Below are 273,352 nucleotides of genomic sequence, written 5' to 3'. Positions count from 1 at the left end.
AGATGGCACAATGGGCTAAGTGTTCGGCTGGCAACCGGAAGGTAGCCGGTTCGAATCCCGCTTGGAGTGCATACTGTCGTTGTGTCCTTGGGCAAGACACTTCACCCACCTTTGCCTGTGTGTGAATGTGTGTGAGTGATTGGTGGTGGTCGGAGGGGCCGTAGGCGCAGATTGGCAGCCACGCTTCCGTCAGTCTGCCCCAGGGCAGCTGTGGCTACAGAAGTAGCTTACCACCACCGAGTGTGACTGAGGAGTGAATTAATAATGCGATGTAAAGCGCCTTGAGTATTAGAAAGGCGCTATATAAATCCCATCCATTATTATTATTATTACACACCATGGACAGTTTGCAATTTTACTGAAGCCAGTTAACCTAAAAGCTTTTGGAGTGTGGGAGGAAATCGGAGCACCCCAAGAAAACCCATGCTCTTGAGTAGCTAATAAACTCCGTACAGACAGCACCAGTAGTCGGGATCAAACCCAGGTCTCTGGCTCTGTAAGGCAGGAATTCTACCGATGTGCTGCCCCAAATGCTTTCTACCCATGTTCCTGTCCAAGTGTGTTTCAAATGCTGGATGCCTGCCTCAACTGCCTTCTCTGGCTTCTTGTAAAGACTATCCCCTACTCCCAATTCCTCCGTCTACGCCTCATCTGCGCCCAGGATGAGGTTTTCCATACTAGATCATCGGAGATGTCCTCATTCTTGAGGAAACGGGTTCCCCTCTTCCATTATAGATGAGGGACTCACCAGGGTCTCCTCAATATCCTGCAGCTCTGCTCTTTCTCCCCCTCCCCCCCTTTCGCAACACCAGAGTCCACCTTGTCCTCACCTTCCACACCATCAGCCATCGCAAACAGCATATAATCCTGCAACACTTTCACCACCTCCAACAGGATCACACTACTGGCCACATGTTCCCATATCCACCCCTTTCTGCTTTCTGCAGAGACCATTCCCTCTGCAACTCCCTGGTCAACTCGTCCTTTCCCACCCAAACCACCCCCTCCCCAGGTACTTTCCCCTGCAACCACAGGAGATGCAACACCTGTCTCTTTACCTCCCCCCTCGACTCCATCCATGGATCCCAACAGTCTTTCCAGTTGGGCAGAGGTTCACTTGCACCTCCTCCAACCTCATCTACTGTATCCACTGTTCCAGGTGTCAACTTCTGTACAGCGGCGAGACGAAGCACAGGCTCGGCGATCGTTTCGCTGAACACCTCCGCTCAGTCAGCTTTAACCTACCTGATCTCCCACTTGCTCAGCACTTTAACTCCCCCTCCCATTCCCAATCTGACCTTTCTGTCCTGGGCCTCCTCCATTGTTAGAGTGAGGTCCAGCACAAATTGGAGGAACAGTACCTCATATTTCGCTTGGGTAACTTACACCCCAATAAATATTGACTTCTCTAATTTCAAATAGCCCTTTATTTCACTCTCTCTCCATCCCCTCCCTCTTCCCAGTTCTCCCCCCAGTCTTACTGTGTCCGACTACATTCTTTCTCTGTCCCGCCCCCCCTTCCGCTGACATCAGACTGAAGAAGGATCTCGACCCGAAACGTCACCCATTCCTTCTCTCCAGAGATGCTGCCTGTCCCGCTGAGTTACTCCAGCTTTTTGTGTCTATATTCCATTCAACCTATTGCTCTGCCAATAGACTCAGCAGGTCAGGCAGCATCAGACTGATGACGGTTCTCGACTGGAAATGTCACCTATCCATGTTCTCCAGGGATGCTGCCTGGCACGCTGCGTTACTCCAGCAATTTGTATCTTTTTGGGTATTAACCAGCATCTGCAGTACTTTGTTCCTACATACTCGATACCCAGACTGATTAGGGAAATTATACCAAAAGCCTTCTTTACCAGCCTATCTACTTATGGTGCCACTTTCAAGGAACTGTATACCTGGACCTCTAGATCCCTACGCTCTACAACACTGTCCAGTTGTGAAGGTCCTGCCCAGGTTTGACTTGTCAAAATGCAACACCTTGCACTTGTCTGCATTACAATCTATTAGCTACTCCTCGGCCCACTTACCCAGCTGATCAAGATCCTTATGTGAATTTTGAGAACCATTTTCACTGACTATAATACCACCTACCATGAACTGCAATGGGCCCAGCACCGATTCCTGAGGCATATCACTAGTCACAGGCCTCCAGCCTAAAGAATAACAGACGTGGTGATATTTTTTCTTGTAGGTTTGTGAGTCTCTGGAAATCTCTTTCTCAAAGAATGATGAAAATATTCAAATAATTTGCTTCCAAGGTAAATTATTTCATTCTATGCACACGGGTGAAAAGTTATCAGGTTAGGTGGGAATGTGGAGTTGAGAATACATTCAGAGTCATGATTGTATTCAATGACAGAATAAGCTTCAGATATGTGGCCTACATATGTATGTATTGGGTAAAGAAGTGCTCTGGTGAAAAGAGATTTAACAGGATAAATCTGAAGGGCTGAATAAATCTGTTCTGTGGTATAACAAGCTGGTTAAAAGCCTTGTTTACATACTGTAATTTTTGAAAGCCCAACTGGGAGAACCCAAGTAAGTCATGGTTTAAATAAATACACTCTTTGTACCTTGTTTATAATCATGTTTCTGTTCAAACTACAAAGGTTAAATTAATAAAGCAAATTGTTTCCCAAACTACTGTGTACATAATCACAGGAACTTGGGAAAGGTCAGAGTCTGCAATTTTCAATTTCTATTGTGGTGCAGCGGTAGAGTTGCTGCCTTTCAGTGCCTGAGACCCGGGTTCGATCCTGAATGGGTGCTGTTCGTATGGAGTTGGTACATTCGCCCTGTGACTGAGTGGGTTTTCTCTGGGTGTTCTGTTTCATCCCACATTCCAAAGACATGCAGGTTTTGTAGGTTAATTAGCTACAGATTAATTAGGTACAGATGTACCGTGAAATTCTTTTTTTGAATACATTGCAGTAAACTATTGCTATACAATCCCCGATAGTACAAAATGTCCACTGAGACCGCATGCAAGAGTCACCAGATTTGGGTGCATTAAGTACAGTAGGTCCATGTGCTCGGTCCTCTGGAACGGTGCCCAATCGAGGCGAGCCCCAGGTTGCTGAAGGGCCTCCAGCTGTCGTCTACATCTGGTTCATCCAGCGAACCGTCGTCCCTCTCCTCGCCCGGCCACCTTCAGCCTTTGCCACCCTGGCGCGCCTCCCGCAGCCGACCTTTTTAAAAAAAAAAAAAAAATTAATCAATTATTACAATAATATATACAATGCAAAACAATACCAAACAAACCCACCACCATAATACAAAATTACCCAATTTTACTTCGGAGTCACGTGAGTGACTACGTGAAGAACCCCGCCAGGACGCATGCGTGTCATATCGCTACACGCATTGCAACGAGTCACAGCAGGGGGAACAACGTTCCCCTTAGCGGCAGAATTTGAAAGCCGAGAACAGCAGGTAAGGAGACTCTGCGTTCTTCCCACTTACTTCACAGGTGGAGGCATGGACAGATCCACGAAGGCTGCGAAAAAGCTGGCGGGGGAGAACCGCGGAGTTGCGGGCAGCCAGCAGCAGCAGCCAACGGCACGCCAATCTCCCGTAATGGGAACAGCTGTGCCCGACTTCGCTCCCGCACCGGCCACGGCCGGGCGGTAAAGCAAAGCAAAAAACTAACAGAGTCGTTGACTCTGATGAGTCCGACTTTGAACAGCCGCAAGCGGCCAGTGCCCGAGAGCATTGGAGCCGGTTGGAGCGGCTGGGGGGGGAACAGGAGCAGCCGCGAGCGGCCAGTGCCCGTGAGCATTGGGGCCGGTTGGAGCGGCTTCAGGAGCAGCCGCGAACGGCCAGTGCCCGAGAGCATTGGAGCCGGTTGGAGCGGCTGGAGGAACAGGAGCAGCCGCGAGTGGCCAGTGCCCGAGAGCATTGGAACCAGTTGGAGCGGCTGTTGGAGCAAATACTCCAAAGTGGCAGGCTCCGGGAGATGGAGACTAGTCACAGTGGGCAGCTACTAAGTCCTACAGCAATACCTCTTGTAGGGCTGCACAGTGTTTCTCCCTCATCAGAGGGGAGTACGGGGGGTCAATTCTGGGCTGACCCTGAAGAGGGGTGTGCAGAACATACCCCTAGTGTGCATGGGGTGCAAGAAAACCTATTGGATATGGTGTTCCAGTTCATTCAACCCGACCAAACTGGCCAAAACCTGGAGCCTAAAATAGCTGCAAGTATCAACTACTTGTCATTCAACCAGCTATAAGGACAGGCATTATTGGACACCACAGCAAGACACTTACCACCAGGGAACTGCAAATCACTGAATGTTCCCAGTGTCAACCAGTGTATTTGGAAACATGTCGGAGCCTCAATCAGAGCCAGGGACTTGAAACTACAGAAAGTTCTGAAAGTCCTAACAGCGGGAATTACGGTTTTCGCCCGCACAATAAACGAAAAAGACATGACACAAGATCACCAGGATGCACTGGCTTTATTTTGCAACTCCCAATACGAGTTAAATAGCATTAGGAAGAGTGCCATCCAACCGGCTTTAGACCCAAATTTGCAGGCCTGTGCAAACCTGGAACCTCCAAACCACCAATATTACTATTTGGAGGTGACTTATCCAAACAGGTAAAAGAACTTGACAAAGAGGCTAAAACCCTGGGGCTCATTAAAGCAACGTCTAAAAACTACTTCGGCCAGAAACAGCACCCCTACGCACCACCAGTCGGCCAAGACAAACTGGTGAAAGCTCGAAGACCAGGAACACTCAACATCGGTCTTTTTTTAGGCCATGGCCCAGACCGGCCTTCCTGGGAAATGCGCTAACCCTCAACACCGACCCAACTACAGATCCAGACACCGGCGCCTCAACGTCCACGGAGGATGCCGAAAAAGTAACAAACCTACCACTAGTAACCATGGAGGTAGGTGGGTCTGGTTCCTTACGAATTAAAGGGAGCATGGAGGTTGGTGGGAGATTACAATTCTATCTGGATGCATGAAATAAGTTAACTACCGACACTTATATTTTAAGCAGTATAGGGTTATACCATAGAATTTATACAAAAACATAACCTTCCAGTTCAGCATGTACCGAACCGAATGTTCGTGCTTACAGGCAAAGAAAAATCAAAAGCGCATGCTGAACTACAGCGGCTTTATAAAAAAGGAATAATTGAGAAAACCCAACAAGAATCACAGGAATTCGTGTCCAAAATCTTTATCATAAACAAGAAAGATGATGGTTGCCGCATCATCATAGATTTGACTAAATTGAATACTTTCGTACAATATATTCATTTCAAGATGGAAACCTTTGTTACTGCTAAGCAATTGATTTCCAAAGGTTACTACATGGCAAGCATCGATTTAAAAGATGCTTACTATACAGTACCCATAAGAGGTGACCACAGATGTTATTTAACACAATGGATTATCTGGGGTTCACCATTAACTCAGTTCACATGTCAGTGACTTTGCCGAAAGAAAAGGTTACAGCCTTAATAGAGGCTTGCAGCAAAATCATTGACATCACTAAACCATCCATCAGACTGGTAGCAAGAATAATTGGCAAGACAGTGGCTGCGTTCCAGCCACACAATTCGGACCTTTACATTATCGAAATTTACAGAGGGCTAAAATACGAGCACTCAAAAATTTATGGTGGTCATTTTGACAGACCAATGAAGCTACCAACAGAGGCCATAATGGAACTAAAATGGTGGAAAGATAACATTAGACATTGTTCCAATCCAATAATTATCAGCAACCCGTCTATGGTACTACAAACTGATGCCAGTGCACTTGGTTGGGGTGCTACCAATTCCATCTCCAGCTGTGGGGGAGATGGAATGCACAGGAGGCATCATTATTACAAACACTGGGCATAAACTACCTGGAAATGTTAAGTGTATTCCATGGCCTTAAGTCATATTGTTCTGGGTTATATCACCAGCATGTTAGACTACAAATTGACAACACCACCGTGGTAGCATATATCAACCATATGGGTGGAAACAAATCGACATCATGTGACAATCTGGCCAACACAATTTGGCAATAGTGTATCCAGAGAGATATTTGGATATCAGCTACCTACTTACCAGGTAAACTAAATTTAGTGGCAGACACCAGGTCACGCAAATTCAATGAAAACACTGAATGGATGTTGGATAAAAATGTATTTGCTGAAATTACAGCACGGTATGGAACACCAGATATCGACCTATTCGCATCCAGGCTCAATCACCAGTTATCGAATTATGTTTCATGGGAACCAGACCCTGGGGCAGCGGCAACAGATGCATTTTCGCTGCATTGGGGGAAATTGTTTATTTATGCATTCCCTCCTTTCGGCCTCATCAGTCGGGTATTAAGGAAAATACAGCAAGACTCTGCGTCTGGTATTTTGATAGTACCCGATTGGCCTACTCAACCATGGTTCCCGGTGATACTCGACATGGTATTAGAACCATGCATCACCATCCATCATAGACCTAATTTACTGGTTCATCCCGCAACAAGGGAAAGTTACCCATGTCATAATTATATAAACCTATTAATTTGTAGAGTTTGAAAGCACCTCTACTACACCTGGGACTGACGGACCGAACAGTGGATATTATTTCAGCGGCCCACAGACAGTCCACCAAAAAACAGTACTTGGTGTACATCAAGAAATGGGAAATGTACTGTCACAACAATAACATCACCCACAGATCTATGAACATCCCGTCTGTTCTGGAATTCCTGGCAAGCCTCCATTACGATGAGGGGCTCAGTTATAGTGCCATCAACTGCGCCAGAAGTGCTCTGTCAACATACCTGTGGCAAGGAACCGAGCGGCATTCTGTTGGGACACACCACCTGGTAACCAAACTCATGATGGGCATTTTTAATGTTAATCCCCCAAGAACCAGGTACTCCCAAATATGGGATGTGAGCATTGTACTGACCATGTTAAGAAACTGGTCTCCAGCTACAGCGCTGTCCCTACAGAAACTGACTATGAAAACAGTCATGCTGATGGCCTTGGTCATGGCACAAAGGGTCCAGTCACAACAGAAACTAAGGCTGGACAACATGACTATTTCATCTGGAAATTTAACTTTTCACATCAATGAATTAGTCAAACAGAACAGACGGGTCAGCAGGCCTAAAAACAGAATTCAGGGCCTACCCGACAGATGATCGTCTCTGTATTGTAACACACTTACTATTATATATGGAGTATACTAAGATCATCAGAGGCAAAGAATGTCACTTTTAATCAGCTACAAACAGCCACACAAAAAAGAGACAGTCAGACCATCTCGAGATGGCTAAAACATGACCTAATAAAGGCTGGAGTAGACATTAGCATTTTAAATCTCACTCCACCAGGGGTGCAGCTACATCGGCAGCTATGAAGTTGGATGTTCCTATGGACCAAATCCTCAAGACAGCAGGATGGTCAACGGAGAAAACTTTCCAACGATTTTATAACAAACCAGTCATTGAACCTGGAACATTTGCAGAAACAATTTTAAGTTCTGTAATATAATTTTACCCCATAAATAGGGGCTATAATTTGGTGTTAATATATTTATCGTTGGTTTTTCAATATCGTATTGATGTCTAATGATGTTAATACTATTCTCCCCATAATCAAGGCAGATGTGATGCATGAAATCACAGAGCTTTAAATTCTTCACGTAGTCACTCACGTGACTCCGAAGTAAAATAGTAAGATTAAACGAGAACTTACCAGTTTGAAGTTTGATCGTTATTTTATGAGGAGTAACGTTGAGGGATTACGTGCCCTCCGCTCCCACCCTTGATCATATACTCAACTGGTGTCTCTTCTATAATCTTACTATGTTTAATCATTACAGTTATCTGTGATTTCACACCGCTGCATTGAAGAATGACACGCATGCGTCCTGGCGGGGTTCTTCACGTAATCCCTCAACGTTACTCCTCATAAAATAACGATCAAACTTCAAACTGGTAAGTTCTCGTTTAATATTACTATTATCTAAAACAAATATTTTTAAATGTTACACTCCTAAACGACTATATTACAATCCGTGTCAAGGATGTATTCCACCCATGCAGCCGGCCTTGCGGGTACAGAAGGTTCACTCTCCTACCTGCCCTTACTTTTACATCCGCCGGTTTCCTCCGTCCTTCTCTCCGTTTCTCTTCGGGGGGTGAGCAGGGGCTGGGCAAGGCTGCTTCCCTCTACAGGCCATGGACTGCTGCCTCCAGATTCAATGGTTCAATGGTCCTTTATTGTCACGTGTACCGAGGTACAGTGAAATCTGATTTGCAATAGACAATAGGTGCAGGAGTAGACCATTCGGCCCTTCAATGTGATCATGGCTGATCATCCCCAATCAGTGCACCGTTCCTGCCTTCTCCCCTTATCCCCTGACTCCACTATTTTTAAGAGCCCTATCTAGCTCTCTCTTGAAAGCATCCAGAGAACCTGCCTCCTCCGCCCACTGAGGCAGAGAATTCCACAGGCTCACAACTCTCTGTGAGAAAAAGTGTTTCCTCATCTCCATTACCCCTTATTCTTAAACTGTGGCCCCTGGTTCTGGACTCCCCTAACATCGGGAACATGTTTCCTGCCTCTAGCGTGTCCAAACCCTTAACAATCTTATATGTTTCAATACCCCCGAGTGTACAAGCCCAGCCGCTCCATTCTCTCAGCATATGACAGTCCCGCCATCCCAGGAATTAACCTTGTAAACCTACGCTGCACTCCCTCAATAGCAAGAATGTCCTTCCTCAAATTAAGAGACCAAAACTGCACACAATACTCCAGATGTGGGGTCTCACTAGGGCTCTGCACAACTGCAGAAGTATCACTAGGGCTCTGCACAACTGCAGAAGTATCACTAGGGCTCTGCGCAACTGCAGAAGTATCACTAGGGCTCTGCACAACTGCAGAAGTATCACTAGGGCTCTGTACAACTGCAGAAGTATCACTAGGGCTCTGTACAACTGCAGAAGTATCACTAGGGCTCTGTGCAACTGCAGAAGTATCACTAGGGCTCTGTACAACTGCAGAAGTATCACTAGGGCTCTGTACAACTGCAGAAGTATCACTAGGGCTCTGTACAACTGCAGAAGGATGTACAACTGCAGAAGGAATTACCATGCAGTCATAAAAAAAAGCAAGATACATAACCACAGAGATTCAACATAGTCTTATACAGCCACCACAGTGGCGTGTTAGAATCCCCAAGGCTCACAGCATAAGCAGAGACCCACAGCCATCATTTAAATGACCGGGCCACACACGCTCCTTCACCGTGATGTGACCAGAGTTATACCGACCGCTGTCACTCTCTCTGCAGTCCCTGTCCACCCGAACAGTCAGAAAACCGTCCACACTCGCAACAGACTCCGGGGTGTCCTCATGGAGCGATGTCCCCCCGCAAACACCGAGATCACTGCACTCACGACACTCCCTCCGAGTCCCCACCAGCGCAGGCTGCAGGTCCATCTTGTTTCCAGCGACCTTAAGTTCCCCACTGTGATGGAAGGCAAATAACGTATACCTTCTATCCTCCTTTTCACCCGCGATCGGGCCAATTGAAACATCCGCAGTCGGGGCGATCGAAGTTCCCGTAGTCGGCGATCGAAGCCCCAGCATCGGGACTGACAGCTCCTCAATGTTAAGGTCGCAGTGCGGACGGAGATACGATACGGAAAAAGTTGCATCTCCGTCGAGGGAAGAGATAAAAAAAGTTTCCCTCAACCCCGCCCCCCACATAATACAAAACTAAAGATACACTAAAGCATACAAGTAAAAACTGACTAAAACAACAAAGGAAGAAAGGGACGGGGCAGGCTGTTGGTGAGGCTGCCATGTACAGCGCCACCAGGTGGTGATTTCCATCCGCACCGACATGTACAAACTTTGAAATTTACTCTCTGCATCCAAGTCCAGGTCATTTGTGAGGAGAAACAACAATCTTTTAATTTCAATTCCATAATTTGAAGTTTGTTGATATTAAATTATAGCCTATAGTGAAAAAGCAGAAGAAAGCAAGAAATATTTGCCCCTTTTTGTTCAAGTTCAGTCAGGCTAATAAGATTCAGATTCAGATTCAGATTCAATTTTAATTGTCATTGTCATTGTCAGTGTACAGTACAGAGACAACGAGAAACCTGTACATCTAATAAGCCCGTACTTTCCTGTTTTTTCTCCCCCTCCTTACTGGAATGGTGGGGTTACATTTGCTACTTTATAACGTTAAAGTATAGAGAAACTTGGACGATCAAAATCTGTGCAACCCTGTAGCAATCCTTTTGGATTAAAGAATAAAGGGTGGCACGATGGTAAAATTGCTGCCTGACAGCGCCGGAGACCCGGGTTCAATCCTGGCGACGGGTGCGTGCCTGCATGGAGTTTGTACATTCTTCGGGATCCCCGATTCACTCCCACACTCCAAAGATGTACAGGGTTCTCAGTTTAGTTGGTTAATTAACTTGGTATAATTGTAAATTGTCCCGAGTGTGTATAGGATAGCGTTAGTGTGCAGGGATTGCTGGTCAGCGTGGACTCGGTAGGCCGAAGGGCCTGTTTCCTCACTGTATCACTAAACTAAAAAATAACCCTACAATTTAGGACACCTGCAGTCTGAAGGAGGGTCTCAATCTGAAACGTCACCTATTCCTTTTCTCCAGATATGCTGCTTGACCTGCTGAGTTACTCCAGCATTTTGTGTCTTATCGTCAGCTCCAGGTCTGCCATAATTTTTTCAGAGATTTTCAATCTCCCTACAACAACCAAGACGAATCTGCAGAGAAACATATGGTGCGGCTTCTCCAATATTTCACCAAATATCTACCAAAGTTGCAACTGGGAGATATGGGAGAACAAAATTCGAGGTGAAGATAGGCACAAAATGCTGGAGTAACTCAGCAGGACAGGCAGCATCTCTAGAAAGAAGGAATGGGTGACGTTTCGGTTTGAGAACCTTCTTGGGTCTCGACCCGTAAAGTCACCCATTCCTTCTTTCCAGAGATGCTGCCTGTCCCTCTGAGTTGTTGCAGCATTTTGTTTCTATCTTCAGTTTAAACCAGCATCTGCAGTTCCTTCCTACAAAATTCTAGATAAGGCTTACTGCTGCAGCTTTCTGACTAACCAGAGGTGTCACTGTAGGACAAATATTGAAGAAGTATAAGATTTTTACAGTTACAAGAATACATTTGAGTTCAGGACAGAAAACAAGAGTAAAGAAGAAAAGAAAAGAAACAGACATTTTGGATTTTAAGTCATATTAATGGCACCAATGGAAATAAATGGGTATGGCTTATTAGCCATTACAAAGAGTTGCCAACTAAATAGCCATTACAATAGAGTGCATGAGTAGGCTATTCAGCCTTTTGAGCCAGCACCACCATTCAATGTGGGGATTCACCATCCCCAATCAGTACCCCGTTCCTGCCTTCTCCCCATATCCCCTGACTCCATTATCTTTAAGAACCCTATCTAGCTCTCTCTTGAAAGTAAGTAAGTAAGTAAGTTTATTGGCCAAGTATTCACATACAAGGAATTTGCCTTGGTGCTCCGCCCACAAGTAACAACATGACATACAGTGACAGTTACGAATGACTCAGAAAACATTAAACATTAATAATAATAAAACATTAATGATAAAACACCATTGATCAAGCATGTGAACAAACAAAATACCAGATCAAAGGGAGGCTACAGATTTTTAACTGTTGAGTAGAGCAACTACTCGTGGATAAAAATTATTTTCAGCATCCAGAGAACCGGCCTCCAGCGCCAAAGTGACCAGGTTAGGCTAAATCTTGTGAAGAAGTGTCCCAACCCGAAACATCACATCCTCCAAACATGCTGCCTGGTCCACTGAGTTACTACAGCTCTTTGTGTCCCTTTTTGTAAGCCAACATCTGCAGTTTGTTTTGTCCACGGCAGTTGTGATGGCATGCTGCAGTTATATAAGACATTGGTGGACAAAAGTGCTGGAGAAACTCAGTGGGTGCAGCAGCATCTATGGAGCGAAGGAAATAGGCAACGTTCCGGGCCGAAACCCTTCTTCAGACTGATGTTGGGTGGGAGGGGAAGGGGGTGTGGGGAGAAAACTGTCTTCGGAGGGAGGAGGAGAACTTCTTCAAAGTAGGCATACCTTGAGGAGATTTCGCAGTAGAGTAGACAAAGTGTTTAAGAAGGAACTGCAGATGCTGGAAAATCGAAGGTAGACAAAAGTGCTGGAGAAAGTCAGCGGGTGCAGCAGCATCTATGGAGCGAAGGAAATAGGCAACGTTGAGTCTGTACTTAAGATATTGTGTTTGGTTTTGATCAACCTGCTGTAGAAAAGATGCCATTAAACTGGATAGAATGCAGAAGATATTTAAGAGAATGTTGCCTGGACTCAAAAGATTGAATTTTTGGGGTAAGTTGGGCAGGCTAGGATTCTATTCCTTGGAGTGTATTTCGACTAAGAGTTGATTGTATAGAGGTACAGAAAACCAAGAAAACCATTGATAGAGTGAATGCACACAGTCTTTTTCCCATGGTAGAGGAATCAAGAACTAGTGTCATAGATTTAATGTGAGGGCGAAAGGCTTTTTTGGAACCGGAGGCACAACTTTTTCATCTGTGGAACAAGCTGCAAGTGAAAGTGGTTGATGAAGGTACAATATGGAATAAGCTCCCAGTGGAAGTGATTAATGCAGGTATAATAGCACCATTTAAAAGCATTTGGATAGGTACGTGGACAGGAAAGGTTTAGAAGGATATAGATCAAACAGGCAAATGGGATTAGTTTAGATGGGGTTCTTGGTCAGCATGGTTGAGTTGGGCTAAGGGGCCTGTTTCTGTGCAGTTGCATTCTTTGATTTTCTGCTTATTATTAATAAAAGGAAAGAAAAACAATAAGACCACGGATTAGGAAAATTTCAGAGTTCAGTAAAAGGAATTAACCTTGTAAACCTACGCTGCACTCCCTCAATAGCAAGAACGTCCTTCCTCAAATTAGGGGACCAAAACTGCACACAATACTCCAGGTGTGGTCTCATTAGGGCTCTGTACAACTGCAGAAGGACCTCTTTGCTCCTATATTCGATTCCTCTTGTTATAAAGGCCAACATGCCATTCGCTTTCTTCACTGCCTGCTGTACTTGCATGCTTACTTTCATAGACTGATGAACAAGGACCCCCAGATTCTCATAGCATCCTCCTCACAGTTCACACTGCCACCCAGTTTTGTGTCATCTGCAAATTTGCTAATGTTACTTTGTTTCATGGTGACCGACACGGGAAGAAGACCTGATCGAAGTACATAAAATGATGAGAGACATAAATATGGTAGACAGTTAGAACATTTTTCATAGAGTGGAAATGTGAAAGACTTAATCTCAGAGGTGGAAAGTTCAAAGGGGATGTGCAGAGCAAGTTTTTTTGCACAAAGAGTGGTGAGTGCCTGCAGTAATACCAGTGTGATGGTGGAGACGATACAAAAGTGGGAATTTAAAAAAATGTTGATAGGCATACAAGTCAAGTCACCTTTATTTGTCACTTAAGGGTCTGTCCCACTTGCATGCGATTGCATGCGTTTGGCGCGACCAAACAGAAGCGGAGTTCGCGGTAAGTACGCGCAAAGTACGCGCTAATTTCGCGCGTGACGTAATTTGCGTCATACTTACCAATCAGCTGGGCAGGAGGCGGGCCGACTGAATTTGGATGTCGCACGGCGTCGGGCGGTGACGTCATCACGCAAAGCCACGCCGGGCAGTGACGTCATCGCACAACGCCACGCGCTAGGCGTACGCCGTCAAGACGCTGCGTACAACGTCAAGACGCTGCATACGCCGTCAAGACGCTGCGTACACCCTCAATGCGCCTGTGGGCCCACAGGCCGTTGGCGCGCGAAACTTTCGGACAGTGTGGGATTTTCGGAGTCCCGCGCGATGTCGGGACCAGCCCCGCACAACTCCATACGCCTCCGCGCTTGGAAGTGGGACCTGCCCCGCGCGGCCCATGCGCCTCAAGCGACCACGTTTGGTCGCGCCAGACGCATGCAATCGCATGCAAGTGGGACAGGCCCTTGACACATACAAGATGTACAGTGAAATGAAAGTGGCAATTCCTGCGGATTGTGCAAAAACTACAGAACAGAATAGAACAGAATCAGTAGTTACATGTTAGGAAATAATTTTTTACAAATGACACAACACAACAGTAAATTAGTACAATAAATTAGTCCCTGGTGAGATAAGAGTTTACAGTCCTGATAGCCTGTGGGACGAAACTCCGTCTCATCCTCACAGCATGACAGCGGAGGCGTTTGCCTGACCGTAGCAGCTGGAACAGTCGGTTGCTGGGGTGGTAGGGGTCCCCCATAATGTTGCTGGCTCTGGATCTGCATCTCCTGGTGTATAGGTCCTGCAGGGGGGCAAGTGTAGTTCCCACAGTGCGTTCAGCCAAACGCACTACTCTCTGCAGAGCCTTCCTGTCCTGGGCAGAGCTGTTCCCAAACCAGTTTGTGATGTTTCCGGACAATATGCTTTCTACAGCCCCAGAGTAGAAGCACTGAAAGATCCTCAGAGAGACTCAGCTGCCTGAGGTGGTAAAGGCGCTGCCTTGCCTTACTCACCAGTGCGACAGTGTGTGTTGTCCATGTCAGATCCTCTGCGATGTGGACTCCCAGGTATTTAAAGCAGCTCACTCTATCCACAGTAGTCCCATTTATCGCCAGTGTCGTGTACGTCCTCGGATGTTGTGCCCTTCTAAAGTCCACAATCAGCTCCTTAGTTTTTGTGACATTCAAGAGGAGGCTGTTGTCCTGACACCAGAGTGCCAGATCAGCCACCTCCTCCCGGTAGGCCTTCTCATCGTTATCGGAGATCAGGCCCACCACCACAGTGTCACCAGCAAACTTGATGATGCAGGCAAGGAATTAGTTTAACTGGACATCATGTAGAAACAAGGAACTGCAGATGTTGATTTAGAAGAAATGACACAAAGTGGATTTAAGGGCCTGTCCCACTTGGCTGTCTTTCGCACGCCATTTACGCGACCTGCTAGCGTGTGGGTAGCGCGGGGAGGGGCGAATGGAGTGGTGTGGAGGAGTGTGGAGTGGCGTGGAGGAGTGTGGACTTCGTCCTGCACAAAATCCTTGCGCGCCACCGGCCTGTCGCGTAACTGACGGCCAAAGTGGGACAGGCCCAAGACCCTGGCGCGGCGCAACGTCTCACCTCCAACAGCAGCAGAAGCAGGCAAACGATCGTCGAACTCAGCTTGGGGCTCACGGCCGTTGCAGATCCGGAGCCGTCCCCACTCCTACACCCAGAGCTGGGCCAAGAAAATTGAAGATGGACACAAAATGCAGGAGTAACTCAGTGGGACCAGCAGTATCTCTGGAGAGAAGGAATGGGTCAAGACCCTTCTTTCAGACTGAAAAAGATTCTCGACCCAAAACATCATCCATTCCTTCTCGCCAGAGATGCTGCCGGTCCCGCTGAGTTACTCCTGCATTTTGTGTCCATCTTCAAATGATGTCACTCGCTCCAAACGGCTGTGCGGGCGCATGATGACGCGCGCGACTCTCGCGGGACCGTCACTACCAGCCTGTCGCGTAAGTGACGGCCCAAGTGGGACAGACCCTTTACTCCAGCACTTTGTGTCATAACTTGGCATCATGTTCGGCATGGACATTGTGGGCTGAAGGCCGTATCCCTTTGCCGTACTGAGCTATCTTCTATGTTTTCATTTGCCCCTTTTTGTGAACCCGATGGCGGGACTGTCATACGAGGAAAGATTGGAAAGAATGGGCTTGTAGTCACTGGAATTTAGAAGGATGAGAGGATACCTTATGGAAACATATAAAATTATACAAGGACTGGACAAGCTAGATGCAGGAAAAACATTCCCAATGTTGGGGGAGTCCTGAACCAGGGGCCACAGTCTAAGAATAAAAGGGAGGCCATTTAAAACTGAGATGAGAAAAAAACGTTTTCATCCAGAGAGTTGTGAATTTGAGGAATTCTTTGCCACAGAAGGCAGTGGAGGCCAATTCACTGGATGAATTTAAAAGAGCTAGACAGAGCTTAAGGGGCTAGCGGACTCAAGGGATATGGGGAGAAGGCAGGCACGGGTTACTGTTTGTGGATGATCAGCCATGATCACAATGAATGGCAGTGTTGCCTCAAAGGGCCAAATGGCCTCTTCCTGCACCTATTTTCTATGTTTCTTAAATCTTGAAAGTTGATGGTATTCCACATTAGACACAAAATGCTGGAGTAACTCAGCGGGACAGGCAGCATCTCTGAAGAGAAGGAATGGGTGACATTTCGGGTCGAGACCCTTCTTCAGATTTTGATATTCCAAGTATTTGTTTAACCTAATCTATGCTTATTTACACAATTTGCGTTTCTGCTATATTTGACTTTTATGCATTATTTTGTAATTGGAGATTTTCTGCAAGATTTCTCTTTTTTCTCTTTCAGTTGTGATGACTTTTTATCTATCTTGTGAAGTGTGGCTGATAGGTAATTAGCTTGATGTTTATGAAATTGAATCACATTTCATTTCCGAGAAAAGGGATTTTGCAGTTCCCTTCCTTATAATGTAATTAGGGTCTTCAGTGATAACAGGGTTAGTTCTTCTTTCTATCACAGCATGATTGTATAAATAAGCTCCAAGTGGGCAAGGTGTGGGTTATAATGAAACTAAAGAATTGTTCTCCCAGATGCACTCATCTATTGATCCACAAGTAGTTTAACCTATTTCTATTTAATTGGCCAGGTGGCGCCAGCAATGACTGCCTCACCAACAGTCTGTCGGTCCTTTCCTTCTCTGTTGTTTCTTTAGTATGTGTTAAATGTATATTTTTTACTGGTTTTACGTATGTGGGGGGTGGGGGGGTATAGCGGAAACTTTTAAAAAAATCTCTTACCTCGATGGAGATGCGATTTTTTCCCGTATCGTATCTCTGTCCGCACTGCTGCCTAACATTGAGGAGCTGGCGGCATTTGCTGGAAACCGACTTTGGGAGCTCCAACTGTGGGAGTCTGCGGACTTACCATCGTGGAGCTGGCGATCCCTTTGCCAGGGAGTCAGACTTCGGGAGCTCCAAGCTGCAGGAGCTTTGACCGCCCCGACGCGAGGGCTTTGATCACCCCGATGCGGGAGCTTCGATCGCTGGTTGTGGGAGCTTCGACCGCCCCAACGGATGGTTTGACTTCCCCGACTGCGTGAGAAAAATGAGGGAAGAAGATTAGACTTTATTGCCTTCCATCACAGTGAGGAATATGGGGAATCCTCTGTGGTGGATGTTTATGTTAACTTTTTTGTAGTTGTGTGTCTTGTTGCTTATTTTAGTATGGCTGTATGGTAATACGAATATTAGTCTACCTTAATTGGTACATGCGACAATAAAAAACCTTTGAAACATGAGATTGAACCAGCAATCAGCTGGGACACTTTTAGTTTTAGTTGCCAAATAACCTGGACATTACAGCTGGCAGTGTGTGGCCAGGGTGGTGTCGGTCTCTGATTATGCTGGTTGCCTTTTTGAAGCAGCGACTCTGGTAAATCCCATCGATGGTGGGGACATCAGAGCCTGTGATGGACTGGGCAGTGTTCACAACTTTTTTGCAGTCTTCTTCGCTCCTGGGCAGTCAACAGGCCTGTTACAGACTCACTGCCTCCACCTGCCTCTAACACCCACACGCTCACACTACAAGAACAGGATGTGAGGCGTGTGTTGAGGTCAGTAAATCCAAGTAAGGCTGCTGGACCTGATGGAGTAACAAGTAAAGTACTCCAGGCATGTGCTGACCAACTCGCTGTGGTCTTCTCAAAGAATTTTAACATCTCCCTGTCACAAGCTATCATCCCACCCTGCTTAAAGTCATGGTGAGTGTGTTTGTTGGATGTAATTTAAAGCACGTTTTTGCTTCAGCAGCAGCAGCCTCTACAGGAGGCTCTAAACATTTGTTTTACACACTGTATATTCAACACGTTCTGAAGTTACTAGAACACAGTTTGAATGACAGGTTGGCACAAGGTTGGCAGCGGAAGGCACCCCCGAGGCACAAATGTGGAAGGACGAGGAGAGGCACTAGTCCAAGGAAGGTATCGACTGGAGGCCCATAGCAGCCTGGGGCTTGCCTGGTACTGGCAACACTCAAAACAACTAGAGCGCGGATAGACTTTGAAAATGGCGCAAAAACATGGTGCCTCCTGCATGCTGGACCAGTAGACCATTTCTGTACAATCTGCTAATCGTGCTTAGATATGGCAATACTCTGCTGGGCTGTTTGTAAGAAAAGAATGTCACTGTGCATTTGGCATATCTGACAATAAAAGCTCAGTTGAACCATTGAAAGACGAGGTGTTTGTGGCTTCACCTTCTTGGTCGGTTGCTTGGGTGGAGCTCCTTGCAACATGAAAATAAATGATCTAAGCTGAGACTCCTTCCCCTTACGGAGTCAAGGTCCACAACCTCCTCAACCAAGTTTAGAACCATACGCAGGAATCCTTCAATGGCTGTGGAAATGAAGACTAACTTAGCAGGCTCAGACTCTTCCTATCCATCAATATTACTGTTGACTGTAGCAATTTGTGCAAGCTTCCTGTTGGTGTCAATCTAACATCTCTCCTACTGTCATGGAGTCATGGCGTTATGCAGGCTCTTCACCTCCTCATCCATGCTGACCATTATGTCTTTCCAAGTTAGTGCCACTTGCTTGGATTTGGCCCATACCCCTCTAAACGTTTCTATCCATGTGCCTGTCCAAGTGTCTTCTAAACATTGTAAATATACCCATTTCCACAGCTACCTTTGGTGGCCCGTTCCTTATACTCACCATGCTCTATGAAAATAGTTGGCTCTCTAACATCTAACATAGACTCTCTAACATCGCTTAACATCTGTAATTGGAAAGTTACTAGAGTGTATTCTGAGGGATAGTTATACAGGCATTTGGATGAGCATGGGCTGATTAGGGATAGTCTGTGTGGTTTTGTACGTGGGAGGTCATGTCTCACAAATCTGATTGAGTTTTTTGAAGATGTGACCAAAAAGGTCGATGAGGGTAAAGCTGCAGATGTATATATGGACTTCAGTAAAGCATTCAACAAGGTTCCTCATGGTAGGCTGCTCTGGAAGGTTAGATCGCATGGGATCGAAGGAGAAATAGTTGAATAGATAGAAAATTGGCTGCATGGAAGGAAGCAGAGGGTGATGGTGGAAGGTTGCTTCTCAGACTCGAGGCCTGTGACTGGTGGTGTGCCTCCGGGTTTCGTGCTGGGCCATTACTGTTTGCCATCTATATCTATGATTTGGATGAGAACATTCGTGGTAAGATTAGCAAGTTTGCAGATGATACAAAAGTGAGTGGTTTTGCAGAGAGTCAAGAGTCAAGAGAGTTTTATTGTCATGTGTCCCAGCTAGGATGGTTGGGAAGAATTGCAGTAGGATTTTGATCAAATGGCCAAGTGGGCTGAGGAATGGTTGATGGAATTTAATGCAGAAAAATGTAAGGTGTAAGGTCTAACATGGGCAGGACCTAAACAGTGAATGGTAGGGCTCTGGGTAGTGTTGTAGAGCAGAGAGATCTAGGAGAGCAGGTGCATGGTTCCCTTGTGGAAGTTAAAAAAAGATTTAAACTTACAAAATTGATTCAGCTGAAACGAAGAAGCTGCTCCTATTGAATTGCAAAGCCAGCAAAATGCACTAACCTTTGCTTTCAGTAACAAAGCTAACAAACTGTTGATGTTCCCTTTCCAATAACATAAGCGAGATAACAAGCAGAGGTTAATGAATGTCTCCTCTATAATGTGAACATTGAGAGAGAATTCAGACTATAAGATTATAATGTGCTTCATAAGTAGAAAAAAACAAAATGCTTGTTCTGCAGAAAAATAGCCTTCTCAGATAACCATATATGGCTAACACTTCCTCTGTCAGAAGAATCTGTCAATCTTAAGAAGATGTCAATCTTAAGAAGCTAGAGGCTATACTATAATCTGTAGATAAGGTATTGCTGAATCATTGGTTATTGGAATATATATATGTAATTATGTCACTGCCCCTTTGTGTGGGGATGAGAATTCTGTAGCCTGTAATCTGCATTCTGTAAAGAGTTTTACCACATCCGTTTGGCGAAATAAAGATTGTACTGCTTGATCACTGATTTTATTTGCGTTTTTGTCTGTTTAAGAATACTGAACCACAACATTGGTGTAGTCGAGCAGGTCTTGCTGGGAACAATCGTTGAAGACTGAGTAAGAGGCTACAGTTTGGCCGGGGTCTCGAAGGGGGCAAGAAACTGCTCTATCAGACCCCTTGAGTCTGAACTCCTCAGAATACCCGGGAACACTGTTGTCCTTCGTCCGAAGTGATCTGGTTCCCTGCCAAAAAATTTCAGAACAGACAACGCACGGTAAAACAATTTTTGGGATTGTTGACTCAGACTAAGTAGGCTGTCTGTAGTATTAAGCCGATATATTGGGCCATTAATGGGACAGGCTCTGGATAAGAGGAACGTGGGAGCTTCGGTACATGTGGGAGTTTCGGTACGTGGGAGTTTCGGTACGTGTGAGCGTCGGTACAGCATATGTGTTATTTGGATCCAGAAAAACGTAAAGATTGCATAATGTATAAAAAAAAAGAGAGAATATGGTTGGCCAACATAATATTAAACAATTGGTATGTAAAGATGGAAACCCAAGCAAAATATCCCCGGTGACCCCTTGTCTGACATAGTGACTTTGTTTACGGAGAGAGGGGGGATAAGGAACAAATTCGGGGAGAGAAATAATTGGAAATTATGTAGACTATCTCCCCCATGCCCTGGCCGCCCGGTCACTAACAGCACGATACTCAGATCCCATGAAGAGGAAGGGATTCCAGTACGTCTACAGGGAAGGGCACCCCCAGAAGAAGGAAGAACTGATAAGGAAGGTGAGGAAGGAGAAGGTAGAGGGCTTAAGGCAGAAGAGGAAGAGCAGTGAGAGAATTAAACAACACAGAGCACCAGGAAAGAGTAACAGCAGACAAATAAGAAGATTGAAAAGATAAAGCAGCATGTCGAGCTGGTGGCTTTCGAGGCACTGTACCTTAACTACCCTGCAAGAATCGAGGCTGCTCACTTTTGCCCCAAGAACTTTAACATTTTGCAGCCAACAGTCGGTACAGTTTAAAACAAACTTGAAACAAAAGACTCTGACCTGTTTGAAAAACAGCGCACGTCTCCCTGGTGGAGAGAGAGGGGAAAGTCTGAGTAATCGGGCAAGTGGATGGTGTGGCAAGACCCTATATGACAGGGAATCTGACCAATCCCATTTCTGGGCTTGGTTAATTTCTACCGGCAGTGGATACATTGGTGTCTCCGCCAGGGCACAACAGCAATTCTCTCTAACTCTCTCACTCCAATAAGAAGAAGACTTTTGCAACTTAAAAACAGGGCTTCTACTGCACCAGCTACTGCATGCCTTAACCCTCCCAGTCCAACTGGCCATTATTAAGTGCAATGCCCATATAAGTGGCCACAACGAAGTATCCCGCTGACATTATTGCCCACACAGCAGATTACATATTCTGCACATTGGTCCCCACAGAACCAAAGATTCTAGTAGACATAACAGTTCTTTCACACAAGGGAATGTAAAGTTAATTAATTATGTTGTGAGGATTGTTGAGAATTGTAAAGAAACAGCAACAATGCGCTTCAATTTGGTTTCTGTGTAAAATGTAAATCAAGCAAAATGCATTTGCGACAATTGAAATTCATCTTAGCAGGGATAATAAAGGGGGATGCAGGACGAGCTGAGAAATGTTATTACATAATTATGCCTTCCTGCAACTTTCATATTAACTTTTTATTGATAAGGAGGGAAGAGAATGTGGAAAGTAGCTTACACTTTGAAGCTTTTAATGAAATGTCCTGTGTTTAAGAGAGAGAGCGTCCAGAGTGTGTTTTGGGTTGAGACCGTTCTTCAGTATGTGTTGTATTTATGAACAAGTATGAACATTTTTGGTGAATGGCTGGCTGACAAATATATATACATCCTGTCTACAGGTCAGCTATCTTATTGTTTTTGTTAAATTATATTTAAGAAGTATATGGCATCTGTTTTATAATTCTCCAAAGCTAGCTTGGTCAAGGTTAGCAACACAACACCACAAGACATAGTTCCTTTGCCTGATAATATCATATATTAAAATGTACATTTCTCATTTTTATGTGTTTCAAAGTTTAAGAGTTTGGCATGATTTCCTTGAGGAGTACATAACTATGTTTTACTCTTAAGTGAGAATGTTATCACTTTAACGTGTGTGAATATCTGAGATTTAGCATATTGCATGAGGTGTGGAAATTTGTAAGTGAATGACACAGAAAGAGGGTGTAGAGTGAGTGAGGTTAAAGACTGTTAGTTGTTTGTGGAACCAGTTCTGGGTGAATGTTGAATGAATCATATAATTAAGATGAAATAGGATGTAATTGAATAAGCTTGCTTATTTACGTGATAAATCTTTGTGGAATCTCATGTGTTTTAAAAGGTAGTGTCTCTTTAAGAAGTTGCAGCTGTATTGGCATTGAGCCTGGGACAAAGTTATTTTCTTTTTCTTTGCTCTTTGAAAATGTATTGGTTATCTATGTAGAAATTAACTGTGTATTCTCTGTCTTCTCGACTTTTATTAAACAGGGGATATAGCTCAGCAAGAAACTGGTCATTTTCTTCGCCGCATAACCTGGCATTAGGATTGGTGATCTTGACGGTATTTTAAGTTTGATTTCTTCCTATTTCTTACCGTTTGAATTGAATTCAAGAGAGATCTGAATTACGCACTGGCCATGTGAAATTCAGATTAAGGTGTTGGATGAGAATTGGGAATAATTTTTTCTTTTTTTTTCTTTTTAATTACCTATTTTTAAAGGGTCTGCCTTGTAAGTCGTTTAAGAGTTTAAGCAAAGCCTTGACTGAAACCGGACAGGACCTTAGAGTGAATTAATTACATATGCACAGTAATTGACCAGAACCTTGTTAGTCTTACAGAAACCACTGAACCAGAGAAACGCAGAAACTACTATCAGCTGACCATAATGGCGAATCCTTACAACCAGGAGATCACAAACTGATAAGATAATTGGGATCGGTGGAAATTGGGATAACGGTGGAAGGAGCCCTTCCCAGTACTACTGCCTACACCTACCTACAGTGAAGGTCGACAATAATCCTCGTTGACTACACCTAACTTATTGCAAAATAATTGGAAATTGGAAACTGGAAAAAGGAAGTATGTCCTCCTGCAAGACTGGAGATAAAAGGAAGCCATACACACAAATAAAAAAGGCCAGCATTTACAGTATCTTGTTAAAACCAGCCATGAACATAAGCGAACGCACTACACTGAATTATATACATGCCTCCCTAATCCCGGATATTTGGAATGAATCTCCCCCTGGTTGAATAAACTTGAACAATTAACAGTAACCCCTTATTTGTTCTTTGAGGTCCCGGGATTAGGAATAAAACCAAATGGATCAATTTAAAATGAGAGACACCTCTGAGTCACACTTAATCATAACTACTCAACCTCCAGCAACAGCGGAATAAGTAGGAAATATGATAAATGGCTGAAGGACAATCAGCCAATTCATGTTTTAAAGTTGTCAATGACACAGAAGGAAAGACCACATGGGTCAGAAAGGAAGGGGACACTATGAAAAGCAATAGCTGCCTACTGAGGATCTGCCTACTATGGTTCTGGTCCAAGTACGCTACGAACCATGGGCAAAGCATATGAATCTTGTGGGATGAGTGTAATCAGCCTCTGAACATAAACTGACTTTAAAAAAGGGGAGCTGCTTTGCCATGAATGGAAACAATATTGACTGGCCCCAGAGGCTGAAGAAAGGATAGCTATAGGCTTTATGATTGACATGATTGTCTTTATTGCAACGAGCACTATTAGTGAAAATGCAAAGTCTGTGTAATAGACCCCGAAAGTGGGAAAACGTAATGACGTATTATTCTGTCATCTATAACGACAGAAGCCGACACCTTTACAGTAATTGACCTATGTTCAGCCTTTTACCCCATATCCCTGCATAACGACCGACAGCCTATTGTTCCGTGGCTTTGCCAGCAGTGGTGGAATAATATGCCAGCCTGCTTACACACTGTAACAGTGAAGGGATACAATTATAGAAGTGTTAAGCAGTGAACTAGCTGCTATAAGGTACACAGCTTCTTTATCTGATTAGGATTTTGGGTTTGTGCCATAATCCCTTACGAGCTCAAGGACAGATTCAAAACCAAATTACAATCAGGCACATAATGCTTCTAGTTCATGGTGTCTTTTAACATTGAACTTATGGATGTTAATCTCTTAAAGAAGCTAAAAACTAATTTGCAGATCCCACAGTCATGGATAAATGGCATGAAGCAATTAAAGGGGAAATTTGTATGAGTTAACAGTAACAGACTGAAACGTATGAATTATAAATTTTACTTCATTTTTTTATAAGCTCTGCATAAAGATAATTGACAGCTCCATTCTTAATTCTTGACAATCTTTGTATATAATTGTGTTAACAACTGTTTACAACTATTGTACATTAAAAAACGTTCGTACTATGAAATAAGTATTGATCATAAAGATCAACAAAGAGGAACCTGTATTATAATAAGAAGAGTGTTGTGCCTAGATCCCTGATGAATCCTCTAATATAAATGACCTTGCTACCCACATTTCCCAAGAAATTGAGAACATCCATAAGGTTGACTGTGACATGCATGGGTACAATGAAGTAAATGGGAGATGCTGGCCATTCAGTTGGCTTGATGGACTTTGGAATACTATATTACAATATGGCTCTATCGTTTTAGTAATCATCGCTCTAATTTTTCATTGTTAATTGCATGTGGCCTTTATGTACCTACTGGGGATTGTGAATGTTATCATAAACTGATAAAGAGGAAGGAATGTGGAAGTTAAAAACAAGATTTAAACTTACAAAATGGATTCAACGGAAACTAAGAAGCTGCCACCTTCTCCTATTAAATTGCAAAGCCAGCAAAACGCACTAACCTTTGCTTTCAGTAACAAAGCTAACAAACTTTTTCATCTGGAGCCTGGGAGCTTCAAACCGGCGCGGCCTTGTCGGCTTCGGCAGCCGCGGGCTCCAACCAAGAAGCGGCCGTTCCAAGTGGCCCAGCCGCCGAAAGGACTCTCCCGACGCCGGGGCAAGACCACCCGGTGAGAACGGCCAGGGACATCGGGCCTCCGTAGAGGCAACTGCGGTGGCCCCAATAGGCCTGACTTTGGGGTGAACATGGGGTGGGGACTGGACATTGTGCCTTACTCCACTGTGGGGGGATGATTTTTTTTGTCTAATTGTAGTCCTGTAGGTCTGTGTCCAAGATGGCTGCCGTGAAGAGAGAGTGGACGCTGGCGCGCTTTGGCTGCCGCTGCTCACTTTTCACACTGTGTTTTTGATTTTCTGTTTTTGGATTGAATTCTGTTTTTATTTTGTGTCACTGTGATGTCTTTAATTACTTGTTTTATTCCGATTATATGTTTTATTCCGATTACTATGTAAGGTGTCCTTGAGATGTATGAAAGGCGCCCATTAAATAAAATTTATTATTATTATTATTATGTTCCCTTTCCAATAACATAAGTGAGATAACAAGCACAGCTTCATGAATGTCTCCTCTATAATATAAACATTGAGAGAGAAATCAGACTATAAGATTATAATGTGTGTCAGAAGTAGAAAAAAACAAAATGCTTGTTCTGCAGAAAAATAGCCTTTTCATATAACCATATATGGCTAACCCTTCCTCTGTCAGAAGAAGCTGTCAATCTTAAGAAGATGTCAATCTTAAGAAACTGTCAATCTTAAGAAGCAAGAGGCTGTACTGTGATCTGTAGATAAGGTATTGCTGAATCGTTGGTTATTGGAGTATATATATGTAATTAGATCACTGCCCCTTTGTGTGGGGATGAGAATTCTGTATAGTCTGTAATCTACATTCTGTAAAGAGTTTTACCACACCTGCCTGGTGAAATAAAGATTGTACTGCTTGATCACTGATTTTATTTGCATTTTTGTCTGTTTAAGAATACTGAACCACAACACCCTGAATGTGGAGTCGCAGGTAGATCGAGTGGTCAAAAAGGCTTTTGGCACATTGGCCTTCATCAGCCAGAGTATTGAGTATAGAAGTTGGTATGTTATGTTGCAGTTGTATAAGACGTTGGTGAGCCCACGTTTAAAGTATTGTGTTCAGTTCTGGGCACCATGTTTTAGGAAAGATGTCAAGCTGGAAAGGGTACAGAGAAGATTTACAAGGATATTGCCAGGACTCGAGGGTCTGAGCTATAGGCAGAGGTTGAGTCGGCTGGGATTATATTCCTTGAAGCGCTGGACGATGAGGGGTGATTTTATAGAGATGTATAAGATCATGAGTGGAATAGATCAGGTAAATGCACAGTCTCTTGCCCAGAGTAGGTGAATCAAGGACCAGAGGACATAGGTTTAAGGTGAAGGGGAAAAGATTTAATATGAATCTGAGGGGTAACTTTTTCACACCAAGGGTGGTGGATGTGTGGTAGGAGCCATATCCTGTGACTCACATGCGACTCACATGTAATTGTTATTTCTTAATCATTGAATGCTTTTCTTTGGTTAGAATCAATGTTTCTTGAGGAGAAAAAATGTGAGGTAAAATTACAATGATATTTCCATGCATTGACCATCTATTTATTTATTTATTTAATTCTTTATTTCGAACAGAATAAAAGAATAAAAAGCAAGTGTGAAACAGCATACAAAAAACAAAACAAGAATATTTATAAAGTGTCATAAACAATATCTATAAATAAATGAAATCATATGTGTCCGAAAAGGAGCAGGAAGAAGCCAAAGCTTATTAATTCCCACCCCTTATTCAACTGCTTTTAATTATCTTATACAAATTTAGCAGCTATATGTACACCATATGTACACCAGCAGCTATATGTACACCAAATTATTTACATTTATATACTAATCAAATATTTACAAAGCCATACAAAAAAAGAGAGAAAAAATGAAAAAAGAAAAGAAAAAACCCTCATATACTATACAGTACCTCTTAGTCATATATACAACCCATCACCCTATAATCACCCTTCCCAATACAATCAGTATAACAAATAGCCCACTCACAATCACCTATCCTCATCCCAATATCCTTTAAAAAAAAAGTGTTTTTGTACATCTTTTTAAACTGAATTATGTTTATGCTAAGTTTTATCTCCTGTTCCAGATCATTCCACAAATTCACCCCACAGATTGCTATGCACATACTTTTAAGAGGAGAGAGGGGGGAGAGAGGAGGGGGAAGAGAGGAGAGGAGGGGGGGGGGGAGAGAAGGCGGGGTGGGGGGTGATGGGGAGAGGGGGGAGAGAGAGGAGGGGAGAGAGAGAAAGGGAGAGAGACAGGGGGGAGAGAGAGAGAGAAAGAGAGAGGGATAGGAAGAGAGATGTGGGGAGAGAGAGGAGGGGAGAGAGATAGAGAGAGAGGGTGCCTTTTTACTTCAACCCAAACAACCATTTGCAGGCAGTGCTTTTTTCCTCAAACTAACCATATTTTCATTTTCAAACCACATTATGGGTACTCACAGCTGTGGAGACATTTGTTCAGTGTTATTCAGAGCTCTGATTGAGGCACACCACTTGCAGAGACTGATTGAGGCACACCACTTGCAGAGACTGATTAAGGCACACCACTTCCTGGTTTATAGTCCCTCCCCCTCCCTCCAGCAGGGGCAGCAGAGAGAATGGGGAATTTTGTAAAAACATTAATATCTCTGTCATTTTTCATCGACGGGAAAAATCCTCGGCACACGTGCGGCGGAGGGGGGCTCTGAGCGAGGTGGCCAAAAATGACAGCCGTAGGTGGCGGCGTTCTCTCGGAAATCGCAGCACAGAAAGCCAAAAGCGGTCAAGAACAGAGATTTAGTAAAATACTAGACTAAGTGGGACCCGTTGGGTCCCAGCATCACACAGGAGGGCTGGTCATCCAACGCAATATTCCACCTCTCCACCAATTCTAATATTGGTGGCCAGTTGGGGGGGGGGGGGGGGGGGGGGGGGGGGGGGGGGGGGGGGTAAGTGGTGTCTTTCTTGCAGTAAGTGGTGTCTTTCAACTTCAAGCCACACCCAAGCCACCATTTGCAGTAAGTAGTGCCTTTCAACTTCATGCCACCATTTGCAGTAAGTGGTGTCTTTCAACTTCAAGCCACACCCAAGCCACCATTTGCAGTAAGCAGTGCCTTTCAACTGCAAGCCAAAGCAACCAATGGACATTTTTTTGCAAGCTTTAGAACCAATAGACATTTTTTGCAAGCTTTAGAACCAATAGACATTTTTTGCAAGCTTTAGAACCAATAGTCATTTTTTGCAAGCATTTTAGAACCAATAGACATTTTTTTGCAAGCATTTTAGAACCAATAGACATTTTTTTGCAAGCTTTAGAACCAATAGACATTTTTATGCAAGCTTTAGAACCAATAGACATTTTTTTGCAAGCTTTAGAACCAATAGACATTTTTTGCAAGCTTTAGAACCAATAGACATATTTCTGCAAGCTTAAAACCAATAGAGACATTTTTTGCAAGCTTTAGAACCAATAGAGACACTTTTTGCAAGCTTTAGAACCAATAGACACTTTTTGCAAGCTTTAGAACCAATAGACATTTTTTTGCAAGCTTTAGAACCAATAGACATTTTTTTGCAAGCTTTAGAACCAATGGAATTTTTTTACAACCTTTAGAACCAATGTACATTTTTTGCAAGCTTTAGAACCAATAGACATTTTTTTGCAGGCTATAGAACCAATAGACATTTTTTTTGCAGGCTTTAGAACCAATAGACATTTTTTTTGCAAGCTTTAGAACCAATAGACACATTCTGCAAGCATTTTAGAACCACTAAGGGCACTTACATTTGAGTAGACATGTGTTCAGTGTTATTCACAGCTCAGGCACAGTGATTGAGGCACACCACTTGCAGAGATTGATTAAGGCACACCACTTCCTGGTTTTATAGTCCCTCCCCCTCCCTCCAGCAGGGGCAGCAGAGAGAATGGGGAATTTTGTAAAAACATTAATATCTCTCTCATTTTTCATCGACGGGAAAAATCCTCGGCACACGTGCCGCGGAGGGGGGCTCTGAGCGAGGTGGCCAAAAATGACGGCCGTAGGTGGCGGCGTTCTCTCGGAAATCGCAGCACAGAAAGCCAAAAGCGGTCAAGAACAGAGATTTAGTAATATACTAGACTAAGTGGGACCCGTTGGGTCCCAGCATCACACAGGAGGGCTGGTCATCCAACGCAATATTCCATCTCTCCACCAATTCTAATATTGGTGACCAGTTTGGGGGGGGGGGGGGGTAAGTGGTGTCTTTCTTGCAGTAAGTGGTGTCTTTCAACTTCAAGCCACACCCAAGCCATACCCAAGCCACCATTTGCAGTAAGCAGTGCCTTTCAACTGCAAGCCAAAGCAACCAATGGACATTTTTTTGCAAGCTTTAGAACCAATAGTCATTTTTTGCAAGCATTTTAGAACCAATAGACATTTTTTTGCAAGCTTTAGAACCAATAGACATTTTTTTGCAAGCTTTAGAACCAATAGACATTTTTTTTGCAAGCATTAGAACCAATGGACATTTTTTTTGCAAGCTTTAGAACCAATGGACATTTTTTTGCAAGCTTTAGAAGAACCAATGGACATTTTTTTTGCAAGCTTTAGAACCAATGGACTTTTTTTTGCAAGCTTTAGAACCAATAGACTTTTTTTTGCAGGCTTTAGAACCAATAGACATTTTTTTTGCGAGCTTTAGAACCAATAGACACATTCTGCAAGCATTTTAGAACCACTAAGGGCACTTACATTTGAGTAGACATGTGTTCAGTGTTATTCACAGCTCAGAGAAACATGACCCTCTGCCTTCCTCCAGCTTGCAGACACTGATTGAGGCACACCACTTCCTGGTTTTATAGCCCCTCCCCCCTGCTGCCAGCGGGGGCAGCAGAGAGAATGGGGAATTTTGTAAAAACATTAATATCTCTGTCATTTTTAATCAACGGGAAAAATCCTCGGCACACATGCGGCGGAGGGGGGCTCTGAGCGAGGTGGCCAAAAATGACGGCCGTAGGTGGCGGCGTTCTCTCGGAAATCGCAGCACAGATCGCCAAAACCGGTCAAGAACAGAGTTTTAGTAATATAGATAAGATTAATGATTTGGATGAGGGAATTGAATGCAACATCTCCACGTTTGTGGATGACACAAAGCTGGGGGGCAGTGTTAGCTGTGAGGAGGATGCTAGGAGGCTGCAAGGTGACTTGGATAGGTTGGGTGAGTGGGCAAATACATGGCAGATGCACTATAATGTGGATAAATGTGAGGTTATCCACTTTGGTGGCAAGATCAGGAAAGTAGACTATTATCTGACTGGTGGCCAATTAAGAAAAGGGGAGATGCAACGAGACCTGGGTGTCATGGTACACCAGTCATTGAAAGTAGGCATGCAGGTGCAGCAGGCAGTGAAGAAAGCGAATGGTATGTTAGCATTCATAGCAAAAGGATTTGAGTATAATAGCAGGGAGGTTCTACTGCAGTTGTACAGGGCCTTGGTGAGACCACACCTGGAGTATTGCATACAGTTTTGGTCTCCTAACCTGAGGAAAGACATTCTTGCCATAAAGGGAGTACAGAGAAGGTTCACTAGACTGATTCCTGGGATGGCAGGACTTTCATATGAAGAAAGACTGGATAGACTCGGCTTGTACTCGCTAGAATTTAGAAGATTGAGGGGGGATCGTATAGAAACATCCAGCACCTATTTTCTATGTTTCTATGTACATGATTTGTGCAGTCTTAAATTTAACCAGATTGGTGAACTTCAGTGTATGTGACTTTAAGAATAATAAATTGGTATGTTCAAGACCATGGAGCAGAGTTGTGATGTAACCATTCTTTCCAACAAGCACCTTCAGGACTATCTATCTCTCTGAACCCATCCCTATCGCTACCCACTCACACTGGATGAGCAGTGCACGAGCAGCAGCAGTGAAGAGTGCACGCTTCATCACCCTTCCCTGTGAATTGTGTGGAGTTTGCCAAATAGTGAGAGCTGGAGTTTTTCTCCCCTTCTACATGGATGAGCCACCGTAAAGTTGAGCAGTGCTCAATGGGAGAGACGAAAGCTGTAAAGTTTTAGATAAACATCACAATTTTTTTCCAATGTCCTGGATTAGAGTTTTCTGTCAGGTAATTTACCAGGCTGTCCCACAGTCTTGACTTGACTTGACTTGAGGCTGTCCCACAGTCACTTGCCGGGGAGGACATCTTCCTTCTGTTCTCAGCCATCCATTTAATAGCTAATGCTGTGTCCAAAGCCTTCTTACTGCTGCAGTACTTGCCATTGTGCAGAATTCACTGGAATTTAGAAGGGTGAGAGGGGATCTTATAGAAACATGTGCAATTCTTAAAGGATTGGACAGGCTAGATGCAGGAAATTATTTCCCAATATTGGGGGAGTCCAGAACCAGGGGTCAAAGTTTAAGAATAAGGGGTGGGCCATTTAGGACTGAGATGAAGAAAAACCTTTTCACCCAGAGAGTTGTGAATCTGTGGAATTCTCTGCCACAGAAGGCAGTGGATGCCAAATCGCTGGATGTTTTCAAGAGAGAGTTAGATATAGCTCTTGGGGCTAACGGAATCAAGGGATATGGGGAGAACGCAGGAACGGGGTACTGATTTTAGATGATCAGCCATGATCATATTGAATGGCGGTGCTGGCTCGAAGGGCTGAATGGCCTACTCCTGCACCTATTTTCCATGTTTCCATGTAATTGCCCAATGATATTCAAGGTAGTCAGTTTACTCCCTTGCTTGAACTATGTGATCCACATTACACAGCCAAGGATAACGAGCATAGATAAACACTTTTGTCAGTGTTAACAGCTGGTGTTTCTGTATTTGTATAAGTAAAAGCTTTGCTTATTTTTTATACCAAATTGTCTTTCGAGACTAAAGGTAGCAATGTTAAAAAATTTTGAGAGTTTAAAAATCAAGTCTGCAATTTATCCCATCAGATAAAGCATAAAAAGAAGTTTAATTTGACACCTAATTTACTTTCATATCTTCAGTATTAAAATAATTATGGCCATTTTCATACTCGGAAATTAGCATCTTGTTCCCTATTGCTTTTCCATTGACTTAACTCAAAAGCTGTGATCGAGGACAGTCAAACTTAAAAATTAAGAGAACTGAATGAATTTTTCAGTTATTATAGATTGAAGCATTCTGAAACAAATATGAAACAATCTTACTTGGATGACCTGAAATTAAAGCATATAATTAGTTAGTTACCTAATTGTAGCTAATTACAAAATTCAATTACTAGATCTAAACATCTATCCATTTCTTAAGAAAAGGTTAACATTTTTAAATAGCCTAATTGTCCAAATAACATTCACACAAGAACTCACAATATAACATGATTTTTAAATCTCATTGTCATGAATTTATAGGTCAAATGGAAGGAATTTAGTGTTTAATTCCCGTAAATGAATGGGCATTTAAATCATCTTGCGAGTGGGATTTTGTGTAACGTGATCGATTGGAACGTTGCATTTGCGGTGAATTTAAACCCCATATCGGCAGGAAAAACACTGCCGGTTCGTATGGGGCCTAAATCCCCTTTTCGCAACGTGAAATTTTGATTAAAGGCATCCTAAGAAGCACGTTTATATGTAAAAATAAACGGCGTACCTTGCTTTGTCCCGTACGTGAGATCTGCCCCGTTGTCGGCGTTGATGGCTTTAGAAGTCGTTTTTTATTTTACTCCTGCTATTAAATTATCCAGCGATGTTTTTAAAAAACTTCATAAAACGCAAGTCGGATCGATTATTCTTCAGCAGCTAAACAGCCTGACAAAGATCGACTTCAACAGTCTGGAGAAACGGCATTTTAATCCCGCCCCCCTCTCAAAGGCGCCAAAGTCGCGCACACGGCCAGTGGCAGAACTGCAGCGCCGCTGAAGGTAAGTTTTGTAACATACCTACTAAAGGGCCTGCCCCACTTAGGCAACTTTTTCAGCGACTACAGGCGACTAGGCTGTCGCAACATGGTCGCGGGGTGACGCCTGGTTGTGAGTTGGCTCCTCAAGTTGCCTAAAGAGTCATAACTTTTCCCTTGTCGCCGCTGGATTTTGAAATGTTCAATACCTTTCGGCGACTGTGGGCTTGACGTAGCTTGTCTTCTCCTGTCGTAGGTGCTGTCGTAGGTTGTCGCCAGGATGACACAGGTTGTCGGCAGGTGACGTAGGTTGTTGCTGGGTGATGACTTTGGTGAATTCCATTGGCGACTACCTACATCAACCGGCGTCAGGTACCAGCGACTGAATTGTCTTCAGTTGTCACCGAAAGGGTCGTTGCTTGTCATGGGTGGATGTAGGTTGACTTCAGTTGTCGTAGGTTGTCGCCTGTGTGGTCGTAGGTTGTCGTAGGTGTAGTCGTAGGTGGATGTCCTAATAGGTCGCCGGTTGTCGGTAGCTTACCATAGCTTGACGTCGGCTAGGTGGTAGGTTGTTGTAGACATTGTCGTGGGGGTGGGGGGGGTCTAGTCGCCGGCTTTTGGCGACCTGCTATGAGTGTGACTGTCACCGGCAGACCCTAGTGCCTACTATACCATTCAGTAAGGTCGTAGACGATTTATTTTCCTCAGCACCTACACTAACCCCTTAGGGGTCACAGTTTAAGGATAAAGGAGAAATCTTTTAGGACTGAGATGAGAAAAACATTTTTTGCACAGAGAGTGGTGAATCTGTGGAATTATCTGCCACAGAATGTAGTTGAGGCCAGTTCATTGGCTATATTTAAGAGGGGGTTAGAAGTGGCCCTTGTGGCTAAAGGGATCAGGGGGTGTTACATATGCTACATATTCATTGTAGCAGTCCCAACCTCCTGCACTACTTTGTATCAGGCACACTCACCACACACACACACACTGTGATTAGGTATGTAAGCACTTTCAGTATTACTACGCCACACAGACAAAGGAGCTGAATAAAGGAGTACAATAAGGCAACTGAAACAACCTGAATTGTGTCGTTTATTATCAGGATATCAAACACGAAGACACAACATGGTGGCAGCGGTGACTTTCGAGTAAAAAACCGCGCTATTGTGAATCGCTATTGGGAATTAGGAAAAGCGGCTGCAGAGAAATTGATTTTTTTTGTGCACCCGCCTAACAACACAAGATGGCGGCCTCCACAGCAGCAATGAGCCTCCACCCTACGATGAACTGGGACGCCGATGATGTGGTGGAGGCGTTCAAGAAATTCAAACAAAAGAGCCAGCTGGCATTCAAAAGCTTCCTGAAAGGAACTGCAGATGAAGAGAAGGTCAGTTATATTTTACTATGGCTCGGGGAGAAGGGTCTAGACATTTTTAACAGTTGGAGCTTAACAGAGCCCGACTGCAATAATCCGGGAATAGTCCTTGAAAGGTTTGCGAACCATATGGAGCCCAAATCAAACCACAGAATCCATCGGTATGAGTTCCAAGGGCTAAGACAAGACCCACAAGAAACAACCGACACTTTCCTGTCGAGACTAAGGAACGTGGCCAAGAAATGCAGATTTGGTGATGAAGATGACAGAATTGTCGACCAGCTAATATGGGGGTGCGCCCACCAAGAGGTCCAAAAGTCCCTAATAGGGAAAGACACCCTCAACCTAAAAGACGCTGTAGATGCTGCCAGAGCTTTCGAAGCCACAGGAAACAAATGTCCTCCCTCTGCCTTCAAGTTGGCTCATCTCAGAGCAGCACCAGAGTGAATATAGACGCTCTCTCAAAACGTGACCCTGGCTCCACCTTAAAGGCTCCAAAGCAGACATTTTCTAGGCATGCAAACAAACAAGCAAGCCAAAGAAGCTGCTGGAACTGCGGTACAGAGCATGCATTTGATGATCGCAGGGAGTGCCCAGCATACGGGACTACCTGCAACTCCTGTGGGAGGCCTAACCACTGGAAGAAAATGTGTAGGTCAACAAAATCATACAGCACCAAGCCAAAGCAGCAATGGTCAAAGAACGATAGAAATACGAGAAGGAAACAAATACACGCACACGTCCAACAGGAAGAGGAGATAACCTCAGATACCTCTGAGGAAGAATTCCTTTCCGTTGGGACCATTGACGTCCACGAAATGGGAAACAACAAACCACATAGCAACAGAGATGAAGCATATACTATAATACAACTACAGAAAAAAGTGGGAAAGAAAAGAACAACGATTAATCTAAGGCTCAAAATTGATACTGGAGCCCAGAGCAATATCTTACCAGTCAATCTTTACGGAAAGATATTCCCTGAACACATGACAAAAGATGGCAGCGTCAGGAAAGGAATCCTTGGAAGTAGCGATGTAGTCCTAGCTGCATACGGAGGTTCCATAATCCCACAGCTAGGCAAAACAATCATAGCAGGAACATACAAAGGGAAAGAAGTGAAATGCCCCTTCTACATCACTAAATCGAAAGGACCTGCTATTCTCGGCCTGAACACGTGCCAAAGACTGAAGATTGTGTCAATCAACCATGAAATCAAGACAAACTCCTGCAGAATTGACAGAAACATACCCATCAAAAACCGGCCGCCCATCAGGAACAAAGAAGAATTGATTGACATGAACCCAGAGTGTTTTGACGATACCGTTGGTTGTTTTGAGGAATACGAATACCATATCACAGTAGACCCCAGTGTGAAACCAGTGATCCACCCACCCCGCCGTGTTCCCCTTGAACTGAAAGAGAGGCTAAGGGAACAACTAAACGAAATGGAAAAAAAGGGCATCATCACAGCAATAACTAAACCAACTGATTGGGTAAATTCAATTGTTGTCAAAGAAAAGCCAAACGGAAAACTAAGGATATGCCTTGATCCCAGGGATCTGAACAATGCATTGAAGCGCGACCATTATCCAACTCCAACCCTTGAAGAGATCACACCAGCACTGGCCGGTTCCAAGGTGTTCAGCAAGCTGGATGCTAGCAATGGATATTGGAACATCAAAATAGACCGAAAGTCATCAATGCTCACCACTTTCAACACGCCATTTGGCAGATTCAGATTCAACAGGCTCCCATTCGGGCTGAAGGTGAGTCAAGATGTCTTCCAGCGGAAAATAGATGAAACATACAAAGGCTGTAAAGGGGCAATCGGGATAGCAGATGATATCCAAGTATACGGCAGAGATGAAAACACGCATGATTACAACCTCCATGAGGCTATGGAAAAAACTCGAAGAGCCGGCATAAAGCTCAATGCAGACAAATGCATAATCAAAGAAAGGGAGTGCAAATTCTTTGGACTGATTTACTCTGCAGAAGGAGTGAAACCGGACCCTACAAAAGTGGATGCTATCAACCACATGGAGGAACCCAAAGACAAGAAACAGCTAAGAAGTTTCCTAGGGCTCATACAATACATGGGAGTCTTCATACCTAAGCTTGCTAATCACACAGCAAATCTCCGTGAATTGATGAAAGACGACGCTGAATTTGATTGGTGTGCTTCACATAGCCAAGATTTTGGGAAATTAAAACAACTCATCAGCAAAGAAACGATCCTGCAGTACTATGACAGACAGAAACCTGTAACACTCCAAGTTGATGCCTCCATGAGAGGAGTTGGAGCAGTACTGATACAAAATGGCCGACCTATTGCGTATGCATCCAAAGCACTCACTCCTACAGAATCAAGGTACGCAAACATAGAGAGAGAACTCTTAGCAGTAGTCTATGGCTGCGAGAAATTTCACACTTACCTATATGGAAGGTATTTCGACATTGAAACAGACCACCGCCCTCTAGAACAAATCGGAAAAAAAAACCTCACCAAAGCACCAGCCAGACTACAGAGACTATTACTGAGGCTACAGCACTACGACTACAACATCAGATACAAGCCAGGAAAAGACCTGCTGCTAGCTGACGCCCTATCCAGACTATCAACACATGACAAACAAGAGATGGAAGGGCTGAGCATAAAGATCCACCACATTGTGAGTGTGACAAGCGTGAAGCTGGAACAGATCAAAGAGGAAACAGCCAGAGATGAAGAACTCCAGCTCCTCACCCAAATGGTAATACAGGGGTGGCCAGAAAAGAGACAACAAGTTCAGCCTCTCCTCCGCGAATACTGGACCATCCGTGATGATATTTCGGTAGAGAATGGAGTCCTGATGGCCGGATCACGAATCATCATACCCAAGTCCATGAAAAAAGAAATCCTCGAAAAGATCCACCAGGGACACTTAGGAATGGAAAAGTGCAGACTCCGTGCTAAATCCGCTGTGTACTGGATAGGCATGTACAAGGACATAGAAAAGCTGGTATCTACATGCCACATATGCCAAAAATACAGGAATTCACAACAGAAGGAGGAAATGACACCCAGTGATATCCCAAGCCGGCCATGGCAAACCATCGGAGCAGACCTGTTCACAGAGAACCAGCAATGGTATTTGATTATGGCCTGCTACTACTCCAAATTCCCATTTGTGAGAAACGTAAAGGACTTGAAAGCTAAAACAATTGTGTCAATTGTTAGAGGGTTGTTTGCAGAGCAAGGAATACCTGAGCAGATCGTATGTGACAATGGAACCCAATTCACATCTCGGGAATTCAGAGAGCTGGCCACCGAATACGGGTTCAAAATCACAACATCTTCACCACATTACCCAAAGGGCCATGGGTTTATTGAAAGGCAAGTACAGACAGCCAAGAAAACACTAATAAAATGCCGAGAGGCAAAGGAGGATCCAAACCTGGCACTTTTATCCTTACGGGCAACTCCACTAAAGGCTGACATGAAGTCTCCTGCAGAAATGCTAAATGGCAGGAAATACAAAACCACCCTGCCAAGCAAAATCCAACCCCCTATCGACCAAGAAGAAACAAGGGCAAAATTGGCAGCTGCCCAGGAGGAGGGGCTGAAACAATACAACAAAAATGCACAGTACTTGCCTGAACTATTTCAAGGCCAAAACGTACATGCTCAGGATCCAACAACAAAGAAATGGACCCCAGCACAAATCACCAGCAGGGCTGGAACCCCAAAATCATATATCATAGAGACAGAACCGGGCAGGCAGTTGAGACGAAACAGAATTCACATCCGCCCGACACCTGAAATGTCAACACCTGCAACTCCAAAGACAACACCAGCAACTCCTAGGACACCACCCACAGCAGCAGCAACACCTGCCATTGATGACAACACATTCTCACAAACTGCTACCAGTGAGTCATATAGTCAACCAGCACCAACCAATGGCCAGGAAACAACTCAACAAGTTACCAATACATCGAGTGCAACACTGCAGGCAACAACCAGATCTACTAGATCCAGGAGCAACATCTTACCCCCAGCGCGTTATCGCTAGCACTGGAAGGGACAAGTCACGCCAAGACATGACTCTTGACTGGCTACGCACTACCTGAAAGAAAACAAGCTGCCATTATATATTTTGTTGTGTAGTATAGTAGAAAGCAGAATGCCATGAATGTGGGCAGAATAATCCCACGGTATCTGCTACAGGATTGCCACCCTCGCTCTGGCAATCCTCTAGTGTCACTAATTTTTGTTCCTTTCTTTTGAGAAGGGGGGATGTTACATATGCTACATATTCATTGTAGCAGTCCCAACCTCCTGCACTACTTTGTATCAGGCACACTCACCACACACACACACACTGTGATTAGGTATGTAAGCACTTTCAGTATTACTACGCCACACAGACAAAGGAGCTGAATAAAGGAGTACAATAAGGCAACTGAAACAACCTGAATTGTGTCGTTTATTATCAGGATATCAAACACGAAGACACAACAGGGGGTATGGAGAGAAAGCAGGTACAGGATACTGAGTTGGATGATCAGCCATGATCATATTGAATGGCGGTGCAGGCTCGAAGGGCCGAATGGCCCACTCCTGCACCTATTTTTCTCTGTTTCTATATCAGTTCCCATTTTTTTGTATCAGCAAACAGGATTGCTAGGAGCAATAAACCAAGTCCGATTGCAATAAACCAAGTCCGATAAATCCCCAGGGCCAGATAGGCTGCATCCCAGAGTACTTAAGGAAGTAGCTCCAGAAATAGTGGATGCATTAGTAATAATCTTTCAAAACTCTTTAGATTCTGGAGTAGTTCCTGAGGATTGGCGGGTAGCAAACGTAACCCCACTTTTTAAGAAGGGAGGGAGAGAGAAAACGGGGAATTACAGACCAGTTAGTCTAACATCGGTAGTGGGGAAACTGCTAGAGTCAGTTATTAAAGATGGGATAGCAGCACATTTGGAAAGTGGTGAAATCATTGGACAAAGTCAGCATGGATTTACAAAAGGTAAATCATGTCTGACGAATCTTATAGAATTTTTCGAGGATGTAACTAGTAGCGTGGATAGGGGAGAACCAGTGGATGTGGTGTATCTGGACTTCCAGAAGGCTTTCGACAAGGTCCCACATAAGAGATTAGTATACAAACTTAAAGCACACGGCATTGGGGGTTCAGTATTGATGTGGATAGAGAACTGTCTGGCAAACAGGAAGCAAAGAGTAGGAGTAAACGGGTCCTTTTCACAATGGCAGGCAGTGACTAGTGGGGTACCGCAAGTCTCAGTGCTGGGACCCCAGCTATTCACAATATATATTAATGATCTGGATGAGGGAATTGAAGGCAATATCTCCAAGTTTGTGGATGACACTAAGTTGGGGGGCAGTGTTAGCTGTGAGGAGGATGCTAGGAGACTGCAAGGTGACTTGGATAGGCTGGGTGAGTGGGCAAATGTTTGGCAGATGCAGTATAATGTGGATAAATGTGAGGTTATCCATTTTGGTGGCAAAAACAGGAAAGCAGACTATTATCTAAATGGTGGCCGACTAGGAAAAGGGGAGATGCAGCGAGACCTGGGTGTCATGGTACACCAGTCATTGAAAGTAGGCATGCAGGTGCAGCAGGCAGTGAAGAAAGCGAATGGTATGTTAGCTTTCATAGCAAAAGGATTTAAGTATAGGAGCAGGGAGGTTCTACTACAGTTGTACAGGGTCTTGGTGAGACCACACCTGGAGTATTGCGTACAGTTTTGGTCTCCAAATCTGAGGAAGGACATTATTGCCATAGAGGGAGTGCAGATAAGGTTCACCAGACTGATTCCTGGGATGTCAGGACTGTCTTATGAAGAAAGACTGGATAGACTTGGTTTATACTCTCTAGAATTTAGGAGATTGAGAGGGGATCTTATAGAAACTTATAAAATTCTTAAGGGGTTGGACAGGCTAGATGCAGGAAGATTGCTCCCGATGTTGGGGAAGTCCAGGACAAGGGGTCACAGCTTAAGGATAAGGGGGAAATCCTTTAAAACCGAGATGAGAAGAATTTTTTTCACACAGAGTGGTGAATCTCTGGAACTCTCTGCCACAGAGGGTAGTCGAGGCCAGTTCATTGGCTATATTTAAGAGGGAGTTAGATGTGGCCCTTGTGGCTAAGGGGATCAGAGGGTATGGAGAGAAGGCAGGTACGGGATACTGAGTTGGATGATCAGCCATGATCATATTGAATGGCGGTGCAGGCTCGAAGGGCCGAATGGCCTACTCCTGCACCTAATTTCTATGTTTCTATGAAACGCTGCAACAGTCTGATGGTAGGCCGCGAGGAAGGGGCGAAGAAGCAGCTCGGAGGGAAACCGCCTCTCCGACCAGGTAGGGACCAGGAAAAGTTTCCCCCTTCCCCTCCCCCCCCCCCACATAAAAGAAGACCTCCAACAAACATTTTGTAGTAACAGGACTGATAATAAAAATAAAAAAGGGTGAAAGGACGGACTGCAGGCAGAGCAGCCATACACAACGGCACCCCACTCCTGCAGTCCGCCATCTTGTGTGGAATACATACAGAGACCATCAAAATGAGTACTGTAGGCTCCGAGTCGTAAGTTGAACTAACTAACATGGCTGCCCGCATTCCACCAGGTGGTAGTGTGACATGGATTATGACATGGATTATAGAGCACCACCTGACATGGATTATTGATCAGGTCAGCAGCAAAAACCAGACACGGATCAAATCAGCAATACTGTTTGATCTACAGGTAGTTTCAATACCAGTGTCTCAAACTAATTGCTATGTTCAGTAGACATAATATTGCCTAAATTTATAAATATGTCAAATTTTAATTAGTAAGTATTATTACCTCCATTTATTAACTATGACGGTAGATGCGGCCCGCCATCCATTCACAGACATGGGTCCTGGCCCCTATGCAGAACAAGGTTGCCGACCCCTGATTTAGATGATGGGATTAAAAGTAACACTAGTAAATTTGCAGATGACAAAGCTGGGTGGCAGTGTGAACTGCGAAGAGTGACTTGGACAGGTTGAGTGAGTGGGCAGATGCATGGCACATGCAGTATAATGTAGATAAATTTGAGGTTATCAACTTTGGCGGCAAGAACAAGGAGGCAGATTATTATCTCAACTGTTTGAGATTAGGAAAAAATGAAGTGCAACGAGACCTGGGTGTCCTCGTACACCAGTCACTAAAAGTAAACTTTTACTTTTTGTTACTGATTGTGGATAATCAGCCATGATCACAATGAATGGCGTTGCAGGCTCGAAGGGCCAAATGGCCTCCTCCTGCACCTATTTTCTATGTTTCTGTTTCTATGCTTCACTGTATAACAGTAATGCATTCAATAAAACATATTCCTGAAAGTATGGTGACAACTTTGGTTCACAAAGTTAAAATATTTCAATTGCTATGTGTCCTTCAGAAATTTGTAGTGAACCACCGATAAAGTCTAACACAGAAACAAGTTTGTCTGCTCATCAGGCCAGCATTTTTTTTATGACATATTAAATTAATCAGTTCTGATTTTCCCCCAATAGATCTTTACTTTTAGGTGTATCCAATTCCCTTTAGGTTATTACTATTAAATTATCTTCCCCTTACAACCAGTAATTCCAGACTTTAATTTGTTATGCAAATCAAATTTGCCTCGCCTGTTCTGTTTTTGTTTTGTCACTTCCTAAATCAATGTTCTTTGGGCGTGTTCCCACTTGTCAGTGGAATCAGATTTTCTTCATTTACTCCAATGTCTTTTATGGTTTTAATACTGCTATTAAATTGCCCTTCACTACGACCAACTTTTCTAATCTCCTCGCAATTAATGTCCTTTATTCCTGGCATCGTGCAAGTAATTTAAGCAGCTATTTAACTTACCAACATGTCTTTGGGATGTAGGGGAAAGCCACACAGTTATCAGAAGATTGTGCATGATCTGCACGGGCAGGACTATAGCCTTGAGGCACCAGAACCACCAACTGTGACATCCAGCCCATTATGCGTGATCTTGCATCATGTGACTAGTCAGGGAGTTAAGTCCTCAGTGCAATTAATGATGGGGTGGGTGGGGGGGGGGAACATAGGAGGAGCGTGCGTACTTTGTAACTTTGACAGCGCCGTAGGTGGCCGCTATTTGTATACCTTGGGTATGCAAGCAAAGAATTTCATTGTGCTTTGTCACATGTGACAATAAAGTATTCCATTCCATAAGGTGCATCATTTAAACATGAACTTGTCGTCCTTGAGCACTCTCTTCTGACTGGAACTGCTGCTAATTTCATCTTTCTTAATTGTACATGCTGTGGTATCTATCTCCTTAACCATCTGAAGTCTGCTAACTTCAGAGAATAGAAATTGTATAGACATTGTCTTTCTGATTTAGAATAGCAAGTGGTACATTTTCCCACCCAATAATCAGGACAACTGATAAGTTCTGTGATAAATGCATTTGAATAAATGAGTCACTTTACCCGCTAGGCGTCCAAAAATATGAGTCAGATTTAAACGGTACAACAGTCTGTGAAAAAGGGTGTTTAATTACAATTTTTGTGCTTGCTTCTTTCCCAACAATATCTGAACATAATGCTGCATCACTTTTTCATGCAATTTAATAAAGTTAGCATTGCTATATACTTGTTTACATTGTTTTTCTTTCATAAATCTAAATGACAATTTAAACTAAGAAAAAAACCAAACACACCTAACTTGAAATATTACAAATATTTTTTTTATATCAATCTATTTAAGGAATAGAATTTGTCAATATTTAAACACAACATTTTAGTGACATTGTCTTTTGCAATCAAAGATCTTTGCTTATTTGACCCATTTCTCTTAGCAAGCACTCCATTTGTTGGAAAACTTGAAGGGAATGCTATATTCTTTGTCATTTTTGTGGTTCCACTTTGTTGCTCCTTTGTGAAGGTGGGAAGGGCAGCTGAGAAGTAGAAACAGGAAGATGATGTTTGAGGATTGAGCATTTTGTTGGTATTTGTGTTCACCTGTAGATTCTCTGGGATTTTTATCGGAACTGTGCACTTTGGATTCACAGAATAGGGCCCAACAGTTAGACAAGGTTATTGATCATGAAAATTCATATACTGTTCCCCAATGGATAGTTATGTTCAACATGTTTATATTTCATACGATTCCAACTGTGTTTGTGCAATCAATTTTCTTGCAAAGGCTTCAACATAGAAATATGCAATTGATAAAAAATATGATTGCAATTTATGACCAGGTGAAATGTTTTAAAATATTTTTGAAGAACATGCAATCAATCAAAATTCAGTCAGAGGTGTAAAGAGCTCATTCATCCCACACATTGAAGATTGTTGCAAAGCTGTGAGGTTAAATCAAATGTAACCCACTATCAGGTAGCAGCAAACTATGTTCATTTTATAAAAGTCTGCTGGATTTAGATATCGAGGCACTGAATACGCCAGTGCAGTTTTGCTGCCTCAGTACAGGAGCCAATTCTCAGATGTTACAAAATCTATACAATGAATGTTTACCAACATCCTGAATTTTACCGTAATGGGGTAGTTTCTGCAAATTTCAATCGCCCAATAAATAAATTTAGTTACTTTATCATCCATACTAAACAGAGACACCAGAATATTGTGCTAACTCCATTTCAAACATTGTAGATATTTTTGGTCCTAACTTAATACATTACATCAATTACTCCAATTGAAATGGCCATTGCTTCTCAGAGTTATGTAAGACACAATTACATTTATCGCATAATGAGTGAAGTGCAATCGCACAGATAAATGTTCCCATTTCAGAGTCAAAGTTCCCAATGGAAACTTCAGGCAAACCGCTCAATAGCGTTTTATGTAAATGTCAAATAAGCAGTTACATGGTTTTAATCAGCTCAAATAACAAAGCGATAAACCATGTCCACACCAATGGTCACAGCAGAAATGAGGGGGAAATATATAGCCTAATGGAAAGGCGATATTAGCTCTAATTTGGCTGTATGCATTGCGCAGACTCAAAGCCGATCCCTATTTTACATTTCCTCTTCTCTTAAAAGTCACTGTGACTATATATTGGTGACTCACAGATTAGATCCAAAAAAGCCAATTCCATTTCATGCTTGAACTGTGACAGTAAACCAAAGAGATGAGTTGCAAAACATGCAGAAATCACATTATGAACCCCACTGCTGTTTTCTTTTGATTATAAACTTTGCACGGTTCATAAATATCAAAATCTGTGGCACAGTCTTCTTTGCTTTTTTTTTACATTCTACTCAAAAAATGGGCATTGCTTTGTTAATTACAAAAATAAATCATGGTTTATCATTGGAAATGTCCAATGTTCCTTCTGAATGCATCACAAATGTTCATGTCGATGTTTATTAGAAGTGATGATGGGTTATTTTGGCCACCAATCAAGTTTTGATATGGTATTGCATGATTAATTGTTCCATAATAATTTTGATTGAGATGCAGCAAATATCCAATGTTCAGCTTTCTTCTCTCTCTCCATACTTTCTTCTGTAAATGTCCACACAAAGCTTTGTTCTACACTCGAATGAGGAAAGTCAAGTTCAAATTTGCTGGGATGTGTATGGTGTCCAGGTTGAGTGCAGAAGGATTAAATGGAAACATAACAGGAAATGTGTGTTTAAAGTCCATTAGCAGTTGAGGAGGTTCATTGCGATCTTGTAAAAAGGACTGTATGGAGAGAAATAAATGGGGTCAATTCTTCTGCACAAGAACATAATTAGACATTTTGATACACAAGTAAACAGTAGCCGTTATATTTTCTATTTTTCTCAGCTGAGGATTTATCTTCACCATAAAAACAATGAAGGGGATTTCAATTCCTTTGCTCCTTTCTCACCCATTGTTCCATAACTATGGATTATTGCAGGCAAAAAAAAAAAACTGCTTCTGGAGGAACCATCTGGAGGACAGGAATCCCCTCCTGTACCATTCAGCGTCCCGTTCTACAGATCCCACTGACATTTCTGGCATTTGCAGCATGTTATTGCTGATTCCTCCAGCACACACTAATTCACTGCAATCAACACCAATAATTCCTTCACCTCATACCTCATCATCTCTTTCCTTTGTAACAAACAATCTGCAGGAGAAACTCAACAGGTCAAGCAGTATCTATCGGGAGAAAGGAACTGTCGATGTTTCAGCTGTTCAAATGGCTCAGTTCCTCCAACAGGTCGTTTGTTGCTCCAGATTCCGACATCTGCAGCCTCGTGTTTCTCTTTCCTTTATAATACCCGATCGTTTATCGTCCTCTTACACTAAACCTCAAATGCACAGTGAAGCAGTGATTTGTACTTCATTCTATTTCTTATACTTCAGTTGCAGCTATTGATGCAGTGTCTTTATGTTTGGAAGACTAAATGCAGATTGGTGTCTGCTATGCAGAACACCTCTGCTCATTCCAACTTCCTACTTTAATTCAAGGTCTCATTTTACCTCTGCCTTCTACAACGTTTCAAAGCTTAAAATAAGCACATATACATAATTTGGCTAAATGGATTGCAGCCTCATTCAAGAATTTTAGATAATGGTTTTGGTGTGTATGAAGTGTAAATTGTTCTCATTTATATCTTCAAGGCCATATTTTGTTTTCAACTGTTCCACTGAATCCTGGCCTGCACCATACTCTCTTATCATTTGATGTCTCCTGCTTTCCACTATCACATATAAAGAAACTTTTGTTTCTTCCTCAACCCCTTTGCTCTCCGCGCACCCCCCGCCACCAACCCCACCCCCCCCCCCCCAATTCATGTTGCCCTACTGATTATTTCAAACTTTTTCCGTTTTTCCCCCCAATATTTGTAGCAGTCACAATATTTTTATTTAAAAAAAATGAATGTGCTGATATCAATTCAAATCTAATCCTCACAGTTCACAATTTTTTAATTTAAAAGTCAACATCAGCAAAGACGACCGTGAAACTGTCAAACTGTTGAAGAAAAACAATTCATTTATTACTGCCTTTGAGGGATAATTCCTGGGAAGGTGCATGATGGCAGCTCAATGTTCCAGATGCAACAGGCATGACACAGGCAGAGGTAAGAGAGCAAATGGTGTTGCAATTTAAATTAAGGAAAGAAAACGCAATCCAGCTCTCTGGTACTGAAAAGCAGCAGTTCAATCGGGCTCGACGGACCTGGTGGTCTACTCTCGCACCTACTTTCTATGTTTCTATGTTTCTATGGTAGACACAAATGCTGGATAAACTCAGCGGGTGAGGCAGCATCTATGGAGCGAAGGAATAGGCGACGTTTCGGGTCGAGACCCTCCTTCAGAAGAATACTTCCAAGTTCTATCAGCTGGCCACTGTGCCGCTCATGTGTATAAAATCATGAGGGTGAATGCACATATTCCTTTTCCCAGGATAGGGGAAATGAGAACTAGAGGGCAAAGGCTTAAGGTGAGAGGAGAAAGGAATCTGAAAGGCAACTTGTTTGGACAGAGGATAATTGGTATATGGCACGAACTGCAAGAGGAAGTAGTTGAGGCAGGTGGAGTAACAACATTTAAAAGACAAAGGTTTAGAAAGCTGTGGGTGTAAAGATAGTAAATGGTGCATCTTGGTCAGCATGGAGAAATTGGGCCGAAGGGCCTGTTTTTATGTTGCATGATTCGGATAGTGTCAATGGATGGTTTCTAGAATCATACCCTAAATCAACTTTGCATAGTTTTCACTGACATCTCTCACTTCAAAAGTTTAGTGTCCCCATCCACACCAAGGACACATAGAAACATAGAAAATAGGTGCAGGAGTAGGCCATTCGGCCCTTCGATCCTGCACCACCATTCAATATGATCATGGCTGATCATCCAACTCAGTATCCTGTACCTGCCTTCTCTCCATACCCCCTGATCCCTTTAGCCACAAGGGCCACATCTAACTCCCTCTTAAATATAGCCAATGAACTGGTCTCAACTACCTTCTGTGGCAGAGAATTCCAGAGATTCACCACTCTCTGTGTGAAAAATGTTTTCCTCATCTCGGTCCTAAAAGATTTCCCCCTTATCCTTAAACTGTGACCCCTTGTTCTGGACTTGCCCAACATCGGGAACAATCTTCCTGTATCTAGCCTGTCTAGCTAACATACCATTCGCTTTCTTCACTGCCTGCTGCACCTGCATGCCTACTTTTAATGACTGGTGTACCATGACACCCAGGTCTCGTTGCATCTCCCCTTTTCCTAATCGGCCACCATTCAGATAATAGTCTACTTTCCTGTTTTTGCCACAAAAGTGGATAACCTCACATTTATCCACATTATACTGCATCTGCCATGCATTTGCGCACTCACCCAACCTATCCAAGTCACCCTGCAGCCTCCTAGCATCCTCCTCACAGCTAACACTGCCCCCCAGCTTCGTGTCATCCGCAAACTTGGAGATGTTGCAAACTTGACACCTCCATCATTCCAGTCCTCACAAAATATATCGTGGCCTGTCTCAATGACTACTGCTTTAACATCAACCATAATGAAATGCTTTGAAAGATTGGCTATTGGCCACATCACTGCCCGCCTCGTGGATAATCCAGTCTCTTTGTCACTCGCCTACGGAGAAATAGGTCTGCAGAGGACGGCATTTCCCTTGCACTCCAATTAGCTCTGGATTACCTTAACAATAAGAACACCTATGTCAGGAAGTTATTCGTTGACTACCGCTCAGCTTTCATAGAAACATAGACATAGAAAATAGGTGCAGGAGTAGGCCATTCGGCCTTTCGAGCCTGCACCGCCATTCAATATGATCATGGCTTTCAACACGATAATACTGAATAAGCTCATCTTGAAAATCCTGGACCTTGGCCTTAGGACTTCTGGACTTCCTGTCCGGTAGACCTCATTCAGTTAGAATTTTCATAACATTTCCTCCACCCTGACATTCAACACTGGTGTTCCTCAAGATTGTGTTCCCAGCCTCTTGTTCTATTCCTTTTTGCCATGACTGTGAGGCCAAGTATAGTGCCAATCCGATCTTTACGTTTGCCAATCATACCACTGTTGTCAGCTAATTCAATAACAATGAATTGATAGAATCCAAGAAAGGACTCAATAACCTTATGCCATGCTCCAGAACAATGGCAAGACAAGAGTTGATTGTCGATCTAAGGAAGGAAATCGCTGTGTCAACAAAGATTCCTTTGAATATTTACACATGTGCTAAAGAGAGTATTCTAACGGGATGCATCATAACCTGGTGTGGCAACTGTTCTGCTCATGACCACCTGAATCGACAGATGCTCCTTTACAGGCTTCTCACTTCCTTCCATGGTGCATTGCATCACAGTGGTTGGAAGTATCGGTAATGATGCCTGTTGCCTTTTCACTCTTCTACCCTCTGGGTAAAAATACAGGCGCTTGAAATTTGGTAATCAGACAAGAACCGTTTCTTCCCATCTGCTAATAGACTTTCTACCTCTTTCACATTCCCTTCCCCGAAATGATTTTGCGTACTCGTTCTCTTAACTCATTCAGTCATTCTGTTCTTGAACTTTTTTTTGTGCTACCTCTACTTTTATTTATTTTTTATACTACTTCAGATTGCACCACAATCCTGCACCATTCTGCTGTTTTGCATTCGTCGTTGTATTTATTATTGCACTTTTATTTAAGGAATAGGAATAGAATTCGCCATTCGGCCCATCAAGTCTACTCTGCCATTCAATCATGGTTGATCTACCTCTCCTAACCCCATTCTCCCCATAATCTCTGACACCTAAAATCATGCATTAAATCAAATTTATTGTTTATTCTTTGAGCTTCATGCAAACTAGGAATTTCATTATCTTTGGGTACATATGACAGTAAACTAATCTGAATCTGGCATTTTTAACACGTGGAAATTTTTTGGTTTCAATAAAAGGGAAGTTTATTTTGCTTACACGTGTTTTTGTGCAACTATATTTTATTATTTAATAGGAAAGTGGAACAACCACTTCTACAGAGTTTGAACAAAAGTGTTCATAAGTTCATAAGTGATAGGAACAGAATTAGGCCATTCGGCCCATCAAGTCTACTCTGCCATTCAATCATGGCTGATCTATCTCTCCCTCTGAACCCAATTCTCCTGCCTTCTCCCCATAACCCGACACCCGTACCAATCAAGAATCTATCTCTGCCTTAAAAATATCCATTGACTTGGCCTCCACAACCTTCCGTGGCAATGAATTCCGGATTCACCACCCTCTGACTAAAGAAATTCGTCCTCATCTCCTTCCTTAAGGAGCGTCTGAGGCTATGACCTCTGGTCCTAGACTCTTCCACTAGTGGAAACCTTCTCTATGCAGAATTTGTTATTTGTGGAAAGGTCTAATATTGGCAAATACTTGCAAACAAAATGTAAAAAATGTTTCATATAATCATTTTTAATATATGCTATTAACACAATTGCAAGTTAGTTTGTTATTTTATAAACAACAAATCATGAATGTGTGTTAATGGAAAAAAACTGCACTATATAAATATAATCTTGACAATATTACGCCATTTCATTCCCAAGACATCAGCAGTCATCTCTCTCAGAAAGTAGGGCATATGCAATACTGTTTCACAAAATGCTTACCTGAATATGTCTAATGAATGATACGGTTACACGTTCTTCAAACTCATTTACTGGTGTGTACAGGTTCAAAATTTTGACGATCTGGTGTGGGTAAAGAACAATAAAAATTTAGAATTGAATACACAATGATCAGATAATCATGATACATTCTAGGTCTGAAGATCAAATAACTCATGTAGCACAGGTACGAGGCTAAGGAGACCAAATAACAGCCACCCATATCCATCTGTGCACCAACCCTTTATAAACTTCCCAAAATTTGAAGTACAGTGGTTTGCAAAAGTATTCATACCCCTTGAACTTTTCCACATTTTGTCACGTTACAACCACAAATGTAAATGTATTGGGATTTTATGTGATAGACCAACACAAAGTGGTGCATAATTGTGAAGTGGAAGGAAAATGATACATGGTTTTCAAATCTTTTTACAAATAAAAAACTTAAAAGTGTGGCGTGCAAAAATATTCAGCCCCCCTGAGTCAATACTTTGTAGAACCACCTTTCGCTGCAATTACAGCTGCAAGTCTTTTGGGGTATGTCTCTACCAGCTTTGCACATCTAGAGACTGAAATTTTTGCCCATTCTTCTTTGCAAAATAGCTCAAGCTCAGTCAGATTGGATGGAGAGCGTCTGTGAACAGCAATTTTCAAGTCTTGCCAGAGATTCTCAATTGGATTTAGGTCTGGACTTTGACTGGGCCATTCTAACACATGAATATGCTTTGATCTAAACCATTCCATTGTAGCTCTGGCTGTATGTTTAGGGTCGTTGTCCTGCTGGAAGGTGAACCTCTGCCCCAGTCTCAAGCCTTTTGCAGACTCTAACAGGTTTTCTTCCAAGATTGCCCTGTATTTGGCTCCATCCATCTTCCCATCAACTCTGACCAGCTTCCCTGTCCCTGCTGAAGAAAAGCATCCCCACAGCATGATGCTGCCACCACCATGTTTCACAGTGGGGTTGGTGTGTTCAGGGTGATGTGCAGTGTTAGTTTTCCGCCACACATAGCGTTTTGCATTTAGGCCAAAAACTTCAATTTTGGTCTCATCTGACCAGAGCACCTTCCTCCACATGTTTGCTGTGTCCCCCACATGGCTTATGGCAAATTGCAAACGGGACTTCTTATGGCTTTTTTTCAACAATGGCTTTCTTCTCGCCTTCTTCCATAAAGGCCCGATTTGTGGAGTGCACAACTAATAGTTGTCCTGTGGACAGATTCTCCCACCTGAGCTGTGGATCTCTACAGCTCCTCCAAAGTTACCATGCGCCTCTTGGCTGCTTCTCTGATCAATGCTCTCCTTGCCCGGCCTGTCAGTTTAGGTGAACGACCATGTCTTGGTAGGTTTGCAGTTGTGCCATACTCTTTCCATTATCAGATGATGGATTGAACAGTGCTCCGTGAGATGTTCAAAGCTTGGGATATTTTTTTATAACCTAACCCTGCTTTAAACTTCTCCACAACTTTATCCCTGACCTGTCTGGTGTGTTCCTTGGGCTTCATGATGCTGTTTGTTCACTAATGTTCTCTAACAAACCTCTGAGGCCTTCACAGAACAGCTGTATTTATACTGCGATTAGATTACACACAAGTGGACTCTATTTACTAATTAGGTGACTTCTGAAGGCAATTGGTTGCACTGGATTTTATTTAGGGGTATCAGAGTAAAGGGGGCTGAATACTTTTGCACGCCACACTTTTCAGTTTTTTATTTGTAAAAAAATTTGAAAACCATGTATCATTTTCCTTCTACTTCACAATTATGCGCCACTTTGTGTTGGTCTATCACATAAAATCCCAATAAAATACATTTACGTTTGTGGTTGTAACGTGACAAAATGTGGAAAAGTTCAAGGGGTATGAATAATAATAATAATAATAATAATAACTTTATTTATAGAGCACTTTAAAAACAACCACTGTTGCAACAAAGTGCTGTACATGACTAATCATGGACAAAGAATTATTACACGACAATAAAAACATTAAAAGAGAGAGTAAAAACAATAAAAAACATTAAAAACACTAAAACAGGAGCAAAGTCTCATGCAGGGTCAAAAGCCAAGGAATAGAAATGGGTTTTAAGATTGGTTTTGAAGATGGACAGTGAGGGGGCCTGTCTGATGTGCAACGGCAGAGTGTTCCATAACGCCGGAGCAGCAACAGAGAAGGCTCTATCCCCTCTGAGCTTCCGCTTAGACCTCGGTACCTCCAGGAGCAGCTGATCAGCTGACCTGAGGCACCGGGCAGGAGCGTAGGGATGAAGCAGCTCAGAGAGGTAAGGCGGGGCGAGGCCATTTAAAGATTTAAAAACAAATAAAAGAGTCTTAAAATGAACTCGAAAGTACACCGGGAGCCAGTGGAGGGAGGCCAGAATTGGCGTTATGTGCTCCCTCTTTCGAGTTCCAGTTAAAAGGCGAGCTAAGGGTTTTTAATGACATCCTCCTAGCTAATACTAGCTAATACCTAGAGAATACTTTTGCAAGCCACTGTATGTTCTCAACTATGGTTTTTTTCTACTCTTCCTAACAAGGTGCATAGTCTCTCATTTCCCCACTTTTAAGTCTGCATGCTACTGTGTTGTCCATTCACTTCTGTATTTCTGTATTTCCTTTCCCTTCTTGTTGCTCACTTAGCCATTTACTCTTGTATGTTAGCAACATTAGATATCTGGCATTCCATGACTGACATTTGTAATGGCTGGCAAACTGAAAGATACTCATTAATTCCTACACTGTCTTATCCTTTAGTCAACCCAATGACAAAACCATGGAGATTGTCGTCGACTTCAGAAAGAAAAATCAGCCCAGTCACACTCCGCTGTGCATCAACAACTTAGCAGTGGAGCAGGTGAAAAGCATCAAGTTCCTGGGAGTGCATATAACGGATACCTTAACTTGGACTACAAACATCACATCTCTGGTAAAACGGGCACAGCAGCGTTTGTACTTCCTCCGCAGGATGAGAAGATCACACCTCCACCCTCCCATCCTCACCACATTCTACAGAAGCACCATTGAATCAGTCATGACCAGCTGCATCTCTACGTGGTGCGGTGGCTGTACAGCTGCGGACTGGAAGTGCCTTCAGAGAGTGGTGAGGACAGCGGAAAAAATCATTGGGACTTCTCTTCCTTCCATCATGGACATTGGTTACAAACGCTGCCTGACAAGAGCTAAGGGCATTACCAGAGCCCCCACACACCCACAATGTGGACTGTTTACACTGCTGAACTCTGGGAGGAGGTACCGCAGCATGAAGAGCGGGACAACCAGGTTCTGCAACAGCTTCATCCCCCAGGCCATAAGACTATTGAACTCACAATCAAACCGAGGCTAGAACTTTCTTATACATTGCCACTTTTAAAAACTTTCCTACATATCTATTTTACAGAACTATGCACATGAAGTACTTTTTATGGACACACTAAGCACTTTTACTGATCGCCTGATATAAATGTTATATTCTGCTGCTACTTGAAGAGTCAATGCAACGAAATTTCGTTCATTGTGCACTGTGTCTATGTGTATACCTGTATGACAATTAAAGTTAAAGTTAAAAGTTAAAGTATTACTTCCAATCCCAAGTGTTTGTATCACATTGCGTTGCATCACATGACTTTGAAAACCCAGACAGACTCTTTTTGTCCTTGCTACGCACATCATCAAATGCCTTCATCGAGCTAACTGGTCCGCTTTTGTTTCTTCTTCCTTTTCTTGAATAATGATGTTATACATTTTATCTGCCAATCTACAGGAACTATTCCAGAATCTATGTGTTTCCAGAAGATCAGTGTTAACATACCCACTAACTTTATGGGTGTCCTTTTCCAGAACATTATTTTCATCAAAGCAGTTTAGCACTTCTCACTATTAATGGTGCAATTGTTGGGAGCTCTGGAGGTTAATAGTCAGTGTAGGACATCAACAGGCACAACAGATGGCACAATGGGCTAAGTGTTCGGCTGGCAACCGGAAGGTAGCTGGTTCGAATCCTGCTTGGAGTGCATACTGTCGTTGTGTCCTTGGGCAAGGCACTTCACCCTCCTTTGCCTGTGTGTGTCCTTGGGCAAGACACTTCACCCACCTTTGCCTGTGTGTGTGAATGTAATGATGTGAAGCACTTTGGGGTCAATGCAAGTTGACTAAAAATGTGCTATATAAATAAAGAAATTTAATTTAACACATCTGACACTTAAGAGTTCTTGAATTGGCTCATGGCTGGACCCACATGGTTCTGCCTGGACCCACATACATGGTTCAAGACTCCAATAGTTAAAGTCCACTCACCTGTTGTGTGGATAGAGCTTTACACATTAAACAGATGGCTGCAGCATCATCAGTGGTTTTCTTCTTCACTTGGAGAAGTTGTGCAGCTTGAATTAGAGGCTCCATTGTCTTCACAGCCCCACTTTGTTTTAAATTTTTCCCCCGCAACCACTCTTCTAGCTGGCTGATGTTGTACCTATTAAAACAAATATAGCAGTCAGAAAAGCAACAGCTGCAGCTAATTTGTTGGAAAGATCCCATTAAATGTCTCTTCTTTTCCTCCGTGATTTCTTACCCTTTCCTCTCTCCACATGGCAGTCCGACTCATGACACAATAAAAACAAATATTCCTCACACCCACATCAGAGATTTTTTACTAGAGAACAATGGCTTTTAACCACATGTACCCCTTTTATGAGATAGCACTTGGAGAAAACTACCTAAGTGGAGAAGGTATCCAACACCATCAGCCAGTTCGATCAAAATGACCAGGAATGTTCAAGTGAGGCAGAGACATTCCTGCACAGGAGTACTGGGGGGGACGATACTGAGTGGATCAGCCATGATCATATTGAATGGCGGTGCAGGCTCGAAGGGCCAAATGGCCTACTCCTGCACCTAATTTCTATGTTTCTATGAGTACTAAGAGGAATGGTACTAATCCTCAAATGTCATGGGGTGGGAGTGAACAATTCTGCAGAGCCCTGGCATTGGAGTGGGTTGAGCTGCACCAATCATACCTGATTTGCATTCCTGTACTCCACGAGCACACGTCCTTTCTCAGCAGCAGGTTGTTAAGTGTTACAGCATTGATGACATAGAAGAGCTGCCGAAAGACCTGTTGGATAATCTCAGGATCCAGTCCATGTTCACACATGGTGTTGTTTAATATGTTAAGCTGGCGCAACAAGGCCTCTAGACTGTAGCTGTCGTCTCCATCTAGCCGGCTTGAAGAACGTTTCCTGTAGCCCATGGGTTTCACACTCGACAGACCCTGGATGCTCTCATTCTCCAACATGGCTGACACTTTACACCAAAGTAAAAATAAAAGTAACTCAATGTAAGTTATCACAGCTCTGCCGATGTAGGAAACAAAAAACATTTGCACCACATTGTATGTTGTAAACCCAACTGCTTGCAGAATGTATTACAATAATTGAGGTCCCGACCACGGGGGAAAATGGAGGAGGACTGGCCAAATTTTGTGCCTTCCACCACAGTGATGAATGCTGTGGTGGATGTTTGTGCTAAATTTTTATTGTATTTTTGTTTTGTTTTTTCCATTGTACCGCTGCTGGCAAATTCATTTCACTTGCATGAATAAAACTGATTGATTGATTGAATAATGAGGTGTTTCAGATTTACATTTTAAAGACAGATGTCATTTAAAAAAGTCCTCCCTTTGCACAAAATGTTTCCCCAAAGATCAAAACGAATTTCTCATCTGAGGCATTGAATTCCTCAGCTGAAGCAATGAAGGACCTTGCCAATTAAATCCTCAAATTAGAATGTTTTTGCAGAAGCAGCAGTTTTTATCTAAGTAGACACAAGAGACTGCAGATGCTTGAATCGGGAACGACAAACAGAATGCTGAGGAACTATGCGTCAAGCAGCATTTGTTGAGGCACAGAAATACCTTTTGCCTCCATTGATGTTGCTTGACCCGCTGAGTTCTTCCAGCATTCTATTTGTTGTTTCAGATTCCAACATCTGCGATCTCCTTAGTCTTTGGTTTAGGTTCATTATTGCTGTTCAAGCAGCGACTAAACATGTTCTTCACCAAGGTGGGGCAGATAGTTTAATTTTCTTCAAAGCTGATATAACTAAGGAACACCTGGATGTTGCTTGCATTAAGTATTCTTGGGAATAACACTCTCTCTCACACAAGGTGTATGTTAGTGTGGTACAATGTGATACAGATTAAGAAAGTTGCTGATTCCATTCAGAGTGCACGTGGAGTCAACTAACTTCACATGCAATACTGCTCAACAACTTCAGCCACCTTATACCTAAAAGGTTTGGATTACTGGGAGATGAGAATGGGGAAGGTATGATGGTTTATGAGTGTGGTTAAACTTAGTAAAAAAATCATAATGGCAAGATTTACCTTTTCGTTCTCACCTAGAAAACAGTTAACATTGGCCTGTTTCCTTTATCATGGTTACTTTTTTTGTATATCGTTCATTCATTTGTTCTATATCTCTCTACATCAATGTCTATATTTCTCGTTTCCCTTTCCCGTGACTTTCAGTCTGAAGAAGGGCCTCAACCCGAAACGTCACCCATTCCTTTTCTCCAGAGATGCCGCCTGTCCCACTGAGTTACTCTAGCATTTTTTGTCTCTCTTCGGTTTAAACCAGTATCTACAGTCCCTTGGTAGACTTACCTATCATTGGCTGAAGAAGACCTTCTGCAACCTTGACCAATTGCTGATATATCTGAATAGAGAGGTCACTTAGAACTTGGCGGTACTCTGTGAGGTCAAAGTTCTTCAGGCTATGTTCATTCTGCCGTGTGTTATTCTGCTTCGTGAAATCCTGAAGGAATCGAGAAGGCGCACAAGAGAAAAAAACAACTTTACAGATGCTTTAGTGATAAAGTCTGCTAGTAATATGGAGTAATTATTTATGGACGTGTCAGACACAAGAATACAAGCGAATAGGAGTAGGCCATCTGGCCCCTCATCCCTGCCTTGCCTATTAATATGATCATGGCTGCTCTGCTCCAGGTCTTAACTCCTCTCCTATGCTAATTTCACATGGCCCTCATTTCCCTGATATTTCAAAAAAGTACCCAGTTCCAGCTTAAATACCCCCTGTAATCCTGGCTCAACAACCCCGTCAGGTAGAGAATTCTAATATTTCACCACCCTTTGTGAGAAGGAAGAAATTCCCATGAACTCAGTTTTAAATGGCCAACTCCATTATCTTGTAAACAATGTCCCCAAAAAATAACAGTGGAAACATTTGTCAGTACATTAATAAATAGCTAACTCGAGGGTTCTTCTGACATGATGGGCTCATTGCTTATTTCCATGTATTACTCTATGATTGCATTCCACAAAATGTCATTGTTTAGGTGTCTCCAGAAATTCAGTAGAAAAATTACCCCAACATTTCAAAAAGCTGTGATATTTGTCATCAGTTGAATCATGAAGATTTACAGTTAACAGCAATAAGTAGGAGTGTTTTCCTATCACTCACCCACACTCAGGTTAATTAACTGCAAATTAACTCACCTTTGGAATTTGGGAGGATACCCAAGCATAGAGTATAGACCAGTACAACACAGGAACAGGTCCCTTGGCCCACAACGTCCATGCCAAACATGAAGCTAAATTAATATAATCTCATCACTCTAAAGACGTACAGGCATGTAGGCTAATTGGCTTGGTAAATGTAAAAATTGTCCCTGGTTTGTGTAGGATAGTATTAATATGCGCGCATCGCCGGTCAGCGCAGACCCGGTGGGCCAAAGGGCCTGTTTCCGTGCTGTATCTCTAAACTAAACTAAAATCTACCTGCACACAATCCATATCCCTCCATTCCCTAGTGTGCTTATCTAAAAGCCTCTTAAATGCCACTATAGTACGTGCTTCAACCACCACTACTGGCAGGACATTCCAGGCACCCATCACTTTGTGAAAACCTTGCTCCTCAAATCTTCTTTCAAATTTACTCCTCTCACCTTGCTTAAACCTCTGCCCTCTAGTCTTTGACAATTCAACCCTGGGAAAAGATCTGCAGAAAAACTCACGGATAATAACAGATAATATTGGAAGGTGTGAAGAAAAAAATATATTGTTACATTCAGATGAGGTATGTTACTCAAAATCAGTCATGGAACATTACGTAGGATAACTGGAGAAAGTCTTGCTGAACGTGAGCAGTGCTTTTGAGAAAGTAATGTCCTGCTTTCTCGAACAATGATATTCTATATTTTAATAAACCCAGCACTGTCTTATTTTTAGAATGAAGTAATTTGTTAAATGGAAATGATAAACCAGATTTACCTCATCTCCACTGTATTGTTTTAAACAATGCAAAAGGCGACAACTATTGGATAGCCAAAATGATGTTATTTCAAAGTCATCATTGTGTTTCTGCAAAAGGAAAAAAAAACAACTTTAAACATCAGAGTAGCTCAATAAACATTGAAACATAGAAAATAGGTGCAGTAATAAGCCATTTGGCCCTTCGAGCCAGCACCACCAATCCATATGGTCATGGCTGATAATCCAAAATCAGTACCCCGTTCCTGCTTTCTCCCCATATCCCTTGATTCCGTTAGCCCAAAGAGCTTTATCTAACTCTCTCTTAAAAACATAGTGAAAACCTCTAGTTTATTGGATATTTTAATAGCGAAATGCTAATGATTTTTGGTTCCATCTTAATTCATTATGATACCAAGATCAGCAAGTTCACATATTCCATTTTAGAGTATGCGCTGAATTCGCTGATTTGAGCTGGGACGGGAGCTATGAACAAACTGGCCTCTGTGTCAGTTTGCAGCAGAAAGGAAATAAAAATAAACCAAGGTTTCTGCCTCACTAATTATCTAGACTCCCACGAGAAATCATCCCTGTGACAAAGGGAATAATACAGACTGGAATGTTCCTCAACTCACAAGTCATCTCCAGCTTATTCACATTCAACAGAACATTATTTGAGTGGGTGGCCAAGGACTATTAGGAAATGATAAGTACTGTAAAGCTGAATTTTATTATTTTACACAAACGTATCAAGGTCCAAACAATTTTGAAAGTATTTTGTTAAATAATCAGATTCCTGTATAACAGTGGCATAACTCTCAAAATAGTTAGAGATTGGATTTGAAGAAGTCAATCTTTTACCTTTAATACTTTTTTAACGCCATTGATAGTCCCAGTGAGAAGCGAGTGGACCTTCTGGTCATCATTTATATAATCTGCATGTCTAAGGCACATGAAGAGGATGTATGCTGGTAGGCCTGGCACTGTGGCAGAGACTGCTTGGGGCTTCAGGTCTATAAATGAGTGGAAGACAACAAACACATTTCAATCAGCAATCGAACAAGAAGTCTACTGGGAGTAAATCTGGGAAGAATTAATTTGTTCATTTTGGTAACTCCAGATAAAACTAAATCCAGAAAATACTGGAAATCCTTCTTTTCACAGCTTTCAGCCCAGTGCAGCCCACTTCTACCTTCTGTCCCACAACCTAAAACAGGAGTGTGTGGGCAAACATATTGTTTCAGCCTACTCATGCCTCATCAAAATATCTATTCCTACGATGGTTTAATTCCTTCCCCTCAGGTCCAGTCCATTCCCACCTACATCCATGATATTTCATTTGCCTTCTACCACATGGACAGTTTACAATTCTCTGGTCCCAACAGGCTCGTCTTTACCACGGACCTACCACATGTCCCAGAGGAGGGACTGAAGGTTCTCTGCTTCCTCCTTGAACAGAGACACAATCAGTGAACTCCACCAACATACTCGTTCACCTGGCTAAATACATTTCACAATGAACGACTTTTCTTTCAACTCCACTCATTTTCTTTGTCCAAGTTAAAGCGTAGCAATGGGAACTCACATGTGTCGAAGCTATTTTTGACTTTTTGTGCGATATGGAACAGCTTTTGTGTCAGTCTTCCTCACATTGCACTTAACATCAAATATAGAACTGGACAGCTCAGGAACAGGCCCATCACCCACAATGTCCATGCTGAACATGATATTAAGTAAAACTAATCTCTTCTGCCTGCATGTGATCCATATCCCTCTAATCCCTGCATATCTATGTGCCTAGCGAAACGCCTCTTAAATGCCTCAAGCATATCAGCCTCCACCACCACCACTGGCCACAGCCAGACATAAAAACAGCTTCTTCCCACGGGCAGTAGCTCTACTCAACAGCCAAAAGTCTGTAGCCTCTTTTTACTCTGGTACTTTATTTTCACATGTTTAAATTATGTTTTATTTTAATTGTCTGCTATACATTGTGTTTTTACCATGTGCGGGCAAAATACCAAGTCAAATTCCTTGTACGTATACATACTTGGCCAATAACATTTTATGCTGATTCTGATGTTCTAGGCATCAACCACTCTCTTGTTCCACACATCTCCTTCAAACTTTGCTCCTCTGACCTTAAAACTACGACCTCTATTCTTTTACATTTCCACTCTGGGAGAATAATTCTCACCTATCTATGGCCCTCATAATTTTGTTGTATCTCTAACAGATCTCCCCATAACGGATGTTCCAGGGGGATAAATACAAGTTTGTCCAACCTGATAGCTAATCACACACCACAAGATTAACAAACAGTTTCTACCCCACCGCCACCGCCATCACCACTCTGAACTCTGCACTGAACACACAGCCCCCACAGCCAATATTTTGTACCGCCACAACACTGTACTGTGAAATATTGCACATTATGACTTGTCTTGACGTTTTCTTGCCGTTTTTGTTATTCGTTATTATTTATCTGATACGTTGGAGGTCTGCTCGGTCAGTGCGCCTGAAATTTCATTGTATGTATTTACAATGACAATAAAGTGTATTATTATTATTATTATTATTATTATTATTATTATTATTATTATTATTATTATTATTATTATTATTATTATTATTAATTCCCTCTAATCCAGGCAGTTTTCTGGTAAACCTCTTCTGTACCCTCTCCAAAGCCTTCACATCCTTCATGGCACTTAAATCTTGCCCCTCCCATCTTAAACCCATGCCCTCTGCTCATCTATATCATAGATTTTTTTTTCACCTTACTTTCTTGAACAGCATAATTGAGTTGATCATACCATATAGAATATAGTGCTGTACTGCACAGGAACAGGCCTTTCAGCCCACAATGTCCATACTGAACATGAAGCCAGGTTCAACTAATTTCATCTGCATGAACGTGATCCATATCTCTCCACCCCCTATATATTCATGTGCCTATCGAAATGCCTCTTAAATGCCAATATCGTATCTGCTTCCGCCACCACATCTGGCAGTGTGCTTCAGGCACCTACCAGTCTCTGTGTAAAAAAATTGTCAGGAACTGTGTAATATGACTGGACATAATCCAAAACCCACATCATGCAGATCACGAACAAGACCAACTTCTAGATTCAAACCTCTAATCATCCTTGAGTTTGGTGACAACCCACTTTTTAACTGCGGTGAAGTTACTAGTGAAATCCATCCTTTCCTCAGTCATTACATTCTTTGCCGATAATAAAATGTTGAAAAAAGAATTTAATTTTACAGCAGGGAATCCAGTAAGTATCAGCATTGATTCATATACTACAGCCCCCTCGGCAGAACTTTTTGCATTGTACTCTTCCTGCTTAGAATTGTTCACCAAAGCACCTCTTGGGACTTCTTACAGAGTCTCATTCAGAACATAGAAAATAGGTGCAGGAGTAGGCCATTCGGCCCTTCGAGCCTGCACCACCATTCAATATGATCATGGCTGATCATCCAACTCAGTATCTTGTAACTGCTTTCTCTCCATACCCCCTGATCCCTTTAACCACAAGGGCTACAACTAACTCCCTCTTAAATATAGCCAATGAACTGGCCTCAACTACCTTCTGTGGCAGAGAATTCCAGAGATTCACCACTCTCTGTGTAAAAAATATTTTTCTCATCTCAGTCCTAAATGATTTCCCCTTTATCCTTAAACTTGGACCCCTTGTTCTGGACTTCCCCAAAATCGGGAACGATCTTCCTGCATCTAGCCTGTCCAACCCCTTAAGAATTTTGTAAGTTTCTCAATCTTCTAAATTCTAGCGAGTACAAGCCGAGTCTATCGAGCCTTTCTTCATATGAAAGTCCTGACATCCCAGGAACCTGCTAACCCATATGCCCAGGCTTATTCTCGGCATCTTTACCAAGTCAAAGGTCTTCCATTTTAATAACATACCCGTGATGAGGTTGCGAATAAGTAGAGTTTCATCCTCCTTAATATATTCCAACATTCCCTGGAACTCTTTCTCCTTCCGTTGCACAGTGACTTGTCTGGTTAGTTGTTCTCGTCTTGGTTCCTTCGGTACAGTGCTCCGGGCTGATAACATTCAGACACCACATTAAGTTGAAGAACTCAAAAGAAAAACAATTAAAAAGCTTAACAGTTTAAAAAATGTTAGAAAATAAATTAGAATGTTGGGAATACAGTGTGGAAACGGGCCCTTCGGCCCAACATGTCCGCGCCAACCAACGATCACCACCGGACACTCGCGCTATCCTACACACTGGGGACAATTTACAATTTACAGAAGCCAATTAACCTACAAACTTGCACGTCTTTGGAGTGTGGGAGGGAATCGGATCACCCGGAGAAAACCCACAGTTCACAGTGAGAATGTACAAACTATGTACAGACTGGGTCCATGGTCAGGATCAAACCCGGGCCTCTGGCGCTGTAAGGCAACAACTGTGCAGCCCCAAATAAATGTGTATTTACAACAAAAATATGTAAAATGTATTCCTGCTTCTGTGAGGATAAGAGAGGAAACGATACATAATGCAACATAATGTCAAAATGCAAAAATATTGATATAAATCTGAATTCACGAGAACAGAAAATCACTCCTCTACATTCAGGTAGATATATTCTTCAGATAGATACATTCACTGACCAATTGAAAAAATGAGGTAGAATACTCAAGTTTTCCCCAAGTGGATCACCTAGGTTAAATCTACCCAGCAACTTCCTAATTCCAGTTATACCTTCAAGCTCTTGAACCTTTTTCATGTGAATCTTGAGTTGCTTCTTTAGTTTCTTCTCATTCTTTTCCTGTTTCTCCACCAGCTCTTTCAGATCCTTGAACAGAAAATAAAACAATTTGGAGGTAATAGGATTTCCTATTCACTAAATTGAATGTACTGCACAGGGTATACTGCAAAAGAAGACAAAGTGCTGAAGTAACTCAGCGAGTCTACCAGCATCTCGAGAGAACATGGATCGGTGACGATTAGGGTCGGGACCTTGAAAAACATGGACATATAACAAATCTTCGTGGACATTGATCATTTTCCGGGTTAAATAAATGTCCTACAGGATCCCAACAGATATGGGGAATATAAGGCAAAAATGAGGGTTAGAGATGGAGAAAAAGGAAATATTTTCTGTACATTTAAATCTTTTATTAAATAATTTGGGGGTTTTCCCTTTCTGGCAAAAAACATATATGCACCAGTTTATTCTGTTCTCTGGAACTGATGCGCTACAATGCTGAGAACTATATTCTGCATCTTCCCCATTTGCTCTATCTGTTACACTTGAGTTTGACTTATGTTTTGTGTTTAGTATTATGTGAAGCGATTGAATAGCATGCAAAACAAAGTTGTTCACTGTACCTCTGTGCTATTGACAATAATACACTCAGACAAACAAGAAAGGATAAATGCAAGGATGAGAGATTAACTAGCCATTGGGCCAAAGAGGTGGAGGACTCCATCATTATGGAGATTGAAACAGTCAGTTTTGTAATGATGGTGGCGGCGCGGCTCTGGCTGCAGCGGCTCTCCGGCAGTCCTGTTTGTTTTGTGTTTTTTGGGTTGTTTATTTTCGTTTTGGTTAGTCTAGTTTTGGTTTTTAGTTTGTGTTTGGGGGGGGGGGGGGGGTTGAAACGGGGCTTGCTGTCTCTCCCTGCGGGGGAATGCGACTTTTATGTCGTATTCCCCTTCTCTGCCTCCTGAGCCTTGAGGCGACCTCGAGGCTCAGGAGGCAGAGCCCGCCAGGACTCGCACTGAGCTCGCTCCCGTGAGGACGGCCCGGCTCGGGGCTGGAACAAGGCTTCCGTGAGGGGCTGTGACGCTACCGTGAGGGCGGCCTGGCCCGAGGAAGGAACGGTGCTCCCGTCGGAGTGGCGAGCTCGTGAGGTACGGCGTTCCCAGCCCGATGGAGGAGCGGCGACCGGTCGGGAGGCCAAGCCAGAGGAGAGAAAGCGCGCGCCCAGTCGGGGCGGCCAAGCCGAGGGATGAGCGGCTGCTCCGGTCGGGGGCGGCACCAGCCCGAGGGAGGATCGGCGCCAAGTTCGGGGCGGCCCAGCCCGAGGGAGGAGCGGCAGCCACAGTCGGGGGCCGGCCCAGCCCGAGGAGGAGCGGTGCACCGGTCGGGGCGGGCCCAGCCCGAGGGAGGAGCGGTTTGACCGGTCGGGGCGGCCCAGCCCGAGGGAGGAGCGGTGCCCGGTCGGGGCGGCCCAGCCCGAGGGAGGAGCGGTGCCCAGTCGGGGCGGCCCAGCCCGAGGAAGGAGCGGTGCCCGGTCGGGGCGGCCCAGCCCGAGGGAGGAGCGGTGCCCAGTCGGGGCGGCCCAGCCCGAGGCTGAGATTGTAACGGCACTCACGTGAGGGCGATCCGGCTCGGGGCTGGAACGATGCTCCGGTGGCTTGCACGGTGTTCTGGCGGCGGTGGCCTGAGTCCGGGATTCAGCCGCGGGCCAGCGGCTGCGTCAGCAGGACTGGTGAGCGGCAGCTTCGACCACCCCGGGCCGCGGTGTTGAGCCGCGGGACAGGTTTTAACATCGCCCGGGGGGTATCGCCTCAGCGCAGAAGGAGAAGAGGAGGGAAGAGACTGGAGACCTAAGACTTTTGCCTCCATCACAGTGAGGAGATGTTGGGTGGACTCACTGTGGTGGATGTTAATATGCGTTTATTGTTGTTTTTTATTGTATTGTATTGTATGTATGACTGCTTCAATTTCGTTCAGACTTCGGTCTGAATGACAATAAAGGCTATCTAATCTAATCTAATCTAATCTAATGTACTTATATCATTCATCACCTCATGGGCAAATACATATTGTCTGGTGCAGGTCTAGATAGTCGTTAGGAAATGGAGTTTATGACAGACAAAATCATCATAATTCCCTACTTCTGCTCATCCACAAACAGATAACAGACAGACAGCCTGACAAAAGGGAAAAATTACGGGATCATGAGGAGGTGATAGTGAGACGGAATGTGTCGTAGCATTCAAAGATCAAGTCAGCTACCCCTCCCACTGGTCAGGCAGAAGGTACAGAAGATACAGGCCCTTTGGCCCATTGAGTCCATGTCGACCAGCAACCACCCCGTACATGGTGATACCCCGTCCCCAAATTTGAGGAAGGACATTCTTGCTATTGAGGGAGTGCAGCGTAGGTTTACAAGGTTAATTCCCGGGATGGCGGGACTGTCATATGCTGAGAGAATGGAGCGGCTGGGCTTGTACACTCTGGAGTTTAGAAGGATGAGAGGGTATCTTATTGAAACATATAAGATTGTTAAAGGTTTGGACACGCTAGAGGCAGGAAACATGTTCCCGATGTTGGGGGAGTCCAGAACCAGGGGCCACAGTTTAAGAATAAGGGGTAAGCCATTTAGAACGAAGACGAGGGAACACTTTTTCTCACAGAGAGTGGTGAGTCTGTGGAATTCTCTGCCTCAGAGGGCGGTGGAGGCCGGTTATTTGGATACTTTCAAGAGAGAGCTAGATAGGGCTCTTAAAGATAGCAGAGTCAGGGGATATGGGGAGAAGGCAGGAACGGGGCACTGATTGTGGATGATCAGCCATGATCACATTGAATGGCGGTGCTGGCTCGAAGGGCCGAATGCCCTACTCCTGCACCTATTGTCTATTGTCTATACACTATCCTATGCACTAGGGACAATTTACAATTTTATTGAAGCCAATTAACCTACAAACCCTCAAAAAGGTGGTTGGAGAGTGGGAGGAAACTGGAGCATCCGGAGAAAACTCACGCGTTCACAGAGAAAATTTACAAACTTTGTACAGACAGCACCCATAGTCAGGTTTGATCCAGGTCTCTGCCCCTGTAAGGCAGCAACTCTACCGCTACACCACCGTGCAGCCCCAAAGCTGAAGTCCATTTGCTATTCCTTGGGCCAACTTCCCGTCTGATCTAGATCCTGTTGTAAACTTAGTTGTCCTTCCTCACTGTCAACTATCCAATTTTGGTGTCACCAGAAAATTTATTAATAATAACAACTGCATTGTCATTCAAATTATTGGTAGAGAATAATAATCTTACCAGATTCTCATTGGTGAGGCGGGTGATCTCCTGTTGTACGTTATACTCAATGCGTGCATCTGGAGACATCTGTAGCGTATGTGTGAGGATCTGTTGCTGTTTTTCCATCTCCTCTTTTATAGCCTCAATCTGTGCCCGCATTCTTTCTACCTCTTCCTCGTGTTGCTTGATCTGGGCCTGCAACTGTGCCTCCAGCAGCCTGTGGAGCAATAACATCGTACAAAAATATCAACGGGGTAGGCTGGTTCATATTTTTTAGTTCTTAAGATAATACCAATACCATTAAAATGAAATGATTAGTCTTTTATTACAGTGCATTCTTGAACTACAGACAGTACTCATGGTTACTGTTCATATCGCAGGATTTTATAGCAAATTCAAAACATATAGGTTAACTATGCCTATGTTAAAGTAAGGCTGAATGATTTAATCAGCTCAGTGCTGTAAATAGGGCAAACAGCAATTTTCTATTAGAGTAATGCCCCTGTCCCACTTAGGAACCCTGAACGGAAACCTCTGGAGACTTTGCGCCCCGCCCAAGGTTTCCGTGCGGTTCACGGAGGTTCCCGGAGGTTTTTGTCAGTCTCCCTACCTGCTTCCACTACCTGCAACCTCCAGCAACCATCTGCAACCTCCGGGAACCGCACGGAAACTTTGGGTGGGGCGCAAAGTCTCCAGAGGTTTCCGTTCAGGTTATCCTAAGTGGGACAGGGGCATTACCGACTACAGAGACAGCAAATAATTGAGATGCAATTAAAAATATGACCTCACATTTCTGCACTATACACCATACCCCTGTGAATATAACAATAATGTGTTCAGATCACACTTATTCATCAGAAGGAAGAACTAATGACAACTCCATCCCTTCCTCTTCAGAGACACTGACGGCAACAGGGAAGCTGCTCAGAGTCTGTCTTGGATCGGTCAAGTATACTGCAGGAGCCATCTTGAATATGGTTGCACGACAAATAATACTTTTCTAAATAAATAGATGTTTGAAATTCTATAATTACTCAAAGCATTAAACTTTGTGATTCAATGGTTTCACAAAGGTATATTCCACCTAATACTCATCAAATTTCTTTTTCCAAAAAAATTCCAAAAGCTGTTCAACGTGTAATGTTCAAATTGCAGTAGCTTGCCCAAACATGTTTTTGCGCAAATCCCAATACAAATTGTATCAATGCATAATTGTTTTGCAATGTTTATCTTGGCCAACACCAATTCTGCACATGTACTTTACCTATATCACAACATAATGTTCTCTTCCTTTACTGAATCTAAAGTAGTCCCTCACAAAGATCTGTACTTACAAATGTAGCCTTTGGCAAATTATAGATTTAATGAACTATTGCACGCTCAATACTATTGTGAACCTTAACCTTTGTTTTATTGAAGGACCCAATTGCTAAAGACGATCGCCCAGTCACAGACAAAACATTATTAGATCAAGTTATTTCTGTACAATTGCCTGAATGTGTATCTGCCTGATCTAATCTCTGCTGAAACCCTCATCAATACCTTTACTAAGCCAATCATGGAGACTTTAATGTATTCCTAGTCAGGTTACCACTTTTTATAAACTTGTCAACATTTAAAACTCATGCCCTAATGCATGCCAGCCTCTTTTCTTCTGCACCTTTCTGTTTTTTGGTCTGAATTGGTTCTGGTCCAGCAAATACTTTGAATTTAAAGTTGGCTGTGATGCTTTGAAATCTCCCTGTGGTCTTGCCTCCCACTATCTCTGGAATCTGTCTCAAACTATATTTTGTGCAACACTAATCTTAAAATGTTCCCCTCAGTAAGCTATGCTTATCTACTGGACATTCCTGTGTATAGTCTGACTTTAAGTGCTATTTTCTCATCCTCTTGTGAAATATGTTTTATTATCTTAAAAACACCATGCAAATATCAATAGTTGCCGTTCCACACAACAACAAAAAATCTTAACATGTTTTACAGATATTCAGAACAAAGGCAAGCAAAGATTTGACCTGGCAACTTCCTTCAGGCCTTGATATGCCAGGCCAAGTTCTCCATCTTCATTGAGGTAACGCCAGTCCTCAGCCTGGCTGCAAGTGTATGACAGGTGAAAGGAAGCAAGAACGGAAAGAAAGAGAAAGGAGCAAAAGTGTCATTCAGAAAGAGCAAACCCAACGAGTAAGAATAATTACCGACATTTTGGACGTGAGGTATAATAACTGAGTACCCCAGAAATTAAAGGCAATGAAAGACAAATGGCAGGTCTCACTCAAACAGCTATTATAAAGTTTAGAGAACAGTTACATTGTGCTAATCTGTCCTATGCCCATACTTGTCTTGCAAGATGATGTATTGTCCAAGTATGTGTACATGCAGTATTATTAAGGAGGAGATCAAGTACATGAAGTTAAATACTTATCAAAAGCAATTTCAGTTCAAGTAATTCATGATTCAGAATACAGCAAAGAATTACTCCAAACTACCCACCTACTAAAGTTGTAATTCAGCCAAACTCAGAAAGGTGAGATTTCTTTTGTCACAGCTGATATTATAAATTAGAGAACATTTCAACAAAGTCAGGTAATTCTTCATCTGTGCAGTCACAGTTAGTTACATTATTTTAATAAGAAAATTACTAGATTTAACAGATTCCTCTCAAGAATAGTCACCTTTTCTAACACTATTTAAAAATTCCTTTACCATCCCCATCAGTGGTTTAATGAAAATATTTGATTTGGATGGCACAGTTAGCTAATTTCCCTTGAGGTACTGGTAGTAGTAATAGAAGTACTACAGTTGCCATACGTTTGTTCAAGAGGAAAACAAAATCAGTATTTATTTATGACGCTGATTGCTATCCAGTGAGCTGGGTTGAAGTGAACATGTAAATAAGGTTTTTTATGTGTTATGAGATGTCTTGTAAAATTGAATGTGAACTGGTTCCAAGATCTGAGATCCACTTTAATTAACATTGGGAAAGCAGATCATCATTTGTTCCATCAATTTGGACTTAATTCATTCCTGAAGCTAGTGAGTAGAGAATAAATCTATTCCACGCTAGATCATGCTTTAGATAAATTCCCTAAAAATGATTTATTTTGCGATAAAATGTATAGATTTATAGAGACATGCCCATAAAATGGGTAAAACAATGAGCCTTCACAGGAAATAATATTATGCTGGGGAGATAATTTGTAGGTAAAACAAGCTTACCTATTTGTTTCACAAACACCATTGTATGCCTCAATGGCATCATCATTATCTGTGTTTTCATCACTTTTTTTCCACTCATATTTCTCAGTCACGTTATCCTGCAATGTGAAAAGCAAATTACTTAACCGACATGTCCAAATGGAATTTCTAATTCAACAAAAATATGAGTTCGGAGGGATACCAGAGAAATCCCTGTACAGATCAATTAAACCCATAAGTTGCAGACAGTAAAGAGCCTGTCCCACTTGCATGCGATTGCGGAGATCGCGTGATGTTCGCGTGTGACGTCATTTACGCATATAAATCAAATCAGCTGGGCAGAAGGCGGGCCGACTGAATTTGGGCGTCGGGCGGCGACGTCATCACGCAACGCCACATGCTAGGCGTACGCGGTCAAGACGCTGCGTACGCCGTCAAGACGCTGCCTACGGTGTCACGACGCTGCATACTCCGCAATGCGCCAGGCCGTTGGCGTGCGAAGATTTTGGTCACTGCAGGAATTTTAGTTATTCCCTTTATGTATCCGTACTTGGCTCGATATCTATGGATGGCTCGAATGTAATCATGTATTGTCTTTCCGCTGACCGGATAGCACGCAACAATAGCTTTTCACTGTACAATGGTACACGTGACAATAAACTAAACTAAAGACATTTCTGAATTTACACCCCCAAAGGCAATCAAGTAAAACTACAAAATATCTCCAGTGTTGAATATTGGTCTGATCTCTTAAGTCAATTCAGTCCTCTTCTCACTCACCACAACGTAGAGTATCGAGGTGCAGTGAAAAGCTTTGTTTTGCATGAAACATAGAAAATAGGTGCAGGATTAGGCCATTCGGCCTTTTGGGCCAGAACCGCTATTCAATAGGAAAATGGCTGATCATCCAAAATCAGTACCCCATTCCTGTTTTCTCTCTATACCCCTTGATTCTGTTAGCCCTAAGAGCTATATATCACTCTCTCTTGAAAACGTCAAGTGAATTGGCCTCCATTGCCCTCAATGGCAGAGAATTCCACAAATTCACAACTCTCTGGGTGAAATAGTTTTTCCTCATCTCAGTCCTAAATGGCCTCCCCCTTATTTTTAAACTGTGGTTCTGGACTCCCCCAACATTGGAAACATTTTTTCTGCATTTAGCCTGTCCAATCCTTTAAGAATGTTATATGTTTCTCTAAGGTCCCCTCTCATCCTTCTAAATTCCAGTGAATACAAGCCCAGTCGATTCATTCTTTCATCATGATGTCAGTCCCGCCATCCCGGGAATTAACCTGGTGAACCTATGCTACACTCCCTCGAAATGAAATAATGACCTTCCTCAAATTAGTTCAAAATTGCACACAATACTCCAGGTGCAGTCTCACCAGGGCCCTCCTTGCTCCTAAACTCAAATTCTCTTGCAATGAACACCAACTTGCCATTAGCTTTCTTCACTGCCTGCTGTACCTGCATGCTTACTTTTCTGTGACTGATGTACAAGCATACCCATGTCTCGTTGCACCTCCCCTTTTCCTAATCTGACACCATTCAGATAATAATCTGCCTTCCTGTTCTTGCCAACAAAGTGGATAACCTCACGTTTATCCACATTATACTGCATCTGCCATGCATCTGCCCACTCACTCAACCAAGTCACCCTGCAGCCTCATAGCATCCTCCTCGCAGCTCACACTGCCACCCAGCTTTGTGTCAACCGCAAACTTGGAGATGTTACATTTAATTTCCTCATCTAAATCGTTAATATATATTTTGTAATATTGCTGCACCCCCCCAGTTACTGCCTGTCATTCTGAAAAGGGCCCCTTAATCCCTACTCTTTGCTTCCTGTCTGCCAACCAGTTCCCTACCCATGCTATTCAATCAGATCAGATAATAGAATACATAAGTACACATGTCAAACTCAAGTACAATAGGATGGAGCAAAGGAGAGTATGCAGAGTGCAGAATGTAGTTCTCGGCATTGTGGTGCTAAGGTTCCACAGACAAAGTCAATGTCAGTGATGGGAGCGAGGTGAATTACCCTGGCTTATGAAAGGACTGTTCAGAAACCCGATAGCAGAGGGGAACAAGCTGTTCTTCAGTAAGCAACATTACCGTGCTTTTGGCCTCCTCCTTCTGCTGAGCAGCTTTGACTATTTGTGTTCGGAGCATGAGGACCTCCTCCTTGCGCACCTCCAGCTCCTCATTGGCCTCCTTCAGCTGATGGAGAAGTATATTGTACGTATTTTCTGACTCATTAGTTGGGTCGTCCATAGTTGCCTTCTCTGCTATAGCTTTTCTCAGTTCATTGAGTTCATTCTTTAGCTTTTTGATTTCAGATTCCAACTCGTGTCTCTGTAAAACGATAAGGGATTGGGAAAATGTTTGTGCAATAAATTGCTTCAATTGCCGTTTACCATTTCACTAATGCATTCAATCACATTGCTCTGTGAGTGCTATCCCAATTGAGTCAGTTCATACCTTTAAGCTGTCATAGGCCATTTCCGCTGCTTGATCGTTGTCCGGAATGCTGTTGTACTCATTTGGCTTTGTGGGAAGAAAGTACATTTGTCATCACATATTGACAGAATGAAAAATAATGCTCAAATCAGAAAAAAAGTCACTATTTCTCTATTCACTATTCTCTGTCACTTCACTATTTCTCCCTGTTTTATCCCGTTAGTTTAAGGTAAAATCCCACAGATTCCTCTGCTTCAATCCAAGGAAGTGATAATTATTTATAATTGGCCATAAGCAGATCATCGACATGTTTTGATGATGACTTGGTGCAGCTGACATGGATACCTCCCATATCAATTACCTACACCACTAGGACGACAACTAGCATCCAGTCCCTATATATAGCCCAGACAAAGTTAATTGTAGCCTCTCTGTAGTTGGGCCAATTGAAATTTGGCAGCTCTATACTGATCAGAGATTAAATTTAAAAAAATGTGCAGTGCCTAATTTCACCAGGAAAATTTCATCAAATAACCAAGAGAAAATAATAGGTGAATAAAGAAGATATCATTGCATTGAGCCATAGATTCATGCAGCATGGAAACAGGCTGTTTCGCCCAACCTCCATGCCAACCAAGATGACCCATCTACGGTAATCCCACCTGCCTGCATTTGTCCCATATCCCTCTGAAACGTTCTAATCCATATACTAGTCCAAATGTCATTTAAATGTCATTATAGAACCTACCTCAACTGTTTCCCCTAGCAGTTCATTCCATATACCCATCATCATCTGTGTAAAAAAGCTGCCCCGATAAGTTCTTGTTGAATCTTTCCCCTCTCAGCTTAAACCTATGTGCTCTGATTCTTGAAATAAACCCAGAGTATTCACCCTATCTATTCCCTTTACTTGCGGTAGCCTTTTTTCTCCCTGTTTATTATGACTGTCTACTTTTGCCGTAAGAATATTCAAAGACAATGCCTTCTGAGGAAGAGGCTGACAGTATAATTTAACACTCTATCCTTCTTCAGGTTGCTGCGTATAATGAAAAGCTCCCTAATGACAGATTACTGCCATGAACTTCCAATAGAAGACCTTCTCCCCCCACACCTGTCAATGCCAACAGTCTCTCCTGATGGAGTGGATGCCAAATCAATGGATATTTTTAAGTACAATTTTTAAATTCTTGGTTACTATGATTATTTGATTACAGGGGTTATGGGGAGAAGGCAGGAGAATGCGTTTGAGAGGGAAAGATAGATCGGCCATGAATGAATGGTGGAGTAGACTTGATGGACCAAATTCTGCTTCTACAACTTATGAACATATAAGGTTCCACGGACAATGATACAACCTCACCAATGCCAACTGTGATGTTGGGTGGTAGCTTTTTGAATAATTTGACGTAATTGGAAAGGGAATCTATGAGACCAGTTTCATCTGACAAGGATGTGTGATGAGGCTAAGATAAGTGCACAAACGATAAACTGAAGCAAGATAGAACAGGAACCAAATTCAAAAGCTTCTTGGTTTGTTTAGCACCTTTTTAGATCAAACAAATTAACTTATTCAATTCCAGTTATAATTATAATGATTTTTTTTAAACTGTAGAGAGCAAGTGGGTACTTGAAGCTAGCATTGTGAAGTTTTATGCTTTTTATATTCTCACACAAGACTGCATACAATTTATTTTAGTTTTCTTTTATTACCATACCATCTTTTTGGTTTCCAGTGCTTCCTTCTGCTCCAACTCTGCGCGTAACGACTTTCTTTCTTGTTCCAGTTCCCGCACCCGCTTCTGCAGTTTCAGGAATATGGTCATATCCATGGCAGCATTCTCCAAGCCAGCTTCCTGTGAAGAAAGCAGGGTGCGAAATTCACTGAATATGGCCTGCTCAAAATGATTTGTGTTCAACAGAACTGATATGCAAGAAAATACTTCATATATATGCATTAAAACAATATCGTGGAACATCTATTAAACATTTTTGTATGCAACGTCACGAGAGGCTACGATGCCAGATCATGGGAAACAATAGATGAATATGTAGAAGTGTGTAGAAGGGAGGTGCAGATGCTGGTTTATACCAAAGATAGACATAAAGTGCTGGAGTAACTCAGCGGGTCAGGCAGCATCTCTGTAGAAAAAGGATGGGTGACGTTCCGGGTTGGAACCCTTCTTCAGACTTAGAAGGGTCCCGACCTGAAATGTCACTCATCCTTTTCCTCCAAAGATGCTGCCTGACCCGCTGAGTTAAACAAAAGATGAAGTTGGATTAATTGGATGGCTCATTCAAAGAGCTGGCACGAGCGTATTGGGATATGTGATTTCATGATTTTTTAAAAAAGCTGCAGGAGTAAGTTGTTGTTGGAGCTTTTTCAATTTGCTCAATTTGAAATTTTTGTGATGTGGAAGTTAAGAGTGTGACGTGGAAGTTAAGAAGTGGGTGGCATGGTGGCGCAGAGGTAGAGTTGCTGCCTTACAGCGCCAGAGACCAGGGTTTAATCCTGACCCCTGGTGCTGTCTGTACGGAGTTCTCCCCGTGTCCTGCGTGGGTTTTCTCCAGAATCTCCGGTTTCCTCCCACACTCCAATGGCTTACAGGTTTGTAGGTTAATTGGCTTGGTATAATTGTAAATTGTCCCTAGTGTTTGTAGGTGTGCAAGTGTATGGGAATCGCTGATCGGCGTGGAGTCAGTGGGCTGAAGGGCCTGTTTCCGCACTATATCTCTAAACTAAACTAAGGTACATAATTTGAAATCAGCCAAGTAGTCACTCACCTCCACCAGTTGTATTGCATCCTCTGTATCCCCAATTTCAGAAGTTGAGATGGAAGGATAGTTAGAATCAGATTCAAGACTGCTCTGATTGGAGGGGTTTCTCCGATGGCCTGGAGTTTGCTAAAATAGTTTTTTTTAATTGTTGAGGAGTTAGTAAATTGAATGAATGAATAGTTTACAAGACTATTATTTGCAAGACAGTAATTGCAAGACAGAACAATATTATCAAAGTAATAATGTAACATTTTGATTTCCAGCATATTAGAGTACTACCACAACAAACAATGCATCTTTGAATCATGCTTTCAGTGAGAGGACTCATAATCCATATAATGCGGTAGGTGAATGTATCGCATTTAGTTCCTCAGTTGTATGGCTAGGTATTCTCAAAGAGAACAATTAGAACAATTCATCTATTTGTATTCATTCACTAAATATGTGTATCTTGGGTAGGATTGTTAATCATTGCCAACACATCAATGCCGTCAAAAATTGTTGGAATCATACTAATGACAATCGAATAAATGACAATTAAACACTCGAATGGCATGGGGTTACAAACTCACGAGCTCCAGGATTTTGACACCCCTGTCCACCTGATCTGTCATTTTCAGGGGACCATGCACCTGTACTTCCAGATATCTCTGTTCTACAACACCCTCCAGTGCTCTACCATTTACTGTGCTTGACCTGTAAATGGGAAGAGGTTAAGAGGAGAAAGAAGGGAGTATATGCTCCCCAGAGGGTAGTTGGAATGCACTGTCTGAGAGGGTGGAGAAGACAAGTTCATAGAAACATAGAAAATAGGTGCAGGAGGAGGCCATTCAGCCCTTCGAGCCAGCACCGCCATTCATTGTGATCATGGCTGATCATCCCCAATCAATAACCCGTGTCTGCCTTCCCCCATATCCCTTGACTCCACTAGCCCCTAGAGCTCTATCTAACTCTTTCTTAAATCCATCCAGTGATTTGGCCTCCACTGCCCTCTGTGGCAGGGAAATAGAATTCTCTCACAATATTTAAGTATCTGGTATTCACCAGGCATAGAAAGCTATGGACCAAGTGCTGATTGGTGGAATTAATTTAGATAGATATTCAATGGGTTAGTTTCTGAGATGTACAACTTTATGGATATTATAAATTGCAAGATGTAGCATAGCTTGATTCACCAATTTCCATTCCCGATGAACATAAAATTATTTTCATTCATCTTCCTTACTCCTTTCAAATTGGTCGATTGTTGTTGACCATCGAGTTCGATTATGTCAGTTATGCAATCACGGTGCATTACAGCCGACTATTGGATTCCCTGAATATGAAACCTGTTATTTAATTTCCTGAAATTTCCTGACTGTTTTTACTCTGCTTGCAGGATACAATATTTACTTGAGCTGAAATACAGAGTAAAAGCAGTCAACTCCCTCTCATCCATTATTAGATGCAGTAAATGTAATTTTATGGCCACACGATCGATGACTAAAATTGCTCATTTCTTATTTGTTTAGTTTAGTTAATTGTCACATGAACTGAGGTACAGTGAAACGTTTTTTTAGTGTGTACTATCTAGTCAGCGGAAAGACAATACATGATTACAAATGAGCAGTCCATAGTTTGTTTTATTTGTTTTAAGGCTGCTGGAAGCTGACAAGCCCCAATATTCATTTGCTATTCTCCAGGTACGAACACCCATTCAAAACTACTGGGATCCTTTCCCCCACATTTTGAGTAAAACTCCAAAAATCCAGTATCCATTTTTTTCCAGATATCCCGATGGTATACCCCAAATACTTCCAGGCAGTTGATAGAACTGTTCGGTGAACTTTTGTAACTTTGTCAGTGCCAAAACATGGTTTCACTTGTGGACTGCCCAGGTGAGACCTGCTACGTAATTTTACCGGGTTGTATGAAAAAAAAAACCCCACTTCACTGTGTCTAGATATGTGTGACAATAAAGTATAATTGAATCATCATATAATTGAATCATTGGCTCCAAATCTGTTTCACCCATTAGAGCAGAACGTGAGCTGGGGTTTAGAATAGAATAGAATAGTTTCTTTATTGTCATTGTAACATGAACCATGTACAACGAAATTGTAGTAAATTTCGAGTGCAAGTGGATGCATGGCTGGGGCTGGGTACTATACTGTGGCCAATGTGTGTAGCTGAGGTCAAGTTGGGAACACTGGAACAGTTGGGGGTCAAGAACAAGCCAAATCATACCAGCTAAAATTTACTGGGTTCTATTTCTTTAATTCCCTTTAAAAATCAAGTGAGCTCAATTTCCCACCCACTAAGCTGAATGAGGTCACTGAAAATCCTGCTATCTTACCATGTAACATGTTTAACTAAAGTGAAAAGACGGTATGGTGGGTCATTAATAAGAGTAACTTCCAATAGTCCATAAAATGTGCTAGTCCAGTATTACCAAAGACACGAAGGTGCTCAATTATCAGAATTTTAATTCTAGTCAGGCCTTGATAAAATAATTGAATTCCAAATGTTTGAATTCCTGGATGCTCTTGGAAGCAGCAGTTGTTTGGTAGATTGGATGTTGCATCCTGCACCTCTGCTGGCCAATAACTATGACTTAAATGCTCATATTTGCACGTTGCAATGAATCTTCTGTCTATTCTCCTGTGAATTCCCATCAACTGGCCTAGAACAAATGTCCACCATGAGGCATCTCATGTGAGACCCTTCAAATTGCCATAGAGATGAAAGTTTGCCCCAATAGCAGGAAAATTGTTCCGATGTCAGGTGAGTCCAGAACGAGGGATCACAGTTTAAGAATAAGGGGTTGGCCATTTAGGACTGAGATGAAGAAAAAGTTTTTTACCCAGAGAGTTGTGAATCTGTGGAATTCTCTGCCACAGAAGGCAGTGGATGTTTTCAAGAGAGAGTTAGATATAGCTCTTAGGGCTAATGGAATCAAGGGATATGGGGAGAAAGCAGGAACGGGGTAGTGATTTTGGATGATCAGCCATGATCATAAAGAATGGCGGTGCTGGCTCGAAGGACTGAATGGCCTCCTCCTGCACCTATTTTCTATGTTTTTTTTGTTAATTCTGGGTTATTCCTAGTGTGTTTGCACTGGAGGAATTGGAAATATACACAGAACCACTCAGACGTATACATACTGACACAAATATACTGTTTAAAAAGTGATTGTAAAAGTTTAGAGAAACACCTTAACTAATGTCATCTCCTCCCGCAGATTGTCATATCGCTGCTCCAGGCGGGAATACTCTTTCAAGAGGTTTTGATATCGAGAGCGTTCTTCATCTATCTCCTTCTTTGACTGCTCATTTTCCTTTGCTATCTTCTCTGAGAACTTTTCTGTAGATACAGTGCAATCCTGTTTTAGACAATGGGTTGAGGCAGAACAAAACCTGTCTAATCAGATTCACCTGGTTCTTATTTTATTGTGATTCACGTTTAAAAGAAATACTCCAGTTGGTGCTACTTGGGAAGAGAAAGTAACCCTTACAGCTCCTCGGACCTGTTGTGCCATCCATTGGGGTTTTCAGGTTGCATAAGGTGTAGACATATTACACGCAAATATGGTGGTACAAACAAGCGACAATTTAGCAACGTAAGAAATTGCTTACAGCACTAAAAAAAATGTTATTTCAGTGCTCATTAAGATAAAGAATGAAAGTGCTGAGGAATGGAAAGACAGTTTTAAAAGCAAAATTATACAGTTTTAGAAGTTTTAATCAGGTAAAGAAAGTCATCCCATTTTTGTCAGATTCTACACTATGATTTTAGTTCTGGCACATTTCTTCTTTAGGATGTCACTTTCACAACCAGTGCTCTTACAGTGAGAAAACAGAGGTATATGGTGCCACCACAATACTTCATCTCACCTGCTACATTGTTGGATTCACTCTTGATGCGCTGGTTCAGTTCCTCCTTTTCATGTTTCAGTAGTGTGTTCTCCTTCTCCAGCTCCAGCACATGCTGACAGGAGAAAAATAAAGTAACATATTACTAATTACTCAGCCCGATTTTTATTGTTACCTGCATTTCTTAAAGGTGTTGCTTAGTGCTGTGATGTCCATAAACATTTGCATTCTGTGAATTTTGCAGGGGTTTTAATAATGAGTGGTAGTACGCCAAGAAAAGCATGGATCGTGTTGCACCAAGCCAAATGACCAGCACTGTTGGTTGGCAAAGATCAGCATTTTCACCATGTTTTAACATGCAGGAACAAGCCCGTCTGATGAATGAACTTTATCCTCCACACAAGCCCATTCCCATTCTATTAACATTGTCAGGCCTTTTCAACATGTCTTTATATTTCTTTTCTTCTCATGCAGTTATCTGGCTTCCTATTTTGCATAATATATGCTTCAACTGTGAGGAGGATGCTATGAGGATGCAGGGTGACTTGGACAGGTTGGGTGAGTGGGCAGACGCATGGCAGATGCAGTTTAATGTGGATAAATGTGAGGTTATCCACTGGTGGCAAAACCAAGAAGGTAGATTATTACCTAAATGGTGTCGTTGGGAAAAAGGGAAGTACAACGAGATCTGGGGGTCTTTGTTCATCAGTCACTGAAAGTAAGCATGCAGGGACAGCAGGCAGTGAACAAAGCTAATGGCATGTTGGCCTTCATAACACGAGGAGTTGAGTATAGGAGCAAAGTGGTCCTGTAGTTGTATAGGGCCCAAGTAAGACCACACCGTGCGTATTGTGTGCAGTTTTGGTCTCCAAATTTGAGGAAGGTCATTCTTGCTATTGAGGGAGTGCAGCATAGGTTCACAAGGTTAATTCCCGGAATGGCGGGACTGTCTTATGTTGATAGAATGGAGCGGCTGGGCTTGTATACTCTGGAATTTAGAAGGATGAGAGGATATCTTATTGAAACATATAAGATTATTAAGAGTTTGGACACGCTAGAGGCAGGAAACATGTTCCCAAAGTTGGGGGAATCCAGAACCAGGGGCCACAGTTTAAGAATGAGGGGTAGGCCATTTAGAACAGAGATGAGGAAAAACTTTTTCACACAGAGTTGTGAATCCGTGGAATTCTCTGCCTCAGAAGGCAGTGAAGGCCAATTCTCAGGATGGTTTCAAGAGAGAGTTATAAAGATAGTGGAGTCAGGGGATATGGCGAGAAGGCAGTTACGGGGTTTTGATAGTGGATGATCAGCCATGATCATATTGAATGGTGGTGCTGGCTCGAAGGGCCGACTGGCCTACTCCTGCACCTATTGTCTATTGTCTAAATACTTCATACAAGTTCACATTCTGCATTTCCACCATTTTTGGATCTTCAAACTCAATTTACTTATGTAAAAATGATAGAATTTGTCAAAAGATTCACTTATCCAAACTATGCTTTCCATTAAGGCCTTTGGAACTGGCAGTTTTACTGGCTTATTTAGCAGATATGATCCAAAACACATTGAAACACCACAATAAGGATTTTTGTCAACGCTTTGTCCTGCCTCTCCTCTCTCCCAGTTTCCTTCCCCACCCATAACAATCAGTCTGAAGAAAATTCCCGACCCTAAACGTCAATTATCCATGTTTTCCAGAAAGGCTGACTGTGTCTTTTTTTTCGTAAACCAGCATCTGAAGTTCCTTGTTTCTACAAGCCTGAGTTAATCCAAATATTTAACCGTCTCAGCCTTGAATGTATTCAATGAATCAGATGTCACAGCTCATGGTTTCAAAATATTAGGAGTTTTTTCTAAGTGTCAAACTGAAACATTTCAACAGTAAGAAAGCGTGTTTAGCAACTGAAACACAATTTATTTTATTGAAATTGTATTATCAGTCAAAAACACAATTCTTCTGAAATATGGCAGAAAGATCCTGTCTATCATTTTACATTGCAAAGATGACAATGCCTAAGAAATGCAAATGCCACTGAGCCATCCATCCTCAATTTCATGCAATCACTTTCTAATGTCAATCCCTTTCACCACCAAAGAACACAGAGCTCTCTGCTCTTAATGCACCAATTCCAACCACATCATCAAACTCGCACGGAAGGGTGGTGCTGCTGTGGTCTGGTGGACTGACCTCTACTCTGCCGATGCTATATAACAGCTCTTTGACACCTCATACCTCCCCCTGGACCATAAACCCGACAAAGAACATTAGACTCTTATCTCCCATATCAAGATATTTTACTTCAAGAGATCTCCCTACGGCTTTAAACCTGATAGTTTCCCAACCCTGCACTGCCTGTGAACTTCTACCCAAGATTCACAAACATGACTGGAAGGTCTATTGCTTCCATCTGCTCTTGCCCCACTGAACTATAGCTCAAGTCTAACTTGTCCACCGTTGTCCAGTCCCTTCCCGCCTACATCGAGGACACCTCGCATGCTCTCCACCAATTTAACAACTTCCAATTTCCTGGAAAGCCTCAGGGCCCTCTGCTTCCTTCTAGAATGTAGACCCAACCAGTTCTTTTCTACTAACAATCATCCCGCCCTTAGCAATAATGAGGCAATTGGCACTGTGGTGTATAAATTATGTTCAGCATTTTACATAGAAACATAGAAAATAGGTGCAGGAGTAGGCCAGTCGGCCCTTCGAGCCTGCACCGCCTTTCAATATGATCATGGCTGATCATCCAACTCAGTATCCTGTACCTGCCTTCTCTCCATACCCCCTGATCGCTTTAGCCACAAGGGCCACATCTAACTCCCTCTTAAATATAGCCAATGAACTGGCCTCAACTACCTTCTGTGGCAGATAATTCCAGAGATTCACCACTCTCTGTGTGAAAAATGTTTTTCTCATCTCGGTCCTAAAAGATGTCCCCCTTATCCTTAAACTGTGACCCCTTGTTCTGGACTTCCCCAACATCAGGAACAATCTTCCTGCATCTAACCTGTCCAACCCCTTACTAATTTTGTAAGTTTCTATAAGATCCCCCCTCAATATTCTAAATTCTAGCTAGTACAAGCCGAGTCTATCCAGTCTTTCTTCATATGAAAGTCCTGACATCCCAGGAATCAGTCTGGTGAACCTTCTCTGTACTCCCTCTATGGCAAGAATGTCTTTCCTCAGATTAGGAGACCAAAACTGTACGCAATACTCCAGGTGTGGTCTCACCAAGACCCTGTACAACTGCAGTAGAAACTCCCTGCTCCTATACTTTGTAGCAAGGTTTGCTGCCCTAAAGTTTTTGGCTTCCGGTATCTTGTTTTGTTTCATTCATCAAGATTAGTAAGAGGGAATGGAATGTTGTCCCAAATTTCGCGCCAGGTCAGCATCAATCTCAATAGTTGTGTGACATTGATTAAACATGGGACAGGCACCAACTCTGGAGAGAAGGAATAGGTGACGTTTCAGGTCGAGACATGTTGAAGAAGGGTCTCGACCCAAAACGTCACCAATTCCTTCTCTCCAGAGTTGCTGCTTGTCCCGTTGAGTTGCTTCAGCATTTTGTGTCTATCTTCAGTTTAAACCAACATCTGCAGTTCCTTCCTACATACTTTTCTTTACATTACATTAATAATATGTGAATCTGACAAAAAAACAAGCACTTTCATAGCGTGCTAATCTAAAACAGTCAGAAACCAATAAGCTTCTTCAAAGTGTTTACACATATTTTTAGTTTGTAGTATTATTAGAAATGAAACAAAAACATGTTTGAAGAACCGATATCAGAACTGTTCTGAAGGGCCTACAATTAAAAGTGTTAACTTTGTTTCTCTTTCTACCTGACCTGTTCAGCATTTCCGACATGTCCCACTGAGTTACTCCAGCATTTTATGTCTACCAAGGGATATGATATAGTTGAAATTACACAGTCATGGGACCAGGGTGACCAAGGCTGGGAGCTAAACATGCAGGGGTATTCGATATTCAGGAAGGATAAACAGAAAGGAAGAGGAGGTGGGGTAGCATTGCTGGTTAAAGAGGAGATTAATGCAATAGCAATGAGAGACAATAGCTTGGATGTTGTAGAATCGGTATGGATAGAACTGCGGAATAGCCAAGGGCAGAACACGCTTGGTGGAGTAAGAGGAGGAGAATTTCCTGGAATGTATACGAGATGGGTTTTTAAACCAACTAGAGGGCTAGCCATCCTAGACTAGGTATTGTGTAATGAGGGAGGAATAGTTAGCAAACTTGTTGTGCAAAGCCCCTTGGGCAACAGTGAGCATAATATGGTGGAATTATGCATTAGGATGGAGAGTGACACAGTTAATTCAGAGACTAAGGTCCTGAAATTGAATAAAGGAGACTTTGAAGGAATGAGACAGGAATTGGCTAGGATAGATGGGCAAATTATACTTAAAGGGTTGACAGTGGAGATGCAATGGCAAAGATTTAAAGACCGCATGGATCAACTCCAGACATTGTTCATCATTGCCGAAACTATAAAACTGGGAAGGCAGTTCAACCATGGCTGACGAGGGAAGTCATGGATAGTGTTAAGGTGCTGTCCCACCAGCATGCGGCCAGTGCGACTTAACATGGTCGCTTGAGCCGTACGGCCTCGAGGGGCCGGTCCCACTTCGATCGCCGGAGCCATATGGAGTTGTGCTGGGCTGGTCCCGACATCGCGCGGGGCTCCGAAAAACTGTCCAAAAATTCCGCGCGGCAACGGCCTGTCAACCCGCAGCCGCCTTGAGGCCGTACGCAGCGCCTCAACGGGTGTACGCAGCGTCTCAACGGGCGTACGCAGCGTCTCGACACCGTACGCAGCATCTTGACGGCGTATGCCTAGCGTGTGGCGTTGCGCGATTACGTCACCGCCCGGCGTGCCGTTGCGTGATGAAGTAACCGCCCGACGCCATGCGACGTCCAAATTCAGTCGGCCCGCCTCCTGCCCAGATGATTGGTGAGTATAATGTCGGGACCAGCCCCGCACAACTCCAGACGGCTCAACGGTTGGAAGTGGGACCGGCCCCGCGAGGCCGTACACCTCAAGCCACCACATTTGGTCGCGCTAGACGCATGCAATCACATGCTGGTGGGACAGGCCCTTTTATCCCAAGGACAAGGCATAGAAATTGGCCAGAAGCGGCAAACCAGAGGACTGAGAGAAATTTAAAACTCAACAGATGGGGACAAAGGGGTTAATTAAGAGGGGGAAAAAATAGAGCATGAAAGACAGCTTGCGGAAAATATAAAAACTGACTGTAAAAGTTTCTGTAGGTAGTATGTAAAAAGGAGAAGATTAGTGAAGACGAATGTAGGTCCCTTACAGTCAGAGACCGGTGAATTTATAATGGGAAACAAGGAAATGGCAGAACAGTTAAACAAGTACTGTGGTTTTGGCTTCACTAAGGAAGACACAAACAATCTCCCGGAAATACTAGGGGACCGAGGATCTAGTGGGAGGGACGAACTGAAGGGAGTCCACAATTGTCAGAAAATGGTGTTAGGTAAACTGTTGGGACTTTAGGCAGATAAATCCCCAGGGCTTGATGGTCTGCATCCCAGAGTACTGAAGGAGGTGGCCCTAGAAATCGTGGATGCATTGGTGATAATTTTCCAATGTTCTCTTGACTCTGGTTACCCTCCAGTCCCCAGGAACTGATCCAATGTAAGAAAGGAGGGAGAGAGAAAACTGGGAATTATAGACCAGTTAGCCTTACATCGGTAGTGGGGAAGCTGCTGGAGTCGATTAGTAAAGATGTTATAGCGGCCCATTTGGAAAGCAGTGACGGTATCGGTCAAAGTCAGCACGGATTTATGAAGGTGAATTCATGCTTGACTAATCTTCTGGAATTTTTGAGGATGTAACAAGTAGAATGGATAAGGGAGAGCCAGTGGATGTGGTGTATCTGGACTTTCAAAAAGCCTTTGACAAGGTCCCATACAAGAGATTAGTGTGAAAAATTCAATCACATGGTATTGGGGGTAGGGTATTGACAGAGATAGAGGACTGGTTAGCAGACAGGAAGCAAAGAGTGGGAATTAACGTGTCCTTTTCAGAATGGCAGGCAGTGACTAGTGGGGTGCCGCAAGGCTCGGTGCTGGGACCCCAGTTATTTTCAATATAAATTAACGATTTAGGCGAGGGAATTAAACGTAACATCTCTAAGTTTGCGGATGGCACAAAGCTGGGTGGCAGTGTGAGCTGTGAGGAGGATGTTATGAGGTTGCAGGGTGACTTGGATAGGTTCGGTGAGTGGGCAGAAGCATGGCAGATGCAGTACAATGTCGATAAATGTGAGGTTATCCACAAGAACACAAAGGCAGATTATTATCTGAATGCTGTCAGATTAGGAGAAGGGGTTGTGCAACAAGACCTGGGTGTGCTTGTACATCAGTCACTGAAAGTAAGTATACAGGTACAGCAGGCAGTGAAGAAAGATAATGGCATATTGGCGTTCATTGCGAGTGGATTTGAGTTTAAGAGCAAGGAGGTCCTGTTGCAGTTGTACAGGACCCTGGTGAGAACCCACCTGGAGTATTGTGCAATTTTGGTCTCCTAATCTGAGGAAGGACATTATTGCAATTGAGGGAGTGCAGAGTAGGTTCTCTAGTTTAATTCCCGAGATAGCGGGACTTACGTATGATGAAAGAATGGGTCGACTGTGCTTGTATTCACTGGAATTTAGAAGGATGAGAGGGTATCTTATAGGAACATATAACATTGTTAGAGGATTGGACAGGGTAGATGCAGGAAAAATGTTCCCGATGTTGGGGAAGTCCAGAACCAGGGGTCACAGTTTCAGAATAAGGGGGAGGCCATTTGGGACTGAGATGAGGAAAAACCTTTTCACCCAGAGAGTTGTGAATCTGTGGAATTCTCTGCCACAGAAGGCAGTGGAGGCCAATTCACTGGATGTTTTCAAGAGAGAATTAGATTCAGCTCTTTGGGCCAAGGGAATCATGGGATGTGAGGAAAAAGTCAGAACAGGGTACTGAATTTGAATGAGCAGCCATGATCATATTGAATGGTGGTGCTGGCTCGAAGGGCCGAATGGCCTAGGCCTACACCTATTTTCTATGTCTCTTGAAAGTTTTTTATACAATACTAGATTTGAAGCAGAATGTAGAAAACATTTTCCAGCATAGTATCGATATACTTTGAAAGGAATTGTTTACAATTGTCAATTGTGATGTTGCAGTAGAGCAGACAACGCCAGAATCCCACGTTTGAATCCTGACTACAGGTCCTTATCCGTATGGAGTTTGTACGTTCTCCCCTTGACCTGCATGGGTTTTCTCTGAGATGTTCGGTTTCCTCCCACACTCCAAAGATTGAGAGGTTTGTAGGTTTATTGGCTTCGTATAAATGTAAATTATCCCTAGTGTGTGTAGGATAGTGTTAGTGTGTGGGGATTGCTGGTCAGCACGGACTCGGTGGGCCGAATGGCCTGTTTCAACCCTGTATCTTTAAAAACCAAACTAAAAATGTTTTTCAGTTATTAACATTAGTAAATTTGTAAACATGTTTTTTCAGTTACCTGCTGAAGTTCTGCTTTCTCTCTGGTGGAGGTATCCTCCAAGATTTTGTGTTGCTTCTGCGATTTCTCAAGTTCCTTGCGTAGTTCGTCAATCTCCTCCTGTAAACTGGTTGCTCTATTTTCCTCTCCCTGGTGTTCTCGACATCGATCCAACTCCTTATGAAGTTTATTAATTTCAGTAGCTTGCGCTGCGGTTATTGACGTCATTTGCTCCGCTACTGCCTTGTACTCCTTATTCTGTGGAAAGGATCACAGGAAAGGGTTATGGACTTGTCCCACTTAGGCGACTCTTTAGGCGACTGCCAGGGACTAGTTTTAATGGAATTCACCTACGACACCTAGCGACATCCTACGACAGCACCTATGACAGCCTACAACAACCCCTACGTCAACCTATTACAGCAAAAATTGTCGCCACTGTCGCCGAAAAATGTCTAGTCGCCCAAAAAAATTGTCTAAGAGTGACGGGCCCATTATAGGCCTGTCCCACTTAGGTGATTTTTCAGGCAACTGCCAGTGACTGTCACATCATAGCAGGTCGCTGAAAAACCAGCAACTGGAATGGCGACTGTCAGAGTCCTTCACCAGCCAGTTCTGCAGGCGGGGGACAGGGCAAGTGGGGGAGGCGCTGTCTGAGTGAAATTCACACGGTTCAAAGCCAATGTGATACAGACACACACCGCGATGAACAGGAAGGTTGGTGCTGTAATTAAGACGGTGAAAGCACAGTGTACGGGAAGGTTCACTTAAGTCCTTTAAAAGAGGGGTGAGGAGAAGGAGTGGAGTAAACTTTTAAGAAGCCAGAGACACAAGGCTGTGAAGCTCGACTGACATTAAAATTACTGGTCAGTTATCCTTGTTTCTGAAAACTATTGTTTACATTTTTTTCCCAATGAACCAATGAAATTCACTGGTCACCAACGGCAACAACCTATGACAACCTACGACCTCCTGGCGACCCACTACCACTGCACCTACATCACGAAAATTCTCGCTACTCTCCATGGCGTCAACATTCATATGTACATATACATGAAAGAAAAACTTGCATTAATACAACCTTGCTTACACCTTGTTTAAGAAGGAACTGCAGATGCTGGAAAATCGAAGGTAGACAAAAATGCTAGAGAAAATCAGCGGGTGAGACAGCATCAATGGACCGAAGGAAATAGGAAATAATAATTCCTTTGCTCCATAGATACTTCCTCACCCGCTGAGTTTCTCAAGCATTTTTGTCTACCTTTAATATAACACCTTTGTGATTTTGTCATTCCAAAGCATTAAAAATGTAATTACTGCTGTAAATGTAGGAAAGATAGCAAATAATTTGTGCGCAACAATCTCACATTAATGTGGCAAAGGCCAGTGAAAATGGGAAAGTGCAGTTGGATCCAAAACACAGCAATTCTGACAGTGCAGCACTCCCTCAATATGGCAATAGAACATCACCCCAGTAGTCTACAGAGAGCATTTGAACTTAAAATATTCTAACTCATAGCTAAGTACTACCAAATGAGGCATGGATCACACCATGGCAGTTTTACTATAAGCAGCCAACTGGGATCTGCCCAACTGAAAATATTTCAAAATGTTACTACATCCTTTAATTTCTCTACCTAGAACTAGGTTTTTATTTAATCTTTAATTAAGGCTATTATGCCTGAGTAATATTCTGCTCGAGACCTTTGACCTATCTTTAATCAGGCTCCAATGCTATACCTGGCATTGAATGTTTAGTTTAGTTTAGAGATACAGCACGGAAACAGGCCGTTTGGTCCACGCCAGCCAGCGATCCCCGCACATTAACACTATCCTACACCCACTAGGGACAATTTTTTTAAACATTTACCAAGCCAATTAACCTACAAATCTGTACGTCTTTAAGGGCCTGTCCTACTTGGGTGTCATTTGCGCGTCACGCAGATGGCGCGTGAAGATTTTGTACATCACAAAACACTGGGGCGCTGCGCGCAACCGCGCGTCACTGCCTACGTCACCATGCACCATGCGCGCATTATGCACACCATGTGCGCATCACGTGCGCGGCACAACGCGTAGTGCGTCGTGACGCGTAAATGATGTTGCATTAATTATGCGCAAATGATGCCCAAGTGGGACAGGCCCTTTAGAGTGTGGGAGGAAACCGAAGATCTCGGAGAAAACCCACGCAAGTCACGGGGAGAATGTACAAACTCCTACAGACAGCACCCGTAGTCGGGATCAAACACGGGTCTCTGGCACTGCATTCGCTGCAAGCAGCAACTCTACCGCTGCGCCACCTTGACTGCACAATGTTGTACCCTTTATCTGTGCACTGTATTCATGTACTCGGGGGCTCCAACTTTGTGACTTTTGGGCCTGTAGCGGGCCCGTACATCGCCCGGCGCAGCCTTAAAAGGCCGTGGGACTTACCATCGCCCGCCTGGGGCTTCGACATCGGGAGAGAAATGGTGCAGGGGAGAGAAAAGACTTTGCCTTCCATCACAGTCAGGAGGTGATTTACTGTGATGGATGTTTGTGTAAATTGAATTGTTTGTATGTATTGTAAGAAATTGTCTTTGTTTGTATGGCTGTGGACGCGGAGTTTCGTTTGAGCCTCACTGAGGTTCAAACGACATGGAATAAAATATTGTATTATTGTATTGTATAGTCTTTTCTCTGACTGGTTAGCACGCAAACAAAAGCTTTTCAGTGTACCTTGGTACATGTGATAATAAACTAAAACAAAAAAAACCTCTAGGAATGCTCTAATATGCTGTTCCATGGGATGATATCTCATGATATTTGTTCAAGAAAAAACCCTACAACCACCGCTTTAGACATGAACGAAAGATCCCAAGTTTGCTGAATTAAGTATACCAGATAACATTTTTCTTTAAATCTCATAAGGAGAAGTTAAAACAAGTTGAGGCTAATTGTTCTAACAAGCAGGATTTGAATGTCTTTCACTGGTTCTAGGGGTGAGGTGGAAGGGGGTAATTGTTGAAGGACAGAATTATATCTTCAACTAGAAACCTTTTTCTGCCTTCTTCAGTAACATAAAATAGAACGTTGCTGAATGCAGAGGTGATAAGTGCAAAGAGAGATCCAGAACCATAATGGAACCATTTGGTTGAGATGTTCAGATGAAAGGCAAGAACCATCTCTGGATAGTATTCTATATACCTTTGGAAATTCAAAATTTATAAATACTGCTAATTAATCAACAATAATTATAATGATATAGATAAAATGTTGGTCATTATGGAATGGAATACTTTATTGTCACATGTGACAAAGCACAGTGAAATTCTTTGCTTGCATACCCAACGTATACAAATAGCGGCCACCTACGGCATTATATGTCGCAAATAGAGATTTTTAATAATTTAGAACCAGAAAATTATTAGGCAATCACATCATAATGAAAATGAACTCTTACTCAAATTAATAATTGGCCTGTTTCCCCAACAAACAGTTGCAGGCATTATTTAATAAGTTTAAAACACAATTAGGCTTGATCATTATAACCGAGGCACCCTGATTATCGATTACATATATGAAACATTATTCATCTGGTAACTATTCCTCACCATCATACTTCATATTTTCTTTACACACACTGAAAATGGAATGCATTCTTACCTGATCATCTACTTTCCTTTGAAGTTGTACAACTTTATTTTCCATTCCGCTGGTGAGTTTCTTGTAGTGCTCTACTGACTTTGCTTCAATCTTCAGTGTCTTCAGCTCACGACGCGCTTTCATCCGCCTAAAGCAGCACTGAAGATAAATGACTGTGTTGCGAATCCTGCAGAATCTCTTTCTAGCCATCCAGCCCCTTAAATTCTTCTGAATGACAGTGGCTTTGTGCTGGAGTAATAACTGAAAAGAACATATCACAGAAAAAACATCAGGAAAAGCCCTGTGAAACAGTCTACATATACAACATGAAAGAAGGCAGTGAATGTACATACACACTCTGACATAGAATAGGTTTTGGATACACTCCCTTATTGTCCAAGTTCTCCAGTCTTTAATTGTTGGGGTAAAATCCCTTTAAAAATAGAAAGGTGAAAAAACAGCTGTCTGCCTCTAGAATAAGGTACAAATCCAGCATAGATTGAGAGGAACTTCACCTGCTTCCTATCATCTGCATGTATGTTCAAAAGGTAGACTTGCATTTTAGGGCCATGGGGTGCCTCAAAATGCTGTGCAATGTACTTCTGGGCATGTGGATTGTGTTGAGTATTGCCTGCTAATTATTCCTGGATTGAAGGGATTTTAATTATTTTTAACAATCCAATGCAGATTTGATGGAGTGAAAAGAAAAAGTGAAAGAAATATGTTGAAAGTCACATAGTTGATATAAAAGTCACCATTCAGTGCCTTGATGCCCATTAAAACAGTTAAAGTGGAAAATGTACTGCCACTTACAACTACATGAGCAAATGTGCAGCAAATGCACGAAAAATGTCCTCTGATATCTGTGGATTGAAGCTAAAATGTAATTCCCATATAGTTGTCTTTAGTTTCCTTTAACCACAGAAGGGGAAGAAATTAAATCGAAAAACCTACTCGATTACTCCTAGAATCCATGGTGAACAAAACAGACAGGGTTGCACTTGTTTTGAATCTGTCCACTATCAGGAGAATCGTACTATTGTCAGTGGAGAGCCATCTTTGAAACTATAGCCAGCAATTGGCAAAACATTCTGTACAGGTGAGAAGGAGAAGACGGAAATGAACAAAGAAAAAACATGAAGTAAAAATGCCCAGTTCAACAGGTGGTACCCGATACTGCAAACCTGAAACTGCTGCAAATAAGTGATAATGCACGTCACAGTTAAAAGAACTATTGGAGACAGAATTGCAAAGTCCTGCCCCGTAATATTAATTTACACAAGGGAAGGTGCAGTGTTAAAAAAATGGGTGGTTATTAATGAATGAGTTTCTAGTTTCAGATTACAGGAGACACAATCTCATTGATATTCTTTACTGTTCCATCACTCTACTATTATAGTCATAGAGTATCCTACAGTCGTACAGTGTGGAAACAGGCCCTTCGGCCCAACTTGCAGACATCAGCCAACATGTCCCATCTACACTAGTCCCACCTGCCTACGTTTGGCCATACCCCTCTAAACCTGTCCTATCCACATACCTGTCCAAATGTTTCTTAAACATTGCGATCGTACTTGCCTCAGCTACCTCATCAACAAAAAGCTTTTCAGTGTACCTCAGTACTTTGGAGCACTCTTTGGAGCGCAGAAGGTTAAGGGGGGACTTGATAGAGGTCTTTAAAATTATGAGAGGGATAGACAGAGTTAACGTGGATAAGCTTTTTCCATTGAGAGTAGGGAAGATTCAAACAAGAGGACATGATTTGAGAATTAAGGGACAAAAGTTTACGGGTAACATGAGGGGGAACTTCTTTATTCAGAGAGTGGTAGCTGTGTGGAATGAACTTCCAGTGGAAGTGGTGGAGGCAGGTTCGATTTTATCATTTAAAAATAAATTGGATAGGTATATGGCTGGGAAAGGAATAGAGGGTTATGGCCTGATGGCAGGTAGATGGGACTAGGGGAGAATAAGTGTTCGGCACGGACTAGAAGGGCCGAGATGGCCTGTTTCCGTGCTGTAATTGTTTTATGGTTATATGGTACACGTGACAATAAACTAAACTGAACTAATCGGACAGCTCTGTGTAAGAAACAACTGCAGATAATGGATAAAATCGAAGGTAGACACAAAATGTTGGAGTAACTCAGCGGGTGAGGCAGCATCCATGGAAAGAAGGAATGGGTTCTGACAGCTCGGTCTATACACCCACCACGCTTTCTGTGAAAAAAGTTAACCCGCAGATTCCTAGTTAATATTTCCCCTCTCCCTAATGGGAGAGTCTAGGACAGGGGTTCCTAACCTTTGTCGTCCCGTTTACCCCTGACAACTTTAATAGAACATAACAATGTTATTTCACTTATTTATGATCAACTAATGATGGAAAAGATACCAGTATACCAGAACCAAACACAGTCAGTCAATGAGAAAAAATATGTACAAATCCAGAATCAACAAATTTACTCCCTCGGGGAAATTTACCCCAGGTTGGGAACCCTTGGTCAAAGACATAGCCTCAGAATTGAAGGACGTTCCTTTAGGAAGGAGATGAGGTGGAATTTCTTTAGTCAGAGGGTGGTGAATCTGTGGAATTCTTTGCCACAGAAGACTGTGGAGAGAAATTCAGTGGATATATTTACGGCAGAGATAGATTCTTGATTAGTACGAGTGTTAGAGGTTATGGAGAGAAGGCAGGGGAATGGGGTTATGAGGGAGAGATATATCAGTCATGATTGAATGGCGGAGTAGGCTTGATGGGCCAAATGGCCTAATTCTGCTCCTATCACTTATGATCTGATGATGGCCAATGTGCCAAAAGCATTTTTGAGCACCTGTAGTGCCACTTTCAACAAACAATGTAACTGCACTCCTATATCCCTCTGCTCTACAACACTACCGAGAGCCCTACCACTTAATAGGTTCTGCCTATGTTAGTCTTCCCAAAATGCAACACCTCACATTTCTCCGCAATAAATTCCATCAACCAGTCCTCAGTCTACCTGGCCAACTGATCAAGATCCAGCTGCAATTCTTGACATCCATCTTCACTATCTATAACACCAGCCACTTTCGTGTCATTTGCAAACTTGCTAATCATGCCACGTGCATTCTCATCCTAATCATTGAAATAGATGACAAATAGCAATGGGCCCAACACTGAAATGAGGCACATCACTAGTCACAGGCCGCCAGTCCAAATAGCTACTTTCCACCATCACCCTCTGTTTCCTTCCATGAAGCCAATTTTCTATCCATTCAGCGATCTCTCTTTGGATCCCATGGGATCTAACGCTCCAGAGCAGCCTACCATGCATTATATATTTGTAATGTAATAGAGCTGCTGAATCACACATCACATTAAATGTTTTGACTTTTTCTTTCCAATTAAAATTTCAACACCCAACAAACACTGAACATTGGGATAGAGTAGCACATTTACGCGGCAATATAAAATATAATTTCATGCACTCCCACTATGGAACAACAAATTATTGAATAAATCTTATTACTATAACTTCAGTGAAAGATAAGCCAGGCTTTCTGAAGGCAACTTATGAGAGTCATTGAAAAAGTGTTTTAATCTAAATTTTAATTGTAATGAGCCCAAGCAGGGGCTATAAAAGCAAAATAGGTTTTCAATAAAAAATGTGAAATATAAACTACAAAATTAACATAGTCGATATGAAGAGACAATGTAACAATATAGTTGGGTGTCAAACCCTACTTTGCCCATTAATCTGAAGCCTTAACTATGACATGTATAATTTAAATCCACGTTAAATAACTTTCAAATAGCGCTTTTTGCTGGCACCATCTAAACCTAGTGTTCTGGCTTGTAATTTATCCACTATTTGGCTGAAGGCAAAGATGTGCAACTTAGAGGCCCTCAAAATTTAAATTGGACTGAACAACAAGGGAATAAATCGCAGAGTCGTCAGTCTGCTGAGTTGTTACCAGTGTTTGGTAATGTTCCACATTACAGTGATATAGAGTGCTCATAGTCGTACTAAATTTGCAAAATGCAATTGGGACAGAAATGACAACTCACAGAACCTTGCGTAAGAAGGAACTGCAGAGGTAGACACAAAATGCTGGAGTAGCTGCAGATGATGGTTTATACCAAAGATAGATACATAATGCTGGAGTAACTCCGCACGTCAAGCAGAATCTCTGGAGAAATGGAACAGGTGACGTTTCGGGTCATGACCCCTCATCAGACACAGTCTAATGTTTCTGATAAAGGTTCTTAACCCGAAACATCACCTATTCCTTTTCTCCAGAGATGCTGCCTGTCCCACTGAATTACTCCAGCATTTTGTGTCTGCTCGCAGAACCTTGTTGCCTCAGGATGCCCAGAAAACTGTGAGCAACATATTGCATTATGTTTTATAGACAGTCACCCAACAGCTACTGGGGGGCACCCGTTTCAGAAGCCTGCAAGAAAATAGCTCTACCTCCTTCTGCTCAAACTTTATAGGCACCAAAGCTACCTAGCAAGGAGCTGCTGCTGAAATGCAAATGTTACCTTTTAATTTAAAAGGAACCAGAAAGAGCACGTACTCCTCCCTACTCCACATCACACTTGTCTGTTGCTGTTGACCACGATTGTGCACCACCTGAACCTGCTTCCCAGCTCTTGCTATGTTTTACCATTTTTTTTCATTTTCAGAAACAAATAATTAGGTGTAACTCATTGAAATTAAATCCTCTGGTTGGGGACACAGATGCTTCTCATGAATCTATGCGCCTCTGCTTTGAAAATATTCAATTTCCCTATTTTCATGAGATTTTGAAGATAGTTCCAAAGACTCATGACTTTTCTGAAAAGGAAAATGCCTCAGCTCTGTTTCTAATGGATGAGCCCTTGTTATTAAATAACGATCCCTGTATCTAGATGGCATCACAGGCTCCCCACATCTGTCTCAGGTTCCTGTTGAACCTAGAAGTGTCAACATCTTGTACAACTGCAACATACCAAGGAATAAAGTCGCAGCCTGCCCAATCTCTCCCTACAGCTCAACACTTCATGCCCTGACAAAACATCATAGATCACTTCTAGCTTAATGGTATTTTTTCTATGGAGTGATACAGCACAGAAATATATCTTTCTGCCCAACGTCCATGCCGACCAAAGTACACAAGGCCAATTTGTCCGTGTTTCGCTCCTAGCCCTCTACACCTTTCCTATCTGTGCACCTGCCCACATTTATTTTAAGTGTTGTTATAGCACCTGTCCCAACTACTTCCCTCAGACTTTAGAGATACAGACAGAAACAGGCCCTTCTGCCCACCGACCACCCCGTTCAACTAATGTTATCCTACACACTAGGAACAATTTTACAATTTTACCAAAGCCAATTAACCTACAAACTTGTAAGTCTTTGGAGTGTGGGAGGAAACTGGAGCACCTGGAGAAAACCCACACGGTTACACGGACAATGTACAAACTCCATACAGACAGAAGCTATAGTAAGGATCAAAGCTGGGTCTCTGGCACTGTAAGGCACCAACTCTACCGCTGTGCCACTAAGCTTGTTCCTTATACCCACCACCCTCTGTGTGGGAAAAAAATGAGACTAAAACAAAGAGTTATAGCAAGGAGGCTAAAACTGACATGACAATTTAAGTGTGGCCTCACTAACATCTTGTACAACTGCAACATAACATCCCAACTTCTAAACTCATTCCCCTTAATGATGAAGGCCGGAGTTTCAAATACCCACTTCACCATCCTCTCTATTCATGACACCACTTTCCGGGAACTATGTACTTGTACTCCTTGCTCCCTCTGTTTGACAGCACTGCAAGGGATCCTACCATTCCTGGTCTTCTTACTTTTATTAAAAAAATCTTTGTATGTTCTAGTCTCTTCCTATAGAATACGTTTTATTGTCATTGCACAGCAACTGTACAACAAAATTTCAGTGCATCTCCTTCAGTGGTACACAATAGAAGGCACAGGATAATAAGAATTAAAAGAACAAAAACACAATCAACCATTAACTCTCATATTACCGGCACGATCAATAAATGAAATAAATAAATAGATAGTAGAAATATTGCACATTATATTGCACACTCCAGCAGACAAATTTTATATTGCACCACGAATTGTGTTGTGTTGCCCGTAGTGTTATCTATTTGAGTTTAGTTCTTTAATGGCACATGGGTGGAAATTGTTAATTAGTCTACAAGTGCGGGCCTTCAGAGACCAGTATCGCCTCCCAGAGGGCAGCAGAGTGAAAAGGTGGTTGGCAGGGTGGGATGTGTCCTGTTTGATGTTTGTGGCCCGCCATAAACATCAGGCCCTGTAAATGTCTTCCGGGGGGGGGGTAGTTGAGCGTTTGTGATGCTCTGTGCTGTTTTAATAACTCTGTGTAGTGCCTTCCTCTCAGCCACAGTGCAGCTAGCAAACCGCACCAGGATGCCTTAGGAGAGGAGGTACACAAAAATGCTGGAGAAACTCAGCGGGTGCGGCAGCATCTATGGAGCGAAGGAAATAGGTGACGTTTCGGGCCGAAACCCTTCTTCAGACTGATGGGGGGTGGGGGGGAGAAGGAAGGAAAAAGGGAGGAGGAGGAGCCCGAGGGCGGGGGGATGGGAGGAGATAGCTCGAGGGTAAGGAGAGGATACTTTCCACGGCGCACTGGTAGAAGGACAGCAGCAGCTGCTGTGAGACGTTTGCTCTCCGCAGAGTCCTCAGGAAATATAGCCGCTGCTGTGACTTCTTTATGAGAGTGATGGTGTTCACTGTCCATGTGAGGTCCTGGGAGATGTATGTGCCCAGGAACTATCTGGGTTTTATGTCAGATTTTCTTTGATAGCAATCCCATGAAGGACCTGTCATGTTTGTTTTTGTTGTTTGAAATAATTTTAAATTTGTCTGTATCTTAATCATCCTCAGAGCAAGGTGACCCAGAAAAGCAGCAGCTTGAAGACAGAGGTTTCTGAAGGCAGCTTTGTTTTTACTTTTCCAGACTCACAGAGAGTTACAGGCCCTTCTGCCCACCAAGTCTCTGCCAAGCATAAACCACCCATTTACACAAATCCATTTCATTTTGTTCTTCTTACATTCTTATCAATGAAAGCCCAGCTTTGATCACTCACCAATGTGTCAAGGGGCAATTTAAAATGGGTCAAATATTTTGGCTTATATCACTGTAATGTACACTACTTCTAATTGATAGATAGATAGATAGATAGATAGATAGATAGATAGATAGATAGATAGATAGATAGATAGATAGATAGATAGATAGATAGATAGATAGATAGATAGATAGATAAATAAATAAATAGATAAATAATGAAGGGTCAAACAAGAAACCAACCCACACGTCTTTGTAACGTGGGAGAAAACTGGAGCACCCAAAGGAAACCCACATGATTATAGGGAGGACAGGCAAAGACAGCACCTGAAGTCAGGATTAGAACATAGTTTTATCATCAATACCTATGCCTGAGAAAGTTGGATACTTACTTCATGGTACACCTTGCGGACAAACATTCCCCGGGCACAAGCCTGAATCGTGATGGCTGCGCTGCGAAATTTCAGGTACTGATGACGAGCAGCCAACATCCTGCATTGCTTCTGCAAAATTATCGCAGCTCTCGTTTTCCGCAGGAAGTCTGCCAACCTTGGGGTGAACAAAGAATGAATGATGAACAAAGCGTTACTTTGCATTGACCTGAACTCACCTGCTGCCAAAACACTCATCTGTCCTATTGACACCTCTCAGCCACTCGAAAACACATCAGGAGAGCTTTGTACTGTGGTGGTGCTCGATTAGATTCTATCTTGTAGCTCCGGTAAGACGGATTGATTCCCGACTTGGGTGCTGACATAGAAAATAGGTGCAGGAGTAGGCCATTCGGCCCTTCGAGCCTGCACCGCCATTCAATGTGATCATGGCTGATCATCCAAATCAATATCCCATCCCTGCCTTCTCTCCATACCTCCTGATCCCTTTAGCCACAAGGGCCACATCTAACTCCCTCTTAAATATAGCCAATGAACTGGCCTCAACTACCTTCTGTGGCAGAGAATTCCACAGATTCACCACTCTCTGTGTAAAAAATGATTTTCTCATCTCGGTCCTAAAAGACTTCCCTCTTATCCTTAAACTGTGACCCCTAGTTCTGGACTTCCCCAACATCGGGAATAATCTTCCTGCATCTAGCCTGTCCAACCTCTTAAGAATTTTGTAAGTGTGGAGTGTCAAGTGTGGAGTAGACTGTGTGGAGTTTGCACATTTTCCATGTGACCAAGTGCTGGCACTTTCTGGAAATTATGAACTCTTAAACCTAGGTGTCTCATTGTTCAACAACACTCCCCTGGGCCCTGCCATTCACTGTGTATGTACTACCCTAGTTTAACTTCCCTTATGTATCAATTTGCACACGTCCAAGTTAAATTCCACCTGTCATTTCTTAACCCACCTTCCCAATTGACTGATGTCCTGTTTTTAAATTTAGACAACCTCTTCACTATCCACTACACCACCAATTTTGATGCAAGATGCAAACTTACTAACTATGCAAACTTGCAACTAAGCAAGATGCAAACTTACTTACACCTTCATTTTCATCCAAATAATTCACATGTGACAAGCAACAGGGAACCCACCACTGATTGGAAATGACAGGCCTCCAATCTAAAAAATCCAATCTATCCTCCACTACCACCCTCTGCCTCCCCATCACTAAGCCAATTGGCTAACACCCTAAATCTCACGTGTTCTAAAAGTCTCTCCTACATTCCCTTTAGTCCTCAAGTGGCTAACTGCCTAAACCCGACATTTTCCTAATGTGAGGGGGGGGGGATGGGAGGAGGGTGTCCCCCTCCCATTGGTACGGAACGTTTGCATTTTTCAGCTTGAAATTGTGCAATATGGTGCATACTGTAGCGAGTCTTTAACTTACACTTGAATGCAATATATATGCTTTAAATTGGATTGGAGCGTTTTTTAAAGGGGGGAGGCTGTGCGATCACTGATCACTGGCCTTGGGGGTACCCGGTGAAGGAGTGGAGCAACCGAGTGGGGAGAGGGTGTGGAAGAAGGGTGTCCCCCCCTCCCAGGATAGGAACTTTTTGAAATTTGATGTATTAAAATCATGTTTTAGTGCACTGTAGAAGTATGATTTCAATGTTTTTTGTATGAAGTATTTTTAAGAGGTAACTTTTTAAGGGGTAACTTTATCCACACAAAGGGTGATGGGTGTATGGAACAAGTTGCCAGAGGAGGTAGTTGAGGCAGGAACCATCCCAACATTTAAGAAAAAGTTAGACTGATACATGGATAGGACAGGTTTGGAGGTATGGACCAAAAGCAGGTAGCGTAGCTGGGACATGTTGGCGGGTGTGGGCAAGTTGCGCTGAAGGGCCTGTTTTCACACTGTATCACTCTATGACTACATTATACCTCCTCCATGCATGAATGCTTCAAAATCAAGTGATCGAGTTTTATTGCCATATACTCAAACATAGAAAATAGGTGCAGGAATAGGCCATCGGCCCTTCGAGCCAGCACTGCCATTCAATATGATCATAGCTATTCATCTAAAATCTGTACCTCTTTCCTGTTTTCTCCCCATATCCCTTGATGTCGTTAGCCCCAAGAATTAAATGTAACTCTCTCTTGAAAACATCCAGTGAATTGGCCTGCACTGCCTTCTGTGGCAGAGAATTCCACAGATTCACAACTCTCTGCGTGAAGAAAGTTTGTTCTCATCTCAGTCGTAACTGGCCCCCCCTTTATACTTAAACTGTGACCCATGGTTCTGAACGCCCCCAACATTGGGAACATTTTTCCTGTAGTTACAGTAAGTGAAAATCTAGCAGGCAAGCAGTATGCTTTCACCAACCACCCCCATTGGAAGTCCACTACCTTCCACCGTTTCTACCCAGTGCTTGGTACTTACTTCCAGCAGCCACTGGTTGTCCTCCAGGATGCACCGAGCCGCAGCCTGATCCATGCCGGTCACCTGGGCGAATTCGGCACAGAGACTCTCTCTCTCTCCCCCTTCCCTTCTGCTCTCTCTCCTCTCAACCCCCCCTCTCTCTCCCCTCCCCCTCTCTTTCCCCTCTCTCTCTCCTCTCTCCCTCTCTCTCCCACCTCACTCTCCCCCCTCTCTCTCCCCCCCTCTCTCTCGTCCCCTCTCTCCTCTCTCTCCCCCCACTCTCCCCTCTCTCCCTCTCTCTCCCTCTCTCTCTCTTTCTCCCTCCCCCTCTCTCTCCCTCTCCCTCTCCAAACACTCTCCCCTCTCTCTCTGTCTCTCCTCTCACCTCTCTCTTCCCCTCTCTCTCATCTCTCTCTCCTCCTCTCTCCCCCACTTCTTCCTATCATCTATTTTCTCCGTTTCTCTCTTTCCCCCTCTCTCCCTCTTCCCCCTCTCTCTTTTACCATCCCTCTCTCTTCCCCCTCTCTCTCCCATTCTCTCCTACCCTCACCTCCCTCTCCACCCCCTCTCTCTCTTCCCTCTCACCCCTCTCTCTCTTCCCCCCCTCTCCCACCTCACTCTCCCCCCTCTCTCTCCCTACCTCTCTCTCCCCTACCCCCCTCTCCCTCTTTCTCTCCATTCACTCCCCCTCTGTCTCTCTGCTCTCTCTCTCCCCACTGTCTCCCTGTCTCCTTTCCCTCTCTCTCTCCACCTCCCTTTGAGAGTCTGTCCCTTCGGCACAGAGACTCTCGCGGTAGCGGCAGCGGCGCAACGCCCCCGTTGCTCCGGGACTTACACTGTCCGGAGTGCTCCATGGCCAGAGCTGTAGCGAGCGACACGCCAGCCCCACAAACATTCGACTGCCTGGCAAACGCTCGCCAGTCCCGGCTCCCCGCATCTGTTCCCGCCGCTGGTTCTGCTCCCATCCCTCCCTCAGCCCCGGCTCTCCAACACCCGCGGACCATGCAGTTTATCCGAGTTTTGAAATTATCGTTGATCACAGAATTTCTCACCACAGAGCGTGAGAAATTTCTGATCAGCGTGAGGGCGTGAGAGTTTGCTTGAGGGCGTGATTCTCACGCTCAAAGCGTGAGAGTTGGCAGCCCTGCTTGTGTGGCATCCCTTTACCTGCGAACAACCTCTCTCAATCAACCACTGCAAGTTCCTGTTGAATGCCATCAAAATTAGCCTCATCCCAATTTCGGACTCGACCTCATGGAACCGTCCTATCTTTATATAATTATAACTTTATAACAAAGAATGTTAAGAGCCAGAAAAAGTTTATTGTTTAAAAAAAGGCTAAATATGATTCCAATCATCCCATAATATAATTTTTGAAGAACAAGCTCAGAATCTGAAATTGATTGGGCTCTCAAACCGGGACAGATTTGAGAGTTGAGGATAGAGTGTGGGATTTGGGAGCAAGACAGTGCATCAAAGGATTGAGGGTTTTTTTGAGGAGACAATGATGATAATTGATGATAATTGATGAGGGCAGGGCAGGGGAAGTTATCCACCTGTACTTAAGCAAAGTTTTTACAAGATGCCTGATTGTAGGCTGATTCAGAAAATTAAAACACATGGGATCCACAAAGAGTTGGTAACTCATAAAAGTTATGCATTTATATTATTTTCTGCGGGGTTGGTGAATCGACAACTAGAGGGCTTAAATTTAAGGTTAGAGGGGAAAGATTTAATAGGAATCTGAGGGATAATGTTTACAGAGAATGGTGGGTACATGGAACGAGCTGCCACAGGAAATAATTGAGGCAGGTACAATAAAAACACATAAAAGGCAGTTGGACAGCTACAAGGATAGGAAAGGTTAAGAAGGATCTGGCCCAAATGTGGGCAAAGAGCGAGCATAACTGGGCACCTTGATCAGCATGGATGAGTTGGGCTGAAGTGCATGTTTCTGTGACACTGTTCAAAATTCTGTTTAACGAATGCAGCAATATTGAATAAAATATGAATATTGAATAATTAATATAGTAATGAATATAATGAATATGAATATGGAGGCCAGCTCTCCATATTCATAGTAGACTATTGCAGAATGGAGAGTTCACACAGCAGACTGGTGACAGGATGATCTAGCCCAATGTCTGTTATGGATATAGAGAGCTGGCCTCTCCGTCAAAGCATGTCGAGACCCGGCCATGAATGATGTGCAAGCCCCAGACATTGGTTCCCAAGGTTCTTGGACCTAATGGCCTTCTGACAACTCTCAGCTGCCAAATCACTGATAAACAAAAACATTTTTTTCAAACTGTCCAAATAGACTTAGATAGTTTAAAAGAAATATGTGTGTATATATGTGTATATATATATGTATATATACACATATATATACACACATATATATACATATACACACACACATATATACCCACACACACACGTATATACATATATACATAAATATATATACATATACACATATATACATAAATATATATACATATACACATATACATATATATACATATACACGTATACATACATATATATACATACATATATACACACATACATACGTACATATATATACATACAAATATATATATACATATATATACATATACACATATATATACACATACATATACACATATATATACATACATATATACATGTACACATATAGATCATCACATATATATATATATGAGTGTGTGTATATATATATATATATATACACACACATATATGCATATATATACATGCATATATATATATATGCATGTATATATATATGTGTATATACACACACACACACACACACACACACACACATATATATATGTGTGTGTATATATACATATACACACACACACACACACATAAAACTTTTTTTTCTCATTTATTATTTTGTTTACAGAGTATTATGTTTACGTATTCGGTTGTGCTGCAGCAAGTAAGAATTTCATCGTTCTATCTGGAACATATGGCAATAAAACACTCTTGACGAATTAAAAACATTAAGGCAAACTAACATTACAAAAAAAAAATTCTGCTTTTATCAATAGACAATAGACAATAGGTGTAGGAGTAGACCATTCAGCCCTTCCAGCCAGCACTGCCATTCAATGTGATCATGGCTGATCATCCCCAATCAGTATTCCATTCTTGCCTTCCCCCCATATCCCCTGACTCAGCTATCTTTACGAGCCCTATCTAGCTCTCTCTTGAAAGTATCCAGAGAACCGGCCTCTACTGCCCTCTGAGGCAGATAATTCCACAGACTCACAACGCTGTGAGAAAAAGTGTTTCCTCATCTCCATTCTAAATAGCTTACCCCTTATTCTTAAAATGTGGCCCCTGGTTCTGGATTCTCCCAACATCGGGAACATCTTTCCTGCATCTAGCGTGTCCAAACCCTTAGCAATCTTATATGTTTCAATAAGATGACCTCTCATCCTTCAAAACTCCAGAGTGTACAAGCCCAGCCGCTCCATTCTCTCAGCACATGACAGTCCCGCCATCCCGGGAATTAACATTGTAAACCTATGCTGCACTCTCTCAATAGCAAGAATGTCCTTCCTCAAATTAGGGGACCAAAACTGCACACAATACTCCAGGTGTGGTCTCAATAGGGCCCTGTACAACTGCAGAAGGACCTCGTTGCTCCTATACCCGACTCCTCTTGTTATAAAGGCCAACATGCCATTCGCTTTCTTCACTGCCTGCTGTACCTGCATGCTTACTTTCATAGACTGATGAACAAGGACCCCCAGATCCCGTTGTACTTCCCCCTTTCCCAACTTGACGCCATTTAGATAGTAATCTGCCTTCCTGCTTTTGCTACCAAAGTGGATAACCTCACATTTATCCACATTAAACTTCATCTGCCATGCATCTGCCCACTCCCCCAACCTGTCCAAGTCACCCTGCATTCTCATAGCATCCTCCTCACAGTTCACACTGCCACCCAGCTTTGTGTCATCTGCAAATTGGCTAATGCTACTTTGAATCCCTTCATCCAAATCATTTTATTCGGGGTCGTCAGTCCTATTTACAGTCCGACTCCTGCCTCGAGCTCATCACTGACATGTTGATTTGCCGTGCAGGTCTGGAAGAGGGGAATGTGCTGAATGGGAGTGGAGGAATATTTATGGTTCCATATGAAATGATGGGATTGTTCTTCGAGCGATCAGAATGGACCTATTGAGTCAAATGGCCTCCTTCTGTGTCATTTTTTTTGATATGATAATTATTCTGATAATCAACTCCTATGCTCACTTTCTGAAGCTGCTGTCCGGGCCTTGTTTGGTTGCTATTGTTATTGGCGTCATTCACACCTAATGACACAGTAAGATCTTGCAAATAGCTCTTACCTGCGTGCCTGATAACCTCGAACGTATCTCTGAAGAGTAATGGTGGCCTTCTTCAGCCTTCTGTACTTGACTCTCTGCAACCAGCCCCGGACTGTCTTCTGTATCATCATGCATGCGGCTCGGAACTTATCTGCTCTGAGTTTTTCCAGGTACGCTACCTGACCAGCACGGAAAAAAATCTTGGTTTTGCCAAACTGGAATTTATCAGGATCCTGATGAAACGGAACAATGTGATACATTGACAAGATTAAATGACTTGGAATACCAAAGGCAGGATATACAAACACAGCAAAATAAAAAAACTTGGACCATCAACTGTAGACTTTGGCATGAGAGACTGTCCAACCTGCTAACAATGACTGGCCCCTTTAATTACGGGGCAACTTGATTACCTTGATAACAATGTCCAGAAGCCTCCTACAGGTCTCTTTCTTATCATTTAAAATTATGTTCTTCTTCGTCATTAGGACCCGATACCTGTTGAAGAATTCATGGTAGGTCCACCTATCAAAAACAAAGGTTATTAGGTATCCAGGCAACACTACTTCCTGCGTTTAATATATGTTACTTGAGTTTTGTTTAATGTAACGTGTACCGAGGTACAGTGAAAAGCTTTTGTTGCATGCTAACCAGTCAGCAGACAGACAATACATGATTCACAGTGGATGCTAAGCTACATGCTAAGGGAATAAAGTTGTGCACGATAAATCCAGTAAAGTTAATAGACAATAGACAATAGACAAAAGGTGCAGGAGTAGACCATTTGACCCAGCACCGCCATTCACTGTGATCATGGCTGATCATCCACAGTCAGTACCCTATTCCTGCCTTTTCCCCAAATCCCCTGACTCCGCTATCTTTAAGAGCTCTGTCCAACTCTCCCTTGAAAGCATACAGAGAATCGATGTCCACTGCCTTCTGAGGCAGAGAATTCCACCCTCTGTGTGAAAAAGCTTTTCCTCATCTCCGTTCCAATGGCTTATCCCTTATTCTTAAACTGTGGCCCTTTGTTCTGGACACCCCCAACATCAGGAACATGTTTCCTGCGTCTAGCGTGTCCAAACCTATAATAATCTTAAGGGTTATTAAGTCCGATCAAAGGTCCGAGGGTCACCAAAGTGGTGGATTGTAGTTCAGGACAGATCTCTAGATGTGGTAGGATGTTTCAGTTGCCTAATTAACAGCTGGGAAGAAACTTTGCCCGAATCTGGAGGTGTACGTTTTCACACTTCTATACCTTTTGCCCAATGGGAGAGGGGAGAAGAGGGAATAGCCTGGGTGCGACTCATCTTTGATTATGCTGCTGGCCTTGCCCAGGTAGCGTGAGGTATAAACGGCATCAATGGAAGGGAGGTACACAAAAATGCTGGAGAAACTCAGCGGGTGCAGCAGCATCTATGGAGCGAAGGAAATAGGCGACGTTTCGAGCCGAAACCCTTCTTCAGACTGATGGGGGGTGGGGGGGAGAAGGAAGGAAAAAGGGAGAAGGAGGAGCCCGAGGGCGGGGGGGATGGGAGGAGACAGATGTTTCCTCCCCTTGGCCATTGAAGAAGGGTTTCGGCTCGAAACGTCGCCTATTTCCTTCGCTCCATAGATGCTGCTGCACCCGCTGAGTTTCTCCAGCATTTTTGTGTACCTTCAATCTTCCAGCATCTGCAGTTCCTTCTTGAGAACTCAATGGAAGGGAGGTTGGTTTGTGTAATGGTCTGGCCACAATTTCTTGTGGTCTTGGATGGAACTGTACCCAAGCCAAGCTGTAGTGCATGTCTATAAAATGCTCTTTAAGGTGTATCAGTTGTAGTTGGTGAGAGTCGTTGGGGACCTGCCGAACTTCCTAAGGGGAAGTAGAGGTGTCGGTGTGCTGTCTTGCCCATTGTGTTTCAATATGGGTGGTCCAGGAGAAGTTGTTGGTGATAATTACTCCTAGGAATTTGAGGTTTTCCAACCATCTCCACTTTGGTGCTGACAATGCAAACTGGTGCATGTGTACCGCTTCGCTTCCTGAGTTCGATCACTATCTCCTTTGTCAAGTTGACATTGAGAGAAAGGTTGTTGTCTCGACACCAGGACACGAGGTTCTCAATCTCCTTCCTGTACTCCATTTCATCATTATGTGATATCCGGCCCATAACGATGGTGTGTCTCCCCCCCCCCCCCCCTCCCCCCCTCCCCCCCACACACTCCCATGGCGGTTCCCCACATCGGGTCCTCCTTTATTCTCCATTATCTGTGCTCCATTACAAATCACCACAAAAATCTCAGAAATATTCATCAATTTGCAGGCTGTTTGTCCTGATGGATCTTTTGATATGAAGCTACGGATATACAGAAAAACAGAATGTAAACAAATGCTAGGTGGATTATTTTAAGAAACAAAACCAAACTTAAAATAACAACCATACTTACAAACCAAGCAAACTGCTCAGTAAAGTGCAAAGTTTAATTGCAAGAAAATAATAATTCTAAAATTAAGGTGAAGAAGTGAACAGGTGAACCACATGGACCCAATTGTAATGGAATTTAGAGCTAAGTTCCCAAGGAGGGGTGGGAGATAGCAACCTTCCACCCTGTTTCGACAAATGCAATCTACCCGGTGTGCACAATCAAACAAGATCAAATAGAACAAGTTGGCCTTTAGGCTGTGCACGCAAGAAGAAGAAGTTCCCAAGGCAGATCACTGAAAATTGTTTCAATTAATAAAATTCCAGTATCAAAAAACAATTGTGATTTTCTGTGGCGAAGGTATCAATATGAATAATAAGGTGGCAGTTAGAGGCAATAAACCTGCATAACCTAAGCCTCATTTGCTGTATTTACATCTTGTAATTGTCTAAAATCTGCTTGGGTATAGTCAGTTTTTAAAAGCCATGGGGAAATCACATGTTAACTTGTAAGTAAGGTTAGCAGACTTCATTTGAAAATCACTGAGTTAGAAATTCTGTGTCTTTTTTGATCAATTCAGAGCCACCAGCAATATCATTTTATCAATCATCGCACTTACTCCACATGATAAATGGCACAGAAGCTGCAGTTATCCAATATAAAAATAAAGTTTCAGTAATTCAATTTCTGCAGCTGATGAAAGCACTTGAGCAATAACTTAATTGTAGCACTTTCTTCAGAACAGGGAATAAATTAACACCAGTAAATCCATTTAAATGTTCTTTTGAGAAAATGATAACATCCATAATTTTTAATAAAGAGAAAATTAATGTTTTGTAACCAAAGAGAGACTTTAAAAATGATCAGTTATTATTCAGTCTGCACTCCTCAGAGACTCTATCATGGACTTCTCCAACCTGTTTACATCACTCAAGGAAAGGTTGGTTTTTATTCTGTTTCTCAAGCAGGAAAACCTGACTAATGTACGTGCTTCTTAAACTAATTGCTTTTCTTGAGATATTATCCTTTTTCAGGTGTCTCAGATAAGGGGGATTTTGAAATGGATTACCTACCATGATCAAATGAGTTATTTGAAACATAGGATTCTGTAAGACATTATGGGCAATTCAACAGAATTAGACATTTAGCAAGTGATTTTCATAATGATCCAGCGAGGAGATAGAGGATACTTACAGGAGTTTTTAATAGTGGAAATTACTAAAAAATAAAATCACATTTGCTGTTTGTGCATGCATACAAGATCCAGTGAGAACTGCAGAGGTTTGGCTCATGATGCCCCTTAAAGGTTAAATATCTTGCTGACATCACAGTTGAGGCTCCCATGAGATGGAGCCTCTGCAGTAGAGGAGGATTAGGGAGGACAGCACTACAGCTTGGAGAAGCTTTGCAGTAAACTTGTCTTCTGGGCTCAATCTGTAAGTGAGCTGCATTGCCACTGCAGTGATTGCATTCATTCTGGTTCAAGCTTTTACCAAAATCTTTCAGCAGTTTATCGCAGATTTTTCAACAAAAATCTCGTGGGCAGTGAGAAGTATGGACTGAATAGCTTCATATACGTACAATACCCTCAAATGTTATCCATCCGTTAAGATTTTATTGCATGCACATGGGTTTTAGGTTGACCTCAGCACAAGCATGAGCAGTATGCATACCGAGATGGATATCCTGCAGCACTAATACGGATTGTCTCCAACACTCCACAGGCCCGGAGTTGCTGTACAGCTCGTGCTGGATCAAACCTGCAACAGAGACAAGCATTTTACAAGCATTCTTGATTAATCATTCCTTCCCATTTACAGTTTAATTCGCAATAGGAAACTGGAATGCTGGAGTAACAAACAGCAGGTCAAGCAGCATCTCTGCCAAAGGTGCTGTTTTTAAGATAAGACATAACACCAACACGTAAAAAGAAACAAAGTGCTGGAGGGTCAGAGAACATCTCAGGAGATCATAGACTGGTGATGCTTAGGTTGGGATCCTTCTTCGGACTGCTTGTCGGTAGGGTTGTCCAACCATCTGTCTGTCAAACCCTCTCCCCCTTGCCTATGTCGACCTATTGCCTGCCATGCTTTACCCTACCTCTCCCTGTTTCCAGCTTTCTTCTCCCCCTCCCCCTCCCCCCACACAAAATAAACCGGAGAATATTTACACAAACTTTTATCACACACAAACACATCCATCACAGTGACTCCTCCACATTCCTCTCTGTGATGGAAGGCGAAAAAAAGTTCTCTTCCCTTCTATGCTCTCCCACGTTCAGGGGCCTCAAGCCCTCCGTTGAAGGGACGATCTTGACTCCGTAGCCGGCGGCGTTTGGGCCCTTCTTAACGGGGCAATCAGCTACCGTATCAGCGGGATGTCAGCTCCCCCGCACCGGTGATCAGACCCCGGGTCAGGGTTGGTCGAGCCTCTGCGTCGCTGGAGTTCCCGACAAGCCTCTCCCGAGACTGTGAGCTCTCGATGGTAAGTCCACAGGCCGCGGTTGGAGCGATCCCAGGCAAGGGATCAGCTCCGATGTTAAGTCCACGCGATGGGGCTCAAGTCAGTCCGAGGAGGCCTCCAGCTCCATCGATGGTAGGCCGCAGAGCGACCGGAGATGCGATCCGGAAAAAACGAAAACAAATAAAAAAATAAAATAAAAATCGCATCCCCGGCAAGGTAAGAAACTGAAAAAAAAGTTTCCCCCTCCCCCCTCCCTCTCCCCCCTACACAAAATAAACCGGAGAATATTTACACAAACTTTTATCACACATTTAAAAAAAATTTAAAGATGTAAAAACAGTCAGACTGTTGGCGGGGCTGCCAATCGTGCGGCTCCCCTGGTGTATGTGCAAGCATGTGCAAGCTTCAAAGACCAAGATGACAGTGTCAGGCATTATCCTCTGTGGGCAGGAGACACTGGTCATTACTAAAAACCTTCTTTTCCCGACAATGAATAGGTCAGAAATATCAATAATTCATTGTTGCAAAGCACTCAGGGACATCCAGCAGTTGTGGAAGGCAATATAATGGATGCACGAGAAACACCTTATGAGCAATATCATATTTGCTTGATTTTGGTGTGTGTTACAGGTAGAGCATGTGTGAAGAAAATTGATGTCAAGAATATTACAGGACGATCAGTCTGAAGAAGGGTCTCAATCCGAAACGTCACCTATTCCTTTTCGCCAGAGATCCTATCTGACCCGCTGAATGACTCCAGATTACAGGTAGATCATGTAGATTACAGGCAGAGAGGGCCTGTAAATCTGGCCGCCCGCAGCGGCGACTGCGGAGGTTTATGGCCCCCGACCACGGGGGAACAATGGAGGTGGACTGCCTTCCACCACAGTGAAGAATGCTGTCGTGGATGATTGTGTTAAATTTTTATTGTGTATTATGTGTTCTTTTTAGATTGTACCGCTGCTGGCAAGTTCATTTCACTGCACTTTATTGTGTATCTGATGAATAAATTGATTGATTGATTGATCGTGTTTGAAGAGAATAGATATCAGGAATATTACAGGTTGACCATATGTAAAGAAAATGAATATCAGAAATATTCAAAGGGTTTTTGTTCTTACTAATTCATATCGATAGTGGAATAAACCTTTGTCAAGATCACAAGCTCCTTGCAGTACCATGGCTTGAAGAAAAATTATTTTTCATTAAACACAATAACCTTGTACTTATTCCCATTATGTTTGTGCCAATAAAACCTGACAGGAAACTATAGGTTTTTCTGGCCTGAAGAAATATATCAAGCTTAAGCACTGGATTGTTATTTAAAAAAAATGCTGTCATAAAATAACAAAATTGTCTCAATATTTTTAAGCTTTGTCAACAAGGCAAGTAATCAGAAACCGTTAAAAGTCCTCAGTTCCCAGTGTATGTGAACTGTTTACTATAAACTGTTACCATTGACAACATTTACTGTGAGGCTAGAAGTATGGTATCAGATAATATGTGGGGACCATATTAACCGTTGATTGCAAACGTTCACACTGCAAATTACCGGAAACACGCATTATAACAAACCATAGGGAGGGGTGGCGGGACAGGGGTTGGGGGTTAGAATAGTGCCCGTTATTGCTGATTGTCCACTGTAACTGAGTAATGGATTACAGAGTAATAGAGTATTATTTCATCGCATAAGTAGTAGAAACAAAGAACTGCAGATGATGATTAATACACAAAAGGACACAAAGTGCTGGAAGGAGTGATTTAGCAGGCAGCATTTCTGGAGATCATTTCTGGTCAAGACCCATCTCCAGACTCTCGGTCTGGAACTGGGCCTGGAATCCAGGTGAGTTAACGGCCCTGCGAGGTGAGGATCGGCGGAATCATTGTTGGGGCCCGCGGGCGTCCGGAATGCAGGTAAGGGTTGGCGATGGTGGCGGCAGGCGTGGCCTGGAAGCGGCCGAGGAAGCCGTGTGGGCTGGTGGTGGTGGTGGCAATAGGTGGGGCCTGGAAGCTGCCAGGCAGGCGGTTCGGGCTGACGTCAGCAGCCTGGCCTGGAAGTCCTTAATAACAAGGGTTCATCGTATACAAATATTGTTCTAGTATCAGATATGTGATGATCTCATCCATTTATAAACACTACCAAAAAGAAGGATATTAATTCAAAGACTATGTTTGCTTGTTGGCAATTTTGAATACTTGTTTACAGAAGTCTTTGAAAGAAAAATAATGAAAGAAAAGATAGAAAGTACAAACAGGACAAAGCAATGCAGCTCCCTCCAATCTAATCCTCTTTTTTTAGACCACACCCGAGTTGTAGCGTACCTTTATTACTACACTAATCGTGGCGATTTTATTAAAAATATGTTTTTCAGTGTACCTGATACACATGACAATAAAGAAACTATTGACCTATAGAAACTTACAATATTCTTAAGGGGTTGGACAGGCTAGATGCAGGAAGATTGTTCCCGATGTTGGGGAAGTCCAGAACAAGGGGTCACAGTTTAAGGATAAGGGGGAAATCTTTTAGGACCGAGATGAGGAAAACATTTTTCACACAGAGAGTGGTGAATCTGTGGAATTCTCTGCCACAGAAGGTAGTTGAGGTCAGTTCATTGGCTATATTTAAGAGGGAGTTAGATGTGGCCCTTGTGGCTAAAGGGATCAGGGGGTATGGAGAGAAGGCAGGTACAGGATACCGAGTTGGATGTTCAGCCATGATCATATTGAATGGCGGTGCAGGCTCGAAGGGCCGAATGGCCTACTCCTGCACCTATTTTCTATGTTTCTATGTTTCTATGACCCTTATTTACCTCCCTCTGACCTAGACATTAACTATGGTATTGCAATCACTGGTTGAATCGCTGCCTTTAGTGAGGGCAAGTCCTATATTTTCACCAACTCTTGAGTTATATTTTTAATTTGAATTATAATACACTACTGGCGATGATGAGTTAACCTCCCTTTTTCATCTCTCGCATTATTATATCTGACAATCGGCACAGGTCAGCAACATGGCATCTGGATACAGGAGGAGGCAGGAAAGGTGCTGGATATCACATGGTACACAGTTGGAATAAATGAAGACGGGAGAACAACCTCCTCTGGTGTCTCGTGCCATATACCCACGCCCCTCACACAGAGAGTGGTGGTGTCTCGTGCCATATACCCACGACCCTCACACAGAGAGTGGTGGGGATAAGGATCAACCTGTCAGAGGAGGTAGCTGAGGCAGGTACTATAACAACATATAAAATACATTTGGACAGGTACAAGGATAGGAAAGCTGTACGGGGATATGGGCCAAACATGGGCAGGTAGGACTGGTGTAGATGGGGCAGCTTGTTCGGCACGGAGAAGTTCAGCTAAAGGGCCTGTTTCTATGTTGAATGACTGTATGAAATGGGTCTTTATCTGGACGAATGTAACTACGGGATTGCTACAAGGTTCAGTTCTTTGCCCTCAATTATTTACTATTTACATTAATGACTGGAGATGAGACCAGAGTTTGCTAATTACATTAAAAATGGGTAGGGGGGCATGTTGCAATGAGGACATTTGGACCGCAATGGGATACAAATAGGATTGAGCAAGTGGATGGAAACGTAGCAAATGGAGTTTAACGTGTGAAATTGTGCGATTATGTACTTAGGTAAGAAATCTAAAGGCAGACTATTATTTAAACAGAGAAAGATTACAGTTGGGCAAAGTAAAGAGGGATCTAGTTATTCTTGTTCATGAAACACTGATAATTAGTAGGCAACAAGTGGTTACAAAGGCAAATGTCAGACAGGCCTTTATTGCAAGAGGGTTTGGAGTTTAGAAATAGGATCATTAACAATTCCACAGGTTACAGATAAGGCCACACCTGAAACATTGTGCACAGTTTGGTCTCATTATTTAAGAAAGAATATACTAACATTGCCAGCAGTCCAAAAGAGATTTGCCAGACTAATTACTGATTTGAGAGGGTTGTCCAATCACAAGTAGCTAAAGGAATTACATTTATACTCCATGGAATTTAGACAATTTCATTGGAACATACAAGAGGTCATGACAGGAAGGACTTTGAGGTGTTTCCACTCCTGGAAAAATCTTGAATGATGTGATATGGTTATAAGATTAGGGGGCAGCATTTTAATCTGAGATGCCTTGGAACTTCACACAGGGGGTGGTCAATCTCTGGAACCTTCTGCCACAGAAGGAATGTAGTTATGTACAGTAATTGCTTAAAGAAAGGGTAAATACATTTTTGAAACATGAGGGAATATGGAGAACTGGCACAGAAGAGGAAATGAGACCCAATGCAGATCGACAATGACTTAGTCGTATGGATTCAGAAATGGCTTAAGGCCCTGTCCCACTTTCCCGAGTAACTCACGACTCTCCCGAGTTTTCCCCTTGATTCGAACTCGGGGAATGTCTGGTAATGTCGGTAGCGTGCTCGTAGGAGGCCGTAGGAGTCCGTAGATGTTTCGTAGCGGCTCGTAATGCCAGCCGTAGGAACTCGGGGCATCACGTAAGTCAGGACGTTTTTTCCAACATGTTGAAAAATGTCCATGTTAAAAAAATACCCCCGAGTACCTACGAACGGTTATTACTGTAATTCTCCGAGTTCGAATCAAGGGGAAAACTCAGGAGAGTTCGTGAGTAACTCGGGAAAGTGGGACAGGGGTTTAACTAATAGAAGACATAGGGTTGTTGCCGAAGGACATCATTGAATGAATGAATAAGTTTATTGGCCAACTATTCACATACAAGTAATTTGCCTTGGTGCTCCGCCCACAAGTGACAACATGACATACAGTGACAGTTAAGAATTATACATAAAACATTAAACAATAATAATAAAAAATTCTGTGTCCAGTGGAGTTCCGCAGGAATCTGAGCTCCGACCTCTGTTATTTGAGAATGACTTGGATGTGAATATAGATGGGTTGGTTAGTCAGTTTGTAGATGACACCAAGGTTGCAGACAGTGAGGAAGGCTGTAAAAATCTATACAGTAGGATATAGATCAACTACAGAAATGGGCGAAGAAATGGCAGATGGATCTGCCCAAGTGTGAGGTGTTGCACTTTGAGAGATCAAATGTAAGGAAAGGTATATGGTTGATGGCAAGTCCCTTAACAGTATTGACACGCAGAGGGATCTTGTGATCCAGGTCCATAGCTCCCTGAAAATCGCACGACAAGTAGATAGAGTGGTAAAGAAGGCTTATGGTATGTTTAGTTTAGTTGAATTTTGTTTGGAGATACAGTACAAGATAGAAGCAGGGCCTTCAGCCCACCGAGTCCAGGCCAACCATCCATCACCATACACTAGTGTGAATGTTAGCCCACTTTCGAATCCTACACACTGGAGGCAACTTACAGAAGCCAATTAACCGAGAAACCTGCACATCTTTGTTCACCGATTAGGGGGTTGAATATAAGAGTCACAAAGTCATGATGCAGCTCCATGGTAAGCAGAATCTCTGCAATTTTATCAGCCACAATATACAGTATTGCTTTATAACACCATGGCACATTACATAGATTAACCCTGCAAGTAATCCATAAAACATAATTTCATTGGAGATTATACTCTGGTATTGCAGTTCAGTAGTACTCCAAGTTCAAATGTATATATGAACTGAACCGTAGAAATAGAAACCCTAAAACCTCTAACAATGTACTGTACTTACGAGAAGGCAAATTTATCATCATTTGGCTTGATGCAGCGTACGTAATGTGGTGTTGTGGAATTCAGGGTCTCCATCAACAGATGCAGGGAGTTTCGAAACTGAAAGAAAAATGGATCAATCAGATCGATCTTCATTTTGAGACCCCAGAATAATGGACATAATCTTTAATTGTAGCGATGACGTTATAACACTGTAACATGTTCTGTACTCTGCTAATTTTTTCTTTGCACCATCTGTTGTAATTGTGTATGACTTGATTTTACTCATGTTCAGTATGATTTGTCTGGGCAGCACACAAATAAAAGCCCTGTCACACTATGCTTCAATAAATGGGATCATAGTAAACTACAACCAATAGCAATTGAAGAAAAATGGAGTGTATCCATCTGTGTCAGATAGATTTAGATATCATCTCATTTTATCTATTACAGGATGGTCACTCACCTTCACTAAAATGAGATGACTTTCATATTTTCTTTTCCAGATATGCAATATCACCTTAACTTAGCAATGGTTCAATACAAATTTTAGTGCAAGGCTCTTAGATTGGCTCTTATTTTCAGAATATTTAGCGCAAAGCTCCTCTAGGCTGGTACATCCCAACCTCAAACTGCTCCCCTTAATTTGTCAGCTAACAAATATGCTTCTAGTTTGTACACATGTGCCTAAAGAAGCGCTGTCATTATATACTTAGGATACCTGAACACCAGAACAAATAGCTTTGGGCACGTGCCTTGCATGCTTCAGGTGACCACCTGTTCTCTGTTTGGTCAGGATGGTGACAACCAAAATCCAGTGCTACCAGGGTTTTGTGTAGCATTTGTCAGCATTTGTCCTGCTTTCTGGAGCCCTGACAGTCAGGTTGTCCCCAGCTTACAAACACCCAACGTATGTTCTGGCCATAGATCAAGCATTTGGAAGTCCGGCAGTGTACTCCTACTAAACTATGAAATGCTTGGTTGACGCTAGGACTTTGGGCTTTGTTTTGTTTTTCCCCCGACACTGAACTTTTTTTATTTATCGGACTTTTTTTTTGTTTCTTTATTCTATTATTATCTATTGAGTACTGTGTTGACAGACCTGATGTGCTGCTGCTGCAAGTAATAATTTCATTGTTCCATTTCAGTACATATGATACTAAAACACTTTTGACTGTCTGAAGATAGAAACAAAATGTTGGAGTAACTCAGTGGATCAGGCAGTATTTCTGCAGAAATTGAATGGTGATGTTTCTGGTCAGAACTCTTCTTCAGACCAAGACTTTCTGACCCAAAATTGCAGGCGACCCAAAACATCACCTATTTATTTTTTCTGAAGATGCTGCCTGACCCTCTGAGTTACCCCAGCATTTTCTGTCTATCTTCAGTATAAACCAGCATCTGTAGTTGTTCCATACACAATCTTGACTCTCTTGGATGTTCTGCCAACTGTGGAGCTGCAGGCATCTTCTGCCACTCGGAAGGTTAATTTGTGGCAGCATCTCCAACTTGTGAACTGCTTGGGTTATGAGTTCACAGGAACTGAACTCTGCTGTAACCTTGGGTTGATCTCTAACTGCACTTTAACACCTTTGTGTAGTCAGTGGCTCCTTTCACACTCAACTCCATTATAAGCTTCAGCCCACTGACATGTCCACTTTATGCAGCAATCTCCTCACACCCATTGAAACCAAATCAGCAAAGCTGTTATAAGTCACACTGGCAAGTGAGTAATCTCCTCCCAAATGCAGTATGTGGTGGGAATGCACATCCTGTGATGCATTTTGAGGTGCTGGAGTAAAAGAGGGGGAATAGATGGTGGAAAATTATAAAATTACTTAATTGGTATGAAAAATGGTAATCTTCAACAACGTTGTTTAGCACCAGCAAATATTCAGCTGGTATACTGTTGCAGTAATTTGTTACAGTGCTCCTGACGCAAGATACAATTTATAACTTTAACACAGCAATTAGATTATCTATTGAGTATGTATGTCTTGACATACCTTGACTCCATCCTATCCCCCTTGGTCAAATCCCTCCCCACCTATGTTCTAGACACCTCAGACACTCTCCGCCGCCTCCACGCATTCCACTCTCTGGGCAGTCACCCCCTCATCTTCACCATGGATGTCCGGTCACTCTACACCTCCATCCCCCACCAGGATGGCCTCAGAGCCCTCCGGTTCTTCCTCGACCAGAGGAGCAACCTATACCCAGCCACTGACACTCTCCTCCGCTTAGCGGAGTTGGTCCTCACCCTCAATAACTTTACATTTGACTCCTCCCATTTCCTCCAAACACAAGGCGTAGTTATGGGCACATGCATGGGCCCCAGCTATGCCTGCCTCTTTGTCGGGCACGTTGAACAATCCTTGTTCGAGACGTACCAGGGCCCCATCCCCGACCTCTACCTCCGTTACATTGACGACTGCTTTGGTGCCACCTCCTGCACCCACACACAACTGACTGACTTCATCCACTTCACCACCAACTTCCATCCGGCACTCCAATACACCTGGACGATTTCTGACACTTCCCTACCATTCCTTGACCTCACCATCTCCATCGCAGGGGACAGACTCCTGACCGACATACATTACAAACCCACTGACTCACATGGCTATCTGGACTACACGTCTTCCCACCCTGCCCCCTGTAAAGACTCCATCCCCTACTCCCAATTCCTCCGCCTACGCCGCATCTGTTCCCAGGATGAGACATTTCATACCAGGGCATCGGAAATGTCCTCGTTCTTCAGGGAACGGGGATTCCCCTCCGCCACCATAGATGAGGCTCACACCAGGGTCTCATCCATACCTCGTAACACTGCTCTCTCTCCCCATCCCTGCACACGCAACAAGGGCAGAGTCCCTCTGGTCCTCACCTTTCACCCCACCAGCCGGCAAACACAACACATAATCCTCCGCCATTTCCGCCACCTCCAACGTGACCCCACCACTCGCCACATCTTCCCATCTCCCCCCATGTCTGCCTTCCGCAAAGACCGCTCCCTCCGCAACTCCCTCGTCAATTCTTCCCTTCCCATCCGCACCACCCCCTCCCCGGGCACTTTCCGTTGCAACCGCAAGAAATGCAACACCTGTCCCTTCACCTCCCCCCTCGACTCCATTCAAGGTCCCAAGCAGTCGTTCCAGGTGCGACAAAGGTTCACCTATATCTCCTCCAACCTCATCTACTGCATCCGCTGCTCTAGATGTCAGCTGATTTACATCGGTGAGACCAAGCGTAGGTTGGGCGATCGTTTCGCCGAACACCTCCGCTCAGTCCGCAATAACCTACCTGACCTCCCGGTGGCTCAGCACTTCAACTCCCCCTCCCATTCCCAATCCGACCTCTCTGTCCTGGGTCTCCTCCATTGCCAGAGTGAGCAACAGCGGAAATTGGAGGAACAGCACCTCATATTCCGTCTGGGGACCTTGCGTCCTTATGGCATTAACATTGAATTCTCCCAATTTGGCTAGCCCGTGCTGTCTCCTCCCCTTCCTTAACCCTCTAGCTGTCTCCTCCCACCCTCCCATCCGCCCGCCCTCGGGCTCCTCCTCCTCCTCCCCTTTTCCTTCTTTCTTTCCCCACCCCCCATCAGTCTGAAGAAGGGTTTCGGCCCGAAACGTCGCCTATTTCCTTCGCTCCATAGATGCTGCTGCACCCGCTGAGTTTCCCAACAATTTTGTGTACCTTCAATTAGATTATCTTGATTGTCTCTCCTTATTTGAGTGGCACAGCAGCATGGCTGGTAGAGCTGCTGCCTCATAGCGCCAGAAACCCAATTCCATCCTGACCTCAAGTCCTGTCTATATGGAGTTTGCACGTACTCCTTGTGACCCTGTGGAATTACCTCCAGGTGCTTCGGCTTCCTTCCACATCCCAAAGATGCGAAAATTTGCAGGTAATTGGCCTCTATAAAATGGCCCCGTATATATAGGGAGGGAATGGACTCGGTGGGCTGAAGGGCCTATTTCCATGCAGTGTCTTTAAAATACTGGAGGAACTCAATGGGTCAGACGGTATCTGTGGAGGGAATGGAGACAAGAAACTGCAGATGCTGGAACTTGAGCAAAACAGAGTGCAAAGGATTACCTTCCTCTCTAAATTACAAGTTATGGCCTAGCAAAGCAGCAAGGACTACTCTTATGTTGAAATATCATGAGAATCTTTGCATGCTATTAATTTCTTGTTTCTTGGTCCTCCAAAATACTCCAAATGGAATTTAAACTGGAGGTAGTGGAGTGTGGACTTAAGCAAACAAGGATTCTTGGAGAAGAAGAGCTACCTTAAATTTAGTTGCGTCTGGTTGGGTAACTATGGTAGGGGGAAGACTATTCCATGCTTTAATTGTGTGGGGGAAGAATGAATTGCTGTATGCACCTGTCTTGGTAACTGATATCTCAAATTGGATCGAATGCCCTCGTCTGCTCCTAATAGGTTTGGGTTTGGTGTAGGTTTGGTAATCTATGTTGAGCTGACAATTTAACATTTTGCAAAAACAAGTCAAACGGTGAACTTTACATCTGTCTTGGAATGAATTCAGAAGTTTGGTAGCACTCGCTTCTCTCTCATAGGTATTTGTAACAAATCGAGCTGCCTGTCTTTGGACACGTTCGATGGAAGAAATTTAAACCAAAGGGTCAATGGGCCTGAATATTTTTTGCAGTAGGGACTATTTCCTTCTTCCAGCAAATATGAACTCCTTTGCTGGGCTCCAATTCATTCTGTAACAAGGAGAAACAAGGAACTACAGATGCTAATTTACAAAAAAAGTGCTGCAGTAACTCAGCTGGTCAGAGAGCTTATCTAAACGAAACTAAAACTAACATCTCTGGAGAACATGGATAGGTGAAAGGTCCCAACCCACAACATCACCCATCCATATTCTCCAGAGATTCTGCCTGACTCACTGAGTTACTCCAGCACTTTGCGTCTCATTCTGTAGCAAGTACGTTTCTACTTTTACATGGTTGAATTCCTGCTAGATACTGCAAGAAAGGATTAATGTTTCAATCGAAACCAGGCAATGTCGGATTAAATAAGTGTACAAAAATCAATATGAAATTACACCAATCAAATAATTATAAATTTACGATGGCACATTTTATGGAGAGTATATGCAGTTCACCTAAAGGTGAAATAAAACCTGTAATGATACTGTTTTGTAATGACAACAATTAATTATGTGCAATATCTTTCTGAAATAGTTTGGAGCCTTCAAACAGTGCCAGGGGAGCAAAGACTGTATAGCAGTTCAGTTTAGTTTAGTTTAGAGATACAGCGCGGAAACAGACCCTTCATCCCACCACATCAGCGCCGACCCCCGCACATTAACACTATCCAACAAACACTGGGGACAATTTTTACATTTACCAAGCCAAATAACCTACAAACCTGTAGGTATTTGGAGTGTGGGAGGAAACCGAAGATCTTGGAGAAAACCCACGCAGGTCACCAACTCTGTACAGACAGCACCCGTAGTCGGGATCGAACCCGGGTCTCCGGCGCGGCATTCTCTGTAAGGCAGCAACTCTACCGCTGCGCCATCGTGCCGCCCTGGGGAGGAGCTGAGCAGACATTGCACCAGGAGCACTCTACCAGATTACTGCAGCAGTCTACAGTTTGAGAAGCAGGATGGATACGGTGAAGGGCTAGACAGGAACAGGGGGGTCCATCAAGAGTCAAGAGCGTGTTTAATTGTCATATGTACTGAGAGTGGAATAATATTTGTATTTATTTGCAACAACTTAATAGGACAATTAATGCAATGCACACGATAAAAGAATTAAAAAAAATTAAATACATTAATAACCATTATACCGGAAACCCATAATAATGCAAAAACCTATGTAACAAAGGCACGCTCCATAAAAATGTATAGTTGCTGAGGTTAGTATTGTGTTGTGTTTAAGAGCCTGATGGTTGCTGGGAAGAAGCTATTCTCTAACTATTCACGGTTTTCAGGCTTCTCAGCCATCTTTCAAAAGGTAGGAGCAAAATGAGAGAGCGGCCAGGATGGTGTGGGTCTTTGATGATATTGGCTGCCTTTTTAAGCAGTGCTTCCTATAGCATTCTTCGATGGAGGTCAGTGTACAATGGTCTGGGCAGTGTCTATCACTCTATGTAAACTCCATCATTCCTGGTTGTTCGAGTCACTGAACCAGGCCATGATGCAAACAGCCAGCATTCTCTCCAGCATACATCTGCGAGAATTCAAAGGAGTATTTGTCAACAAATCAAATCTCATCAATCTTCAAAGGAAGAGAAGGCATTGATGAGCTTTCTTTGCGATTTGCGATTGCATCAATGTGCTGGTCCCAGGATAGAGCTTCAAAGATATACACAACCAGGTACATGAAACTGTTGACTCTCTCCACACCGGTTCTATCGATGAAGACTGGCTTGTGAATCCTCGGCTTTCCAGTGCTGAAGGCAACAATCAGCTCCTTGGTTTTGTTGACATTGAGAGCAGGGTTGTTGCACCATTCAATCAGATTCTCAATCTCCCCCCTGTACTCTGACGGATCATTATCTGTTAATCATCCAATAATAGTAATAATGTCAGCAAATCAGTGTTAGAACTATGTCTAGCTGCACAGTCACAGGCGGAGAATGAGTACAGCAGGGGATTGAGCACACATCTTTGAGGTGCTCTTGTGTAGATGGTTATCAAGGGGCAATTGTTGCTGCCTATACCAATTATGGTCAGCCGATGAGGAAATTGAGAATCCAGTTATAGAGGGGTGAGCAGAGACCCAGTTCTCTGAGTTCGATGATAAGTTTGGAGGGGATGATAGTATTGAATGCCGAGCTGTAGTCAATGAACAATCTTTCATATGTATTCTTGTTATCCAAGTGGACGAGTGCAGAGCGGAGGGCAACTGAGTTTGCAGCTCCTGTTGTGGCAGCAGATGAATTGTAGTGGATCCTGATCCTTGCCGACGTTGGAGTTGATTTGCATCATAACCAACCTCTCACACCAAGGACGTTAATACCACCGGTGAGTGGCCATTGAGGCAAGTCATTTTACTCCTCTTGGATGCTGGTATTATCAATGTCTTTTTAAAGCATGGGGGGTCAAACCCTTAATGAGAGTTGAAGAGATCTGCAAAAGGCCCAGCTGGTTGAACTGTGCAGATTTTAAGAACGTGATCAGGTTCACCATCAGGGCCAGACTCTTTCTGAGGATTCACCCTCATCAAGGATCTTTTGACATCAGCCCTGGTGACAGAGATTACAATGGAGGCCCATGAAGAAACAGTAGTGTTCTCCCTATCGAAGTGTGCGTAAAAAGCATTGAGCTCGTCTGGGAGTGATGCCTCGCTGTTACTTGAGCCACCATTTGATTTCGCCTTGTAGGAAGTGATGACATGCAAGGCCTACCACAGTTGATGAATGTCCATTTCAATCTCCAGTTCAGAGCAAAAGTGTCTCTTTGCCTTTCTGATGGCCTTAGAGGTCATACCTGGATTTCCTACACAAACCTGTATCACCAGACTTCTGGTGTGGCAACTGAGATCTGGTTTACCAAGAGATTATGGTTGTCCTGGCTCATTCGAGGCTCCTGGTTCGGGAATACTGGGATAGTCTTGGGGAAAACACTCTCCTCCACACTTTTCCTGATGAAATAGGTAACAACGATGGCGTCAGCAGTGGGAGTGAAGCCCAGAGGATCCATCGTTCACTCCATTTCATCCTGAGTTCAGCTCCTTCATTCCTGCTTTGAATCTGTGTTCTGTGCCAAGCCAGACAATTAGAGTAATATGGCATGTAGAATGTTTCCCTCATACCTGACCAGCTGAGAACGGATTACTCATCATTACCATCGGGAACTTAGCGACAATGCAAGTACAATTTTGGTGTCTCCACCCTCCTCACCAGCATGAAACCAGAGAAATAATAGAGTGTGAGCTACAAAAGCTATTTGCAAAAATTAGTATTTAGGTGAATCAGCAGTCAAGAAATATTTCAGATTTCTTGTGAAATAGCCCCCTGAATTCCTAGCCCAGAAGAAATCCCACTCAGAAAGATGAGTGAACTACATTCCTTTATTAATCATTGCATTTCATGATTTATCATTCGGAAAAGACATTTGCTCTGTGCGTACCAAAATTCTCAATCAGACTGGGAAGAACAGTAGCATATCGGGTGTCACAGCAAGAAACCAAACACTTCAGGAGAGTGGAAATTGATAGCAAAAATAGGCGAGTAATCAATAGTTCAAACCACATAAATGGCCACTGCTGGATCTGTCATGAGCAGCCATTGATTTTGCAGTAAAACTTTAAATACATCAGAGATGTTTATGTTCTTCAATTGTTTAAATTATATATTTTTTAATTGTACTTTAGAATTTTTTTCCAACATTTGGCATTGGTTTACTATTGTCACATACCTAGATACACTGAAAATGTTAATTTTATATGTTGCTGATAGCATACGACGTATGAAAGCATCTGTGAGTGGGAGTAGGTTTGCACTATTTGAAACTCAGTTGCAACTCTTGGGGCATGCATTTTAAAGAACATAGTGAGAAATGGAGAACATAGAGCAGTACAGCACAGTACCAGATCTATCCGCTCACAACATCTGTACCTACCTTGATGGTAATTTAAGTTGCACATCTGCCAACACATGTTCTTTATGCCTACAGTCCTTGCCTGTTCAAATGTCTCACTTAATGCCTCTTAAATGCTGCAATCTTATCCGGTTCCATGAATTCCTCTGGCAAATTGTCTAGCCACCCATTACATCTTTAGACCATAGAACATAGGAGCAGAATTAGGCCATTCGCCCCATTTGTCCTGCCCCCAGCACCAGCTTAACTGGGTCCCCTGCTAAGTACGAGGAATTTACTACATTTTTCACCAGCAAGGTGAAAAAAATAAGAACAAATATTTCCCCTCCCACCTGTGACCTGGCTGTCTCATTGGTCTGCTCTTCAAAATTAGACTGTTTCCAACTCGTTACTCTACCCTCCCTTGTAAAACTGATCACCACCATGAAACCTACTACCTGCCCCCTCGACACTGTCCCCTCTGCCCTCCTAAAGGATGTCATTACAACAGCCGGTCCCAGCATCCTCGCCATCTTCAACAGTTCTCTGGCCACTGGCACTGTACCTACCTGCTTCAAGCATGCGGTGGTCCAGCCCCTCCTGAAAAAACCTAACCTCGACCCCACCTTGCCAAGCAACTACAGACCCATTTCTAAACTGCCTTTCCTCTCAAAAGCCCTTGAAAAGGTAATTTTAAGTCAACTTATGCCTTACCTCCACCAAAACACTATCCTGGAAACTTTCCAATCAGGTTTCAGGGCCCACCACAGCACAGATTCTGCCTTGTTGAAGGTACATAATGACCTACTGCTCACCATTGACTCTGGCGACTGTGCAATCCTGCTCCTCCTTGACCTCAGCGCAGCATTTGACACTGTCGACCACACCATCCTAATTGACCGTCTCCGGTACGGGGTTGGTATTGATGGCACTGCCCTGAGCTGGTTCATCTCTTACCTCAAAGGTAGGAGTTTCTCGACTAACTTAGGCAACTCTTTCTCCTCCCCAGCTAATCTCTGCTGTGGGGTTCCACAAGGTTCCATCCTTGGCCCCATTCTCTTCTCCCTGTATATTCTCCCCTTAGGCCAAGTCATTCAAAGGCACAGCATTTCCTTCCATTGCTACGCAGACGATACCCAACTCTATCTCCCCCTGAAGCCCAAAAACCAATCAAATCTACTTAACCTTACCCGCTGCCGCGAGGATATAAAGTGCTGGATGGCCCAGAACTTCCTCCAACTAAACGAGAGTAAGTCTGAGGTCATCCTTCTCGGCCCCTCGGACTCAATCAAAATGATAGCAGGCAGTCTTGGAAGCCTTACGCCACTACTCAAACCTCACGTCAAAAACCTCGGCGTGATATTTGACTCAGCACTGAAATTTGACAAACAAGTCAATGCCGTGGTAAAAGCTAGCTTCTTTCAGCTTCGGACGATAGCTAAAATAAAACAATTCCTCCACTTTGATGACCTCGAAAAGATCATCCACACATTCATCTCCTCCCGCCTAGATTACTGCAACTCTCTTTACACTGGCATCAGCCAATCTTCCCTGTCCCGCCTGCAACTGGTCCAAAACGCCGCAGCGAGACTCCTGACGGGCACCCGAAAAAGGGACCACATCACCCCGATCCTGGCCTCTCTCCACTGGCTCCCTGTGCGGTTCCGTATACATTTCAAGACCCTCCTCTATGTCTACAAAGCCCTCAATGGGCTTGCCCCCTCCTACATTAAAAGTCTTCTCACCCACCACTCCACCTCCAGGTCCCTCAGATCGGCCGACTTGGGGTTGCTGAATATCCCGCGGTCTCGGCATAAGCTCAGGGGCGACCGCGCCTTTGCGGTTGCAGCCCCTAGACTGTGGAACAGCATCCCCCTTCCCATCAGAACTGCCCCCTCCATCGACTCCTTTAAGTCAAGATTAAAATCTTATCTATACTCCCAAGCATTTCCTGACGTCCACTGAGCGAGGGCTATATGTATATATGTATGTAGTTTGTTTGTTTGTTTATACTATTCTTATAACAAATGTAAAGCACTTTGGCCAACGAGAGTTGTTTTTTAAATGTGATATATAAATAAATGTGACATGATTGAGTCTGCTCCTCCATTCGATCATGGCTGATTTATTTTACCCTTTCAACCTCATTCTCCTGCCTTCTCCTAGTAACCTTTGATGTCATTAATCAAGAACCGATTAATCGCTGCTTTAGAAATAAAAAAGCTATGCCTTCTTGTTTTGGATATTTCCATTTTGGGAAAATGACTGAGTATCGACTCTATTTATGCCTCACAATTTTGTCAATGGTTTTGTCAACCAAATTTTATGGAGATGCGACGTGATTTCTCAAATTTCACACTCAACACTCAGATCAATGAAGGTAAGCATGCTGCATACCATCTATACCATCCCACCTACTTGAGCTGCCACTTTCAGGGAGCTATGGATGCGCCTCTATTGTGGGCATTGGATTGTGTCTATGGTACTGATGCGCTCCAATGCTGAGAACTATATTCTGCACTCCGCATCTTCCTCTTTTGTCTATCTATTGTTCAGGCACCTCGTGTTTTACCAGTGCTTGATTTAAGCATTTTTAGAATAATGCACTTGTCTAATTGCTACTGGTTTAATTTATACGTTTATATTTTCGGAATAATGCGCTCAAATTTATGCCTGACGAACGTATACAATAGCTTTCAAAGTTATCTTGTAAATTTAGTTTTGCTTAACAGAAAGAAAACACAAATGATTGCCTGCAGCTATTAGGTTATATGTTTAAATGTATCTGCCTTTGGGATATATTTTTCCAATTACAGAGCATAAACGGGTAATTTTCTTAGTTTTATGCTTCGACAGTTAACCATGCATTTCAGGTAAAGCATTATACAGATGGAGGAGAAAGCTTTATAATGTTTTATGATGTGATTTACCCTCATTTATTTCAATTGGCAGCCTAGTCGCCTGTGGTGCCTGGCATATGTTTGATTTACGTGCTTTTTGATTTGCAAACCTTTATCAAACCTGTAACCCTGGTGTAAAACAAGAGAAGATATCCACAAAGTCAGTGGATATATTTAAGGCAGAGATAGGTAGATTCTTGATTAGTATGGCTACGTGCGTTTGACTTGATTGTGTTCGTAAATAGTATAACTGATCTGTTTGGATAGAATGCAAAACAAAGCTTTCCACTGTATCTTGATACATGAGACACTAATAACCTTAAACCTAAAGTGGTTAAGGACCTCCATTCTGAGAAACACTCTTCCACTACTACTCTCTGTCTTTTATGGCCAAGCCAATTTTGAATTTAGTGAACTCTTCTATATTGGTGGAAACCCAGTGGCCAGGGGATAAGCAAAGGCTGGGGAGGATCAGTATTAAAAAAAAATTAGATGCAGGCCAGGACCTTTGCAATCCAGCCCGATCTATTTGTCCACAATCTCATAGTGGTTATTCCTGATAAAAAGTGTTTTTGTTTGCTTGAGAATGAGACCAAATAAAAGCTATACCTGATGTCCAACGGTTTTCTTGTGCTCTTTATTGGATGCCTTCATGGCCGGTTTGAGAGGCCGAACATTTATTTTTGACTTTTTCCCTTTTGCAATGGATGCAGAAGAATCCTCATCCTGGAACAAGTCAGCCACCAACTGGTACTGAAACCAAATAAAAAGGAGAAAATAAAACAGTTGAGTTATTCCGGTCTTTTAATCAGCTTAACTGCCTTTTCCCAGCAGTCGTCTGATTTATCTTCCTCTCTGGGATGTTTACAATTGACACAGAGCGTGCCAACTGTTCAAGCCTCTCATCCCAATTACATTATTCACTGGTTCCCTGTTTGCCAGCAGGACAAATGGCCAGTGATCTAGAAAGTGAGGATGGGATAGACGTGGATGCAGAGGATTAAGAGTGCAACGTGCCACTATGGAACTCAATTCTCTCCTCATCCAACATCCATTTTCTTTTGGAAGTAGTGCAAATAAATTATCTTTATGCAATCAGCAATTAGTATAAGGAACACACTGCAGATAACAGCATCAGCTAGTGGCTGCAAACTCAATGAAGAACTGCTTAAATGAAGACAACGATGCATTTGGCTGTGGGGTGAGTGGGACAATCAGAAGATGTTTTGGTAGAACCAGCATAGATTGTCTGACGGCACTGGGCCTGTACTCACTGGAGTTAGAAGAATGAGGGGGAACCTCATTGAAATGTACAGAATAGTGAAAGACTTGGATAGAGTGGATGTGGAGAGGAGGCGCAGCGGTAGAGTTGCTGCCTTACAGCGAATGCAGCGCCGGAGACCCGGGTTCGATCCCAACTACGGGTGCTGTCTGTATGGAGTTTGTACGTTCTCCCCGTGGCCTGTGTGGGTTTTCTCAGAGATCTTCAATTTCCACCCACACTCCAAAGATGGACAGATTTGTAGGTTAATTGGCTTGGTAAATGTAAAAATTGTCCCGAGTGACTACAGGATAGTGTTAATGTGCGGGGATCGCTGGTCGGCACGGACCCGGTGGGCCGAAGGGCCTGTTTCTGTGCTGTATCTCTAAACTCAACTAAACTAGTGGGAGAGTCTAGGACTAGAAGTCATAGCCTCAGAATGAAAGGACATTCGGGGATGATCAGCCAAGTTCTTTAGTAACTTGTCAGTTTCTTTGTTGAACTAAATTAAGGCGCATGTTGCAATCAAATGCGCTTGAACAATTGGTTGGGAAGAAACCCAAACTGTAAGAAAGACGACTGCGCCTCCTTTTCAAGAGCTGGCTCGATGGGCCGAATGGCCTACTCCTGCACCTATTGTCTATTGTCTATTTTACGAAGACGAGGAGGAATTTCTTTAGTCAGAGGGTGGTGAATCTGTGGAATTATTTGCTACAGAAGGCTGTGGAGGCCAAGTCAGTGGATATAATTAGGGCAGCGATAGATAGATTCAAGTCAAGTCAAGTTTATTCGTCACATACACATACGAGATGTGCAGTGAAATGAAATGTTTCTTGATTAGTACAGGTGTCAGAGGTTATGGGGAGAAGGCAGGAGAATGGGATTAGGAGGGAGATATATATCATGGACCCAATGGGCTAATTCTGCTCCTATACTTATGATTGTATGGCTTAATTGGCAGTTAAATTAAACAGTTAAGGATTTCCAAGTCCAAATGGCCATTGCTGCACTATGCCATGTATTTTTTATCAGTGAGCCTTTGAGGAGAGCAGAGTTAAACATTTCTTCTTTAATTCAGTTATGCTGTAACAACTTAGCACAGTGCTGCATTTATGAGGGGAGCATTCTATAATTGAAAGAGCGAGAATAATACGTAAAAATACAGAAAGGCTGCAATGCAATTCACCTGCTGTCTTTTATCCACAGCAATCTATTGAAGATTAATGTAGTGCTTAATGAATAACATTTTGCCTCAAGATATAAACTTGTTCAATGTTTAAGAGCAAGGCATTTATTTTGACGTTCCTTTGAAAGAAACCATTACTTGTGACAGATGATTGCTGACATACAACAAATCCTCCCTCCTATCACACTCCAAGAAAGAGCGCATGGGAAATCAGGTCATTGATAGATACCAAGTGGTCAATAGCCAAAATGGTTTATTGGACCAGCTGCAACCAGCTGATAAAGATTTCAAGAAAAAAACCGACAGATCCATTTAATTTTATTAGCAAAAAACTATTGTCTTTTTTCAGTAAATAAATTAAAATGTTCTCAACAAATTCATGAATTCATCCTTACCGTACTATTTTACCATACATACCTCTAAAACACTTACATAGCTATAGTTTTAAGCTATCAACCAGTGAGTACTTATTTTCTTTTCTCCACAGGGTTATCTTAAGTTATTTATAGCTGACCAAAATGAGCTGAAGAAATTACATTTCACTATTAAACTAGAGATTAAATAGAGACCCACAAATACAGAGCCTACGTGTTTAGATCAATCTTGTGACCCTTCTTCAGATTCTAAAGGAGGAGTCGGAAGAAGGGTCCTGACCTAAAACATCACCTATCCATGTTCTCCTGAGATGCTGCCTGACCTGCTAAGCTACTCCAGCACTTTGTCCTCTTTTGTAAACCAGCATCTGCAGTTCCTTGTTTCCACACCAATGTGATCATTCAGATGAGGCAATGAAGCGTTGCTTGTGGTTACAAAACTATCCCAAGCAAGACAGTTCTTTCAGCAAGTAAATGGCAGAAGAATCACAACACATAACTAACAACCTATTGCCCCAGTAACTCCCATTCACCCATTGTTTATACCTACCAGCACTAGAATCAGGCAAAGAACCAATTATGTACCCATCTTTGAACTTTGCTGGTTTCAATCCAATTTGAGAACTTGGAACTAAAACCACTGAAATTTTCTCCCTGAACAATGCGTTCTCCTAGATTGCAATTGGCCTTGAATTCCCTACAGCGGAATATATATATTTAAAAAAATGTAATTGGTAGGAAACCAAACAGAAACTAATATTCTAATCTGGTATAGGATGTATCAGTCCAAGTTATCAGTTTGAATTGTGCGATACCTTGCTGGCCTTAAGTATGTTGATCTGCTCTTGATACACGGTGTCTCGGTTTTTCTCCAGGAACCCATCACACTGATATTCCACCTGCAGAACAGAACAAGTGCCTTTAGATAAAGAGTTCCTTTTTCATCGACAGCGTTGAAGATATCATGTAGAGGAATTCTAAACATTTCAATGGCAGCATTAGTAAGTGTGTGGCCACAGTGAAAAGGAATGAGACCTGGCAGGAAGATCAAAAGCCCCATATTTCATTCACTGATTCCCATTGAAAATGCAAGGTGAGAACTGAAGTTAATCATTGCAGTCAGCCTAGTTCAATATACCAATGTCAACAGAATTGTGCTGTGTGTGATAAGAACACTAATGGAAAATAAGAAGAAAACATCTCACAAATCAGCCTTAGATATGCGTGTATGCACATAAAATCATAATACCCAACATAAATATACCCATGTATTTCAGAGTTATTTAATCTGTAAATTACTGAATAACTTTTTTTCTGTGTACCATTGCCTGAATTTCTCTCCACACATGCCTCTCAAATAGTCTCATCCATTAAAGCATTCAAATAGTCTCATCCATTAAAGCAAAGGGCCATATTGTTTAGGTTTCATATTCATTTGGGTGTCAGCCCATAAATGAATTTTTATCGGGGAAATACATAATATACAGTGGTCTGAGAACACTGTTTTATGTGTATCATATACTCGAAATGTACCTGATATTTCATGATAAATAAAGAAATCTCTATAGGTAGAAGTATATCCACAGACTGTCCTTTTAAAATAACAGAAAATATTTTTAATCTCAGTAGTCATACATAATTATTCAAGTACAACCAGTACTTAACACTTTATGCAATCATTGCAACAATCCGAAACTTATGATTTCCCGAAATTCTTACTAACATAACAGTGCAAAGCTGTACTAGGATAACGAAAGATGAAGTAACAATCACTTCAATGAATACATGTTGAAAACAGTAGATTGTTATTGCCTCCATAATGTCAATTGTCAGCAAAATAACTGGAACTACAAAAGCAAAAGGTAAACATTTCTTCTAATTGAAAAGGGAATACTTAACATCAAAATCCATGGGAAAGTAGTTTTAGCTGAGTAATTATAAATAACAGCATGTTGCGTGTACCCAAATATTTTGAAAAGACAGTTTTACATTTCCCTTCAGAATTACTTTGAATCAACGTTTCTGTTAATTGTATGTCTCACTCATGTCACTGTGATTGCATCTGTTACAGGTGGTTGGTGTTCCCAAAGCATGCCAGAAAGCAAATGGTGCTGATGAATCCCATTATCTGCAGGCCTTTGGGTATTCCTGAGTTAAAAACAATGGGCTGTTGGTTTTATACACGCCAGCTGTCAGCAACTGCTGATATAAACTCCTAAAGGGGCCAAACAATTTCGGCTTTATCTAAAAATGCCCACGTGTTTGATACACATCCCAAAATTTGCATACCCACTGGTAGGCACTCTTGCAGTGATTCCTGGTGACAAAAAGCAGCCACCATAGTCAGTCCAAGGTTAGATCAGTGCAGTGGGAAAGAAGAGTTCCGAGTGGAAAATAGAGGGAAATGGGACAAGCGCACGCAAATGGGATTAGTATACATTGGCATCCTGGTCAGCAAGGATAAATTGGGCTGAATGTTTCTCTGCTAAGAACCCTATGAATCAATGAATATACTGAACTGATATACAGTAAGGGAGAGTATAGAGATCGTAATGAAATAGAATATTGAAGGATAATTTTGGGCAGTGGTGGGAGTGTGTGAAGTAGCATTCGACTGGAGGGTGGCAGGGAACAGGTCCTTAGACCCATTAAAGAAACATCTATGCTGTTTCTGAAACAGTTGGATTTCAGCTTTAGGTTTCAGTGTTGACATTTTAAGCTCCTCCACAAGTGAAACAATTCTGGCTTCACTTGTTCCTCGAGCTACGAACACAAGTGCAATAATTGGTTTTGATATTATGAAGACTTTCAGTTACAATAGATAGAATAGGCAATAGGTGTGGGAGTAGGTCATTCGGCCCTTCGAGCCAGCACCACCATTCAATGTGATCATGGCTGATCATCTACAATCAGTACCCTGTTCCTGCCTTCTCCTCAAATCTCCTGACTCCGCTATTTTTAAGAGCCCTATCCAGCTCTCTCTTGAAAGAATCCAGAGAACCAGCCTCCACAGCCCTCTGAGTCAGAGAATTCCACACTCACAACTCTCTGTGTGAAAAAGTGTTTCCTCATCTCCGTTCTAAATGGCTTACCCCTTATTCTTAAGCTGTGGCCCCTAGTTCTAGACTCCCCCAACATCAGGAACATGTTTCCTGCCTCTAAAGTGTCCAAAACCTTAGTAATCTTATATGTTTCAATGAGATCCTCTCTCATCCTTCTAAATTCCAGAGTATACAAGCCCAGCCGCTCCATTCTCTCAGCATATGACAGTCCCGCCATCCCGGGAATTAACCTTGCGAATCTACACTGCACTCCCTCAATAGCAAGAATGTCCTTTCTCAAATTTGTAGACCAGAACTGCACATAATACTCCAGGTGTGGTCTTACTAGGGCCCTGTATAACTGCAGAAGGACCTCTTTGCTCCTATACCCAACTCCTCTGGTTATGAAGGCCAACATGCCATTCATTTTCTTCACTGCCTGCTGTACCTGCATGCTTACTTTCATTGTCTGATGAACAAGGACCCCCCCCCCCCCCCAGATCCCGTTGTACTTCCCCTTTTCCCAACTTGACACCATTTAGATAATAACCTGCCTTCCTGTTTTTGCTACCAAAGTGGATAACCTCACATTTATCCACATTAAACTGCATCTGCCTTGCATCTGCCCACTCACCCAACCTGTCCAAGTCACCGTACATTCTCATAGCATCCTTCTCACAGTTCACACTGCCACCCAGCTTTGTGTCATCTGCAAATTTGCTAATGTTACTTGTATTCCCTTCATCTAAATCATTAATATATATTGTAAATAGCTGCGGTCCCAGCTCCGAGCCTTGCGGTACCCCACTAGTCACTGCCTGCCATTCTGAAAGGGACCAGTTAATCACTACTCTTTGTTTCCTGTCTGCCAACCAATCTTCTATCCATGTAAGCACTCTACCCCCAATAACATGTGCTCTAATTTTGCCCACTAATCTCCTATGTGGGACCTTATCAAATGCTTTCTGAAAGTCCAGGTACACTACATCCACTGGCTCTCCCTTGTCCATTTTCCTAGTTAAATCCACAAAAAATTCCAGAAGATTAGTCAAGCATGATTTCCCCTTCATAAATCCATGCTGACTAGGACCGATCCTGTCACTGCTATCCAAATGTGCCGCTATTTCATCTTTTATGATTGACTCCAGCACCTTCGCTACCACCGATGTCAGGCTATCTGGTCTATAATTCCTTGTTTTGCCTCTCCTGCCTTTCTTAAACATTAACATAAGCTACCCTCCAATCCACAGGAACTAATCCTGAATCTATAGAATATTTTTAAAATGATCACCAATGCGCCCAAGAGTTGCATTCATAAATTAGCAAAACTAACCAGTTTTATTCAAGGTATCAGTCAGCTATTATTATCTTTCCAGTTAGTATGATTGCAATCTTCTTGCTCTTGTAAGAAGCACACTGGTGCCACGGTGGGGAACAGGCATCAGAATGCAGTTCTACTTACTACAGGTCCACCAACAATGTTCTGGCAACGAGTAGTCCGGCCCCTCCTTTAATCCGGATGACCCCTCCCCCTCCCGGAAGAACCCCCGAAAATGTGGTGCCTAGGCCAGGTGAGGCGGCTGATCTCGACCTAATCGGGACTTCAGCGCCGATCACCGGTTCAAATTTGCCCCCTTCATTTTTTTTATACTTGAATTAAGAATTCTGACTTAGACATGCATGATTGTAAACCAAAAATAGAATATAGACTGATCACCACATTCACGTTTCAGGAGTAGAATTAGGCCATTCAACCCTTCGAGTCTACTCCGCCATTGGCTGATCTCTGCCTCCTAATGCCATTTTCCTTCCTTCTTCCCATAAGCCTTGACACCCGTTCTAATCAAGAATTTGTCTATCTCTGCCTTAAAAATATCCACTGACTTGGCCTCCACAGCCTTCTGTGGCAATTCTGTTCCACAGATTCACCACCCTCTGAAAAACGTTCCTCCTCACCACCTTTCTAAAAGTGAGGATTAATTATGAGGTTATGATCTCTGGTCCTAGACTCTCCCACTGGTGGAAACAGCTTTTCCACATTCACTCTATCTGTGCATTTCATTATTCTGTAGGTTTCAATGTTAATTACCTTGCTGATTGCATTGTTAATTACCTTGTCTGCAAAGTGTATAACGACATAAGCCATATTGGACATTCGGGGTTTCTGAAAGTGGCAGCTGCTTGAATGGCGGTCGTACAGTTTCTGGGCCCAACTCTGGTCTGTACCTTTTGGCATCTGAAAGGAGAAGCAAAAACAATTTACCTTAGATAAAATTAGTACCACTGGAATGCAAGCTTTTGGAACAGTTCCATACTTACAAAGCAATATCCAAGCTAACATTGTTAACATGCTAATTTCACAGCAGAAATGTAATACTGCTACTCCCCAAAACTAAATAAGGTAAACACAACACCTTTCCAGTGTAGTTTTCCCAAGTTTTCCACTTGCTACCTCACACCAATGCAAGTTATACATTGAGCTTGGACGGGTATTACCTTGTATCTTTAAAACTGCTAAATCTGGAAGCACGACACTGTTCTAAATGCTTTAAATGCTGGGATGGGAAATAACATGCTGAAAGCAGCAGCAGAACGTTTGATTCCACTTTGCGGGCTGGTCGCTGTCAGCTCAAAGTACACATACAGTGGCGGCCGATTGGAATACAAAAATATTTTCACCTTCCCTGCAATGTGGGCTGACTCCTAGCAACTTCCACTACTCTTGTCCCAGAGATGGTCATCCTTTCACTTGACTGTCTTCTAGACCTGCAGAAAATTATCTGCAATAGCTTGTAGTGTCACCCTGGCATTATACAAGCACAATATGAATGCCAGTTTACTGTTTCAGATGAAAATAGAAACATCTCAGATTACTATCTGTGTTTCCTCTACTTATTGCTGAATCTGATGTATACAGGATTTTAGGTAGCATAACACATATTATTTAAATAATATTTAATCATTATTATTAATTTTTTTTAAATTAAAAATCATCTTATCATTTTAGCAAAGATAGATAGGATTATTAACCTAGCTAAATGCAACAGATTCTTTCTGATCAAATACAATTTCCTATTTTCCCAGCTGGGGCTTTTCCCAATTCCCTGCGATTACTTTCCCACCATGTTGAATAGGAGAACAATCAGTTTTTCAGGCTTCTAATATGGCATCATGCAACTAGTCATTAAATCAATTGCCTCATGGATGACTTCCCCTTGAATTCCTTAATCAGGTGGTCCCTTTAAATTTGTGACCTGCAGTTTTGCAATGGATTTTTAGTACATTCATTAAGTGGTCTATCCATTTAATAAATTCAGGTAATTTCTAGTTGAAGACCTTAAAGAAAATCTAAATCACTCAAAATGTTGGCAAAACCCCGACATGGTTAAATTCAATTAATTTCCCATTTAATGTACTGTCTATCACATCCTCCCCTTGTTCAACAAATATTTATGTTAATTTTCCTGTCAGCATGTCCAGGCTACCATTGCCATCCGTGCAAAGCAACAAGAAATTAAATCAGACGGAAACTCATTTGCTGCCTTTACCCTGCATTCTTCATCCAACAAGTCTAAGATGCCCAATTTCGCCTCAATCAGATCAATGCATGGCTGGTTGTCAGAGAAGTCAATGAGAGTCCAAGGTATTTGTTCCTTCATGTATTCCTCCTGCTCCAGTTTGAAGACATGCTGAAAAATATTGAAATTAAATTGTGACAATTTTAACTCAAAGTTATACATAGAAATAGGCCCTTTGGCCTGATAGGTTCCATCTACTCTTGTACCACCTGCCCATGTTTGGACCATATCCCTCCAAACCTTTCTTATCCATGTACCTGTTCAGATGACAGATATGGTTAATATTAGCCATTAATATAATTACATACAAAATATATCAACTGCCCCAAATACACATAAGCCTTTATAGCACTAAAGTAGAGATGGTTGAAACCTGCAAGTTCCTGAAGTTCACAGCATGGTTGGGAACAGCTCCATCCAAGGCCACAAGAAATTGCAGAGAATTGTGACAATTTTGAAAGCTAATGGCAGTTTTACAGGGCCCTGGTGTTTTGGTCTCCAAATGTGATGAAAGACATCCTTGCTATTGAGGGAGTGCAGCGTAGGTTCACAAGGTTAATTCCCAGGATAGCGGGACTGTCATATGTTGAAAGAATGGAGCGACTGGAATTTAGAAGGATGAGAGGATATCTTATTAAAATATGTAAGCTTATTATGGGTTTGGACACGCTAGAGGCAGGAAACATGTTCCCGATGTTGAGCAGTCCAGAACCAGGGCCACAGTTTAAGAATAAGGGGTAGGCCAGTTAGAACGGAGATGAGGAAAAACCTTTTCACCCAGAAAGTTGTGAACCTGTGGAATTCTCTGCCTCAGAAGCCAGTGGAGGCCAATTATCTGGATGCTTTCAAGAGAGAGTTAGAGCTCTTAAAGATAGCGGAGTCAAGCAATACGGGAAGAAGGCAGGAACGGGGTACTGAATGTGGATGATCAACTATGAACACAGTGAATGGCAGTGCTAGCTCGAAGGGCCCAATGGCCTACTCCTGCACCTATTGTCATTCCTCCCCCTCCCCCCACCCCACCCCCCCCCACCCCCACCCCCCCCCCCCCCCCCCCCCACCGCCCCCCAATCCTCTCCATGAGGCAAGAGGTAATGAATTATGAAAATGCATACCTCCAGGCTCAGGGACAGTATGTTCCCAGCTATTATCAGCCAACTGAACTATCCCAGCACCAATTACAGAGCGATCCTGACCTACTATCTACCTGTTCAAAAGGGAACTGCAGATGCTGGAATATCGAAGGTACACAAAATTGCTGGAGGAACTCAGCGGGTGCAGCAGCATCTATGGAGCGAAGGAAATAGGCGACGTTTCGGGCCGAAACCCTTCTTCAGACTGATAGGGGGTGGGGAAAGAAAGAAGGACAAAGGGAGGAGGAGGAGGAGCCCGAGGGCGGGCGGATGGGAGGAGACAGCTAGAGGGTGAAGGAAGGGGAGGGGGGGAGGGGACAGCACGGGCTAGCCAAATTGGGAGAATTCAATGTTGATGCCAAGGGGACGCAAGGACCCCAGACGGAATATGAGGTGCTGTTCCTCCAATTTCCGCTGTTGCTCACTCTGGCAATGGAGGAGACCCAGGACAGAGAGGTCGGATTGGGAATGGGAGGGGGAGTTGAAGTGCTGAGCCACCGGGAGGTCAGGTAGGTTATTGCGGACTGAGCGGAGGTGTTCGGCGAAACGGTCGCCCAACCTACGCTTGGTCTCACCGATGTAAATCAGCTGACATCTAGAGCAGCGGATGCAGTAGATGAGGTTGGAGGAGATACAGGTGAACCTTTGTCGCACCTGGAACGACTGCTTGGGACCTTGAATGGAGTCGAGGGGGGAGGTGAAGGGACAGGTGTTGCATTTCTTGCGGTTGCAACGGAAAGGGCCCGGGGAGGGGGTGGTGCGGGAGGGAAGTGAAGAATTGACGAGGGAGTTGCGGAGGGAGCGGTCTTTGCGGAAGGCAGACATGGGGGGAGATGGGAAGATGTGGCGAGTGGTGGGGTCACGTTGGAGGTGGCGGAAATGGCGGAGGATTATGTGTTGTATTTGCCGGCTGGTGGGGTGAAAGGTGAGGACCAGAGGGACTCTGCCCTTGTTGCGTGTGCGGGGATGGGGAGAGAGAGCAGTGTTACGGGGTATGGATGAGACCCTGGTGTGAGCCTCATCTATGGTGGCGGAGGGGAATCCCCGTTCCCTGAAGAACGAGGACATCACTCCAACGCACCCCCTCCTCGTGGAACCCCCCTCAGAAAGTCCCGGCTCTGGAACTCTTCATTCAGAACTGCCGCCGCGACGTCAACCGCCTCAACTTCTCCACTCCCCTTTCTCACTCCAATCTTTCCCCCTCTGAACGCACTGCCATCGAATCACTCCGCACAAACCCAGACTGGGTCATCAAACCAGCCGACAAGGGAGGTGCCGTGGTAGTCTGGCGCGTCGATCTCTACAAAGCCGAGGCCACGCGCCAACTCTCGGACACCTCCTCCTACTTACCCTTGGACCATGACCCCACTGACGAGCACCAGGCCACCATTTCTAGCACCATCACCGACTTCATCAATTCCCACGCCCTACCTGACCAAGCCTCCAAACTCATCGTTCCCCAGCCCCGCACGGCCCGTTTTTACCTTCTCCCCAAAATCCACAAACCCGGCTCTCCCGGCAGACCCATTGTCTCTGCGTGTTCGTGCCCCACCGAACTCATCTCCACATACCTTGACTCCATCCTATCCCCCTTGGTCAAATCCCTCCCCACCTATGTTCTAGACACCTCAGACACTCTCCGCCGCCTCCACGCATTCCACTCTCTGGGCCCTCACCCCCTCATCTTCACCATGGATGTCCGGTCACTCTACACCTCCATCCCCCACCAGGATGGCCTCAGAGCCCTCCGGTTCTTCCTCGACCAGAGGAGCAACCTATACCCAGCCACTGACACTCTCCTCCGCTTAGCGGAGTTGGTCCTCACCCTCAATAACTTTACATTTGACTCCTCCCATTTCCTCCAAACACAAGGCGTAGCTATGGGCACACGCATGGGCCCCAGCTACGCCTGCCTCTTTGTCGGGTACGTTGAACAATCCTTGTTCAATGCGTACCAGGGCCCCATCCCCGACCTCTACCTCCGCTACATTGACGACTGCTTTGGTGCCACCTCCTGCACCCACACACAACTGACTGACTTCATCCACTTCACCACCAACTTCCATCCGGCACTCCAATACACCTGGACGATTTCAGACACTTCCCTACCATTCCTTGACCTCACCATCTCCATCGCAGGGGACAGACTCCTGACCGACATACATTATAAACCCACTGACTCACATGGCTATCTGGACTACACGTCTTCCCACCCTGCCCCCTGTAAAGACTCCATCCCCTACTCCCAATTCCTCCGCCTACGCCGCATCTGTTCCCAGGATGAGACATTTCATACTAGGGCATCGGAAATGTCCTCGTTCTTCAGGGAACGGGGATTCCCCTCCGCCACCATAGATGAGGCTCACACCAGGGTCTCATCCATACCCCGTAACACTGCTCTCTCTCCCCATCCCCGCACACGCAACAAGGGCAGAGTCCCTCTGGTCCTCACCTTTCACCCCACCAGCCGGCAAATACAACACATAATCCTCCGCCATTTCCGCCACCTCCAACGTGACCCCACCACTCGCCACATCTTCCCATCTCCCCCCATGTCTGCCTTCCGCAAAGACCGCTCCCTCCGCAACTCCCTCGTCAATTCTTCACTTCCCTCCCGCACCACCCCCTCCCCGGGCACTTTCCGTTGCAACCGCAAGAAATGCAACACCTGTCCCTTCACCTCCCCCCTCGACTCCATTCAAGGTCCCAAGCAGTCGTTCCAGGTGCGACAAAGGTTCACCTGTATCTCCTCCAACCTCATCTACTGCATCCGCTGCTCTAGATGTCAGCTGATTTACATCGGTGAGACCAAGCGTAGGTTGGGCGACCGTTTCGCCGAACACCTCCGCTCAGTCCGCAATAACCTACCTGACCTCCCGGTGGCTCAGCACTTCAACTCCCCCTCCCATTCCCAATCCGACCTCTCTGTCCTGGGTCTCCTCCATTGCCAGAGTGAGCAACAGCGGAAATTGGAGGAACAGCACCTCATATTCCGTCTGGGGTCCTTGCGTCCCCTTGGCATCAACATTGAATTCTCCCAATTTGGCTAGCCCGTGCTGTCCCCTCCCCCCCTCCCCTTCCTTCACCCTCTAGCTGTCTCCTCCCATCCGCCCGCCCTCGGGCTCCTCCTCCTCCTCCCTTTGTCCTTCTTTCTTTCCCCACCCCCTATCAGTCTGAAGAAGGGTTTCGTCCCGAAACGTCGCCTATTTCCTTCGCTCCATAGATGCTGCTGCACCCGCTGAGTTCCTCCAGCAATTTTGTGTACCTACTATCTACCTTATTGGTGACCCTCGGACTATCTTTAATCGGACTTTGCTGAATTTTATCTTGCACTAAGTGTTATTCCCTTTATCCCGTGAACGGCTTGATTGTAATCATGCTTGCAACAAAAATGTTTTGCCTTGTACCTCGGTATACTTGACAATATGAGTCAACAGTGTTTCATTGTAATATGTCCCAGATAGAACAATAAAATTCTTACTTGCAGCAGCACAACAGAATATGTAAACTAAATTTACATATAAACTAAATTACAATATCCCTTGCCACTTAAAGGTTTGTTCAGTTACTAAAGGATTACTCGAGTCAAGGTAAATGTGGAAATCAGGTCAGGCTGATGCCCTTTGAACTTAATATAATAGCTTATTTTAAGCACATGCAAGCACAAGCACTCAATGTATGTTCTCACCAGATTAAATTGCTGCTGTAATTTCTCGTTGGCATAGTTGATGCAAAATTGTTCAAAGCTGTTGATCTCAAATGTTTCAAACCTACAATGGACAGAAAATAGACAATACCTCTAAAAATAAATTACACTTGTGGAACTGTAATAAGATTGAAAAAAAAAAAAACCACAACCCAGAACATGCAGAAACCCCACCCCCCACTGTTAGTAAGAACTGTTCCGGCACCCTTCAAATCAAACATGTTTTTCCTCCATAACCTCCTTCAAGCTAGCACCAACATTTGGGACTAATGGGAAACAGGACCAACTCATTATCTCAATGATCGTGAATTTAGGATTGAAAAATAAGCATTTGAAGTGGAGGGGATGGTGAATAAGTGTCAAATCAATGTTCAAACAAATACAAGATAGGAACCAAAAAGTAAAGCAAAATTGGATTTACTATTAGAGAAAAACAAAGAGATAATTTAAAACCTGTTACCATTTTGCATTAATAACTCAGTACAGAGCAGTCCATATTTTTAAATCATTCACTATCTGATGGGTCATTGAAAGGGTCTGCGTGTTATTTATTAGTGGATCATCAAAGAGTCACGCAAGACAAAAACAGACCATTTAGCCTACAGTATGCGTGTTGACCATCAAATATCTATCTATAATAACCCAATTTTCCAAAGCTTGACCCGTTGCGTTTGATTCTATGGTGCATCAAGTTCACTTCCAAATTCTTAAATGTTGTCACCGTGCTCAGAACAAAGTCCTCACGACCTAACTGACAGAAGCTATGCTGAAGATTATATCAGTACCTCCATCAGCCTTATAACCATATAACCATATAACAATTACAGCACGGAAACAGGCCACCTCGGCCCTTCTAGTCCGTGCCGAACACGTATTCTCCCCAAGTCACATCTACCTGCACTCAGACCATAACCCTCCATTCCTTTCCTACTTCACTCCAAAAACAAACCCAGCCTATTCAGATTCTCTGCATGGCTGAGAAGCTCTGTGTTGTGCTAAGCATTAACAGACAATTAATTCACAGGTTAAGCAGTTAATTACAGATGATGCCACTTTTTCTGCCATGCAAATCCTCCGTGTATGTGCGCCAATTTGTATTTTACAAATCACCACCTTTTGGCCAAAACCTGTCGACCAAACATGCACTCCACCCCCCACCCCCTACAGCCAACATAATCAAAGACTGGTCCCAGGCCACTGCTCCCATTCAGCAAAAGGTACAGAAGCTTGAAAGTGTGCACCACCAGACTCAGGACCAACTTCTTCCCCTCCATCAACAAGCTTCTGAATGCTCCTTCCATAAGCTAGGTTGCTGTTTGATTCATCTCTGCCCCATTGAGGACATTAGACTTGTCTAAGGAACTGATGCACTACAATGTTCTACAATGCTGAGAACTATATTCTAAGCCTAAACCATAATGTTTTTTTAAAGGTTCTATTTCCTCACAAAATGGCTAACAAATGTTGGCCTTGAAATCATGTCCAGATCCCAAATAAATATATAGTCATCTTAACAATTTAGAGTCATAGAGAGAGTCAGCGTGGAAATAGGCCCTGCAGCCCAACTTGTCCATTCTGGCCAACATGTTCCAGCTACACTAGTCCCACCTGCCTGCGTTTGGCCCATATCCCACCATACCTGTCCTATCCATGTACCTGTCTAACTGTTTCTTAAAATGTGCAAGTCCCTGCCTCAACTACCTCCTCTGGCAGCTCGTTCCATACACCCACCAACTTGTGTGTGAAAAAGCTACCCTTTCTTATAGAAACTTATAGGATCTTATAGAAACTTACAAAATTCTTAAGGGGTTGGACAGGCTAGATGCAGGAAGATTGTTCCCGATATTGGGGAAGTCCAGGACAAGGGGTCACAGCTTAAGGATAGAGGGGAAATCCTTTAGGACCGAGATGAGAAAAACATTTTTCACACAGAGAGTGGTGAATCTCTGGAACTCTCTGCCACAGAAGGTAGTTGAGGCCAGTTAATTGGCTATATTTAAGAGGGAGTTAGATGTGGCCCTTGTGGCTAAAGGGATCAGGGGGTATGGAGAGAAGACAGGTACAGGATACTGAATTGGATGATCAGCCATGATCATATTGAATGGCGGTGCAGGCTCGCAGGGCCGAATGGCCTACTCCTGCACCTATTTTCTATGTTTCTATGTTTCAGATTCCTATTAAATCTTTTCCCCTTCACCTTGAACCCATGTCCTCTGGTCCTCGATTCCCCTGCTCTGGGCAAGAGACTGTGCATCTACCCGATCTATTACTCTCATGATTTGATTCAATTCTATAAGATCACCCCTCATCCTCCTGCACTCCAAGGAATAGAGCCCCACACATGAATCCTCACACTGGCTTGCTCCTGCTAGAATAAATCGCAGTAAGGAACCTATCACAGACCAAGAACCTTTCAGATGTATAGATAGCTATAGTTAGTCCACACTGAAAGGCAGCCAGAAGTATTAAGAGCCCAATTGGCAGTCAGCCAGTACTAGAAGCATCAGCAAGTCCAGGCAAAGAAGGAATTGGAGAAGGTTAGCCAAGTCCTCCACAATTTAGCTTTTTTTGTGCCCCTTGAACTATAAATGTGCACTTGTCAGACAACATCACCATCAGCAGGTTTGGCAGAATCTTCAAACAGGTCCCCCACTGTCCCGAAGAATACCCGCTTGTGAATTCCCACGGACAGCATGGACGATAATTGGACTGAGGAAAATGAAGTGTTTTATCAATCCTTTCAACTGCTGCAATTTGTGTTTGGATCTGTTGAACCTGACTGTGGTTAACCCTGCACAAAGTTGGTTTTCAATAATCACAATTCAAATTCTAGTGGGTAGAGAGGCCTGCAGCAGAAAAAATAGCACCAGATTGAAAGTGTTGCTCAGAGACTTTGCACCCCACCCAAGGTTTCCGTGCGGCTCCCGGAGGTTGCAGGTGGTTGCCGGAGGTTGCAGGTAGTGGAAGCAGGTAGGGAGACTGTCAAAAACCTCCGGGAACCGCACGGAAACCTTGGGTGGGGCGCAAAGTCTCCAGAGGTTTCCGTTCAGGTTTCCTAAGTGGGACAGTGGCAATGGGCTACTGCGGGAACGGCTAAACATAGCACTGTTGTTCTCAGAAGCTCAGTCTCTGCACACTACTGGAGCAAAGCAGAGTGAAACCGACTTCTGTAGATTACCCTTGCCTTGGATTGCTTGAACATGGGTACGCAAAGCAGAAAATGATCCATTCCCAGCTCAAGGCCTTTAACTAAGATGAGCACAAAATCCATACAAAAAAATTATATTAAAAAAAATTGTCTCAGTTGCTATAATGTTGGATTAATTAGTCAAACAACACTAAGGATCAATCCTAGGTCCTAGTATGATGGGATGAAATGCTGTGTAAACCCCTGTTCAGTTCTGTACCCGTAAATATCCAGAACTCCAATGAAAGAATGCTGTTTGCTGGTTGTATAAAGTGCTTTGTTGATTTGTTCCACGATCCAATTGAAGAGCTGAGCGTAGATGTGCTTGGCCAAGGCATTTTTGGCATTGATGGCTTGCTGCTTGGCCATTGTCTTAATGAAAGTCTCTGACGTTGTGATAAGCTTGCGGTGACATAGCCAGTTTTCCATCTGATCGTGCTCAACTCCCAGTAAATTACAGAAGTAGTTTAGGTGCTCATCTTCTTTCTGAAAGCAGAGAAGGCAAGCATCAACAAGATGAAGTGCTGTTATTTTCAGTCAACTCAATTTTTTCCACATCTATTTATTGACCAAGTGTAAGTGGTAGTAACCAATTAACCAGAATTCTCTGCCTCAGAGGGCAGTGGAGGCCGGTTCTCTGGATACTTTCAAGAGAGAGAGCTAGATAGGGCTCTTAAAGATAGCGGAGTCAGGGGATATGGGGAGAAGGCAGGATCGGGGTACTGATTGGGGATGACCAGCCATGACCACATAGAATAGCAGTGCTGGCTCGAAGGGCCGAATGGCCTACTTCTGCACCTATTGTCTATTGTCTAAGGTGAAGCCAGTAAAAGTGTCTATGTGGACCAGGAAGGCCTTTGATAAAGCTCTGTAGGGTAGGTTGTTTTGGAAGGTTAGATCGCATGGGATCCAGGGATAGCTAACTGACTGGATATCGGATTGGCTTCATGGAAGGAAGCAGAGGGTGATGGTAGAAGGTTGGTTTTTGGACTCTAGGCCTGTGACTAATGATGTCTCAATGTGCTTCGCTTTGCACTTGTCTGAAGTAAACTCGATCTGCCATTCCTTTTTCACTTTCCCAGTTGACTAATATCCTGCTGTAACTTTGAACAACCTTCTTCAATGTCTCCTACACCACAAATAGATATAGCATTTGTAGGACAGTATAGTAATTCATTCATACTTGCCCTTTAAGTGGCACACCCCATGACCTTTACAAAGCTGAAATGTAAATGCTTACAGCACAGTCACTGAGCAAACGTACCGGGAAGGTTAATCAAGAACAAGTTTCCGGCATGTGACTTACAGCAATACCACAAGTGTCGACATCTCTTTCTGAAACAATTTCTACATTTCCCAGGTGGAGAATTGAAGCTATTACTCTGTAAATCTTCATCTGATGTGCTTCCTTTACACCTGAAGGAAAGATGTGCATCATTACAACCTTCACTTGCAGACATGCAAAAATTGCCAAATCACGAGCGGCACAGAGGTAGAGTTGCTGCCTTGCAGCGCTTGTAGCGCTGGAGACCCGGGTTTGATCCTGACTACGGGTGCTGTCTGTATGGAGTTTGAATGTCCTTCCCGTGACCATGTAGGTTTTCTCCGAGATCTTTGGTTTCCTCCCACACTACAAAGACGTACAGGTATGTAGATTATTGGCCCTAGTGTCTGTAGGATAGTGTTAATGCGCGGGGATCGCTGGCCGGCGCGGACTCGGTGGGCCAAAGGGCCTGTTTCCGCGCTGTATCTCTAAACTAAACTAAACAACTTCTTAAACTCCAAAAACAAACAATTAAATACATTTTATTCTAATCCTCAAGCCTGCTGATCATACTAATTTTCAAAATCCCTGGTCTCACCAAGTAGAGTGAAGGCTTTACAAGTTCTATTGAAGTCTTCAGCATCATCAACTCCATCTATTAGGATGCCACCACCCCGAGTGGTGTAAAAGTAGTTTTCTGCGCTGCCTGGAAGACAACAAAGTTCTGTTTACTAAAAATCACAGATGTGCAGATGGTTAGGTGTCAATACTGTTGCACTGAAGGTTGGAGCCTGCACTGTTCCACACAGAAAAATACAATTATTATGCACAGAAATCATGTTGATCAACTGTGAGAATTAAAAAAACTAAATTGTTTTAATTGCATAATAAAAGAAAACTATGTCTAAAAGAATGGAGTTTGTTTCTGAATATTTTGTTTTATGTTGCAATGGCACTCACACCAGGTTGCTTTTGAAGACATTTGAAAACCACTCAGATGCCTAGTTTCACAGCAATCAGAATTATGCATTTCATATTACTTAGATATTCTGTCTTTGGTAATTTTTGATTAATACCATTAAGACTGAAAATTTAACTAGAAAAATAGGAGTTTGTTTAAAATCCAAAATAAGAATAGAGCATCAGCAAATCTATCTGCACCAGACAGGCAGAGAATGAACAGGATATCTTTTCACCTTCTGCCCTCTTTATCCACTTAAGATTCATAGCTAGTTCATAGCTATTCATAAGCAGCCATAATGTTCTTCTGTAAAACGACCTGAACGTAATCCTGACAATAGCCCCTTAGCATTGGTTAACTACATGTAAATACATCTCATATAATAGATTTTACTGTATTGTCCACCACATCTTCATCATAGTCAGTAGAACAATGCCAGTGTAACTTGGAAAATTGATCAATGATTCACCTTAAAAGCAGCCTGTGTTTCAAAAGACCTATTCGATTTGTCCCATTCCTGCTCATACCCATAAATTTTCACTTAGCAGTTTAAATTACCATCATCTGTACATCCATCACCATTTTGGCACAGATCGCAGCTTGTAATTTCATTTTGCATTGTCTCATGCTCTTTCCCAATTATATCAAGTCAATTAGTTCGAGTTATTCACTGGAATGTCCCACTGGAAATGCAAATTTTCACAAAATGGTTCATAATTCTGAATATCTCTACTAAAACTGCCCTTAATCATCACTGCGGTACAGACTACAATCCCAATTCCCATAATCAACCAATCATTACGGCACAGAAAGTGGCCATTCAGATTCAGAACAGTTTATTGTCATAAACACCAGGGTGCAATGAAATTCCTTGTTCTCACGAAGCTCACATTAGTATGGATATAATAATGATAAATACAATGATAAATACGACATATCCAAAACGGATAATGGTACAACATTGAAGTGCAATCTGAAGTAGTGCAAAATAATTTAAAATATTTAAATATAATAATCGGGTTGAATTGAGCATCAGAAAACATGGCCCACAATGACAGTGCTAAATATGACGCCAAGATAAACTAATCTCATCTGCCTTCACATGATCCACAACCCTTCATTCCGTGTATATCCATGTGCCCATCTAACACCCTCTTAAATGCCATTAATGCACCCGTCTCCGCCACCATCTCTGGCAGTATGCTCCAGACACCCACCACTCTCTGTGTAAAACATATTTGTCCTGCTTTACTCATACATCTCCTTTAAACTTTGTCTCCCTTATCTTAAAGCTATGCCCTCTAGTCTCTCTTTGACATTTCCACCAGGGAAATGATTCTGACTGCCTGCCCAAAATCACCTAGTGGTCACCCCCAACATTACCAGGTGTCAGTTGTGGTGAAGAATCTTAGGGATTGTAACATCCAGTCCTACTAATCAATATGAACATCTGGTTCAAACCAGTGACCGCTGCGAAAGGGCAGCTGACAACCATGGAAAGACCTAGTGACGGCCTGGAGAGACTGCTGACCGGATTTCCTACTCCTGCACCTATTGTCTATTGTCAGCCCAGTTATCTGACTAGTCTGACTGTCCTCTTTTACATTTTATCTCTGTTTGCTTTGTTGTTACCTTCTCCTAGCTAACAATGATATATTCTACATTTTCCTTAATCTCCATCCCCTTTGCCTCAATGTCACACCTTATATTTCCTTATCTCTGTATCTCCCTCTCCCCTGGCTCAGTCTGAAGAAGGGTCTCGACCCGAAATGTCACCCATTCCTTCTCTCCAGAGATGCTGCCTGTCCCGCTGTTACTCCAGCATTTTGTGTCTATCTCAGGCTTAATTATCCTTGGAATGTAGGTACACACAAGGCAAAAGCGTCAAATATTTCATTGTTACTTTACACGTAATTATTGGTGAAATATCAATAACTTTTATATTGTAGATCTGCACCCACTGGGAATTGAGTAGTACCGAACCAACATCCACTCAAAAGACAATTCTCAGCCCTAATGCAGAGATGAGAATTCCACTCCATCAGTTTAGATGGAAGTCGAACTTTAACTCCAACGATGAAATTACATTTTTCTAGTCCACCGCATTATTAAACTAACTGCAATTTCTAAATGTATCTTTTATGTGAACAATAATCCTGAAAAGCCTATTTTGCTCCAATGTACTTGTATTATGTCAAACACTATGACACATCCAAGGTTCCATTCTCACAATCCCTCCATTCCCCCTGCAAGGAACTCTGGCCACATTATTTCCTCGACCAACATCACCAAAGAAAAAAACATCCCATTAATCTGGGCCTATCTAGGGATAAATTGCCACACCTATTTATAAACCTAAAAAATGACTGGAATGCAAAAGTAATTAATTTGCTGAAAAACACTGGATGAATTCCAGGCCAGTGATAAAATGTGATTCAATGTTACAGGAAAATTCCAAGAACATTACTTTGCTGAGTGTGCACTTGTTAAATGGTGCAAGGTCAGTTGTGGGACTTTGCATTCGTATACTTAGTTTGGGCAAAGTAACTTACTTAAGCACAGTTCTTTGAATTCTGGCCGGTCGGCCGAGGCACACAGCTGGTAGAAGATATGGTAGTTACGTTCATCCTCTGCCTGATAAAGATAAAGAACAGTTCCTCATGGACAGATGGCTAGGAAAACATGGTATAATGGCGATTAAATTATCAATGTAAAAATCTGAACATGATCAAAGATTATAAATTCAAATCCTACCCACAGTGTCTGGAAAGGTTCCTTCATCTACAGATTTATATATTTGTAATGAAAAATAGTTACAGGTGTTCTTTGTTATGAATTGATGGATTGTTTCAAAGCACTTCAGGTTTCCTGCATTCTTCATGAAGAATATCTGTCATACTTACTCTTGCAGTCCTAAATATGACTCACAACTGATTTTTAACAGCTCTGATGCGCGAGCAAGCCATTCTTTAGTCATCACTATTTTCTCAGCAATACCTATTCCTTATTTGAAAATTAAACTTCCTGAGAAGATTACGGAGAGTCGGTTTGTCAAGGAGGACTCTCTCTAACTTCTACAGGTGCACAGTAGAGAGCATGCTGTCCGGTTGCATCGTGGCTTGGTTCGGCAACTTGTGCGCCTTGGAGAGGAAGAGACTACAAAAAGTAATAAACACTGCCCAGTCCATCATTGGCTCTGACCTTCCTTCCATCGAGGGGATTTATCGCAGTCGCTGCCTCAAAAAGGCTGGCAGGATCATCAAAGACCCACACCATCCTGGCCACACACTCATCTCCCTGCTACCTTCAGGTAGAAGGTACAGGAGCCTGAAGAGTGCAACGACCAGGTTCAGGAATAGCTACTTCCCCACAACCATCAGGCTATTAAACCAGGCTCGGACAAAACTCTGAACATTAATAATCCATTATCTGTTATTTGCACTTTATCAGTTTATTTTTTGTTTTATAGTCAATACCTATTATGTTCTGTTGAGCTGAAGCAAAGCAAGAATTTCATTGTCCTATCAGGGACACATGACAATAAACTCTCTTGAACTTGAACAACTCTTAACTTTGCAGCTTGATGAGATGAGAACAATTCTCTCTGAAATCAGCTGAGGATGATACAGCTGAGAACATAGAACAGTACAGCACAGGAACAGGCCCTTCAGTCCAAAATGTCCATGCTGAACATGATGTCAAGTTAAACGAATCTCCTCTGCCTGCACATGATCTCTCAATTCCATGCTTAGCCATGTGCCTATCTAAAAGCCTCTTAAATGCCACTATTTTATCTGCTTTCACCACCACCCCAGGTAGCACATTCCAAGTACTCTTGGTGTTAAATAAAATTATTCCACACATCTCCTTTAAACTTTGCCCTTCTAACCTTAAAAGTATACCTTTTAATCTTTAACATTTCTACTCTAAGGAAAAAGGTTCTGACAGTCTACCCTACCTATGCCTCCACTATTGTGTCCTCTATCAATGGCAGTAGGGTGGGTACCAGGATAGAAGGTCAGCAAAAGGAAATGTAGGGAAGGTAGGTTAGGACCAGTAATTCCTAAAGGAAGGACAGGCATGGAGAGGTTAAGGAATATGATGAAGCAGATGGAATGAAGTGTGCTCACTTCAACACGGCATACCATGGGTATAGCAGATGAATTTAGAGCCTTGATCAGCGCTTGAGACTATGACATTGAGACTTGTTTGCAAGAGGGACGTGATCGATAGTGCTTCGTTCCAGGATTTTGAGGTTTCAGATGTGATCGGGAGTGAGATAAGAGAGGTGGAGAAGTTGGACTACTAATCAGGGAGACTGTCATGGCGATACTCAGTGAGGACATGCTAAAAGGTTTTCCGCAGAGGCAATATGGGTAGAGCTCAAAAATAAGTATGGTGGAATCACTCTAATGGGATTGTACTATAGCCCCACTTCCTCGGGTGAGGAAGCAAATCTCCTCTCAACCTCTGATGTTTGAGAACTACAAACAGAATGGCTGAGATTCTGCATTTGTACCATTCACTTTAAGCAGAATAACCCCAAACATTTTGCTATGGTTATTCAGCTAAGTTCTATTGCAGACACATCACGTGCACTAACCTGAAAAACCACTCTTGATTTCTCTAGCAGATATGTCCGCATGTTGGCACCAATTATATAATATCGCCGGTCAAAGCCAATTTGGATATATTTCCCAAAGCGACTGCTGTTATCGTTCCTTGTTGTCTTTGCATTCCCGATGGCCTGTTGAAAGCAAGGAACATAGCAGTCGGACAATCTTGAAGATAGACACAAAATGCTGGAGTAACTGGGGACAAGCAGCATTTCTGGAGAGAAGGAATGGGTGAAGTTTTAGTCAAGACCCTTCTTCAGACGCAGTCTTGGCAGATGTAGGAAAGCAGAAGGTTCAATGAACTCCAGAAACCTGAAGATAGGATCTTCCAGCACATTGGAAGTGGAAGTGCTGCAGTGATTCAATTTTAAACCTGAAAACGGTGCAAACAATCCCCAAGCATTATTTCAAGCAATATAAAAAGCAAACTAATTTAGTGGTCTGAGAAACGACTACTGGAGTTTCCAACAGATCTTTATTCAAAAGTTCGATATCCAGTATACAGGTTCTTCAGACACGTCTGCCCACAACGGTGGTCAGCGCTGAACTAACGCGCGCAAGTGAAAAACCGCGCAAAATAAACAGCCCCTCCCGAGTCACGTGACCGCGGCTTCCGAACGCCGGGTTTGATATCTGCGTGCACTAGCAGGCGCCGCTCCACTAATTTGCCTATATGTCCTGGTCAATACTCAGTTATTACTCAAATATGTACTTAAAAAGAAGCACAATTTAGTCAGTTGTTACCACACTTATGCATAAACAGGCAGTCATATTTCATAGATTCCAATGTTTACAACACTTCAAAAATACCTCATTCTCTGTAAACTGCTTTGCAATAGTTTGATGATGATTATGGTGCTTTATAAACCCAACAGGTGCAATAGTTGCATAATTATTGCCCACTGCAACAAATTGAACTATTTTTCACGCCCTTCTTCATATGGGCCATTCTTTGGAAAGTGAACCAAAATGTCACACACATTACCAAATGGCATCACATAAAGCAATACATTAAAACATTCTTGTAAGAGATTAATCTTATTCATTGCTATTTTCCTACCTACAGAACTATAATGCATGTCTGCTAAATAAATGAACATTCTAGCTTTTTAAAATTCACAAGAGTTTGTAAGATAAAACTGTGTTATGAAAAGAATGCTTCCGTGTGAGGTCACACACGTGACCAGTCATATTTGACCTAAACAGACATTGTCATATGAATCATATATACAGTACAAAACAATATACCTGTAATCCTTTCAGAATTAGAAGAGGTGTATTCCACAATTTTTCATATTTTTGGTCGCACACGTGACTAAGAATGGGGCCATATAATTATCAATTATATTCCTAATTAAATGTTTATCCAGTTTTCTCTTCAACTATTCATTATTTGTCCAAATAAAATGACTAAAATCAATTGGGTCAATCAATCAAAATCAATACATGTTTCTTAGATTTAAATATGATGTGCAGAGACTACAAAAGGACATGTGCAAAGATCTAGTAAATGAAATTTAATGAAGCTTCATATAATCTAAATTTTTTTATTTTTTTTAACTGCAGATGCTGGAAATCCAAAAGGAAAAGAAAAACATGTGAAATGCTTAACAGATCAGGTCGTGTCAGTGGAAAGGGAAAGAGAAAATTTCATTCCTAGAACCGAGAAAGATAAATTAATTTGTTATAAGTGATAGAGAAAATGTGGGGAGAATGGACTGGCCAATTTAATTGTCTGTCAGTACATAGACAATTAAACACTCTGGACTTGACCCTAGCCTCGCCCTATCAAGAGCGTTTAATTGTCTATGTACCGACAGACAATGAAATTAATACTCAGGCACAACAGGCCTGTAAACAAAATACATATGGTTAATCCCTCCCACCTAGCTCACCACATCTTCCACCTGCTGCCATCAGGAAGGCGCTACAGCTCACTGCCCGCCAAGACATCTCGATTTAAAAACAGTTCTTACCCACACGCAATCCGAATTCTGAACACACTATGACAACAGCACATATCCTCCCCATGCATGTACTGTATATTGTATGATGTTGTGTTTTATGTTATGTTTGACGGGAATCAGCCTACCTTGTAACATCCTGTACTGAACCTGAATTCCACCAGCTTGACTGTGTGGTCATTAAATAATCTAATCTAATCTAATCTAATATAACAAACAAAAAAATTAATAAAATAATAATCGCTTGCAAAAAAACACAAAGTCCTTGATAACCAAAGATAATCCATAGTTCATAGTTGAGGTTAGTGATGTGTAACGTTCAAGAGCCTGATGGTTGTCGGGGGAAAAACTTTTCTTGAACTTGGTGGTCCTAGTTTTCACACACCTATATCTTTTTCCCCCAATGGTAGGAGTAAAATGAGAGTGTGAGCAGGGTGGTGTGGGTCTTTGGTGATACAAACCGCCTTTATGGGTTGCCATGGGGATAAGGTATTGATAAAGTTATCAGGTTGACTGAATAGAATGATTAAAAAATCTGTGAAGAATGAGAGATATGAGAGAAAACACAAGCAAAACGATGTAAAAGGAGTGAATTGCAAAGCTGTGACAAATTGCAACTATTCAGGTTACGCTAGCAGAGAGTGGGAAGCTGAGTCAATGCTACTGATGGATGACCCACAGGAGACCTTCAGCTTACTCACTTAATGAACTGCTATTTCCTTCAGGTACACTAGAAAGATTGAAAACATGGTCTTCAGCTGCCACCTCTGTAATCTCTAAAAATCCCTGGTGATTTTTTCAAAGTGCAAAATAATTTTTTTCAACCTTCTTTTTAGCAGTGAACTAAGTTACTGACCACATTTAGCAGACAATTTGATTACTTCCATCCCCACAATAATAATCCTTTTCACTCTTCCAAAAGTCCCTTTGGCATGATCTTCACTCATTGACATACTGTAAATTCTTGCTACTGAAACTTGCAATTATGCTTTGTTACCTCCTTATTGTTCAAATCCAATTTTCTCCCGACTAGTATTCCATCGCGAGTTTTTAAAAACTGCCTGACATCTATTCCCAATGCACTTCTCCAACCATTGGTTCATGACCAATTTAAAATTCCAGTCCCCCCAAATAGTCTCATTTTACGTACTCATACTTGCTTTGATTTCTTCTACATCTATCTTTTCATATCTTTAATCTCTCTTCCTACAACATCCATTATACCAAACCACAGCCGATGACTTAACTCTGATATTGTGCTGAATGCAGAGATTTCCCTGATATTGTGCTTAATGCAACTCCCCATCTCGTCGCCCTATACCCGAATCATTCTATGCTTATGTTTAGATTTATTATAGTCACATGTCCCAAGGTAGAGTGAAAATCTTTGCTTTGTATGCTATCCAATCAAATCAGATGAAACTATACATAAATATAATCAAGCCAAAGTCAAGTATAAGAGACAGAGCAAAGGGAAAGATACAGAGTGCAGAATACAGTTCTCAGCATTGCGGCATATCAATTCCATAGACAAAATACAATGTCTGCAATGGAGAAGAGGGGAATCGGACAGTACCCCAACTTAATTGCGGGAGCCCTGGCTGAGATATATGAATTACTGTCACATACAGGAAATGTACCAGATGACTGAATGATGGTTAACGCTGTGCCTCTAGAAAGACTGCAAGGTAAAGCCTGGGAACGAAAGACCAGTGAGTCTAATATCGGTGATGGGTAAGTTACTGGAGAGGATTCTGAATATATAATGCATTTGTATAGGAGTTGATTCGAGATAGTCAGCGTGGTTTTGTACATGGGTGAATAGGTCTCACAAATTTATTTAAGTTTTTTGAAGATGTAACAACAAGAGCAAATCCATAGACATTGCCCATAGAGTCCTCAGAAAGGCCTCTGTTATGGTTCCACCTGCAGGCTGCTCTGGGAGGTTAGATCGCATGGGATCCAGGGAAAGCTGGCTGACTGGGTACGGAATTGTCTTCATAGAATGAAGCAGAGAGTGGTGGTGTAGGTTGCTTTTCAGACCCGAGTTCTGTACTTCAATTAACTTAATTTATCCGTTAGGAACTTTGGCTTCTGCAACCATACAACAAAAAGAAACAATTTTACAAGCCACACAACCAACTCAATTCACACAGACATCCATCACAGTGAATCTCCTCCTCACTGTGATGGAACGCAAAGTCTTGTCTCTCCCCTGCTCTCCATTTTCTCCCGATGTTAAAGCCCCCGGCGGGCGATGGTAAATCCCGCAGCCGTTAAGGACACGCTGGTGATGTAAGGCCCTGCTCCGGGTCTTAATGTCGGAGCCCCTGGCGGGTGATGGCAAGTCCCACGGCCATTAAAGCCGCGCTGGGCGATGTCAGGCCCCGCTCCGGTTCATTTTCAGCCCCGCAACTCGGGCAGGAGAAGCTGCCGCCACGGGAGCTCCAGAAAGCGGTCTCCCACCAGGGACCCGCGAGCTCCCGATGACACCGTCCACAGGCCTGCAGCTGAAGCCTCCGAAGCTCTGAAGTCTGGTCACAGCCGCGCGCCACCACAGCTCCCCACGCTCCGAGGCCGGCCAGCCCCATGATGGTAAGTCTGCAGGCCCCGCAGGCTCCCATTCTGGCTGGAGGCCGCTCCACGGTGCTAGGCCCCAACGACAACAGGGAAAATGTCGGGTCTCCCGTACAGGGAAGAGATTTCAAAGTTTCCCCCATCCACCCCCCGCTCCCCCGACATGTACACAGTTAAAAACAATATAAAAACCACAGCAAACTACACATTGAACGGGACAGAAATTTAAATAAAGACAGAAGGACTGCAGGGGGCGCTGCCGCGAGGTGCCGCCGAAGGTACATCCTTTTATTCTGGTGACAACTGGTGTGGCTCACGGACAAGTGGCGTGACTGCAATGATTTGGATGAGAATGTGCAGAGCATGATTTGTAAAGGGTCTGTCCCACTTGGGGGTTATTTGGGCAACTGCAGAGCGTCAGTGACTGACGCCCGTAAAACCGTCAAGTTGCACGACATACACACTGACGTATGCTGTCTTGCGGGTGACGCCCGGTTAGGGTTAAGGCTGTAAAATATTCTTCCTTCAATGCATGGATTTTAAACATTAATATATTAAATTTAATACAATAAAATCAATTGTGCAAATGAATAGATGACTGAGTCAGTCGTTCCGTTTTATTTATAGATGTATTGGTCCGCTTCCAGATCCGATCACCAGGGATGGATTCAGTGAGTGTAGACTGAACTCCCCTCCCCTCTTCCCCCCTCCTGCCCCCATCCCCCCTTCTCCACTCCCATCTACCATTCTCCCCTCCCCTCCCTTCTTCCCTTCCCACCTCTTCCTTCCTTCTCCGCGCTCCACTCTTCTCCCCCTAATCCACTACTCCCTCCTCTCACACCCCCTTCTCCCCCTCTCCCTCCCTTCTCCCATTCTACACCACCCCCCCCCCCCCCCCACTTTCCCCGACGCCCCCCCATTTGTGGACCCAGCCTGCGACCGACGATCCCACACACGCTAGGGACAATTTATACAAACCTGTGCGCATTTGGATTGCGGGAGGAATTCCAAACCCTAACCCTAGCCCTAGCCTAACCTTAACCCTAACCGTAACCGTAACTCTAGGTTGATAGGCTTGGTATAAGTATAAATTGTCCCGAGCGTGTGTGGGATAGTGTGCGGGGGGTCGCTGGTTGGTGCGGACTTGGTGGGCCGAAGGGCACTGTATCTCTGAACTAAATGTGATACAGCGGCCCCAGGGGTTGGACTCGAACCCCCAATGTTTTGCCTGCTCCTCATGGGAACTAAACTGTTGGCCACGAGTTGTCCCAGAGGCAGATCTCTCTTCCAATAGTCTCTCCAAACCTCCAGAGGCAGCGGGCCTTTCAACTGGGTAGAGACAATGTTGTCAATGTACCAGTGCCACCCACCTGCTCCGGCCACTGTCTAAATACCTACCACCCATTTTGAAGCAAGGCGAGAGGGCGGAGGGGGGGGGGGGGGGGGGGGGGGGGGGGGTTGTTCCCAAAGTCTGCATTTATCCCATAGTCAATGTTACTAAAATAGATGATGTGGCCTTTGTGCAGTACTATTAGTGGGATCTAGCTGCCACAGGCTGGGTCCACAAATGGGGGGCGTCGGAGAATGGGGGAAGGGAGGGAGAGGGAAGAAGGGGATGTGAGGGGAGGGGGTAGTGGATAAGGGGGAGAAGAGTGGAGCGGGGAAAAGGGAGGCGAGGGGGATGCCCCCCATTTGTAGACCCAGCCTGTGACAGCTAGATCCTACTAACAACTTGTGGCCAACAGCTTAGTTCACAAGAGGAGCAGGCAGAAGCTAGGGTTAGGGTTAGGGCTAGGGATAGGATTAGGGCTAGGGTTTGGGTTTCCTCCCGCACTCTAAAGGCGCACAGGTTTGTATAAATTGTCCGTAGCGTGTGTGGGATAGCGTGCGGGGGATCGCTGGCCACAGGCTGGGTCCACAAATGGGGGGGGTGTCGGTGAAAGTGGGGGGGGGGGGGGGGGGGGGGGAGAATGGGAGAAGGGGATGTGAGGGGAGGGTGGGTATTGACGCGCAAATGGCACGTCAACGGCAACGCATGGTTACAGACGTTGACGCATTGTGACGCATAATAAATTAGCATTGGCAATGTTCGTGCGTCACCGTGCGTAACTATGCGTCACCACGCGCTACACGTACGCCGTCAGTACATCAACGTACACCAACAGTACGTCAGCGTGCGAAAGGGATACATCACGCAGGTGGCGCGTACTGCAGAATCCTGGGACACCGCGCGTTACCGCGCGTCACTACATACGCCACCACGCGTCACGACGCACCAACCAATTTTTAGGATGTCACGTAAATGACGCGCAAATGATGCCCAAGTGGGACAGGCCCTTAAGTTTGCAGATGACACTAAAGTAGGTGACATCACAATAATGAAGATGGTTATCACAAATTACAGCAGGATCCTGATCAGCTGGGCAAGTGCGCAGAGGAATGGCTAATCGAGTTTAATGCAGATAAGTGCAAGGTATTGCATGTTGGGAAGTCACACCAGGGCATGACCTTCACAGTCGGTCCGCGGGGAGTGTGATAGAACAGTGGAATCAAGGAGTCCCTAAAAGTGGCGTCGCAGATCATTGGATGTTCAAGAAGCTTTCGGTAGATTGGTCTTCATCAGCCAGGGCTTTGAGTATAGAAGTTGGGACATTATGTTACAGTTGTACAAGAAATTGGTGAACCTGCATTTGGAGTATTGAGTTCACTTTTAGTCACCCATACGAATGGACGTCATAAAGCTGGAAAGAGTGCAGAGAAGATTTACGAAGTTGTTTCGAAGACTCGAGGGCCTGAGTTATGGTGAGAGATTGGACAGGCTTCGATACTGAGGGGTGATTTTTATCAAGATGGATAAAATCATGAGCGGTATTGACAGGGTCAATACACTATTTATTTTACCCAGGGTAGGCAAATCAAGAACCAATGGACATAGGTTTGAGGTGAGAGGGACAATATTTAATAGGAACACGAGAGGCATCTTTTTCCACTCAAGTGGTGGTGTTTACCACTGAAGAGCTGAAGGAGCTGCCAATGGTGGAAGTTGATGCAGATACTATAACACTTGGACAGGTACATTGATATGAAAGGTTTGGAGGGATATGGGGCAAACGCAGGCAAATTAGACTAGCTTAGATGGCGCATCTTGGTCATCATGGATGAGTCTGGCCAAGGAGCAGTTTCCATGCTACATGGCTCTATGACTGTATGAGGGAGAGGGAAGCATGAAATATAGAATTAATCATACCAACAAACCAATTACAGTTTGTGCTCATCTCAGCACAAGTATGATTAATGAGTCCAACCCGTAAAGAGAAACACTAATAAAAGAGTTCCTCGTATAGTTCTTCACCAATAGAAGCTGCAGCTATCAATGTCAGCATCATGTGCTGGAGTAGCATAATGCAACATGTAAATTCATATGATTACAGACCATTCTCATTCATCTCATCAAAGCAGCAACACACAGGCAGTTTGTCAGAATGGAAGAAGGTGAAATCAAGAAGATATCATTCCAATAATTCTTCCCCCTCCCCCAACCCTCACTTAGTAAACCTTTTGAATGGAAATGGAAAACATCAGAGAGCCTTCATGTCCATGATTGATCCATGTAAAAATACAAAGAAGAAAGCAATTCTGAATAAATCCATGCAGCATCAAAATCTATAATGATTAACATTTACAATTATTGGTATTTAAAAACAGTATTCTCACCTCCATAATTGGACTTGAGGCCAGGACTTTCTCCTCAACATTTGTTTCACTGGCTGATCCACCCACAGTGGCGAAATAACGCATGGCATACTTAGCAGACACCGTCTTTCCAGCTCCAGACTCCCCGCTTACGATGATTGATTGGTTCTTCTCATCTCTGAGGTGGAAAGAAATGGTATGCAACTTAAGTCTGTACCTGTGTAGGGAGGAACTGCAGATGCTGGTTTAAACCGAAGATAGACACAAAATACTGGAGTACCTCAGTGGGACAGGAAGCATCTCTGGAGAGAAGGAATAGGTGACGTTTCGGGTCGAGACCATTCTTTAGACCGAGTTTGTACCTGTCCACCTGACCACCACAGTCATTGTTTCATTTAACTCTCCATTCTTAGCCAAACCCTCTGGATGCAGGATGGCTTATTTCCTCCGTGGCTTAGTAAGTTCTGAAGCAATGAAGAGCCCTATTTGGGACCCGCAGACTCTGCTGCAGCAAGGTGGGTTTTTTTTAGAAATGGTGTGGACTGTTTAGAAGGGTATGCAACCTGTTTTGTATGCCTCCAAGTATTTACGATGAAGTTCTAATAACCAAGTACCTTCCAGGATGCCGCGTTTCCTCATTTGAAGGAGGCTTTGAGAATATCCTTGAAGCATCTTCTAGGTTCATAAGATAGGAGTAGAATTTGGACATTCAGCCCATCGTCTACTCCGTCATTCATTCATATCAGATCTATCTCTCCCTCCTAACCCCATTCTCCTGCCTTTTCCCATAACCTCTGACACCTGTACTAATCAAGAATCTATCTATCTCTGCCTTAAATACAGCCTTCTGTGGCAAAGAATTCCACAGATTCACCACCCTCTGATGAAAGAAGTTCCTCCTCATCTCCTTCCTAAAAGAACGTCCTTTAATTCTGAGGCTATGAGCTCTAGTCCTAGGCTCTCCCACTAGTGCAAACATCCTCTCCACATCCACTCTATCCAAGCCTTTCACGATTCTGTATGTTTCAATGAGGTCTCTCCTCATTCTTCTAAACTCGAGTGAATACAGGCCCAGTTCCGTCAAACGCTCATCAAATGTTAATCTGGGCAAGGGTTCTGTAAATGCCTAGCCATGAAAGGGCTGAGAGTAGAGTTCCAGCTTCAGGAGCCTATGTCAGGCTTGTGGACAATGTGGCCCATTTACTGAAATTGACTGTGCACAATTAGAACCACACCATTGGTCTACAGAGAATGCTGAGGTAAATCAAAAACTACACGTTAGAAATCTGAAATTTAAAATGAAAAATCGAAAATGTGGTGAACACTAAGCAGGTCTAGTAGCATTTATGGATAGAGAAAGCGAGTTAATGTTTCAGATTCCAGACTCTTTGTCATTTAGAGAGAATGCTGTTTCTGCATTGCTTATCCTGCCAATGGATTTGGAGGATTTTGCAGACACAACATTATTGGTATCTTTCCATTGCTGTGGCGTGCATTCTCCAAGTAGTCCATTGAAGCAAATGATCAATTCTTCCTTCAGACATCCCCACCCCTACAACCACTCATCACTACTTCCAGTGAACTGGAAATATCTTAATGATACATTTAACTTTCTATTCATGGACAGATACATTATTATCTGTCACTTAAGCATCCTTACCTGAGTCAGTGGAGGACATTATTTTTATGCATAGTGTGATACGACTTCAAAATAATAAACTCCAATTCTATTTTATCACCTGTCTGTGCTTCCATTTACTTAAAGCAAGCCAGTCTGCCCCATTCTCTGTTTTGTTCCCTGTAGAATCACAATTGTTTTTCTTCGAGTACTAACCCTAATTCCTATTGAATGCTATTATTCAATCTGCTCTTACAAGAACACAATAGTATTCTCCTTTCATATCAGATTCCATGATTTGTTGTCCCCACTTACCACCTCATAGCCTTCGTCACCATCTCCATCCATCCCTAACCCACCTGATTCCATCTGCCATCAGCTCAACCCACTGACTTTCTATGGCAGATTGTTTGTTGCAACATATCATTTGCCTTGGAGACCACAAGAGACTCCAGATGCTGGAATCTCAATGAGAAAGAAAACCAAACAGCCGGAGGAATTCAATGGGTTAAGCAGTATCTGTGGAGGCAAAGGGATAATTATGGTTTGGGACGTGACCCTGCATCAAGACGTCAGGACCCTGCAGGACTGGTGCAGATTACAACCCGACCCATTATCTATCTCTTTGTCTCCACAGATTCCTAATTTGCCTCCTAATTGTTTGCTGTTTCTGCATATCAACTTTCAGTAAATTATGTACAAGTACAACCAGCTCCTTCTGAATACCAACACTTTTCAATCTTTGACCATTCAAAACACACTTCTTTTGTCCACTTTCCCACCAAAGCAGATGACCTATTTACCCATATTATGCTCTATCTGCCATGACTTTGTCCATTCATTTTACTTTTGTGCATCAGTCTTTTCCTGTTGAGTTTTTGTGCCTTAAGGGATATGTACATCTTAAATATGTTGAAAACTATGGATTTAATCTTTAAATGTTTCATCTCACTGCATTCTCCTTACAGACCACTCTACCAACGAGCTTTGTATCTTAAATAAACTTTGATATATTACACAGGACTGGCTCATCAATCAATAAAATATATTGTGAATAGCTGACACTCCATCTATTGTAGTTATGTTGCAAAGCCTACCTGAAGCGTCGCTGAAAATCTGTCGCTGCGGGTGTGCGCGATTTTGGCACCGTTTAGAGGGGGGCGGGTTTAAAACGCGATTTTCACTAGGCTGTTCAAATCGAAGATGTTCAGCCTAGTTAATTCTTAACGAAAAATCGCTGGAAGACCCCGTCGCAAAAGCTATTATTAGTTTTAAAGGCCTCGTATAGTAGTTATAGTAGTTTAAAAATCAATCTCTAAACCCGCGACCACCAGCAGCTGTCAGGGTCGCATAGAGCAAATAATAGAAGGTAGGCTGCATATTTTTACATTAAAAAGTGCTTCTTAAGATCCCTTTATACAAAGTTTAATATTGCGAGTAGCTCATTTTGGGCCCATTATATCCCGCAGTATTTTTCTGGGCATTTGAGGGCACAAATCTAGCGCAATGTGAACGTTCTAAACCAGCGCGTTCACAGGATCCCACTAGAAAGCTGATTTAAATGGACATTAATTTACAGCAATTGAACACTAAATTCCTTCCATTTGGCCTATAAATTAATGTAAATGAGATTTAAAAATCATGTTTTATTGTGAATTATTTATGAATATTATTTGGACACTTAGGCTATTTAAAAATGTTAATCATTTATTAAGAAATGGATAGATGTTTAGATCTGGTAATTGAAGTTTGAAATTAGCTACACTTGGGTAACTAACTAATTATATGCTTTAATTTCAGGTCATCCAAGTAAGATTATTTTATATTTGTTTCAGAATGGTTCAATCTACGATAACTGAAAATTTCATTCAGTTCTCTTAATTTTTAAGAAGGTTATGGGCTTTTGACTGCACACGATCACAGCTTTTTTGTTATGTCCATAGAAAATCAATAGGGAACAAGATGCTAATTTCCGAGTATGAAAATGGCCATAACTTTTTAAATACTTGAGATATGAAAGTGAATTAGGTGTCAAATTAAACTTCTTTTTATGCTTTATCTGATGGGATAAATTACAGACTTGATTTTTTAAATCTCAAAATTTTGTAACATTGCTATCTATTGGTACCCACTTATCATAGCTTCCCAACCTATATGTATATGAGCTGTTTATTATTAATTTCTATTGAATAACCAATCATCATTCTATACTGATTTGGTAATCCCAATAAATGGAACTCTAATTTAGTTTAGTAACCTCATTTATAGCCTCTTATTGAATACCTTCTCAAAGGCCAATTGCACAACTTCAATGGATTTGCTCTCATCTACTAGTTACAACTTCAGAAAAATACTCAATCTACTTATTAATTTCTTGGTGCCCTGTTATAACTTCCTTAATAACAGATATCTGCATTTTCCCTACTTCCGATGTCAGGCTAACTCCTCCATCATTTCTTGATTTCACTTTTCCTCCCTTTTTAAAAGATGGATAATGTTTGGTATCTTCCTATTTGTAGGAGCCATTCTTGAATGTATGTAATTGTTTAACTGCACTCTTCTAAATCTGCTCTCAGATCTGTTCATTCTCCGACTCCAGGGACCAGAAAGCCTACCTCAACAACTCCTGGCATCGCAAGGAACTGACTAACGAGGCCTGCCACAACCGTCAAGACCTGCAGCCTACGATGTCGTTCCATAGACTCCAACTGAGTCTATCGTCCCTCCCCTAGATCTGCCGACCCCACGACTAGTTCTCTGGGCTCTACCATCAACAGACCCCGACCTGCAGGTACCCATTCTCACAGTACTAATGCTTCCCTTGTTCTCCCCTTAGGCCTACCGTGACCATCCAAACTCTAGCTGAGACACACCACATCTGCGAAGGCAATTCTCAATACAGTCAGCTGGTACTCCCTGCATCCCTTCCACGGAGTGCCAGCTGATCTAACCTTCCAGAGCAGCCTACCATGCGGATGCAGCAGCCTACCATGCAAAACCAGTTTCATCTCAAGCTTTCCACAGTTTCTTCAGATATATCTGATCAGGTGTGGGAGATTTATCTAACCTCATATGCTGTAGGATGTCCAATACCTCCCTGATACAGGGAGAAATACAGAGCTGCCACCTTTAAGCTCCTGCTTCTTAAATCTCTTTCTTAATTGCTTAAAGTCTGCCTGCAGAATCACATCTGCAATTCAACCTTCCTTGATCAAATTGAGGGGAATTTTCACTACGTAGAACTTGAACAGATTATACTAATTTGAACAAATGCTCCCAGGTGAGATGTTATTCTCCCTCTGGTACTAAATAAACTATTGTGTGCTTCTAGTGCTTGTAATTGAACAGATCTTTCACTGAAACCTAATCTCTCCAAAATCAAAAAAAAAATTACTGCACCATCTAGTGCCTTGCTCACTGGGAAAATGCTCTCAAAGCAGTGCTGAAATTTGAAAAATCAGTTCCCTAGAAATGCACCTGTATTTACCCAAACATGGGCTGAATGGGCAGGCTGCCAAGTTTTCTATGATTTTATTGAATTTAATTTCTAATTTTCCAGTAATAAAATATCATAACATAATAATAACAAACAAAAAGATTGATCCACCAAAGAGACAACCCTACAGATAAGAGGCGGACAAGAATATTTCCCGCAGTTTCTGCAGGGTGTTGTGATAACTCATGGGATAGCAGTCTATCAATGACTGTCAGCCTTGGGCGGAGAGAGAACTACATCAAAAGCATGATAAACCGCTAGAGGCAGATATTCATCTTGCATACATATAAACCTGCACACATGTAGCGTGCAAAGCTTCACACCAGGTAATGCAAACAAAAAACCAGTTGGGAAACAAGATGATATCATACAGGTGTAGGAAAGAACTGCAGATGCTGGTTTAAATCGAAAGGAGACACAAAATGCAGGAGTAACTCAGCGGGACAGGCAGCGTCTCTGGAGAGAAGGAATGGGTGACATTTCGGGTCGAGAACCATTCCTTCTCTCCAAGTCGGAAGGGGGCGCTGTTGAATATGGCAGCCCTGCCTGCAGCTGTTCGTCCTTTCATTCTTTTTTAAATTTTTTAGTCTGTCAAAAAGTTTTGTTTTGGAGGTCTTTTAGTCTTTTTATGTGGGGGAGGGGGAAACAGTTTTTCCCGGTCACTACCTGGTTGAGGATGCGTCTGTCCTCCGAGCCGCATCTTCGCCCCTTCCTTGCGGCCTACCATCTAGATTGGCGCGGCCTTTCCTGCCAGAGACCGGCCAGAGCTTCCGCTTCAGCAGCGGCGCAGTACTGAAGTGCCATCACGGAGCAGGTAATGCCTTACCGAGGTTCGCCGTGTTGGAGCTCCGGAGTGGTGGGAGTGCCGACTCTAACATCGTGGAGCTGTGGAATGCGGAGCTTCCAGCTGCGGGCGGCGCTGACTTTAACATCACGGAGCCTGGGATTTTTCGCCGAGGATTGCCGTGTGGACTTAGGGAGCCGCGGTCTCCATAAGAAGCGGCTGATTCGGAACTCCAAGCCGCTGAGAGTGTTCTTCCGACGCCGGAGTTCCATCATCCAACGAGAGGGCCTGAACATCGGGCCGCCGTTGTGGCGAATGCGGAGGCCTCAATAGGCCCCGACCACAGGTGAACGGAAGATGACTGAACTTTTATTGCCTTCCCTCAGTGGGAAACGTTGATTCCGCTGTGTGGGGACGTTCATGTTAAATTCTATCGTGTGTTGTGTTCTTTTTATTTGTATAGCTGTATGGCAACCCCCCAAATCTCACTGTACCAATTGTCCCGCTGATTTACTCCAGCATTTTGTGTCTACCTTTAATATCAGACTGTAACAGGCAAAGAACAGACAGAGTGATACATGTGCATAAGCCTTTGAAGGTAGCAGGATACAGAACAAACGTTAAAATGAAGACACAAGAAACTGCAGGTGCTGTAATCTGGAACAAAATGCACAGTGCTGGAAGAACTCTGCCGGTCAGGCACCAGCTGCAGAGCAAAGGGATATTTGATGTCTTGGGTCAAGTCAGTACTGACCCAAAGTCCTTTTGACTACACAAATGTTGCCTGATTCGCTCCAGCAGTATCTTTTTTTTTTAACAAAAGTGTTGAATAGGCTTCCTGGACCATCAATATCAAAAATAATGTCAGAGAGGAAAGTAGTTCAGTTTAGTTTAATTGAAACACCTGAAGGAGACCTACACAGTCACAGGGCAGATGTGCAAACTTGACTCAGACAGCTCCTGAGGTTGCGATCATACCTGGATCTCCGGTGCTGTGGGGCAGCAGCTCTATGAGCTGCACCACTGTGCTGCCCAGAGAAGGTAGCAGTAGTCGAGCAGTATTGAATGTTTATTTTAAAATAATGGTTAAGCTGCAATTCTTTTGCAGCTTAACCACACCTGGAGTATTGTGTACAGTTTTGATCTCCTAATCTGAGGAAAGACATTCTTGCCATAGAGGGAGTACAGAGAAGGTTCACCAGACTGATTCCTGGGATGTCAGGACTTTCATATGAAGAAAGACTGGATAGACTCAGCTTATACTCGCTAGAATTTAGAAGATTGAGGGGGGATCTTATAGAAACTTACAAAATTCTTAAGGAGTTGGACAGGCTAGATGCAGGAAGATTGTTCCCGATGTTGGGGAAGTCCAGAACAAGGGGTCACAGTTTAAGGATAAGGGGGAAATCTTTTAGGACCGAGATGAGAGAAACATTTTTCACACAGAGAGTGGTGAATCTCTGGAATTCTCTGCCACAGAAGGTAGTTGAGGCCAGTTCATTGGCTATATTTAAGAGGGAGTTAGATGTGGCCCTTGTGGCTAAAGGGATCAGGGGGTATGGAGAGAAGGCAGGTACAGGATACTGAGTTGGATGATCAGCCATGATCATATTGAATGGCGGTGCAGGCTCGAAAGGCCGAATGGCCTACTCATGCATCTATTTTCTATGTTTCTAATTGTAGTGTTGGAACCAATTATGGAAAGAAACAGCATGGCTTCAGGTGAGTACATAATAGTACCTGGGGTAAAGGACTTCAAAAAACATCAATAGATTAAATAAGACAGGCAACTTAATTAAAACAATGTTGAAATATTCAGTTTCAATATGCCCTTAAATGTTGATGATGGACTCTATGATTTGGCATTTGCATTTACATGCATCATTATTCGTTTCCTCTAAGTATCTTCCAAGTTTTTGGGCATAGAACAGTACAGCACAAGAACATGTCCTTCAGCCCACAATGTTGTGCTGACCATGATGCCGCCAATACCAACTCTTATCTGCCTTCACATAATCTATATCACTCCATTCTCTGTATATCCATATGCCTATCCACATTTTAACCCAGATACTCTTGCGTCTGCCTCAACCACCACCCCCAGCAGCATGTTCCAGGAACACACCACCCTCGGTGTGATAAAGCTGCCCCGCACATCTTCTTTTAAACTTTGCCCCGCTCACCTTATAGCTATGCCCACCAGCATTTCATTTTTCCATCCAGGGAAAAAGGTTTTGCCTGTCTACCACATCTATGCCTCTCATAGTTTTATATGGCTTGATCAGATCTCCCTGCAACCACTGACATTCCAGAGAAAACAATCCAAGTCTGTCCAACCTCTCCCTGTGGCCAATTCCCCCCTCTAATTCAGATATCATTTTGGTAAACCTCCTCTGCATCATTTCCAAAGCCTCCATGTCCTTCCTGTAATGTGGTAACCAGAAATACATGTAATACTCCAAATGTGGCCAAACAAAAATCCTATAAAGCTGCATCATGACTTCCTGACACTTATACACAATGCCCTGACCTATAAAAGTAAGCATGGATCACTGTGAAACTCCACTGGTCACAGACATGCAGCCTAAATATTATTCTGCCACCACAACCCACTGTCTTTTATCAGAAAGCTACCTTTATGACCAAGTCGCTGCTAATACCCTGCATCTTCTGGATCAACCATGGGGGACATCCATGTAGACAACATCTAGCACCCTACCCTTATCAATCATCTTCATCACCTCCCCAAAAACACATTCAAGTTAGTAAGATAAAACCTGCCATGTACAAAGCCATTCTGACTATCCTTAAAATGCCATTAGGGAGCAATATGACAAATGGGACTAAATCCTAAACCGAAGAATCCTCTCCAATATTGTCCCTACCACTGCCATGTGGCGCATCAGCCTATAATTCCCTGGATTCTCTCGACTTCCCTTCTTAAATAAAGAAACAATATCAGCTACTCTCCAGTCCTCTGTGACCTCACCTGTGGCTAGAGAAGATGCAAAGATCTTCGTCAAGGATTCTGCAATCTTCTCTCTTGTCTCTTTCAATAACCAATGAATGTTTAGAGGGAGCCAACAACCTATTCTATAAAGTGAAATGAAATAGAAAAGGGAAAAGAAAAGTCTCCTGACACCTTCACATAACTGTAATAACATCTGTGCCTTCCAATCAAATAACAATTCATAACATTTTCTTTTCTTTCGATCTATTAGTTTTAAGTAACTTTGTTTTCAGATATTAGATTTGAACTTAATTTTATTTGGCAAAAAAAGAAAAGTATCCTGGATTGAGGACCAAATTGGTACGTGACAATAAACCGACCTTGAAACCTCGAAGAAAAGCATCCATTGTGCAAAATCCATTTGGAAAAAAAGATTTAATAATGCTCCTACAACAAAGGAACTAATCAGCCCATCACGTCTTTGCTGTCTCTCAGAGCAGTCACATCAATGCCATTTCCCCATTTAGTCCCCTGCAACCTATTCTCTTTCTCACTTGCCAATCAAAACCCAACTGATTATCGAGCAACCACCTGAACTAAGAGCAACTTATAGCAGTAGCCAATTAACCCATCAGCACTTGTATGTGAGCTGAGAAAACTACAGCACCAGTGGGAAACCCTTGCACTCATAGAGACAAATGCAAACTCCACATAAACAGCATCTAAGGTGAGTACTGAACCCTGCTCCTTGGCATTGTGTGGCAGCAGCACCAATAGCTGTGCCATTGTGCCATATTAATTTGATAGAATATATGGCAGTGAGCTGTAGAAATCAAAATGGTTCACATTCTTTACATTCCTTGTAGTTTAGTTACCACTGTTGTGTTGGAGTAAACTGCACATTTACATTCAGTGGTACCAGACTGACTAGAAAAGTGGGAAAGAACTTGGATTGCTTCCTCCAGATCATTACTCATTAATTCTTTTTATCAAGACATTATGCAGGATCAACTGCATAAACATTGCAGGTACTATCACAATGATTTAATTAGCATTTAGACAGGTACATGTATAGGACAGGTTTAGGGGATATGGGCCAAATGCAGGCAGGTGGGGCTGGTGCAGATGGCATGTTGGTCCGCATGTTGGACCAAAGGGCCTGTTCTGCGTTATAATTGTGATTTAAAGATAGAATACAGGTTAAAATGCCATAGGATTTACTTAAATATGTGGAAGCAACACAACCATGTCCCCTAGGTTTAAGGTAAAGCTAAAGTTTGTCTCTTGCACCGTCTTCAGAGCTGATCGCCGTCTGCCCTGAAATTACACAGCCTTCCTCCAATCTTTAAGCACTCCATCAGATTCACCCCATCCCATTCCATTTTTTGTTCTGATATTGGTTTAATAATAAATATGTGCCAAAATGCTACATCGTATCCTTCGATTTTCCTCTTGTGGTAGAGCTCCTGCCTCACAGCAACAGAGACCCGGGTTCGATTCTGATCGTGGGTGCTATCTGTGTGGAGTTTGCATGTTCTTCATGACCATGTGAATTTCCTCCAGGTGCTAATTTCCTCCCACAACACACACAGATGTGGTGATTTGTGCATTAATTAGCCTCAGTAAATTGCCCCGAATGTGTCGGGAATGGATGTGAAAGAATACCATGGAAATAGTGCGAGTGGGTGATCAATGATCAGTGTGGAACTCAGTGGGCTGAAGGGCTTGTTTCCATGCTGTATCTTTAAATCTATCAAATAATGCAAAAGAACCTTACACATCTGCACGCAGGCAAAAGGGTCTTCAATTTCGTTCCCATTTCAAAACACCGCAGTACTCCCACTGCAATTATCCCCTCATGGCTCTGCAGCTGAACTAGAATCTTTTAATGCCAGGTAAGTGTACTAAGAATGACACCTTGGTTTACAGATGCAACATTAATTTTTACAGTACTGAGTGCAGAACATGCAGTACAGAAGCTAGGAATTTTGCCAACTAGTGATTAAATAATAAATGAAGTCCAGTAGGGTCAGGCCTGTAGGAATTAATGCTATTAATACAACAAAAATACTAAAATAAATCACTACTGCATTTAACTCAGTTGAGCTGGCTGTGAAAAACATAAACAGAAGAAAATCCCACTGCAGTTTACGGGGTATCCATGGATGGTCACTCAGCAAACATGGTTCAGATTGGAGGTACTTTTGAAATGGTGACAGTGGACGTCTAAATAGGCTTGGGATCCATGGATCGGTACAGAATATAGTCAAAACACCACATTTGACAGATGGGTATTTTATGAAGGGGTCAGGAACAAACGGGTGTAGAAGTTATACCACCATGTAAAATTTATTTAGCTTATTAGTTTATTGTCACGTGGTACAGTGAAAAGCTTTTGTTGCATGCTAACCAGTCCGCAGAAAGACAATACATGATTACAATCAAGCCATTCCCAGTGTACAGATACATGATAAGGGAATTACGTTTTATGCAAAGTAAAGCCAATAAAGTCTGCTGAAAGGTAGTCTGAGGGTCACCAATGTGGTAGATAGTAGTTCAGGAATGCTCTCTGGTTGTAGTAGGATGGTTCAGTTGCCTGATAACAGCTGGGATGAAACTGTCCCTGAATCTGAAGGTGTGCATTATCACACTTCTATACCTTTTGCCTGATGGGAGAGGGAAGAAGGGAGTGGTCATGGTGTGACTCATCCTTGATTATGCTGCTGGACTTGCTGAGGCAGCGCGAGGAGCCAATGGAAGGGAGGTTGGTTTGTGTGATGGTCTGGGCTGCGTCCACAATTAACTGCAATTTCCTGCGGTCTTGAATGGAGCTGTTCCCAAACCAAGCCATGTAAACAGCCCTGTTGACACACAGATGAAATGTTGGACCAGAAGCCACAGGAGCCAATCGGACCATCGAGTCTGCTCCATCATGGCCGATCTTTTTTTCCCCTCTCAATCCCATTTTCCTGCCTTCTCCCCATAACCTTTTATGCCTTCACCAACAAAGAACCTATGAATCTTTGCTTTAAAAATACCCATTGACTTGACCTTCATACCCTTCTGTGGCATGGGTATGTGGTACCCGAATGTGGACCATTTAATGTTTATATCATTGGGTTGGAAACTAATAGGTGAATATGCAGTTGTTCTTTTAATTTGCATTTGGTCTCATTGTGGCAGTCGAGAAGGCCAAGAAGAGACAACTTACCATGTGAACGGAAGGGAAAGTTATAATAACAGTTAACCAGGACCCCAAGATGGCTGTGGCAGAGTGCTCTGCAAAATAATTGTCTAATCTGTGCTTGGTCTTGCTGATAGAGAGGAGGCCACATTGCAAGTACCAAATGCAGAAGAAAACATTGGAGGAGGTGCACGTGAACCTCTGCCTCACTTGGAACGTCCGTTTACGTCCCTGGATGGTGGTGAGGAGGTGGTGTAGGGACAAGTGTGGCACCTCCTACAATTGCAGGCAAAAGTATCAGGGGGCAGGGAAGGTGGATAGAGAGGAATGAGCAGAACAGAGAATAATGGAGACAGGGGTTCCTGAAGGAAACATAAAAAGACAGTGAGAGGAAGATATGATTGGAGGTGGGATTCCCATTGCAGCTGGGCAAAGCACAGATAGAAGCATATGAGTGACATAGATAGGGTAGATAGTCATGGTCTTTTACCAATGGTATGGGAATCCAAAAACTAGAAGGTATAGGTTTAGGTTGTGAAGAAAAGTATTTAAAGAAGATCTGAAGAAAAGGTTATTCACACACAGGACAGTGAATATATGAAACGCTGTTTAAGTGTCTACAAAGCAGTTGGACGAGCGTATTGATAGGAAAAGGAGAGACGGATATTGGCCAAATGCACAAAATAAGATTAGAGTAGATCGGCATCTCAGGCAGCATGGACGAGTCAGGTGGAAAGGCTTGTTTCCTTGTGGTACAACTATGACACTATAGTGTGTTTGCAGATATCACAAAAATAGGTTTTGCTGTCGATAATGAGGAAGGTTGTCCAAGGCTATAGCAGGATATGGATTTGCTAATTGAGCATTGGCTGATGGAATTTAATCCAACAGGTGCAAGTTGTTGCATTTTGGGAAATCAAATAGGGGTAGGACATGGTGGAGCACCAAGGAATGTCAATGTTCCAACTTTACAAAACACTGCTTAGGGTGTACTTGGAGGATGTTGCATAGTTCTGATTACCACCCTACACAAAGGATGCTTGCATTGGAGAAAATGCCGGAGAGATTCAACAGGATATTGTTTTTAGTGGAGGACTTCGAAGTTTCAAGTGGTATTCAAACTGGTGACTAATAGAAGATCATTGGGCAGAATCAACAGGTTTCCTTGGATACAATAGCTTAGCTTCACTGAGATTTAAAGAAGTCTGGAGTCAATGTTGAAGACCCCTAATGGCACTCTTTTCTCCAGTATACCACTGTGCTGAATCCTCTGATATCAGGACAATTTGGCCCAGGGATTGGAATGGTGAATTTTCTTGAATTACAGACTGAGCAAGGAGAAATTATATTGTGAAATAAGAAATTCGCATGGAAATAAATATTTTTTTATCCATCTTTTGAAATAGTCGGTCACTATATAATGATCTGGGAGTGAATGTGAAGCTCAACAATATTGGCATTAGTAAATAGTTAATATTATAGAAATGAGTGGGACGAAAGGCACTACCACCCCAGGACCCTACTGACTTGCTGCCAAATATATTGAAGGAAGCACATTGAAGGTTCGTTCTACCTTCGGAAGGAAGATAGAAGAGGCATGAGGTCAGTTTTTCCAGAACTCCATATACTGCAGAATGGCTCTCATGGACTGGAATTTAACAAGTGTAACCCCATTATTTATAAAGAAAGCAAAGAAAGATATTAAAATGTTTTAAAGGTAAATAAATCCTTGATGTAAATATCAACAATTTGTCCTAGTCCAACTACATTGACACCACAGCTAAGAAAGCTCATCATTGCCTCCATTTCCTCAGAAGACCATGGAAATTCTGTGGTCTCCAATTATTCCTACCAATTTCTACAGAAAGCATCCTATCAGGATGCATCACAGCTTGGTTTGGCAACTGCTTTGCCCAAGACTGCAAGAAATTGCAGAGTTATGGATGCTGCTCAGTCCATCATACAAATCAGTTTTCCCCGACTGCCATTCCACCTCACCCCATGCCCTTTCATCAACACTTCATGCTGTTTCAGAAAGGTAATCAAGAACCACTCACACTTCAGTCATTCCCTCTTCTCCCCTCTCCCGTCAGGCGGAAGGTATAAAAGCTTGTAGCACACGATTCAAGGGCTGCTTCTTCCTCACTATTATCACACTTGGACGGATCTCTCATGAGCTAATGATGTATTCCTGATCTCCCAATCAACCTCTTTGTGGTCCTTGTACTTTTCTTTTAATATTTCTTTTTCCTGTAGCTCTATATTCAGCAACCTGTTTCCTTTCTGTTTTTGCACTACCTGTTCTACTTGTGTATGGTTTGATTGCACTCAAATGTGTGTCCTTGGGCAAGACTTCACCCACCTTTGCCTGTCTGTGTGGATGTAATTGTGTGAAGCACTTTGGGGTCAATGCAAGTTAACTAAAAATGTGCTATATAAATAAAGAAATTTAATTTAATTTAATTTAAATGATATGATTTTTCTGGATCGCATGCAAAACTATTTTTAATTGTGTCTTGGTACATGATAAACCAAAATCAATACCTTAGACTTCACCAAGAGCTGCTGTGGACATTGAGAGATACTAGGGAAGAAATGGCGGGACCCCTGGCAGAGATACTTGTATCATCAATATTCACAAATGAGGTGTCAGAAGATTGCAGGATGGCTAATGTTGTGCCTTTAATTCAGAAAGGTTGCAAGGAAAAGTCTGGGAACTATAAACTGGTGAGCTGAACATCGATGGTGGGCAATGTATTCTGGTAGATGCGATCTTCATGCATTTAGAAAGGCAAGAACTGATTAGGATTACATAGCATGGCTTTGTGCATGGGAGATCGTGCCTCGTGAATTTGATTTGGGTTTTTGAATAGGCGGCTTAGAAGGTAGATGCATAGAGTCATACAGTCATACAGCAAGAAAACAGGACCTATGGCCTAACTCCTCCACGCCAACCATGATGCCCATATACACTAGTTACATTTGCCCACATTTGACCCATATCCCTCTTCCCAAGTGTGGTAAAGACACAAATAATTGCAGATGCTGAAATTCTAGAGTAACTCAGCTGGTCAATCTGCATCTCTGAAGGGAATGGACAGGCAAAGTTTTGGGTCGGAATCCTTCTTCAGGCTGATTGTAGTAGAGTGAGGAAAGTTGGCAATGAGGTGGGGGCAGGACAAAGGTGTGTGTTGGAGATGGGTGCTCCTTAACATTGGAGAATTCAATGCACATACCATTGGGTTGGGGGCTACCCAAGTGAAATAAGAGATGCTGCTCCTTGTATGGCCTGACTCTGGCAATGGAGGATGGAAAGATCAGCATGGGAATGAGGAGGAGAGTTAAAATGGTTGGCGACTGGAAGAGCCACCAAGTCTTGGAGGACCAAGCACAAGTGTTCAGCAAAACAGTTGCCTAGTCTATGCTTGGTCTCGCTGATGTAAAGGAAGCCACATTGCGAGCACCTAATGCATTCGATGAGGTCGACATGTGCTTTAACAAGGCCATTGAGATTGTCCTTGATGTGGTAAGTTGCTGTTGAACATGTGGAAACCAAGGCAAGCTATCCAATGGGATACAAATTTGGTTCAATGACAGGATACAAAGGGTTGTTTTTCGAACTGGTAGCCTGCAACAATAGACAATAGGTGCAGGAGTAGGCCGTTCAGCCCTTCAAGCCAGCACCGCCATTCAATGTGATCATGGCTGATCATCCACAATCAGTACCCCGTTCCTGCCTTCTCCCCCTATCTCCTGACTCCGCTATCTTCAAGAGCCCTATCTAGCTCGCTCTTGAAAGTTTCTGGAGAACTGGCCTCCACCGCCCTCTGAGGCAGAGAATTCCACAGACTCACAACTCGAGTGGTATGCCAAGAGGGATCAGTGTTAGGCCCATTGCTATACATGATTTATATTAACGATTTGCATGAGGATATAGAATGAATGTAGGCCTATCGAACGTCGATGCTTTTTAGTGACATTTGTAGCTGGAGACAAGATGTCAAGTATCTGGACAGGCTTTGGGAGGATATTTTGACGAGAAAGATGCCGGGAATTACAGGACAAAAAAGCACAGTGAATGAAAGCTATGTGGTCAACAGCTGGTCAGTAAATGTGAGAAAACAAAGTTGAAGCACACAGAGCCCACCTGAGCACAGATCAAGCAATTAAGAATGAACTACAGATGTTAGAATCATGAGCAAAACACAAAATCTTCAATCTCAGTCTGAAAAAGGATCCCGACCCAAAACATCGCCTGTACATTTCCCTCCACCAAGAGCGGAACTCGCTATCAAAACATGGAGGGGATGGGGGGTCACAATTTTTTGGCGGCCACGCGCGCATGCGCACACTCACACACGCGCGAGGCTTCGGAGGCTCAATCCAGGGCTAAAAGCGGAGATTTTAAAATCGGGATCACATAAACTTGGGGTGGATGTCCCCCACCTCTCAAAACATGGGGGGGGGCGTATCCCCTCTGCCCCCCCCCCCCCCCCCGGGTTTTCCGCCCCTGCCCTCCACATATGCTGTCTATGGTGTTGGTGCGAATGTTAAGGGGGTAAAAGAAACACATTCTTGTCTGGATAGGGGAGTGGAAATGTGATATTATATTACATTAAAGACATTAAATCTTCAGGATCTTACAAGTAAATGAGCAATTAGATGTTATCAAAAGAAAATGTTCAGCATGTTCCCCACAAAATCACCCACCATCTTAACCTGGAATAAATATCTCTGCTCTTTCAGGAAGATATATCATGGCTAGATCTAACTTCTTGAATTCTCTGCTTAACTGCATTGAAAAGCACAGCAATGCCTTTACTTCATCAGAAGAACAAGGAGATTCTGCATGTCCCCAACAACTCTTATCAATTTCTATAGATGCACCTTGTCGATGCATTTGTTTGAAACATAGAAAATAGGTGCAGGAGTAGGCCATTCAGCCTTTTGGTATGGTAACTGCTCAGCCCAAGACTGCAGAGACTGCAGTGAGTTTTGGGTGCAGCCCAGTCCATCACACAAACCAGCCTCCACCAATTCCAAATGTTCAAGTGAGTCACTAGACACCTCTTTCATGGGAAAAATATGGTAGGCAAAAAATGTTAGCTTTGCCAATGTTGCTGAAAAACTAATTTAAACAAATTATGCTATGTCAATTGGTAGCTTTAAATCTGATGGTTGTTGATAGTCAAAGGTACCAACCAAAATAGTGATATGCAGGTATATAAGTATATGGCGTTTGGTCACAGATTCGCCATTATCTGATTGAATATGGAGGAGAGCTCAGAGACAAAAGAGCATATTCCCTTATCAGTGTTCCTATGTTTTCATTGTGATTACGTTTAATGAGTGATGTTAGAACAATTTTACAAAGACAATGCTCTTACAAACTTGACACTTTCAGTGTGCAAATGATAAAATTGGTAAAAAATGGCCATGTTTAGCAACTGGTTTCGTGGATTTACCCTGCTCAAGAAAATATTGTAGATGCAACTTGACTATTGAAATTTTGTTTCACTTGTTCCAACTGACTGAATTCTGACGGGTAGCTTTCAAATAGCTTTTGTGAACGGTTCTTACAGTTCAAAGGAGATGCATCATAGAGAAATGTCTTTTGTTGAATTCAGGAGAATGAAAGCTCCTGAAACCAAAGAACAGATCCAAAAAAAAACATTGTATTTATTTGGTGTCTTTAATGTAATATAATATCCCAAGGCATTTCAATGGAGCATTATCAAACAAATTCTGACACTGACCCACACATTGAAATATCAGGGCGAACACATTCTGATTGAAGAAATAGCCTTCAAGAAACATCTTGAAGGGAGGAAGAAGGAGAACTACAAAGGAAAATCTGTACTTTGTGGCCCCAGCACCTGAAGGCAAAGCTGCATATGGTGGAGCACTTAAAATTGGGGGAAACAAATGCGATCTGAGTGGCTGCTTTGTGGATCACTTCAATCCATCAGCAAAAACCCAAAACCTCCACTTTTTCCTAAATTTAGACCTTTACCCTATTTTCACTAACTTCTGACATCAGCCTCTTCCAATACTTCACCAAAGTCTAACTTAACCTCAAGATACCCATTCCAGGTTGATATGTTACGACCTTCGGGGGTCAACAATGAATTCAACTGTTTCAGATAACCAATCTTTCCTGGCTGTGTTAGAATTGGCCTGTGAATGATCACCAACCTGTAATGTCAGCTCGCTTTTACTCTCCTCATATGCTGCCTGATTGCCTGCATATTTCAGCATTATTTATTTTCGTATATCCAGTATCTGCAATGATGTGTAACTTATAGCATTGTTTTTTCCCTACTCGCATCATTCTTCTACTTTTATTTATGTCTTGAGGTCTGCAATTAACAAGCTTTCACCACCATCTTTCAGCTGAGACCACCATTTGCAACAGTCTCTTTGGTCTCCACCCTATCACAAGCCTTTGACCTCTCCAAGATTATCCTTTTCCCTTCAACATAAAATGTTATTTTTCTAACGTTTCCTCATCCTGACAGAAGGTTATCAACCTGAAACATTAACTCAGTTTGCCTCAAGAGTGGCTACAATAGACAATAGGTGCAGGAGTAGGCCATTCGGCCCTTCGAGCCAGCACCGCCATTCAATGTGATCATGGCTGATCTTCCCCAATCAGTATCCCGTTCCTGCCTTCTCCCGATATCCCCTGACTCCGCTATTTTTAAGAGCCTTATCTAGCTCTCTCTTGAAAGCATCCATAGAACCTGCCTCCACCGCCCTCTGAGGCAAGAATTCCACAGACTCACCACTGTGAGAAAAAGTGTTTCCTCGTCTCCGTTCTAAATGGCTTACTCCTTATTGTTAAACTGTGGCCCCTGGTTCTGGCCTCCCCCAACATCGGGAACATGTTTCCTGCCTCTAGCGTGTCCAAACCCTTAACAATCTTATATGTTTCAATGAGATGCCCTCTCATCCTTCTAAACTCCAGAGTGAACAAGCCCAGCTGCTCCATTCTCTCAGCATATGACAGCCCCGCCATCCCGGGAATTAACCTTGTAAACCTACGCTGCACTCCCTCAATAGCAAGAATGTCCTTCCTCAAATTAGGGGACCAAAACTGCACACAATACTCCAGGTGTGGTCTCACTAGGGCTCTGTACAACTGCAGAAGGACCTCTTTGTTCCTGTTCTGTTGTGTTTTTACTACATATTTCCAACCTCTGCAGCATTTTTTTGCATTTCAAATAAAACTTGGGGTACAAAGAGAGCTTAAGAGCATTGATGTGACAGTGTTTTCCCCCATGGTTTGATTTTTAATAGCTTGTTTGTCCATGTCAGATATATTCAGAAACATTAATATTTTGTCATGCTTTAGCAGCAATCTAGCAATAATATTTTCGAAACTTCATCAGAATTCCTGGGTTTTCTATGTTAAAATAAATTTGTAAAAACAAATTTTACTCTGCTACTAAGGTGGTGCTGCATTTAATTTTGCCAGTAGAAACAAAGAACTGCAGATGCTGGTTTATACCAAAGATAGACACAAAGTCCTGGAGTAACTGTACAGAGTTTGTATCTTCTCTCTGTGACCACATAGGGCTTCCTCCGGGTGCTCTGGCTTCCTCCCACATTCCAGGCTTGTAGCTTAAGTTGTAAATTGTCTAGTGGGTAGGAGAGTGCTAGTGTACAGGGTGATCACTGGTCACTGCGGACACAATGGGCTGAAGCGCTTGTTTCCGTGCTGTATCTCTAAGATCTCAATTAAAGTCTAAGTCAGGTAGCACCTCTGGAAGAAGAAGATGGGTGACGTTTTGGGTTGGGACTCTTCTTCATACTTGTCTATATGAGCTCTTTTATTCTTGTGGGTGACTGCAAGATCAGTTGGAAATTAGTTTTTTGGTGCATTCAGACATTTACTTGTACTGTATATGTCTCATACTGTGGGCACCATAACAGGACTGCTTTTACAGGCTGCCTTAAGATGCTCTGTGCTGGACTCTCCACTTGAACCATCTCATACGGGATGCCAAACAGGGACTCTCAGGCTATGCCTCTGTGTTCAGAAAGGTTAAAAAAATAATACCTAACACGTGTCTTTATATCCAAATGGCAACAGTCTGTTAAGTACCACATTGAGATTTTGATCCAGTTATTTTCTGCATTTTTGGCCAGAATCTCAATATGCTCCACACAGTAACCAAGGAAGAATCTGGCACACAAGAGGTGCATTATACAATTTGGCCGCAAACCTTTTTGGTCTCCAGCTGAGTATTTTGTACCCTCTGGGTTCATTTTTATTTGGTTTAGATTGTTTATTTTGCTCATAACAAACAAAGAGTTATTACCAAGTTCATTCAATCTTGGTTGTGGTCATTAGTTACCATAAACAGTTGCAAACAAGAAACCATCCTATTCAGCTGTTTGACCGGATCTAACCGAGGACTAGAAAAGAGCACCAGACATGGCCCAGCTCACCAGGCCTGGAAATGATGTGGAACAGATTAGGGAGGCATTGGTTGTCGGGGATAAGGGGTGTAATAGAACATAGCACAGGAACTTAGCTTAGTCCCACAACCTCTGTGCCAAACATGGTCAAGTTAAACTGATCTCATCTGCCTATACATGATCCACATCCCTCAATATCCATGTACCATCTACAAGCCTCTTAAATACCACTATCACATCTGCCTCAACCAGCACCCCTGGCAATGCTCTCCAGCTCCCACTTCTGTGTAAAAATGTTGCCTGGCACATCTCCGTTAAACTTTCCCCCTCCCACCTCCAATGAGCTACTTAATGATAGAAATCAGTCACTGTTGCTGAAGAGGGCATGACTTCAGCAAGGACGAGGCTCACTTATGATGGACCCTCAGCCCTACCCAACGCACAGCTTGGCAACATTCATTTCCAGACTCACGCATGAGGGAATATAACTGCAGGGGAAGGGGGTGGAATGCAAAGTGCAAAATGTACTAATGGTCTTTTAACACAGCAATGCCTTGAGCAGAAGCAACAACTACAAAAGAAAAAGGACAAAAAAAAAGTACTTGTGTGTTTAAGTATTGAAGGCTACTCTACTTTTTTTAATCATTAAGGTTTCGGGGCATCAATCATATGTTCATCCATGTGGGACAATTTAAGGCAGCCCTGATTACAACCTGCAGGATTTAACTGAATCTGATTCTCTTCTATTGGTTCGTACTCTTTTCAAAACGCATGCCATCTCCCAGATCACTCTGGCCTTCAGGCATTTATTTTCTGCCTCCAATGAAATAAAAGATTTATGTCAAGTTTATTGCAGAATGAAGCCTCCAGACAAATCACTGTGCCAGTTCCATTACAGTTAATCTGCTTTGAACCAGTACCTCTAATGAATTTACTATGTAGTTCTATTTGATAAGCTGCACTTCAAATGTAAGCTTACTGAGCCCAATCTGTAAAAGTACAACAATCCTTAATGTATGTACATCTCAAACAATGCAAGCTATTAACTGTTTGACCCTATAAGCTGATGAACTATAATAAAAGTATGCAAAAAATTGGAAGCATTGGGGGAAAAAAACAAGCAAAACTTCATGTACAATTGGGTTTAATACCTTCACAGAATAGGAACGAAGAGAAAGGAATAGTGAGAAGGATTCTACCACCATGATATTCATAGAAACATAGAAAATAGGTGCAGGAGTAGGCCATTCGGCCCTTCGAGCCTGCACCGCCATTCAATATGATCATGGCTGATCATCCAACTCGGTATCCTGTACCTGCCTTCTCTCCATACCTCCTGATCCCTTTAGCCCCAAGGGCCACATCTAACTCCCTCTTAAATATAGCCAATGAACTGGCCTCAACTACATTCTGTGGCAGAAAATTCCAGAGATTCACCACTCTCTGTGTGAAATTTTTTTTTCTCATCTCGGTCCTAAATAATTTCCCCTTTATCCTTAAACTGTAACCCCTTGTCCTGGACTTCCCCAACATCGGAAACAATCTTCCTGCATCTAGCCTGTCCAACCCCTTAAGAATTTTTTAAGTTTCTATAAGATCCCCACAGTTCAAGGGTTAAATGGAAATTGTGTGTTACATCTGATGCAGGAACCTGAAGTTAATGGGGGTGAGAGAGAATAGATTGCAGGGAATAAGAGGGGTAATGGGACGTAGGATTACTCTGAAAGTCAGCATGAACTCAAGTGGGCCGAGTGGCCATTTATGTCACAAGAAAATAAGAATAAATAGGATGTTATTTTTAGATCTCCATCTCATTAGAATCTTTGGAATTCTCTTCATTAGTTGCTGGGACCATTTCTGGAACCTGCTATCCAACCGTGGGAGCATCTTCCACCAGAAGAAATGCACCAATATAAGGGGGTAGCTCACCAGCACCTTCTCAAAAGCAGTGAGGGATTGACAACATATTTGGATCTTACTAATAACACTCACATCCCCGAAAGCGGATTACTGCTTAATTTTAATCCATTTTCCTCATTTCTAATAAAGTCCATTTTTAGATTCCAGGAAATTCTTGCTATCAAGGGAGTGCAGCTTAGGTTCGGGAGGTTAATTCCCGGGACGGCGGGACTGTCATGTGTCCCGAAGGCGGTGGAGGCAGGTTCTCTGGATGCTTTCAAGAGAGAGCTAGATAGGGCTCTTAAAAATAGTGGAGTCAGGGGATATGGGGAGAAGGCAGGAACTGATTGGGAATGATCAGCCATGATCACATTGAATGGCGGTGCTGACTCGAAGGGCCGAATGGCCTACTCCTGCACCTATTGTCTATTGTCTATTGTGTTGATAGATTGGAGCGGCTGAGCTTGTATATTATGGAATTTAGAAGGATGAGAGGATATCTTATTGAAACATAAGATTATTAAGGGTTTGGACATGCTAGAGGCAGGAAACATGTTTCCAATGTGAGGGAGTCCAGAACCAGAGGCCACAGTTTAAGAATAAGTGGTAAGCAGCCATTTAGAACGGAGATTAAGAAACACTTTTTCACACAGAGTTGTGAGTGTGTGGAATTCTCTGCCTCAGAGGGCGGTGGAGGCTGGTTCTCTGGATGCTTTCAAGAGAGAGTTAGATAGAGCTCTTAGGGATAGCGGAGTTAAGGGATATGGAGAGAGGCAGGAGCGGGGTACTGATTGTGGATGATCAGCCATGATCACATTGAATGGCGGTGCTGGCTCGAAGGGCCGAATGGCCTACTCCTGCACCTATTGTCTATTAATAGTTCAGTAGTTTGATTGTACAACATGTTGCCAATACTGTGAGATGCACATTATGTTTCCAATTGTATCAGAAGTGATCAAAATTTGAAATATTATTGATCTAGCATGATTAATTTCTTAAAATGTAGGTACATTACAACGGTTTCCTTTAATTCCACTCACCTGGCCATTTGTTTGTATGCTTCTTCAGCCACTGCAAAGATATGGGGATCCATGTCCCCCATGTTCTGGCCACTATATGCCTGAATGACATCTTCTCCATAAATTTGCAGCTGTTCATAAGGATTAATAGCGACTAAGACGATACCTAGAAATACAGAAGCGCTCTGTGACACATTGAGATAATAAGTGCACTGTTACTTTCATATTCATTGTCTGCACTTTGGTGAGCTAAAACAAGACCACCCTCTGAAGGATCCGGAAAACTGACGGTGAGGGCTCTGGCTGTAAAACTGGAAAAACATTTTTAACAGTAATCAAATTATCCCATTAATAGAATAAAACCCTTTGGATATTATTTTTGCTTTAAAGTAATTTTTCCCCTAAAAGAAGAAATTTATATTAAAGATGTCATTAATAGTTTCAAAAAATCATTTCAATTGTTGAGCTTAAACTATGTCAATATTGGTTGTGCAATATTTACCAAGTTCACTGCAATGTATTTGTCTCAGGTTATGTTAAAAATGTTGTTAAACTATTAATCAACCTCTTGAGCTTAGTCATAAGCAAATCCATTGTTATATTAAAGGCCAGTGATGCACAAACATTCAATATATTGCCCCACCTTCAATCATTCTTTTCTCACAAAGTCCTTGAATGTGCTCCTGCAAGCTTTCCTACTATAAAAATCTCTGGTTTTCATCCCTATCTCGGGAAATCCATCCCAGGTCCCTTGGTATTGTCATCTACCGCCAATTAACGACACCATAGAGAACCAGAGCATGTAATCTAGCCACCATGTCCTTTCCATAACCCTGCTTTACGACTGCATGTCCAACATTTGGTCGCCAAGTACAGGAAATACTGATCTCATTGTTTTTGGTCAGTCATGAAGTTTAGAAGCAGGGTCTTCAGCCCAACCCATCCCTGTCCCATCTAGGCTAGTCCCATTTACCTGCATTCAACCAATATCCCTCTAAACCTTTCCCATCCATGCACGTGTCCAAATGTCTTTCAAATCAGGTTCCAATTAAATCTTACCCCTCTCACCATAAACCTATGTCCTCTTGTTCTTGATTCCCCTTCTCTGGGTAAGGGACTCTGTGCACCTTACTTATTCCTGTCATGACTTTATGCACCTCTTATAAGATCACAGCTCATGTCCCTGAGCTCAAAGGAATAAAGTGCTAGCCTGTCCAAATTCTCCATATACCTCAGGGCCTTGAGTCTTGAAAACATCCCTGTAAATCGCCTATGCATCCCTTCCAACCTAATGACATCCTTGCTATAGCACAAAATGAACACAATACTCCAAATGCAGAATCGCCAACAGTAACATAACACCCCAACTCCAAATTCAATACCCTGACTGAAGGAGGTCAATGTACCAAAAGCATACAGGAAGGAACTAAAGATGTTGGTTTAAACCAAAGATAGACACAAGATGCTGGGGTAACTCAGCGGGACAAGCAGCATCTCTGGAGAGAAGGAATGGGTGACGTTTCGGGTCGAGACCCTTCTTCAGACTGATCTCAGGGGAGAGAGAGGAACATAGATAAGGAAATGCATAGATAAGGAAGTGCAAGGTGTGAAAACAGGACAAAAGGAATGAAGTTCAAGGAATGTTTAAAAAGTTATCATAGTCGGTTTGCAGGAGTAATCACAGAACGGGAGCAGCGAGAGAAGATGTTGTACCAAAAGCATTCTTTACCACTTTTTCTACTAAGGATAGAGTCATTGGTTAATTCTGTCCTTTAAACGTGGACACTGCCCTTCAATCTAGTATCGTTTAGACAATAGATAATAGGTGCAGGAGTAGGCCATTCGGCCCTTCGAGGCAGCACCGCCATTCAATGTGATCATGGCTGATCATCCCCAATCAGTACCCTGTTCCTGCCTTCTCCCCATATCCCCTGACTCCGCTATCTTTAAGAGCCCTATCTAGCCCTATCTAGTTTGTGGCCACGGTGAGAGGGGTCAGAGATAATCTTACTCGCTCACTTCCTGGCCCTTGCAGTGTACAGTTCGTCGATGGGGGGGAGGGGGGGGGGGGGAGAAGGTTGTAGCCAACAACCTTCTCAGCTGATTGAATGCCACCGGATGTCGTGCTTGGTAGCTGAGCCAAACCGGACCATGATGAAGAATATGAGGACAGACTCTACGATGGTAGTATAAAACTGGACCATCATTGCCTGTGGCAGATTGTGTTTTCTCAGCTGCCGCAGGAAGTACATCCTCTGATGGGCTTTTTTGACTGTGGAGTCGATGGTGGCCTCCCGCTTAAGGTCCCTGGAGATGATGGTTCCAAGGAATGTAAAAGACTCTACAGATGTGACTGTAGCGTTGTTGATGGTGAGTGGGGGGGAGGGGAGGGGGAGCTCTCCTAAAGTCTACAATCAACTCCACTGTCTTAAGAGCATTGAGGGGTGGAAGATTGCAACCTTCACGTGGTCCGCCCTGTTTTGACGAATGCAATCAACCCGGCATGCATAATCAAATAAGACCAAATAGAACAAGTTGTCCTACAACTTTAGGCTGTGCACACCATATGCAAGAAGAAGACCATTGAGCTCCAGGTTGTTGCGATGGCACCAGGACGCCACCTGTCTGTGGGCAGATCCCTCCCCATCCTGATCAGTCCAATCAGGGTTGTGTCGTCCGCAAACTTGAGAAGCTTGACAGACGATTCTGTGGCGATGCAGTTGTTGGTGTAGAGAGAGTAAAGGGGAGGGGAGAGTACACCGCCTTGAGGTGCTCCTATGCTGAGGATCAGCGGTTCAGAGATGTGCTTTCCAAGCCTAATGTGAGGAAAGACATTCTTGCCATAGAGGGAGTACAGAGAAGGTTCACCAGACTGATTCCTGGGATGGCAGGACTTTCATATGAAGAAAGACTGGATAGACTCGGCTTGTACTCGCTAGAATTTAGAAGATTGAGGGGGGATCTTATAGAAACTTACAAAATTCTTAAGGGATTGTACAGACTAGATGCAGGAAGATTATTCCCGATGTTGGGGAAGTCCAGAAAAAGGGGTCACAGTTTAAGGATAAGAGAGAAGCCTTTTAGGACCGAGATGAGAAAATCATTTTTTACACAGAGAGTGGTGAATCTGTGGAATTCTCTGCCACAGAGGGTAGTTGAGGCCAGTTCATTGGCTATATTTAAGAGGGAGTTAGATGTGGCCCTTGTGGCTAAAGGGATCAGGGGGTGTGGAGAGAATGCAGGTACGGGATACTGAGTTGGATGATAAGCCATGCTCATATTGAATGGCGGTGCAGGCTCGAAGGGCTGAATGGCCTACTTCTGCACTCCTGGGGGGGGGGGCAGGGAGAACAATGGAGACAAAATGTGATACTTTGTAACTTTGTCGGTGCCGGATATGTGGCGACTCTTTGCATACTTGTCACATGGGATAATAAAGTAAAGGGCCGAATGGCCTACTCCTGCACCTAATTTCTATGTTTCTATTGTTCATTCATTCATTGTGTAGTTTACTTCATATATCAACAAGGCGGCACCTTAAACATCCCACCTGCCCTCTCATAGTGCATCTGCACAATCTTACCTGCAGAATGTCCTCCCTACTATCACTCTAACTCTGGTTGTAATTTCTTTACTCACCGCAGTAAGTGTATATGGCATTGGACTCAAGGAAGCGGACCTTCAAGTTGTGGAGCACAGCAGGTTCATGAAGATAACTGAGAGCCGTCAGGTCATTCTCACCCACAAGGATATCGGGATTACGCAGGAAAGGCAACTGATTTGTCTTGGAATTGACAGGATGTTCCACAGGCTGCAGCAAAAATCCAAGAACCACAAAAGGGGCAAAAAAATTAGATTCAATAATGCCTTGTAAACATCCTAAAAAAAATCCATCACATGGCATTGCATATAGATATTTTTGATGCTGGCGAGGAATATAGCACCTAAAACACTGTCTCGATGAAGGTCTCGGCATGGTGTCATCAGTCCATTTCCCTCCACACATGCTGCCTGACCCCACTGTCTTCTCCCAGCAGCTCTCCTTTTTTATGCTACAGATTCTGGTATCGGCACTCTTGTGCCACTGAAATTATTGTGACTCAAGTCGACTTGAAGGCATATGCTATTCCATCAGAAGAATATATTCACCTTTATTAAATTTGTTGGCCTTCTTAAGGACCCCCTATGCAGAAGGTGTGATCTTTGAGGCTTTATTTAGTACATTTTTAGCAATATTTGGAATAGATTTTTCTCAGTGATAATACTGATGTATAAAGCATATCTTGTGCGAGAGAATGGACACAAGCTCAATGCAAAAGCGAATCACACTGTAATTAACCGATTGTTAGTCATATTAAATATATCGTTCATACTTTCAAGTACTGCAACAAGAAGCATTATACCATCAACTTTATTTACTTAATCCCTTGAACACAGTAAAGCATTCTGAGGTGCTTCACGGGATAATTATCAAACAACAAAGCAGTGGGTTTTGAGCTGTTTTACGTAAGAAAGAGTAATGATACCCAGCGGTGTTGGGAGAGAACGCTGCAGCATGGAGACATTCACAGTGAAGGGGTGGTTGCTCATGATGAAGCATTTAGGGAGGATCAAGCTGCCAAGAGATCCGTGAATGAGAGTACAAGCTGCGGCAGATGAGAAAGAGGAGCAGGAAGGCCAAAGATTGATCAGAAAAATATGAATGCGAGTTTTAAAACATGGTACTGCTTCACCAGGACTCAGTATAAATCAGAAGGCACTGGGAAGATCGGAAATTTTTTGAAAGAGATGGGTAAATGAGTTTTGGATGAATTCAGGCTTACAGATGTTAGAATGAGAGAGTTCACTGTATCTTCAATTACACAAAAGGTGCAAAGCAAAACGATGATTGCTCTGGTGTCAAACAGTGCACATGTAAAATGTAACCCCCTCTCTCAGTCACAGGCTCAGCCCAAATGGGGCACAGCATTGGAGGTTACTCTGTTGTGCTGGGCACATAGACATTTCACATCTCAAACCTATTTATACTTTTGCTGCATTCCCAGATCCTCCTTTGCCTTCCTGACACCAATTGCTGACCTTCACCATCACCAAACCTCCGCTGTTCCCCATTCTTAGATGGCTCCTCAGAATCAAGGGTGAGTTATGTTCCCATGGTGCTGAGGTGAATGATGAGGTCAATGTGAGAACTGCAGAGACTACCATAGATCCCTGACCATGAATAGTGTAGGAGATGGTGAACTTCATCTGCTTTTAATGTAGGCTATCCACGTGGACTCAAAATTCACAATGCCACCTTGATAGCTTCTTCTCTATATAGAGCTATCGTTGAGCCAGGAGGACTGAGATGAGGAAAAACATTTTCACCCAGAGAGTTCTCTACCACAGAAAGCAGTGGAGGCCAATCCACTGGATGTATTCAAGAGAGAGGTAGATATAGCTCTTTGGGCTAATGGTTATCATGCAACTAACCATGTCAGCCGCTTCCCACAAATCTTTACATTCCGACAGCATGATCAAGGGACCAATTGAGGATACTCGGCTGTCGGAATGCAAGGATTTGCGGGATTTTCTTTTTTAATTATTATTTATTTATTTATTAGAAGTACAATAAGTTACAGTAATACACACCACATATATCTTATTACATTTGTTGTACCCCTTCATTTTTTGAGCTTTAAGAAAGATAGAAATAAAGGAAGTAAGGAAAGTGAGAAAGAGTCGTGATAGTGCGAGAAAGTGTTGGAAAAAAAAGCCCATTAGAAAGTTAGAGAAGAAAGTTAAGAAATAGACCCTAGAAAAGAGAGAAAGAAAGAGAAACAATCGCTCTATTATAAAAAACTACGCAAAAAGGGATATACCAACCATATTTTTCACCCCCCGTTACCAGAGTGCCTTTTCATTGCCGGGAAATACGGTACTGTATTAAGAGATATGGCTTTTGAAGACTTTTTAAAAGTCTACTGACTCTCTACCCAGAGTAATTACTCACGGCACGTGCCTGCTTTGAACTATCTTTTATCAGACTTTAGGGTGGACAGTCAGATCTTTTTTCCCCCCAGGGTGGAAATATTTAACACTACAGGGCATAGCAAAAGGCGAGAGGGTGAAAGTTTAATGGAGATGTGCGGGGCAAAGTTTTTTTTACACAGAGAATGGTAGAGGACTGGAACACATTGCCTGGGGTGGTGGTGAAGGCAGATACAATAGTGGCCTTTGAGCACTATTTTAGATAGGCACATGGCAGTGCAGGTAAGAAGGATATGAACCATGTACAGGCAGATGAAAGGATTTTAATTTGGCATCGTGTTCAGCGCAAACATTGTGGGCCGAAGGGCCTGTTTCTGTGCTATGCTGTTCTATGTAACAAGTGAACGCTAAAACATTCTAAATGATGACATCAAAGGACAAAACATATTATTGAATTGTAACAAGGGTTAAGAGAGTTGTTTAAATCTCATTAAGGAGCTGTGCTCTGTTCGTTTGGAGTTTCCCCACAAAATTATCTGGTTTGTTCATTTAGGATTTACCAGAATATACATTAATCTACATTTCAAATGAAGAAACACACAATAGAACACATCGAGAGCACAAACGTGGAGTGTCCTTGTTATAGCCCATAGGTCACACTGTCCAGATATTGAGCAACATGTTATTTTGCCATAAAGAATGCAAACACAGTGAACCAGAAGAGTATGTGTAGAACAGATCCAAATGTAGAAAAAATGTCTCTGCTGTGGCTGAGAACTGATCATAGCGACACCTATAGAAACATAGAAAGTAGGTGCAGGAGTAGGCCATTCGGCCCTTCAAGCCAGCACCGCCATTCAATATGACCATGGCTGATCATCCAGAATCAGTAGCCTGTTCCTGATTTTTCCCCATATCCCTTGATTCCGTTAGCCCTAAGAGCTAAATCTAACTCTCTCTTGAACACATTTAAAAAACAGGGAGAGTGACAAATGTCTGGAACACATCTAAAGGAGGTGGTGGAAGTGGATATGATTAGTTATTCAACAGATAGAAACTGTAGCCCTTAATTTGTTTAGATCCTGTTCGTTAAAGCAATGCATTATATTTTTCTTATTATCCTATTTTCACATTTCTTATTTTGACTCCAGAGACTTCTATTTGCCAAAAATTACATCTAAATGTAATCATTGATGGATATTTCTTCCCACCAAGTGCTCTCAGGGGTTAGCAACATGAATCGCGGTCCATTCTCAATACCCAGAGAATCTTTACTTTGCAATGTGCCTCAACTAAAACCTTTGAGGGAAATCTCTCAAAATTTGTGACTTGCTGTCAATCTTATTGGTCTCTGACTACATTTATCAACAGTTTTCAGCTGTGGTGTCAGACACAGGGGCAAGGCTACTCAGGTTTTATTTCACGTAAGAGTTAACACGCACGGTGAAGACAATGTACGTGGGTTAAATTTAAGCACAGATAGAAAAGTTGAAAGGAGAGCATGAAAAAATTTCAAAACACAGCCAGTGACAAATGCCTGGTTCACAGCTAAAGGAGGTGGTGGATGTGGATAAGATTGCATATAATTGGATACAAGAAATGTGTACACATGAATAGGCACAGAATAGAGGAATATGGATATTAGTTAGATTGGCATCATGATCAGGACAGCCATGGTGGGCTTTAGAACCAGTCCCTGCGCTTACTCTTCTATCTTTGGAAGTCCACAGTTTCCATCCTTTATCCAGCCTTGGCTTAATTTCAATTCATTAAAAGTACCAAACTACAATCCTTCCAAATTGTGGTCATTCGAGGTGCCATATCTGAAGCGTTATCTTTCTACTAATGTTGCATATTGCCACTCAATCCTATTTTAATTATGTTTCCCTAGGTTTTTCATTTTTCTTTCAGAATGCAATGCAATCCAATGCAAAGCAAATTTCTGGTCTACTTTATGTAGCTTTATTCATGTTCTCAGGATATCCAATTGGACTTCATATTCATATAATTTACAATGTTATTCTGAAGATGAATATGGCAGCTAATATGTACAAGATATCCCACAAAATGAATTACCTGAATATCTCTTTTTGGGGAAAGGAGTACATTTTTTTAAAAATCAACTGCAAAAGGAGAACCGTATTTTCTTCAAATATATCAGATCTTTTACATCCACAAAGGAAGGCAGATGATCACGTATAATTGATTTAACTACTGGAACAGTAATTATTTAACAATTCTGCATTTACCTGGAGTGTAAACCACAAACTTTCTGACTTCCCAGCTGATTCCAACATTCAAAAGCAGAAGAGGATGTTACACCTGCTGACCAGTCACCACAAGTACAACAGTGTATCTATACCTTTCAAGAGGATGTTTACATAATTACAGATGAGATTCCTTCTGCGTTCCTTCCCACATCTGAAAAGATGTAAACTTCCTCTGAGGAACATAGAAACATAGAAATTAGGTGCAGGAGTAGGCCATTCGGCCCTTCGAGCCTGCACCGCCATTCAATATGATCATGGCTGATCATCCAACTCAGCATCCTGTACCTGCCCTCTCTCCATACCCCCTGATCCCTTTAGCCACAAAGGCCACATCTAACTCCCTCTTAAATATAGCCAATGAACTGGCCTCAACTACCTTCTGTGGCAGAGAATTCCACAGATTCACCACTCTCTGTGTGAAAGATTTCCCCCTTATCCTTAAACTGTGACCCCTTGTTCTGGACTTCCCCAACATCGGGAACAATCTTTCTGCATCTAGCCTGTCCAACCCCTTAAGAATTGTGTAAGTTTCTATAAGATCCCCCCTCAATCTCCTAAATTCTAGCGAGAATTCTACAGAACATCTGACCTGTGAGGGGTAGGGCATTGCTGCTCCACTTTCCTCTGCAGACTAATTTCCTTGTAGAATACTTGTGTTGTTAAACCATGTGTAGTATCTCACACAAGTTGAGTGACTATCGCTCCTCAGGTGCTCTCCTTTCACAAGGGCGCACACTTTAACCCGAGTTACTTTTAAATGTTTTGTCTTCAAGTGTGTCACCCAAGACCCAACACTTGGCATTGGCAGAAAGTTGTCATTCTTCTGTCCACTAGCCCACTAACAGTACTGACCATTTCATCTTCCAGTTTAAGATGAAGGATCTCATCCCCCTCTTTGTAGTTCTGAACGATTTCTGCTGATTTCCAAACATCCTCTGGGTCAGGGATCCAAACCTTTGTATACTGCAAAACAAAAACAAGACATATTGGTGTACAGAAAGCAACAGGTTATAGTGAATGCATCCTCTTTGCATTACAATGAACAGTATTATACTTTGTTACATCGAGAAAGTATTATTTTAGAGGTGAATATGTTACTGCTGAAAGTCACCCGTTCTCCGTGAGCAATTACAGAAAAAATCTCTCCGAATGCTCCAAAAATCTCTCCATCCTAGCGAGAGTCACCCAGTGGGTACTAATAAATATTGAGTCATCAATATTCTTGGTATATTTAATTTCAGAAACAGTCATCAAATTGTTTCTGACTCAGTCATACACTGCAGAAACAGGCCCTGTGGACCAACTTGGCCATGTGGACCAAGATGCCCCATCTTTATCCATAACAATTTGTAAGCTCATAGAATTGTGGTCAATGATCTCAAAGTGCTCATCCACGACACTTCATTTAGTTCCCATGCCCAATTCCCACAGAATAGGTCAGGTTTAGCCTTCTACCTTGTGGGCCATCTGCGTATTGCCAGATTCCTGAACATACTTGACCGACGCCACAATGGCAGTCACAGTCTATATTGGGAAAGTTAAAATCTCCTAGTATGACAACTTTATTAGTCTTGTAGCAGCCTACAATCGCGTAGTCAATGAGAATTAAAGGAATAAATATGCTATTTGGCAACCTATCGTGCACTCCCAACAAGGTGATCATCCTCTTTTTAGTTTTCAGCTCCACTCATATAGCCTCACTGGATGAACCCTCAGTAATGTTTTCTAGGACTACTGCTGTGATATTCTCCTTAATAAAAAAAATAACTGCTCCCAACTCTATCTTGCCTCCAGCACCTATACCCCCGGTACATTAAGCTTCCAGTACTGTCCTTCCTTAACCAGGCTTCTATAATGGCTCCAACGTCCCAGACGCATGTTCTTATCCAAGCGTTGAGTTCATTTGCCTTCCATCAGACCTCTTGCATCGGATTAAATGCCATTTAACCCGTCTTTCCTCACTTCCTGCTGTGCTCCTCATTATCCTGTCTATTGAACCTGCTGTCATTGACTTCTGTATCGACTTCTAGCCTCCCCCTGCTTTCCTACTGCATTGAAACTGGTCCCTCTGCCAATCCAGGCTAATGCCCCTGTCCCACTTAGGAAACCTGAACGGAAACCTCTGAAGACTTTGTGCCCCACCCAAGGTTTCAGTTCCGGAGGTTCCCAGAGGTTTTTGTCAGTCTCCCTACCTGCTTCCACTACCTGCAACCTCCGGCAACCACCTGCAACCTCCGGGAACGGCACAGAAACCTTGGGTGGGGCGCAAAGTCTCCAGAGGTTTCCGTTCGGGTTTCCTAAGTGGGACAGGGGCATAAGGGAGGCACGGTGGCGCAGCGGTAAAGTTGCTGCCTTGCAGCGTTTGCAGCACCGGAGAACCAGGTTCGATCCCGACAAGGGTGCCGTCTGTACAGAGTTCGTACGTTCTCCCCGTGACCACGAGGGTTTTCTCCGAGATCTTCGGTTTCCTCCCACACTCCAAATGTACGTAAATTGGCTTGATATAACTGTAAATTCTCTCTAGTGTGTGTAGGTATAATGTTAATGTGCGGGAATCACTGGTCGGTGCAAACACAGTGGGTCGAAGAGCCTGTTTCTGTGGCATTTCTCTAAAATAAACTAAACTAAACCCTTCCAGGTAGCACTTACAAATTTGCCAGGATATTAGTCCTCCTTCAGTTCAAGTCCAACCCACTTCCCTCTTGTACATGCTATCTCTACCCCAGTAGAGATCTCAATGGTTCAAAGATTTGAATCGCTGCCTCGGATACCAACTCCACAGCCACACACTTATCTGTCCTATCTTCGTATTGATGCCTTCATTTGCGCATGGCTCTGGAAGTAATCTGGACATTGCTACCGTTCAGATCCTGCTTTTTATTTGTTTGCCCTTTTGCCCAATTCCCTATATTCATTCTGCAGGACTTCATCTCTTTTGCAACCTATGTCACTTCTAACTACTCACATTCCCCCTTGAGAGTCACTCTGAAACATCCTAAACCCTGGCACCGGGGAGGCAACACACCATCCTGGAGTCCATTTGCCCCTTTGGACAAGTTCAGAACTCTACTTCCCAACCAAACAGATCCTCTTACATTTATAAGGAGGATCTACTCTTCATTTTCAACCAAGTTAAAAATATAATTAATTTAGAGTCATAAAGCATGGAAACAGGTCCTTCGGCCCAACTTGCCCACACCGACCAACTTGCCCCATCCACACTAGTTCCACCCGCTTTCATTTGGCCGTATCCTTCTAAACTTATGCTGTGAACCTGTACAAATATATTTTAAACATCTTGATAGTACCTGCCTCAACTACCTCCTCTGGCAGCATGTTACATATATCCATCACCCTTTGTGTCAGGCTCCTATTAAATCTTTCCCCCTCATCTTAAAACTATGTCCTCTGGTTCTTGATTTCCCTACTCCAGGTAAAAACTCTGTGCATTTACCCGATCTTATCCTCTTATTATCTTATACACCTATATGAGATCACCGCACATCCACCTGCACTCCAAGGAATTAAGTCCTAACCTGCTCAATGTTTCTTTATAGCTCAGGCCCTCGAGTCCTGGCAACATCCTCATAAGTCTTTGCTACTCCAGTTTAACAACATCTTTCCTATAACAGGGTGACGAAAAGTGAACACAAATATGGCCGAACCAATGTCTTGTACAACTGTAGCATAACCCCTCAACTTCTGCACTCAATACACTGACTAATGAAGGCCAATGTGCCAAAAGCCTTCTTGACCACCCTCCTTACCTGTGATGGCATTTTTTGGAAACTATATACCTGTACTCTTCGATCTCCCTGCTCTACAACACTCCCTAGAGCCCTGCCATTCACTGTGTAGGTCCTGCCCTTGTTAGACTTCCCAAAATGCAACACTCACATTTCTCTGGATTAAATTCCATCAACCATACATCACCCCACCTGCTCAACCGATTAAGATCCTGCTGTAATTTTCGTAAACCATTTTTAATATCTACAATACCACCCACTTTAGTGTAATTGGTAAACTTACTAATCATGCCATGTACGATCTCATCCAAATCATATATATAGATGACATCCAACAATGGGCCCAGCACCGTTCCCTGAGGCACACCACTAGTGACAGGCCTGCAGTCTGAAAAACAACCTCCCGCTATCATGCTCTCCTTCCTTCCATTAAGCCAAATTTTCATCCAGTCGGCTAGCTCTCCTTGGCTCCTATATGATCTAACCTTCCAGAACAGTCTACCAGCAGAAGTGGCATTGTCGCATTTCTGGATTTATAATATTTTTTGTTCCCATATTCGAACCATTAGCACACCACCAGGAAAGTGGAAGGATGATGTCATATCATACGCTTCCTTCAGTTAGTATCATTAGCAGCTCAGAGTGCTGAATCACACCCAATAACTCTGGAATCTGCCCTTGGATTAATAAAGGAATGAATAAGGATGAAATCAAATTTAATAATGGGAAAAAAACTTATACTTAAATTCGGGAAAAACGCCCCAACACCAACAATAAATATGTGGATTTCAAATATGTTCGAAATGCTACACCTGGAAGATATGAGATTCCTTCTAGAAGGCAAACCAGACCATTTCCAAAAGATTTGGTCTTCATTTATCGACTTACTATAAGTACAAGGTGCAACAGAATTCTGAAAAGAAAGTTTCAGGACCTGGTGAGAGGGGAGGAAAAATACGGTTGGTTTTAGCTCTTTTTTTTTACTTTTACAATATCATCTGTTTTCTTTCTCTCTTTTTCCCTTTCTATGGCTTACTTCTTAACTTTTTTTTCCATTTCTCTGTATCTAAGGGTCTTTTTGTTTTAATCACTCTTTCACACACTCACTATCCTATTTCACTTTCTTTACTTTTCTTCTTTATAAAGTTTAAAATATGAAGTGGTACAAGAAATGTATTATGTTATTTTTGGCTTATATTATTGTAATGTACACTACTTCTAATAAATACAATTATTTTAAAAAAAAGAAAGAAATCAAATTCAAAGAAATATAAATTCCACATGCTGGAATCTTGAGCAAAAAGCTAAGTGCTGGGGTGCATAGATGCTGCTTGACCCACTGAGCTCCCTCGTTTTATACTCAAAATTCAAGAACAAATCAATGTTGGGGTCAATATTAGTTTTGAAATCTGCATTTTGGTCTCCTAATTTGAGGACAGACATTCTTGCTATTGAGGGAGTGCAGAGGTGGTTCACGAGGTTAATTTCCGGGATGGAGGGACTGTCATATGTTGAAAGAATGGAGCGACTGGGCTTGTATACACTAGAATTTAGAAGGATGACAGGGTATCTTATTGAAACATATAAGATTATTGAGGGGTTGGACATGCTAGAGGCAGGAGACATGTTCCAAATGTTGGGGGAGTCCAGAACCAGGGGCCACAGTTTAAGAATAAAGGGTAGGTCATTTAGAACGGAGATGAGGAAAAACTTTTTCACCCAGAGAATTGTGAACCTATGTAATTCTCTGCCTCAGCAGGCAGTGGAGGCCGAATCTCTCGATGCTTTCACGAGAGAGTTAGATAGAGCTTTTATAATGAGCAGAGTCAAGGGATACGGGGAGAAGGCAGAAACGGGGAACTGGTTGTGGATGATCAGCCATGATTACCGTGAATGGCTGTGCTGGCTGGAAGGGCCGAATGGCCTACTCCTGCACCTATTATCTATTGCCCTACATTGAGCTCTGCAGTTTTTTTTCAATTGCCCATCTCCATTTACATGAGTAGCACAGTGGAATGGTGTAGAACTGCCTCGTAGCTTCAGTGACTGCTGGTGCTGAATGTGGTGGCCAATCCTCAACATAGAATAGACACAAAAAGCTGGAGTAACTCAGCGCGTCAGGCAGCATCTCTGGAGAAAAGGAATAGGTGACGGGTCGAGACCTATCTTCAGACAGAGTTGGGGAAAGGGGAATGAGAGATATAGACGGTACTTCGGACAAATAAATGGATAATATGCAAAAAGCGTCGATAATCATTAACGGATGGTAGAGCCCACAATAGTCCATTGTAGGCTGTGGGATAGGTGATAACATAGAAAATAGGTGCAGGAGTAGGCCATTCGGCCCTTCGAGCCAGCACCGCCATGCAATGTGATCATGGCTGATCGTCCAAAATCAGTACCCCATTCCTGCTTTCTCCCCATATCCTTTGATTCCCTGAGCCCTAAGTGCTAAATCTAACTCTCTCTTGAAACCATTCAGTGAATTGGCCTCCACTGCCTTATGTGGCAGAAAATTCCGCAGATTCACAACTTTCTGGGTGAAGAAGTTTTTCCTCATCTCAGTCCTAAATGGCCCAGCCGTGTTCTTAGACTGTGACCCAAGGTTCTGGACTCTCCCAACATCGGGGAAAATGTTCCTGCATCTACCCTGTCCAATCCCTCAAGAATGTTACATGTTTCTATAAGATCCCCTCTCATCCTTCTAACTTCCAGTGAATACAAGCCCAGTCAACCCATTCTTTCATCATATGTCAAGTTATACAGACAGCAGAATTGAACAAGATGACTGTGAAACTAGTACAACGGAGCACATGGGGGAGGGACAGACAGGGGCGATATACAAAGGTTACTTGAAGTGAGAGAAATCAATATTCATACCGCTGGGTTGTAAGCTCCTCCCTGCACGTAAAACGGTACAACACAGTAAATGGCCCTTCAACCCACAATGTCTCAGTCGACATGATGCCAATACCTCTTATCCTCCTTATCTTATCCATATCCTTCCATTTCCTGGATATCATTAGGCAGGTTCGTTTTTATCATTTAAAAATAAATTGGATAGTTATATGGATGGGAAAGGAATGGAGGGTTATGGTCTGAGCGCAGGTATATGGGACTAGGGGAGATTATGTGTTCGGCACGGACTAGAAGGGTCGAGATGGCCTGTTTTCCGTGCTGTAATTGTTATATGGTTATTAGCTTATCCAAAAGTTTCTTAAATGACAATATCCCATCTGCCTCCACCATCACCTGGCAGCACATTCCAGGCACCCGGAACCCTCTGGAACAAAAACAAAACTTGCCCTGAACATATCCCTTAAACTTTAACACCTTAAAGCTATGCCCTATAGTAGTAGATTTTTCCATCCTAGGAAAAAGGTTCCAATTATCTATGCTATCTATGCCTCTCATAATTTTATATATTTCTATCAGATTTCCCCGCAACTTCCGGCAAGTCTGTCCAACTGCTCCCTGTAGCTAATGTCCTCTAATCCAATCCACACTCTGGTGATTGTCTATGTAAAGGTTGCATGTTCTCTCTGTGACCACATGAATTTCCTCCAGGTGCCCCTGTTTCTACCTACCTCTCAAAGATTTGTGGTTGGGTAAGTTTACTAGGCTGCCGTGTAGAGTGAAATGGAATTAGATTAGGTTAGTGGTCGGTCAGAGTGGACTTGATGGGCCGAAGAGCCTGTTTCTATACTGTACAACTCTGAATGTATGGGAACCTCATGCCAGAATTGCAGCTGTGGCCTTTCAAACAACTTTAAATGGGCAATTATTAACATGGTGCGAGTGAATGTTTTTATTATCCAATTCCCCTTTGTCTTCATTAAAAATGTCTGTGTTAAGAGGTCCAAAAATAATTGGGAAAAAAATTGCCAACCAAGCCCTTTGTTTTGACACCAAGTATTGAAATAGTGTCGACCTCCTCATTGAATCTCAATTGCAGTTGCCAGGTATTTGTAATAAAACAGTGGCAACACCATATAAATGAGAAAACAAAAACCAGCATTTTACTTTTCATCTAATCTGCTAAATTGTCGTCCACTTCCATTTTCTTCAGCAACTCCCAGTACCTTGGCTCAGAGGTCACATGTGAGCTCAAGTAGCATGTGTTCACCAGTCAATCATTGACAGGGGATATTAGTGTTGCACAATTTAAACATCAATCCAATAAACCAATTTTAACTTCAGTGATTGCAAAGGGCATAATTCTTTTATTTTTACAATGTGAAGTTCGAGTGAGCTCTTCTCCTCTCCTTCAGTAGTCCCTTGGGAATGAGTACGATTTACTTCCATTCTGGTTCTGGGGGATCTGAATAACCTTTATATAATCTTCCACAGAACATGGATAGGACAGGTTTAGAGGGATATGGGCAAAATACAGACAGGAGGGACTAGTGTAGATGGGAGGTACACACAATTGCTGGGGAAACTCAGCGGGTGCAGCAGCATCTATGGAGCGAAGGAAATAGGCGACGTTTCGGGCCGAAACCCTTCTTCAGACCAGAATAATTTTTTTTGCAATTATAGTGTAGATGGGACATGTCTGCCGGAGCGGGCAAGTTGGGCCGAAGGGCCTGTTTCCAAGCTGTAAGAGACTATGACTCTACGAGGTGGGGCAGGCGAGTGTGAGACTCCCGGTTTTCTCCACTGCGCTGTGCGCTCTTGATGTCTTCATCAACAAGTTTTAAGATTTTAGTAGATACTGTCTACTCCCCTCAAATTGCAGCTTTTTATTTATTTATTTATTTTATTTAGCGAATGCAAAGTCCTTTAGCTGCAGTTTTTTAGTTGATACATGGCCTTCATGGCTTCCCTTCGATCAGGGGTGGTGACAGGACTGAACAGATTGTCTCTCTCCTTTTCTCTGTAGTTATACAGTCATAGAGTGATACAGCATGGAAACAGGCCCTTTGTCCCGACTTACCCACACCGGACATCATGTCCCAGCTGTACCAGTCCCACCTGCCCATGTTTAGTCCATATCCCTCCAAATCTGTCCTATCCATGTATCTCTGTCTAACTGTTTCTTAAATGTTGGGATAGTGCCTCCCTCACCTACCTCCTCTGACAGCTTGTTCCATACACCCACCACCCTTTGTGTAAACATTTTACCCCTCAGATTCCTATTCCTTTTCCCCTTCACCTTAAATTAATGTCCTCTGGTAGCGAAGTTACAATACTTACCTTCAGCGGCGCTGCAGTTCTGCCACTGGCCATGTGCGCGACTTGGGGGGGGTGGGGGGGACGGGATTAAAATGCCATTTTCTACTGCCTGTCGGAGGCGAACTTCCTCGGGCTGTTAGCTGCTGATGAATAATCGATCAGACTTCCATTCGCGCCATATTTAAAAAAACATTCGCTGGACAATTTAATATTTGAATTAAAATAAAAAGCGACTTCGAACGCCCTCAACGACTACAACATGACGGATCGCAAGAATGGGACAAAACAAAGGGTAAGTCATCTATTTTACATATAATCTTGCTTCTTGGGATGGCTTTAATCTCATTTTACGTTGCGTAAATGTTATTTGGGCCCCATACGAACCGGCAGTGTTTTTCCTGCCGATGTGTAGTTCGAATTCACCGCAAATGCAACGTTGCAATTGATCGCGCTCTAGAAGTAAGATGATTAAAATGCCCTTTTTTTGGACAATCATGTCATAAGCCATCCAAATTGTCTATATTTTGTGTTATTCTCTCTCCATTATCATTATTTTTGAACTAAATATTCACAACAGTTTGAGTCACATGTATTGTGCAAAAAACAATAATTTTGATTATATTTTGAGCGGATGTTTCTGGATTAATTTATGGGAATTAAACATTAAATTCCTTCCATCTGGCATACAAATTCATGACAGTGAGATTTAAAAATCATGTTGTATTGTGAACTCCTGGGTGAATGGGATTAATTTGTTATTTGGATACTTAGGCTATTTAAAAAATATATCCTTTTCTTAAGAAATGGAATCTACAGGACATTCTTAATGGGAAAGTAGTGGGCAGAAAGGCATGTCATGCATGGCTTGAAGAGCAAAAACCTGTAGTTCACAATGCCAACATTGAAAAGTTGAGGAAAAACAAGGTGTACAGAGTTGTTTATTGGTTACAATCTGAGGAGTATGATGATGCTACTGATTATGATATGCCAATGTACCAGCAACTGATCTTCTCCATAAACTCTCGGTCTATTGCTAGAAATTATTTACCTATCTGTTATACAGCATATTATACAATAATATTAACGGACTTACAGCATATTATACAATAATATAAAAGTTCTGATCTTGAGAATATCACATTTTTGAATTTTCAATGCAGTCTGGGTGTTTATTACTATTTCCGTCACAACAGTCAATTTTGTAATTAGCTACAATTAGATAATTAACTAATTATATGTTTTAATTTCAGGTCATCCAAGTAAGATGTTTTATATTTGTTTCAGAATGCTTCAATCTATAATAACTGAACATTTCATTCAGTTCTGTTAATTTTTAAGAAAGTTATGGGCTTTTGACTGTCCTTGATCACAGCTTTTGTGTTAAGTCAATGGAAAAGCAATAGGGAACAAGATGCTAATTTCCAAGTATGAAAATGGCTATAACCTTTTTAATACTGAAGATATGAAAGTGAATTAGGTGTCAAATTAAACTTCTTTTTATGCTTTATCTGATGGGATAAATTGCAGACTTGATTTTTAAAATCTCAACATTTTGTAACATTGCTACCTCTGGTCCACGATTCACCTAACTCTGAGCAAGAGACTCTGTGCGTCTACCCGATCTATTCCTCTCATGATTTTATATACCTCAAAAAGATCACTCCTCATCCTCCTGTGCTCAAGGAATAGAGTCCCAGCCTACTCAACCTCTCCCTATAGCTCAGACCCTCTAGTCCTGCCAACATCCTCGTAAATCTTCTCCGTCCCCTTTCCAGCTTGACAACATCTTTCCTATAACATGGTGTCCAGAACTGAACATAATACTCTAAATGCAGCCTCACCAATGTCTTATACAACTGCAATATGATCTCACAACTCTACCGTTGCAGTCACGGTGGCACAGCGGTAGAGTTGCTGCCTTGCAGCGAATGCAGCGCCGGAGACCCGGGTTCGATCCCGACTACGGGTGCCGTCTGTACGAAGTTTGTATGTTCTCCCCGTGATCTGTGTGGGTTTTCTCCGAGATCTTCGGTTTCTTCCCACACTCTAAAGACGTACAGGTTTGTCGGTTAATTGGCTTGGTAAATGTAAAAATTGTCCCTAATGGGTGTAGGATAGTGTTAATGTGCTGGGATTGCTGGTCGGCGCGGACCCGTTGGGCCGAAGGGCCAGTTTCCACGCTGTATCTCTAAAACTAGTTTAAAACTAAATATTCAATACTCTGACTGATGAAGGCCAAAATACCAAAAGTCTTTGTGACCACCCTATCTACCTGCGACTCCACCTTCAAGGAACCATGCGCTTGCACTCCTAGATCCCTCTGCTCTACAACACTCCCCAGAGCCCTACTATTCACTGGGTAGGTCCTGCCCATGTTAGACTTCCAAAAATGCAACACCTCGCATTTCTCTGTAATGTTCACTATGTGGCGGCTCCCAAGGGTCGTGCCACCATAGTCAAAACACGACTTCGTGCTTCATTCTGAGAACCATGCACTACAACTGGGTTATTGGCTGTCAATGGGGTTTGGCCTTTGGTGTTTGAGCAATATATGTCCTTTATAACACTGAAAAATCTGTGTGTGCTCCTCTGCTTCTCTTGAGTCCCTACCTTCAGGCACTTGTGATGCCATTTCGTATGTGTATGTGACGAATAAACTTGACTTGACTAAACTTGACTTGACTTGTTTTCCTTTCTCCAAGAAAAGGTGGTGCTTTCAATTTTGGAACACCTTAAATTTGAGGTTAATTACAATTTCTAGTTATTCTCATCAAACCAGCTTTGCTTCTTCTTGATAGAAGAGCCAGGAGCCTCCTCTTAAGTGCTAATTATAGCAGACTTCAGAGCAGCCCATAAGCCAAGGAAGAGGCAGCCTGTTTACTGGCTGTTTTCTGGAAGGCACTGGCTGAGAAGAGGCAGGTTTGTGGTGTTCTCGACTGATTTGAAATTGAAATTCCAGTGTCAATGATTCTATTGATAGTAATGTTTTGGCACCAAATTGATGGAGACATACATTATACCTGGCGGTGGTCTGCCCAGCAGTCATCGATGCCTTAAATGGTGCAGGTGATGCAGGGATCTTTGTATTCCTCCATTCAGAGGTGTTAGTGGTTGGGCCAGCAGTGTTGCCATCACACCTGTGCTTGTCTCTCTAACAAAGCATGGTTCTCTATGTCAAAGTTGTGGTCTAAACATTTTGTCCTGGGGAATTAGCCTTCTTTACTTTTTTCCTGCTGACAATGTCATTCCAGAAAGTTGTGCCCTTTCCATCAGAAGATGTAGTCATTGTGGATAGAACTGAGCAATTGTAAGGGCAAAACTGTACGCAATACTCCAGGTGTGGTCTCACCAAGACCCTGTACAACTGCAGTGGAACCTCCCTGCTACTATACTCAAATCCTTTTGCTATGAATGCTAACATACCATTCGCTTTCTTCACTGCCTGCTGCACCTGCATGCCTACTTTCAATGACTGGTGTACCATGACACCCAGGTCTCGTTGCATCTCCCCTTTTCCTAATCGGCCACCATTCAGATAATCGCCTACTTCCTGTTCTTGCCACCAAAGTGGATAACCTCACATTTATCCACATTATACTGCATCTGCCATGCATTTGCCCATTCACCCAACCTATCCAAGTCACCGTGCAGCCTCCTAGCATCCTCTTCACAGCTAAGACTGCCCTCCAGCTTCGTGTCATCCGCAAACTTGGAGATATTACATTCAATTCCCTCGTCCAAATCATTAATATTATTGTAAATAGCTGGGGTCCCAGCACTGAGCCTTGCGGTACCCCACTAGTCACTGCCTGCCATTCTGAAAAGGACCCGTTTACTCCTACTCTTTGCTTCCTGTCTGCCAGTTAGGTCTCTACCCACGTCAATACTGAACCCCCAATACCGTGTGCTTTAAGTTTGCATATTAATCTCTTATGTGGGACCTTGTCGAAAGCCTTCTGAGAGTCCAGATATAACACATCCACTGGTTCTCCCTTATCCACTCTACTAGTTACATCCTCGAAAAATTCTATAAGATTCGTCAGACATGATTTTTACCTTTCGTAAATCCATGCTGACTTTGTCCAATGATTTCACCATTTTCCAAATGTGCTGCTATAACATCTTTAATAACTGACTCTAGCATTTTCCCCACTACCGATGTTAGACTAACTGGTCTGTGGCACCGGAGTCCTGGTGGACTCCGGGGCCATCGTGAGCATCCTGCCCCCGACTGGGCTGGACACACGTGCCGGTAAGCGAGGCCCCTTCCTGACTGCAGCTATTTTTAAACTTAATTGGTTAATTTAATTGTTATAGTAGGTTAAAAATTATCCTCTAAACCCACGACCGCCGACAACGGGACGGATCTCATACAGGGGACAACGGAAGGTAGGTTGTTTATTTTTACATTAAAAAGGGCTTCTTAAGATCCCTTTATACAAAGTTTTATGTTGCGAGTAGCTAATTTGGGGCCCCATTAAATCCCGCAGTATTTTTCTGGGCATATGGGATACAAATCTACCGCAATGGGAACGTTCCAAACCAGCGCGTTCCAGAGTTCCACAGGATCCCACTCGACAGCTGATTTAAATGGCCATTAATTTACAGCAATTGAACACTAAATTCCTTCCATTTGGCCTATAAATTAATGTAAATGAGATTTAAAAATCATGTTTTATTGTGAATTCTTTGTGAATGTTATTTGGACACTTAGGCTATTTACAAATGTTAATCTTTTCTTAAGAAATGGATAGATGTTTATATCTAGTAATTGAAGTTTGGAATTAGCTACAATTGGGTAACTAACTAATTATATGCTTTAATTTCAGGTCATCCAAGTAAGGTTGTTTCATATTTGTTTCAGAATGCTTCAATCTATAATAACTGAACATTTCTTTCAGTTCTCTTAATTTTTAAGAAAGTTATGGCCATTTCACTGTCCTCGATCACAGCTTTTGTGTTAAGTCAATGGAAAATCAATAGGGAACAAGATGCTAATTTCCGAGTATGAAAATGGCCATGACTTTTTTAATACTGAAGATATGAAAGTGAATTAGGTGTCAAATTAAACTTATTTTTGTGCTTTATCTGATGGGATAAATTGCAGTCTTGATTTTTTAAATCTCAACATTTTGTAACATTGCTACATTACATGCACGGGCGCGCGGGCTCCTGCCCGACAAGCTGCGCATTGCCAAAGAGAAAATTAGACAGATGGAGGACATGGGGATCGTACGGCACTCTGATAGCCCGTGGGCGTCCCGATTGCACATGGTCTCTAAAGCATCTGGGGGGTAGAGACCATGCGGGGATTATCGGTGCCTGAACGCCATTACGACCGTGGACTGCTACCTGGTCCCACAAATCCAGGATTTCACAGCTCATCTGGAGGGCGCCAGCCTTTTCCAAAGGTGGACCTGGTCCGCGGCTATCACCAGATCCCCGTTCACCCTGAAGACATGCTTATGACCGCCACCATCAATCCGTTTGGCCTTTTCGAGTGGCTGCATTTGCCATTCGGGTTAAAGAACGTCGTGCAGGCGTTCCAGCGGCTCATGGACATAGTGGGTCGTGGATTGGACTTTATATTCATCTACTTGGATGACATCCTGATTGCAAGCCGCTGCCAACAGGAGCACTGCACGGTGTTCCTGCAGTTCCAGGACCATGGACTGGTAGTCAACCCCACCAAGTGCCAGTTCAGCCTCCGCACAATTTCCTTCCCGGAGCATCTTGTCACCTCGCAGGGCGCAGCCCCATTACCCACCAAGGTAGAGGCCATCCGGCAGTTCCCTCGGCCGCTCACAGTCAAGGGGCTGCAGGAGTTTGTCGGCACGGTGAACTTTTACCATCGCTTCGTGCCGGCAGCTGCCAGGATCATGCACCCTCTGTTTCAGTGCCTCGCCGGTAAACCACGGGACCTCGTGTGGACCGCCGAGGCTGAGGCCGCGTTTGACGGCGCGATGGAGGCGTTGGCCAAGGCCACCATGCTAGTGCATCCGCGAGACGCCACCTCGACTGCCCACACGGTGGACGCCTCTGACACTGCTGTGGGAGGGGTGCTCGAGAAGCTCATTGACGGCCACTGGCCTTTTCATCTGCGGCCCCCCGAGCGCAACTACTGCACGTTCGACCGGGAGCTCCTCGCCCTGTACCTGGCTATCTGACATTTTCGGTATTTTCTAGAGGGCAGGCCGTTCACGGCTTTCACTGACCACAAGCCCTTGACGTTCGCCTTGGCCAAGGTGTCCGACCCCTGGTCTGCTCGACAGCAGCGACACCTGGCGTTCGTGTCCGAATTCACCACGGACGTTCAGCACGTGGCCGGGAAGTTCGACACGGTTGCTGATGCCCTGTCCCGCCTCCCCCTCCCGGCTGTGGCGGCCGTGGACCGTGGAGTGGATTATACGGGGCTCGCCGAAGCACAGCGCACGGGTGACGAGATGGGAGGCTACAGGAGGTGGTATGGACAGCTGGTGTGGGAGAGGGGCAGATATGCTGGTGGCACAGCAGTTACGTTACTCAACTAATAAACCAGAAACCTGATTTTTTTTAAAACAAGATCTTAAACCTCACCATGGAACCTGTTGAATTTAATTTCAATTGATAATCTGATATTTGTTGGGGAGGAGGAGTTGGGGATTATTCTGAATTATGTTGTGATGATGACTAAAACCATTGTTCTACAAACCCATTTCACTCACGAAAGTCCTCCATCTGCCATCCTTACTCACCCTCCTCTATTTATGAATGCCCTGTGAAATGGCCTCGCAAGCCACTCAGTTGGATCACGTTCACAAGTTACAGGGGTAGAATTAGGCCATTCGGCCCATCGAGTCCATTCAATCATGACTGATCTCTGCCTCCTAATCCCATTTTCCTGCCTTCCCCCCATAACTTTTGACACCCGTTCTAATCAAGAATTTGTCTGTCTCTGCCTTAAAAATACCCACTGACTCGGCCTCCACAGCCTTCTGTGGCAATGAGTTCCACAGATTAACTACCCTCTGACTAAATAAGTTCCTCCTCACCTCCTATCTAAAAGAGCACCCTTTAATTTTGAGGCTGTAACCTCTGGTTCGAGACTCTCCCACCAGTGGAAACATATTTTCCACATCCACTCTATCTATGCCTTTCATTAATCTGTAAGTTTCAATTAGGTCCCCCCTCAACCTTCTAAACTCCAGCAAGCACAGGCACAGTGCTGTCAAATGCTCCTCGTATGCTAACCCACTCATTCCTGGAATTATTCTTGTAAACCTCCTCTGGACCCTCTCCAGAGACAGCATATCCTTCCTCAGATAGTACGGGGCCCAAATTTGCTCACAATATTCCAAATGCGGCCTGACCCGCGCCTTAATGAGCCTCAGAATTACATCAGACCACCACCGCCACCATCTCAAGGGGCAATTATGAATGAACAATAAATTCTGACCTTCCAGCAATGCTTACATCCCGAAAAATAAATAAGTATCAGGAGGAAGCAATAGGGCTATATTCCTCATCGGTATTTTTACTTCAAAGAATCAGAAGAGATTGTTACGTTTATTACTAAGGCATTGTGTGCAAGGAGATAAGATACGGAGGAGAGTTGCATATTTAAACCTTGAAACCGAAAGAGGAAATTGACAATTTAATATGTCCATTGTGGAACGATGTTGGCATGTCCAAACCTTAGCAAAATTAACCACTTCTAGGCACATTCAATAGTTTGAAAAATCAACTTTTTGAAAATATCAATGTTCTCTTCATACTTCATGATCCCATTGGAGCAAACACTCTCTCTCCTGCCCCCACCCTACTGCATGGATACTTATAATTGTTTTGAGGTTGATTGAGCCTGCATCATCATTCATAAAATTGATACACTGGTTAATTATGCCTTTGTGGCATCAGCCTATACACGGGCCACTTGTGCTCGAACCCTCATCAGGAGGTATGAGGGCGGGCACGTGGGAGTGGCCTGGTACTTAAGGTTTCTCACCTCGAGACCTTAAGGTAGTCAACCGGTAGCTGAGCCCGAGTGAACAACCTCGCTCAGCTACAGCAACACTGTTATTATAGTTAGCGCACCAACCTAACGTGTCACCACTGAATAAGCGACTCATTGAACCGGCCTGGCGTCTCACCTTTATTCACCACGTTTGGTGCCGCTACACCTTCAATCAAAATGTGTTTTGCCATTGTGCAAGAAGGAACTGCAGATGCTGGTTTAAACACAAAATGCTGGAGTAACTCAGCGGGCCAGGCAGCATCTCTGGAGAGAAGGAATAGGTGACGTTTCAGGTTGAGACCCTTCTTCAGACTGGTTAGGGATAAGGGAAACAAGGGATACAGATGGTGATGTGGAGAGATAAAGAACAATGAATGAAAGATATGCAAAAACGTAACTATGATAAAGGAAACAGGTCATTGTTAGCTGGTGGTGGGGTGAATATGGGAAGCTAGCGCGACTTGGGTTGGGGAGGGATGGAGAGAGAGGGAATGCCGGGGCTACCTGATGTAGGAGGAATCAATATTAATACCACTGGGCTGTAAGCTGCCCAAGCAAAATATGAGATGCTGTTCCTCTAATTTTGTTGCCTGTTTGTCCACTTAGCTCCTGCCCTCCTTTGGAGTTGCTGACATTTGAAATACCTTTTATCCATGTCAAATGCCTATTCCTACTCGACATAAAACGATGATCACACGTGAAACTATTGCTAATCTCAGCCAACAGCACCCAATGCCAGCATCTGGAAAGTGATAAGAAAGTATAAAAGCTCACAATACAGATAGGGGAATATGCTGGCATATTGCTCAAACCAGAAAATATTATCCGAATAAAGTCAGAAAAAGGATCCCAACACGAAACGTAACCAATACATGTCCTCCATAGATGCTGCCTGACCCAGAGTTACGCCAGCACTTTAAGTTCCATGCAACATTCCAGCATCTGCAATTACTTGTGTTTACGATAATATTATCCGTCTTTCTCCAACCCAGAACACCAGCATAAACCCAGAATCAACCGAGATAGACTGCTCTGTCAAATTTATTGCTATCTTAGGGAGTGCCTTTGCCCTTGAGGTATGCTGAGAGAATGATTTCAATCATAATGCATCAGACGTCACCTCAAGACTCTCTCATTACTCAATATAATAATTTCCCATTTAAAACAAACCACTAGGCAGAAAGCAAAAGTCGTATATTTAGTAACTGAAGGTATGTCACATCTATGAGTAATCTGAAGTAACCTCGCATAGCTTGCTGGCTCCTACTTGGAAGGAGTGAGCTGTGTGCGTTGTCCCAATGCCCAATTCATGACATCATTACAATGCAGGCAACTCCTCTCACCTGATCTCACAGCTGCCTCATTTCAATCACGAGTTTCCAGCTTTCAACCAGCAATGCTTCAGATTCATATTTCAAAATACAGGTTCAGAGATTAAGTCACCAACGCCCCAATCGACCTGCATCTCTCTCAGGGAGGTGGGAATACTTGTCATAACTACACCCATTTTATCTGAAATGAGCATCACCTGCACTTATAAATATGTGATGTGGATTTCAGCAGGCTCGGTGTTGGGGCCGCAACTGTTTACCATATATATTAATGATTTGAAAGAGGGAATTAGGAGCAACACAAGCGAGTTTGCAGATGACACAAAGCTGGGTGGTAGTGTGAACTGTGAAGATGATGCTAGGAGGTTGCAGGATGACCTGGACAGGTTGAGTGAGTGGGCAGATGCAGTATAATATAGATAAATGTGAGGTTATCCACTTTGGCGGCAAAAACAAGGGGGCAGATTATTATCTAAATGGGGTTATGTTAGGTAAGGGGGAGGTGCAGTGAGACCTGGGTGTCCTTGTACACCGGTCACTGAAAGTTGGCTTACAGGTACAACAGGCAGTGAAGAAAGCTAATGGAATATTGGCCTTCATAACAAGAGGATTTCAGTATAGGAATAAAAAGGTTCTTCTGCAGTTGCATAGGGCTCTGGTGAGACCACATCTGGAGTGTTGAGTACAGTTTTGGTCTCCTAATTTGAGGATGGACATCCTTGTGATTGAGGCAGTGCAGCGTAGGTTCACGAGATTGATCCCTGGGATGGCGGGACTGTCATTTGAGGAAAGATTGAAAAGACTCGGCTTGTATTCACTGGAGTTTAGAAGGATGAGGGGGATCTTATAGAAACGTATAAAATTATAAAAGGACTGGATGCAGCTAGATGCAGGAAAAATGTTCCCAATGTTGGGCGAGTCCAGAACCAGGGGCCACAGTCTTAGAAGGGGAGGTCATTTAAGACTGAGGTGAGAAAAAAAGTTTTCACCCAGAGAGTTGTGAATTTATACAATTCCCTGCCACAGGGCAGTGGAGGCCAAGTCACTGGATGGATTTAAGAGAGAGTTAGATAGAACTCTAGGGGCTAGTGGAGTCAAGGGATATGGGGAGAAGGCAGGCACGGGTTATTGATATGGGATGATCAGCCATGATCACAATGAATGGCGGTGCTGGCTCGAAGGGCCAAATGGCCTCCTCCTGCACCTATTTTCTATGTAAGTCCTGCCCATGCTAGACTTCCCAAAATGCAACAACTCACAATTCTTTGTGTTAAATTCCATCAACCATTCCTCGGGCCCACCTGGCCTGTTTCCAAGCTGTATCACTCTTTGACTCTATGAAGCAAAATTGCGGAGAATTGTGGACGCAACCCAGACCATCACACAAACCAACCTTACTTCCATTGACTCCATCTACACTTTACTCTGCCTCGGCACAGCCACCAGCATAATCAAGGACGAATCTCATCCTGGTCACTCCCTCTTCTCCCTTCCTTTTAGACAAGAAGTGTGGAAACGCATACCACCAGATTCAGTGTCAGTTTCCTCCCAACTGTTATCAGGCAACTGAACCTTCCAAGCAACAACTAGAGAGTGGTCCTGAGCTACTACCATTTCTAATACAGAGCCACAGTCCTGTCTCATTGGAGAGCCTCGGAACTTCTTTAATCAGCCTTTACTTGACATTATCTTGCACTAAATGTTATTCCCTTTGTCTTGTTTCTGTACACTATGGACAGCTCGATTGTAATCATGGATTATCTTTTCGCTGACTGGTTAGCATGTAACAAAAAGCTTTTCAATTTACCTCGGTACACATGACAATAAACTAAACTAAAACGAACTAACTAAAAGCATAACTTCACCAGGTTGCCAAGCACACTCTTCAATCATTGAACCGAGGTTGGGCTTTCTCTGCAGAGTAATGGCCAAGTTGCAGATAGACCAAGTTAATAGATTACAAATATGATCTACCCTGGTCTCCTAGTTTTATTAATGCCCAATTTTAAATCTCTTCTGAATCTGTTCTGTTTACAAGACACCATAATGGTACGTGTCCATGGTGTGAAGAGGAAATTTTGCCCCCTAAAAAGACTGCTCGGTGGTCTTGCCTACATATACATATACATATACATATACCCGGGCTGCGGGTTTGCGGAGCGGAGAGGCGGCGTGCGGAGAGACGGCGTGCGTAGAGGCGGCAAGGCGGCAGTGAGGAGAGCGGGCGCCGACTTTTTCATCTGGAGCCTAGGAGCGCCAAACCGGCGCGGCCTTGTCGGCTTCGGCAGCCGCGGGCTCCAACCAAGAAGCGGCCGTTCCAGGTGGCCCAGCCGCCGAAAGGACTCTCCCGACGCCGGGGCAAGACCACCCGGTGAGAACGGCCAGGGACATCGGGCCTCCGTAGAGGCAACTGCGGTGGCCCCAATAGGCCTGACTTTGGGGTGAACATGGGGTGGGGACTGGACATTGTGCCTTCCTCCACAGTGCTATCCACTGTGGGGGAATGATTTTTTTTGTCTAACTGTAGTCTTGTAGGTCTGTGTCCAAGATGGCTGCCGTGAAGAGAGAGTGGACGCTGGCACGATTTGGTTGCCGCTGCTCTCTCTTCACACTGTGTTTTTGATTTTCTGTTTTTGGATTGAATTCTGTTTTTAATTTGTGTCATTGTGATGTCTTTAATTACTTGTTTTACTCCGATTATATGTTTTTATTCCGATTACTATGTAAGGTGTCCTTGAGATGTATGAAAGGCGCCCATTAAATAAAATTTATTATTATTATTATTATTCTTCAGACAATTTGATTCCTTCCACAGAGCATCAAGGATTCAGAAATCGGAGGAGCAAAGGGATTTGGGAGTGCTGGTGCAGGATCCCCAAGGATTAATTTGCAGGCTGAATTGGTCGTATGGAAAGTAAATGCAATATTAGCATTCATTTCAAGAGGACTAGAGCACAAAAACTGGGAGGTAATGCTAAGGCTTTATATGGCACTGGTCAAACCGAGTTTGGAGAATTGTAAGCAGTTTTGGGCTGCATGTCTGGGGTAGGAAGTGCTGGTGTGGGAGAAGGTCCAGAGGAGATTTACAAGAATGATCCCGGGTGTGATCGGGTTAATGTATGATGAGCATTTGATGGCTCTGGGCTTGCACTCGCTGGAGTTCAGAAGGGATCTCATTGAAACTTACCAAATATCGAAAGGCATGGATAGAGTGGATGTGGAGAGGATATTTCTACTGGTGGGAGAATCTAGAACCAGAGGGCACAGCTTCAGAATAAAATAACATCCGTAGAAAGGAGATGAGGAGGAATTTCTTTAGCCGGAGATTGGTGAATCTGTGGAATTCATTGCCACAGAGAGCTGTGGAGGCTGTCTTTGGGTATTTTTAAAGCAGATTGATAGGTTCTTGGTAAGTAAGGGTGTCAAAGGTTATGGGCAGTTGAATGGGGATGAAAGAGAAAGATAGATCAGCCCCTATTGCTGGAGGGTGAACGTTGGAGTGGACTCGATGGTCCAAATGGCTTAATCTCGTTCCTACCTGTATGTCTTATGAACATTAAATGGCTGAAAGTACTAGGTATGGCAAAGTCTATGGGACCAGATAACATCCAGCTGTAGTACTGATATCTAAATCTCAATTCGCTGCGCCCTAGGCAAGCTGTCCCAGAGCAGTTACACTTTCATCGGCCTTGTAATGTGGAAACCTGCCTTGTTCACAAGTACCAAGATAAATTATATCCCAATAATTACTACCAAATCAATATACTTCAAATCAACAAAGTGATGGAAGGCATAAGGTCATAAGGGATAGGAGAAGAATTAGGCCATTTGGCCCATCACTCATCCATTCAATTATGGCTGATCCATCTTTCCCTCCTAACCCCATTCTTCTGCCTTCTCCCCATAACCCCCAACAGCCAATATTATCAATAGTGTTAACAAGCATCACTTACAAACACACACACTCACAAACAAAAAACTTCAAATGCTGGAATCTTGAGCAAAACACTAATGCCCCTGTCCCACTTAGGCAATTTTTTAGGCGACTACAGGTCTACAGGTCGTAGGTGGACATCCTATGGGTCACCGGTAGCTTGACGTCAACTAGGAGGTAGGTTGTTGGAGACATGATGGGAATGGAGAGTCTGAGAAAGGGTCCCAACCTGAAACATCATCTGCCTATAGATAGAGTTATGGAGTCAAACAGGTCCTTCAGCCAACTTGCCCATGCCGACCAACATACCGCATCTACACTAGTTCCACCTGCCCGTGCTTATCCAATGTCCCTCTAAACCTTTCCAATCCACGTACCTGTCCAAATGTATTTTAAATGTTGTTATAGTTGCTGCCTCAATTCCTTCCATATACCCACCACCCTCTGGGTGAAAATATTTCCCCTCAGGTTCCTTTATATCCTATACTTCCTTCCACAGTGGTCAGAAACGTATTGAAATTATTTTTAATACACTTCAGAAAGTCTCCCTCCTTGGTGCCTTTTACTTTAGACTTTAGAGATACAGGGCAGAAGCTGGTCCTTCGGCCCACCGAGTCAGCGCTGACCAGCGATCACCCCCTACACTAACACTATCCTACACACCAAAGACAGTTTTACAATTTTACAGAAGCCAATTAACCTACAAACCAACATGTCTTTGACGTGTGGGAGGAAACCGGAACACCCGGAAAAAACCCTCGCGGTCACAGGCAGAACGTACAAACTCCACACAAACAGCGCCTGTAGTCAGATTTGAACCCAGGTCTCTGGCGCTGTAAAGCAGCAACTCTACCTCTGCTCCACTGTACTGCCCATTATCCAAACATTCTCACAATCAACATTGTGGTATGCATATAGATTTCAATTACCCCAAACCTTTATTGATCAGAGCTCCACATTTCCCAATAATCTCCCTCCTTCTAATCCTTAACGTATTGCCGCATTAAACCTGACTTTGGAAAGAAAATCATGCTTTAACTGTTGCGAATGTCTTGAACAGTGATGCTGACGAGGCTAATTCACACAACTCCAGTGCAGTCATCCAGATGAGAAATTCAATTAAGCTTCCCTAAATTTATATGGAGTAAATTGCAGCTCATCCACAAACTGTTTGAAATATCAAGCAATTAGGAAGACAGATGCTGCTATCAAGATGCTTGTATGAACACTTTCTATTCTGCGGTACACACTAAATGCTGAGGTAACTCAATGGGACAGGCAGCATCTCTGGAGAAAAGGAATGGGTGACGTTTTGGGTCGACACCCTTCTTCAAGGGTCTCCAGAGATGCTGCCTGTCCTGCTGAGTTATTCCAGCATTTTGTGTCGACCTTCGATTTAAACCAGCATCTGCAGTTCTTCCCTATACTTTCTATTCTGCGATTTATTTATTTAAAATGTTTTTTTTCTCATACTGAGTAAAGCTTACTCTCCTCTCCTGCATTGAGCCAGTAGAGAATGCTTCAAAATGAAGCACAACATAAGTAAAATGCAGCAACCTGACACATTTCTCACATTAGCCAATCTCCTAAACATGCAAGTGTTTATAAAACAGTGATTCCCAGATTATGAAAGCATTCTGTTTTAACTGCCTTTGAAAATGTTGACTTAAAATGTTCACTTTCCCTCAGCAGAGATTTCTGCGGCAGTAGTCTGGGTACTGAGGCATGGAATGACATAATAATCAATATGTTAGCCAGTCCACCCCTTGCTAAACTACTTTCCAGCACCCAACAAATAAAACAAATGGTTCATCACCATTTAAACATTTGTGTTAATTAAGTCATTGTGCCTCCTAAATCATTCATTCCCATCAATTAAGCAAACCAAAATAGTTGCTTAATAGTATTTCTAAATAGATTGCTCATCCAATGTGTACCTCATCCGAAGAAAAGAATGTGGAACAACATGGATTATACACTTTGTGGTTCCTGTGGGCACCCATTGTCTGCAGAATTTGGTGTAACATGATAATTACTACAGACACCTTCCCAATTATTGATACTCACAACCCTTCACCATCTCATTTGCACAATCCTAACAAGATCGTTGTAAAATTATCACAATGATTGACAGGATCATTGTAAAAACTCATCCACCCACTTCATGAGACTTTCGTGAACCAATTGGTTTATATAACCATATGTTAGTTTCCTGAACAAGAAAGCACACCAACTTCTGTACTTCCTTGGGCAGGAAGGAAATGCAGATGTTGGTTTACACCGAAGATAGGACACAAAATGCTGGAGTAATGCCCCTGTCCCACTTAGGAAACCTGAACGGAAGCTTCTGGAGACTTTCCGCCCCACCCAAGGTTTCGGTGCGGTTTCCGGAGGTTCCCAGAGGTTTTTGTCAGTCTCCCTACCTGCTTCCATTACCTGCAACCTCCGGCAACCACCTGCAACCTCCGGGAACCGCACAGAAACCTTGGGTGGGGCGCAAAGTCTCCAGAGGTTTCCGTTCAGGTTTCCTAAGTGGGACAGGGGCATACGTGGGACAGGGGCATTACTCAGCGGGTCAGACAGCATCTCTGGAGAAAAAGAATAGATACACAAAATGCTGGAGTAACTCAGCGGGTCTACTCCTTTTCTCTACAGATGTTGCCTGACCTGGTGAGTTACTCCAGCATTTTGTGTCTATCTTCAGCTATCTTCTATGATCAGCCATGATCATATTGAATGGCGGTGCAGGCTCGGAAGGCCGAATGGCCTACTCCTGCACCTATTTTCTATGTTTCTATCTTCATTTTGTATCTACTCCCTTAGGATGCTTAGGACGTTTGGCATGTCCCCAACAACTCTCACCAGCTTCTGCAGATGTGTTGTAGAAAGCATACTATCAAGATGCATCACTGCAAGGTTTGGGAACAGCTCCATCTAAAACTGCAAGAAATTGCAGAGAAGTGAGGTCACCAACCCAGACCATCAATCCAACCAACCTCCCATCCATTGATTCCATCAACACTTCACACTGCTTCGATAAGGCCACCAGAATAATCAAGGAAGAGTCTCATCCTGAACACTCCCTTTTCTCCCCTCTCCCATCAAGCAAGAAGTACAGAAGTGTGAAAAAGCATACCTTCAGATTCTGATTAATCTCCTCTGCTTTGTGATCGGTTCATGATATATATCCCTCCATTCTCTGCCTAACTTTGTGCCCATCTGAAAGCCTCATAAATGCACTATTGTATCCATTTTGTCCACCACTTTGAACATCCACTACTTCAAAGCACCCACCACCATCTGTGTAAAAAAAAACAGTCCATGCAACTACATTTTTAAAAGTGTCCCCTTCCCCTTCCCGCCCCCCCCCCCCCCCAGCCTGGTCCTTAAAGCTATGTCCTCTAGTTTTTTATTATTCCACCCTGGGAATAAATGTCCTCGCTATCCATCGTATCTATGTGGCGTCTTTCATTATCAGAGTCTGAATCCTGTAACTCCCAACCCAGCAAAACTGTAGGAGTACCTTCACCGGAAGAACTGCAGAGGTTCCAGCTCACCACCCATTCTTCCCAATAGCAATTTGGGGTGGGCAATAAATGCTGGCCAAACCAGCCTGACAATGAGTTTTAAAAACCGTCAGACCTAGGTTACAGATCAAAGACAAAAGTCCAGCCCAAAATTGCACCAGAGCAGGCAAAATCAGTGTGAAGATGGGATCTTCTTCTTCTTGCATAAGGCGTGCACAGCCTAAAGTTGTAGGACAACTTGTTCTATTTGATCTTATTTGATTGTGCACACCAGGTTGATTGCATTCACCGAAACAGGGCGGACCACGTGAAGGTTGCAATCTCCCACCCCATGAAGATGGGATATAAAAAGATTTAACTGAAGGAAACTTGTTCCCATTCAAGCAACTGAGCAGGGTTTGCAAAGTTCCTTCCAGACAATCAATTGGTCATTAATAATGATCTATCTTTAATGATCCAAATCAACATCAAGATGTTGTCTAAGGTGGAGTATTTAGCTATGAAGAGAGACTAGATAAACTGGATTTGTTTCCCAGAGTGGAGGAGGTAACTGGTTGAGGCATTCAGAATCATGAGAGATAGAGAAAAGATACATAGTGAGAAACATTTGCCTTTAGCAGAGGCACCCATAGCAGAGGACATACGTGTAGCTTAATGGGCAAGAGATTTAGAGGGTTGGGGGACATTTCTTTCACCACTGAAAATATAATTGAAATCTAGAACATGCTGTCCGAGTGGGTAATGAAGGCAAGTATTTTTATTCAAGGAGTATTGAAATGAATTGGAAAAGAAGAGCATGGAAACAGGATTGGTATTGCAAGAAATTCAATGGCTGACATGGATATGGTGGATCAAAGGGCCTGTTCCCATGGCGTAGAACTCTATTGCCATCCCATGCTCAGAGTAATCTTACAAATTTGAAAAACACTGGGAGCACTTTCGATAATAGTGAAACTGAATGAAAAACATTTTAAAGAAAATATGTCAAAATGAAATCTCAAATATTTACCAGAATTAGAAATAACTCAGCTTCAGGTAATGTTCATACTGTACATTCGTGAGCAAAGGAAAACATTTATTTTGCATAAAACAATGATTGATATTGTATGACAGACTTAGCAAATTAAATTCCTCGTATGATGCAAAAAATACTTGGCTAATAAAGTATTATTGTATTGTATATTTTGATCAAACACCAAAATAAATGGCATTTATTTTTGCACCCAAGTAAAAGTAAAATCAAATGAGGACCTTAGCAGATAATTAGTATCTGAGCCACAAAGTCCTGGCTTCATCGCTGGTACCTGCCAATTTATAATTGGCTCAGTTCCTGAGCTAGAATAACATCATCTCCCCTGCAATCAGAAAGAACAAATGATAACAGCCAGTGTTCCCATTCCTCACTAGTGTAAAAATCTGATCATCCGTTATTGGGTCAGAACGAAATTCGGTGGTTCGACGACGATGCTTACGATTTTTCCCCATGCACTCAGAGGGGATGGTTCATACGCTCCCCTTAAACCCACCTGGTACTGTTCCCTACATACTGTTCCCCCCACTCCCTTAAAGTTCATGTGATAGGAGCAGAATGAGGGCATTCAGAGGGCAGCCTCGACCACCCCCGGGCCGCGGTGTTTGAACCGACCCGTTTGCGGGGTTCGGTAAGCCGCGGGACTGTTGTGCCATCGCCCGGTGGGGAATTGCCTCAGCGCAGAGGGAGAAGAGGAGGGAAGAGACAGTAACCCTAAGATTTTTGCCTCCACCACAGTGAGGAGGTGCTTGGAGGATACACTGTGGTGGTGTTAATTTGTGTTTATTGTTGTTTATTATTGTATGATTGTATGTATGACTGCAGGCACGAAATTTCGTTCAGACCGTCAGGTCTGAATGACAATAAAGGTATTCAATTCAATTCAGTCCATCAAGATTACTCTGCTTTTCAATCATGGCTGATCTGTCACTCTCAACCCCATTCTCCTACCTTCTCCCCATAGCCCCCGACACCCGCACTAATCAAAAATCTATCTATCTTTGCCTTAAAAATATCCATTGACTTGGCCTCCGCAACCTTCTGTGGCAACAAGCCTATACATGACTCCATGCCTGTCTACGTAATTGCCTGGACCTTCATAAAACCCATTCACGATCTTCGTAACACTGTAGTGAACCAGTGCTCAGATGGATTCATATAACCATAATCTTATTTTCTGCTCACAATACCCGATTATTAAAAAGCATCCGAATATCTCACATGGTGAGTCAATCTTTCTGCCTCTTTACGGGGTTCCTTAAAACCTATATTTGACTAAACATGTTGTCACATGGCACAGCATCCAATGTAGCCCAGTGCTACGTTTTGTTTAAACACACATTTGTGAAACACTTGGGAAATTTCTATTGTTTGAAGGCATTTCTACACACTTACTGAGCACGTGTATCAAAGAAATATGCAGTTGAGTGAAGATATGAGCAAAAGCACCAATATATTTGTACAAACACACATTATAGGCAACAAGTTATTTATATTTCACATCACATGCCTTTCCTGGCTTTAGGTGACAGGGAGGGACAAAATCAAAGAGAATTTAGTAGGTACTGCAAATTTGCCCCTTCACTTTTTTCCATATATGCAAAGATCTTGATTTATTTAAGGATTAGCAAATAGGATCACTATTTGTTAGGACTGGTAGTTTATCGGATGGGGTTGATACGAGTTTGTAACTCTATTTAAATCACTTAATTATTTAACCTCATTATGTCAGAAGGAATTAGGAAAAAAGATTACGAGTAGCATCTAATTTAGAAACTAGAGAATACAAGGCCTTTGTATCTCCCCACATGACCCTTGTGGAGCAAATAGACGAACAAACATTCTTCCTACCACGTCATTACACACAATGTCGTGCAGATGTAGAAATAAACAAAGTTACTTGGCTTTTGTCCCAATTATTAAACCTGCAAGGAGTAAGTTCTATGGTTATGCCATCAAAAAGAAGATTCTTGTCAGGTTTCATCCTTCATATACATCAGGATAATAACTGGACCTTATAAGGTCATAAGGAATAGGAGAAGAATTAGGCCTTTCAGCCCATCAAGTCTACTCTGCCATTCAATCATGGCTGATCTATCTCTCCCTCCTAACCCCATCCCCCTGCCTTCTCCCTATAACCTCTGGCACCCATACTAATCAAGAATGCCTCAATGCTTCACATATTCAGTTCACGGCCGCATTCATCAAAATCATAATTTGTGCATGCGGCTGGATAATAGTAAATGACAGTACATCTCTCCGAGTGGCATTCATCCGAAGTTAACCTAATCCTAAAGAATTTGACAGGATATAGTAACAAAGCGGAACATTTGGTCCATTTAAGGTCATGGAAGCACATAAACTGTTTAAGGTCACCAGAAATTAGTGGGTTAGCATATGATGAGTGTTTGACAACACTGGGCCTGTACTCGCTGGAGTTTAGAAGGTTGAGTGGGGACCTCATTGAAACTTACAGAATAATGAAAGGCAAAGGTAGAGTGGATGTGGGAAAGATGTTTCCACTGGGTTGGAGTGTCTAGGGCCACAGGTCACAGCCTCAAAATTAAAGGGTGCTCTTTTAGTAAGAGGATGATGAGGAACTTCTTTAGTCAGAGGGTAGTTTATCTGTGCAACTCATTGCCACAGAGGGCTGTGGAGGTCCAGTCAGTGAATATTTTTAAGGCAGAGATAGAGAGATTTTTGATTAGTACATGTATCAAGGGTTATGGGGAGAAGACAGGAAATGGGATTAGGAGGCAGAGATCAGCCATAATTGAATGGCGGAGTGAACTCGATGGGCTGAATGGCCTAATTCTACTCCTATAACTTGTGAACTTGTATCATAAAAGATTGTCGTCGGTTTATTACAATCACATACTGAGATACAGTGAAAAACCTAATAAGATGTTGTCATATAACTTTATTTAATGGTATGGCAACATAGTGTTTGTGACAAAGATAGACACAAAGTGCTGGAGTAACTCAGCGGGTCAGGTAGCAGCTCCGGAGAAAATGGATGGGCGACATTTCAGGTTGGGACCCGCTTCTTCAGGTAAATTTGTTTGGGACAAATTGTTCCGTGAAGCAGTTACTAGGCACGTCCATATATTCAGCTGTAGCAGCAATGTATGACCCCATTCAACTCAGCAATAACTAGCAATCTACCTTGCAGCCAATTGAAGAAATTGCCCCATATCTGCAAATAGATAAGCCTCCAATATAGAGTACATATTTTCTTCCCCATCTTGCTCAGGAATGTCATGGCAACTGCAATGCTTAATTAACAGAGCACCTTACAAAAGATAAAGATGCAGGATTAGGACCTTGGACTTGGCTTTGTCTTTGAGAAAATATCTTGATTTACTGTGTCAAGTCTATGCCTCCATCTAGTCTCCAGATCCATTCATCTCTTTGATGTCCAAACTTTACTGACCACGGGTCCTGAATAGGCAACAGCTGAACATCCTCAGACCTCCAAATGGCGAAGTGCAAAGGTTTGGAACACTGAGATTATATATAACATTTGTGCATGTTTCACAAATCAATTTTTTTAATATTCTTGGAGAACATTGTGTAGAATGTTACACTTGCTGAGTAAAGTTGCATTTTGTGCCCAGCATAGGACTCGGACAGGAATGAAAGATCAGACAACTATTTTCAAAGACATTTTTTTGACAGGCACAGGTTTATAAAGGTTGTAGAATGCAGATAGAAAAGACAACTGAGGAACATATTTGACATTTATTGCTATAATAGATAACATATTTTACCATGAATTCTTAAGGTGCAGTATATTAGGGGTTAACCTGCCAATGACAAGTTGCACTGAAAATATGCCAAGAGGGGGGAAATGCACAGGTTCCCCATAAATCAAAACCCAAAGCACACATGGACTCATTTTAGTCAGATTTGTTCCTTTCTATTTCATGTCACAAACAAACTCAATTCTGCTAATGTTTCGGCATCAGCAGAACCACCATCTGTACATCAGAACATTAATCATTCTGTGTTCCTTTCATTGTGATACATTGAGCTCCAGAACAACAGTTTGATCTAAATCTACAACAATGATCTTCAGTTTATGATCAAGTTGTATTCGAAAGAGCATTTTAGAGTGAAATGCCATCTGGTATTCCTAATTAAACATCAGTTCTTTTATTCTGATGATGTTCACAGCATGACAGCCACAAGTAAGAGTTCTGTACTCTTTGCATTATATTACAATTCACAGACTAATACTCTGTGCATAATGGCAGACAGGGGTCAAACTCTGAGATACTATTCTTAATAACGTTTCAATAAAATCTTACTCTGTTGCCACAAATTGAAACCAACTACATTACAGAATAGACCCACTGGAAGTTCAGAGATACAGCACGATTCAGAGATACGGCCCTTTAGCCCACCCTAATCATCAAGCACCCATGATCACACTAAATTTACCCTGACCCATTTTATAGCTTTCATATTCCTATAAAGCATCCCTCCCGACCCTCCCAAGATTAATTTACAATGGTCAATTAACCTGCCAACCCACAACCTTCACAGGTTTTGTGATGTAAATGGTAACCAGGAACATCCAGAGGAAACCTAGGTGCGAAGTGCAAAATCCATTGAGATTGCACCGGAATTCACATTCAAATCCAACTCACTGCAGCTGTGAAGCAACAGTTCTACTAGCTGCACCACTGTGCCATGTATTGATATCAATTGTACATCCATTACGATATATTCCACTCGTAACTGTCCAAAATGACACTCCAGACACTAATCATGCTTCCCCAATGCATTCAATTTAGTATTTCTAATATGGTTAATGTTTCACTGAAACCAACCCAAGTCCCATTAAGAAAATGAGTAAGAATGTGTCTTCAGTTAAATAACACCAGATAATTATTAGTCACGTAGGATAAAAGGTCATTAAGCTTTGGGCATCTTCTTCTTCAGTTTGTGTTCATTGTTATCCAGCTGTGTTCCTTTGAAGCATCTGTGTTAAAGATGCTGCACAAATCAATGTTGTGGCAGACATCAAGATTCATATAATGATCCTCTATTTGATGAACTTCTGAAAAACATGCAAAACTGTTTGAGATCCTGCTCATCAAAACAGTTCCTATCTGGGGTCAATCAATGGTATGGTGTGAAGTTTTTAATTTCAAGGCAAACAACAGAGACACGGACCCAGTCTGTAAATATCTTTTGTCTCAGTATCCTTGAAAATTGGTTTCATAGTCACGTCACAATTCAGTGAGCCCTGGTGGAAATGAGTGTTGGTAAATATCAAAGATAGGTCCCGACCCGAAACATCAACTATCCTTTTTCTCCAGAGATGCTGCTTGACCCACTGAGTTGCTCCAGCACTTTGTACCTCTCTTTGATAAATATCAAGTTCAGTAGCAATCTTCCCCTGCTTCCCTCACTCCTTTTTCACCCCACAGTAAATGCCATGTTCCATCATCTTTCAAAGCTCACAAGAATAACATATCAAAGGTCAGCACAAGCTGAGAACTGTCTAGGTTGTCCTTAATAATCATTAAATATTTAATGTCCTCCGACTTCAAACACACAGCGAGCAAGGGTGTGTTGACTCTTTTTCAAAATTATTTCATCAGGAGTGGCACAGTGACGCAGTGGTCGAGTGGCTGCCTTACAACACGTAAATACCTGGGTTTGATCCTGACTGCAGATGCTGTCTGTGTGGAGTGTGTACGTTCTCCCTGTGACCGCGTGGGTTTTCTCCAGGTGCCCCGGATTTATCCCACACTCCAAAGATGTTCAGGTTTGTAGGTTAATTGGCTTTGGTAAAATTGCAAATTGTCCCTAGCATGTAGGATAGTGCAATGGGGTGACCGCTGGTCGGTTGGACTAGGTGGGCCGAAGGGCCTGTTTCTGCACTGTATCTCTAAAGTTAAGTCTATATTAATTGAGGTAGTTTAGAACTAGTTTATACAAAGCTGTTAAAACTGTATTACCCTGAGAGTGGCAGAAAGGAGGACAAAGCACAAAGACAAAAATAAAAGGAGAAACAGCAGGATATTAGACTTTGGGAGGGACAAAGAGTTTAAAAGGTTTCAGGAAAGAATCATAGAACATGGAAACAGACCCTTCATCCCAACTTGGGCCCAAGTGGGACCACACCTGGAGTATTGTGTGCAGTTTTGGTCTCCAAATTTGAGGAAGGACATTCTTGCTATTGAAGGAGTGCAGCATAGGTTCACAGGTTAATTCCCAGGATGGCGGGACTGTCATATGTTGAAAGAATGGAGTGGCTGGGCTTACATACTCTGGAATTTAGAAAGATGAGAGGGAATCTTATTGAAATATATCTATATAATTAAAAGTCTCATCTGGACCACTTCCTGTTTGCGCTGTATATTGATTTTAGAAAGAACGCTACCATATATCGCTATGATTTTTGGCCATCATACTCACAGTCCTCCTCCGCTGAACAGGCCTGGAGGGTTTTTCCCATCGATGAAAAAAAAAAGTTATGTGTGTTTAAAAAACCTTGAGATCCTCTCGCCTGTCAACCACCGTGATGAAGGTAACGCCCTTCCCGGGGGGGGGGGCGGGGGAGGTCACGATGAATGCGGAAATGCCGCTGACTGCGGAAGTCCCAAAGTGGAGAGGCCGCGCTCAGCCGTGTGAGCATTCATGGAAGTTTATTGCCATATATATGGTGTGTGAGTCAGTGAGTGTGTGTGTGAGTCAGTGAGTGTGTGAGTGTGAGTAAGTGAGTGTGTGTCAGTGAGAGTGCGAGTGCGAGTGCGAGTGCGAGAGTGTGTGTGTGTGTGTTTGTGTGTGTGTGTGAGCGTGTGAGCGTGTGAGTGTGTGTGAGTAGTCTCAGTGACTGAGCTGCCAGCTCAAGAATCCATTCGGCCCACAATATCCATACTAGCCCTCTGGAAATCAGTCTCTTCGGCCCACAACACAATGCTAGCGCTCCAGAACGCCCCCCCCACTGGCCAGCAATATTGGAATCGGTGGAGAGGTGGAATATTGCGTTGGGGGACCAGCCCTCCCGTGTGAAGCTGGGACCCAACGGGTCCCACTTAGTCCAGTAAGATTATTAAGGGTTTGGACACGCTAGAGGCAGGAAAAATGTTCCCGATGTTGGGGGAGTCCAGTACCAGGGGCCACAGTTTAAGAATCAGGGGTAAGCCAGTTAGAATGGAGATGAGGAAACACTTTTTCACAGAGAGAGTTGTGAGTCTGTGGAATTCTCTGCCCTCTGAGGGCGGTGGAGGCCGGTTCTCTGGATGCTTTCAAGAGAGAGCTAGATAGGGCTCTTAAAGATAGTGGAGTCAGGGGATATGGGGAGAAGGCAGGAACGGGGTACTGATTGTGGATGATCAGCCATGATCACATTGAATGGCGGTGCTGACTCGAAGGGCCGAATGGCCTACTCCTGCACCTATTGTCTATTGCCCATGCTGACCAAAACAGCCATCATGCTAGTCCCATCTCTCCATATCAGCGGGCTCATAGTTCTCTAAACCTTTCCCAGGTGTTTCTGTCCAAATGCCTTTTTAAAGTTATTGTAGTACCTGCCTCAACTACCTCCTCTGGCACAGTTCCATATACCGACCACCCCGTGTGTGAAAAACCCTTCAGATTCATTTTAAATCTTTCCCCTCGTTCCTTAAACATAAGTCCATTGGTTCTTGATTCTCTGGGTAAAAGACTCTGTGCAGTTTCCCCATCTTTTCCCCTCATGATTTCATACATCTCTACAATATCACCCCTCAGCCTCCTGCACTCCAAGGAATAAGATCCTAGGCTGCCCAACCTTTCCCGACAGCCTCCTCAAGTCCTGGCAGCATCCTTGTAAATCTTATGTGCTCTCTTTCAAGCTCAGCAACATCCTTCCTACCTCTGTTTAAGAAGGAACAGCAGATGCTGGAAAATCGAAGGTAGTCAAAAATGCTGGAGCAACTCAGCGGGTGAGGCAGTATCTATGGAGCGAAGGAAATAGGCGTTGTTTTGGGTCGAAGGGTCTCGAACCAAAACGTCGCCTATTTCCTTCCTACCTTTGGTCAGGGTGATCAAAGCTAAACACAATACTCCAAATGCAGCCTCACCAATGTCTTATACAACTGTAACCTGACTTCCCAACTCAATACTCTGAATGATGAAGGCCAATGCTCCCAACACCTTCATGACCATCCTATCAGTCACCCTGCATCCTTATAGCATCCTCCTCACAGTACACACTGCCACCCAGCTTCGTGTCATCTGGAATGCAAACTAGATTGACATGGACAAGGTGGGCCAAAGGATCTGTTTCTGTGCTGTACTGCTCTGTGACTGCAAAACGTGGCAGTGATAAAAACAACTGCTGGAGGAACCCAGTGGGTGAGACAGCATTAAAGAAGGGAAATGGACAGAGGTCCCAACGAAGCGATGCCTGTTCATTTCCCTCGCAGACGCTGCTAGACCCACTGAGCTCCTCCAGCAGTTTGTTTTTTCACTCCCAAACAAATGGAAGGCAGCGTCTATGTTCACACTGTTTTTGATTTTGATTTTCTGTTTTTGGATTGAATTCTGTTTTTAATTTGTGCCTCTTTATTAAGTCTTTATTACTTGTTATATTCCGATTATATGTTTTTATTCTGATTACTATGTAAGGTGTCCTTGAGATGTCTGAAAGGCGCCCATTAAATAAAATTTATTATTATTATTATTATGGAAACGCAGTAGAGTTATTATTTCAAGTCTAAAATACTTGGTCGGAACTGTTCTGATGAAGGGTCTTGAACCTGAAAAGTTAGTTCTGTTTCTCTTTGCATAGATGCTGCCTGACCTACTAGGTGCTCTCAACATTTTCAGTTTTTATTTCAGATTTTCAGCATCCACTTTTCTTTCTTATTTTTATTTGATGTTCAGAATGACCTTTGTCTGTATAAAGGTTTTTTATATGGATCTTTGTGGTGTATATAAAGACGAGCCACAAATATACAGGTTCAGGATGCGTTTAGGAAGGCCTATAACATGCAAGAGGATTTGAGTAAAAGAGCAAAGATGCCTCAACGTGATCATAGAGTGCCCTGGTGAGATCGCACCTGGAATAGTGTGTGTATAGGTCTAGTCTCCAGAACTAAAGGGGTAGGCTGCTATAAAATGTGATCAGATAAATTCCTGAGATTAGGGATGAGGTGTGCGTTGAAACACAACATTTTCATGGTGCTTCAACAGTGGATGCGAGGATGATGTCCTCTCTGGTTTGGGTTTCTTGAAGCAAGATAGAGTATCATTCATTCATTCAAGCAAGGTCACTATCTCAAAGAGGTGGCCATTCAGAAGAAAGATAAAATAATTTATTCACGCAGAGGGTAGTGATATCTTGGAATTATCCATCCAGAACTGCAGTCACGTGATAAATTCAAGCGATTATTTTTTTTTTCCAGTATTACGAGAATGTGGTAGAGCAGGATATTGGCACAGATGTAAAAGATCAGCCATGATCCTATTGAAAGCTGCAGCAGGCATGAGGTGTTGAATAACCTAATCCTATTTCTATTGCTAATGGTTTTTTCAGTCATCGACTTCACTAATTCTCCTACATTGAGCAAACACAAAGAAAAGCTGTAAATGCAATGGCAGCTTTATTCCTGTGCACCTTTTTATTTAGTAAGATTAGGATTTTAAATTACCACCCAAAATGTCGTAAAACTCCTAATCACTCCTTTAAAACTGACTCAGATTTATTAATTATCTTCCACACCAGGGCATCGGAAATGTCCTCGCTCTTCAGGGAACGGGGATTCCCCTCCTCCACCATAGATGAGGCTCGCACCAGGGTCTCTTCCATACCCCGCAACACTGCTCTCTCTCCCCATCCCCGCACTTGCAACAAGGGCAGAGTCCCCCTAGTCCTCACCTTTCACCCCACCAGCCGGCAAATACAACAAATCATCCTCCGCCATTTTCGCCACCTCCAACGTGACCCCACCACTCGCCACATCTTCCCATCTCCCCCCATGTCTGCCTTCCGCAAAGATCGCTCCCTCCGCAACTCCCTTGTCAATTCTTCCCTTCCCTCCCGTACCACCCCCTCCCCGGGCACTTTCCTGTCCCTTTACCTCCCCCCTCGACTCCATTCAAGGACCCAAGCAGTCGTTCCAGGTGCGACAAAGGTTCACCTGTATCTCCTCCAACCTCATCTACTGCATCCGCTGCTCTAGATGCCAGCTGATTTACATCGGTGAGACTAAGCGGAGGTTGGGCGATCGTTTCGCCGAACACCTCCGCTCAGTCCGCAAGAACCTACCTGACCTCCCGGTGGCTCAGCACTTCAACTCCCCCTCCCATTCCCAATCCGACCTCTCTGTCCTGGGTCTCCTCCATTGCCAGAGTGAGCAACACCAGAAATTGGAGGAACAGCACCTCATATTCCGCCTGGGTAGGCTGCGTCCGGCGGGTATGAACATTGAATTCTCCCAATTTTGCTAGCCCTTGCTGTCTCCTCCCCTTCCTTAACCCTCGAGCTGTCTCCTCCCATTCCCCCGCCCTCGGGCTCCTCCTCCTCCCTTTTTCCTTCCTTCTCCCCCCCACCCCCTATCAGTCTGAAGAAGGGTTTCGGCCCGAAACGTCACCTATTTCCTTCGCTCCATAGATGCTGCTGCACCCGCTGAGTTTCTCCAGTATTTTTGTGTACCTCAGATTTATTAACATTTATTTAATCCCATTAATTCAGATCTTCAAGATCTTTCTATTGTTCACAGAGTCATGCAGCACAGGAACAGGCCCTTCAGCTGACCAACTCTGTGCTGACCACCAAGTATCCATTACATTAGGAAGGGTCTCGACATGAAACGCCACCCTTTTCTTCTCTCCAGAGATGCTGCCTGACCCGCTGAATTACTCCAGATTTTTGTGTCTCTCTTACATTAATACACTATCTATTTACACTAATACTAGATGAACTTCATTTTATTCTTCCCGCATTCCCATCAACTCTTCCCAGATTCAGCAACTTACCAACACACTGGGGCAATTTACAGTGGCCAAATAATCTACCAACCAGCACATCCTTGGGGCGTGGGAGATAACCCAAGTACCCAAGGAAAACCCAAACAACCACAGGGTGGATGGGTGACAAACCCAGCAAACCTAAAGTGTCCCAGGGAGACAAACCCATGCAAACCCACAGAGATAGACACAAAATGCTGGAGTAACTCAGAGGGACTGGCAGCATCTCTGGAGAAAAGGAATGGGTGACATTTCATGTCGAGACCCTCCTTGAGAACCAATCCTGCTTCAATTGCTAATGGGTTTCTTAAGTCTGTACACTCTGGAGTTTAGAAGGATAAGAGGGGATCTTATTGAAACATAAGATTGTTAAGGGTTTGGACACGCTAGAGGCAGGTAACATGTTCCCGGTGTTGGGGGAGTCAAGAAAAATCAAGATGCTTTCCCGTTTTGTTTTTTTTTCATTACACTGCACATCTCGTATGTATATGTGACGAATAAACTTGACTTGACAACTTGATTTAGAACAGAGATGAGGAAACACTTTTTCACACAGTAAGTTGTGTGTGTGGAATTTTCTACCTCAGAGGGCCGCGGAGGCCGGTTCTCTGGATATTTTCAAGAGAGAGCTAGATAGGGCTCTTAAAGATAGCAGTCAGGGGATATGGGGAGAAGGCAGGAACGGGGTACTGATTGGGGATGATCAGCCATGATCACATTGAATGGCGGTGCTGGCTCGAAGGGCCGAATGGCCTACTCCTGCATCTATTGTCATCGACTTCACTGATTTTCCTACACTGCACACAGTGTAGGCAGCACAGAAGGCCAAGATCAGATCTATTAAACTTCAACAAGTGTCTGGTGTGTGTCCACTGGTCGTATCAAGGCCTGGTTCCGAAAATCAAATGCCTTGCAACAAAGGAACGCAGAGAGTGGTCGACATTGCCCGGAGTATCATGGTACTGGCTTCCCCACCAATGGGATCTACAGGCTGCGATGCCTCAAGAGGCAGCTAATATCATTTTTTTTTAAATCACACCATCAGGGCATTGCTCTACCATCGGGAAGGTGGTACAGGAGCATGTAAATTTTTACCTACAGTGCCAAGAACAGCTTCTTCTTCTCAACAGCCATTAAAATCTGAAACCACCCTGCACAACCCTAACCCACAACCCAAGCTCTGCACGGCACCTCTATGGACTTTGTACTGCAATGCTTGCTCTACATACTTCAGTTTTTGCACAAGAATGGTCATTTATTTAGAATAACTGATAATTTATTGGGGTTTTTAATTGTTGTATTTAATGCGTCTGTAATACTGCAGTAAGCAAAAACTTCATAGTTTGGTTCATATCCAGTGCACAACATTCTTGGTTAAAGTGGGTCACTGGAAAGGTTAGGCAGTAGCTGCACGAGCTGTGGCACAGTGCCGACCTGATAGGTTCCATCGATGACGATCACTCTGGTTTCAGCTGGGGGTTATTCTCCCACTCTCCAATATCTTCTATGCAGGGAAATCCACCAGCCCTACCAATCCTGACCTGTATGCATTCCCAGATCCACATAAATACAGATAATTCTTAACTCCTTCTAAAAGTATGTGGAAGGAAATCAGATAGTCACCATTAAGGACTTGTAATAATGTTGGCACAGCTTCAATTTTTTTGTCATTATTTATTTCCAAATATTTATCTGGATGACAATGTTCTTCCGCACATTTATTCTTCCTCATATATATTCTTAACACGCTTGTATGATCTATGGTTGAATGATCTATGGTACAACTAAACTAGCATATATTTTAAAGTCTGAAGAAGGGTTCCGAGCCAAGGCATCACCTATTCCCTTTCTCCAAAGATGCTGCCTGGCTCGCTGAGTATGCACCTTTAGCAGTACTACAATTAGATTTTACCAAAATAATTAAACCTAAGTTTAATACAAAATTCTTAAGGGGTTGGACAGGCTAGATGCAGGAAGATTGCTCTCGATGTTGGGGAAGTCCAGGACAAGGGGTCACAGCTTAAGGATAAGGGGGAAATCCTTTAAAACCGAGATGAGAAGAACTTTTTTCACACAGAGAGTGGTGAATCTCTGGAACTCCCTGCCACAGAGGGTAGTCGAGGCCAGTTAATTGGCTATATTTAAGAGGGAGTTAGATGTGGCCCTTGTGGCTAAGGGGATCAGAGGGTATGGAGAGAAGGCAGGTACGGGATACTGAGTTGGATGATCAGCCATGATCATATTGAATGGCGGTGCAGGCTCGAAGGGCCGAATGGCCTACTCCTGCACCTAATTTCTATGTTTCTATGTTTCTATAACAGCAAAATTACTTGAAGGATTTGTTGGGTTTGGTGGGGCCTGGAGCATTCTTGGGCAAATCAAAAAAATATACAAGGTCTCACATGAACAATGAGCAGAAATCTGATCCATCGTTTCAGGTATCTGACCTCATCAATGTTTAGTTTAGTTAGGTTTAGCCATACAGCGTGTAAATAGGCCCTTCGGCCCACCAAGTCCACGCCAAACAGCAATCCCTGCACACCAACATAAGGGACAATTTTACCAAGCCAATTAACCGATAAACCTGTACGTCTTTGGAATGTGGGAGGAAACCGGGGCTCCTGGAGAAAATCCACACAGGGAGAACATACAAACTCCATAGAGACTGCTCCCATAGTCAGGATTGAACTCGGGTCTCTCACACTGCAAGGTAGCAACTACTGCTGTGCCACTGTTCCACAATGCCTGTAATGGACAACATCAAGGTATATCCTTTGAAGTCACGTGGTCATGGACTGCTTCCAAGTGCAGTTTTGTTTTGTTATTGTCATGTATACTAAGGTGCAGTGAAAAGCTTTCTTGCATCAGCTTTCCTGTATGTGATCCATGCCATTTATTTGCAACATATCACAGTCCAAATCTTATAGCAGCAACATCAAGAATGCTTTGCACAAATTATCTTTCCATTCCATACTTTCTCCATGCATTGGGTGGCAGAGGTGCAGCGGTAATGACCTGGGTTTGGTCCTGATCCCGTGTGCCGTCTGTACAGAGTTTGTACGATCTCCATGTGACCATGTGGGTTTTCTCCACGTTGTCCAGTTTCCTCCCGCACACCAAATATGTGCAAGTTTGTCAATCAATTGGCTTCTGTAAATTACTACTAGTGTGTTCATTGGTCGGTATGGGCTCATTGGGCCGAAGGGCCTGTTTCCTCGCTATCTCTGAACTAATAAAAATATTTCTGGATAATTCAAAGCTTGAGTGTGCACCAAGAGGTTCCAGTCATGTTTAGAGATTGGTTTCTGGAATATTATTTGTCTCATAGCCGATTAGAAATATTGCAGAATTTCCAGGCATTTTGAGCTCAATGTAAATGAAAATAAATAAAAATCTGCAGAGTGCTGAATATCCAAAATAAACAAATAAAATGCTGGAAACATTTCTGATGTAGGATCCCAGACTTGAAATGTTAACGGTTTCTCTTGATTGCCCTGCCAAGCATCTCCAGTGTTTTGTCCCCACTGGCTGAGCCTGACCATTTACCGTTAGTGTATGGGGCACTTTCAGTTTCGAACACCCATTTTTTCTCGTAGTAGTAGGTTAATGTAACTGAGTAACTTTTAATATTCTATTTCCCACCACCACCACCACCCCATTACTTCACTGACTCCAAGGAATCCCCTTATTTACATCCATTCTAAATGGGACAGCTTAATTTTTTTTCTGAAGTCTTGCAGTTATACAACACGGAAATGGCCTTCTGCCCACCGACTAATTTGCCCCCTTGAGCAAGTCCTATTTGGCTGTGTTTCACCCTTTTGCAGTTACTCCCCGGCTTATGTAATAGGCGAGATATATAAATTCACATTTATGTAAACAATTCATAATAGATGGTCTAGTTTCCTGAATGAACTCTTAATGCAACAGGACGATGGCGAGGGCTTCCCGTCCACTTCACTGATGTAAAAGCAGGCCCGTACGAAGCTTTTCAAAAAGGGGGGTGGCAGGACAGGATTACAAAAAACGTAATGTGAAATAATGTGCGCGCTGCGTGAAGTTCCTCGATGCCAGGGTTTTTAGATGCTCTTTGATGCATTCTGAGCCTTATTTTGGAGCTTTTTTGCACCAAATTTATAATCAATATTTCAGAAATTAACAGGAAGCTGAGAGGTAGCTTTTTCACACAAAGGGTGCTGGGTGTATGTAACGAGCTGCCAGAAGAGGTAGTTAAGGCTGGGACTATCCTACTGTTTAAGAGACATTTGGACACGTACATGGATAGGACAGATTTAGATCGATATGGGCCAGACGTGTGTGAGTGGGACTAGTTTAGATGGGACATGTCGGTCGGTGTGGGCAAGTTAGGCTGAAGGGCCTGTTTCCACACTGCATCATTATATGACTAAAAAGTGAAGAAGAAAAATGCATGTAGATAAGTAGAGCAGATTTGAAAGAGGAGTGAAATGTAAAGGCAGAGAGAAGTTTATGGGTGGAAAGGAACATAGGAAAGGAGGGGGGAGAGTGGGCTTGGGAAGATGGGTGATGGGAAAATAGTCACAAAATGCTGGAGTAACTCAGTGGGTCAGGCAGCATCTGTGGAGAACATGGATAGGTGACATGTCACGGAGTGCTGTAGTAACTCAGTGAGTCAGGCAACATCTCTGGAGAAAAGGTATAGATTATATTTCGGGTCAAGACCGTTCTTCAGTAATATTCATGATGTGACATGCATAGACATTCCTGAATGTTACCCAAACCATCGTGAGCTACTTTGTTACGGTGCTTGCCCTCTCCTATAACATTTCTGCTGCCTTGGGTGATGCAGGACAGGACACAAGCTTTGGGACACAGTGTGAAGCTGTTGGCGTCTGTCCCAGCCTGGTAAAAACCTGGATGGAGTGGATTTGGAGAGGATGTTTCCACTAGTGGGAGAGTCTAGGACCAGTGGCCACAGCCTCAGAATTAAAAGACATTCCTTTAGGAAGGAGATGAGCAGGAATTTCTTAAGTCAGAGGGTGGTGAACTGTGGAATTCATTGCCACAGACAGCTGTGGAGTTCAAGTCAATGGACATTTTTCAGGAGGAGATTGATAGATTCTTGATTGATACGGGTGTCAGAGGTAAAAGGAAGAAGGCAGGAGAATGGGTTTGAGAGGGAAAGATAGTCATAGAGTGATACAGTGTGGAAACAGGCCCTTCGGCCCAGCATGCCCCATCTGCACTAGTCCCACCTGCCCACGTTTGATCCATATCCCTCCGAACCTGTCCTATACATGTACCTGTCTAACTGTTTCTTAAATGTTGTGATGATCCCTGCCTCAACTACCTCCTCTGGCAGCTTGTTCCATACACCTACCACTCTTTGTGTGAAAAACATACCCCACAGATTCCTATTAAATCTTTTGCCCGTCACCTTAAACTTATGTCCTCTGCTCCTCGATTCACTTACTCTGGGCAAAAGACTCAACCATATCTATTCAAATCATGATTTTATACACCTCTATTAGATCATCCCTCATCCTCCTGTGCTCCATGAAATAGTCCCAGCCTACTCAACCTCTCCCTATAGCTCTGGCTCTCTAGTCCTGGCAACATCCTCATAAATCTTCACTGTACCCTTTCCAGTTTGATGACATATTTCCTATAACATGGTGCCCAGAACTGAACACAATACTCTGAATGCGGCCTCACCAACTTCTTATGCAACTGCAACATGACCTCCCAACTTCTATACTCAGCCTGGCCCGCTGAGTTACTCCAGCACTCTGTGAAACGTCACAGAACAGGGCAAGATTAGCAAGTTTGCTGATGATACAGAAGTGAGTGGTTTTGCAGATAGTGAAGATGGTTGTGAAAGATTGCAGCAGGATCTGGATCAATTAGCCAGGTGGGCAGAGGAATGGTTGATGGTTGCATGGTTCCTTGAAGGTCGTGTCGCAGGTATATCAGGTGGTCAAAAAGTATTTTGGCACTTTGGCCTTCATCAGTCAGAGTATTGAGTATAGAAGTTGGGAGGTCATGTTGCAGTTGTATAAGACTTTGGTGAGACCGCATTTAGAATATTGTGTTCAGGTCTGGGCACCATGTTATAGGAAAGATGTCAAACTGAAAAGAGTACAGAGATCCCATCCTGGATCAGTCCAATCAGGGTTGTGTCATCCGCAAACTTGAGAAGCTTGACAGAGGTGTCTGTGGAGGTGCAGTCATTGGTGTGGCGAGAGTAGAGGACAGGGAAGAGTATGCATCTTGCGGTGCTCCTATGCTGAGCGTTTGCGGGTCCCGCCTCACATGCTCCTTCCTGTCTGTCAGAAAGCTGGTGATCTACCGACAGAGGGGTTCAGGCACAGTCAAGTTCAAGTTCAAGTTCAAGTTAGTTTATTGTCATGTGTCCCTGTATAGGACAATGAAATTCTTGCTTTGCTTAAGCACACAGAAAATAGTAGGCATTTACTACAAAACAGATAAATGTGTCCATATACCATGATATAAATATATACACACATGAATAAATAAACTGATAGTGCAAGTAACAGAAAGTGGTGGGTAATAATCAGAGTTTTGTCCGAGCCAGGTTTAATAGCCTGATGGCTGAGGGGAAGTAACTATTCCTGAACCTGGTTGTTGCAGTCTTCAGGCTCCTGTACCTTCTACCTGAAGGTAGCAGGGAGATGAGTGTGTGGCCCGGATGGTGTGGGTCTTTCATGATACTGCCAGCCTTTTTGAGGCAGCGACTGCGATAGATCCCCTCGATGGAAGGAAGGTCAGAGCCGATGATGGACTGGGCAGTGTTTACTACTTTTTGTAGTCTTTGTAGTCAGAAAGTTTGGAGCGTAGTAACTCTGGCACAATGGTGTTGAATGCAGAGCTAAAATCTATAAAACAAAATCCTCACATAGGTTCCCTGGCGGTCTAGGTGCTGGAGGATGAAGTGCAGGCCCAGATTGACTGCATCATCCACAGATCTATTGGCCCGATATGCAAAATGCAGAGGGTCCAGCAGAGGGATTGTGATATTTTTCAGCTTGGCCAGCACAAGCCTTTCAATGGTCTTCATGACTACAGAGGTCAGTGCGTCAGGCCTGTAGTCCTTAGGACCAGTAATCCTTTTTGGGTGCAGGGACAATAGTGGAGACTTTGAAGCAGGCAGGGACTGGTTAAAAATGAGTAATTGGGTGTGAAGTGGTGATTGGAGTAGGATGGGTGTAGAAGAGCCCAGTCTTTGCAGACTGAGGTCAGGCTGTGAGTGGGTGTGAAGTGTTGGGTGGGGTGGGAAAGGGTCCACTCTTTTCATACTGGAGTCTTGCCTTAATAATAATAATAATAATAATGGATGGGATTTATATAGCGCCTTTCAAATACTCAAGGCGCTTTACATCGCATTATTCATTCACTCCTCAGTCACACTCGGTGGTGGTAAGCTACGTCTGTAGCCACAGCTGCCCTGGGGCAGACTGACGGAAGCGTGGCTGCCAATCTGCGCCTACGGCCCCTCCGACCACCACCAATCACTCACACATATTCACACACATTCACACACAGGCAAAGGTGGGTGAAGTGTCTTGCCCAAGGACACAACGACAGTATGCACTCCAAGCGGGATTCGAACCGGCTACCTTCCTGTTGCCAGCCGAACACTTAGCCCATTGTGCCATCGGTCGTCCCGTGCCTTAAGTAGGTGTGAAGTGGTGAATGGGAAGGAGAGGGTGCAAGGTCCATTCTTTGCAGACTGTGATCTGGCTGTGTTTGTTGGGGAAGGGATTTCAGGGTTACGTTTCTGATTTTCAAACCTGCAGTAAAACTCATTCAGGTCGTTCGTCAGCTGACGATTGTCCAAAGAGCGGGGGGGCTTTCCTCTTATAGTTGGTGATTTCTTGCATGCCCTTCCAAACTAAAGAAGAGTCATAAATTGAGAACTTGCTCCTTAACTTCTCAGAGTACCTTTCCTTGGCAGCTCTGATTCCTCTTCTCAGCTCTTTATTGATTTGGCTATCTTTTAACTCTTTAACGATTAGGCTATCGGCTTGACGCATATTTTCCCCCAACTCCCCCCCCCCCCCCGATCTCGAAATTGAAATGTTACATCTGTATATAATGATCCCATTAAAATATGTATTTATGTCACAAACTATGGAATTCATATTTTTCAGTATTGTTATCAAGGAAAAGAAAGTTCCAATTGTTTGATATTATTTGATATTGTTTAATATTATTCATATGGAGGAGAAAATAATAGCTCTAAAACCTACCTTAATTTTGCAATCTCACTAAAGATAATCCCCCTTTCCCTCTCCCCTCAACCAGCTCTCTCTCCCCTCCACCCTCTCACATCCCCCCCTCTTTCTTGTGGGGGGCGAAGATGAAGGTGACGCTGGCCCAGCGGGGGCCCAGTGGGCGGGGGGGATGAAGGTGGCCTGAGCCCAGCGGGGGTGGTGGGGGCCCAGTGGGGGTGGCGTGGGCCCAGGGGGGGTGGCGTGGGCCCAGCGGGGGTGGTGTGGGCCCAGCAGGAGAGGCGTGGGCCCAGCAGGAGAGGCGTGGGCCCAGCAGGGGTCAGCGAGGGTGGCGTGGACCCAGCGGAGGTGGCGTGGGCCCAGCGGGGGTCAGCGAGGGTGGCGTTGACCCAGCGGAGGTGGCATGGGCCCAGCGGGGGTGGCGTGGGCCCAGCAGGAGAGGCGTGGGCCCAGCAGGAGAGGCGTGGGCCCAGCAGGGGTCAGCGAGGGTGGCGTGGACCCAGCGGGGGTGGCGTGGGCCCAGCGGGGGTCAGCGAGGGTGGCGTTGACCCAGCGGAGGTGGCATGGGCCCAGCAGGGGTGGCGTGGGCTCAGCGGGGGTGGCGTGGGCCCAGCGGGGGTGGCATGAGCCCAACGGCGGTGGCATGAGCCCAACGGCAGTGGCATGAGCCCAACGGGGGTGGCATGAGCCCAGCGGGGGTGGCATGAGCCCAGCGGTGGTGGCGTGGGCCCAGCGGTGGTGGCGTGGGCCCAGCAGGGGTCAGCGGGGGCCCAGCAGGGGTCAGCGGGGGTGGTGTGGGGGGAAGATGGCTTGGGCCCCGGCAGCGGGGGGAGGCGAGGGGAGCAGGCTCCGCCGCAGCGGCATCTGGTGTTGGGGTTACAGCCGTTGGTTTCAGATTCAACCACTCTTGCCCGGCGACGGGAGAACAGAGAACTGGCCGTTTCCAAAGTGGAAACGTTGATTTTTTGGTGATTTTTTCTTAGGGGGGAAAAAATGGGGGGTGCAGACGCACCCAACGCACCCCCCCTTCGGACGGCCATGAAAAGTGTCGCCCGGGCTCGCTGGTCTTCCAGCGGCAGTGGGAAGACAAGCGAGAATGAAGGTGGCAGCGGAGAGCAACTCTCAGCTGAGTTGCCGACATCTTCCACGAGGTGCACCCGGAAATCCTAGGGGGGGCAGGGGGGGGGGCTGGGAGGAGGGAAGGGACCTGTCCCCTCCATGTTTTGTGGGGTGGGGGACAATCCTCCCCATGTTTTGTGACCTGGGCGCTCCAGCCAGTCCCGGGTCGGCTCGCTTTCCCCAGGTCTGGCTGTCGCGCCCAGGTCAGCTCGCCTGCCCCACGCTCCAAAGATGTGCAGGTTTGTAGGTTAAGTGCTCCGGTAAATTGTAAATTGTCCCTAGTGTGTCAGATGGTGCTAGTGTACGGGGTGATTGCTGGTCGGCGCGGACACGGTGGGTCAAAGGACCTGCAGTTCCCAGGTCTGCTCGCCTGCCCAGGGACTGGCTGTAGCCCCCAGGTCGGCTGGCAAGTCTGGCTGTAGCCCCCAGGTCGCCTCTGTGCCCCGGGACTGGCTGCAGTTCCCAGGTCGCAAAAACTTAATTTAAAAAAAAATACGCCTGCGGGTCAGATGATTTCGGGTTGATGGCCGGATCCGGTTGCCGACCCCTATCCTAGATGTAAGGCCTCATTGTGTCCCCCTCCCCCATGTTTTAAAAGCAATTTCCGCCCATCCAGCGAGCCCTTCTTCACCAGCTGCCACAGCAGTACAATACACGGCTAATGCTGTAGCATCTTGATGACAGCACTTTCTTCAGACCACAACCACCACCGCTAGGATGCGCTCGGTCATCATGGGGTTCCCTCCCCTCTCAACAACTGCCTCTTTGTCCTGTCAGCCATCAATCACTTTGTTGTATACTCCCCCTCCACCTGCTCTTCGTTCCAGCTTGGGGAAGATGCTGGTGACTCCAGGGGAGGAGGAGGATGAAGCGGCAGTGGAGGGGAGAGCTGACATAGCGATAGCTGACAGGTAGAAGCGGCAGCTGATGAGAGGGGTTGGAGCCGCATGGTGACCAAGCATGTCCAGTTGGTGGCGGTAGCCAGAAGAAAAATACCGCTGGCTGGGGCCTACAACGTGAGCCGCAACAACAGACGCGCCAACTGGACAGAGTGGCAGCTGGTAGGGAAGCACTCACTGGTGCAGACCAATGTTAAGGTGAAACAACACAAGAGTAACTCAGTGGACTGAATCCACCTTAAGAAAGGTTCGACCACAATCATCACCTATCCATGTTCTCCAGAAATGCTGCCTGACCTGTTGAGTTACTACAGAGCTTTGTTGTTTTGTGTTTTAACCAGCATCTGCAGTTCTTTATTTTTACCTTATTTTTAGGCAATTCCGACGCGTAGGATCTAACACGTAAGGGTTTATGGAATGTAACCCGTACATAAGTCAGGGAGTGGCTGTACCTTAAATCCTTTTCAATTCACGTACTTCAAGTGCAACTATCTTGTGTCTCATAAAAATGTTATCTTTCACAGAGAGTATGTTATCTGAAGCATTTTAAGATGTTCTGCTATTCAAAGGCACCATAGAAATGCAGATAGCATCAATAGATGAAAACATTGTGTTTTCACACAATGGTACAGTGAAGATTTATGAGGATGTTGCTCAATAAGAAACTTTTTATATACAGTATTACAGATACCCAACACACTTCCTTCATGACAAATAATGGAGAGTCTGGGCCTTGAGGTCAAATCCTCAGATTTAAAGGATGTTATTTTAGGTAGGAGATGGAGGAATTGCTTTAGTCAGAGGGTGGTGAATCTGTGGAATTCTTTGTACAGGTGTCAGAGGTCATGGGGAGAAGGCAGCAGAATGGGGTTAGGAGGGAGAGATAGGTCAACCATGATTGAATGGCAGAGTAGACAATGGGCCGAGTGGCCTAATTCTACTCCTATATCTTATGATCCTATGATCATTTATTCCTGCCGAATTTCCCAATCTTTAACAATTCCCCATTTGAAAGCTGAAAAATGTGGGAGTTGGAACAGGGAGGAGTGGGAGCAGGTGAAAAGAAGTGGAGAGACCTCGTCACTCAGTTCGTTTATCCTCCCCAATCCGGTAATTATCCACCCTCACTATTCCATCCCCATTTTTCTTTTCCCCAACCTCTTTACCCCACCCATCACCCCATTCCTCTCCACCCACTATCTCTCGCTCTGGTTTTCCATTTCACCTCCTCATATCCTTCCATATCTGCACCCTTTTGTCTCTATTGCACCTCTAACCTTTATTACTGTCCCCACCCACCTGCCAATCACACCTCAACTGAATCCATCCATCATTTGCCAGTTCTTGCCCCACCCCAACCACTCACCAATCTTTACCAGCTTTCTCCCCTCTACTCCATCGGTTTGAAGAAAGTTTCTGACCCCAAAGATTTGTCCATTTCCCTCCACAGTTGTTAACTGCCCTGCTGAGTTCTTCCAGCACTTGGATTTTAGCTCAAGATTCCAGCATTTGCTGTCTGTGTGTCCAAAATGGTTTTGGAGAGATTTCATCATTTGTGAAACATGACACATAGGGTGCAGGAGATAGCAAGGTATGTGACCAGACTGGTCTCTTCAAGGTCATGACCTGCCTATTGTAAGTAGGAACACCTGAGTGTTACAACTGAGGACTTAAAAATGTCACAGTCAGCTCTGAGGCTGGGTTTGACATACAGACGGCAACAGATTTTTTCCCCAACGTAAACATCTTTCCTTTTTATGGGAAGATTTGGTAAATCTTCTTTGGTCAAGGTTCTGACTGAGTAACTTAAATTAGCAATTTTGAGGGCTTTGAACGTTTTTTTCTTCATATCCTACGAAGCTCAATAATCACTTTGGTCAAAGCATCTACAAATTCTCACTATGTTGTTTCCCAAATCCCAATGCATGGTTAGCGACCCTTAAACATATTCTTTCCAAGAACCTCCAAAATGACAAACATTTTAAATTTATATTGCTAACCCACTATCAGGAAAGCAAGTGGAAAAACGTTTAATGTCAACATAAAGGCAGCATGGCGGCACAACGGTAGTTGCTGCCTTACAGCGCTTGCAGCGTCAGAGACCCAGGTTCGATTCTGGCTACGGATGCTGCCTGTACGGAGTTTGTACCTTCTCCCTGTGACCATGTGGGTTTTCTCGATTTCCTCCCACACTCCAATGACGTACATGTTTGTAGGTTAATTGGCTTGGGTTTGTATACTTGGTATAAGTGTAAATTGTCCTTAGAGTGTGTAGGATAGTGTTAATATGTGGGGATCGCTGGTCGGCACGGACTCGGTTGGCTGAAGGACCTGTTTCCGTGCCGACCTCTAAACTAAACTAAAATGAGGATTTAAAGGTGCTGGAGTAACTCAGCGGATCAGGCAAGCAAACCAGGCAGATATATGCAGGCAGGTGAGGGGTGTTTTGATTGGATTGACAAAGGCTGTGACATAATATTTTGGAATGATCATGTTGAATGGCGGTGCAGGCTCGAAGGGCCGAATGGCCTACTCCTGCACCTATTTTCTATGTTTCTATAAGGAGAGGTGAGATGGGTAATGTGTAGGCAGAGGAAGGGAATAGTAGAATGGGAAAGGATGGGGGGGGGGGGGGGGTCAATGAGACTAATGGGTGCACATTCAGGTTGCGCGCAGTGAAAGGGGTTGGGGGGGGGAGGGGGGTTGTTGGTTGGTTACAATGTTCGTGCCATTGGGATGTAAACTAACCAAGCGGAATGCAAGATGCTGTTCATCCAGATTGCATGTGACCTCTCTCTGCCAATCAAAGAAGTCCAGGACGGGAAAGGTCAGTATGAGAATGAGAAAGGGAGTTTAAATGGTTTAGCGGCCAAGAGATCCAGCGGGACTTAGCAAACTGAGCGGAAGCAGTCGACAAAACGGACACTTAGTCGATGCTTGGTCTTGCCAATGTAAAGGAGGCCACATTGGGAGCGCCGAGTGCAGTAGATGAGGTTCATGTTTAATGTTTGAGGAACAATATCACCATGTATAGTACAACCAAATGTTATCATTATTGACAGTGCCAATGCTTGGACTAAAATGTTACTGCACGTTTCAATAGTTTGCTAGAATATCTTTATCACAAGAACAAATTGTGGAAGGGGGAGGAGTTAGACCGTGGGAGTGGATTAGTTAAGGGCAAGCACTCATATTGGAGAATGAAGAAAGAAGCAGGACATTTAAAGCTTCAATGACAAGACATGTTTATTTCAAAGTTCAGACAGAGAAGGGCAAGGATTTAATTAAGAACATAGATTTTAAAGTTGATATACCCAAGGCTTAAATTTCAGATGGTGATAGCTTTAAAGATGATTATCATCAAATTGTTAAAGTTGATCATACTCAAGAAAGAACATGTCTTATGATACAAGTGTTTGCGGTTCGAGGTACCAGGGCACAAAGTCTTTGAGCTGGAGGCCAAGATTCAGAAACTATGGCACAGCGATGAGGGGAAAAGTTTTCCAATTGCTTTATATCAGGAGGTAATCACATTCTTTAAGATAGAGTTTTCTGATCTGGTCATTGGTCAGCGCAGGGGTGTGCGACTAGCCACACTGATAAATATGGCCATTAAGGTGATTCAGAGAGCAGGAATGCAGGAGCCTCAGCTTTCAAAATGCGTCCGAGGCCCTTCTAACTTGGTTGAATGAGAATGAAGGGTGCTCGGTGAATGAGCCGAGTTCTGTTCAGTTTGGTTTATTGTCACGTGCAGCGAGGTAGAGTGAAAAGCAAACTGATCATAGCCCTGTAACATCGGAAACCATTCAAGTGGGAGAGCAAACATAAATGTAGTAGCAGAAGAGGATAATAAAATGAGTTATATTGACAATGTTCCCTGCAGCAAACAGGAAGCTGTGATACGGGCAGGTGCCAATGTTTAAGCCATTCACTCAGGCAGTACTATGGCAGTAGGTTGAGGTACATGTAGATATCACCTACTCGGACAGGACAAGGAGAGGGGTTCTGCATGGTCAGGCACTAAATTTAGTGGAACCTCATAAGGTAATATACCTGAATTATCAACTGAGCGACATGAAATTGGCACGGCGCAATCAAGATTTGAGAAATGAACATGTGACGCAGACTAGTTGGGGGGGAAGTACATTCCTGTTTCATGGGGAACCGTCATCAATGCCGAGGAAATTGGGAACTGTGATGATGGGATAGTCTGCACGTTATCTGAGCCTGGTTCAATGTTCTAAAGAACCACATAATTAGAGAACCATTGAGGAATTTCAACTAATTAATGGGGACAAAGGATCAAAGTTGGGAAGATATGGTAAATCAAAGAATGAAACAAAGCTAGAGAGAAAGCTATGAATATGAGAAAATGATAAATAGGCCGGAGTCAGAGAGGACAAATGTAAGATTAACAAGCAGCAGATAGAAATTACAAAAATAATGAAAGGAGAAATAAAAAAGAAAGCACATATATCGAAGTGGCCTATTCCTGCTTCGAATTCATTTGTAGAACAGTACAATGCGTTTATTTGTGGGTGCATGTTTCGGAGATTTAATTTTACAAAGAATGCAAAATCCAATCAATCATTTACATTCATGAAAACTTAACAGAAGCAAAGAAATAATTACAGGAAAATAGTTAAGTATATTCATATCATAATTACATTAATATGTTCAACGCAAATTAGTGTAATTCAAATAATTTAAGTGTTGGAACCAACTTGCATGACACAAGACATTTCCCCAGTTAAGATTAAATCAATTTCTTGTGAACAAATTGTTCATGCACTTATCGAAACATAGAAACATAGAAAATAGGTGCAGGAGTAGGCCATTCGGCCCCTCGAGCCTGCACCGCCATTCAATATGATCATGGCTGATCATCCAACTCAGTATCCTGTACCTGCCTTCTCTCCACACCCCCTGATCCCTTTAGCCACAAGGGCCACATCTAACTCCCTCTTAAATATAGCCAATGAACTGGCCTAACTACCTTCTACTATGAAATAAACATTATTTCATAATGAAATGAGTTAAGCCATTGTAACTCAACACTAGTATTGGTTTATTATTGTTATGTTTTATGGAGACACAGCCACACTTTGTTTTCATGCTATCTAGGCAAATCATGGTGTACAATCAATCCATTCACAAATACAAAAGGTAGTGCACACGAGAAAGCAAACTGACTGCAGAATATAGAGTTACAGCCACAGAGAAAATGCAGATTTTAAATACGTGCAAGAGCCACGGAATGGTGGATTAGGAGATTGTCATAGAATAGAATAGAATAGAATACGTTTATTGTCATCGCACAATACTGTGCAACGAAATTCCATTGCATCTCCTTCGGTTTAAAAAGAACAAACACAACAGCCATTGACTCACATATACACAAATCAGTAAAAAAAATAATAAATAGGTATTAAAAATATTTTAAAAGAATATTTCGCATTATCTTGCACCCCGAATTATATTATACATCCTTATCATATGAGAGGTCGATGCGAAGGTCTGAAAACAGCAAAGAAGGAGCCGTTCTTGAATCTTGTGGTACACGCTTATAAGCTTTGAAATATCAAATATCAAAGCTCATTTAAAGGAAAGGAAAATGTGGCTATGAAACATCAGCAATGGAAAACAAATAAACAAGAACTTGCTATAATCTTTAATGAACAATAGTTCCAATTGATTCAAAGTAACATAACATACAGTGAGATCAATGTGAAGAGTACTAATATGTAAAGGCAGTTTCAGGTTAAGGAGGAGGTGGTGTTGGGCTCTCGAAGAGCATTAGAGTCATAGAGTGATACAGTGTGAAAACAGGCCCTTCAACCCAACTTGCCCACACCAACCAACATGTTTCAGCTACACTTGTCTCACCTGCCTGCGCTTGGTTTATATCCCTCCAAACTTGTTCTATCCATGTACCTGTCTAACTGTTTATCAAGTGTTGGGATAGACCCAGCTTCAACTACCTCCTCCGGCAGCTTGTTCCATAGACTCACCACCCTTATTGTGAAAATGTTACCCCTCAGATTCCTTTTTTTCTCATAATTTGAGGAAGGACATCCTTGTGATTGAGGCAGTGCAGCTTAGGTTCACGAGATTGATCCCTGGGATGGCGGGACTGTCATATGAGGAAAGATTGAAAAGACTAGGCTTGTATTCACTGGAGTTTAAAAGGATGAGGGGATATCTTATAGAGACATATAAATTTATAAAAGGACTGGACAAGCTAGATGCAGGAAAAATGGTCCCAATGTTGGGTGAGTCCACAACCAGGGGCCACAGTCTTAGAATAAAGGGGAGGTCATTTAAGACTGAGGTGAGAAAAAACTTTTTCACCCAGAGAGTTGTGAATTTATGGAATTCCCTGCCACAGAGGGCAGTGGAGGCCAAGTCATTGGATGGATTTAAGAGAGAGTTAGATAGAGCTCTAGGGGCTAGTGGAGTCAAGGGATTTGGGGGGAAAGCAGGCACGGGTTATTGATAGGGGACGATCAGCCATGATCGCAATGAATGGCGGTGCTGGCTCGAAGGGCCGAATGGCCTCCTCCTGCACCTATTTTCTATGTTTCTATGTTTGACCACCTTATCTACCTGCGACTCAAACTTCACGGAACCATGCACCTGCACTCCTAGATCCCTCTGCTCTACAACACTATCCAGAAGCCTACCATTCACTGTGTAGGCCCTACCCTTGCTGGACGTCCCAAAATGCAACACCTCACAGTTCTCTGTTTTAAATTCCATCAACCGTTCCTCCGCCCACCTGGCCAATCGATCCAGATCCTGCTGCAATCTTTCACAACCATCTTCACTAACATTAATGCATTATTGCATTACATATCTTGCATTATGGCACCATTTATGGTTAAATGATTCATACCATGAAATAACAGTCAAGGGTTTTTGGCAGGAATATGGCACTGAGGTAAAAGAACAGTCATCATCTATTGAAAGGAGGAGCAGGAACAGGTTGGGTGTGGTGAAGAACCGTCACTTGCTTCCTTTTCTTACAATGCACACTAAACTATGGTACATGTTGTAAAATGCCAGTCGACCAAACTCAATTGCAGACTCCATGAGCTATACCTGATCACCATGAACACTATTGTTCAGCAGAGAATACATGCAAACACAAAATAAATAAGCTTTACCGTAGAGGTCAGCAAAGCTGATATTGATCTAGCTCTCACCCAATTTCCATAGAGACAGCAGCAATTATAGGCGGCTCTGCAAACAAGAACCTTTCCTAACCCTCGGACACCGACACCTTTTACAAAATCCTCTCTCTAGTCAAGTTGGCACAAATAAAATATAATTTCTAAAATCAGATTCCTCCCACACCACTAGGGATGCCGTATTAGCCTGGACATCCCATCTATTGGGCTATGCCCTTGTCCCGTATTTGACTGCTACTACTCGGGTCGAGGGGACTGTCGGGTCGGAGCGCCGCGTCCCGTCCCGCCTCACCTGTCCCGACGTAGTGCAGCCCATGGAGTGCAGCAGCAGCAGCTCCTCGCCCGTGGCCCCGTCGGTCGGCAGCCACGGCCAGCTGTCTGACCTTCAGACCTTCGCTTACCGCCGACATCACCACCCCTCCTTCTCATGGCCGATCATCGGTTCATGAATTGGATGGGGTGCCGGACTTTGCGTGTGACGTCACGCGGGCCAAAATTCCTCAGCTGGCCGGCCGGCTGTGCTTTGTGTGCAGTCCAGCACCCGGGCCAATTCATCATTCACCCAGCCATGGCCAAGTCGATCAACGAATTGTCGTCGGGAATTTGTCCCTTATTTTGTCCTTTTGTCCCTTATTTGGGAGTGAGAAAGTTGGCAACCCGACACACCATCCACCCCCGCAGAAAGACCAAACTGATGGTGAGATTTCTCAAACTCTCCAAGTCCAGTTAATTATCATATGCACAAATGCCATGGGGTACAGGTGCAATGAAAATTGCAGCAGCAGCAGCAGCAGCATAGGCACAAAGACACAGGCAACATACAAAACATAAATTATACACCATGATTTATCTCCATAATAAAAGTTACTGATACCTAATTAGAATGTATGCCTTCAATAAATCTATGCTTCTATTCATGAAACCAAGGTTAATATTCCAGATCAATGACAAAGCAAAGGTGAAACAATTAAAAAATAGGCCAGCACACATTATTTGTCTATATTGCTACATGCATCTGTATTATTGTACAAATTCCAGTATTTGTATTCCCTACTGAGAAACACATGATGTCAGCCTTATTGCCATTGTGAATGAATGGAATTGATCACCATGTTATCAAGAAGCTTTGAACTGAATCCTTAATTAAAATACTCTGCTCTGCGATGCATGACTCAAAAGCTTTCAGTGGTTAATACAACCAGGTAAGTGCTAATCGAATTTAAATGTCTTACATTTAGCTTGCACATTCTGGAGTAAAGCACAGCAAACATATTTACCATCCAATTCCTGTAATTTATAATCTTATTATACTGCAGCACTGTATTCAATGCACTATATTATGAGAAAACATCTTAGTACAGTAGTAACATTGTTGATCCCAGTCTCCCAGATACAGTGCAGGCCAAATTCAGAAAGCAACGGCAAACCTACCATAGTCACAGATTGGTACGTGCACCAATTGGTGTTCACTTATATCCATAAGCTCATGAACTTCACATTTGTTAACAGGCCACTGCTCTGTTCACACATGATCATAATGAAAGAGATCCCAAACAAATCAGCCACACTCTTGCTTAGGTCTCTATCAGACTTTGCAGAGATTTTGAAGTTGCAAGATGACAACCCTGTGTGCTGTTCCAGAAGAGGATCTATTGTACTTATGCAGGGCTCGAAATTAGCGGTTGCCCGGGTGCCAATGCCACCCAAAGTGCCGCCGAGCAACCTAAACGCCGAGTCATTTTGCCCGGCTTGGCGCTGCAGATACTGGTTTATATCTAAGGTAGACACAAAAAACTGGAGTAACTCAGCGGGTCAGGCAGCATCTCTGGAGAAAAGGAACGTTTCATGTCGGCGACGGCTGTAGTGTGGGGCAAAGATACTAGGTGCGTGGTGACAAAGGGTCGGAGCGAATGACAGGCCCCGCAGCAGCAGCAGCAGCGGCAGTGACAGCGGCTCCACATCCTCTTCCTCCCGCACCCCACCCGCCCTGATAGCGGCCGCTGCTTGCAAATCCGCTAAAGGCAATAACCGCTTTCAAAACAAACCCTCTCGCACGGCGAGGCCGGGAGGAGGGAGGGAGGGGGAGGCCTCCTATCGCCGTCTGAAGCAGCTGCACCAAAGATCCTATAGCTTATAGGATCTTTGAGCTGCACCGCTTGTCCCCGCACCTTGCTGTTGCTGGCGGAGATGGGGAGGCAGTGGCGAGGAGATCCCAACCGTCTCCCCCTTTGGCGGCGGCACTTGGCGGTGGACAGGGACGGCCAAGGCAGCGGGGAGATGTTGTCCGAGGAGCGCTGACCTTCCTTCCTCCCCACCTCGCCCCCCACTCTCTCTCTCTCTCTCTCTCTCATTCTCTTGTACGCCCCCCTCCACCCCTATTATCCTGGGACCCCTCCTCTCCATTCCCGCCTCTATTCAGTCCTCACTGACATCCCCTGGGCTCCCCTCCCCATTTAACCCCCACCCCCAATCTATTCATCCTGCGCTGATCACCCTATCCACCGCATTGATTCTCCTGCCACCCCCCATCCATCCAACACTGGTCCCCCAGTTCATCCTGCACTGAACCCCCTTCCCATCCATCCTGCACTGTTCCCACCATTCATCCTGCACTGCTCCCCCAACCATCCTGTACTGATCCCCCATCTATCCTATACTGATCCCCTCATTCATCCTGTACTGATCCCCTCATTCATCCTGTATTGAATCTCCCATTCATCCTGTACTGATCCACTTGTTCATCCTGTAGTGATCTCCCATTCATCCTGCACAGACCCTCCGATCCGCACTGTACTGACACCCCCCATTCATCCTGTACTGTTCCACCCATTCATCCTGCACTGACCCCCCCCCCCCCCAACCATCCTGTACTGATCCCCCCCATTCAAGAAGAATGGGGGGAACAGTCTGAAGAAAGGTCTCGAGCCGAAACGTTGCCGATTTCCTTCTCTCCATAGATGCTGCCTCGCCCACTGAGTTTCTCCAGCATATGTGTCTACCCCCATTTGTCCTGTACTGATCCCACCATTCATCCTGTACTGATCCCCCCATTTAACACCACTGACATCCCCCGTGCTCTCCCATCACAATTTTGCACTGATTCACACCCCCCCCCCTCCCTGACCCTATTGTGCTGGAAATGTCTTCAGAGCGAACATTGACTATGTTTGATAACGGAATGTTAATGAGGGGGGGGGAGAGAGAGGGGTGGGAGAGAGGGGGGGGGGGGAGATAGGGGGGTAGGGGAGGGGGAGGGGGAGAGGGGGAGGGGGACAGGGGAGAGGGGGAGTGGGGGAGAGAGAGAGAGGGGGCGGCAGCCCGAGCGAGGCACAGAGCGATCTGAGGACGGTGAAAAGCAGCGGGGGGACCAGGCGATCATGGCTTCCGCCAGCGTGACAGAGCCGGGCTGGGCCGGTGAGGGGGACAGACGATCGTCCCCTGTGACGGGTAGAGAGCAAAGATCCTATAGCGGTATAGGATCTTTGGTAGAGAGGAGAGGGGAGAGAAGGAGGAAGGAGAGGGGAGGGGGTGAGAAGAAGAGGGGGGGGGGGTGGAGGGGAGCCGGGCGAGTGAGTGGGCTGCCAAATGAGGAGAGAGAAGCGGCTTCTGACTCTGGAAACTGACAGCTGGAATGAGCGTGCAGGTGGGCGGGGCTTCACGAGCTGCACCGACAGTGAGGAGAAGGTTCAGCGCATGAGGTGCCGCTGCCCCGAGAACTGCAGAACAAAGGTCCTATAGCGGAACGGAGCTGTAGAATCTTTGTTCTGCAGAACTTTCTCGATCTTTCTGCACCTTTAATCCACAGCGGCAGGGGGGCGGCGCCCAGGAGGCAGGTGGGCTTGGATTGGTGGGCATGTGGGCATTGTGACGTCAGCAGCTGGCGATTATATTGAAAAAAGTGAGTTTTGTGAACAACTTTATTCAAAATCTGGAGAAATAATTGACCGAATTTAAAGAGGAGTGCATTTATGAAATCATAAGTTAAATCCCAACCGAAAATGTCTAAAGACTCAGCCTTTCTGCGTCTGGTTTTCGAGGAGATACGTTTCAAAAGCAAAATGATACACGCACACGCACGCGCGCGCGCACACACACACACACACACTTTTAAAAGTATATAGATTATCATAAAATGCCTGTAGAAATTTCCATGCAACCTGTATATTTTGTTATGGATAAATTATGTGGGAAGCGAGAGTGTTTCTGTGCCAATAGCAATAACGGCCCATGCTTTGTCCATGTCATGGTAATTTTCAGTCCTTCACAGAAAACATGCTTGCTTCAATCTGTACCGTGCATGGTTAAGCATATATGTTATCATGGTCCAGGATTTATTGACACAGGCTGATCATACGCTGAATAATCCAACCACATTTTTGTTTGGAAGTGGAAAGAACTTATAGAAATTGCATTAATTGCAATGTGTAAAAAGAATATTATAATTTTGCTGCATGTCTTGATTGGTGAATATGTTTAGTTTGTGACTTTATTTGAAGCGGAAATAATATGTGAATGCTTCATTGAGCATAATTCCGACTGGTAACTACGCACTTCTTCCGAGCACATTATTGCACGCGTCATGCAAACCGTCTTAAATGACCACCTAAACTGTCATTTGGCCACCTAAAAAGCTGCCTAGGTTGCTCAGCTGGCAACAGGGAAAAAAGTTAAGTGAGAGCCCTGTTATGTATGATATGATTTGATGGATTTCATGCAGAACAAGCATGAACAGAACATGTAGTTTCAACATGAGTCTGAAGAAGGGTTGACCCGAAACGTCACCTATTTCCTTCGCTCCATAGATGCTGCCTCACCCGCTGAATTTCTCTAGCATTTTTGTCTACCTTTGATTTTCCAGCATCTGCAATTCATTCTTAAACATGTAGTTTCATTTGTCTGATCACATCATGTCTCTTGAAAGATAATGATAGAAATTCTTTGTGTTTCCAGGATTTTCATCTCACGTTCCAAGTGACCCTTTGAAGCTATCTGTTAGGTCAATTGTGCTGTCCATAATTAATCCCCTTTAAGTAGCAGCTAATAAATCAAACACTGCATGAGCACAATTCCAACATACAAGAAGTAGGATTGGTCAAAGATTTGACCAAAGTTTCTTAAATTATCTTTGGTACCAAATGTCTGAAGAAGGGTTTCGGCCCGAAACGTTGCCTATCTCCTTCGCTCCATAGATGCTGCTGCACCCGCTGAGTTTCTCCAGCATTTTTGTGTACCTTTGGTACCAAATGATGGATAACATAATCGTAGAAATTAACTGATTTTGCTGATGATACAACATGAGTTACAACATGAGATACAACTGAGTTTGCTGATGATACAACATTAGGTGGGTTTTAAGAAGGGGTGAGGGGAGGAAGTAAAGATGCTTCAAGGGAAGCTTTTTATCATTTAAAAATAAATTGGATAGTTATATGGACGGGAAAGGAATGGAGGGGTATGGTCTGAGCGCAGGTATATGGGACTAGGGGAGAATACATGTTCGGCACGGACTAGAAGGGTCGAGATGGCCTGTAATTGTTATATGGTTATATGGAATAAAAACAAGCTAAGTGAGATGATAGCAGTTGCAACAAAATGTGGAATAATGAGAATTCATCCACTTCAGAGCATGAAATAGAAGTGTTTATTTGTAATAATTAAAACAATTAAAAGGAAATTTTTAATTGTTTTTTACTGCAAGAGAATTTGAGTACAAGAATAAAGAAGTCCTATTCAGTCTGAAGTGTCCCAACCAGTGATGTTACCTATACATGTTCTCCAGAGTTGCTGCGTCACCCGCTGAGTTACTCCAGCACATTGTGTCCTTATCTTGCAAACCAGGAATTGCAGATGCTGGTTTACAAAAACAAAAGACAAAGTGCTGGAGTAACTCAGCAGGTCAAGCAGCTTTACAGGAGACATGGATACATGAAGTTTTGGGTCAGAACACTACTACAGGGTGTAGATTGTGGAGGGGGTGGGTCAGGGGGTAGAAAGCTGGGAAAGAGAAGAGGCAGTTCAAGGAATGGCAGAAAACAGGTGAACACTGACGAGGGAGGTTTTGTTAGGCAGATGGTTGGAACAAAGTCCAAAGATTAAAACAGAAGATGCAAGACAAAAGGGTCAAAGAGTTGTGAATTGTGGAAGAGAAAGAGCCAGAGGAAGAAATGTGGGTTGTTACGTTACCTAAAATTGGAGAAATCAATGTTTATACCAGGGGTGGGGAACCTTTTCATGTTCGAATGCCGCATTAATCTAATAAGGCTGCATCCAAAAAACTTCAATTATATATACTTCAAAATGTACATTATTGTGTTAAAATAGCCCTTGTGAGTTACTAATGTTTTCATTGTGGCCGTCAGTCGGGGAGGATTATTTTGTTGAATCTTTTTTTACACTTTGGTATTTTAAATACGTTCATTTTAAGGTTAAAATAAAGATAATATAAGATGAACAAAAACATATTAATAAAAATAAAAGGATTTGTTCTACAAAATTTGGATTCATTCAAAAGGCCACACTTAATGGCCTAGAAGGCCGCATGCGGCCTTAAGGTTTATACCATTGGGTTGTAAGCTACCCAAGCGGAATATGAGGTGCCATTCCTCCAGTTTGTGTCCGGCCTCGCTGTAGCAATGGAGCAGACCCACGATAGAAAGCTCAGTAAGGGAATGGGAAGGCAAGTTAAAATTATTAGCAACTGAGAGATCCATAGACCTTGGCGGACCAAGTGCAAGTGTTCGGTAAAACGGCAATATACAGAAAGCCACATTGGGAATACTAAATGCAGTAGATTAGGTTAGAGGAGGAGCATGCGAACATGTGCTCATCTGGAGGAAATGCTGGGGTCCTTGGATGGATTGGAGGGAGGAGGTATAAGGACAGGTGTTACATCTCCTGCAGTTGCTGGGGAAAGTACCTGGGGATGGGGTGGTTTCAGGTGGGAAGGGATGAATGAACCATGCATACAAACTTCTGTCTCATCCATGTTCCTGCAGCTCCTTGTTTGTAAACCCTATTACAATAGTATTTGACTTTGGCGAGGCCAGGTACAGACTACTTTGTATAACATTGTTCTGCCATACATAAATAAAGGAGCGCAGCTATGATTCATTAGACTGGTTTCAGGGCTGGAAAATTTGCATAAGAGGAGAGATTGTGTCAAATAGATTGGTTTTCTAGAATGAAGAATGAACTGAAATTTACAAAATTCTTCTCAGGGTCTGAGAATGCTGATGCAAAAATAATATTTTCCTTGCCAAGGGATCAAGAACCAGGGCTCACAGTCACAGATTAAAAGACAAAAACATAGGACTTAAATGAGAAGAAATAACATAACTCAGAGTGCCGCAAATTCTTTACCCAAAGAATTGCAGAGACTCGTCATTGAGATCATTCATGAGAGAGATGGAGAGATGTACAGATTTATGATTATTAAGGGAATCAAAGGCTACGATGATGGTACAGGAAAACGGCAGGCACCAGTAATCAACCATAATCTTGATGTATGACTGAAATGGTGCAAAGGGCCCAGGCAGCCCACTCTTTACCCTAATTCAGACATCCTAAATGGATGTATGTGGATGATCAATTATATGGATATGTAAGACAAAACACTGCAAACAGTTATACCTAGTTGATGGCAGTTTAGGCAAAGATGTAAATATAGGCAAATGGCCAAATAATGGGAACACAAACGCTTCACAGCATTCATCAGCATTAGCAGTTATGGGCCTGTAAATGTGCTAGCTACTACTTTAAATTTGCATAATACAGGGAATGATGTGCACTAGATTCACACTGGAATCATTCAAAATGAATGGACATATAACAATACTGGCAGAAAATAAAATTGCCTTCCCCCACCCCCCAGTTTCATTCATCTCTATCGCATCTGAAGAAAAACAGTTACATTCCTATGCTAGTCAACAGACAATGGCAATTTGTCATGACGCTACCAAAAAAAAAACGAGAAACAAATAACTCCTAAGATAGGAGTGACAGTGAGGTGGTCAACGGCCAAGGTGCAGGGAGAAAGTAGATAGGTGACCACCCCCCCCCCCCACCCCACTGTATTTATTTAATTGCTGGAGGCTTAACAGGTACGGCAGATGAACAGGATGTGGATTGGCTCAGGGGACTGAGATCTTATAGTAGACATAGAAACATAGAAAATAGGTGCAGGAGTAGGCCCTTCAGCCCTTCGAGCCTGCACCGCCATTCAATATGATATTGGCTGATCATCCAACTCAGTATCCTATACCTGCCTTCTCTCCATACCCCCTGATCCCTTTAGCCACAAGGGCCACATCTAACTCCCTCTTAAATATAGCCAATGAACTGGCCTCAACTACATTCTGTGGCAGAGAATTCCAGAGACTCACCACTCTCTGTGTGAAAAATGTTTTCCTCATCTCATAGAAACATAGACAGGACAACAAGAAGGGCAGGACTGGCAGCTCAATATGACTGAGTATAGATGCTACAGGCATGATAGAGATAGATGTAGGTAAGAGAGGAGTTAGGGAGTTACTTTTTTTATCAGGGGGAGCAGAACTACAGTGGTCAGGGAGGATATTTTCAGAGGATCGTCCAGTGAGGCTATATTAGTAGAACACAGGAATAAGAAGGGAATGATCACTTTGGTGGGACGGTATTAGAGGCCTTCCAATAGTCAGTATGAATTAGAGGAGCAGATGTGTATAAATATCACAGATAGCTTTAAAAATGACAAGGTATTTGGACAGATACATGGATAAGAAGCATTGAGAAGAATATGGGTCAAAGGCAGGCAAATGGGATTTGATCCCAATTTGATCAGCATGGACAAATTGGGCAGAAGGGCTTGTTTCCATGGTCTACAGCTCATTTAGCCAAAGGACTAGGCTTCAACAAGAGACCTAAATGGAGAGGGAACTTGAGAGTTCAGAGAAAAGTTTCCATTATATACTAATAGTGCAAATTAAGACAAGCAAATCACTCAGAAGCGACGCAGGTAAGTAGGACTAGAGTGTTAATGAGCAAGGGAGAGGTGGTGCCATGGAAGGTATAGGTGGTAAAGTATATTTGGCGAGCACTCTAGTTTGACCAAAAGCATAAAATAAAACATATCAGTAAAAGTTAAAAAGTTTGCTCTCCAGCAAATATCACCCTAACAGCTAAAGGGGCTGTCCCACTTGGGTGACCTAATTGGCGAGTTTAGAAGAGTTTAGGTGAGTTTGAAAAAATGACATATTGAAGACCTCCCTCGACTATGTTGAAGACCAGCTGCGACTAGCTACGGCTAACTTCGGGAATATTGGACACCGAATAGTGGAGAGTGAAGACGACCTCATTCGATCTCCTTCGACTATGTTGGAGACTATCTACGACTACCTTCAATTACCTTCGATTACCCTCAATTACCTAAGAATAACATGCCGACCTAATACGACCTACTCCGATTAAACCTACGAGTAAAAAAAGTATTGATTTTTTTTAACTCGCAGGCATTTTTCAGCATGTTGAAAAATACGCCGCGACCTAGCTGAGGCCTCGTGTATGCGGGGACTACTCTCAAGCATGAAGGAGAGTTACAAAGACCTCCTAGGACCTCGTGTCGACCATGCTGCGAGTATGAGTCAAGGGCAAGCTCGCCAGAACGCGCAGATTAGGTTGCCCAAGTGGGACAGCCCCTTAATGCACCAATGCAAACTCAATCTCGATCTCCAGTGCCATCTTTATGAAGTTTACATGTTTGCGCTGTTTCTGTGCTTCTCTTGGTGGGTTTCCTCCGAGAGATGCATGCAAACAGGCCTGTCAGCCTGCAAGCCTAGAATGTTGCCTGGGTTTCAACAACTAAGTTACAGAGATAGGTTGAATAAGTTAGGTCTTTATTCTCTGGAGCGCAGAAGGTTAAGGGGGGACTTGATAGAGGTCTTTAAAATGATGAGAGGGATAGACAGAGTTGATGTGGACAAGCTTTTTCCTTTCAGAATAGGGAAGATTCAAACAAGAGGACATGACTTCAGAATTAAGGGACAGAAGTTTAGGGGTAACATGAGGGGGAACTTCTTTACTCAGAGAGTGGTAGCGGTGTGGAATGAGCTTCCAGTGGAAGTGGTGGAGGCAGGTTCGTTGGTATCATTTAAAAATAAATTGGATAGGCATATGGATGAGAAGGGAATGGAGGGTTATGGTATGAGGGCAGGCAAATGAGACTAAGGGAAAAAAAGTTGTTCGGCATGGACTTGTAGGGCCGAGATGGCCTGTTTCCGTGCTGTAATTGTTATATGGTTATATGGTTATAAATCCGTGCCAATCCAACAACCACAATAATCCTACATTAATCTCGTGTTTTAATCTCCCCATATTTTCTAATGTCCAGTTTGCTCCCACATTCCCAATACATGCAGGTTGGTAGGCTAATTGTCCACTATAAATTGTCCCCAATGTGTAAGTCAGTAGCAGAATCCGGAGGGGAATGTGAAGAGAATGGTTAGGTTAGGTGTATAAAAGTGGCAGCCCAAAGTTTGGCGCAGATTCAGTGGACTAAAGGGCCTAGAACTATGCAACATCTCTCGATGACTATCATATTTCCAGCTGATAACTACATGCATCTCATTGAATAGGTAATCAACATTAAATATTCACATTAGAAGTAGATTGCTCCCACAAAGCATCATTTCATTTTCTAGAAACACAGCAGCACACGGGGATTGCTAGCTAATGATATTAATATGATGATGACTGTGGATTTACAATCCTTCAGAGCTGCTAGATTTCTGGAAAATCAAATTATGCTTTGTTGGAGTAAACTACAATTTGAATATTTAATGTCGGTTACCTATTCGCTGCTCACTTCTTAATTTGAACTGTTTTGACTAGGAAGCAATACATAGACTGATTTCTAATTAAGGGATCATCGGAGCAGAAATAAAAAACTGCTCAGTCGATTCACGCTGACTAAAGCAAAAGCAGTCACCAGCAAATGAAAGAAAGTGACAGGGAGAAATGAGCACCATTAACTATACCCCCAAACAAAATAAATATATGAAAAACTAGCTATGTGCTCCAGTGGATTACTCCTAGTTTTTTTAATAATCAAGAAAACATTCTGACAAAAAGCTGACTGGCTCGAAATCAGGTAAATCAGCATTTGCGACGGAAGATGGACTTTGTTCCTGTTGTCACTGACTTTGGCTATCTGCCAGAAATCAAAGACAATATTGTTTTGAAAAGCATCTTTCCTTCTTCCTGGTACTCATTCATATTTGGCACAGCAGGTTACATGTGTAAAAATGATCAAAGGAAAAGAGCAAAGATTGCTTCAGCTTGAAGACTGCATTTAAATTTGTGTAACAACCCTCTATGACACCTTATCTAATCTAGATCTAGAAGATTATCTCAAATATATTTTATGAACTACATGATATTCTGAAATGTGATTTCCGTTTAGACTAAGCAAACTTAGTTTCAGCAATGGACACAAAATGCTGGAGTAACTCAACTGGACAGGCAGCATCTCTGGAGCGAAGGAATGGGTGACGTTTTGGGTCGAGACCCTTCTTCAGACTCTTCTTTTTTAGAGGTTAGGTAAAGAAAAGGACGTTCAGAGGGGGAGAGGTTAGTTAAATAAAACCCATTCCTTCTCTCCAGAGATGCTGCCTGTCCTGCTGAATAACTCCAGCATTTTGTGTCCATTGCTGAAACTAAGTTTGCTTAGTCTAAACGGAAATCACATTTCAGAATATCATGTAGTTCATAAAATATATTTGAGATAATCTTCTAGATCTAGATTAGATAAGGTGTCATAGAGGGTTGTAGATTTAAACCAGCATCTGCAGTTTTTTCCTACACTATTAGTTTCAGCAGTGCTGAACTAATGAGCTCACCTCTTTGGTGACCCTCGGACTATCCTTGATCGGACTTTGCTGGCTTTACCTTGCACTAAACGTTATTCCCTTATCATGTATCTATATACTGTAAATGGAAGATTGTAATCATGTATTGTCTTTCTGCTGACTGGTTAGCAGGCAACAAACGCTTTTCATTGTACCTTGATACACCTTGATACACAATAAACTAAAACTTAGTCCACCATGTTAATTGCATTACCCTTGATGCATGCACCTCTAATTTTCTGATTAATACTCTGACTAATATTATAGTCAGTCGGGGATTATAAATTACTCCTATCACTATTTTTGCTGCTTGTTTCAGAGCTTAGACCAATTCTATATTTTGAGCTTCTTAAACCAATACATTTTCTCACTATTCTTTATATGTTTTTAATACCATCACGTCCACTTCATCCTTTCTTATTGCCTGCTCTAAAAATCAGGTATCCCAGAATAATTTATTCTCACCTTTTTTCCTCTCTATGATCCAAAATTGTCTCCAAAACAGTTATCAATCAAACCCACATTTCTTTTTGTGCCATTATTTCAGCTATTTGATTACGAATAATTCAAATTCATCTCTGCAACACCTAGCCAATAACAACACTAGTGTTAGATTCCTATTTATCAACTACAGCTCCACCTTCAACACCATAATCCCATCCAAACTTATCTTCAAACTCCTGGATCTAGGAATCAGCATCTATTCCATTGCCACTGGATTATCCACTTTCTGACACATAGACCACAATCAGTGATGACACATCCTCCTCCCTAATTCCCACACCAGTGCCCCACCAAGATCTGTTCTCAGTCCGCTACCATACACTCACAACTGTGCGGCCAGATTCTACTCTAACTCCATCTACATGTTTGCAGATGATATTACTGTGGTGGGCTGGTTGATGAACAATGCCAAGACGGGGTACAGGAAGGGCGATAGGGAACAGAGTAGCAGGTGTCAAGTCCACCGTGTTAATTGCATTACCCTTGCTACAAACACCTCTAATTTTCTGACTAATATTCTGACTCATATTAGAGTCAGGGACTATGAATTACTCCCATCAACAACCTCTCCCTTGATGACTGCAACACAAAGGAGCTAGTTATCAACTTCAGGATGCTCGGTGGAGTAAATGCAACAATCTGCATGAATGGTGCCGAAGTGGAATATGTTGTCAACTTCCAAGTTCCTTGGTACAAATATTACCAGCGATTTGTCATAGACAGCCACATTGAAGTGACAGCCAAGAAGGCACAGCAAATACCTCTACTTCCATTGGAGACTAAGAAAGTCTGGCATGTCTCCAGCAATTATTAAATACTTCTACAGATGCGCCTTGGAAAGCATATTGTCGGATTGCATCACAGCATGGTTTGGAACAGCTCTGCCCAAGAATGCACAAAATTGCAGAGTTGTGGACGCAACCCAGTCCACCACACAGATTACACACCTCACTATTGACTCCATCTACACTTCAAGCTGCCTTGGGATAGCAGCCAACATCATCAAAGACTTGCCCCGCCCCGATCATTTCTCCTTCTCACCGCTCTCATTGGACAGAAGATACAGAAGCTTGAAACCACGCAACACCAGAGTCAGGAACCCCTGCCTCCCCTCTGCTATTGGGATTCTGAACAGTCCTTCCATAAGTTTGGATACAGTCCCAAATTCTTCAACCTATCTCATTGCGGGCATTGGACTTTGCACTGGTACACTGCAATACTGAGAACTATATTCTGCTCTCTATATCTCTCCCTTTGCTCTACTTATAGTACAGAGTATAGCTTGAACATATATTATCTGATTTGATTGAATAGCATGCCAAGCAATGCTTTTCACTACACCTCATTAAAATCGTAACCTCAACATTTACAGTGTGCCTCCATGCATCTGTAATTGGAAAGTTACTAGAGAGTATTCTGAGGGATAGGTTATACATGCATTTGGATGGGCAAGGGCTGATTAGTGATAGTCAGCATGGTTTTGTACGTGGGAGGTCGTGTCTCACAAATCTGATTGATTTTGAAAATGTGACCAAAAAGGTTAATGAGGGCAGAGCTGTAGATGTTGTGTACATGGATTTCAGTAAGGCATTCGACAAGGTTCCGCATGGTAGGTTGCTCTGGAAAGTTAGGTTGCATGGGATCCAAGGAGAGATAACCGAATGGATAGCAAATTGGCTCCATGGAAGGAAGCAGAGGGTGATGGTGGAAGGTTGTTTCTCAGACTGGAGGCCAATGACTAGTGGTGTGCCTCAGGATTTGGTGCTGGGCCCCTTACTGATTGTCATCTACATCAATGATTTGGATAAGAACATACAGGGCAGGACCTACACAGTGAATGGTAGGCCTCTGGGGAGTGTTGTAGAGTAGAGGGATCTAGTAGTGCAGGTGCATGATTCCTTGAAGGTCGAGTCACAGGTAGGCAAGGTGGTCAAAAAGGCTTTTGGCACATTGGACTTCATCAATGAGAGTATAGAGTATAGAAGATGGGAGGTCATGTTGCAGTTGTATAAGACGTTGGTGAGACAGCATTTAGAATATTGTGTTCAGTTCTGGGCATCATGTTATAGGAAAGATATTGTCAAGCTTGAAAGATTTCAGAGAAGATTTACGATGATGTTGCCAGGACTAGAGGGTGTGAGCTATAGGGAGAGATTGAGTAGGCTGGATCTCTATTCCTTGGAGCGCAGGAGGGTGAGGGATGATCTTATAGAGGTGTACAAAATCATGGGAGGAATAAATCGGGTAGATGCACAGAGTCTCTTGCCCAGAGTAGGGGAATTGAGACCAGAGGACATATGTTCAAGGTGAAGGGGAAAAGATTTAATAAGAATCTGAGGGATAACTTTTTTCACACAAAGGGTGGTGGGTGTATGGAACAAGCTGCCAGATGAGGGAGTTGAGGTTGGGACTATCCCAACATATTAGAAACAGTTAGACAGGTACATGTTTGGAGGGATATGGACCAAGCGCAGGCAAGTGGGACTAGTGTAGCTGGGACATGTTTGCCGGTGCGGGCAATTTGGGCCGAAGGGCCGGTTTCCACACTGTATCACTATGACTTTTTTTTAATTAAAAAATAATTATTTATATCCTTTGTAACTTATATTTTGCTGTGTTCACTACCCATACAATCTACTGTTCTATTTAATGAGCCCCTCTGCCTTGTAACTGATATTTTTTTACTTTTGAATTAATCCCAATCTCCTTTATTTAAAGCCCTGCCTACCTTTGCTCTTCAATTCATCAGGATCCTGGTCCTCGCCTGTGCCTAGTTCAAGCAGAGTCCGTTCCAATGGGACTACTTGGTTTTTTGTGCAGAACTAATATTAGTGCTGCATGAATAAAACCCTTGGCTCACACACAACTCACTTCCACATAATTAACCTTCTAACACTTGCTCAAATGCCAATGGAATAGATAACTTAAATAATGTAATTCGTCAAAGATAAAAACAATTTTTGAAGCATTACAGAGGAAAGGCAGAGGGCAGTGTTGGGGGCAGGTGGAAAGAGGCCTAGATCAGTTCAGTATTCATAGAAACAGAAAATAGGTGAGGGAGTAGGCCATTCAGCCCTTCGAGCCTGCACCGCCATTCAATATAATCATGGCTGACCATCCAACTCAGTATCCTGTACCTGCTTTCTCTCCATACCCCCTGATCCCTTTTTGCATTCACCAAGCAACTGCAGTTTGGTGTTGGTACTCATATGGTATATAGCAGGTCTTGGTGCTGGGCTCATTACTGTTTGTCACCTACATCAATGATTTGGATGAGAACATGTAGGGCAAGATTAGCAAGTTTGCTGATAATACAAAAGTGGGTGGTTTTGCAGTTAGTGAAGATGGGTGTGAATGACTGCAGCAGGATCTCGGTTGACTGGCCAGGTGGGCTGAGGAATGGTTGATGGAATTTTATGCAGAGAGATGTGAGGTGTTGCATTTTGGGACATCTAGCAGGGGCAGGACCTACACAGTGAGTGGTAGCCTTCTGGGGAGTGTTGTAGAGCAGAGGGATCTAGGAGTACAGGTGCATGATTCCTTGAAGGTCGAGGCACAGGTAGATAAGGTGGTCAAAAAGGCTTTTGGCACATTGGCCTTCATCAGTAAGAGTATTGAGAATAGATGGGAGGTCATGTTGCAGTTGTATGAGATGTTGGTGAGACCGCATTTAGAATAGTATTCAGTTCTGGTCACCATGTTATGGGAAAGATATTGTCAAGCTTGAAAGGTTTCAGAAGATTTACGAGGATGTTGCCAAGACTAGAGGGTGTGAGCTATAGGGAGAGATTGAGTAGGCTGGGTCTCTATGCCATGGATGAGGGGTGATCTTATAGAAGTGGATAAAATCATGAGAGGAATAGATCAGGCAGATGCACAGAACCACTTGCCCAGTAGGGGAATCGAGGACCAGAGGACATAGCTTCAAGGTGAAGGGGAAAAGATTTAATAGTAGCAGTACCTTTTTCACACAATGGGTGGTGGATGCATGGAACGAGCTGCCTGAAGAGGTAATTGAGGTTGGGATTATGCCAACGTTTAAGAAACAGTTAAACAGGTAGATGGATAGGACAAATTTGGAAGGATATGGACCAAGCACAGGCAGGTGGGACCAAAAGGCCTGTTTCCACACTCTATGACTGTATATGTTACCCTATATACACAGAGGGCACGGTGACACAGTGGTAGAATTGCGGCCTTACAGAACTAGAGATCCGGGTTTGATCCTGAACACGGGTGCTATCTGTTTGGAGTTTGTACCTTCTCCCCTTGACCTGGGTGGGTTTTCTCTGGGTGCTCCAGTTTCCTCCCACACTCCAAAGACATACAGGTTTGTAGGTTAATTGGCTTCGATAAAATTGTAAATTGTCCCTAGTGTGCATAGGATAGTGCTAGTGTGTGGGGATCGCTAGTCGGCATGGACTCAGTGGGCCAAAAGGCCTGTTTCTGTGCTCTAAACTAAACTATATAAACAGATGAAAGTAAAACCATCGAGTGCTACAGATGATCATAACGGACTTGTTTACCAAAAATACACAAGAGCTACAGTCTCAGTTTAGAATTCTGCATTAACAGTTCCTGAAGTGTCAAGTTACCTATGATATTAGATCATGGATCCCATGATAATAATTCACAGGGACTAAAACAGCATCTATAGTATGCTTGAGATAGACAAACAGAGCTGGAGTAACTCAACGGGACAGGCAGCATCTCTGGAGAGAAGGAATGGGTAACGTTTCGGGTCTAGACCTTTCTTCAGACTGGTTAAGGATAAGGGAAACGGGAGTTATAGACGGTGATGTGGAGAGATAAAGATCAATGAATGAAAGATATACAAAAAAAGGAACGATGAAAAAGCAAACAGGTCGTGGTTAGCTGTTTGTCGGGTGAAAATGAGAAAGATCGAGACCCTTCTTGACCATTGTATTCTTTATGTGTTGAGAAAAATACAATCATTGCCATGGGCTGCATTGAATATAGCAGTTCAATGCCCATGAAACTTCTTTTACACAGTAGAAACAACTACTTTTCATCATGGTCTCTTATACCTGTATACAATAAAAGGAAACTACATACAATATACACCTTTTGCTCAACTCATAATGGTCTAGTTAATAAACTTCTTGGGTACATTATTCATGTGCCTATTTATTCAGTAATAGCAAAACTGCAGAAAAGCTTGTTCAATGTTATAGAAACATAGAAAATAGGTGCAGGAGGAGGCCATTCGGCTCTTCAAGCCAGCACCGCCATTCATTGTGATCATGGCCGATCGCCCCTATCAATAACCCATGCCTGCCTTCTCCCCATATCCCTTGACTCCACTAGCCCCTAGAGCTCTATCTAACTCTCTCTTAAATCCATCCAGTGACTTGGCCTCCACTGCCCTGTGTGGCAGGGAATTCCATAAAGTCACAACTCTCTGGGTGAAAACGTTTTTTCCTCACCTCAGTCTTAAATGACCTCCCATTTATTCTAAGACTGTGGCCCCTGGTTCTGGTTATGCAGCCTTTTATTATATTCCAAAAAAATGTTGTACAGGCAACCAGTCACAGAGTCACAGTTGCACAACATATAAATGGGTCCTTTAGTTCAGAAACGTCTATACGGATCATCATGCCTATTTATACTAATTGTATTTGCCACAGTGCTGCCTCTCAAAGACAATCATTGTATTACAGTTGTGTACTATTGCACCTTCTACACATCACTGATGGTTTATAATTTATGATATTTTATTTGTCACATGTACCTTGGAACAGTGAAATTCATTTTTGTGTACCGTTCAATACAAGTATTACTATACATAAGCACTTGGATAGATGTTAGATCAGCATCTCAGATACAGTACAAGTGTATAGCAGTAGTACACTGAGACAGTATACAGCGTCGCCAGTTTGGCGCCATTTTCATATCCCAGTTGTTGTAAGTGCAGGGATCTTGATCTGACCATGAAGGTCAGTTGTCCTGGCAGCTTTGCAGGTTGGCCTGGCCAAGCATAGCTGTGGTGCCTTCCATTGCTGCAGGCCATGTCAGTCCATGTGCTCGGCTTCTTGGAGCAGTGCCCAGACCAGCGGCCCACTCCCCCATCGAGGCACTGCACTCCCTCCCGCAGCCAGTTGCTTATCGGCTCTCCAGGTGGGTTCCCGTGGGTCCCCGACCTGCTGCTGGCAAGCCGGGCCTTCTGGGCGGGTTCCGGTCTATGGTGCAGGTCTTCTGTCAGAGGCGGGCGAGTCCCCGGTGTCCGGTGGGCTGCCTGGGCCTTCCGGGCAGGTTCTGCTCTGCTTTGCCAGTTCTGCACTTGAACAAAAATAAGCTTTTCTGGATGCTTTTGACAAAAGGTGGGGTTCCCTGGTATCAGGAAGTACCAAATGTTAATTCAACATTTTGCTGACTCAGTATGAGATTCTTAAAACAAATACAGGTGCTTTTTGAATGTCACATAGCCTTGCCGCGACTTGTTCCTGAAGACAATGTTTTTTCAATTGTTTGTGTCTGATGATGTGTAATATTTTAATATGCGACTAAAGTTTTATTTTATATGCGACTGTTCCAGCTGCTACGGTCAGGCCAACGCCTCCGTTGCCATGCTGTGAGAACGGAGAGGTTGAGAAGGAGTTTCTTCCCAGAGGCCATTCGGACTATAAACTCCTATCTCACCAGGGACTAACTTTACTGAACGTTTTTCCTTCCAATATTTAATATGTAAAAGAATATGTGTGTGTTTATGATTGTGTTTATAGTTTGTTTGGTTGTTTGTTTGTTTGTCTTTTTGCACAAAGTCCGCGAGCATTGCCACTTTTCATTTCACTGCACATCTCGTATGTGTATGTGACGAATAAACTTGACTTGAAGTTATACAGTGCACCTTTAGCATGACATTAAGTAGATTCAACAGCATCACAGAATTATTATACACATAATTTTACTTTTAGTTTGCCAATTTTCCATGGTCAATATTTTCCTGAACATTTCTTTATCCATGAGGTTCAGTTACTCCATCCAATATCTCTGTAGTAAACAATTAATTCTATACAAATTAATTAATTGATTGATTTTTAGAGCAAGGAAACAGGATCTTCGGCTCACCAAGTCCATGCAGCACATGTGTTCACAGGGAGGATGTACAAACTCCACACAAGGTCAATACAATATACAATACAATACAGTTTTATTCGTCACATTGCACATAAAGTGCAAGTCAAATTAATTTGTCAGCAGCGGTACAATGAGAAAGAACACACAATACACAATAAAAATTTAACACAAACATCCACCACAGCATTCATCACTGTGGTGGAAGGCACTAAATTTGGCCAGTCCTCCTCCATTTCCCCCCGTGGTTGGGACCTCAACCCTCCGCAGCCGTCGCTGCGGGCGTCCAGATGGTAAGAGGACAAGGTACAAGTCCAGGTAAGTCCAGAGTCGGCTCTTCCCCACCGGAGACCGCGGCTTTAGGTTGGTGTAGGCCGCAGGCCGGCGGTCGAAGATTTAAAGTTCCCGCCGCGCCTCAGACCGCCGGGCCGGCGGTCGAAGCTCCCCTCCAGGGGCGATGGTAAGTCCACACCGGGTCCGCGGTAGAAGTTGGCCGCGGGCCGGCGGTCTGCGGTGCTTCTGGATCCTGGTCAGGATCGAACCCAGGTTTCTGGTGCTATGAGGCATTACTGTGCAGCCCCACATACAAAAGTCAACAGTCCCATTCTTTTCCAGACCTCAAAACTTCGAACCCTTTCAATCTATTCTTCCTATAGCTATTAAAACCTGAACTGTAATTGTGCCTCGCCAACAGTGTGTCTGTCCCCTCTCCGTTTTTATTATTTTATAAGTATGTTTTAAAAGTATGTTTTAATGTTTTCTATGTCTGTTTTATGTGGGGGGGGGGGGGGGGGGGGGGGGGGGGGAGGCAGGGAAATTGGGGGAAACTTTTTTCAGTCACTTACCTCGACGGAGATGCGATTTTTCTCTGTATCGTATCTCCATCCCCTCTGCGGCCTAACATCGTAGAGTGATGTGGCCTTTCCTGAAGACCGGCCCGGAGCTTCAAGCCGCGGGCGCGCGGACTCTAACATCACGGAGCCTGCGATCCTTTGCCGAGGATCGCCTGTGGAAGAGCACCAACCGCGGGGCCTGTGGACTTTAACACCGTGAAGCCCGCGGTCTCCGGTAAGAAGAGGCCAACTCGGGAGCTCCATGCTCCGAGTGTTCCAATCCGTCCTGACGCCGGAGTTTCAATCATCCTGTCGCGAGGGCTTCGGACATCGGACCGTCGGCAGCGGAGGGTTCAACAGCCCCGAACACGGGTGAACAAAGGAGGAAGATGATTGAGCTTTATCACAGCTTCCATCACAGTAAGGAATGTGGATTCCACTGTGGTGGATGTTTATGTTAAATTTTATTTTATGTGACTGAGTGTATTGTTGCTTTTCACTTAGTATGTTTCTATATTTCTATGTATGGCTGTATGGTAACTCAAATATCACTATACCTTAATTGGTGCATGTGACAATAGATTCAAACTTGAACTTGCCCCAATTTGTCTAGTTTTCATTCCTTACTTTTTCAATGTAGAAGTTCCACAATGGGTTCAGCCTTTTTCCAAAATTTCTCATTAAAAAATTCCAACACTCATGTTGGCTTTGGGATTCATTCTGCTTTAGTTCAAAGTCAGATCCACTCCCAGCCACAATTCTTCCAGTCGAAGTGTCATTTGAAAAATCTCTTCTATTAAGGAGGGAAAGATAACTGCATTTAAAACACAGCAGCTAATTTTGTAGCTGTGTCACTGACATGCCCCCCATTAAAAATGTATGGATGTTCCAAACAAATAGCCAGATGAGAGTTGCGCTTTGTGTCCCCAATCCAGGTTTTATATCAGTTCTACCTGTCTACATGTCGGTCACGTTCACTTTCTTTCACAGTATTTGGTACAGTGCCAGACACCACTTCTGGACACTAGAATAGCTTCAAGGATACAGAAAAATTCTGATTCTTTTTCAATCGTGTCGCTTAGTCACGACCAATTATGAAAGAAAATCTTGTTTAGATTCATAGAGCATGGAAACGGGCCCTTCGATCCAGCTTGCCCTCACCAACCAAGCTGCTCCATTTACACTGGTCCATCCTGCACAGATTTGGCCCATATTCCTCCAAAGTTTTCCTATCTTTGTACTTGTCCAAATGTCTTTTAATGTTGCTGCAGTATGTGCCTCAACTATCTCCTCCGGCCACTCTTCCATATACCCAGTGCTGCATAAAAAAGTTGCCCCTCAGATTCTTATTAAATCTTTCATCTCTCACCTTAAACCCATGTCCTCTGGTTCATTTCCCTATTCTGGGTACAGGATACATCTACTCTGTCTATTCCCTTCATGATCTTATACACTTTTATAAGATCACCCCTCATCCTCCTGTGCTCCAAAGAATTAAATCCTGGCTTGCCTTACCACTCCCTACAGCCCAGGCCCTCAAGTGCTGGCCACAATCCTCTTAAATCTTTCCAGCTTAACAACATCTTTCCAATAGCAGGGTGACCAAAAACTGAACACAATATTCTAAATGTGGCCTCAACAACGTCTTGTACACCTGTAACATAACATACCAACTTCTATACTCAATACCCTGACTGATAAAGGCGAGCATGCAGAAAGCCTTCTTGACCACCCTATCTACCTGTGATGCCACTTTCAAGGAACTATGTACCTGCACTTCCAGATCCGTCTGCTTTACAACGGTCGAGGACCTCCGTCATTCACTGTGACGTTCCTGCGCTGGTATAACTTCCCAAAAAGCAACTCCTCGCTGTTATCTGCATTAAACTGCTTCAACCATTCCTTAGCCCACTTGACATCGCCATCTTTGCTGCCACCCACTTTATGTAATCTGCAAATGCACTAATCCTGTTTTGTACATTCTCACCCAAATCGTCAATGTAAACCACAAATACTAATGAGCCCAGCACCGAGTCACAGGCCTCCAGTCCGAAAATCAATCTTCCACCATCACTCTCTGCTTTTTCCCCATGAAATCAATTTTTTAAATCCAGACAGCTGAATCTTCCTGGATCCCATGTTATCTAACCTTCTGGAGCAGCCAACCATGCCAAACCATACCAAAAGCCTTTCTGAAATGTATACTGACAACACCTATAGCTCTGCCCTTATCAACCTTTTTGGTTCCATCTTCAAAAAGCTGAATCAGATGTGTGAATCATGATATCCCAAGTATAACCCCATGCTGACTATCCCTAATCGGGTTGCGCCATCGTAGTGGCAGCTGTTCGTCCTTCCACCCTTATTGTTATTTTTAGTGTGTCTAAAAGTATGTTTTAAAGGTTTCTTAGACTTTTTTATGTGGGGGGGGGGGATAGGGGGAAACCGTTTCTCAGTCACTTACCTGGACGGAGATGCGTCTTTTCTCCGAGTCGCATCTTCGCCCCCCCCCCCCCCTTGCTGCCTACCAACTGGATTGGCGTTGTCTTTCCTACCGGAGACCGGCCAGAGCTTTAGCGGCGGCGCAGCACTGCATTGCCATCGCGGAGCGGGCGATGCCTTGCAGGGTTCGCCTGTGTTGGAGCTCCAGAGTGTTGGGTTTGCTGACTTTTACACCATGGAACTGTGGTTTGCAGAGCTTCTAGCCGCGGGCAGAGCTGACTTTAACATCGCGGAGGCCTGGGACCCCTTGCCGGGGATTGCCAGTGTTGCAGCTCTGCCCAGCTCGGCCTGTGGACTTCGGAAGCCGTGGTCTCCAGTAATAAGCGGCCGATTCAGAAACTCCAAGCCGCTGAGTGTGTTCTTCCGTTCCGACGCCGGAGCTCCAATCATCCCAGGCGAGAGGGCCTGTACATCCGACCGTCTGTAGTGGCGACTGTAGCAGGTACAAAGGCCCCGACCACGGGTGAAAAAGTGGAAGAGGACTGAACTTTATTGCCTTCCCTCACAGTGGGAAACGTTGATTCCGCTGTGGGGGATGTTCATGTTAAACTCTATTGTGTATCGTGTTCTTTTTATTTGTATAGCTGTACGGTAATTCAACTCTCACTGTACCAATTGGTGCATGTGACAATAAATGTAACTTGAACTTGAACTAATCAGCATATATCTAAATGCATATACATCTTACCCCTCAGAATATTCTCCATTAGGTTGCCTAGCACAGATGTTCAGCTCACTGGTCTATCGTTCCCAGGCTGCATAAAAATGTGGCAAATGCAGTAGATAAGGTTGGAAGCGGAGCAAGTGAACCTCTGGTTCACATGGAAGAGTTACTGGGGTCTCTCTCTCATTTCCATCCATGCACACCTCTTCCAATCTCATCTATTGCATTCGGTGCTCCTGATGTCGTCTCCTTTACATCAGCAAAACCGAACATAGATTTGGTGATTATATTGCCAAACACTTGCGCTCTATCTACCACGGCCTGCTGGAGCTCCCGGTTGCGAACCATCGTAACTCCCCTTCCCATTTCTATACCCACCTTTGTCTTTGCTCTCCTACGTTGCCAGAATAAGGCAACATGCAAACTACCTGGTCAGTTCCTCATATTCCACTTGGGTAGCTAGCAACCCACTGGCATGAACATTGAAGACAGAAGAAACCGTAGATGGTGATTTACAAAAAAAAGGGTTGGAGTAATCAGTGGGTTAGGCAGCATCTCTGAAGAACATGGGTAGGTGACATTCTGGGTTGGGACCCTAAACATTGAAATTCTCAATTTAAGTAATACCCCTCGCCTCCCTCTCTTTTGCCTACTCCTCCCCCCCCCCCCCACCCCCCCATCTCACCATTTCCCTCCTCCTGTTTCCACATTACCCTCCTCTTTCCGCTCCTTCCTGTTCCTGACAACCCATATCCCTCCCTTCGACTTAACTGTGCTTTTTCTCAATTATCTCATAAGATCTTTGGTTTTTCTCTTCTTTCCTTATCTGACACTCTTCTCCTTTGTCATTTGCTCCACCCATCTACCAATCAAATCACCCTTACCTGTATCCACCAGTCCCCTCTGCTTCGGACACCAAACAAATTTTGGATCCAGTTTGCCAACATGTCGTACATGCCTTGTGTCTTAACCTTCTGAACCATCCTACCATGTGGCAGCCTTATAAACTTTGCCTGCCATCTCGCCTTCAACACTTTGCTTAGTTACATTCTCAAAAAACTCAAATTAGATTGTGGGATTCATGCTCCTATTTTCATGTGGTTTTGTGTCTTTTACATAAATTACAAACACAGAGCATGATTTCAACACTGCCCCAAAACAAATTCAAATCAGGTTCATTAGGCATGGCCAAAATCCCCACCTCTGATCATAGGAAAAATGTTCAGGTGTTTATTCACAAAACCTAATTACAGGATCCAGTTGTAACAACAGGTGTTTCACTAATTGGCCAATAGTTCTGTTTTAGACTTTTGAATTTATTTTAAAAAGTGACATAAGTAATTGCCACAGCTAATTGAAAAGTATCTGCTTCAAGCAGAGAACGTAGAACAGTACATACAGCACAGGATCAGCCCCTTCAGCCAACAAAGTTGGTGCTGAACATGAAGCCAAGGTAAACTAACTTCCTCTGCACACATGGTCCATGTCCCTCCATCCCAATATATCCATGTGCCAATCTAAAAGCCTCTTAAATTCCTCTATCGTATCTGCATCTACCACCACCTCTAGCAGCAGGTTTTGGCACATACTACCATCTGTAAAAAACATGCCCTGCACATTTCCTTTACATTTTCTCCCACTGGCGTTAGTATTTGACAATTCTACCCTGAGAAAAAGGTGTTGCCTATCCACCTATGCTGCTCATAATTTGATATATTTCTTCTATCAGGTCTCCTTCAATCTCTTGCACTCCAGACAACAATCCAGTTTTGTCCAACCTCTCCTTATAGCTACTCTCTAATCTATGCAGCATTTTGGCAAACCCCTTCTCGACCCTTTCCAAAGTCTCCACATCCTTCCTTTAATAGGGCGACTAGAACTGTACACAATACTCCAAATGCAGGTTTACAGAAGGCTGCATCATGCCTTCCTGACTCTTATACTTAATGCCTGAGAGTGGTGAGTCTGTGGAATTCTCTGCCTCAGAGGACAGTGGAGGCAGGTTCCCTGGATGCTTTCAAGAGAGAGCTAGATAGGGCTCTTAAAGATAGCGGAGTCAGGGGATATGGGGAGAAGGCAGGAAAGGGGTACTGATTGGGGATGGTCAGCCATGATCACATTGAATGGTGGTGCTGGCTCGAAGGGCCGAATGGCCTACTCCTGCACCTATTGTCTATTGCCTTGACCAATGAAGCCAAACATACCCACATATCTTCTTTACCACTTATTTACGTTTGCAAAGGGAGCTATATGACAAACAACCAGACAACTAATACAACAGAAACGCAAGGTGGACTGAAAAGCTAAGGTTTCACGTACTCACTTAATGCATTGCTATCATTCTTGTAAAACATCCCCAAAACTTTTGGCATGTTGAAGGTTCGACCACCAAGCATATAAATGATTAAGTGATATTGGTAGAAGTGAAAATATTGATCCGTATGTGGGAAGAACCCCTTACTCATTTTGTAGGCACGTAAAGAGGTCTTTTAGTCTTTCCGAGGGAACAGTTTAATGTTCCCTCCGAAAGAGCATCACTTGCTCAGTATTGAAACCTCAGTTTGCGACTGGTTCTAATCTGAAGTTCCAACATGTTAGGATTGTTTCGCGCTGCAATATAACGTGTGTTTGCGATAATAACTCTGTGTTACATACAGAGCCTGCTATACTGCAACATCCGAGAAGTAAACTTGGGTCTGCTATTATAACGCAAGGTAGATTGTACAATTGGTGACTCGTGTCAGTATTTCGAAAGGATCCCGATGTTTTAAATACACTTTCCCCAATCAGCTGCAGGGAAGATTTTTCCTGTGGCAGGGTACGATCAACTTTTCATTGCGCTAAATGAAAGTTTCCTTTAATGAACCATCAGCAATTCACAAACCTTCAATACATTTGTAATACCTTGCCTGTCTAGGATAAAAGGCAAAGACGACGGAAAATAAATCAGTTGCCATTCAAGCGTTAACGCTCTAATAATGTTAAGACCAACGTATCCAGCGCCTCTCCTGATTTTTCTACGCTTGCGAACGCCAGGGGAATCTACGCACAATCCCTATTCAAAATACTGCACCATTAAATAGCTACTCCGCATCATAAATTGTACTGAAGCTTTATCGTTTAAAATAAAACACAAAACTGCTGCCAGAATTGAAATTAACTCGACTCTGGCCTCAACTCCAAAGCCCAAATGTTTACACGCACTTCCAAAATAAACAACATCGTGCAGGAAGTCGACAAGTTAGAAAATTAAATAAAATCAGATTGGGCAGGTGGTGGGGGGGGAGAGAGATTTAGTGACGGGTCGGTTCTGCTGAAGTGAGCTCCATGTGGCGGCTGCAGCCCCCGGGTTGGGAACGGGGAGCCGGCGGTATCCTAGAGACGGATGGACACCTGGAAATGGATACAACCTTACCTTGGTGTAAAGTTCCGAGACCGACATGTCGCTCGTCTCCGGCCAGCCCGACCCGACCCGCCGTCACCACCACCACCACCACCACCTCCTCCTCCTCCTCCTCCTCCTCCTCCTCCTCCGCCGCCGAGTGGAGAAAGAAACAAGCCGGTGTGTTCACCACCTTAGTCGCCACCTTGGGAAAGCCAGGGCTCCCTGGTCGCCATTTTCACCGCGATTCTCCCTTTATTCCAGCGACCTTTACTCAGGTGCAAAGTTGGTGTCGAGTCTCCCCGCCCAGTTTCAGCCGCTCGAACGGGGGAGGTTCTGGTTTCCCTCTTTTGTCAAACCAGGGGGGGGGGGAACACGCAAGGTTATGTTCAAACAATACGCTGCTGTCAAGGCACGTCATGCGGCGTTGACAGAAAATAAATAAAAGGCTCTTCTGCCACCAAGGTGTTCCGATGTCACCCAGCCAGCCGCTCCCATTAGGAACCGGGAACTGAACTGCGGCCGTGAGACATCTACTGGTGACTTCCGCGTTTGGAGGTAAGTCTCCAGGGGACGGTCCCTGTCCTCCGACACTGTGTCAGACACCTGTTCGGCTTTTCTCCCTCCCTCTCCTCGGCACCAGAACTTTTCGCCAAGTGCCGGCAGCTCACCCCGCCCTCTAGCTGTCAAGCTGACTGAGATTTGTCAACGTACCACGCCAGGGCTCCTCGCCCGTCCTCCTTTCTTAATTACTCACTGGATATTTTAGGAACAAAAAAAAGTATTTCTTCCATCTGCATTTTTTTTTAAACTGCAGATGCTGAAAACCTGAAATGAAAACATAAGATGTTCGACTCTCAGCAGGTCAAACGGCTTCTGTGGAAGGAGAAAGGGGCCCAGGGCACTTAGATGGTGCCTGACTTGCTGAATGTTTCCAGCTATTTCTCTTATAATTTCTGGTGTCATTACTCTATTGGATATGGGTGGATGAAATCAGTCTGGCAGAGGAAACACTCAAAAGAAAAATTGCTGGCGATGGCAAAATCTGAAATTAGCAAAATGTTGCAAAAACGTAATCAGTCCAATATAAGGGCATTGACCCAAAACATGAACTATTTCTCTATCTCTGCAGTGCTGCCTGGTCAGTTGACCAGTTCCAATGTTTTCAGTTTTTATTAGTTGTGTAATGTGTTAATACTTGACCTTGAGCTGCTGCTGATGGTACATAGATA

General features: G+C 43.4%; 1 protein-coding gene across 1 annotated transcript; it reads right to left on the bottom strand.

Annotated features, from left to right (window-relative positions):
* Window positions 1-42,940: 42,940 nt before the first annotated feature.
* Window positions 42,941-272,708, bottom strand: myo5b (myosin VB). Its single transcript, XM_033033539.1, has 40 exons — window positions 272,274-272,708; window positions 272,154-272,216; window positions 190,968-191,078; window positions 185,515-185,686; window positions 181,897-182,041; window positions 158,523-158,679; window positions 150,255-150,398; window positions 148,204-148,285; window positions 145,289-145,396; window positions 144,733-144,842; window positions 143,647-143,912; window positions 140,222-140,303; window positions 135,371-135,511; window positions 133,936-134,058; window positions 129,597-129,680; window positions 126,570-126,713; window positions 114,517-114,614; window positions 108,042-108,128; window positions 104,379-104,490; window positions 103,987-104,198; window positions 97,191-97,347; window positions 89,735-89,974; window positions 86,111-86,347; window positions 78,581-78,674; window positions 77,902-78,050; window positions 74,715-74,834; window positions 73,649-73,786; window positions 71,955-72,020; window positions 71,589-71,828; window positions 69,495-69,592; window positions 66,297-66,495; window positions 62,993-63,086; window positions 62,187-62,327; window positions 59,120-59,271; window positions 58,280-58,369; window positions 56,654-56,804; window positions 55,008-55,293; window positions 54,289-54,463; window positions 50,004-50,084; window positions 42,941-45,113 (listed from the first exon to the last, which is right to left on the bottom strand). Exons 2-40 carry the CDS (start codon window positions 272,178-272,180, stop codon window positions 44,961-44,963), a joined length of 5,466 nt encoding a protein of 1,821 aa, XP_032889430.1. The 5' UTR covers window positions 272,181-272,216; window positions 272,274-272,708; the 3' UTR covers window positions 42,941-44,960.
* Between the last annotated feature and the right edge of the window lie 644 nt (window positions 272,709-273,352).

The sequence above is a fragment of the Amblyraja radiata genome, chromosome 1 (assembly GCF_010909765.2).
Source record: "Amblyraja radiata isolate CabotCenter1 chromosome 1, sAmbRad1.1.pri, whole genome shotgun sequence".
NCBI classification, from domain to species: Eukaryota; Metazoa; Chordata; class Chondrichthyes; order Rajiformes; family Rajidae; genus Amblyraja; species Amblyraja radiata.
Note: the sequence above shows the minus strand (reverse complement) of the source record. Positions and strands in the feature narration are given on the sequence as shown.

Bases quoted from the DNA above. Each gene is read 5' to 3' on its own strand.
- myo5b (XM_033033539.1), bottom strand. From the start codon at position 272,180: ATGTCGGTCTCGGAACTTTACACCAAG. The intron at 55,294-56,653 runs GTAAGTCTACCA...TTTGGTGTAAAG, and splicing joins TCTTCTTCAGCCAATGATAG to TGTCAGCCATGTTGGAGAAT. The intron at 54,464-55,007 runs GTATGATTGGTG...TTGTTTTAATAG, and splicing joins AGTACAGGAATGCAAATCAG to GTACAACATCAGCCAGCTAG.